Below are 288,358 nucleotides of genomic sequence, written 5' to 3'. Positions count from 1 at the left end.
GGTTGGCCTGTTCCTTCTTGACTAATTTTACTCTTTCTCTCTTCATATTGAGGGAAATCCTAGACCTCACTAACCTAAGGTCACTGCACTTTACCCTACCTAACACTTCTAAATCCTGCACTAAGCTGAAATCGTCAGAGCGTATGAAATATATTTAATTTTTTGTTTCTCCATTAGGGCTATTCCAGGTCCATTTCCTGTTGCTACGCTTCCTGAAGAAGGTATTCATTATTCTGAGCTCATTCCTTTCCGCGAATTCTACCAACATCTCTCCTCTAGTGTTCCTAGAATCGATGTCGTAGTTGTCAATTGCTTCTTCATTAGCCTGCATCCCCCCCCCCTTTTTTTTTTGCATTGAAGTCGCCCATGACTACAGCATAATGAATTTGCACTTTTCTCATGGTTAATTACACCTACATAAAACTTCTATTTCTTCATCGTGACTGGAGGTTGGAGCGTAGGCTTGTACTACCTTTAACCTATACCTCATATTCAGCTCTATTACGACTATTGATAACCTATCATTATTGCTGTAGAATTCATCAATGTTGCCTGCTATGTTCTTATGGATTACAAATCCTACCCCGGATTGCCTCTTATCTGGAAGTCTTCTGTAGCAGAGGACGTGGCCGTTAGTGAGCAATGTGCAAGCCTCAGCAGTCGATATCAAATGTAAACGCAACGCGACGCGTGTCAGAGCCTCGAATTTTTTTTTGAAACATAATTATCGAAGATTACAAAATAAATCTTACTTTGCGTATATCTCATTCGAATAAACAACAACAGCAACAGTAATCTGTAATTTTGTTTGTGAAGTCACGTTACACCGGCTGCACTTTGGAGCTCAGCTTGGAGTTTGTACAGCTGCGGCGGTGAGAGTTAACGCCGTGGTGCTGCAAGGCAGCCTGCGTGAAAGTCGTCACTAAGAACAGCCAGCAACGACCGCGCTCGAACACAGCAGCAACTGCTGCTGCGTTTGAGCGAAGCCGTGAATTAGCAAACAGACCCCTACATCAGTTCCGAAGTCAATATGAGAACTCGCTTATACAGCTTCGGCGTCTTTGACGCATCAGTTGCCACACCTTCTCACATCGGTGAGGAATATTGTTGCTCTCGTTAATGTCCCTTTAAACTGCCAGCTTTTATGCGTGCGATTATCTGTTAGAGTTTTTGTTATGTGGAATGGTAAGAAGCGAGGATATGCTACTATAGAGCCAGCTATCTATAGGAACCATGCCTACTGAAAGAATACGACAAACAAGATAGAAAAGGTTGCAAAACCGAAAAAAATATTTGTTAAGAACGCTACTTACGTAAACACATACATCACAAGTATTTAACGAAGATCTATACCTATTGAGACTGATAGCTTAAAGCACAATTCAGTAAGTAGAAAAACAAAGCCATGATTAGAAATGGGGCGAAGCATAAACAAGCCATGCCAGCGAAGCGACAGTCATGCAAGAAATTAAGTCTGGCTAAAAAACAGACACCCGATGGTGAGACGTAACTGGCATTTAGAAGGATCACAAAAGACAAAACATTTGGTAGGCTTGTTTTCGACTTAAGAAAACTTGAGCTAAACACTAGTTTACATGTTGTACCAACAAGGCCGCAAGTCAACGCTTGCTAAGTGCGTTCGCTGAAAGTGAAATTTGGTATGTTATTTGACAATGCCGTTTTACGAGTTGTAAAGACGCCGCAGAGAGCGCAGCCGAGCCAAGATTAGAGACCAATAAAACATGCCTATTTTACATATTATATACCTATATTTTAGCCTTTCATTCGAGCAAGAGTTACTGGTCTGTTTGAAAGTTTCCTTTTTTCTCTTCTCTTTTTTTCTTTATTTCGTTTTTCTTTCTTCGGTTGGTTCAGTTTTCAAGTCTATTCACCACACCAACTTACTTTCGGAAGGGCACGGGCCGTAAGACAGAATGATATCGTCCAAAGCGATCAGAGCAGTTTCTAGTGAAGCCTGGATGGACACTTGACCCTTCAAAAGGACAAAATAAGCGTTATTTGATCTGCATCTCACGTTTTGACAACATAATATTTTCACATCATTGTGCAGTGAAGCCACGTTTACTGAACTACCTTTAATGTAATTACGCTCGAAGTGCTTTTTTTTATTGTTTCTTTTATTACTTCGAATCATTCGACATTTCTCTTGCTTACCTTCATATCATATGCATACCGTATAGATTGCATGTGTCAAATAAACCAGCAAACGGAAAAGAAAACGCCACGAATCGCCATTATGAAGCCAGCAGTTAATGAAGCCGTGGAAAGCATAGGGGAAATTATTTGTTGATTTAATTGAAATGTAGAAATGACAATTCGGTAAAGGGAAACGGAAGTGGTCGAAAAAAAAACAACTTGTCTCCGGTGGGAACTAAACTCACAACCTCCGCATTACCTAATGCATTACATATTACACATTACGTAAGGTGGAGGTTGTGTGTCTTTTTCCAGACATGTCGTAAGTGCTTACTGCTCTGTGACGTGAAATTAGCTTTGAAAGCCACTGAGGGTCGCATGACAACAGGTCCATGTTACATTTCGGCTCCCGACGTCACAGTTTTGTGGCCGAGCACAGCGACTCGGCCGTGAGCTTACGTTCCTATAGATATATGGACGTTGTGTCCATGAAAGCCATGAGTAATGATGCTAAGCAGGCGCGCTACGCCAAATTCGCCTTGGCGCCGCCTTTACTCGATGCTGCGCACATTTCACTGACTGCATAGAAGTCTCAAAACAGTCCGTGTATTGTGACTGTCCTGGTTACGCGTGCGAACGACCGACGTTGCCCTCTTTGCTGGGTCACATAGGCAGGCAATAGCAAGAATGACTACAAGAAGTCATGCTGGGCTCGCTAACTGCCCCGAGTTTCGCCTCGTATCTCTCTCTCTCTCTCTCTCTCTCTCTCTGGACAATTTACACTACGTGCAATGCTTTTAAAGAACTAAAATTTTCACCCTGGCAGGAAAATGAATGGTATATTGGGGACACTTATGGATGAGAAGCTTCACTTCACGCGGTGTTTGCGTAGCACACGAAAGTAGGAAAGGGAGGACAGAGACGAGTAAAGAGCGTTGGCTTCCAACTGATCTTTATTTACGGACGACCAAAGTATATAAACACCCTACAATTTCTTGATTTGAAGCTTTTATTCACGCCTACACACGTTTGCTGGATGTATGAACCAAGAAGCGGTAAACCACATTTGCCTTTCAGCTAGGCCCACTCAAAGTTAGTTAAGAGGATCATCACTAACCTTTGCCTTATAAACGCCCTCAAGAAATCTTGCCCCCACACATTGCTAAGTAGTTTCCCTCAACAGGCGAGGCGCCTGGTAGAAGCCAATTATCCAGTACACTTGCTTTCTTCGGTGGCTGAAAAGTTGCTCAAGGTCGTGCAACAAGGACATAGGCCCGAGAAACGTGACATCTCAGAATAGAACAGGCCTGTCGTTCTGCCGTATGTGCACAGCATTTTGCACAGGTTAAAGAAGATTTACCAGGGCACTAGAGTCTCCAGAGAAACTCCAGAGAAACTACAGAAGCTATGTAAGCGAGTTAACGCACCACGCGCTAAATTTTCTTCGTGCTCCATCAAGCACAAGTCCGGTTTCGTCCCGTGCGTAGGAGGCGTCCTTTACACGATCCCACTGAAGTGCGGTAAGACTTATGTTGGCCAAACTGGCAGATGCCTCAGCGACCGCTTGCGCGAGCACCGCATCAACGTGTACAATACGGTACAGGGGCATCTTGGCATTAATTCGATAAATAAGAAGGACTGATAAATGTCCTTCGTTCATAAAGAAGGACATTTATCAGCTTGAGATGGTGCAAAGGAAAGCGATTAGGTTTATTTATAACAAATACAGAAGGCTTGATTCACCTACGACACTAATGAAAACAAATAACATCCAACTACTTCAAGTACGTAGAAAAATGTCCCGTTTGTTGTTCATGCATAACCTTTTAGCACATAAACTAAACATTTCGCATCCCGCAGTACTTAAACAGCTATCGTCTAGACGAACACACCACACAGGAAGTCATTTACTGGAACCAATTTTTGCAAGAACTGAAACATTCAAACACAGTTTTTTCCCGAGAACCGTTTCCGACTGGAACTTTCTTCCGGGGGCCATTTTCCAGTCCTCTAATTTTGTTAAAGCTCTAGAAGAGTATTTGCTTGAGTGAATGAGTGCTGTATATGTACGTATACGTGTATATATGTATAAATATGTACACGTGTATACACATTTTTCTGCTTGCTTATTAGCGGCAATCTGTTAAACTGCCCTTCTTTGTTTCTTTTTCTTTTTATGTCGCAGTGTATTTACATGCCTTGTATAGCCCCTCCTGCATGGGCCATAACTGTTGGCCTGCAGTATTCTGAAATAAATAAATAAATAAATAAATTGCCGGGATTGCAAGTGCACCCCCTCTTTCATCGGTGCGTGGTGTTGGCAAGGCATAGGTCGCAGTTAACCCGAGTAATATTAGAAGCGGAGTGCATTCACAATCTAGGTGACCGCTATGTAAGCACCCCTTCCATTGCTCTGTCCCGACCTGAGCGATATTACTTGGCTGAGCACAGGGCAATCGTGGGCACGTGAAGTGATCTGACTTATCGATGATGTGCTGGCTCTGCGTATCCCCCTTTTCTGTGTCTTTTCCTGTTTGCCGCGCATACATATTATGCTCGTCCGCAAATAAAGATCAGTTGGAAGTTAGCGCTCTTTACTTGTCTCTGTCCTTCCTGTCCAACATTCATGCGCTACGAAGACACTGTCGTTATAAACCACGACCAACTCGCCCAAGCCTCTACCCTAATTCACTTCGTTTAGCTTCACGAACACCCACCGCCCCATCGAGATAGAACATTCACTACAATCTTCGTGGTCGGGCACGTCTGTTGTAAGCGACGTAGCAGGGAATTACGCAAGCAGTCTGGTCATTAAGGGTAAACCTATGACTTCTCACTTTGCCTTTCTGTAGCCAAATCCGGATAACTTCTTGACTCCAAGAACGTTTCAATTGCTGAGAACTCGACCACCATTCACTTTCGTTGGCTGATGAAACTGTCAGATTGCAGCTGAAAAAAAGTATGTAAAACTTAATGAAGTTCTTAAATATATACATAATAAACTAAGCCCCAAGTAATTGTTCGGTCAGTGCCAATTAAGTGCGTTGTTGAAAAAAAATATTAGCGGAATAGTGACACCTTTATATTAATTCGCGAAGATAAATAATCAATATTTTGAGACAAGGGCTTATTCACATGTATTAAACATCCTACAAACCACCTGCTCAATTCAACCTGCCGCACAGAACTTACTGCAAATTTATAATTAAAACTACCTTATGGTGTTAGTTGGTGTGTTACTCGACAAACCTTTAGCACTGTATGTAAGGCACCCTTTGCACAATTAGTGAAGAAAGTCGAGACTTTTCGCCATTCAAAATGAAAAACGAGGTTTGGTTACGGTAGATAAATTAATAGCTCTGTCACTTTTCCAGATTAAAATAACTTCCATCTGGCAAGCCGAAGATGCCACCCGAGTCCAAGGACTTCGAGCCGCCACCTGAGGCCACCACAACCAAAACTGCCGTACTATTCTTTTTAATAAAATTTATTTTCTTCTTCTCTTCCACCGTTCTACGTCTTTTAAAGATTCACTGATATTATAATGCAGTAAGTTATCGCACTGAATTATGCTACAGGTGATCACCTGCTTGGGTGCTCCAGAACCGCGAAGTGCCAGAAGGATAGACAAGCTGCCCCGACCCAGTCCGGGTCTAGTGGGGGGCTCAGGAGCGTGGCCTTGAGGATGCTGTTTTTCGCTTTATTTTCCACATAGATGAACTTCCCTGGGCAAAGGAGAGTATAGCGCTGGCTTTACTAAATGTACAACCCCCGCCTATGTATACTTGTCACAAGCACGGACCGGTATGCAGCTACGTAGGCGTTCGCACCGTCTACTGTAGGCCACTGGGTCGAGACATTCTGGGTCCGCATTCACAAAAAGTTGTTACGCAAGCGCTGGCTTTACTAAATGTACAACCCCCGCCTATGTATACTTGTCATTAGTGACGGATAGGCTACGCTAACTATAAGGCGCGTAAGGCATGTAATCTTTTATATTGGCGACTGATGACGCTCGCCTGGCTTAGTGCAGTATCGTGCAATTCCATAATGACGAGCACGAGGAGGGGCGACCAGCTCTTCTTGACAATGCATGCTCACAGAAAAGCCCCCATCCCACCCTCAGAGGCCAAGACATGCAAGCACTACTCCAGCCACTGACAAAATTTTGCATGCAGTGAGCTTCCTCCCCTTCTCGCTTTGTTTTATTGAACCCCCTCTCTCGATGCACACGCTGGATTCGCCCCTGCCCTCATGTCCAAATTCCTCTACACGCCGATGGGAATCGAACCAAGAAGCTGACACTGCAACTGCAACTAGTCGCCCCGATGGGTGCGCTTCAAATACATATCATGCTGTTGCCGTGGTATCAATATCGCGCAATTTCTTCGTATCTAAATTCGCTACAAACCTTGCGATGTTCCACGAGTGTGATCTTGACGTGGAAGCTCAGGAAGACTGTTCTCGATATCACTGAGCAACCAAGGGGCGTCTCCCGCCTCACTGGATGTTTGCCACTTGCACAGATGGCCATCGTCAAATCCGCAGGATAGCTTCTCCCCTAAGCAGAAAGTCAAGTGGCAGAGATGACAGTGTGAAAGCACATACGTCTTTTTTTATTACTTATTACTATACCAAAATTTAAAAGTCACCTGTGCCAGATACCCCAATTCTAGCCCTTGAGGCGGATTACACGATGACGCGGACATTACTTGAACGAGAAATCAATATGCATAACCAAATAATTTAATACTTTCGCTAAATCAATTTTTAAATAATTACTTTACCCGCCGAGGTGGCTTAGCGACTTTGGCGTATCACTGCTAAGGCCGGGGGAGCGGTATCAAATCCCGGCCGCGGCGGCCGCATTTCGCTGGGGGGCGAAATGCAAAAAACGCCCGTGTACCGCACAATGGTTGCACATCAAGGAATCCAAGGTGGCCTGAATTATTCCGGGTGCCCTAACTACGGCGCGCCTCATAATCATATTGCGGTTTTCGCACGTAAAACCCCAGAATTGAATTGTGCAAAGTGTGCGACGATATACGTTGGCGTACTAGTTATTTTTGTGCTTCAGTACATAAAACAGCGTTTTGTTAAAGAAGTAAGCAGAACAGCGGTGGACCTTTAACGGGAAGTTTACACATATTTATTTATTTATTTATTTATTTATTTATTTATTTATTCATTCATTCATTCATTCATTCATTCATTCATTTATAGTTATATCGCAAGACGCCAACAAACAACTGTGCGTGCGTGCGTGTGTGTGTGCGTGTGTGTGTGTGTGCGTGTGTGATGCTAAGAGGAAGCTGTAATTGTCATCTTTGGTGCACAATGAATGGAAAATTTTTAGTATGAACAATGCCACGACCTTACTGTCGACGTTAGAGCAATTAGCATTCCATCAATGTAGCGACACACCGTACTGCCACCGCCGAAGCACGTCATGTATGAGCCGTGTACTGCAACCGGGCTTCTCTCTCGCATTTCCCTCTGGACACGTTGTGCCATCTAGTGGAGGGTGCGCAAAGTCCCCCTCATTTTGCGTGGCCTCCGAGATTACACTGGTTGTGCACTGGCGCGTACTAACGCTGAGAGTTAATCCCTCGCTGCCCAGTGGCATTCGTGGCGCAGCGCTGAAACATCAGGCTGCCTTGCTTGAAGAACCCATGTGGCACGGGTTCTTAAAAGGTTTTCTTTAATGCGAAAGCATCATATGCCCAATGAAGCGGAAAATTCGGCGTCCGTTGTTATCATCCGGTGGTACCAAAACCCAAGTGATGACGTCGCGTTCCCGGCGCTGGACTTGCAGCGGCTCGCCCTGCGAAATCCCACGGTGAACAGCTACGACGTCGGATCTGGTCCGCTCCGAAAATTTCATGAAGGTGGATTAAGGGGGAGTTTTACTTTCAGGTGATAACTTAGACAAGCGCTAATTATTTCGCATTCAAATCACGTAAGGATACTTGAGCGACTGTCAATTCATTTACTGAAGAGAAAGCGTCCTAAAGAGGCTAGGTTGCTCGACACAAATCGGCTGAAGTAGGCGAACAACGCTCACCGCATGAATAAATTTTAGGCCGCTCGAGTAGCGCAACGCTTACGTTCCGCGGCGGTGTTAGATCGCCACCGGTAAGCCAAGTTCTTCTTACCGCGGGAAAGGTCAGCCCTGTTCTCGCAAGACTAAGAAAAAATATCGCTGCTTTTCAATGTAAACGTCTATAGTCTTGTATTTAAGCCTATGTGTTATTTGCTTGTACACCGAATATTTACGCTATCTTCTATTAAAATATTGTTAAAGCAAACAATGGCGTGTTCCTCACCCCACACTGCTATACGTAGTTTATTAGCAGACAAGTAGAATCTAACAAACAACAAAAAAGCCTTGGTGCAGCTTGATGACAATCCATCAGCCCATTGTACTGCTATGAATAGCTGATATAAGCTAAGGCTAAACACGTGATATGGGCCCAAATTACCTATTTCAGTAAATGCCTTCGTACAGTGTAGAAACTTGTGGCAACCCCCTTTACATTGGCAATAGGTTTCTGTTTTACCACATATACTGCAAAGCAAAGAACAGTTCGCTAAGATGCTTTTGTGCATTCAAACACGTGTCCAAAAGGACAGGTATTTGATTTTAGTAATGTGAAAACGTTTGCTCGGGAGCAGTGATGGGGCCCGAGAAACTTCGTGGATTCATGGCTTATGCACAGTGCTATGTCGGCCTGCCATTTTAAACATGGCCCCGGCCGGATGTTTACAGCTGCTTCGTAGATAAATAGGATGTATTAGCTCTATTGAACCATTTGTGTACTGACGATGCCACCCACATAAGTGGTGAAACGTTTATGTTTTGTTTTTGTTTTTCTAAACGTTGTTGAGTAAATCCAGTGCAAAGATGTTGACAAATATGAATTCCCTAACTTTTGGAACATTTCTTTCAAATATCTATCTATTGCCTTAAATAAACTTCTACCAGCTTCACAAGCGATGTGTCACAGATATCATTCCTTAGCGCCTTCATGCTTTTTCTGTAGGTTACTAACTTAAGCACGCGAACGATGTTAATGTCGACTAACAAATCACGTTAGCCGTAGTGAAAAACAAATTAAGCAGTGGCCCTCAATAAAAAGAATAATTCCAGTGAAAGTACCAAGGTAATCACTTGAAAAACTGTTTACCTACGATAGAAGAAGCGCAGATCCAAAAATTGCCGCATATGTAGAGCAAGGTAATAGAGATTTTTTGAATATCTAACAAAAACACCTGAGCGCACCACTTTGAAAATATTGCTGCAATCCCTCGCTAATTATTGCCTAATTGAAAGTTATGAAAGACAACACCTCCTATTGCGAACTACTAAACCAAGTTGCATTCTCTGACATTTGAAAGTTAAGGGACAAAAATGACAAAATCACGTGCAATTCATGTAAATGATGAAACAATGTGCGTTGCAGTAATTGCTTGCCTTTTTTGTCGCCGCAAGGATAGACTTCTACGTCATCGATTGCGCAGTAGAATTTGTTGCCCGTTTCCACGGTGGAATAGCACCGAAAATGAAGCTGCACGATAAATACACAAACACCCACAAAAAATTTAGAAAGAGACTTCAAAGCATTGCCATAGGCTAATATCTCAGGTTAGAGCGACATTGTATACAGCACAACTAAAAATGAACTAAAAAGTACTGCCACAGCAAAATACTCGAGGCTGGAGGGGCATTATCTCCGATAAATAGAGAACCAGACACATTCTTTGGAGTACTGTGTTCAAACAAACCGCAAATAGCTTTGACTGTACATGCTTGTCGACTTCGGTGCAAGGCTTAAGAATTAGTATGTGCCTATTCGCGCACTTCAACCTACGAAAGTGTTAAAACAAACTAACCCGTCATGGTTCAATTAATAATCAAAGTTTTCGCTGTTGTGCTGCATGAACACCCTCATATGGTTCTGAGCATTCCTAAACTTCGGCCACACCTCAGACATTGTTTTGTATCATTTTCGTCCCGATATGTCACCTAGCACCGCTGTGAGAAAAACGAGCCTACTGGCAGCACCTACAAGTCCCATTTCGAATGTCTTTGCGAAGCATTTTCTCACGTAATGCCCAAGCTATGACATGCATCATATGAACTCCTGCATCGTTGTCTTAACAATTCAAGTGGGCGTTCTCAGACATTCTCAGACACTCCAATAGACACTCCAATAATCAGAAGCACGCTGTCCCAGTCTTAGATTCAGTGACTCGATTCTCTCCGAATTATGTTTTCATATTTTTTTTCAAAAACTTCCAACTTCATTTTGTCGCGTTCACTTCATCCACGTAAACATACAAGGGAATATGGTGAGCTGTCATACACAGACTACATTAATACGCTTACTGGTTCAGGTCGCAAGCTGCGTGCGAATTTTTTATCTTTTTCTTCTCAGTGTGTGTCTACAATAAATCTTCGTAATATGGGATGCAAAATAACTTAATGGAAAGCTATTTGGTTCATATTCAACATAAATGTTACAGTGTAAAAGAATGAGTAAACAGAAAAGGCACATGAAGCGATAGGATGTAACGCAGGATGTTAGGCTATACGTCCCGTCACGTAATCTGCCTTTAGTGTGTATTTATTCTTATCAGCAATAACTTATCTCGATATCATTTGTTTTATCATCGACATTTATTTCTAGAAATTTTCATTTGATGTTCATTTATGTCTGTTTTTGTACTGCATAATGTCTGGTCTATTGTTTTGGTGAAAAAAGATGTGAGGTGACCTGTACGGAAGGATCTTACACATGCAATACACACTGTTTTGTAATAATTTACTTAACGACAATCAAGCAAACTTGCACCATAGTAGCATCAAACTATACTGTTTTCCGTCGAGATCGCCCAACTAGGGCTGGTGGCAGAAAACCCATTGTCTGGTGTTGTTATGAACGAAAAAGATGGTCACGAAAGTTTGTTCCTACGGGTATCAAACCAAATCAAAAGAAAATTTTATTACACAATAATATGAAAAGTGCGTACAAAGATATTTGGTCCGATAGCCTAAAGCGGCTAGTGATGGGTCCAATACAAAAAATGTTTTGCAATAATTAGCAGTGTTATACAAACAAAATAGCGAAAGTATCATACATAAGCGGTAAATACTATATATAATCACAGAACTGCGCTAAAAACAAACAAAACAAAATCCAAACTCAAGAACGTGCTTGACAAGATAAGAAGTGGCATTTGCATGTAATGTCAAAATTTCTTGCTAGTTTTATTTCAAGAGGCCAATTGTTCCACAGCTTAACACCAGAAAATTTAATTAATATTTCGCCGTACACATTCGAACATAAAGGGAGATTAAGATTACCGTTGCGGTGCATGCCGTGTGTTAAATGACGGAAACGTGAAAATGGCACGCGGCAGAGGTGTGTTTGTGTTTATTATTTTATTTATTAAGCAGGAAATCTTGTAGTCTCGTATATCAGTAAATGGCAGTGTACGCAGCCTCTGAAATAGAGGATTAGAGGGATGACGCACCGAGGAGAAAGCAATCGCACGAACAGCTCGTTTTTGTAATCGGAATAACGGGGTAAGGTATGCTATGTACGTTTGGCCCCACGACTCGCAAGAATAGCTAAGGTACGTGGCAATGAAATAAAATATAATATTCGTAGCAATGTCAAATCAAAGTATTGACGTGCTCGTATGAGAGTGTAACAGTTGAATGACAACTTTTTGCAAATGGTAATGATTTGGTCTCTCCAGTTAAGGTTACTGTCAAATATAATGCCTACATACTTAATAGTCGGAGCAGATTCAATGGTTCGATCGTTTAATGATATTCTAATTGAAACGTAGTTCACAGTTTTCATTCGTGAATGGAAAATAACGTATTTTGTTTTATCGGCATTTAGTAATAGTTGATTTTCACGAAACCACATTGAAACAGCTAGTAGTTCATTGGATACACTATATTGTAAGGTTTCAAGTGAACTACCTGCGAAGAAAATTACAGTATCGTCCGCATACATTAATGTTTTAAATTATTGTAGAATTCGCGGGAAATCATTAACGTATAGAGCGAATAGAATGGGACCCAATACGGACCCTTGCGGTACACCACATGTGACATTCCTAGATTCGGATAAAAAACCATCAATTAGTACTTTCTGCTTTCGCGATGCGAGATAACTGAAAAAGAAGTCATGAGCGCCATCGATAATACCATAGCACTTCAGTTTTTTCTGTAGTGCCGAGTGACAAATGGTATCAAACGCCTTTTTTAGGTCGATAAAAATTCCAATGACAATCTTTTGATGGTTGAGTGCAGAGGTGAGTATTTGAGATAAAGTAAGCACCGCTGTTGATGTGGATTTCCCTGGGACGAAAGCATGTTGTTCTGGGCAAATTATGTTATTCTTGCTAAGGAAGTCCTTCAGCTGTTGAGCGATTAATTTTTCAAAGATATTGTTTACTATACTGAATACGGATATCGGTCTGCAGCTGCTGGGAATATTATGGTTGCCCGTTTTGTATATTGGTACAATTTTGGCCATCTTGAATACATCTGGATAGGAACTCGCATTTAATGAATGGTTAAATAGATGACAAAGTGGAGCACTCAAAACATCTGGATTGTCTTTTAGTACCCTAGCTTGTATACCGTCTATTTCTGCGGCTTTGTTCAACTGTAGATTTTTTATAGCAGACGTCACCAGCTCTTTTGTTATGGCCTGAAAGCTCAATCTGTTTTCACTTTTTTCAACATAAGTGGTGGGCCGTGCAGTACTAAATTGTTTCGTAATGTTTTCGCCAATCGTGGCAAAGTAATCATTAAAATCATTTGTAAGGCTATTTGTGACGTTGTCAGGGAGAATTTTCTTTTTGTTATCGAGCCCTGTCACTTCTCTGACTATTTGCCATGTTTGTTTTGGGTCGCAACGGGCAACGAATCGTGCATAATATGCCCTTTTAGATTTACGCAATAGCCCAACTGACTGATTTCTGAAGTACTTAAACTGAGCATTGTAATATTCATTTGTTTTGTTTAACTTCAGCTTATTGTAATAGCAGTCTTTTTTTCTTCAGCAGTGCTAGAATAGGCTCTGTTATCCAAGGACATATGGCGTAATCATACCTACGTCGGGTGCACGCATACGATGACTGCTTTATTCCATTCGTGATACTGCAAATAATGTTATCACATTCTACTTCTACTAAACTGCTGGGGCGATTCTTTCAACAAGAAACAATACTTTCAACAAGAAAAAAACTAATTAAGGATTTTACTAAAGCTGACGACCACGCCATATTGGACCGTTTGTGAGACTTCTATGATAACATGATGGGCAGCGTCACGACACTCTGGGATGCTTCAAAAGAGACTGTTCATTATTGCATTCACAAATTCGCTCCTGACGAATATGTTCGTACTAGCAAAAACAGTCAGTGGATGACCAGGGAAATTATCCATTTACGCCGTAGGCTAAAACGGCTAAGAAAACAGAAGAAATCCCTCAATATAATTACTGTCCTAAAAGACGTGCTTGTTACTAAACTTTCCGATGCCAAGGTTAGATATTTCACTAAATAATTGCCTGACTTCTTGATAAAAATTCCTGACAAATTCTTGCGATATCTAGAAGAGACAGATGCTGTACCGCGTGAAATATTCGTTGGCGGTTGTCTCGTGAGTGATGCCCCGAAAATTGCTGAGTTTAACCATTACTTCTGTTCCGTATTTACCACTTCCGAGTACGAGGCAACGCATGATAACTCACTTCCAGTATTGTCGCCCGATTTTATAACATATGAGAGCGTACTGTGTTTGCTACTTAACCTGAAAACGAAATCGTCAGCTGGTCCGGATAATATCCCAAACACATCTTTGCACAGGTATGCCGAACCGGCTGCACATATTTTGACACATTTTTTCCGTCTTTCCTTCGAAAACTCCTTAGTTCCTGATGATTGGCGTACGGCACGTGTAGCGCCAGTGTTTAAAGAAGGCTATCGTCTGAACGTTGGAAACTACAGGCCTATTTCTTTAACTTGCACGACATGCAAGGTATCAGAACACATAGTCACACATTACATCACCTCCTTTCTTGAAGCAAATAACTATCTGTCGCCTTTCCAGCACGGCTTTAGGAAACAATTATCAACAATAACACAATTGGTCACAACAATTCACGAGTTCGCCGCATCGCTTGATACGGGAAATCAAATTGGTGCTATATTCTTGAATTTTAGTAAGACGTTCGACCTCGTCACGCACAGCAAACTCAATTCGAAATTACAGCGCATAGGCCTACCTCTTAACCTGGTTAAATGGATTCGTTCCTATCTTTCTGATCGTAAGCAATATGTACAAGTGAATGACTGCGCGTCTGGCGTTCTGCCTGTAACATCAGGAGTCCTTCAAGGTAGCGTTGTGGGACCTGTTCTTCTTTTAGTGTACATAAATGGCATTGTTACCTCCACAGATACGTCAAAAATAAGTATAAAGCTTTTTGCAGATGACTGCATACTTTTAAAACCGTTATCCCTCCTAGCGATGAACAATGCCCATAAACTAACATCTGTGCCGTTTACAAGTGGTGTAAGAATTGGTCTATGAAACTAAACAGTGATAGCTAAGTCTTCATGCGCATTACACACAAGAAATGCCCTCTTAATGAAACGTTATCTCTTAACAATTGCCCTTTGATGGAGGTTGATTAATATAAATGTTCAGGTACTACGATTACAAACCGCTTATCATGGTCAAGTCATATTACTAAAACATGCTCATCCGCTTCTAAAAAGCTCGGTTTCTTGAGGCACAAACTAGAAACAGTTCTATCATAAATAAAACTACAGGCCTATAAAGCGTTTATAAGACCTAAGTTAGATTACGCTAGTGTCGTTTGGGATCCATATCTCAAGAAAGGTATCAGGAAACTTGAGATGGTGCAAAGAAAAGCGGTCCGTTTTATATTTAACGCTTACCAGAGAAATTACTCGCTGTCATCGTTCATGGCTAGTAATAACATCCCTGTTTTGAAACACCCAAGAGCAATTGCTAGGCTGAAATTTCTCCATTTACTATATTTTGGTAAATTTAACATTAAACCTGAAATTTCTTTAACACACCGAATTTCTAGGCAAACTCGACATACACATGCTCATACTCTTTAACCCTATTTTGCATGCACAAATTTTTTCATGTATTCTTTTTTTCCTCGGACCATAACATAATGAAATGCGTTACCGTTGGAAGCATTTTGTGATGGGGATAATCCTGACTTAGAGAGCTGTGTACCTTTCGGTTCGTGACCACACGGTGAAGACTGTGGTGTTTTTTTTTTTTTTCATATTGTGTATCTCTTGGTTGTGCTTTGCACTTTTGCTCTATCCTGGTGACTTTTGATTATAATTATGTATTATACTGTGCTCTACCATATCGCTACATTTTTTTTTGCTTTTGAATTTCTTTTGTCAACTGTTTTGTTACGCTCCCCTGCTTGGTCTTTCGACCGCAGTATATGTTGCAAATAAACAAAAAATAAAATAAACTTCCCTCTTTATTGTCACAGATGCTGCCCCACGTCTAATAATGCTCTGGCGTTCACTGATCACGACAACCTGTCACAAAATTGTTTACCGATGCTGGACGTGCGCTCTTCGTATGTTCATCTCTTCGACAACGCTGCCGCAGCGCACCGAATTTAACCTGACCAATCCGGACCGTAGCTCGCACGAGCTCTCGTGCGCAGCGTCGCTACGCGGGCCTGCAACGCGTGGTTACTACGCCGAAATCCATCGCCCCCGTCGGAAACAACGTTGCGCGTCAGACTGCAGCAAGCAGACATGACGCAACACAACATCCTTCATGCCTGCAGTTATATGCGAACCTCCGGACAGCGTAACCACTTGGGCACCAGTCATGGAAACGGCATGGTGCAGGTTCAACCCCGGCTGAATTCCTTTACTTCGTCTCTTGCTGACGTTCTTATATTCTCGGTTTTACCTGCGTAATGTATCATTTCTGTGAATAAAGTACGGCGTGACTCACCGCCGTAGGATACGACAGGGTAACCACGAGAACAAAATATTTCCACTTTATTCCACAAATTAATTGCTAAGCAAGTCGGGCCTCTCTAAAGCTAGAAAAAAAATTGTGTCATATCAGCGAAGGGCAACATGCGCGGTACCCGCCTAAAGCTGTTGACGATACGCATGACAAGATAAAGGCACTAGCCCTCCCCTGCGCGATCTGTGTAAATAGCCGCCGCTCAATAAAGTCGGGGCTTTTTCCCACCGCAGCGCTTGGCCACGATGAATGTGATACACAAATGAGTCTGGAGCCCAACGTGTTTCCTAAAAAGTATCACCTTCCTCCTAATTCAATCAGAATGCGACAAACCAGGAACCTATAATAATGCAAGGCGTTTCACTTAACTTGAGCCAAATTTTTTAAATATTCAGATGCTACGTAGCTGGACAGAACCAAGCTTAGGTAATGTTGTTTGCCGTCGCTTGGAGATGCCCAGATTATGTTTTGCCTTCCGCCTGATTAGAGTAGTAATAAATAAATCAACTTCTCAATTATTATAATTCGATGAAAAGTGTCAATGAGGAAATTGTAGAGCAACATCAGAAACTCCCGATACAGCTTTCTGTTGCTGAATGCGCGCTACATAAAAGTGTTTTTCCGAACGTGAAAGAAGCCCACAAATACAAGCAAAGTGCCTAAGGGGCCAGTCGTGCGGCAATTTTGCGTGTATTCGCGGGCTTCTTTCACGTTCTGAAAAAAATATGAATTGATTACTTAGTTAGGCAATGATTAATTAATTCGAACTAGTTTCTACTTAGGTAGAATGCAATAAATAATCTGAGTATCCCCAAGTGACGGCAAGCAACATACGTACTTTGGTTCGGTCCAGCTACGTGGCAGTTGCATGTTTTTAAAGTTTGGCTCAAGTTACGTGAAACACCCTGTATAGCGATGCGCTTCCCGTCATTTTATTACTTTCTAATCATCCGTTGTGTTCTTCAGTTGATATCGTCAATAGGGACGGCGCGATGGTGTGCAAGCCAGCTCTTATGAGGTGAAATTTTTTATTGGATCAGAATCATTAGGATATTCCGGACCACTTCAGTTCAATGCAAGTTCCACTGAAAGCAAGGTTCTCATGATGAAACGTCGTCCACATTGAACATTAACACTGAAGCACTTTAATCCCAAAGGAACCAGTAAAATGCTGTGGTATGACAGGTGTATATACTTGCCATTCTGGAACAGCGCAAGCCAATCTCAGAATTTTCATTTACAATTGGCCGTCGGTACGAGTAATATGTTAAGTAAAACAAATCACAATTTTCTTCCCAACAATAAAGCTATAGACACTCACCTTGTACTTATCCGTAGCAGTATATCTGACTTCAGCGGGCGCCCACCTCTTAGGCAGTAACGCTACATCGCGGCTCCAAAGCGTTTCATCCCCTGGTTCTGTACAAATAAAGAAATTTTTAAAAACAGGCCACAGACGTAAATTCACTCTCTCATCCTTAATTGTGTTTTGCACCCAATCAGTCAGTCAGTAAGTCAAGAACTTTATTGAGGTCCTGAGCAGTTTCAAGCCAATAAGAATTTTTTTTTTTTTTCGTGGGCGTTGAGTATAGCAACCTGCCACTGAGCAAACGGACAAGCGTGTTCATCTATTTCTGCCGCTGTTATGTGTGGTGGAAGAGCAGATGGTTTTCCATAAGCAGGTGAACTTGCCGCCAGTCACCAGCACGACGACATTGAACTTCGTACCCTCCGGAGTTCGTCAACCTCCCTGCCAATAGAGGGCGTCGTTCTGAGTCCAGGGGAGGTATTCTGTAAGAGTCCACCTAGTAAACATGTCCATTTCGTCTGTTGTTGAAGTTCTGATTGGCTGGGCTGCGCGTCCGGCAGCAGCTAGGCGCCACAGCCAATAAGCACTTCAGCAGCAGACGAAATGGGCACGTCCACTAGGTAGACTCTTACAGAATACCTCCTGAGGTAGTACACCAGTTGTCTGCGACATTTCTACAGGTACACCTCGACCGTTCATTTCGGCATCACTTCGCCCACGTCTGTACGAGACAGTCCACAATCTGTCGCATTCTGGAATCCGCGCAACGCAAAATCTTCTTTTTAGTCGCTTAATATTGCCACGGATAAATGTGTGTTCGCAACTGGGTTTGCTGCTGCCTGCCATGTCAATGCTCCAAGATTCAGCGCCACCCCGTACCACCTTCCAAGCCTTTTCTACCACCGGGTGCCCGTTTTGATATTGTGCACTTAGACCTCGTCGGTCATCTTCCATCTTCGAGGCGCTACTGTTACGTAGTCAAATGCATCGACCGCTACACACGATAACCAGAGGCTACACCCAACTTCGACATCTCGGCGCCCATAGTTGCAGCAGCCTTTGTGTCCAGAGGTATTGCCTGGTCCGGCTGCACTTAAGCAACTGTTTACGGACCGCGGAAGGCAGTTTGATCCCGCCCATTTTTCAAGAGCTGCTAAAGCATCTCGCTGATGGCAATGAATCACCTAAGAGGTGGGTGCTCCACTTGCCTTTTGTTGCGGCAGCAGCATTGACGTCGCATGACTAAACTAGCGCAAACGCTCGCATCCGCACGTGCGCGGTTGCTGCGCTCGGCACTCGCTAGCACCGGCTAGCGTTCAGTAGATTAAACCTAGTCTGAGAGTTCGCTCCCGTGTCTTGTCTGCTCTCTTCGGAGGCCTGTCGAGACCTACGGGTTCGCACTGTCGCCCGTCGCCACAAACTCAAGAGTGTTTGCTGATGATGCAGTGCTCCTTACAGACTCGAAGTCTGCGCTGCAATACCGATGTCGTGGTCTACCATTCGGCAAGTTCTCACAAAGGTTGGTAGCTTTTGTCGAACTAATGCTATGTTCAGACTACATGCGCTACGTACGGATCGTTCGCACGGAACGTAAGCGCAAACGCAAAAAGCGCAACTACTTTGTTCACACTACTGCTGCATTTAGCGGAAAGTACGCAACAATCGCAACCAGCCTGGGCGTAAATGTTGGAGTACCCGCTACTTTTACGACAGGCACAGATACGACTGCTACGACGCCGCCAATGCACGAAGCAGTTTCGGTTTGCACCTTCCGGTCACGGAGCTTCCGGCCTCCCCATATTCCGCGTTTTCATCCGGTGACCGCCTTCCCAGCCATCCGGCGTTGCAACGCTGTTCCTTGCTGCTGCTGCCGACGCCATCCGCGTTTTCCCGGGTTCGCGCCGAACGCGCGCGGTGTCCCTGAGTGCAGTGCGGTTTTCTGGTCTCATTGTGTTGTGTACATTGCCCGTGCCTAGTGATGATGCTAAGTGCGGAAGCTTCTTCGCTGTGCAGCGATGAATTACTAATTGAAGAAGTGCGACAGAGGCCGATACTCTATGACCAGCGCCTGAAAACTTTGGGCTTGAAGAGCCTCGACCTGCGCTAACAGCCGCTTGCTGATCGGCGCCATGGTAAAAAATGCGAAACGCGGCTGTCCCAGAACGGTGATTGGCCAGTCGTAAAAAACGTATCTTATCGAAAGGCTCAATGTGAACGTAGGCGGTTGCTAACTGCGTAAACAGTCGTTCCAGCAGTTGCGTAAATTGCAATAAATACGCCACTTATAGCGGGTGCGACTGTAGTCTGAACGCGGCATAAACAGCAAACGCTTCACGTTCAAGCCTCAGCGGGCTCTATCTCAGACTGGTATTATTGTGATAGCAAGTATATGTACACTCATGGCGAATTTCCACTGTCGTCGTCGCCGTGATTTCCCGTATAAATTTCAAGTCTGATAAGATCGTGGCCGCGCGCCATAAGTTGTAGGGGCGAGCGAAAGCATGCGAGGGGGAGCCGAAAACGATGGTGTCTTGATGCGGCGGCGACTTTTCGCGCGGGCAAGGGACGAAGGCGGGGAGCGCGCGCCGACTTTTCGCGCGCGCTACGGGGGCAGGCAGGGTAGCGCGCGTCTCCGCTTCTACACTTGCCGTGGTTGCGCATGCCGCGGCCTAGCGCGGCTGCGAGCGTCCTATCTTGGAGGTAATCTGCGGTGGGTTCGAATGCTAGCCGACGCGAGGATAGCTGATGGCTTCGTTTGCGCTGTGTTCTCACGTTCATAGTTCGGGCTGGAGCGAGAGGCAGCACGGACGGGAATTCGTTCGCCTCTGCAGCCCCTCTTGATCACGCCAGCGTTCTGAAAGCGTGTGTCCGCGGTCCCGGAGTGAGATGTGTTTATTTTGCCTTTGCGCGCGTGACACCGTGCTGCTTAATTTAGTTAATAAGCGAATGTTTACAGCAGTTTATACAGCTGGTTAATCTACTAACCTTACTGCGTCTATCTAATAATTTGCTGTCGCAATCAATGTTTCGCCTTTCGGGTGAAACTGCTACTTTTTTGATACGCTGACATACGCAGCACTCTCACAGACCCTTGAAGACAGTCTTAAAGAATAATCTTGTTACGAAGGCTGAAGTCACTTTGAACTCCGCCACACATAAAGCCAGCGTGATCAAGTGGTTTCGACGAGAAGCCTGGCTACTTCATGAATAAAGACAGGGTCTGCCTATGCGCTAAGGTAAGTCGGCACGTGCTCGGCTTCATGCTACCATCTCCTGCGTCATGCGGTAGATGAGGATTCGGCTCCTCCCCGGAGGCCAATTGTCTTCTATTTTCATTCTTATTTTACGTCTTCGTTCTAAATTAAAAATTTTTCAGAAACGCGTTCCATCGCGTATCAGTGGCAGCTACACGAGAACTATGTCACAGAATTTTCTTATACGTCGACAGATGCGATGTCAGTTTCGGTTTGCGAATCGACTTACATTCACTTTTCGCGCAAGCATGGAAGTTCGCATCTGGGGCAACGATTGCTTACGCATGTCCTGGCGCCTAAAGTGCTTGTTTTTGCATCGGTGAGCATCCTAAGCTTGGTGATTTTGTGAAGGTTTTTTTTAACTTTGTAAAATTTCTCCTGCTCCAAATTTTGTTCGTAATTCGGCTTCCTGAATACTTCTTCGGATCACACATGCAATGTAGTCAGCTTTCCTTTCTTTTTCTTCTTTTTTACAGGATTTCAGTGTACAAAAACGTTCGTGCTGCTGAAAATGATCCCTAGTAATGGTCGGCGAGGTTACCTGTAGTCACGTTTAGTTGTGACGACGGCCTTGATCCCGGTTGCAGGTTTCGAATAATTCGCACGAGCAGGCCATGGTACTGACTGGCGTAGGGTACGAAGTAGAAGAAACGAAGGCACTGTTTCGGACTCTTCGGCTTGCTTAGAACTGCTGATGTGAGTACTCCCGACGATTTTTTCCTCATAGATATTGTGTAAAAAGCATAACCTCCTGGAAAACAAGAAAACTTGCACAGTCAAAAAGAAAGGAAATGACAATGTGATCTCCGTGTAATTAATTTATCCTAAAGACAGCTCGCATTGCGCAAAACTTGTCTAGAGCACTGAAGGACGGTGATACTGCCTGAATTCGTTTCGCTATTTGATTTGTCGTTCTCTTTCTTGTTTGGTTAGCTTTCTTTGTTACATTTGCGTGCTGTCGTTTTTATTTTTTATCTTCTTTTTCTAAGTCCAGTGTAGCCGCCACAAACGTGCATACTTTCCTCCCTCTTCGTTGCACAATTATTACGACATAAGGGAGCCAAGACTATTTAAATGCGCAAAGTTTGTGGCTGTAGTGCATGAGAAAGAGTGGAGACGACTACAACATAAATGCAAATACACTCAACTAAAGTGCAGATTGGTTACAGACAACACTGGGTACGGAATCTTGGGGGCAAATGAACTGTAGCACTGTAGGGGCAAAGGTATGCTCCTTAATACATTACAATGAACTTGAAAATGGAAAGTCCGAGATCAATCACAGAGGAAGCACCGCTTAAAAAGAAAGAGTAGCTCAAGCGTTGCGTATGCTCGCGCATTATTGCATACAGATCGATATCACCATTACTATTCCATTGTACTGCGCAGATAAAAACGTTTCAAAAGCCGAGCAGTTGCAGGTCCAAAAATCACATGTCATGAAACATCCGCGTACTTAAGGAACATCTAAAGACCAAGGAACATCTGTGGACCAGTGAACAGGTTGTTCAGCGAAATGTGTCGGTTGCGGGCAGGAATGGCGTCAATGCACAGCGCAGGTGCACAGACACAAACCTGCGTGTCTGCAACAGAGCCTCGCACTCCAGGCTTACCAGAGATTAAAATTCGCTTTTGCCACGCACTTGGCTGTTGACTCTAGATCAGTATACCACTGTACATTCAGCCTACCACTACGTTATGTACATGTGTCACATGCACACTTCTTTGTTAGCCATTTAGCCTTTCTACCAGCGGACAGAGCACACACGTCTTTCAGCCGAACGATAACCGCATATGATGAATCATTGCCAGCTTGTTTCACTCGGCTGCGAGACCTTCGATCCCTCCATGGTGCCTCGCTCAGCCAAAAATCAACCTTGTAATACCTGGTATCTCGAAAAAAGCTGATCTATCATCACCAGCCCTTAGACAGCTCACGCTACTATATTTGTACAATAACTACCATGACTCTACGCATATTTACACTGATGGATCTGTCCTTCCAAGCAGCTCCGCGGCGGCAATCGTCATACCAGAGAAAGCTACAACAATCAAATTTAAGACGACCCACGCGACAGCATCGACGGCAGCAGAGCTCGCAGCGCTCTTTACTGCCCTTCATCACATTGGTGATGAACCGCCACACAAGTGGACAATATTCTGCGATTCGAAGGCGGCACTGCAGTCTCTACTGTCACCTTTACGACGCGGACCGCACGAACAACTAATATTCCAAATTACAGAGACGTTACACCATATAAGTGACGCAGGCCATGAAATAACCTTCCAGTGGCTTCCAAGTCACTGCGGGATTATCGGCAATGAACGGGCGGATCACGCTGCCCGCTCAGCCCATACTGAGGAGCGCCACGTCCCAATTCCTCTTTCTAGAACTGACGCAGCACGGAAGTTTCGCCTACTTGCTCGGCAGTGCATCGCGTCGCAATGGAATGAGCCACATTTAAGAAATACGCAACTGTACTCACTTGATCCCACACTAAGTCTACGAGCGCCATCACAGCTTCGCCGTAGAGACGCCACGCTTCTATATCGACTTTGGTTGGGCGTTGCCTTTACCAAAGCCTATGCATTCCGCATAGGGATGACCGACACCCCAACCTGCGACCACTGCGGCCACGAAGAATCAATTGACCATATTTTGTGCGCCTGCCCGCAGTACAGTCCACAGAGGGCATGCCTTCGCCACGAACTTGACCAATTAGACGACCAACCGCTATACGAAAAAAGAATTCTGCAACATCTAAAGGACCTACCATCACAGAAAACGGCCGTGCAAGCGCTATTGCGCTTTTTGCGATCTACCGGCCTGTGTGAACGACTTTAACTGGAACGCCTTTTGTGTGTGTGTGTGTCTCCATCTGTGCGTGTTTCTTTTTTTTCCCTTTTTTTTGCGTTTTCCTCTCTGTCATCTTTCTAACCCCTATCCCCAGTGTAGGGTAGCAAACCGGAGACTCATATCTGGTTAACCTCCCTGCCTTTCCTCTTCATTCTCTCTCTTTTTTATATTGAAATCAACGACCGTCAAACTCAAATATCACGGAACGTTGTCGCGCAATAACGTTCAGACACCTGTCGAAACCTCAGCAGTCATGAAGGCACTACGGAATCAGGGTGTAGATGAGCCATATGTAAAGATACTGGAAGATATCTATAGCGGTTCCACAGCCACCGTAATCCTCCACAAAGAAAGCAACAAAATCCCAATAAAGAAAGGCGTCAGACAGGGAGATACGATATCTCCAATGCTATTCACAGCATGTTTACAGGAGGTATTCAGAGACCTGGAGTGGGAAGAATTGGGGATAAAAGTTGATGGAGAATACCGTAGCAACTTGCGATTCGCTTATGAGGAACTAGGAGACTCAGGAGACCAATTGCAATGCATGCTCACTGACCTGGAGAGGCAAAGTATAAGGGTGGGTCCGAAAATTAATCTACAGAAAACTAAAGTAATGTTTAACAGTCTCGGAAGAGAACAGCAGTTTACGATAGGTAACGAGGTACTGGAAGTGGTAAGGGAATACATCTACTTAGGGCAGGTAGTGAGCACGGATCCGGATCATGAGACTGAAATAACCAGAAGAATAAGAATGGGCTGGGGTGCGTTTGGCAGGCATTCTCAAATCATGAACAGCAGGTTGCCACTATCCCTCAAGAGGAAAGTGTATAACAGCTGTGTCTTACCAGTACTCACCTACGGGGCAGAAACCTGGAGGCTTACGAAAAGGGTTCTGCTGAAATTGAGGACGACGCAACGAGCTATGGAAAGAAGAATGATAGGTGTAACGTGAAGGGATAAGAAAAGAGCAGATTGGGTGAGGGAACAAACGCGGGTAAATGACATCTTAGTTGAAATCAAGAAAAAGAAATGGGCATGGGCCGGACATGTAATGAGGAGGGAAGATAACCGGTGGTCTGGACTGGATTCCAAGGGAAGGGAAGTGTAGTAGGGGGCGGCAGAAAGTTAGGTGGGCGGATGACATTAAGACGTTTGCAGGGACAACATGGCCACAATTAGTACATGACCGGGGTAGTTGGAGAAGTATGGGAGAGGCCTTTGCCCTGCAGTGGGCGTAACTAGGCTGATGATGATGACCTGTGACTCGTTTGTTATCGACTTGACGGAGACCCGAAAACCTCGATAAGGTCTCGTGTCTGCTTTGTCGCACGCCGGCGTATATTTAAAACCAAAAAGCTCGGATAGTTGGAATTTAGACAAATACGTGTTCCAGCGCGTAAGGGAAAACGGAAAAATGTACATAGGTAAAAAAATGACCAACCCTTCCTGTACCTTAAAATGGGGGTAAGTGAAACTTGTCCTGAGGGCACCTGACTTTCATCACGGTTAAGTAACGCACAGTTAACGGTGCCGGATTGCTTCGGCCTCCCGTTCCCTCAGCTCGGGATTTTGTTGTCGTTGCTGTAGGATTGCCTGAGCTCGGGCAGCTCTAACGGCTGGATCAGCGCACCGACGGCGAGCCCTTTCAAGGGCGAGTTCTCGCCGCCGCTCGTCGAATGCTGCCCGTTCCTCGGGGGAACGCACAACGCGTGGCCGTCTTCTCCGTTTTCCAAGGCTGAACTGAACGGAAACAAAACCGGCGGGCAGCGCGCGCGACACCCTTTCCTGTGTGCGCTTCCCGCACACAGGTGTGTGCGCTTCCCCGCAGATGCCCTGATCTGGGAGCAACAGTCTTTTTTTGTTTGTGGCTTCGCTTGAAAAAGGTAACGCGACAGGTAGAACGCCGGTTCCAGCGTTTTACCTTTCCTACCTTTTTTTTTTTTACGTCTGTGCTGTCTTCCGTTTTTCCTTGCGCACTGGAACATGTATTTCGCTGTTTGCTTGTTCACTCTTAAGACGCCTGCCCTACGAAATCGTGAAACTTGTCTGCAGCATAATGAGTATGAAAAAAAAAACACGCTTGAAGACGTACTGGCTTTTTCGGCACCAAAGCCAGATTTCATAAGCTAAGTTTCAGCGGAACGGTACGCATGCTGCCACATTCCATGCGGCCTGTCAACCTTTCAAAAATAATTGAAACGGCCCGTGCGCATATTGACGAAGTCAGCGTATTGACGAATTGACGAAGTCAATTCGTCAATTGACGAAGTCAATTGGCGTATTGACGAAGTCAGCATATTGACGAAGTCACGTATTTTCACGGTCGTTAACTCTAGTCGTTGAAAGCGCACATGCCGAAGCGGTATTACTTCAAGTCAAAATCGATCAAACACTGGTGACGGCGAAATGCGTCTTTTTGTGCTCCTCCTTACAAATTGCAAGCGTCCAGCAAAATTCGACTATAACTCTCAAGCTACATACATCGGCGCTTTATGTTAGTATTTACAGGCAGACAGGGCTAAAAAGATTGTTGCTGCGTTAGTGATGTCAAGAAACGGTGAACGCAAAATTCGGTCTCCGTCGTATTGCACCAACATAGCTTTCTTTTGCGCTCGTGGCCTCCAATGAGGTGCGATCGCCTTTGCTGGGTGAGATATAGCAAAACGTGGTGCAGAGGAACACAGAAAAATGTGGGAACAATGTGCCACGACGTTTCACTCGAGCGAGTATTGCCGACATCGCTTTCCACCGGTTAGCAGACGTGCACCGTTTGCCTCCGGTTTCGTTCTTCGCGTGAGATGAGCGCGTGCCTCGCTCAAGGGGCTTCATGCAGGCGTTGTTTGCGTCCAGGAAGAAGGCGAACTGTTAAAGCTAATGCTTGCTCGGCGACCTAAACACCCTCCTTGGCTTCCTCAGCAGCCATCTAACCCCAGACAAAACGTAATTTCCCGAGAAGTGTATAATATTCAGAGACGTTGGCAAACAATTAATAATGACAGTATTCTTCTATATGGCAATAAAAATGAAGAAGATAGAACCTCCTTAACTGAAACTGAAAAAGAAATGTCGTGAGTTGCATGAAAAAGAAACATGTTATAATATCACGTTTATAACTGTGGCGGCGTGACTTTCGCCAGCGGTACCGGTGAGAAGACGACGGCTAACGAGCCACTAATAGAGAGCAAACATGCGAACAAACAAACGTAGCATGAGATTAAGAACACGCTAGCGCGCCCATCCCGAGCGGTCGCGTCCAACTGCCGCTCCCGAGAACCATCAGCACCCCGGTGATTTTATCACCAATATGTTCGCCCTTACTTACCGTCCTTTGTTCGTGTTGTGTGATCCTTAAGAGGTACGTCTTCCGAGATACTTTGCCATGGAAGCCGTCGCCGCCACACATGTCCCTCCTGGTTGCCCGGCTCATTCGTGTAGCCGCAGCCTGAAGTTTCAAACGTGCAGGAACCTTCTTGCGAAGCTGTAACGTTCAGGTAACAAACACGCATATACCAGAACATTTCGTTCATAAAACATGTTCAGAAAATTATTTCTAGTCCATATTAGTCACGTAGCCCATTACGTGAAGATTTTCAGTCTTATTTCTTTTTATCGTCGTCTAGCTGATGGTCACTAGCAAGGCCAGACCTTTCGGAAATATCACAGCAACGAAACATATTTCCATGCGTTCACGTCTAGCAGGAGATGATGCAAAACATTCTACATGGCACAGTGGATGTGTAAAGTATGCCAGCTATATGAACCGCTAAAGTGTGCAGCGCTAGTTCTTCTGAGCCCATGGTGACGTTTGTGGCATTTGAGACATAATCAGTAAAGCAACAGTGTTGGACGGCTTTCTGATTTTATATTCAACCAGAGACCAATGTTAGCCATTTGTTTACTTGGAAGGTGACTTCCTACGGACTATTTCTGAACGATTTTTTCAGGAAAATACGGTCGGAAACTAGTTTATGGCACTTGTAAGGAGGGTTTGTTGCCGCTAAAGCCCCCCCCCCCCCCCCATTTTCCCCTTCCATATATATTCTAAGTAGTGTTGGCGGATGTGTAACTATAGTTCTCGTTTCTTTCGTTTAGTCTTTTTCTTTCTTCAACATTAGCAGACCTCTTCTGCGGCACGCCTATATCAGTGTTTTTATGTGATAACTTTTATTTTTCCGACGGCATCAGCTGGAGCTTTCTTGATGACTTTATTATGGTATATTATTATTGTGTCTACACATTGTTTTCTTCAAATACATGCGTAAACTTTGCTGTTCCATGTACAAATGCAACCTTGAGCATCAATAATATCAGCTTTCTTTTTCACACCTGTGAAATAACAGGTCAGTCACTCTTTACTTTCAGAAAACCCTTGCCGCTTTATGTTATGTTATATTAGGCACAACTTCACGAGTATCTCCTTAAAATTTGTTTTCGCAACTTGTTATTTTCGCACAGAAGTGTTTCTGTAGGCTTTCTTGCATTCAGCCTGCAATCCACCAATTGGTATAACACTGTCTTAATTAACTTACGAACTGCAAAAAAAAAATGTTGTATTGCCTCCTGAAAGAACAGGCAACCTTTTTATTACACGCAAACCTCCTTTGCACGCTATACTAAACTAAAAAGCAAAAGACGCCAAAATGCCGGTATGCCTCATCAAGCAACCAGCACGCTACAGGGAGCATCGCACTAGTCACTGCAAGAATTTAAAGAATGGAAACTCATATGCTACGCTTGAATATATTTGAATACAAAAAAGAAAACGTAAAGAAAGGTATGCGAAGATATAGCCACATAAGACAAACTAAAAAAATGCACTTCACGCGTAAGAGTGGGAAGTGACGTGCAGTTAGCGCCACCGGTTAGGCCCATGCAGGGGGGGGGGGGGAGGCATAGGTACAGAAAGAAAGGGGAACAAAGATGTGCAGAAAAGTACAAAGAGAAAAATAGCATAGGCACATAGCAAAGCAAAAAAATCAATAGTTATACTGAATATGCAACTCGATAATACACTGTGAAAAAATAACGGCACAGACAGTGAAGCATTCGCCAGTTTTCTGTCATAACAGCACCAAAACAAAAAGGTAAAAGAGCCGAACAAATAGAAATAGCAAATGCAGCTTGCTCGGCACTCAACAGGTTCAGTTCTTTCAGGGCTAGTAAGAAGTGATCAGGTTAACATATTCCACCCGCAAAACACATTCGCATAAACAAGCTGCAGTTGTCGAAAAAAGTTGCGGTATCACCCGAAATGATAGCGTTAGCGAAGTATTAGACAGTAATACGAAGTGAGGTTCGTACTTCCTTAGGCCGGGCCAACTTCAGTCTGTTGCTACAATTCACCACCACCACATCAGTAATGTCTCGCTTACTAACTTTAAGGAGGCACGGCGTTGCGCGTGCACACATCCGATGACCGCGAGAATGGGCTGTTGCAACGCTCGCTTGATGCATGCCACACGGCCCAGAACCCAGTGAAGCGCGTTATTCCATCTGAGCATTGTCTCACTTACGCTCTGAGCATTTTCCTGGCGTTATGGAAAGGTCGTCTACAGCCACAGTGCCATCGGTGAATGCAGACTGAAGTTGAATCTGCAGTCAAAATAGAAACAAGTCAGTTTAAATGGGCAGAAAGAGAGTAATTGTCGTATTAAAGCCGGGAAGTGCACCCTGCGTAAACACTCGTTCCGCCCAGTTAGTCTGATGTAATGTAACATATTGATAATATTCTTCACTAGCAATGGAATGAAGCAAGAATTAGCCTGGATCCTTGGCCGGTTTTCGAAAGCAATGATATGCTGTGGATGCTGTCTTGACCAAAGTCAATTCACATGGTCACGAATGCGAGGCTAAAATGTGGTTCCAAACCAATAAGCAGCGGCATCAATTAGGGTCGTGCGATTGAAGCGCGACTACATGTCGCGGTGGAAACACGAGTTGATTAAGATTATGCATCTAATACGTAACCAATGGAAACATTTGAAAAACTACAGGCAATGTCATTACAATAAGAAAATGTGAACTCACAAGCTAGTTGGTTCCATCGTCGAAAGAGTACGAAACTGTGCAGGATTTATGAAGTTTGCTCGTGGCGATGCGTGCTGAGATATGCCGAGATTGTATTACCATATTTAACACTGTAATGTCGTCAGAACTCTCTTATTCGTAGCCATAAAAAGTAATGGCAATGTATATGGTATTAACCTTATAAAATTTGACCAGTAACTTTATTTTTTAACTGCTTTTCAATAAATATTGTGTTTTAGCTATGTCTTCAGTACTAGAAAAACTACAGGTGGCACGCGTGCTGTGTTAGCGAAGACTACAGTGTGGTTTTTCTAAATTATTTCAATGTAGTGTTGATATTATTTCAAGACTGAAATAACAGATATGTGTTGGTACTAAGAACACATGCATATGGTACTTAGTTCAAAATCTGGGTGAACCCTTTGCTATGAATTCGTGGAAAACTCTCAAGACTCACCAGTGTAATGCGTGCCGTTATAGAATAATGCCTACAAATACAGATGGGTATATTCACGCGATGTTGCGGTGAATACTCTCCCGCTTGATTTTGTACTCTTGTGTACTCTGTATATGCGATGTGATGCGAACAGGCGCCGCAGACGATTTGGCAGAACAAGCCTCGAACGGAAAACGTTGATTTCTTTTTCACCGAGAAGTTGGCTCCGCGAAATGTAGATAGCGCTGCCGTGCCTCCACGCGAGCCGCCATTGCAGGGCGTATTGGCTTCTATGGTGCCTTCGCTACCATGTGTACATATATCTTGGTCTGGATATTGGGGCATACGCGGAGCATAAGCAAGACCGCGGGAATGTCACAGTCCTTTTAGACATCAAACGGGAATTCGACATTGTAAACCACATTCATATCCTGCTTAAACTTGGTGCGCACGGAAGGTCACTGCGATGGATTTCAGAGTTATTTAGAAGACAGCAAAGTATTTGTGCAGACTACGGAATGAACATCTACAGAGCATAATGTCACTCAGTGAGTACCACAAGGTAGTTTGTTTAGTCATTTTTAGCTGCATCATGGCGTATATATCGCGATGAACGCCATCTCAGTTACGCTGCTCTCTGTACACCGGTGACGTCTGCATTTCTGCAGTTCGGGCTCCAATGCAAAAGTTGTGTGAAATGATTTTTTGTTTTTGTTTTTACGATAAGGCTTTGACGACGCGACGAACTTGCTAACGGTAAGGGAGTCGCGTTCCCTTGTGTAAGAAATGTCGTCCTGCTTTTCACTTTCAAAAGTTAAATTGCTTCCTTCTTTACCTGAAAGGAAAAACACGTAGACACAACGCGAAATAGCATGTTTTTTTGTTGCGTAAAAATAAATGAGCAACTATTGGGGGCTCCGCTAATCAAATAACTTGAAGCACGAATAGCTGAATGTCATTTCTTGCTTGATTTTATGGCTCAAATTTTTTGCCAAATGACGAGGCTTTCATTTTCGGATATGTTCGGATATGAACTAAGTTAAGGTTTTATCACGAGGAATTTTTAACACGAAAGTGTTTTATGCCGAGGTCCATCATCAACTTCCTCTAACGGATGTGATGTCGGCGCGAACGCGTAAAATTTACTCTCTCTTGACAGGAATGGCGCCGCCGTCTAGGAGCGGTAAATCGAAATACTGCATCATGACACTAACGAGAGCCGACAGTGAGCGCTTCGGTAGTCTCAGCGCAGTGGAGCCTCCAGGGCGGTGTAATCTGGTGCAGGCGGTGTAGGCCTTCGGGTGAGGTGACGACGCAGTTTCCGCACATGGTTTGTCTTTCGCATTCGATTAGCCTGTGATGCCTCGTCGCCTATGGAGTGCAGCTTCAAAATGCATCAGCAGTGCTTACACGCAGCTTGCTGGCTTCACTTGCGATGGTGCCAATTAAGAAAACTGCTGCGCTAAGCGGCGCAGAAAGCTAACGACGTCGACGGGCGAATCTCGCTTTGGTCCGACAAGAGACACGCTAGCGTGAAGACTTCGCGCGTTCGCGGCGCACGCTGCGAACTCTGCCACTCGCATTCCTGAAGCTGAGCGCATCGCAACTCAACCGGCTGCCCAAGACACAACGGAGCCGGACCAAAATGCGCGTGCCTTCACCGAAGCGACTCGGCAGCTGGACGCCGCGCGCCAAACAAAAGTGAATCACGGTCGCCGACCCGCAAATCGTGCGCCTTTCGCTGCAGCGGACCGTGAGTTCACGAAGTCGGCACGCAACAGCTTCTGTGAAGACATGTTTCCCACCTTCGTGTTCTACCCATTCCTATGAAAGAGGGATCAACCATATCTTTTATTGCGAAGCAATACTACTTTAGGTCGCACTTCAGCCCGTTCCGTGGCGAGGCGGTGGTAGGCACCATTGACCTTTAGCGTGACCTCGCTGCGTGACGTCACACCACGTGACCTAGAGTGACGTCACACCAGCTGTGTAAAAACGGGGCCCCATCTCACACCGTCGCGAGGCGAGGCGGTAGCCACCAACGGCGGCCTAACTCCCGCTCCTCTCACCAGGGGCGCTACGGTCAGAGTGGGCATATCTTACGACGCGGAGAAAATGGAGTGTTACCGCACCGTCGGCCAATCGATACTGGAAGATGTTGTAATGGGCACGCTGGTGAGGGAAATGCTTGTCGGCATACACGGATTCGACGGATGACTTCCTCTTAGATGATTCACTGTAAGCCGTAACACTAGCATAACCCAAGACTACCACCAGCCATACTACCAGCTGATCCGAGAATAACACACTATTGCTTCGCAATCACCAGGCTTAACCAAGCTAAGCCACGGCAGTTTTTTTGCTTCCATCGTTATTCTTTGTCCTTACTTACATCCCACACTCTTAAAACGGTTGCACGCTTTGGGGTGTATATTTGTCCCACAATGATAATCGTCATCTGCCTTACTAGCGTTTCCTTTCTTGAAAACTCGGCGCTCCCTACTTTCCTGTCGAGAATGCTGTGTCACACTGATAACGTGCAAGCCATTCGTGACCGGGAAGTACCGGGCTCCAGCGTTAAAGAAAGGAAACGCGGGCAAAACAGATGATGATTATTGCGATAACTGTCATCTGTCTTGCCCACATTTCCTTTCTTTAACGCTGCGAGCCCGGTACTTCCAAGTCACAAAGGGCATGCGCGTTATCATCATGACAGAGCATTCTCGACAGGAAATTAATGGGCGCAGTGTTTTCAAGAAAGGAAACGCAAGCAAGACAGATTACGATTATCCTCGTGTGACAAATACACACCCCAAAGGGTGCAACTTATTTTAGAACGTACTGTACTGTAACATCAGGCGCGCTTCAGTTCAGTGCAATTGCGAATGAATATTTGCTATGGGAATCTCACCTTTAGGGCATCGCGACGATTGTCGTAATAGACCACCTTTTGCCAGAGTCCCATTTCACTCATACGGCCTCTTAGGAAGATCCGTGTGTCCAAGTAACGTTTCCATATGGACCACCTTTCGGCAGTTGACGTGAATTCCACGACAGGAAGCCGCAAGGCGGATATGTGCAGCCAGGCCATAAAGCATAACGGGCCCCTGGCGGATGTCTCCAGCACTGCTGGGCGCTGTCTCCCCCGTCGCATCGTAGGAAACGTTGCGCGAGCGTACCATCCGTCATCTGCGTGAAAGTGAAATATTTTGCCACTGAAACCTGTATTCATAATTGACGTAAAGGCAAAAGACGAGTATATTACAACCTGCATATTCGAAACATTTCTTAGTGGACGTAACCATGACAATCACCGCGGTACCATATTACCCGGGATGGAACCTCGGCCTTTTCGATTCTGAACTTGGTGCTGAATTGATTGCACCATTAGGACGACGAGTACGTGCCTGCGTTAAGCCCAGACTAAGCTGTCCGTGCTGCATGCTGAACGCTCATGCTAGCTGCAGCGTCCTGTAATGCGCTAGCGATGTGCAGGTGGGTCGCAGCGGTGGTAGTGAAAGTGAAAACACGCGAAAGCGCGTACAGTTATGGCAGTGAACACCTTATTTTTTAACTTTTTTGTCGGCGTCTGCGTACTAAGTATTCACTGCCAATTGTGGAGAAATGAAAGTGCTGCAGCCGCGTAACCTGACACGCCGGCAGGGTGAAAATAGTGCTATTCAGCGAGCATTCACAAAAACGTTGCAGTTTCGGCCATAATTCGAAGTTATTACATGGTATAGCTGTAGGAATATTACGCACAGTAAGTCTTGCACTGTTTCATGTGGTATCGGTTGAAGTAAACATTCGTAGATGCGCGCGAGCAATTTGCTTTCCAGAAAAAGTAGAATAAAACATTCATAAATGACGAGCTCATGTCATAGTTTATGGAAGTTGAGCTCGCCGGTAAGGTGAAATTTTTTTTCTTTTAGATGCAGTAACATGGGAAGGTACATTAGAGCCGACTATACCAAATCCCCAATTCATTACCGAAGCAACTATAGAAAAAGAAAAAGGCAAAAAGTCGTCGTCGTCGTCGTCGTCGTCGTCGTCGTCGTCGTCGTCGTCGTCGTCGTCGTCGTCGTCGTCGTCGTCGTCGTCGTCGTCGTCGTCGTCGTCGTCGTCGTCGTCGTCGTCGTCGTTGTTGTTGTTGTTGTTGTTGTTGTTGTTGTTGTTGTTGTTGTTGTTGTTGTTGTTGTTGTTGTTGTTGTTGTTGTTGTTGTTGTTGTTGTTGTTGTTGTTGTTGTTGTTGTCTGTTAGCATCGGCATGGCATCAAGAACTTCATTCAGTTACAACTTCAGTACGAGTCATCTTTATTTGTGGAGGTGGTGCTTCCCCGTACAGTGAAGTCGGGAGAGATGGATATTTCTTCATTTTCTTTCCCATCCTATCCTACCTTGCCTTTCGCTTTTTACCCCTGGCCTCGTTTAAGTTCTTTCACATCGGTGCTGGTTTGTAGATGAGCTGCATAGCGTGGCGTCAGCCACGCTATGCAGCTATAGCGATGCAACCATGCTTTCCAAGCGCAGTATTCTCTGCTGTAGCATCGGCTGAGAGCTAAAACCTTCGAATGCCACTCTGCCGCGCTATAGTTCACATCCTGCTTAAGCACCACGTGCTTATTTATTTTTCGTCATAAATTTTTAGCAAAGCACCTTGAAATTCCTGCGACAGCCACCGACGACAACGGCGGACACCGATGGACAGTAAAACGACTATAAGAAAGTGAGCCAGTGACAGGCTATCGCTGTTGAACAAAATTCCTTCATGTTTCGTGCAGTGCAGTTTCAGTATTTTTGCTTGGCTTGAGGCGCATGGCTTCGTTTGGTGCGTCCTTTTCTTGCAGTCAAAGCCGATAAAATAGCAAACAGTTGGTTTCTCCGACTGTTATCATGCAGGATAATCTCATTGAAAGCCTGCTACACCCACAGTCTATTCTACCGGTGCAGTCTTTTCTCGTTGGTAGATGGCATCGTGGTAGACAACATGTTTCAGCGAGGACACTTGACATACAGGCGAGAAGTGTTCCGGCTCCTACTGAATTTCTTAAGTGATGGAGACTTAGAATGTGATAAATAACGTTTAGCAGACTCATTTCTGGCGCTATGTCACGCAGGCGGGGGCAGGCCGGCTCGGCATCGTGCGCTGAATTGCTCAAATGAATGGAATTCTGTGGTTTTACATGCCAAAACCACGATTGGATTATGAGGCACGCCTTAGTGGGGGACTACGGATTTATTTTCGACCACAAGGAAATCTTTAACGTGCCCCCAATGCACGGGACACGAGCTTTTTTGCAATTCGCCCCTATCAAAATGCGGCCGCTGCGGCCGGGATTCGATCCCGTGACCTCGTACTTAGCAGCGCAACACCAAACCGTATCTGCTGAATGGCTCACAAGCTACGGCTTGCGTTCTGTTCCGCACCACTGTGGGCGTCGCCTCCTTGGTCGCGTGCCTCGTGATGCTCTTTGAATGAGGACGCATAGAAGAACGTAGCTAAAGATATTAGCTTTCTTAAACTTTGCTGAAAGGTCGCACTGAGGCGAAGCAGTTGCCGGCTGTTCCTGCAAGGCAAGATCTACCATCAGCCAACATTCTTCTTCTTCTCCTCCTCCTCCTCCTCTGTAAAATTAGAAGTTATTACAGTATACTGTAAGTGTATAGGCACGTAGGCTCTGCATGGTAAAACATCTGGCCAGAATCACTGCTTCAATGATAGCCAGTGAAGCAGATTATATGAAGTAGTATGTAGATTTACCTATTACGACACACGATTCGGTACCAGCGCATACCTTAAACCAAGGCTGCACAGCTCAAAACTAGCAATGGACGAAACCAACTTCTGATAGATTCACACGGGTCCTAGTCTAGTCGGAAACGTTGAATCCTTTACTTGCTGAAAGGCGGTTTGTTCGGTGCCGTTCAGTCAAGGCATACTAGGAAAGTACATTTTTGATTCAGTCATGGAAGGCAGCGTCAATAATGTGGTCTTGGTGTTGGTAGCTTGACAAATTAGTTAAGTGGTCGTGCGCCTTCTCCCAACAAGAGATACCCTGCGCTTCCACACCTTTTTTTTTTTTTTTTTAATGTACCTGACGCTGCCAACGGTTCACGTCGTCTATTCAGCTTGGATACAAAATTGTCGTTTATCTCAGAGTATGGCCCTGCTCTATTGCAGCACCAGCACACCAGAGAAGTCTAAACTCGGCCGCCGGCCGCTAAATACCTGCTCGCGGACTGCATGCGGCCCGTGGATCGCATGTTGTGCAGCACTGTACTCCATGACCCTGACATTTCAAACGTTGCGTTGATGGGCCCTGCACTGAACCTCGGGGGCAGCAGAGGTACTCTCTATTCCACGCCTTTGCAAAAGAAATTTTCCAACTGCAGATTGCCAACCTCTCTCGTGTTCCTGTGATAGTTCCGTTCCCGTGAGTGCTGTAATAGGAAGAGCCACAGGAGCACGCAGATGGTCCGTGTGTGCAAGTTGATAGAGCGCTTTAATCTGATAGTATACTACGTAAACTTCTGGCTGAAGCAACGCTTTGAGTTCCTCTGTATGGACACTGGCAGTTGGCAGTGGAAGTTATTGCAATTCTTTGACAGCGAACCGGCTGTAAGCGGTGGCGAGTGGTGACACTCTCACAATGAGGTTGTCGTTATTCCTTAAGGGATAATTTAGTATTCTTTCTAACCGTCGCCGCATTCTTTGACTACGCAAGGGCTGTAATTAGCTTTCAATATTGGACATTAAACTTGCGTGCACTGGAATATGTCTGAGATTGCAGCACGCGTCGTCTTTTTGCGCCGGACTGTCGTAACATAGGGTTATATTATAGTTTGCATCGTCTTCCGAGCATAATATTCCTCGTGAAACATTATTCTAGTAAGCCACAAAATGCGTATAACAGCAGGCAAACAAACACACCTGACAGAAACATCACAGATGATAGCTCAAAACAGAGCCTTAAACAACAGCGCGACAACGATGACGGCAAGTCCACGGTACGATATCTAACACGTAGCGGGCCAATGATCGAATCCTTGGTAGGGACATAAGGATGTTTTTCTTCTTGTGACTTCTACTGCCTACAGAAATCTAGATGGTGGTGAATGTGATGACATCGGTGATAGACACGACGAAAGCTCTAGGAAGTACACCTCTATGCTATCACTGCAATACTAGTCACCCCATCAACCATACTTCCATAAAATTATGCGAGAATTACGAATATTCACGGTTTAAAACTATGTTCGCCATGTGGCCTTATTGTTTTGGAAGCAAGTACGCTTGGCCGACATCTTGAATATTTAAGTTAAAATGGTTGACTGAAGCATTACCCACGACTTTATCACTAGTGATTTATTCGCTAGGTATTTCGACTAGAAATCACGATGAGAACACAACAAATTACACTTGCTCAAAAAAACACGAATAATTTTAGTGTTTTCTACAAACTGCCGAATACACATATGCCGACGCAGTTAATATTCAGTAGCGACAACGTCACATAAACACAGATATACCGCCGCTGCAAAAGAATTATTCGCTGACCAATCCAATATACAAGGTGGTCCCAGTTAATTTGGACCAAGATTTTTTTTAAGACACCCAGGAGCTCTAGAGAAATCGTACCGACTCCATAATAGCGGCAGTCGTGTGTACTTACAGCCAGTTTTTTTTTCATCACGAAGTATTAATTAATTAATTGCTTTTTAGTGAACATTTAAATTATTGCGTGAATCGCAAACATGTCAAGTACAAAGTTGTAGGCACGTTAAATAGCCTCCGAACCAAGCACTGATTTCGTGCTGAAAGGTGCCTGGTCGTTTTTTTTTTTTTTTTTTTTTTGTTTTTTTTTCAGGAAAAGAAATCCCGCTATGGTACGCGAAATATGAAATCGATGCGTGCTCGCGCGCCGTTACTCAAGCGCCTCCAAGCAACCTTTAAAAGATATACGGCTGCATTCCTTTATCACCACATCGTACAAGGCTTCGTCATGTAGGATGGCTTGACAGGTTTCGCGACCTAACTAGCGTGGTGCGATAAACGTCAGCACCTGAGGACGCAAGAATGTTGAGCTCGATCATGAGGCACTCGGGATAGCTTTAACCTTCGCGTATGATGAAACAAAGCTACAAAAGAAATTCAACCAATGTTAAAAGAAACAGTGCGCAAAAGAGCACGGAAAAAGAAAAAAGGCAGCTCTCGGAAGAACAGAAAATAATTATTCAAGAGTATATTTCAATAAAAAATAAACCAAAAGCGCGTAAGGCGTCTCAGCCTCCCACAAAGAAACAGCCAAAGGTGTAACTGGTTTAGCCATTTACCCTTTCTGCCTCTTGAACTCCGGAAAGGAGGCAAAACAAAACAGTTTTTTACCTATCTCTATCTTTGTAGCAAGCTTTTTTATGTAAGGATAGGGTGACATCATAAAGGTGCGTTAAACAGTCACGTTTTACACCAGTTCTGAGCGGTTATTTTCCACTGCCACTTATAGCACGTGCTCAAACAGGACACCGTCTGAAGCAATACAGTACTTGCTTCTTTCCAAAACTTGTGCTGTTGCAACTTCGACCAACGACGTTGGAATCTCGTGGCAGACTCTGCTTATTTTTACCTTTACGGCGCCCGGTGTGGTAGTGTCGCTGCTATGCACGCGATCTTTCACGTAGCCCCACAAGAAGAAGTCCAGCTGTGTCATGTCCGGCGACCTTGCAGGCCAGGGTCCGTGCCGGCCAATCCACTGTCCAGGAAAAAGCTTGTCGAGCCACGCTCAAGACTACTACTATGCGCGGGAGCACTGTCGTGTTGAAACGAGATGTTCCGAAAGTGCGCAAGTGGAAAATTTTAACAGACGTCGTTCACGGAGCCCTCGAGGATGTCGTCGACGTAGCGTTACGTCGTTAGTACGTGTGTTGTCAAAAAAGATGGGTCCGGTGATGTTGCCATCAAAAATACCGCACCTCACATTAAACGACCACTGGTATTGGTGTGGTGCTTTTGTCAGCCGGTGGGGATTCCTATCACTCCAGCAGTGCGCGTTGTGAAGATTAACTAGTGCGTTTCTGGAGAAATTAGCCTCATCCGTCCAAAGCACGCGAGTGAGAAAGTCTGGTTCTTCACATTTCGTGAAAATCCAACTGGCAAAGTCGTCTGTTTTCAAAATCTCGGTCTTCACGTTTTTGATGAAGATGTACATGGTACGGGCGCATATAACCTTTCTTTAAATCCTCCACACTGATGACCTTGACGTACCGGCCTCCGCACTGGCGTCGCGCATACTACCGTGAGCGTTAGCAGCTACAGATGAACAGATGACTGCTTAAACATCTGTTTCCGCTCCTTCAGCTACCGTCGCAGTCCTGTGTCGCTTTTTTGTGAAGCTACCCATCTCGCGAAGGACTTCGTACGTTGTAATTATTGTTGACGGACTAGGGCGTGCTCCCCAATGCCACATCCGGAATAGCTTGGCTGCCTTCCTCTTGTAGCCGTGCGCCGCACCCAGAGCCAGGATCATTTTAGCTTTCGGATCGTTCGTGAAGGGCACGACTGTCTTCTTGAAGAGCAGGTCACTGGCGTGGTACCGTTGACATCTCCCGTTATTACCTACGCACTGACACGCCAAGCAAAAATGATTTGTGTAATCGACAACAGCATATGCTGGCCTTACAGATCCGCCGAAACGTATTAGATGGACATAGCCAGCACAAGGTTTGTTTCTATTGCTAAAGGGAACAAAATGAACATACGTTGCGGACGCGCCTATCTACAGAACAAGATAAGTGCACAAAATTACAGTCCCAAGTGCGCACTCATGGTTTCCCGGCTTCTAAATCCCCCCCCCCCCCCCCCCTGCGGCTCCCCTACGCTCATCAATGCGTCAGCGGCGTGTTCTCTTGATGCCGCGACCATCACATAGCATGAAGCCCTGTATCGAGCTGCCGCCGCTAGAAAAGCCGTGTATTCCGTGTATCCGTGGCTATTCGCTTGGGAGCGCTTGAGTAGCGGCACGCGAGCGCGTATCTATTTGATATTTTGCACGTTTCGCTCACTTTATTTTTTCTAAAAGAAAACGAGTCAAAGCTGAGCACGAAACAAATGCTTAATTCGGAGGTTATTTGAGGTACCCTACAATTTTGTAATTGATATTTTTGCGATTCAAGCAATTATTAAAAAGTTCACTAATTAAAAGCAATTAATTAATACTTCGTGATGAGAAAAATACTAGCTGTAAGTACACACGGCTAAGGCTACTATGCAGTCGGTACGATCTCTCTAGAGCTCTTGCTTATTTTATTTTAATCTTGGTCCAAGTTCACTGGAAAACCCGGTACACTTATGAATATTTAGACTGTGAGCGGAACGGCGTGAACACACCAGCGCGCGTAGAGTGGGGAGGCAATCCGGAGCAACACGGTTAAATCAGTAGCCCTAGCACTGCCACTGCAAACTCTTATCAAACATGGTGATCCTTGCTTCTGCAGCCTCTCCGAAATGTGAATGAACGCATGAATAGGAATTCAAGTTGAAACGTTGAGTGACAGTTCGTACGTCGATAGGTTTTGTAAAAAGTCCAATCGCAAGAGCTCCAAATGAAAGTATCTTACCTTTCCCCGTGGTATGGTCTGTTGCAGGACCTTCACTGACGTTCTTCGCCTTCACCACCTTCCAACAAGCTCTATCTCTGCACTTCATAGGCCATGCTGCACACTTTTCAAGTTGCTCGAAGTCGCAGACGGCATTTCCGTTCGAGCTACCTGCGGTAGAAATCAAACTACAATTACCGGTTGAAACCACCTGCGTGCGCGCGTTCTCACGTGTGTCCGTGTGTGGATACATAATACATAGCTGTGGCCAGTTCTACGTAGGGCAAACGGGACGGTGTATCAATCAGAGGCTAATGGAACATAAGAGGTCGTTAACCGGTGGATCGCCTTCTAATCTTTCCCTATATTGCCAAGAATGTAACTGCACGCCAGAGTTAGATGAATGCGCGATATCGTACAGACATAAGAATGAAAATACGCGTCTTATGGTAGAGGCATGGCATATCTATAATGGTGGAAGTGCATGCGTGAGTCAGTCTTCGATTACTTTACATAGGGAAGAGATTAAGTGCCTTAACAGTTATCTCTCACATAGACCGGCACATGTACCCGACTGACACGTGGTGATACCATTCGTGAGCTTGCGCAGGTGAGTTTTGTGTCTTCTTTCTTTTTTAGCCTCAGTGCTCCCTTCAGTTGATAGTCGGCGTTCGTGTTGTCCACTTCTATACTCTTGTGTCCTGTCTGCACGCCTCACCTCTTTTTTTGCATTATGAATCCTTACCAACTAGCTCAGCTTTCTGTCCTTCTAGACATAATTCTAGGTCTGCGGAGTTCAGTGACCGAGAGAACGAGATTTAGCATGCGTACGGAACTGTCAGCCTTGTCGTGTACCTGTGGCTTGGTAAATATTGCAGCCGAGCATACAAAACTGAAGTTATGATAATACGCGCTAACAGATTCTCTTCACGCATTCTTCAATCAATCAAAACATTTATTTCAGCTTTTTTTACATGAGAAAACTGGGTTTGATGAGAAAAAAGCAAGTCTTGACGACCGCCTTGACAGGGCTCATCGACATTCTTGTCGGTATTAATTGATTTAGCTGGTAGTCCTTGCGAAAGCACGTACCGGCGCTATGCACAGAATCCGTCCTACCCTAAAATCGCAACTGAATGCCTGCTCGAGCAAGTGTATTTTCACCTTCTTATGAACCCGGGTTTATGCGTCACAAAAAAAAAACAGAAAATTGACGATCCATTCCACTCTGTGAAGGTGGCTGACCAGCGAAGCTGTAGCACATTATACAGGGTTAGACACGGGAGCATGTATTTATTTTCATCACTTGGTAATGGTAATATCTAGAGAGGCTCCACAGCTACCTTAATTTTCCACAAGAAAAGTATAAAGATGCCTATCCAAGAAGGGTTCAGACAAGGAGACACAATCTTTCCAATGCTATTCACTGCGTGCTTGAAAGAAGTATTCAAGCTATTAAACTGGGAAGGCTTAGGAGTAAGAATCAACGGCGAATATTTCAGGAACCTTCGGTTTGCAGATGACATTGTCCTGTTCAGCAACACTGGGAATGAGTTACAACAAATTATTGAGGACCTTAACAGAGAGAGTGTAAGAATGGGGTTGAAGATTAATATGCAGAAAACAAAGATAATGATCAATAGCCTGGCAAGGGAACAAGAGTTCCGGATCGCCAATCAGCCTCTAGAGTATGTGAAGGAATACGTTTACCTAGGTCAATTACTCCCAGGGGCCCTGATCATGAGAAGGAAATATAAAGAAGAATAAAAATCGGTTGGAGCGCATTCGGCAGACATCGTCAGGTCCTGACTGTAAGCTTACCATTATCATTAAAAAGAAAGGTGTACAATCAATGCATTATACCGGTGCTGACATATGGGGTAGAAACTTGCAGACTGACATAGTTAAGAACAAGTTAAGGACCGCGAGAAGAGAGATGGAACGAAGAATGTTAGGCATAAGGTTAAGAGACAGGAAGAGAGCGGTGTAGCTCAGAGAGCAAATGGGGATAGCGATATTCGAATTGACATTAAGAGAAAAAAATGGAGTGGGCAGGTCATGTAATGCGTAGATTAGATAACCGGTGGACCATTAGGGTTACAGAATGGGTGCCAAGAGAAGAAAAGCGCAGTCGAGGACGGCAGAAGACTGGGGGGGGGGGGGGGGGGGGGGTGATGAAATTAAGAAATTCGCAGGCGGTGGTTGGAATCGGTTGGCGCAGGATTGGGGCAATTGGAGATCCCAGGAAGAGGCCTTCGTCCCGCAGTGGACATAACAGATGATGATGATGATGATGATGATGATGATGATGATGGCTCTGTGATTATATTGCGGTATACGCTGATTAGTTCAGTTACAACCTTGGACAGATTCTTGGCCAAAGTTAAATCTATACACGACCACTGTTGAGTGACTTGGATTGGTGCGCAGAGAAAACACGAGGAACGCGGGAGATGGAAATTGAAAACGAGGAGCAAAACGAGAACGAGGTAAAAGCGGGAGCCAACGTTTCGACAAGTGGACTTGTCTTTTTGAAGGCGACATACGCTTTCCTCGGCACAGTATATATAGGTAGGGTTCTTCTAAAGGGAAGAGGAGGTAAGGCGGGTGGGTGCTGCAATGACCGAAGGTGTCTTAGCGGCGAAGGTGTAGAATTGCGAACAAAGGAGTGGTGTGCATAAGGCCGGTGACACGGCCGTGTGTCAGCCGGCGTGTCAACGGCCGTGTGCACAGAACTCCTCTATTATCTGCTTCGCTGGAGTTCGTAGGCTATCGTATCTTTGAAATCGATAATTAAAAGAGCGGCAGAAAACAGTGTTCCTGAAGTTGCTTTTAATTTCTGAAATGGAACAAATACATAAATACAACAAAAAAAGAGAGAAATGGAGAAAAAAAGCAACAACTAAGCAACGAAACTAAGTGTTGTTGCCTATAGCTTGAAATTTAGCAGAGTGAATAGATTCTAAAGCTCTCTTTGAAACCTTTATGCCTATTGGTTGCAATGTCTTGAACTTATAGATGAAGTAGGATTCTCTGTATTTTCTTTCTCGTTCAGAACGGAATTTCGACTGTAAGATGTAGAGTTTAAGCTCATCAAAGTTATGACCTTGTTGGTTGAAATGCTCGATGGCGGCTGTGGGAAACTATTTAGCTGTGTCCACGCGATGTGCGTTTAATCAGACGTTCATTGATTGTCGCGTTTCACCGATGTATTGTTTCTTACAGAAGGAACATTTCAAGCATAAAAATTGCATCCGAACTTGTACAAGTAAAGCTAGTTTTCACTTCGTGTGTATAACTATTTGCGGTTAACCTCCTAATACCCCTTGTACAATATATTAAACATGCCTTATTATTCTTTTTTCAGAATTCCCTCTCAAGCGATTACTCAAAACATTCATTCTGGGTTTGATGCCCGGTGCATGCGTAGCTGTAAAGAAGTGGTTCACTCATATTCTTGTCATCCGCTTACATGAAAATTGACGCTAACTTGATCTAGACCTCCCTGTTGTCACGAATGGTAGAAAGCAACCTTAAACTGTGTTTCGAATTCTTTGAGATTGCGTGAAAATCCACAATGCAGTAGCAACATGGAAGTGTACTACTAGTAGTTCCATCTTCATATCTGCGTTTAGGTAGTTAAATGCGTTTAAATTAAATTAAATACGCAATTAAATACGCAATTGGGTGGTATTTTCGTGGGATGTTGTTTATGTTTGGGAAAGCATTAGAATATTTTGTTATAAAGGCTTACGGTATGTCAGATTCTGGTGTAGGCTGTTTCTTATAGGTAATTTTGACTGTCTCTCCAATCTTGACACGACATCATAAGCTCTGTAGAGAGCAACTTGTAGACAGTTTCTTTCTACTAGCTTTGTTTTAAGGTCATTTAGGTGGTGGATATAATCGCTGTGTTCGCTGCAGATTCTCCTTATTCATTTCGCTTCTCCGACAAAAATTCCTTGCTTGCAGTGTCGCGTGTGATAACTGTTGTAGTCTAAATATTGCTGGTTATCCGTAGGCTTCCGGTAAAGTGTCCTTCTCAGTATTTCGTTTCTTATGTAGACCGTCGTGTCGAGGAAGTTGGTTTGACTAGGAGTGTGGTAGGCAGTAAATTTAATACTCGGGTGAAAGCGATTCAAATGGCTAATTAAGTCGGTTAACGCGTTTGTGCCATGTTCCCATATAATAAATATGTCGTCAATGTAACGCACATAGGTGCGGGGTTTTAAAGGGTAAGATTTCAACAGGTCTGCCTCAAGCTGTCCAATGAAAATTTTCGCATACGTGGGAGCGAATGGTGTTACCATGATAGTGCCGAAAGTTTTCAGGTGGGGAATAGAATTGAATTCTAAATAGTTGTGAGTGAGAACTAACCTAAGGAGTGGCAGGTGCACTTCAGGAGCGTGCGCTTGGAGATTGACTGCGAGAGATTTCGATACGGTTTCAATTCCTTCACTCATGGGTATGTTAGTGCAAATGGCAGAAACATCCAAAGTGACTACAATAGCGCGGTCCTAAAGGATTTCGTTGGCGTTGATGCCGTCGATAATTCGAAGGAAGTGCTACGTGTCTTGAACAAAAGATGGGAGCGGGGTGGGGATGTTTTACAGGTGGTGATTTAAGAATTGAGATAGTGACTCTGTAGGTGTGTTGTTATTAGACACTATAGGCCGACCTGAGATTTCTGCTGTATATATTTCTTCTACGGGAACCTTATGTATTTTAGAAAGAAGACAAAGGTGCCGTGCTTCTTTGTTCTTGGGCATCATGAAGCGATATTCAGATTGCGTGATTAGTTCCCTGGGCAGGAGCTCCGCTATTGTGCTTTGCACAGTATTGCTGTAGTCTGAAGTTGGGTTAGAGTCGTGTTTTCTGTAATCGGTGTGGTTGCTCAGTTGTTTGAAGGCCTCATTCTTGTACTTTTCTATAGGCCAGATTACGATACTGCCGTCTTTGCCTGCTGGTTTTATTGCAATATCATTGGAGACGACGAAGAAGTGATCCTATTGCTGAGTGTTTGTTCTCCGTCACCAGTATTTTGTGGTAATTCTCGCTTTCTTCCGGGGAACACTGTTCCCTGCCCGACGGGAATGGAAGTGGAGCCACCCGCACTCCCACCTGATGCAGCGCCGCCCGCGTCGGCAGCCTCAAGGAAGTGGAACAGCCTCTCGAGCGACAGCGAGGCTACCCTGATAGACTCGACCGAGAGCGACGACAGCTCCGACGACGACTACGTGACTGTCCTGAGTAAGAAAGCGAAGCGGCGGATGCTTGTGGACACATCTACTATGAGGACTCCGCAGGGTTCGCCGAAGTACACCATCCTTTTCTTACCTGTGCTACCCTCCGACAACATGAGGTTCCTCAACAGGCAAGTTGCATCGGTTGAACTCGAGAGACTGTTGCCAAATGGCATTGAGGACGTACTAGTCAACCCTCGGAAGAATATCGTCGCGGTAGACGTCGCTCAAGCGTCGGCGTTAGATTCTCTGCGAGCTGTCACTGTTCTCGGTGGCATGAACGTCCGTACCATCATCCCGATGGGAAAAGAGACTACTACAGGCGTCATATATGACATTGATGCGGCCATCTCAGGCGAGGATTTACCACTTTTGATAAAGCCTGCCAATCATGGGACCCACATACTACAGGTGGCCCGTCTCGGAACTTCCAGATGCGTGAAAATTGTCTTTAGAGGTGACTGCCTTCCATCGCATGTGAAGGTAGGTCATTTTCGACATGCTGTCCGGCCCTTTGTTCCCAAGCCGCTTCAGTGCAGAAACTGTCAGAAATTCGGCCACGTGAGCGCCGTCTGTGGAAAGTCTGCTATATGTTCCCGCTGTGCAGCACAACACTCTGCAGGCAACTGCCAGGCAAAAACTTATAAGTGTCCGAACTGTCAAGGGCCCCACGATGCCTTATCAAAGGAATATCCCTAGAGTTAAGCGAGAACTCTCCATCTTGAAGAAAATGGTGAGGGACCGGTCGACTCATCGTGAAGCAGCTGCTGACGTCAGGCGACGTCGTTCTCGTCGCAGACGCTCATCAAGGAATTCTGCTCTCCGCACAAAGAATACGCGTGCCGCACAGCCTCTTGCTGTTGAATCTGCTCCAACCTCAGTGCAGAATGTTTCCAAACCGTGTATAGATAACGGAGCATCTGAAAAGACTGCCGTGGATCAGGAATGGCCACCACTGCCAAGGATAAGCCCTGTGGAAAAACCCCAACAAAGAAAGGCACCACAATGCTCCACCCCTCACCCAGATGAGCTGACAGAGCATGACCGCCGAATTGTAACAATGCTCAAGTCTTTGATAAATGCGATTCGCACGCTTGTGGGCAACTCGAATACGGCAACAGCTCGAAGCGCAGTGCAAGTGTTGGATGCCCTGAGCCCAGTGCTTGCAAATCTTGCATAATCACAATGGCTCTTCCACTGCCTTCACTCCGTGATGAAGTGCGTAGCGCGACGATTTTCCAGTGGAATGCCAGAGGACTTATATCACGGATTTCATGTTTCCGCCAATACGTTTTCACGAACCGATTTCCTGTAGTGGTAATATGTGAACCGAACGTGTCAAAAGCGCTAAGACTATCTGGATACGAAGCCTTTATGGCGTCGACGTGCGGGCAATCCAGCAAAGTAATTGTTTACATCCGTACAGAACTAACTTACATCCCCCACTCAGTGCAGCCTCATGATGGAAACCAATACGTGTGTCTCCGCATTACAAAGAATAAAGTGGCCTTCACCCTTATCGGCGCCTACATATCCCCATATAGTCGGTTCGACGGCGACCGATTGCGAGACATCCTGACGGCGACTACTGGACCCTGGATTATCACGGGAGACTTTAATGCTCATCACTTGGCTTGGGGAAGCTCCAGAATAGATTCCAGGGGCCGGAAACTTGTGGAATTTGCTTCCGACCACGAACTTAGCATTATGAACGATGGCAGTCTGACGTACTTGCGTGGTTCGAATTATAGCAGTTGCTTAGACTTGACCCTGGTGTCACGGCAACTTGGTCAAAATGTTCGATGGTTCTCTGACATCGAGACTCATGGTAGTGACCATATTCCCACCTACTTAAGTATCACTGGTTTTGGAAGCTTCTCCTCTTGTACTTCCCGACAAGCATATATAAGGTGGTCAACGTATAAGACAAAGGTGGAAGAGGCATGCAAAGAACGATTTACCGGCACCATTGAAAACCTTATTACAAGTGTACTGGAATCGTCTAAGTACACATTTACATCCGCTAAAAAACGTACGGATTCTGACATGGAACTTGAGCGACTTCGAACGATTCGCAGAAGAGCCGAGAGGCGATACAGGCGCACGAAGTCAATTCATGACCTTAGAGTCGCTCGACGTATACAGAAGAAAATCCAACGTCGTATGGACAGGTTGGAGGAACAACGGTGGAAGACGTTCTGCGAATCACTTGACCCCCTCAAGCCACTGTCTATCATATGGAGGATGGTGCGCGGCCTTGGCTCGTCTCCACAGCAACGACACCCATTCTCAGCCCTAGCCCTCCATCAAGGCAGCTCACAGGTCGACATAGCCGAAGGTTTCTGTGTGAAGATTGCGGGCAGTGTGGTCACCATCAATAGTGAAATTCTGGGTGAGGTTCCTGCGGCACGCTTCCCAGAATTGAATGTGTCCTTCTCACTTGAGGAATTGGACGCAGCTCTGGCCTCATGCAGGCGTTCATCGTCGCCAGGACCAGACGGCATCAACTACGCTGCTTTATGCCACCTAGGTGAAGATGGCCGAAGCAGACTGCTGGAATGTTATAACCAGTCATGGAATGATGGCGTCGTTCCTGAGCGGTGGAAGTCCAGCCGCTTGATACCACTCCTGAAGCCTGGAAAGTCGCCACTTGACCTAGCGTCCTACCGACCCATTGCGCTGTCCAGCTGTGTTGGGAAGGTCATGGAAAGAATGATTCTCACCCACCTAGAATGGTATCTTGAGCGCCACAACGTATACCCGGATGCCATGGCTGGTTTTAGAAGAGGCCGTTCCTCTATTGACAACGTCATCGACCTAGTCTCGTCTGTACAACAGGAAAAACACCACAAGCGTATATCGGTTGCGCTATTCCTCGACGTGAAAAGCGCCTATGATAATGTAACGCATGAAGCCATCCTTAATGCCCTGGAAAATAATGGAATAGGTGGACGCATGTTTCGGTGGATTCGGAGCTATCTATTCAAAAGATCCTTCTTTGTGCACAGTGCAGATGGCCGAACTGCTGACCATTACACTTACCGTGGCGTCCCTCAGGGTGGGGTTCTTAGCCCCACTTTGTTCAACCTTGCAATCCTTGGCCTTGTCGACGTTCTACCACATACAGTAAACCTTTCCATATATGCTGACGACATATGCATATGGGCCTCGGCAGTTACACGTCTCCAGGTGCGTGCAAGGCTCCAAAAAGCAGTGACCCTAACATCATCGTACCTGCGTGCGCAAGGCCTCAGCATTTCGACCGAGAAGTGCGCCTTAGTCGCCTTTACCCACAAGCCCATGACCTGGTACCCCATTTCTATTGACCACCAACCAATTTCCTACGCAAAAACTCACCGATTCCTAGGCGTTATTATAGACAGAGACCTTTCATGGAGCCCCCACATCACATACTTGAAGAAGAGGCTTACTTCTATCTCCCATATACTAAGGTTTCTTGCCGGTAAAACGTGGGGCACATCCATGGCATCTATGCTTCAACTATACAGGACGCTCTTCCTGGGATACTTGCGATACAGCACACCAGTGCTGTCCAATGCTAACAAAACTAACATCCATGACCTACACAGCATTCAAGGCCAAGCCCTTCGAACATGTCTGGGGCTACCTCGAAATGCTTCAACCGTGGCAACAATTGCCACCGCGAGAGACCACCCAATAAGGACCTATATAGATATCGACGCACTCCGGGTGCATGTTCGCCATATATCCAGAGTCCCTGACCACCATCTCGCTCGCTTGCCTGAGAAAAGACCCAGGGCAGCGTTCTCCAGATCAATTGCGGCTAACCGGCACTCTTTGTCTTTGAGGCTCTCACCCGCAACAAGAACGCCGTCCCCTATGTGGTGCTTGAAGAAGCCTCCAGTGTACCTTGCTGTTCCAGGAATAGTGAAGAATGCTAGCCTGACCACCTCGGCTCTCAAGCAGATCACATTGGAACTTCTGCATTGTTCATACGCTAACCGAATTCATGTTTACACAGATGGTTCCGTTTCGGAAAATTCTACGGGCGCCGTTGTTCTACCATCTCAATCGGTCGTCATCAAGTTTAAGACATCACACGTAACGACATCTACAGGCTCTGAACAGGCCGCTCTTCGCGCTGCTGTCGAATACATTGAAAAAGAACCGCCCAACAAATGGGCAATATTTTGTGACTCGAAAGCAGCCCTTCAGAGCTTGCGAAGTTTACGACGTGGCAATTATGAACAGCTGGTGTCACAAATCAACGAAACCTGCCATTGCGCTTCTGAAAGAGGACATGATACCATATTTCAGTGGCTGCCGGGACATTGTGGCATCGTTGGTAATCACCTCGCCGATGACGCTGCCCGACGCGCCCAGGCTGGCTCACCGACACTCCTTATACCTTTATCCAGAGTCGATGCTGCAAGAGAGCTTCGCAATCTCGCTCGTACAATCACGTTAGGTTGCTGGCATACACCACAGAACTCTAAGTGTCGTTTACACAGCCTCGACCCATCACTGAAACTTACATTACCAGCGAACCTTCCACGACGTGACGCAACACTGCTGTGTCGGCTGTGGGTAGGAGTAGCATTCACCAACTCCTACAGCTATCGTATTGGAATGGCGGATTCACCAATGTGCGCTAAGTGCAAGTGTGAAGAGACCATCAGTCACCTTCTGTGCCACTGTTCTCGCTTCGATAATCAACGCGAGACTCTCCAGTGTGCCTTAAATAGACTGGATGACAGGCCATTTACGGAAGCGAAGATCTTTGGAGCCTGGCCTCACAGTTCATTGGCCCAGAAAGCAGTTCGAGCGCTTTTTCGCTACCTGAGGGCAACAGACTTGAGTGCCCGACTGTAGACATCCTACACCTAAGTTCTCTCTCTCCCTCTTTCACTCCCCATTCCCCTCCCCACGTGTAGGGTAGCAAACTGGACTCAGTCTGGTTAACCTCCCTGCCTTTCCGTCTTCCCTTCTCTCTCTCTCTCTCTCTCTCTCTCTCTCTCTCTCTGCAATGTCATTTCTTTCCGCGAGTTCCTTAAGGATTTGGTGCTGAGCGGGGCACAAATTTTTGCGTTTCTGGCAAAGCCGCGCTGACTCTAGAATTTCCTTTGAGATTAGCTTTATGTAAAAATCCAGGTCTGGGCACTGTTCGGCTTTCGGTGTCCACGTGCTAGGTCGTCTAAAACAGTTTCTATCTTATTTTCCTATGTCTGGCCTATCAAAAAAATAACTCCTTGAGGCGCATGCGTCTTGAAAACTCTGTTATATCTTTGGGCAGTTCGTATTCGTTTACTGCGTTGTTCATAAGACAAAACGTTAGACCACATTGCAGGAGATCAACTACATTGGGGCATAGGCTCTGGGATATGTCTACTTCGTTGCTGCAGTGTTCTGGATGCTCGCTTATAGCACTATCGATGGAGCTATGTGCTGTAGGGGTTACATTAGTTTTCTTGGGTGGATTTGCAGCTCTAATACCTTTGTGCTGGTATTTATCCAGTAATTTTTCCTCCCTGGTTTCGACGAATGGTTCAAGTTCTCTTTTTTCAGGTTCAGATAAATTTATGCTGTCGAGCTGATTAGTAATTCGCGTAAGTCGTTTCTTGCAGTGTTCTCCGAGAATATCAATCCAAGAGAGCGATGCGTTTTCTAAGACAGCATTCCACTTCAATAATGGCCTGGTGAGTAAGCCGAGGGCACACCTAACCTTAATTCTGAGGCCTTTTGATATTTTCCTCTGTTTAATGCAGCTAGTACAAGTCTTTGGGTGAAATCTGTGAAAACAGGAGCACTGTTTTCTACTGCTCCTTTTATTATCTCTTTCAGAGACACGATAGCCTACGACCTCCAGCGAAGCGGGTAATAGAGGGGTGCTGGGCACACGGCCGTTGACACGCCGGCTGACACACGGCTGTGTCACCGGCCTTACGCACACCACTCCTTTAATTCTACACCTTCACCGCTAAGACACCTTTGGTCGTTGCAGCACCCACCCGCCTTACCCCTCTCCCCTTTAGAAGAACCCTACCTATATATACTGTGCCGAGGAAAGCATATGTCACCTTGAAAAAGACAAGTCCACTTGTCGAAACGTTGGCTCCTGCTTTTACCTTGTTCTCGTTTTGCTCATCGCATTGAATTGGTGTGGCACTTCGAACCAAACTCTTCGAGCACGAACTGAATGAACCATTTCGTGTCAGGTTTTGAAATGTCCACATTTGAAGTCTCCAGCGATGATCACAGGGGTATTGTCAACATGGCTAACCCATGCAAAGTGCGTGGTCATGAACTTCTCGATGTCACACCTAGATGTGCCCGTATATGTATACAGAACGGATATCACAATTCCGTCTTTCATTTGTACGGCACAGACATCCCCACAGTCGGTGGCACTGGCCTTTTGCGAGTCAAGGGCGTATGGTTCGTCCATTTTGTCCATTGCGTATATGGCAAAGCCGTGATCCAATGTGCTGTTCACCAATAATTCCAGTGTACCCATCGACTTGAAACAATACATCCTGATTTGTTTTTGTTGTTGTTGTTGTTGTTGTTGTTGTTGTTGTTGTTGTTGTTGTTGTTGTTGTTGTTGTTGTTGTTGTTGTTGTTGTTGTCTGTTAGCATCGGCATGGCATCAAGAACTTCATTCAGTTACAACTTCAGTACGAGTCATCTTTATTTGTGGAGGTGGTGCTTCCCCGTGGTGCTTCCCCGTCTTCATCTCCAGGATCGGTCCACGCTCATATTTTTGTTGTTGACGCACAAACACGAAAAATGCATGGAACTCTAGTCATATACAGCTTCGCTGTAGAACAAGAAAGCGAAACTATGTAACCCCAGTGACGTGGAAATGAAAGAAAACAAACGTGGCAGAATGTGGAGCAGATATATAATGCGCACAAGACGTGGAAGGTTATTAACGCGATAGGGTTAAGGAGCCTGTGTAGTTGGACACCGCCTCGGCAAAAAGAATTTCGAACCAAATTCCGAACCACGTATATTTAGCCACTTCTCTACCACCAAAGTTGCTCATACCTTGTCTTTCATTCTTTACAAAGTTATTCCTCTGAATTTTGAGAACGGCAGCCCAGAAACAAATGTACTGGAAAAACACCGACAGCGCATGTCCTTTTATGTGTTTTTTTTACTCCTTTTGTTCTCGTTAGATTTACATTGCCTCTGTTTTTTTTTGTTTTTGTTTCTTTGCCAGGGAAACTGAATGACTGCAAATGCATATATCACCGTAATTCAGAATCTTGTGGGCTTCTCTTTATATTCGTTATCGGTAGGTTTCGTTTCTACGATAAAACACATAATTGTTCCGTACAACACTCTGGAAGCTACGGGTACCTCGACCGATCAGGAAGGCAAACGCACCTAAAGGTACTTGTCCGACCTGTGTTGGCCACGCAAGCATCAGCATTTGCAGGCCGCGCAGCCTTGGCCCTGCTGCACGGTACTACTGAGACAAAGGGTATAGCATTGAAAAATTAAGGAATGCAGCCGTATTGCGTGCATTGAAATTCCAGATAACAATACACTAGTTACTTTTTTTTCTCTTCTTTTCTTTTCGTTATTGCATTGTAGTTATGTTCTTCCTGCCTTTCCTTGAAACAACCATCTCTGGCCGACGTACTTTCGCCCACATCGAAGTGGAATTAAACAAACAAGACAACCGTCATATTCAACAAGTTGTTCGGGATGTTTGGTTAAAGGCGCACTAAAGAGAAATACTAAATCAGTCTCGCGGGATAAGGTATTCCTTCAAAACTCTATTTCCGTTAACTTCGCGGTAACAGGCTGATGATTACAATAGAAAATGAAGGCAAAATTTCTTTTTTTTTTCCTTTTTCTTTAATTTCGCGCCGAAAAACCAGCACCGGGACGTCATTGTTACGTCCCAGTTTTTTAAGTTTTCTTTTTTTTTATTGTATCGTTGTGGCTCAGTAAAAGTTCTTGAAACTTCCTAACTTCAGATTTTATCTCCTTTAACATACAATGTAGCCCCATTTTTCAATATAAATATTTAAGTGGGCACGAGAGGACGCCGTCAATATGCATGACGTCACGTTCACCTTGCAGAGTTGTCGCGAGGCCATAGAAGCCTATTTTACAGCTAAGCATTATGACAACTGTGTCACATGCCTAAGATTTGCTTGTCCCCCAAGAAGCTAGAGTCTTTAGATGGTTTCGTGTAGTGATCCTAGACAGATGTGTTTGGTTCTGCTTAGCAGGGTGAGTTTAGACAACCACGGGACTATACTCTTGTCTGTATAGTGCTCGTACATTGCGTGTGACTGAGTAATGTGTTGTGCCTTGCTCTTTGTTCTTCCATATTTCTTCTTTTTCTGCCCACTGTACACCTCGCCCACCCACTGCAAGCGGCTGGGCGAGGCTTACCTTTGAGGAGACAATTGATAGCCCGCTTGTCTTTCTCTTCGCGGGGTTTGTATATTTTTACATTAAATTCGGAAGTATTATGTTCCAAGGCCACGATTTGATTATGAGGCACGCCGTATGTGGGGGTCTCTGAATTAATTGCGACCACTTGGTGCTCTTTAACGTGCACCCAATGCACGGGCGTTTTTGCATTTGTCCCCCACCGCAATGCTGTCGCCGCGGTAGGGATTCGATCCCGCGCTTTCGGGCTTAGTAGCGCAACGCCATAGCCACTACGCCACCACGGCGGTTTATATTTTTACATGATTATCAACATTCAATAATAAAATTATTTTAGCCTTTATTTTGTTATTGATCATTTTGCGCCTTCAAGCTTTTTCTTTATTTTTGTTTTATTATGACGTAGCTACTGCCTCCTACATGTACATACCTACTAGCAGAAATGTTTGCTAGCGTGGCTTGTTTCTTGTTGCCTGTTGCGTATTCTTTGTGGTTGTATCTTGACTAGGCCTCTGGCTTGTTTGGTATAATTAATTTTTCTTCGTTATGGTTTTATTTAGCTCAGGCTGTTTCAGTGCTACTGAACTTCTTTCTTCTGTTATCGTTCTCGTGTAGTGCGCGTGCTTGGGGATAAAACGTGGGTAATAAATTTGATTTGTTATTGTTATGTCCACCATGTGTTGTATTTCGCTGTTATAAAACGCAATCGCTCGTCGGAAGGGCAAACAAAATCAGTGCCAATCCACTCTGTGAATGTGTGACTAGCCGCTCCTCCACGATGTTGAGCCTCGGAAGATGATGAGGCACCAAGGGGTATACATACATACCCATGTATCGTTGCAGAACACAGCACGACACCTTTTACTAACGAATCCCGGCCCGTAGAGCAAACACGCATCTCACCGCACTCCGAGGGCCCACACTGCTTTACCATAGCCAAAGCGATCGTGCGTTGGTCGACGTCCCGCAGTGCAGTAATGGTTGTGAGGTCACTCGAAAACCACAAGCGGGCCCACACAACACAGGCCACACAAAAGTAGTTCCCCACAAACTCCCTCCGAAACCTGCTATTGCTCCGATGAAACGTTCCAAGTGTGCGGAATCGGGGCCACATGGCCGGTTCGCATTTCTTTCCGCCTCGCGGTCCTGGCGGGCAGCACGCTTACGGAACCGCCACCACGGGAGAGCGGTAAGAAAGGAAAAGATACACGCAAGCGCTTAGAACGCCGACAAGAGAGGGCGGTGCGAACGTAGACATGGCAAAGTGTAGTAGCTGTTCTTATCAGCTTAATATCTGATACGGGTTGTATTTGCACCTCAGATATTAAACTTATTTTTGCAAGTCGGCGGAGTGCTTGAAGCCTGTTTCACCTCCGCCGTGCGTCAGCCCGGTGTTGCGCTATCTTCGGCATCTGACCACGTATGGGGAGAAATACTCGATCTACACGGCTCGATAGACCACGCAATTTTTTCCAGAACCTAGCCATATACAGCTTCGCTGTAAAACGCTTTTCTGTGATAGCTACGTCCTTTAAATATGCATGGTGGGCTTTTGTTCAATAAAGTTGGAGCCATACGCTCGTCTCTGTTGTTTCTTTGTCCTCCTTTTGTCCACGTTTCATTGCGCACTTTTTACTTGAAGCGTGTATTTAGTCTGTAGATTATTACCGACCCGTCTTCCTCAGAAACTAAAACCAAATCTAAAGTAGTTGTTTTCCAAAAGTTCACGCAGAAACACCTCTGGAAGTTTTTTAAGTATGCGTAAACATTGTGCCACTTGCTCATCTCCACGCAGCCCGGAGTCATTATCAATGTTATGAAACTTGATCCCACCAGTAAAAACGACAGCGCTGCGGCGACACGAACTCCTGCCGGCAGCCGCTCAAGGTGAATTAATGACGCAAGCAAACTACTGCAGGTGGCGGCGCCAGATGCGCTTATGCCGTTCCGATCATTATAAGTCGTTATCACTCTTTAGCGCCTTATCCATCCGCGTCGAACCATTATCAACAGTGATCAACCGTACTCTGGGGGCGGCCGCGCAGGCTTGTGTTCTCGCCGCTTAATTCGCGTTGAAGCGAGACGCGCGGGCCATATATCTTGAAAGTGATCTGCGGTGGGGACACAGTGAGCTGAGTGCTGATAGCTGTCGTGTGCGCTGTGTTCTTGCCGCTTAGTTCCCTTTGAAGTGTGAGGCAGCACGAAAGTAAATTCGCTCCCTTTGTGCCCCGTCTTGAAAGCGATCGTCTTACGTGACATACGGACGGGTTTCCTCGTTGGGTAGGCATAGAAATGCTTCCGCATTTAACATGGAACTGGGCAGGCCATGTAATACGCAGGGCAGATAACCGGTGGGCCATTAGAGTTACAGAATGGGTGCCAAGGGAATCGCAGTTGAAAACGGCATAAATTTATGTGGGGTGATGACATTCGGAAATTTGCAGGCGCAAGTCGAAATCAGCTAGCGCAAACAGGGGCAATAGGCGATCGCTGGGGGAGGCCTTCGTCCTGCAGTGTACAAAAATAGATGATGATGATGATGATGATGATGATGATGATGAGAGCGTACTTGGCAGCAACACAGGGACTATTGCATATGTATTCATGTGAGGTCACGTGGCATGTCAAGTTCTTTAACTGCGATGTTTCACCACTGTTTGTCAAATCATACAATAGCATTTTTATCTTCGCAAATGCTATCGCAAATAATTTCTATGCCGATTTAAAGAGGTGTTTGTATAAAACCGCACTTATTTATATCATTTTAAGACACAATCTTTGCATTGGTGCCACAACCTCGCTCCAGACAATAGGTGGTTCCTTTCATTTCTGTGGTTGACATTACGTGATATTTTTATTGTATATGACCATATCATTCTGTTGTATGCTTTGGTGTTATGTTGCTTGTGCTACCTGTAATTCGCCCTTGTATTTTCATGCATGTTGTATTTGAGTTTAGAATTATAACAGAAGCCATATCTTTGTCTGATGGTATGGGAAGCCGGATCAGCGTCAAGCAGTGGTTGTTTGGCTTTTTTCTGCCTCCCCAAACACATAGCATCAGCGTCAGCCCAAGTTGGACACAAACAAGAAAACAGAAAAGAACACCAGATACGCTTAATTGTCTTAAGAGTCCGATATCCAATCGCTGCGCATTTGGCATGTTACACGTCCGCGTGTTGGAGCCTAAATTCTGTCGTTTTCACAAAAGCAGACGAGCCTGAAGCCACAAACATGCGTTCTGTTTGTTTCGACTCTATCACATTCGATTTCAAGCTGATGGTACGCACTTGTTTTGAACCGACATATACCAATACTAAAGAAGCCCGCTAAGTTTAAACCGCAATCAGCCATTTAAGAGTCAGAAATATTTATTTTACTTGAAGTACCGAGAAAACTGCATACGAGAGGACGGAGTACATTATTCTTTTAAAAAATCAGATAACAATTTGCTATTAACTGGTGCGGTGAGAACGAACAAAGAAGATAACGATGTTATTAAGCTATCATCACGTAGTTTGGAGAACCGGGCTCTGTGGATAAGGTAGCTTCCAACGCAATAACAAAGATTATAATATACTATAGGTTATCAGCGACTGACAGAAAACGAGTATGATGGGCTGAGCGTAGTGACCTTTTGTTCATCGCTACACCCCCTTCGTATGGCAATGTTACCAGAAAGGAAATTCCCTAAAGCTGTTAGGTAGGAACAGAAAGAATTTGTCAGTGCAAATGTCAGACTAGAAATGCGCATCAGAAGCTGGTCGTGACTTGCACAAGCAGAAGTTCGTAAACTTGGTTTTCACTAGGCACGACTTGAAAGTGGATCGTGCAGTAGGAATGCATAAAATAGATATTAGGGCAGTGATGTGTGTAATCACTGAAATAGGGCTCTTTTTAGCAGTTGTGACACTGGGTAGCCTTTAGAATATAGTTTGGTGCAACGAATCGGGTGGCCCCGTTTCGGATAACGAGGATGGTGAGGTTTGCTTGGGATGGGTGCCGAACAGACGGTTCATATTCACGTTCCGGCTCTATGAACGTGAGCTACGCAAGCTTCTTGACGTCTGGAGATGAATTTTTAGATTGAGTTTGAGGCATACCCCAGGTGAGCGAGGAGCCGTGGAGAAAAAAGAAGTAAGGTCAGTTCCACGCAGGTAAAGCTGTCAAAACAGCGAAGCTAGTTGTCCTTGTCTCAAATTTGAACTAGTGTTAAGCGCAATTTTTATGAAAGTCGTTTATCTCGTTGTCGTCGTTTTGCTAGATTCGAGCTTCGGTTCCGGATTGTCCACATTCCTCAGTTGCGTGAGGTTGTGATCAAACCACAGTCTATCACACACCTTGCAGCTGTGGCCGCACTCACGGTCGATGAATTCTCTCTTGAACGGTCCATCGGCACCCTCCGTGGGAGGAATCTCCCTGCGTCGACGTCTCTGCTCAGCCTCCTACTCTCGAAGTTGGGGGTTAGCATGCGTCTCTTGGCGCTTGACTTGGGTTGCCTTCTCTTAAAAGGGGGCGAGGGGGGGGTGGGTAGGCTTCCATCCGCTGGCTCTTTGCTTGCGCTTCTCGCTCTCGAAGCTCGGAATTTGCGCGACGTCGGCGCTGCCGCTCGCCCCGAGCGGAATCCACGGGGCGAAATAGCGCGCGCCTGCGAAACACCGGCTCCTATACCACTCGCCTGCCCCTCCCCCGGCGCACACTCTGATTGGTCCACTCCCTCGGCGCGCCCTCTGGCGGTGAGCTCCAGAACCTGGACCCCCGCGTGACACCGGACAACGGACGGCGAAGGCTCGATATAGAACAGCTCCGCTGTTAAAAACTAAATAAGATAAATTCTGGGGTTTTACGTGCCAAGACCACGATCTGATTATGATGCACACCGTAGAGGGGGACTACGGTTTAATATGACCACCAGGGACGCGATCGGGGATCGTTGTTCGGAGCGCGCGTTCGGTTGCGCCGCGCGCGATTGGCCTCGCAGCGCAGCTAATGAAGACTTAAAGTCTACTTTTATTTCTTTTAAAGATGAATTGTATGTTCAGCGACAAGGGATATGCATCGGGTCCTGCGTCGCTCCTGTGCTGTGTGACATTTTCTTGGCTTCAATTGACCGCGACCTGCACAGTTCCTTTGACGATAGGTTCTACCTTAAGGCTTTTAGATATGTCGATGATTTTTTAATTCTTTTAAAAGGTAACCGTGATTTTACCGTTGACCAGTGCATTAGCCAGGTCTTAGTTGTTTTTAGACTACATGGGAAGGGCATGCTATTTACACATGAAATCCCTTCCCATGGCACTCTTCAGTTTTTAGATCTGTCTTTATTTTTTGACAAAGACCACGTATGTTGGCAGTATAGCCCACGTGCCCAGAAGGAATTGCTACCGTATGATTCGGCACACTCAAAGTTAGTTAAAAGAGGTATAGCCACTCTTTGCCTTGAATCTGCTCTCATGAAGTCGTGCACCCACACGATGCAGACTAGCTTTGATAAGCAATTGGCGAGGCTACACACAGCCGGCTACCCGAGCTCGGTCGTTGGGGCGGTGTCTAAAACATTGCTCCAGAAGGTGAAGGGGAAAAGGCATGCGCCTAGGCCCGACCAAAAACGAGGCAAACCCGCAGTGGTGCCATACGTCCACGTCCACAAGCTTTCCCACAACTTGAAGAAAGTCGCTACTAGGTTTGGTGTGCCAGTTGTTTTCTCGGCACCACGCAAGTTGGCTGGACTGTGTCCGCGCATAAGCCGCGTTGACAAGAAGTCAGGATGCCAGAAAAAGCGCACTAGACAGTACGTCAAATGTGTGACGGGCGTTATATACGAAATACCGCTAAAATGTGGGAAATCCTACGTTGGACAAACGGGGAGATGTGTTAGTGACCGGGCCCGGGAGCATGAATCGTCTGTAATCAATAAAGGTAATGCGCATTTACCTGCGCATTGCACGGTTTGCCTGGACGGCAGATGCCAGCCACTGCTGCGTGAGATAAAGATACTTGGCAGGAGTGGTGATACGTTAGCAAGAGAACTTTTGGAGGCATACCACATTAAAGAGAGAGGCACAAGTTGTATTAGTGACACGTCTGTTTTTCTGTTTCAAAACGAGATGCAACTGTTAAGAACGTCACTGGAATCGCTCTAGGCAACACTGATGTACGCATGCGCATTTGTTCATTCTCCCTGTCCTGCTGTAAGAATAAAATCAGTTGAAGTTCAGCGCTCAATCTGTCGTTTCGTACTCTTCCTTCGCGAGTCTTTATTTTCCTTTTTTGCCGCAACAATGTATTCTTTAGATCGGCGAGTTTGCGCCGCGAGAGACATATCAATAGCTGTCTGTTCTGTACTTTCATATACAGGGTGTCCCAGCTAACTTTAGTCAAGGTTTAAAAATATGATAAAGCACTGTAGGAGGACGCACCCAAATGCATGCTGTTGTCCATTGTATGGAGCAAGTGACATAATTTTTGATGCTTTAGCATTCTTAGGATACTTCACGCAATTTCCAGGGGCTTTCTATCTATGTTTTGTTAGGATTTGGAGTTGGGCTTGTAGAGCGATCGGAGAAACTTGGGGCGACAGGACTAGGCGAGCAGGGATTATTTACATTTGAACATGGGATACATTTACACAGTCTAGCGTGACTCCCAAATGGAGCCCGCAAGACGAAGCATACGGCAAACGAGCACACAGCTCACGAGTACATTGACGAGCACAGAGCACGACGACGAGCACACCCTAGCCGCCGACAGCAGCTCGCTATATCCACTTCGTGTTCCCTAGATCCCTAGGCGAGGCAAAACGTTCGACGTCATCGTAAACCAGCCGCCTCTCCGCGGGACGGCTTACACACACACACACGCACACACAAGTTTCAGTGCCCCCTCCGAAGGCAGACGACCTTTGCAGCGCGGCCGTCGCGTTGTCCATTGTCCCGCGTCCCCGTAGCCAGATGGTCACGCCCGACCCCAGCCGGCGTCTCTAAATTCCAGAGCTGCCTTTCTCCTGTTCTCCAAACGAGGCGCATGGTGGATTAACGCCGCCGTTCACGGTTGGTTAGCGCTGTCCTCGCTGGTTCTCTGAAGGGCGCCCCCACCGCGGGTGGATCAAAACACGTGCAGCGGGCTGAAATAACTTGCACGTTGCCACCTCGGCAGGCCATTCCTAACAATTTGTAGAGAGATATATACATTTATTTACAGAAAGGCAGAGAGGTCGGCCTGAGCTATAACTTGCTCCGGCTTTCTACTCTACGTTGGGGGAAAAGGGCGAGGAGGAAAAAGGCTGATGAATGCTGATGATGATATGAGGTGGAGGTGCGTATGTACAAGTTCACAACGTTATGGCCTCTCAAAAAGTGGCTCGAACTTCGAGTCATCACGGGCCGAACAAATGAATGAGCACCTACTTATCCAGCTTCGAGCCATCACTCCCAAGAAGTTACCTACGCCAAGCAACCCAGTCCACACAGCATGTGATACGCCTATTCCGGAAGGAGTGCAATGGGTGTTAAGCTTGGGTCCCAAGTTGGCTATGGAACCTCAGATGTCACCACCGGAACTGCTCACTCTTGCTGGAGAAGTAGTTAAGCAAACCCCTGAGGCTGAGACTGAACGTTGTGTTTCTGAAGGCGTACATGTTTTGTCGCAATCTAATACGCAACGCAAAAACTTGCCTGTCAACAGCGTCGTGGCGTTCTTTAGAAAGCATTCTTTTTCGTTGCTAACCGCTATCAAGGAAGGAGGTTTTACTGTTTTACCAAATAACGTGTTTGTCTCCAAGGCCTATGAGGCTATTAATTTTATATTCAACTACCGAGACGACATATTGCTTTTAAAAGTAAGAACGAAAGCGAAAGAACGCACTGAGTTCTATTGACAGAAGCAAGAAGCCTAGCTTGGATTTCTTTTTCGCTGTCAAAACCCACAAGGTTGACTGGCCGCTACGAGTCATCTCTAAAAATGGGAATTAGCAGAAATTGGTTGCTTTGTGTTTAGAGGAGAAACTTAACCTTATAAGTGTTGACGACCCTTTTTAGGTGAAAGACTAATGACATCATAGTATATATTTCAAGTAACAACAAGGGCCTCAACGCCTGCTCCATTGACATCAAAGACCTGTACTACTTTTTACCACATGATACGCTGCTAGAGTGTGTTGACTGAATTGACCAGTATGGTTCAGTCGCGTTCCAGAATGCTTCTGCTGTTTCGGCGAGCGGATTTCTTGAGCTACTTCAATTCTACTTAAGATCAACGTTTGCCTCATGAAATTAACACATTTACATTCGAAAAATCGGTGTGTGCATTGGTTCATGCATAGCACCAATATTAGGTGACATTTTTCTTGCTTACCATGACCGATTTCTTGCTAGCCGCTTTGATAGCAGAATTGTTGTAAAATATTTCCGGTTTGTGAATTACTTTTTGTTGCTTTTTGCTTGTGAAGGTTAAGGTTTTGAGCCTGTTGTTTCAGATGTACTTTGCCAATTCAACGAGTGTTGATCGCCATTTGTCCTGACGTATGAACTACCGGTAGATGCCTTGTTAAGGTTTTTCGATTTGCGTCTTAGTGTTACTAGAGATTTCCTGTGATGGGATGAGCCCCGAGGAAACAAGGCACTTTTGTCTTATCTGTCGGCCCATTCCAAGCTGGTTAAACGGGGCATTGTAAATCTTTGCTTCACAAATGCCTTAAATAAGTCTTGCTGCTACTCTTTAACGCGCAACCTCCTTGCGCAGGCCGGCCACCTGACATGTGCTGGGTATCCCGAACTTTTGTTAGTTTCGGTAGCAAAAAAAGATATTAAAGTAAACCGAGCTGGGAGACGTGCGTCCAGCCCAGTGGCTTGTAGAAGGGCTATAGCGGCAGTTATCAGGGCTGCGCTGTTTGCATCAGGCCAAGGACCTAAAAGGTGTGGTTTATATGATTCATATGGCTTGCGGAAAGAAGTACGTCGGCGAAACGGGCAGATGTTTAAATGAGCGGTTGAAGGAGCATTTTTACAATGTTCGCACAGCAGTGCAAGGCCATCTTGCCATTCACTGCAGAGACTGCCCTCGTGTGCCTGAATTTGAAAAATGCGTCATAATTTCCAAACACCGTGAACAGCTTATACCTGTGAAATCATAGAAGCTGACAAGATACAGCGGGTGGGTGAACTTTGCGTCAGCATGCCATCTACTGCCCTCACCAAAAACGAAATCAAGTATCTGGCTGTGATGCCATAGTGGTTCATGAGATGTGACATAATACAAATGTTTTTATTACGTTTTTGCTCATGTCTAAAGTATATACTTCTGGCGGTTTCGCAAATAAAGCTTAGTTGAAGTCAGCGCCTTTGTTGTGTTCTTTCTTCTGCCCGTCTTTTGCGTTGGGCAGACATGCCGACATCAGCCGAGCATCCGATACTGCTCACTCAGATAACCCTATAGGCAGTGAGGCCACCTTAAGGCACAGAAGACCAGCCCAGAGGATCCTACATGCCTAAAAACTCACTTGAATTATCCGAGATAGACGGAAAGAAGCCTTTTCAGACCTAGTCGCTAACGAATCAGGAATGTTACGCCTCGTATTAGCTATAGCAGACGCGTCTGTCAACTAGAGGTGGTGCTATGGTTTGTACACTTCGCGAAGGGGAACAGCCGTGCATTAAATGATTACCAGAACGTATCATGCGCTACATCGAGGGCCGAGCCATCGGGTGTGACGTAGAGCAGTTGGAAGGACAAAGCTGTAACTAATTTAAGCTAGAGAGCAGTGCAAAGCTAACGGAGCGGGACTTAATTATCCCGGTAGGTAGCACTCTATGTTATTTATACGTTCCACTGTCTCTGACCGCGTCGAGAGGTGCGGGAGAGAAAATAAAGGTCGAAAAGATTTACAAATGTTATAACATCGTGGTTCTGAACCGCATGTAAGCAGGCGACCGTGAAAGCGACTAGGCACACTAGACATTTTAACATGCTTGAACAGCGCTTAAACGATAATGGAAGGGAAAATGGTGGAGCGGGTCGCCATACTCACCCGAAAACCACGAGCCATGTACGCACGGGGACATATCCAGCTGCTTACTGGCGCGTCTATCTGCCACAGGCATCGAAGAAGCCTTTTCAGACCCAGTCACTAACGAATCAGGAATGTTATGCTTACTATTAGCTACAGCAAACGCATCTGTCAACTAGAGGTGGTGCGATCAGTCAGACATGGTTTGTACACTTCGCGAAGGGGAACAGCCTTGCATTAAATGATTACCAGAACATATCATGCGCTACATCGAGGGCCGAGCCATAGGGTGTGACGTAGATCAATTGGAAGGACAAAGCTGTAACTAAATTATGCTAGAAAGCAGTGCAAAGCTAACGGAGCAGGAGTTAAAGGGAAGCTGAAACGGTTTTCAATTTCCATGAATTACTGGGATTGGGAAGAACAGACCTAATAATTTACGGTTCCGAAATTTTTTTCTTCGTTTTGTTAATATAACGGGCGGAAATCGCTTTCTAGATCACCCCCGCGGACACGCCCCCATCGCTTCCCGGAGCGCCGGGTGAGGTGGTTGCCAGAGGAGAGAACCGGCGAGAGTGACGTCACTGGCGGGGACCGAGCTGCCGGACCGGCGTGCTGGCATGTGCTGGCATGCCTCTTTCCGTCCTGCGCTTTACTGAACGACGCTATGAGAGATCTGCCGCCGCCGCCGCTCACGTTTGTTTTCTTTTGCGATTTTCGTAAACTGGGGGTTCTTTCCTTCTGTGCTGCGTGAGTGCCTACAGCCAAGGGCGCCCAACATGCCTTCGTTCTGTGCAGCATTCGGCTGCGCGAACACAGGCGGGCGAGACGATGTGGTGTTTCACAGGTTCCCGAAGGACAAGAAGCTTGCAGCGCAGTGGGTCCGTGCGGTTAGGAGGGATAAGTTCGTGCCGACGAAATCAACTGTGCTGTGCTCGGACCATTTCCGCAATAGCCGGACAGCCTTACGACAAATGCGGGAACGCGTTGTTGCTAGCGTTGCTATACTCCGTTTCATACATCAAGTGCAACGCTGTGGAGGCTTGAGATACTTCTTGCAGTGGCTGCGTTCGCACTTAGAAAAAGTTCGGTGTTTCTTGACCCAATTTTTTAGAAAATTTTCCATATATAAGCTCAGTTCTGAATGAAAAAAAAAGAATTTATCCATAGAAACAATCCGTGTACTTATACGGCTGCTAACACGTTCTTTTAAATCAATTTTCTTTTCGGCATTTTTTAATTGCAGCCCGTCGCGGCAGCTTCACGTGCATGCTCGCGCGAGCAAACGCCGCTGGCACGCTGCGAAGCATAGACGGAGACGCGCGCAGTAATAAATTTTGGTGACCGGACTTCGTGCGTAGCTTCCACAGCGTTGCACCTGAGGTATGAAATGGAGTATAGGCTTGCCTAGTGACATTCGACGTACGGTTGCAGTTATCGTGCTTACCACACGGTGGTGCTAAAACTGCCTAATATCTTTATGTCAACACTAGCATGGAGCACGCATACCGATTCTTGATCGAGCCACAATCGCAAAGTCGTTGAACCATGGTATGAATATTGCACATATAATACCCCTGGCCATCTCTGGATGTGTATGATAAGCAACTTCCATGACTGTACAGTCGTGAGCACGCTTAGCGTAAACACGGGAGCGCGTGCCCCACGGTGCTATCAGCGACGCCTACCGATGCGAACGCGAAGTTCTGCACATGCGCAGCATTTTTGCGGCGTTGCTATTTTACCATCACGCGCATTGCATCATCGCAGCGCGCCGTCGTCGTCTGCTATATTTTGCCTCGGCTGCTATCGTCCGGCTTACCGCGATCTGCCAGTTACGATCAATGAAACAAGAGCTGGCTAGGTCTGTGCGGCAGTACCGGCCTTCGATTTACTTTTAGCTTAGACTTTGCGTGTCTTCTATACCAAATAAGCGCCCATTGAATTACGTTTTAAAACAATGTTACTACGTTACACCATCTCTTGCCTGCTTCTGAAGCTTCCACCGCTCGTTCTTTGTCACTTCGTCCTTATTTAAGAGCGTTCGCGTGGGTTCCAGCTTTCGCCCTGCTTGCCGCAACAATTACTAACTACAAAACGTGTAAATAGCTAAATGGAGTCAGCACTCTAGGAAAGGATCCTGGACTACCGCTTTGATGATTAACACATCTTTATCCTGCGTCGTATCCTCTTCATCTTCATCCTGCGTCGTATCGCGGATGCCTCCTTCATGCTTAAAAGCCTGAATTATTCTATTCACGGTCTTCAATGGCCTGTTAACCGATGTTCCGATTTGACGTTGGGTGCACCCCTTATATGCAAGATGCACAGTTTCACGCCTCTGCTCATCGGGATACCTAGCCATGGCAGTATGCCGTAACCTGTGGAACGTTCAGAAATACAGTCTCCATTTATATATTTGCTCATAGCATGCTGGGTGGTGGCGTGATCTTTATCATAAAACGTGCGGCAGCCGGCGCGCAACATAGCAGACGACGAAGGCGCTTTCCGATGACGCGATGCGCGCGGTGGTAAAATATTCAAGCCGCAAACGCACTGCGCATGTGCAGAACTTCACGTTCGCGTCGGCAGGCGTCGCTGATAGCACAGGGCGGCACGCGCTCCCGTGTTTACGCTAAGCGTGCTCACGACTGTACCTCGCAGCACTGCATGTGCGCGCTTTGAAATGCGGCACTTATGTTCGCGATCGTGTATCAACACTCAAAAAACCATGGGACTTTAGACAAGTAGCGCCAAGGTGCTTGACATCGCGGAATTGCACCCGTGTTTACAATCTAATGAGAAGTTAGTGCTTCGGCATTCTTCCAGCAGCAAGTTCCCCAGTGACACTGTAGCGCATATTTTCTCCCGTCATTGGAACGTGCAGCTACATGAAAAATAACAACAACATACGTACCAGCTAAGATTTCCAACGCGTGAGAAGGTGCACACATCGCTCTTGCTGTTGGCACACTCAACATCGCCGTTGCCGCCATCGTTTTCCGTATCGGCTGTCGGTTGGAACATGTACGGCGAAAATACAAGATGTCCGAGACAGCGAGAACGTTCCATAATGCTTACAACTCAGCTATGAAGCCAGAACAGAACAGCGTGCTACGCTCTGAAACGGCGGCACCGACCGGTGACTGCCGCGAATGACGTCACAGCGGCCTCGACCAATCACGGGCAACAGCGGCGTTCGCGCGATGCCCTGAGGCGCTGGTGCGCGTTTTCATGAAAAAACTGCCGCTTGCGTTTGTTTCCGCCCTTTTTGAACCAGATATTCGTGTTCAGGGGACTCAAAACTGTAGAATGCCGCAGAGAACTCATTTTTTTCGAAAAGTGTTTCAGCTTCCCTTTAACGTGGTAGGTAGCACTATATCTTATATTTATACATTCCACTAGCGCCACCAAATTTCATCCAAGCTCCAGCCAATTCAGCCCGTGTGCGCAAACGAACATAAGGAGCAACTGCAGCGTGACAACATTAATCTAGCGGAAGCGACCGGGAAAAGCGAATTTCTCCGACCCCTTAGTGACACCACTGAATGAAGGTTTGTGCGTGTGTGTGTGTGTGTGTGCTTCTTGTGACAATGCATACATCTGCGCGCAAAACATTTTAGGTATCACCCTTTCGGTGGAGCCTATAAGAACTTACATTAAGGGGTTTACATGCCAAAACCATGACCTGATGATGAGGCACGCCGTAGCGGGGAACTCCGGATCAATTTAGACCACCTGGGGTTCTTTAACGCTCACCTAAATCTAAGTAATCTGGTGTTTTCCCAATTTTGCTACCATTTAAATGCGGCTGCCTTGGCCGGGATTTGATCCCGCGACCTCGTGCTTAGCAGTCCAACACCTTAACCACTAAGCAACCACGGCGGGTATACGTAAAAGGCAGTGTTCGTCTTCATATTTATGACGAATAATGCTCCCTCCACAAAAACGCTGATATTTTCGTTGGTGAAGACAAATTTGACGATTCAAACAAATCTTGTTTCGCAATATCTGCAAGACAAGCAGAATGATGGTGCCAAACATCGTTGCTACACATAGCCTGAAAGACACTTCAGCTAAACTGAACCTTTCTTTCTGCGAACTTCGGTAGGATAGCTGTAGAAATGCTTGCAAAGGTTGTTTCAGGCTATGATAATGTATCTGCCCAACAAGCATTAAAAAAACACAATGACAATCACGTAGAAAATCCAGTCATGCAGACGATTGCCCAACTACGAGCGAAAAGCGCTTACAAGCGCTTACGCCGACTCTGAAAATTAACGTTATCAAAAAATTCGCCGACGATTACAATACTCCCTAATGCGAAATTTGAGCGCGGCTCTACACGTGTTTTCATTTCGCGGTATATTGGCTGGCGTAGATAATCGGTATCGTGCGGTAACGTTGCAAACGGAGCGAAGTGTGGCGCCACTGCCTCGCTAATCTGGAGATCACGAGAGCCAGTGCGTGGTGCCAGCGCGTGGGTGACGCGTGGGCGCGATTGAAAGAAGCCGCCGCCGACAAACCTCGCAGACTACGCGCGCTACTCTGGCGTCATCTCGTAGCCGCCGTCGCCGCACTACGCTTTTCTTCTCACGCTTTCGCCATACCCTCCTCCGTTTTCCGCCTGATGATTCCGCTGAACCAACCTCTCCGCTTTCCTCCTTGCGCCTCATCTCTCTCACCGCTTTTATTACGATAGCAATCATATAGAAAATCCAAGCACGTTTCTGCTGTCGCCGCGATGTTCCATATAAAGTCCAAACACGATAACATCGTCACCGCGCACCGCACGCTAAATGTGCCAGTGAAAGCTTGCTACGGTCAGCCCACGATCGCGGTTCAATTTCGCGTACGAGAGGCACGAGAGGGAGGCGAGGGAGAGGTGGGGGCGGCTGCTGACGGCGCGGCCGCGCGGCTGCAGTATGTTGCAAGCCATCTGCGACGTGGACAAGTGTGTGCCCGTGCAGGCCTCATCTTCAAAGCGATCCGCGATGTGGACAAAGTACGCGTAGTGCCGGTAGCTTCGTATGCGCTGTGCTTTCGACGTTTAATTCGCGTTGCAGCGAGAAACAGCACGAAGGTCAACTGGCTCGCTGCTGCTGCCGCGCTTCTTCACTCCAGCGTATTGACAGCGAGTTTCCGCGGCCACAGAGCGAGATGTGTTGATTTTTACTTGTGTATGCATGACACCACGCTTGTTAATTTAGTTAGTAACCGAATGTTTACAAGTTTATACGGCCGATAAAACCACTATCATTACTTAACTACTTAACTTCTTAACTACTTCGTATAGCTGTCTACTAATTTGCTATCGCAATTCATGCTTCGCCTTTCGGGCGAAACTGCAACATTATTTTTTCATCCCCCCCCCCACTCCCCCCAGCGCGCCACGTTCGCTGTCATCTTTCGTTGTCCTCTTTCGCTCGGGTATACGCTTGATCGCCGATGCTCGCCACAGGAACGGGCGCTTAAGAGCTGCGCTCTCAAAGCTTAATCGTGTCGAAGTGACAAAAGGTAGTATCACGAAATCTGGCGTTTTGCAGTCAACACTGCCGCGGGTAAGTAAGGATATAAATATAAACACCTCGGCATAACCTTTTCAACTACCCTAAATTGGTCACATCATGTCATTAACTTAGCCAATGCCGCGAATCGAACCCTCGGTTTTCTCCGCCGGAATCTAAGACTTGCTCCCCCATCAGTTAAATTGTTAGCTTATGTTACATATGTCCGCCCTAAGTTAGAATATGCATGCTCAGTCTGGGATCCTCATCAACATAACCTATCTAATACACTGGAATCAATTCAAAACCGTGCAGCCCGGTTTATCTACTCTGAATATTCTTATCATGCAAGCGTGTCTGAACTAAAATCCCGTGCCGGTCTTACTAATCTAGAATCGCGACGTCTTATTTCTAGACTGTGTCTTTTTCACAAATTCTATCATTCACCACTCCACATTTCAGCTATATTACCAGCTCATCGTCAGTCTAGCCGCATTAACCACAGCAAAGCCGTGTATCCTCCCCCGGCGCAGACTACCTCTCATCTACGATCATTTTTTGTGAAAACCGCCAGGGACTGGAACGGTCTGTCTGCCGACATCACGCACCACTCCGACACTCATCACTTCAAGGCTGCTCTCGAATTACTGTTTTGTTAAAGCCTATCCCTCATGTAATACCCCATCTCTGGGGCCTTTGAGGTATAATAAATAAATAAATAAATAAACAAATTTGAAAATGATCCCCCCCCCCCCGGTACGGTACCTTTATGACGTATCGAATGCGGATGCTATCAATTCATTCACAGAGAAATTGAAAGTGTACTGGGAAACCAATTCATGGAGCTTTTCGTTCGTAAGTGTTGTTTCTGGCTGCCTTCGCTAATCCAGCATCACGAGTGGCCGGCGTCTGCTTTTATGAACACTTCTAGCATATGAATGTTTTTGTGAATACGGACCCGGTTCTTTTTATCCAAACGAGCACGCAGAGGCAGCTTTCTTCTCTGTGGACTCATATTGCAAGAGAAGACAGCATAAAAAGGAATTAGCACCATCATATAGACAATTATTGGAATAAATGGCATGTCAGACAAGGATTCATTATTGGTTGTTTGGAACCGCAAATATACACAATAAAGAAGAATGTGACACAAAGAGCGCTCGTTCTGTCTCGTTCTTCGTTGTGTGTGTTTGCGCTTTCAAATAACCACGAATCTATACCAACTGGCCCGGTTACCCACTCTCCTGCAAGGATTCATTACTCTCGCGTAAGTTCCGTATGAGTCAGCATGCGCACTTATATTGTGTGCACGCTGTTTGAATGCATTATCTGCATGGTGACGGGTAAGCAGCACGCAATAAAGACGTAGACTGAGTATTTATCAGCGTGCGCTGTTTATCTGTCACCATGCAACTTTATCGACCTGCCCAACTTGCCGCATTCGTCACGCATTATCTTGTGCGCAGTAAGAGCGACGAGAACTCTAAGCAGAGCATAATTACGCCCTCCTATTTTGCACCAAACAATATTATCAACACTGTACGCTTTTGAAACACAAGCTGAACACTTACATATCTTTCCATTTACTCTGCGATATTTATTACCCAAATGCAGACGAGACTGCAATGCTGGCGTCCGCCGATTGACTGCAAGTCATTTGTAAGTGAAATTATAATAAAGAAAGAGGAGAGGCCACTTACGTGCGCGCATTTCTTTTTTTTTTTTTTTTTTTTTTTGAGAAACAACAGCACTGTACATGCTATGGCATGTAATGAAATCTTGGTTCCTGAAATTCGAACATTGCGTGATAATTGGCCTTGCATTGGCCATGTCCCCCATGGAACGAAATATCTCACCAATTGAGCGTTGTTTCTTGATCGCTTGCGCATTGTTACTTGGGAGTAGTAATGTAGCTATTCTCTGTGTACGGTACTATAAGTGCTCACACATGCAGACGACGACGAAATGTTTCTATCATAGAACGCTTGTACCTTTGTCTCGCTTTGTTTCTTTTTAAAATCTGGGAGCTGCCGCTCCCGTGTTGTGGCAATGGACGAAGAAGCCCTCGAAGACCTTCCTGGGCCCAAGCCATCATGTGGGGTCGCGTCCAGGAAACGTGGAAATGCGTCAAGTGACGGACACTGAGGCAACCGAGTTGTACTCGGACAGCGTCGACTCGTCGGACGACGATTTCACGCTTGTCATGAGCCGAACCACAAAAAGAAGACTGCTACGGAGGTCATCGTCGCCAAGTGTCTCCACCGTGAAGACAACAACACAGCGCTGGCCGCACACTATGCTCTTCATGCCTGTGGACCCAGTGTCAAATCTGCGACTCCTAAACAGGCAAGTCCTTCCTGCGTTTCTTGAGGGAATCGCGTCAAATGAGATAAAGGACGTGAGAATAAACGCACGGAAGAATGTCCTTGCAGTAGATGTTCTACACCGTAGTGCACTGCAAAGCCTGCGGCACGTAACGGAGATCGACAAAGTACAAGTGCGATCCATGATACCTACTGGCTGCAATGGGACTATCGGCGTCATTTATGATGTCGATATTTCTATACCAACCGACGACTTACCAATATTAATAAAGCCAACTACAGAAGGCACTCTTATCACGCACATCACAAGACTTGGCAACACCCGTTGCCTGAAGCTGTGGTTTGACGGAGACAGCCTTCCCTCACACGTCAACGTTGGCCACGTCCGCCATCCAGTCCGCCCATACGTACCGAAGCCCCTGCAATGCTACAAATGCTGCAAGATGGGACACGTAAAAGGTGTCTGTAGGAATAACCTCGTGTGCCCACGGTGCACCGAATCTCATTCAGCAGATGCCTGCCGCGCAACTGTGTTAAAGTGCCCTAACTGCCATGGTACTCATGAGGCCTCATCCAATGATTGCCCGCGGGTGAGAAACGAGCGAGCAGTACTCAAACGTGTGGTACGGGACCATTCAACACACAAAGAGGCTGCCGCTACTCTCAGGCGACGACGACATCGGCACCGAAGAGCAGCACGAAGAGTTACGTCTACTGAAAGATATGCACCATCTTCCGGCAAAGCCGCTACCGTATCAACGCCGACTTCCACAAAAACAGACACTGCGAAAACAAAGACTGGGGCGACACTCTCACCTCCTGAAGAGTGGCCTACACTTCCACGAGCACAACCTGCCTCGGAGTCACATCAAATTGCGCCGCCCTCAATGACCTCACGAACCGCGGATGGGACGACAACTGAGGATCGCCAAGTCATAGTGATGCTGAAGTCACTTATGAACGCCATGCGCATTCTACTGAGCAGCATGAAAACCCCGTCAGCACAGAGCGCACTCCAGGTGCTGGACATCTTGAGTCCGGTTCTTGCGGATCTAGGGTAAAACCACGGCCCGAGAGATGCTGTTGTTTCAAGAGGAAGTCAAGAATGCATCTGTCTTTCAGTGGAACGCCAGAGGGCCTAAGTCACGCATGTCCGACTTTAGACAGTTTGTCTTTACGCACCAGTTCACCATTATCGTGATTTGCGAGCCCAACCTGTCCGCTCCCATCAGACTGTCCGGGTATGAGTGCTTTATGTCCTTTATCCACGGAGAGTGCAGCAAGGTTGTTGTGTTTATACGCCGTGAATTGACTTATGTACATCACCCAGTGCCTCCTGACGAAGCAAATCAATACGTTTGCTTAACAATGAAGAAGAAAAAGCTCACGTTTGCAATTCTTGGAGCCTATTTATCTCCAGCAAGCCGTCTAGATTGTGAGCGCCTACGGGGAATTTTGACGTCGACTCCACAGCCGTGGGTGCTCACTGGTGACTTTAACGCCCACCATTACCTATGGGGAAGCTCCAAAGTTAACTCTAGGGGCACAACATTGGTGTCCTTTGCCTCTGAACACAAACTTTGCTTGTCAAATGATGGTAGCCTTACGTATCTGCGTGGATCAGCGTATAGCAGCTGCTTGGACCCAACCTTCGTTTCACGGTCGCTTTCGAGAAGAGTGCACTGGTTTTCCGATTTAGAAACACGGGGTAGCGACCACATCCCAACCTATATGAAGATTGAAGGTTTGACTAGCTCCAAGTTCTCCAGAACCGTCCAGTGCACCGATTGGCCTAAATACAAAATAATAATGGAAGACTGTTGTCGTGACGGCACCTCTTATAACCTACAGGGCGCGATAAAGGATGCCATACAAACAACCACGCATTTGCTTTCGAGGAGTTCTTCCCGCACCGATTTCGACATCGAACTAGCAAAACTTCGAGCAATTCGCCGTCGTGCGGAGCGAAGATATAGACGCACGAAATCCAATCATGATTTGAGATTGGCGAGACGAACACAAAAGAAAATGCAGCGTCTCATGAACAAGCTGGCTTCGCGACAATGGACATCCTTTTGCGAGTCCCTGGATCCGCGAAAACCTTTGTCGCTTATATGGAGGACTGTTCGTAGCCTTCGCACAACCTTTGGTCAGCGCCACCCGTTTAAATCTCTGGCACTTTATCTACAATGTAGAGATATTGACGTCGCTGAATCTTTCTGCAGAAAGATTGCGGGCGAGGCAAATCCCGATGGAACGGGTACGGGAACGCTCGACCACCCCCTGTTCTCACGCGATCCCCGCATGGAATGCCCTTTTTCTATGGAAGAACTAGAAGCTGCGCTGGCTTTGTGCAGGCGTTCTTCAGCGCCAGGACCTGACGGTATTACATACCGTGCCCTGTGTAACCTAGGAGACCAAGCTCGGAAGGCACTCTTGCTCTTGTACAACGACTCCTGGCAGACGGGTACGGTTCCGCAAGAGTGGAAGTCAACTCGTTTCATTCCACTTCTCAAAGCTGGCAAGTCGCCTTTGGACATTTCCTCATACCATCCGATCGCACTTGCCAGCTGTGTCGGAAAAACAATGGAAAGAATGATTTTAACACGTCTGGAAGGGTACTTAGAGTACTATGAAATCTATCCACATGCTATGGCCGGATTCAGACGGGGCCGTTCGTCAACAGACAGCGTTGTTGACTTGATAACGTTTGTGCAACACCAAAAGGCCTGTAAGCGACTGTCTGCTGCTCTGTTTGTAGACGTTAAAGGAGCTTATGATAATGTCACCCATGAAGCCATCCTTAGCACGTTAGAAGCCGTCGGACTTGGTGGTAAGATGTATATGTGGGTGTGAAACTACTTACAGAGGAGACCATTCTACGTGCACACAGAAAATGGCCCGACATCCGAGCATTACAGTAGCCGAGGAGTCCCTCAAGGCGGAGTGCTTAGCCCGACTCTTTTCAATCTCACCCTCTGTGGATTAGTTGACAACCTGCCAAGCACCGTACGACTTTCCATCTATGCGGACGACATCTGCATTTGGACATCAAGTGTGACACGACTTCAGCTTCGCGCTCGGCTCCACAAGGCTGCCACAATGACATCTTGCTACCTTCGTCAACAAAGACTTGAAATTTCATGCCGAAAGTGCGCAATGGTGGCAGTCACGAGGAAGCCAATGTCTGGTTACGGCGTATCTATTAACGGACAACTTATACCATACAGCAGAAGTCACAGGTTCTTGGGAGTCGTAAGTGACAGAGACCTGTCTTGGACTCTGCATGTCAATTACGTGAAAAAGTGGCTGGCTGCTATCTGTCACCTGTTCAGGTTCCTTGCAGGAAAAAGTTGGGGAGTATCTGTACACGCTATGCTACAGCTGTACATGGCGTTGTTCGTTGGATTCCTGCGATACAGCCTGCCTGCAATATCCAACACCTGCAAGGCTAACCTGCGTACGATACAGAGTATTCAAGCCCAAGCCCTTAAGATATGTCTTGGCTTACCACGCAGTGCATCAACGGCTGAAACCATTGCCCTTGCGCAGGATTACCCAATCACGACGCACATTACCGTTGAGACAATGCGTATGCATCTCAGGCATTATGCTAGGACCCCTTCCCACCACTTGGCGAGCCTCACTGCTGCAAGGCCCTGCTCGACATTTAGCGGCATTGTCAGTGCACATCGTGCGTCGTTTACTTCAGGATACGCACCTGCGGCCGAGCCAGCGTTTCCTCCGTGGTGTTTGAGCCGTCCACAAGTACATATAATGATTCCAGGACTACAGAAGAAGACAGATCTACCGGCCCCTGCTCTAAAACAGCTGAGCTTACTTCTTCTGCATGAAAAGTACAGCGACCACGTGCACATCTATACCCATGGATCGACTACGTCGTGCAGTTCTGCTGGTGCTGTCGTTATACCAACGCGAGGAATGACACTGCGGTTCAAGACATCGCATGTCACGACCTCAACGGCGGCAGAACTAACGGCCCTGCGTCGAGCACTGGAATTCATTGATTCTGAAAGACCTAGAAAATGGGCTGTGTTCTGTGATTCAAAACCGGCTTTACAGTGCACGCAGTCAGTTCTCCGACACGGATGTCATGACCAATTGACATACGAAGTCGTGAAACTTTACCATGATGTCCAACAAAAAGGCCACGAGGTCGTTTTTCAATGGGTACCTGGCCACTGTGGAATCAGTGGCAATGTTTCCGCCGATAATGCTGCTCGCACAGCACATCAAGAAGAGCACAGCGTTCCAGTTCCGCTTTCGAGGACAGACGCTGCAAGGCAGCTTCGACACCTGGCACGCAGTCTCACAGTGACCGAGTGGAACTCGCCAAACTTACGACTTACACGACTGCATCGACTAAACCCCTCCCTGCAACTCCGACCTCCACTCGGACTTCCTCGACGTGAAGCTACGCTTCTCTGTCGCCTTTGGTTAGGAGTTGCCTTCACAAACGCATACTCTAGATTAATTGGAGTGACTGACAGTGCAGCATGCGAGGTCTGTGGCACCGAAGAAAACATCCACCACCTGCTGTGCCACTGTACAAGACATGCCCTAGAGAGACAAGAACTTGCCAAAGCTTTCCAAAAACTGGACAATCGGCCGCTTTCTGTGCAGGTGCTGCTGAAACACCGCCCCCATCGCCCGTCGGCCCATAAAGCGGTGAAGGCGCTTTTGTGTTTCTTAAGGACGACGGGTTTGTGCGACCATCTGTGGCTATTATTGCAATTTCTGTAGAACCACACGCGTCAGCGAACTTGCCGCAATTTCCTTCTTTCCTTTCCTTCTCTCTCTATCTGTTATCTTTGTTTTCCCCTTTCCCATTCCCCCGGTGTAAGGTAGCCAACCGGACGTTATTCTGGTTAACCTCCCTGCCTTCTACTTTTCTCTTTCCTCCTCCTCACACATGCAGATAGCTTTTTTTCTGCCTTTTCTTTTTTTTTACTTTTCTCTCTTCTTTTGCTAAATATTGTCATGGGAGCTGTTAATGTGCCCATTTGAAATAAAAGCAGAGCTAGATTTATTTATTTCTTGTATCCTCAAGGCTTTATAGCATTGTAGAGGGGACAGACATAGAAAGAACACTTACACATTTGATAAAGAGCACTTTACATAAAACAAAATCAGAAACAAAAGGAAATTAATGAAATACAATGGCATGTTGACATAAGGTACATGGAATGATATGGTGACACACAGGTCATTGCGCTATGCACTCATACACGCGCCAAAGAAGCGTATTTCAGCACAGGACAGACGTAAGTGATATATAGCTGCTTATTTAAGGATGATGGTGCAAGGAAAAAATTGCGTTTTACGCAACCGAGCATACGATTGGATTTTGATTTTATATAATCAATGTGATCAGCCCATGACAAAGAGTTAGTAATGTGTTACCAAGATATTTATAAGTTCTAACAAATTCAAGCGGGACTGCGTTCAAAGAATGCGAGTAGTTAGGAAAAGGTGCATGATTACGAGAAACTCTCATTGTATTGCATTTAGAAATGTTAAGTTCTATTTTCCAGAGCTCACACCAATGCGTAATACTAGTAAGGTATGTTTAAAAAGATTCGATGTCGGCATCATTTATAACTTTCCGGTATATAACACAATCGTCAACAAAAAGAGAAATGGGTGAATATATATATTTATGTAAATCGTTTATATAAATTTTAAAAAGTAGTGGGCCTAGAACAGAACCCTGGGGTATGCCTGAACGCACGGGTACCTCAGGAGAATTTGTATCTTTAGAGGAAACAAACTGTGTGCGGTTAGAAAGAAATTCTGCTATCCACTGGAGCAATAGCGGGTCAATACGTAAGCGGTGTAGTTTTATTAGAAGCAGCTGATGATTAACCTTATCGAATGCTTTTGCAAAGTTTAGGAAGATGCAGTCAATTGCCACACCTCTGTCAAGGGCAACACGTAAATCATTAGTGAATATGAGTGGTTGCGTTTCGCATGAAAATAACTTACGAAAGCCATGTTGGCAGCTGTGGAAGAAGTTATTTGAGTCCAAGAAAGTAACAAGATGGGCGTAAATAATATGATCCATTACTTTACAAGGAACGGACGCAAGAGAAATAAGGCAATAGTTACGGGGATTATGCCTGTCGCCAGACTTATGAAGAGGAATTACCTTTGCTGTTTTCCAGTCTTTTTGCAGATAGTTAAATATGGACAGCTGGGCTAGTTGGTTGTGATTAGCATTATGAAACATCGTTCCAGCGCACAACTGAACACGGACGAGAACAGAAGACAACACAAACACCGGCGTTTGTGTTCTCTTCTCGTCCGTGTTCAATTGTGCGCTGGAACGATGTTTCATAATTGCAGATAGTTATCCTGAATCAATTTAGTAAAAATGTAACCTAATATAATAGAACCATATTATTTGGTATTCTGAAGAAATTTAAAGTTAATTGTGTCAATATCACACGAGGACGACCGTTTCAATTTATTAATAATAGCCACTATACCGGCAATTTTAAGCGTAATGGGATCCATAGGAAAATAGTTAAAATCGCGTGTGTACGGATAATGAATAATGTTAGAGTCCGAGAAAGAGTGAGTGAAAGTTTCGTAAAATAATGAAGCAGAGAGCTGGTTTGGAACTGGATTTATCAACGAGGCGCTATTACTGCGCTCCAAAACTGCTATGGATTAGTTGTTAACAAAGATGGAAGTGTAGTGTGAAAGAAATTGAATTTAATAGTGTTGAGAGCGTCAGCATACGATGTAGCAGCTATTTTATAGGCAGACCAGCGCTATGCGCTTCGTGATTTCTTCGCAGCGTGAAATAGCCTTGGTTTTTTGTTAGATAACCTTTTTAGGTATCTAGAATACCAGTGTGCATTAGAATCTCTGTATGCGGTTTTAAAAGGGACGTACAGGTTAATTAGTTCAATAACTTTTGCTCTGAATAACTGTCAGAGTGCTCAACGGGTTTATCTGAACAATTTAAAAAGAATTCGTCGAGGAAGGAGCAAAGGCTGACGTTGATAGCTTCAAAATTGGCTTTGTTGTAGTCCCTTATCCTTTTCACAATCTTACGTTTACTAGATGTGCGAAGGGAAATTGCAAAATGAAGTACATCATGATCGCTCAATCCGAGTGCGTGTGTTACAGATGAGGTGATATCTGGAGCTATGTTAGCACCAAATCGAGTGGTGATGCTGTGGTGGGTGTCACACGTGTCGGCTGAGAAAGGAGTTGAGACAGATGGAAATCTAAACAAACGTTAAGAAAACTGGTAGCTTCTGCAGACGATGGGTCGGGAAATGGGCAAGGTTCTGACAACTGAGTGCGTGCAAAATTGAAATCGCCGGCAAGAAAAATAGGCGCATCGGGAAACCGCACAATAGCTTCAAGCAAATGATCGTGTAGCACCTCAGAAAAACCGCTAGCACAGCTTGGTGAACGATAGCAAGCGCCAAGAATAATTCTTTTTAAAATGAATGGTTAAGCAACACCAAATTATTTCCAAACTACTAATTGCTGGAATCAAAAAGCATGTGAAATTCTCATTCACTGCCATCAGAACTCCACCATACATTTTATCGCTTTATCGCCATGGTGACGTTGGTACACACCAAACATTTTGTTACAGTGGAATAATTCGGTATTTTTTTTTATTTTACTCGACAGCCAGGTTTCTGTTAGCATTACAATATCCGCTCCTGAATCAGTTATTAGAGCGTTGAGACTGTCTTTATTCATGTAAAGGTTACGGATATTAGTGTATAGATTACAGGTGCAGAGAGCAAGCGGCCGCCACCCTTCGCGTTATCCTTCTTTTTTCTAGGTTTACAAAGGCGACCAGAACGCGTCGGCCTAGGTGAACGAGAGACATTCTCAGAAGCGCGAGAAGATGACGCAACCTCACATGCACTGTCTGAAAGTCTAGAGGGATTGCCACTGTGACGTTCATGCACACTATCATTACTTGCATCGTAAACATGGCATTGCCCACCTGCGAAAAGTTTGTTGTGGTACAACCTGCCGTGTTCAGTGATTTGCTGATCTTGTTCAACTTTTTGCGCGCCATGCGCGTGGTGAATGAAAAATCTTGCTGTATAGTTAACTCCCTTTCTGCGATTAGAGAATGCTTCGAGAAGACCAATTCTTTAGTTTTATGCGTGCCGAACTTGACAATAATTGACCTAGCTTTGCCTTCGGCCTATTTGCCCACGCTCTGCGCACCTTCAATGCTATTTGCCGATAGTTTCAAGTGCAGTCTTTCAGAGACAAGGCCGATAACTTTTGCTCCAGATTGTTCCCAGTTTTCTGGTGGAATGTCTGCAATACCGAAGAACAGCAAGTTGTTGCGTTGAGGACGACCCTCAGTGTCATCAAGCCTTGTGCGCAAATAGGTTATTTCTTTCTGCATGGTGATTACACTTTCGCACGTGCGGTCAACATCTTGCTGAAATCCTTCGAAAGTCGTCGTTTGTTATTCCGCTTCACGTGAGCGGTCATTAATCTATGATACGGCGGTGGCTACTGAAGCATGTGCAAGTTTAAGTTCATCTATCGCTTTCGATATGGTGCATTGGTTTGCCTCAATTCGAATGCAACGCTCTTTTATTTCCTTTACCATTTTAAGTATTTCCTCAGTGGGTCCCGTATTTGCTCGACGTCGCCGCACAATGCCAAAACAAGTCACATAAAGGATCGAACAAGGCGCTTGGGCATGGAAACACAATAATGCATCGGTCGTCGGACTGGAACCGGTAAAATGGGTAAGACGGCACAATACAAAGGCATTTCGCACATTTCCCTTTTGCAGCCCTCTAGTCGAAGCAGCTTTCACCAAACTGATACGCCGAGCTCAAAGACAATGTTACATTCTACTTTCGCTATCAGCATACGCAAGAAAAATGCCTTGAGTACAAGAGTTCTCGTTATCTCAACATTTCGCCTAGTTGTGAACACCATTGACTTTCGAAGAATCGACATTTGGACAAATTGGTACTAGTTGAACATCTTGAAGAGGCAGAGCAATACGACCGATACTGAAGGCAGGAAACACACTGGACAGCCCTGCGTGTTTCCTGCCTTCTGTCTTTGTCGTCTTGCGCTGCCCCTTCTAGAAGTTCAACCATTGACTTTGCAACTTTCTCGTCACTGAGCACGAAATACAGCGCACAATTTGGCTTCCTGCCTAAGTGCATATGACAGAGCTTAAACGCACTGCATTTATCTTGGGCTATGTCATGCACTCAGTTCCTGCTTAGCCACAGTACCCATTAAGGTAATATTTCCGGCCTTTCGATGAGAAATTGGATTTGAAGGGTGTATGGACTTTTGAAATAAACGGGTGAGAGAGGGGGACAAATATGGCTTTGATTTATCCGTCTCCCTCACCTCTGCTACGTAGTGCTTCAACATTTCAGAATTATTATTGTCAAAATTTTAGGCCATGGGCATCTTGTTATCGTCGTCGTTGTTTGTTGCCATTCAGCGACAAAAGGCCGAAAATTGACATTTTGAAATTTCAATTTAAAGACTGTCTAAGGACTGAGGAGCTTAAAGTTAAAAACCGTCGCTTGATGATCGAGCCCACCCCCCACCCCCCCATAATAACAAAACTCTCTTACGCTAGAAATTTTTGCAAGATAAAAATTTCAGCCTATTTTGATGCTGGACATACTTTTAGCGAAGGCGGCCTGCCAATGGCAGTGGGTACTTACGAACGAGAAGCTTCGTGAATTCGGCACCGGAAAGCTTGTGTACAGAGTAAAAACAACATTGCCTTTAATAAAACTATACTTGTCATAAGGACAGTGAAAAAAAAATGTACGCGTATAGGCTATGCTCCGCTTACCTTGGTCGTGGAAATTGCATTTTGATCACCGTGACCCCGCTAATGTATGTAATATTGGTATCATTGCGAGCTCTTGTTGCACAGAAAATTGGGTTTTGTTACGATAATGTGTCGAAACGGCTCATTTTGTGAATACTCGCCACATCCTGCGTTTGTCTCTGTAGGCTTTCTCACTCAGTCAATAATAAGTCCGTTCCACTGGGAGCAGTAGCTACGCCACCACAGCATAATAGCTATTCTGGGTGTTGGCCACCAGGGTACAAATTCACAAATCTTTTTGTTCGTAACAGCTGCCTGCCATTGCCCGGAGCCTTCGCAAATGATATGTCCAACCACGATTGACTGACATAGGCTCTTACGAGAATTTTTAGCTTCAGAACTTTATTTGTGTGTGAATACAAACCCAGAACCTGTGTTCACGCAAAAGTTCTTATGCTAGAGCTGTTCGTAAGATCAGACGCTAGTCAATTGTTACGCTGTGCATATCATTAGCGAAAGCTCACAGCCAGTGGCAGACAGCTGTTACGAACAAAAAGCTTTGTGAATTCGGCCCTCATTCAGGCCTTCATTCTTAAAACAATTCGAGCGACACCTCAACAATATTGTGCACGCTGTATACACACGCCGTGGGACAATATTTAAGCGTTCGGAGTTTATCTTCGATATCTGGCTGATATTTAAATAGTTTAAGCTGCTTAAAGAAGGTGCATAATTATTGTGGCACCGTAATATCAGGTGGCTTTATTGCTATTGTTCTTCGCCTATTGCTTCACGTATGGAGTTATTGATTGGGAAATCTTTCTTGCGATGCGTGTGTTAACCGATTTCTCAGTGCAATACGCATCTGCCCTTTATCGCACAAACGCAACATACGTATTTAACTTTCTCCTCCTAAAAGTGGAAAATCAGTAAAATTTCTTGACTTCTCGTATATTTATATTAAGGAAAGAAAAAGCAGAATGCAGACCAAAGTGGAGTGGTTAAAATGGGGTCGCCACTTGGCTGGTTCTTCTCTGACGGTGCCGGCTGCCCGTTCGACCTCTGCACCGGCCTGTCATTTGCCGGTTTACCGGTCTTTTTTTTTTTTCTTAGATTGGCACAAACTGATCGCAAACGCTCTATCCTGCGTTCATACGTTGCAGACAACTCAATTGTCGCAAGAGCTTTCATTCTTAATTTATTAGGCGTTTGACAACCGTGTTGTGAGACGGAACTGGCCATCCTGACCAACCGCTTATTCTCTTGCCTACACACAACCAGAGACTACGCGATCGACGCGTCGAACCAAATTTCATATAAAACGTTTCTATAAATATCAATCATGCAAAGTCCTCACTCTGCGCGCCGCCTGTTTATTTAGTGTCCATTTTGTTTTTATTTTTGCCCCTCTTTAAAATAATCATGCAGTTCCCTCTCAATGTCCTTTTCTTTCATTCATTTGTCAAAGGTGGCAACCCTAGGTTAACAAGGTCAAAAGAACGTTTCGGCTTTTACACAGAAGCCTCGACTTTTTATGTTTTCAAATGGCTTCAGCATCAGTTTGCTACTTGTGTAAATGAAGGAAAATGAAAGCACTTAAGAAATTATCCGTACAGAAATTTCTTATATCTTGCCAGGTAAAGTTTTTCAAATGTGTACATTTATTTAGGTGCTTCCTATAGCTGTAATTTTTTTTAAAGGATATATCACGACATTTCAGCGAACTCGTTTATTTTCTGTAAAGCTTACTTGTATTTTTCTTTCTCTTTTCTTTACCTCTTGCGCAACTTTCAGTCTCGCAAACAGAATAGTTTGTACAGGAATTATTGAATTGTTGAAATGCTTTTCGAATACTATTCCTTCTTTACTGAAAATACAAATTTCTAAATCATGATGGAACTACTCATTGCTGGCTTCCACTCTTTTTCTTGCATTGACGGTGCTGACGCTAATGCTGCGTATTTTATTGAAAAATTACTTAATTTGTCTATCCATAGTTTATAACTGTTCTGTATGTCATTGCGGTCTATGTAGTAAACGATTTCCCACTCTTCCTTGAGCCACACACGTGCCTGCAGCTTCATGGAATAAAGTTGCCTCTGTATGCATTTCTCCGTAGTGTTTGTCGCGTGGTCTTTGTTTGTTTTTGGTGTTGTTCTAAGACTTCCTCTGGGAATGTGTGCGTTGCACTCCCACTCAAAGAACTTACATTATCTTGCAGCCTGCCACCAGAAATGTTGAGCTTGGCGACATAACAGTTTGATTAACACTGCAAGGTGCCTTAATAAATTATTCTTCTCATTCCCAAGATATGAGTGCATTGGATCAAAAAGGCGACGAATACATGTTCTTACCTTGAACTGGGTGCTCTCCAAGGCCGTAAGCCAGCAGCAGCAGCGGCAGCAAAACACCGCCTGCCGGCCACCCCATAACAAAAGCCTCTCCCGGTCCACCAAGGTGGACACCAGTAAGCCACAATGCTCTGCGACCAACTCTAGAGTTGTATGTCTGATCAGCTGGAGCATGTGGGTAATATTTGCGCTATTGCAGCAAATAACCGCCGGTATCCCTGCTTTCTCCTCACATTAGCGATATCTGAAGGACAATGTCGGTGATAGAGAGCTGAAACAATGGAATGGTGCGATATTTTCCCGCAAGGTTGGCTTCTCGTCCTCTGATGCTGATAACGAACTTGCCGAAAATTGTTTTCAATGATATCGAGCAGGTACAAAGGACAGAGCAGCAATATTGTGCTAAGAACCTGTGACAATTGCCAATTTTCAGTAGCAAATAAGCTCGGATTCCTCACGTATCTAGGTGCGGTTTCCACCACACAGCTGCGGAGTTGTATATTAAATAGATAACAGAGCAACAATTGGGGCTTTCATGATTTCTCTTTGTTCAACAGCGTTTGACGCTCGCAAGTTATTGTTCAGTAGCATTCATTACTCTGCGCGCCTAGACGCCAAGTTATCTCTCTAGTTATCAACGTCGTCATCGGCAGGTTTCCTGTCGGAGATTTGAAATTATTGCCTCTGGCTAAATACAGTAAACAAGAAAATGTGAATGCGTAGCTCCTAGCCTTGTCTTTTTACATATAGCTTTCTGCATTCGGATTGTTCGCTGGTGCCGCCCGGCGGCTAGAACAAATGTAACTTCTGCTAAACCTATTTTATTGCCCGTATAAAACTAAGATTTTACTTTACCACTGACACACGATCACTCCAAAGGTCTTTGTACAAGGGGGTATCCATACCGTGAAGACGCTCACGCGGGGCGACACTGGACAAAGGAATATCTCCTTTTTGGTAAGTGTCTCTTGCGGAAAAGATAACTGAACTCTGTTATGGGCTTAAAGGGGAAATCTCGTGCGCAGCTCAACAACAAAGTTGACGAAACACAATTGTGTTTTATTGACAATGTTCCCATATTATGTGGTATAGGGTCCCTCTCGCCCCACAAAGATTACATTTATCGCTCCTGGCCTCGGGGAACATGTGGTTCGCCATAACCGGGTGCGGATACGTATAAGTTTGTAGTCGTCTCTACGCGACTGCTTGTCTGTTGTTTAATTTTGGGTCTGGCGGGGATACCAGTCTACGAGCCAATCTATAATGCTGCGTGATCTCCCCATATTTTAGCATGCGCTCTCCGCTCCCTCGGTCATCGAGGGGCCCCGTAGCGGCTCGGCGGTAGAGATGTCGAGCCAGCTCGTGGGCCGCCTCGTTGCCGGGGACGGCTTCGTGCGCCTGAGTCCAAATTATTTGAATTTTTCTATCTAACTTTCTCTGGCCTAGAATTCTGGCCGCTAAGGGCGAGATCCTTCCCTTGCTAAAATTTTGTATGGCAGTTTTGCTGTCACTGATCACAAATTTCGCGTCCGTTCCAGCGCAAGCTAATGCGATCGCAATTTCCTCGGCAACTTCTATGTTGCGCTCGCGCAGAGTGACAGCGGTCACGGGAAAACCCCGGCCGCTGACGGCCGTTGCCACCGTAAAACTGCCGCTACCTGCTGGGACCCAAGACCTCCCAGCCTGCATCTGAGGCAGCGGCACTCGCCCCCTGACCGGAGTGTCAGGGGGGGGGGGGGGGGGGTAGATCACCTTATCCGTTGGACAATAAAGTTTATTATATCTATTGACAATCTTGTGCTTGAAAAAACAATTCCATGCACGTTGACGCAATTAGTCTAGCAGATAACTTTTACTTGGCGATACTCTCAAGCCGTCGTATGCTCGCCTCCGTTGCTTTATAATGACCTTTGGCAGCTTCGCAACTATGTCGCTTCGTTGACACTCGGCTTACGCGGCGCAGCATGGCTCGCGTAAGGGGGAGAGTGGGGATAGGAGTTAGGTGTCGTCGTCTCGGAGTAGGGCGTCACACTGATCTAAGGTCGCTTTCTATCCTACGCCGCCGATGCGCCTCAAAATGTGGTAGCTGGCCCACGTTACCGGAGTGTCACACCAAGGTTAAGCTGGTCCACGCCGTCTTCCGAACTTTATTAATGAGAGTTGCTTGCCTGCTGATGAGTACTAGGTCAGGAGGTTGGAGTACTAGAACAGGGGTTTATTTACATGGGAGGGCAAACTTATTTAAAAACAAAGACATACTCCTACAAAGGCAGAAGTACAGAGCGCTGTACATCGTAGCACGCAGCTACATCGTTCTGGGAGTACACTGCGTCATTCTGGAGAAGGACGCTAAATCCTTCTGGAAGAGCACACTCCAGACACAGGAGGTCTCATAAAAACCCTCCGTCTTCCCTTGATCACTCGCTAAGGAACCAGTCCATGTTCTAATCGGCGAATCCGGTAGTTACGTAGACGTCACAAAACTTCGCCTCCGAGGGGGAGAAGGTCAACACCAAGCACACGCGCCGCCCCTAAGATGATCGCGGAAAAGGGGAAGCTAATACACCGCACTCATTGTTCCAGTGATCACCTGGAAAGGTGAACAACCAGAGCCGCCAGAAGGAAAGCTGTTCCTAAAAATTTCCAACCACTTCTTGACTGTGTTGATGTATTGTCATGACGCGCAACGCTTCGGCGTTCATGATCAGCAGCCTCTTGGATGCGGGTGGCTTGAGCAGTTTGCTGAATACTCACGCACCCTATACCACATTACGTGGGAGTACCCACTACACAACATAGAACACCCCGACACGAACACCACGAGGGAGCAATAAAGGCACTGCTGTCCAGCTCGGTCGGCCCTCGACGACCAGCTCAAGCTGATACAGAGAGCTGAGAAGATGGCAAGAGCCAGTTGAGCCCTGGACTAGGGGCCCCGATCATTAGCGATTCTTCTTATTATTCTTTTAATAAAGTTTACCTATCTATCTATACTCACGTACCCCTTTTTCGTCAATTAGCCCACACCTTGAATAACATGTGCCTCCGAGGACAGCTTCACAATGACGTCACGGGCAAGTCGCTTGGGTAGGATAGAGACGAGCCTACTTGTACGAATGCCGAATTTGTCAACATCTAAGTGTCCACATTGACTTAGTTAGATGTCGTTTGACGCCGATGCCACAATGACCCCGGCCTCGGCTCCTTGGCAAATACGCCAAATGTAACAGGAGGCCCTCAACAAACTACGCAGAAAAGGAGAGGGACTCGCTGCATGCTTAGTACTGTGAGCACTAAAGTGTCGGCACGCTCAATAGGGTCCGGGCCTGCCCGGGCACGCAGGGCCCGCCCTCTGGATTAGCCAGTGACTGCTCCCGCGCTCTAGACAAGTGCTGGGGGCTGTGCTTACAGTTATGCGTTCACTCAGTATACCGCAGTAGTTCATGCGCCATGTAATCAAACTTGTCCGTACTGCTTGGCTCCAAACATGTCACCATTGAAAACCTATTATGCATGGTTGATCCCAGGCCTTAGACGTGTTTGGCACCGCCAAATCAATTTAGTGGATCTCCCATCACGCGAGACAGCCGGACTATAACTTATGGCCTCATAGTCGCCGCCATAGTGTCCTTATCCAACTTTTGTAAATATCTCCCATTATTTGAACAGATAATTATGTCGTCGGCATACATCAGCAGTGCAGACAAAGCACCTGAAGTCAGCCTAAGCGTCAATACGATAAGTATAAAACTAATGTATTCTCGTTTATCTTTTTTTTTGTTCATCTCGGTCTGATTATATAGAAAGACAGAGTGAGAATAATGTAATCTCTAATTTGTGCTTTTTATTGCGATAGTAAGTATACGGACACTGGAGTCGCGTTCAAGCCGTTGCCGCCGCTGTGTTGTCTCAGTTGCGACGGCGCAGGCGCGGCTTTCGCGCCGAGTATTCGGGGTCGCGTCTGAGAGGACGAGCCGTGAAGGCGTAGAGTTACGACATACACCTTCGGTAGCACATACAGTAACTCTAAGAAGGCGGGTGCTTTCATGCGCGGTCTTCCCTTTCCCCGTGCCCAGTGTTTTCCACGTGATCTGCTGAGTTTCGGGAGCGCAGCACAGTGAAATGCTCACGGGAACGTAGGGAGCGGCAGCGCGGAACGTTCTCTTTGGGACAAGCACACACGCTCCCCGCTGCTGGCGCTGTTCAACACGCCATGCGTTAGGACCGCGCGTGCTCGCGGTCATCGAGTGAACTCTGTTAATATGTCTTTTAGAGCGTGACACTCCATGTGTTCAGCCTGTAGTGAATGTCTACTGCGATTGACACTGCCCATAAAACAGCGATCCATATATCATGCAATAATCTCATTTTTGACTCTGTCATTACTTCACACCTCGGGCAAAGCTGCGACTTCTTTTTCTACTAACAAGCTTGTCCACCTCGTCCTCCCCTTCCAGTTCACCTATACACCCCTCTTTATATATATATATATATATATATATATATATATATATATATATATATTCAGTGCCCCAGCTAACTTGGACCAAGATTTTAAAAATACCCAAGAGCTCTAGAGAAATCGTACCGACTGCATAGTAGCCGCAGTCGTATGTACTTACGGCCAGTATTTTTTCATCAAAAAGTATTAATTAATTACATTTAATTAGCGAACTTTTTCATTATTGCTTGAATCGCAACATATCAATTACAAAGTTGTAGGGCACCTTAAATAACGTCCGAATCAAGCATTTATTTCGTGCTGAAGTGGTCCTGGTCATTTTTTCCAAGAAAAAACAAAAGCCCGCGAAATACGCGAAACACGAAATAGATGCGCACTCGCACGCCGCTACTCAAGCGGCTACAAGCAACCATTGAAAGGTATACGGCTGCATTCTCTTATCGCTGCATCGTACAAGGCTCCGCTTATCTACGCTTATTAATGCGTCAGCGGCGTGTTCTGTTGATGCCGCGACCGTCACATAGCATGAAGCCCTGTATCGAGCTGCCACCGCTAGTAAAGCCGTGTATCCGTGGCTATTCGCTTGGGTGCGCTTGAGTATAGTGGCGCGCGAGCGCGTGTCTATTTTGTATTTTCGATGTTTCGCGCGCTTGTTTTTTCTCGGAAAAACCAACGAGACAAAGCTGAGCACTAAACAAATGCTTGATTCGGAGGCTATTTGAGGTGCCCTACAACTTTGTAATTTATATGTTTGCGATTCAAGCAGTAATTAAAGAGTTCACTAGTTAAAAATAATGAAGCAATACTTCGTGATGAACAAAATACTGGCCGTAAGTACATACGACTACGGCTACTATGCAGTCGGTACCATTTCTCTAGAGCTCTTGGCTGTTTTTAATATCTCGGTCCATGTTAGCTGGGACACCCTGCATATCTATGAAAATATCTACATTTCCATTGCATTACATATATATATAATCCGGAATGTGTCGTAATAGAGAATAGTTTACGCTGTCATACACCTCCTACACACGTAGAAATGCTATCTGAACCACCTTCCCCTCCTTTGCCACAATTGGATACATCAGGTGACAGTAAATAACTTCTCCCTAGCCAGTCTCCCAAGCCAGTGGTCTCATCTGCACCCTTTCTGCGATTTGCTGTGGATCCATCCGTCTCCTGCCCACTGCTATAGTGAATCGCCAAGTGTTTACTTGGCGGGTGACTGAAGTGTTTACTTACGGGTGACCCGGCCGCGGCGGCTGCACTTAGTTGGGGGCGCAATGCAAAAACGCGCGTCCCCTGCATTGGGGGCATGTTACAGATCCCCTGGTGGTCAAAATAAATGCCGAGTCCCCCACTACGGCGTGCCTCGTAATCAAATCATGGTTTTCGCGCGTAGAACCCCAGAATCCATCCAGAAACTATATAGGCACTCCAAGCGCGTTTCCGCCGTCGTCACCTTCCCGTTCCGTGTAAAGTCCAAATGCGATAACATCGCGGCCGCGACCGTATCCTGTAGGTGCGAGCGAAAGCTTGCGAGGATGAGCCGAGAAGGATGGTGGCTCCTGGTGGCCCATCATTCCTATACTGACTGGGAATGATGAGTAGTACGGGGATTTGTCTGATCTCCGTGCTTGAGGCTTCAATCGTACTTGTCGTTTCGTTTATTACGCTTTATCTGGGCCTAAATTGGACTAAATTTCAAAGCAATTTATACTTCGTTTAATACGGAAGGTATTAAGACTGCAAGCGCGCATAATCGCTGCTAATTGTAGTGGCGTAATGGTTTCAATACCGGGCTTCTGTGCTAGAGGTCCGGTGCTCGAATCCTGCCGTCAGACAATTTTAATAATGCTTATAACGCAGGACTTTCTGGAAATGACCACATTGCAAAGTCACGAAGCCATTTAAAGCCAGAAGGACTAAGTTTAGGCGAATCCATGCACTAGCCGTCATTCTCATGCTGGTTGAACTTACCTGCTTGGAACTCCCGTAGCCACGAGTGCCACAATACCCTCAAGTAATTGTATGAAACTGTGTGGCAGTAGGGGGAAGGGGGCAGAATAATGTGCATCTCCTCCTCTACTCCGGCTGCGGTAGTTGAGTGCGGTCGCGCGCGTCCTATCTTGGAGGCAATCTGCACTGGGCTCGAAGCCCAGCCGTCCCGATATAGCTGATGGGTTCGTGAGCGCTGTGTGTCGCTAGTTCGCGTTGAAGCGAGAGGTAGATCGAAGGGGAATTCGCCCGCCGCTGCCTGCCACTCCTCATCACGCCAGCGCTCTGACAGCGAGTGACCGCGGTCATCGAGTGAGATGTGTTCGCGTTTGCCTGTGCGCGTGTGACAACGTGCTTGATAATTTAGTTGGTAAGCGAATATTTACAGTAATTTATGCAGCTGATAAAACGAGTAACCTTATTTCGTATAGCTGTCAAAGAATTTGCTATCGCAATCAGTGCTTCGTCTGTCGGGCGAAACTGACTTTCTATATTTGTACGCCGATATTCATATCGATCCCCCACTTAATATGCTTTAATAGTGCGTTCATAAAAAAAGCCACAACATTGTTCCTCCTGCAGATGGTTTACCGTACTGTCTTGTGTGCTAATGTGTAATGTAGTTTCTGCATCTCTGCCAAATGCCTTGGGGCGATTGGATACCATTTTATGAGCCTACTTTCTCTTCCTCAAACATCCTTCTCCCCTCTTAACCCTTTCCCTACCGTAGACGAGCTGGGCTTGTCCACGATGGAACAAGCGCTTGGACACTGTCGCAGTCAAGCTACCCTGATAAATTTTGTTCAGCTTTCTTGGCTTCAACAGATGACGCAGTAAAAAAATTAAAAACGCATTCAAAGCTTGCATTTTGGCCGAGTAACGTTTCGATGCTGGCAAGTGGGATATTAATATGGCGTCCTCCTCTGTGTGTGCGCGTGCCGGCAACAGCTCCGATCCGACAAAAAAAATGGAAAAGAAACGTTTGTTTACGGAAGATTTGTCGAACTCGGACAGTGAAGAAGTTCGACTTTCCTCCGAGAGTGGCAGCGACGATACTGAGTAGCAGATCTTCTCCGAGTCGTCGGATTCGGACGGCGACAGCGTGTGAACGTGTCGGCAGTGGACAAGGTTTGTTTTCACGGCCGCGCCTGGCACAAACGTACCTGTGACAGAGGACGGAAACTGAACGCCGTATTTTGAATTGTTTCTAACGAATGAACGAACATATTTCATTCTCCGTGCAACCAAACGCTACACGTACCTGGTGCGAAGTGTGGAATAGCACTCTGCACTATTCCGCGCTTTTAAATGTACCACGCCAAGTCTACAATTTAGGGATCTGACATCCCTTGCCACAACCATGAGCCCCGCTTGTCAATACTGTTTGTTTTTTTTAATTTCCAAAGAGACATTTTTTACAACGAGGACTACAGAAAGTCGGAGACTCTTCGCTGTACAGTGCAGTGAAGCCAATCTTCTCTACGTTAAAAAAAAATATTTTGCATGTATCTTACAAATAAAGTGCTTTTAAGGATATCTTTTGGTTGTTTCAAAATGCGTAGAATTATTTAGCCTAATAAAGATATCGGTATTTTTGTGTTGTTTTTGGCCAAGAAACTCGTAGGGAAAGGGTTAAATTTCGTTTATTATATGGGGTGATCATTTCTAAGTTTACTGGAATTTTTATAAGAATCGCCTGTGGCAGCATAATTCTTGTCCTCGAGCTGGATTATTCGAAGAGGTGGACATTGCTAGCACGAGAAAGCAAAACACATATTGAACTAATTGACAAAAAGGACTAATTAACTTCCTAATTGATTACAGCACATGTTGCAATTTACAAAATTGTAGCCGGTGGGCTTGGAAAATATCTCCGCCTGAAATAAATTTCCAGGATGGCACCATTTTCAAGATATTTCCCAAAGTGGGACGAAATACACGGTCATTCCAGTTGCTTAAACTGTACTTATAAACGCATAAAAGAGGGTTTTGTTAAAGGGACACTAAAGAGAAAAATGATTTCTCCTGTATTAGTAGATAACCCTTCACAACCGCAAAAACACCACTCTTGCCGCGTGAAAACACTTGGCAAGCCAGAAAAGGGGTAAAAACGAAAGACAGGTGTCGACGCAGTCTTGGAAGTTCCCGCACCAGACCGCCCTGATGTAATGGATTTTGACGACGCCTGCTGGTATAGAGCGACTACACTGTATTCTAAAGAATCAAAAGACATCATGTGGCAATTTTCGGGAATTTTCACTGAGCCAACGCTACCAAAATACGAGAAACTACTTTGAAATACGTGACATCATACTGACGTATGGGCGTGCAGTATTGGCGCGAAATTCAAAAAATAAAACTTTCACTTCCTCTTTTAATAGTCAATGTATCATCGCGAAATTACCGACAACAGAGTTTTCAAACACTACTTTATCGGCCTAAACTGATTTATTGTTTCGCTTTAGGGTCCCTTTAGAAAATTAAGAGGAACAGTGCATTTGTGCGGCATGTTTGATGGCGCATATCTCCAAACTGGTGTCACCCTGGAAATTCATTCCAAATAGACACGCCTTGCAAAATCACCGGCTACGATTCGTAAATTGCAATATGTGCCACAAAGCAATTAAGAAATTAATAAGTAATTTTTTTAATTCGTTCAATATGTGTTTTGATTTCTCGTGCAAGTAATGTCCGCCTCTCTGAATAATCCAGCTCAACGGCTACAATTATGTTATCTGCAACCGGCAATATTTTTTAATTCGAAAAAAAGTTAAAACTGATTACCCCATACAATACCAATATACTCCGATACCGTATATTTAAAAGCGGCGACAATTTGCCGATGTTTAGTGCCAAGCTGCCATGTATGTACATCTTATTCAGGCTTAGCAATAGCATTGTATAGTGCGTGGTTCCGCGTATTGTCAGCGGTGCCAAGCAACCTGTGGCGAAGGACTACGCATGAGCGTGGTGCCAGTGGAGAGAATCCGCCCCACGGAGCAAGATAAACAGGAGCACCGACTCGCCTGATAACGCGTTGTGTCCAGGCATGTTCCGGTGAGCCTGGCCTCGGAGAATGAATGCGCTCCTCAGCAAAAAAAAAAAAAAAAAAAAAAGTGCAATCCGGCGCCCGCGCCCGGTTGCACCGAGGCGGCGCTGTACTGAGCAGACCGCTTTGTACAGTAGTAATGAAGAAGGTCCACTAGTGGAACTTCAGACTCGCATCACCGGCAACAACAGAAAAACGAGAGAACAAAAGAAAGAGCTCGATCGCCGTGCAATAGGTTACATAAACATGCAGGGCGGCAGAAGAGAGGAAAATTGGTTAGAGATTAAGGAGCAGTTAAATGGAGAACAAATAAGTACGTATGCCGTTACAGAAACACGCCTAAGAGACATAGAGGAGCCACAAATGATTGAAAATTATGTTTGGGAAGGGTGCAACTGAATAAAATTGGAAAGAAAGCTAGGGGGATTCGGAAGGCTCATACATCAGGAAGCCAAACGGGAAAGAGTAAATTCAAAGTTGTCAAGAGCATCTTTGTTTATCAGGCGCAGTCAATGGTGTTACGTTCTACCTGCGTGGGCTGACAACCTTCGGGGAAGCGACCGTCGAACTCTGCGCGGCCCGCTGCGATGACTCGCTTTGTAAGGACGACAATACGACAGTCCCCAAGCGAGCGGCGCCGGGATGTCTAGACGCAGTCGGCGGACCAAGTATTAGTGGATTCGCCGTCACCGTCACGGTTTGTTTGGAGCGGGGAAACTCCTGGAAGGAGGTGTTTTGCGGCGCCGTCTCACGGGTCTTAGAAGTCGTCAGTCAATGGACAGACGCGGCAGTCACTGTCTGCGGGGTCAACTCTGGGACCAACAGGCGTCTGCTCAGGCCAAGACCCGTGTCTGCGAAAACCCTGTCACCTTGGTGTGGTCAGTGAAACTTGTGCGGAAGTGAGTCTGTAAACCCTTCCCCTCAAAGGCGGGAGGCTACGATGACTTTGAACTACAGTGTTTATAAGCAGCCGTGGCGCGGCTGCTGAGTATGCATTCTCTTTCAGTCATGCTAGACTGATGAACTGCAACGTTCTCATGTAGAATCTGTAAATAAATCCCATATTCCTCGTTCTCGATGAGAACAAGTCTCCCCCTTCAACAGCGTCCTCAGCGTGGATGAGTTGGACGACGGCATGGGCCAGCTACCACCTTTCATGCCCGAACCCACTCCTTACAATGGGAAGAAAACTTGGCTGGGCGCGACGTACTTATGGATGGGGGAAAATTGTAAAGAATCGAGAGTTAGTGGAATAACTAAATGCCGATATTAAGAGTTTCGGGAGTGGTGCCGAAATTATCCTGTCGGGTGACATGCATATCCACATACAGGATCCAGACGGTTATAGGGACAACGGAAAGTTAATACTTGAGCTCTGTTAGCAATGTGAGCAAGGAAGGAAACAAAGTGGAAATATGTATGGACTGCCAATGGCGTGGTGCTGGCTCGGAAAGATGATGGCTCGCCCATTCTGCGTATCACCACTATTGAGGACTTATCGAAAATGACCTAATGATAAACTATGACACTAATATGGCGTCTACTCATTCATCCGATCACCAAGTGACAGACGCTTATTATGACATGCAAAAGCTGAACAAAGAATATTCTTGATGCAAGACGTTATCCTGTATACATATTAATACAAGAAGCATTAGAAATAAGTTGGATGAAATTAATGAATAAATACAATCAAAAACCAAAAAATTTGATGTTGTACTTTTCACGGAAACATGGTTAACTGCAAATGATCCTGTTCCACAGTTTTCAGGGTATAGCTCGCATCATGTAAGAAGAGAAAATAAAGCCGGTGGAGGGGTAGCAGTTTATGTTAAAGAGCCGTTGAAGTTAGTTGTCATTGATGAATTTTCTGTTATTACTAATGATGTGGAATGCTTGACCGTGCACCTAAATAAAACTATTGTAAGTGTCGTATATAGGCCCCCAACTGGAGACAAGGCCACATTTTGTAGTTTTTTGGAAAGGCTGCTGCTTTTGACCCGATCAACTAGTGAGATTTGTGTAATTATGGGGGATGTGAATGTCAACAGGATCACTGATAATGCGTGGTCGATAGAACTCAAAACATTGTTTTCTTGTTATGTCTGCAGTAATTACATTACTGCACCAACAAGGGTAACAGTCAATAGTGCTACATTGTTAGACATATGCGTTTCGAACTTAAATGAATGTGATGTCAAGTCGGGAGTACTAATCACAAATGGTAAGTGACCATTTACCTGTGTTTTGTCTTATACCTAAAGACCCTGACAAACAAAACAATGACTGCAAACAGCGATTCCGCAGAATAATCAGATCAAATACTCTAGAGCAATTCCGATGTCTCCTCCAGTGCGTAGACTGGCAAGAAATCTATAATGAAACAGATGTAAACAGAGCGTTTGCTCTATTTCAACGAAATGTGCCTGCGTGCTATGATTTGGCTTTTCCACTTCAGCCAGCGGCTTCTGGAAAGAAACATAAGAAGGTGCGCAAACCTTGGGTCGACAAAGACTTATACGAATGCATCAAAAAAAAAGACGCTATGTATCACACCTTCATCCGCACGCGGCAGCCTGACCTATTCGCGACGTACAAGAAATTTAGGAATGAAGTACACGGTGATTTAAAGAAAGCAAAGTGTGATTACTATGAGCGCCTTTTCTCGAATATACGAAGCAATCCGAGAAAAGTATGGGATGCCGTTAATGATATAACAAGAAAAAATCCAAACACGCATCCGCAAATGACACGCCTAAACGGACGGGAAATAGAACGTGCGGAAATGGTTAGCTGCATGAATACGCATTTTATTAACGCTGGTATGAACCCTGCACACGTTGCAATCGGAAACGATCACAGGTTTTCCACACCACGTGTATCAAACTCATTTTTTTTCAAACCGACATGTGTGGGTGAAGTACGTGATCTTATCAAGACATTAAAGCATGATGTTTCAGCTGGCGTAGACGGTGTCAGTCCTATTCCGGTTAAATATGTGTCACACGAAATAGGGCGAGCGCTTGTGCATGTTATAAACTTGTCTCTTAGCACAGGCGTTTTTCCAGACGAGCTTAAGATAGCACGTGTCACACCAATTTATAAACGGGGAAGTGCAGACCAATTGTCGAACTACAGGCCAATTACAGTTCTCACGGTATTCTAAAAACTTTTTGAAGGTGTTATCTATGCAAGATTATCAAATTTTTTTACGAAACACAACGTTATTGCGCAATGCCGATACGGCTTTCAAAAAAATAAGTCAACTGAGCAAGCTATACTGGATATTAAAGATCGAATAATTGCTAACATCGAACAGAAGAAGTTAACGCTTGGCCTGTTTTTGGATCTGAGAAAGGAGTTTGATTCGATTGACCACTATATCCTAACTGAAAAATTGGAAAGATACGGAGTACGAGGCGTTGCAAATGACTTGATAAAAGTTATATATGTAATAGAAAACAGTTCGTGCAGCTGGGAACTACTGCATCTGACATGCTTACCCTACATCAAGGTGTCCCACAAGGTTCAAAGTTAGGACCGTTACTATTTCTAATTTATGTTAATGATATTACAGATTTATCAGGTTCACAAATATTGGCAATGTATGCAGATGATACAAATGTGTTCTTTACAGCTGATAACACAACAGAATTACAGCAGTGTGTAAATGAATATACAATTTTGTTATCTGACTGGTTGGCGACCAACAAACTCCAACTGAACACAACTAAAACAACCTACATTATATTTAGGGCGTCTAATAAAAGAATTGATGGTAGAATACAAGTAAAATTTAACAACTACCTCATTAAACAGGTCAAACAACAAAAGTTTCTGGGAATACATTTCAGTGAAGAATTGTCATGGAATACACACGTAAATTCCCTTTGCGGTGAATTGTCAAAAAACATCGGTGTAATCTATAAAATTGCACACCTGATCCCTCTATGGCTGAAAAAACAACTGTATAATGCACTTAGTTATTCAAAGATTTGCTACGGGATATTGGTTTGGGGTACAACCACCAGAACAAATGACACAAAATTGATTACCTTACAAAAAAGAGTTATCCGCTTATATGCAAATTACTATGGCCGTTTTTCAGATCTGAGAACCGGTCCACTATTCCAAAAATATGATATGCTGCTTGCGGACAGGATATATTATATGAAAATTCTTCTAGAAATTCAAGAGAAATCCAAGCGCTCAAAGTGGTCAATGTAACCTCTCCGGATACTCCTTGTGACACGGCTCACGACACACACCAAAAGCAAGGACCAATTACGGGAAACAAACATTTCTCTATCAGTCCACAAAGATAATGAACAGTTACAGTGCATCTGTATCCTTAAACACTTCTTTACAGACATTTAAAGAAAGAATGAGAGATTGGTTAGATAGGGAAGACATATACTGTAAAATTGAGTAAATGCCTGTAATAAAATGAAAAATGTTTCTGCCATGAATTACATATTTTCTCTTTTCAGGATTCACATGACTTCATTTAATATCTATAGTTGGGCTTTGTATTAACACAAATGTTTGCATCCACGTACTGTTCCCAGTGTTTTATTACTTTTGGCACATAATTATGATGTTTTTTTTATGCGCATGTTGTTGCTCTATATTGCTCCATAAATAAGCTGACGTTTATTTCGTGTATAATTGTAAAATTTTACCATACCATTAGCATCTCAAATGCTTACTTGCACTTAGCCGCTGCCGTACATTCTACTATACATTTGAAGAATCGAATGACCATGGACTTTCACAGTAACTAACGCTGTTGTAACGCGCAAAATTGTGCACGTGTGTGTGACCTGCTGTCAAACCTGTCGTTCGTGGGGGCTGAGACCTTTGTCAGGCTTTATGCCTTTAGTCTCAGTCTACCCTCGTTTGAATGAACGAGAAATAAAATTCAATTCAATTCTATTCAATGTAACCTCGTTAACGTCAGTACGGGGCCTAAATAATAATAATGGTCATCCTTCCACTCTGTGAAGAAGGATGACCAGCGAAGCTGTGTATGTGGGCCCCTTAATGGCGAATTGCACGTCCGCCGCGGGTCGGCCCGGCATTGCACTATCTTCGGGATCGGCCCACGTGTGGGGAGTGCTTGACGCCTGCTTCACCTCCGCCGCGGATCGCCCCGGCACTGCACTATCTCCGGGATCGGCCCACGTACGTATGTAGTTTTTTGCTTACAACGACACGAAAATTTCTTTGGACGGTAAAGGTTACAGCTTCGCTGTAATAATAAGCCGATTGACTATTTTTGCCTTCCCATGTTAATGAGAGGCAAAAATAGGCAATTGGCCATCGATTACTGTCTGATGACAGAAGGAATTTATAAGTTCAGAGAAATGGTCATTGACGAGGTAGTGTACAGCAGCATAAGGCGTGACATTTTGAAAATGGGACATGTAGTTGGGAAAGAGAGCGAGGAACGAAGAATGACCGGTCCAAATTTGAACGCTGAACAAATAACAAATATAGTCACGATAGTCGAGAAAACTTGGCAAATGACCAAGCAAGGAGTGGAAGTATAGTTAGCTTCTAAGTGTATCGGGACGACATTATGACGGCCGCGGTTGAATAATCGTGGCCGCGTTCGGCCCACACACGAGCCGACGACTTCCCCACGGCGGCGAAAGCGTGGCTTCTTCACGACCGGCGTCGTCGGATTTTTAAATATATTTTAGGGCACTTTGGTCGCAGATATCAGCATATATTTTTCCCTTCCACCAGTTAAGGTGGTTCAATTGAAGAAGCGGAACCCTGGTATCTGCAGCAGAAATAAAAACATAGTTTGACATAAGAAAGGTCACCCGGTATAATTCGCTATTTAAATCATCTACTCGCTCGTGTCTTAAAGCACGCTATAGAAGCCGAGCAATGTGTAGACAAAGCATCACTACAGTTAATTTTTCATCGAATTTTATTGAACTATTTAGATACAAACACAACAAAAATTAGAAAACTGTTGTGAAATACTGTAATAGTAGGTTAGTTGTAGGGTCAAACATAAAATAATCAATGGCAGTCTTGTATGGACATTTGAAAATGTCCGTTGAATTGCATTAGTGTATTCACCAGGGAACTGTGCAGCCAGGTCACTTGACTGCTCCTGCACTAGCCCTGCTCTGGCATCTGAAGCACACACACGTACTATAAAAGTTGAAGAAACGGGACATGGTACAACTATTGTTTGGGTGCTGAATATTGAACCAGATGCTTCGTGGTCTCTCAAAACCCTTTTCACGCAGCGAACATGCAGTCTCACGTTATTTAGCCTCAAAATTAATCTGATGCGAGCGGGACGAAATTCGCCTTTCTTCAAGTCATCTTACGCGCGTCTCCACGACCGCAACATGCATACATCGTGCAGACGACATATAGCAGGCCACGAGCACTGCATGCCCACATCTGTGCTCATGCATATCGCGATGCACCCACTCTCTTTAATTCGCTTGCCCGACAAGTTTTGGCATGTGAACTCTTGTACATTTAAGTGCAGCTACAAAGACCGCAATGCATAGCATAGAATCTATACCGCGCTATTAATATGTCGATTTCAACAGATCGAAAAGCGCAGACGAGCTCCCAATCGAAACAAAGAAACGCAGCCTCAACGGTACTTACGCGCACTCTCTCAAAATTAACTCTACAAAAGATGGATCGAATAGCGTAAATTAGACATGCGACTTACGTGTCAATATGTAGGTCTGTAGGAGGTGAATATCCACTGGCTGTAAATGTTTCATGCACGTTTAAAGCAATTTCTCGCAAACAAAAAGCGCAGCGCCAAAGAAACCGTGCGAAGCTGCGCAGATCAAGCAGCCCACTGAACGCTTTTTCCCGCCAAAATGTCCCCTAGTCTCCTTACCTCTTTGCCGTCACACCCGAAGCGGTGGATAGAAGAGAAGAGATCCTTATCTATTGGTTTTGTTGAATCTATAGTCCTTATTTGTGTTTACTAATAAATTCTAGTACTTTTTTTACAACGAAGCTGTATATGGCTAGTCGATCCGCCCGTCTGTCGCCTGAACGCTGAAAACTCCTCCGGCGCAAACCCCTGCGCATGCGCGTAAAAAAGAAAGAAGCGCGCGATTGGCTGCGCCAGTAGTGATGTCGTTGCTCTCAGTCACCGCCGAGAGCGCGCGCAGCAGTCTCTCCGGTTCCGAAATGGGTAGGCCACGCATCACGCGCTCCTAAGCAGGCAGCCTTCGATCAGCATCGCCGCGAGCAAAACCAGAAACGAGCTCGTCTACGCCGTGCCGATGCTGCAGCCCGGGCACAAGAACAGGCTCGTGCAGCCGAGCGCACGCAGCAACTGCGTACCGAGGATCCGGCAGCCTACCAAGCCGTCGTTTAATGAACCGTCTGGATTAACCCAGTGATAAGCACCGAGGGCGCACGTTTCAGCTTCGTTCGTAACCATCTGTTCGGGGTGCTTGGGCGGCGATTTTTTTCAGTAATGCCTACAACACTAGATATGACCGACAAAACTATTTATGGGTGTTCTTACTGCAGCACTTTCCTCGTCCACACAGTGCCTTTCCTTTAGAGCGCAGCTCTTGGGCGCCCGTTGCTGCGTCGAGCGCTGACGTCCCTCAGCGAAACCGAGCGACCGAGCACAGCGAAGGATGAAAGAACGAACGCGGAGCGCAGCGGGGGATGAAAGACTGCGAGAGCAAAGAGCGCGAGGACGAAGGCGGAGGAGCGTGCAGCGAAGCATGAGGAGGTCGAAAGCAGAGTGCCGCACGAGACACGCTCCACGGCGGCGACCAGGCATGCGGCGAGCGCGTCCGCCGATACCATATTGGGGGCGAGGAGTTACGGAGTCGCCATCTGTCGGAAGCGCCACCCTTGCGTAGTACGAGCGATAACGCGGCGCGCTCCTCCATAGGTTTGGCTTACGGCGCTCAATAAAAACACCACGCGGCAGCCCTCCTGGACATTTATGTACGTACTCTCAAAACGAGGGAAGTTTTTGACTGTGAATATAATAATCTTGGGCAAACTGAAAGCACAGAATCATTTACAGACGCCATCACTTTACCGAATACGTACAGTGAACGCCACTGCGCGCGGTCGCCGCGATGGAGCCTCCCAAACCGGCTCCTTGCGTGCAAGGTAGGCAAACGCTGAGTAAACTATGTGAAATATGTTCTTTTAGTGGGCTGTCTGTATAACCAAATGGGGCATAACAAAATGAAGCCTCAATGTAGCGATTGCATGGGTTCGCAGCGACCGCCTGCGCGTCTGCATTCATGTCCGCGCAAAATGTTTTGCTTTCGCTGTGAACGCGTTTTCGCACCGTGCCGTGAGCTTCAGGCCGCAGCATATGAGCATTTGACAATACACTATCAACCAGTGTTGCGCGGACGCTATCAGAACTGTTCAAAAATAATTTCGTTATAGACCGACGCCTACGGCGCCTGTGATGAACCGTCGCGACGATAAAATCTTTCTGTATTCCGATTCTTGGACATATCAATATTATTTCTCAAGTGTCGCACTGTATGTTTATCGGTCTTCTCAGCGTGCGAGTTCCCTCTGCTTCTTTTTCGTAATCCAGTGCATGAATTCATAACACAAACATGACCATATGCCATGCCTTTTTTTAATGTGCGTCTTACCGCTCCCTTTCCGTTCTAGTGAACTTACCAGTATCTAGCATCAACAAGTTCATAGACCAAGCCGTCATGACATTAGTCGGGCAGCGGGCGCGGGCCTCAGTACGCGTTTTATGCTACTCACTGAACATCGTGCAGTCCCGGCGCCGTAGCAGAAATCTTCCTCGCGTTTGTACTTGCTGCATACCCGAGTTGTGGCCGTTGACTGTCTTGCCGGTTCTAAGTTTCGCCAGCCAAGCTTAACACAGCTCCTTGCCCTGCGGCTACGTGTGAACAAAGGGTTTTAGTTTAGGGGACGCAAGCGGCTTGCGTCCCCTAAACGACAACTCTCTAATAAGGCTGACACCGGGCTCCGTTGCGTACGTCCGGCACTGCGGCACCGAGCAGTAGCCTACCGTGCTGCACGCCTCCAACGGCAGCCACTATACCTATTATACTACTTTCAAATGTTGTCAAGCAGACACCCAAGACACCACTTAATCAGAACCGCGGCGCAGGTGGGACTTTATAAACTTTCGTTTTTAACTCGCTTCGGCGCTTCCGAAGCAGCCGACGCGGTCGCTGTGTCCACGTGATCCCTTATGCCGCGTCACGCCGACGGTGGCGCCAACTTTTCCAGTGGCGGAGCTCGCCCCCAATATGGAAACAAAGCGCTGGCATAGACTTGGGACCCACTACATGTGCGCTACCTTCGCCTGTGCAGCCGCCGGTATAGAGAATGCACTCCGCGAGAGCCACGCGTTCCCTGGTTCACGCTTTCTTTCTGAACAATGAGGCGCAACCGGTGGAAATGATTCTAGTCTGTCGCTGCTGCTAAACGAGCTGCCCGAGCAGAGGCTCGGGTAGACCGATGACCCTGTCGTTCAGAATCAAATTCTTTGCCGCAATATATAGCCCATTCAAAACACCTAAACAGCTGCGCTCAAAATTCACATTAGGGTGTATCGTAATGATCGTTGATTTCCCCCTCTACTTATCCACTAGGCACACTACAATGTTTTTTTTTTGTTTTTTTTTTTTCAGTATGCAATCACCGTTTTAAACCAGGTAATTCAATGTTAAATGCAGTAACTTCGGAGATTTCAGGTCAAATACTGTCTAGAAAAGCAAATGACAGGCATTAAAGGAATGTTAAAGAGAAAATATTTCAGCTGCATTAGTAAATTATCGATGCACGCTACCACAAAAGCCACTGTTAACTCTAAAGGAGACTTGATAAGCCAGTAAAGGCGCAAGAACAAAAGACAAGCAGCAACTCCACTTCGAAGTTAACACACGAGATCGCCGTCACATGAATTTCGATGGTGTCTACTTCAGGCTAGTTTCAGTTTTTATTTCTAAAGATCAACTACACTGCAATCTGAAAGAGCCAAAGACATAAAAGGCAATCTCCTGAGTGCTCAAGCATGGGAGCTTTTACTGCAATATATGCATACATTGGCATGTGCACTTTACAACAGGATCTGCAAGACTCAAAGGCAAGTTGACTGGAAAATAAATACGGTGGAGAGAACAAGGTAAGTCAAAGGCAATAAAATTGAAGTCATGTAGTTGGTTCTAACCAACAGTCTTGGTTCATGCTTAAAAGGAGCTTCAGTCAAACAATAAGATCAGGAAAAGATCACATTCTGTGTGGCACACATAGCTGCAAACTGCTTTTACACATATGTAATTACCTTGCAGAGCCTCTGCATTGCACAAAGACTCATCACTAAATACAAGTCAGCACACAGAGTTCAGCATCACAGTATTATTATAGCAAATGCTACAACATAGCAATTTATGAGCACAACAGGCTCTGAACAGCTACATAAAAATATATGTTATGTACAAGCACCAGTAGAAGTCATACTAAAGAGACGCCATATATTGAGTTAGAACTGCCTGCAGCAGAATATAAAGACAATACATAAAAATGTATGTACACGTGTCGAACAACTGCATGCAACATTTCAAATATGTACCAGCATATAAAGGATAAACCATTGCATCCAGTTGCTGACACAACAAGATTGTGCTGTACTATGTATAAACACAGTACCACAAACAAACCTGTAGGTAGTTTAGGACGGAGAAAATAAACAAGATCCAACGTTTACTTTTCTACTACAGTTAGCACATTGCTACGACTCGTGTAAAAAAGAATCTAGTTGTTCAAGAAACATACAGCAGATAAGGAAAACAAGTCATAAGGATCCATTTACAGAACAAGTAGCTTGAAACTCTGGCACAAGTCCTTTAAAATCAGTTACATATAGAAAGTAGCTAAAGTGACCATATGGAGTCACGTTTATAATAAGGAACAAGTAGTTTAGCACACTAACAACAATGCTGCACAGATCCAAATGCAACTTCTTTGCATTCTAGCAGCCAGAACTTTCCCTTGTTAGTACTGTACTTTTTATGAATGAGGTTTATAGTAGCTTCTAAAAGTTTTTAAAAGTTAAAAGATTTGGGTACCTTCTATTTTGAGCCACTTGAAATTACCAGAAAATGAGGGCATTGAAACCAGTAAAACTGTGGACAATGAAACACCACTAAAACTATATAAATCATCCCACTCTAAGGGTGAACCAGGGACAGCAATGAGGGAATTTTTTTTCCACCAGTGTACACCCAGAGATAATTTGCCAGAAGTACTACCATCAGTGAATATGTTTTCCTAATACACTATGTAAGCTGTTATCCGACCCTATCCAAGCTAACAAGACCCTAAATACAGGAATGCTGGCTGGAGCCAAGCACCTCATAATCATCCAAGTGCACTGCAGAGGTCACCTACAGTGATGCAGGGAGTTATAACGGTCGTGCAACAGCCAATGATGATTCCATTAAAATTGGTTTAAAGAGCTGCAATAACGCTACAATAATGCCCAGGGTTGCGTTACCTACATGAGCCTTGCACTGAATTTCCGACACACTCAACCTCAGCTATTCTGATTGCAATGGTAGGAGCAATTATGATTTGAGAGTTGCATTATTGGTTTACCATCAGCACACCACTACAATAGATTGTATGCCCATGCAAAGTGCAATCCTCGTACAATACCCACATAACTGAAAAAAATTTGTCCTACTTGTTTACTGTGGCATTCAGACTGACCTTAAGTCTGCAACCCAGGAACATTTCTGCATTCCTGAAGAGCAATATTTTTCTGTCGCCACGGTAGGTAGGGCAAAGCATGAGAACAATGTAAACTCAATTAGCAATAGTTTGGAGAGCATCGACATCACAGAAAACCTTATTGCACAACCTAGACAAGCAGCTTGAAATCAAGTGTCACATACACATGCATTTTCAACCAACGCAGCACATGTCCCAATTCCAAGTGGCGAAGCAATGGCACAAAAATATTTCGCTGTGGCCATGCTCTCTGAACATTTGCTTCAGAAAGTACCTTCCAAGACTTCCATTCTATATGTATGCACATACCTACCTACATACCAGCATTAAAGAGAAACATCTGAAGCTAAACTTGATTGGAAACTAAACCTAGAGTTTCCAACATTCAAGCTGTACTGATGCAAAATGGTGTACTGATAAACATCTGACTACTGGTTTTAGTGGCACAGGAGATCAATTTTATGCTTTCTCACTCGGGCAAGATTTATAATGCTGAAGTGCTTTTCAGGTGCTGCAGACATGGGGCATTTGCCTTTCATGGCACTGCAAATTTAAATATGAAGCACCGCTTTTCAAAGTAAATGAGCAGAGCACAGATGCAAGTTTCTTGATCTCATAGTTTACAATGAAGCACAAGGCGGAGCCTCCCAAGCTTTGTTAGGTCAAGAGAGCAAGAAAACAAATCAAATATACCTTCGTCCAATGTCTTGGAGAAGCATGTCTCCCATCGACATTTACGTTTTGCAAACTATACAGCTTCTTGTGTTAAAGATTTATGGTGCAAAATATTTTCTTCCTGTCCTAGAATGCTTAATCACAATATAAAAATAACCTTGTCATCAGTTCCACCATAAAAGCAGCATTGCTTCATTATGCCTTTATAACTGTTACCATGATATAGGAACCAAAATTTGCCAGCCTAATGATACCCCCAAATACCTTGCACCAACATATTTATTGCATTCCTAAGATCTCCTGTATTGTCTTATACTGATGGTAAGGGGCACCAAACTTTTGCACTCCATGCCTCCGAGTATCCCTGCATTACCCAGTTTAACATATTGCTTCCACAGCCAACATTTCAAAATTTTTAAAAGAGCGTACCACTGGCCTTTGTTGTATAATCATTTTTGCACAATACTGGACACTGACACTCCACAGTAGTAGCTGGCCTTGGAATGTATTCTCAATAAGTATCCAACATGGCTAATTTGGTACCTGCACTAAACAGTTTTCTTAGCAGGAAAATGTGCGACCCAGTAGCTAAGACACCTTATAATGAGAATCTGAAGTGACAAAGTACATCACACATCATATGGGTCTCGCACTAAAGTTTTGATTATCATTTCATTAAGCTTGCTAAAATGAACACTGAACACAACACAAAAGCATCTACAACATATAAACCTACTCCCTTTAAGAGTGAAAGCTGGTAAGATGAATTGTTTGATAAACTGAACAGTTCAGGCACATTATTTTGTATCCAATGCACTTCCTTTAAACAGGCCCTGCAACGCATTCTCTTTAAAACTGAGAACACTATGAAGTGAGTGCAATGACTTAATATATCCCCACAGAAATTTTTGAAAGAGACCCAGTCACAACAGAGATGTTAAGAGCGCATTGTTTACTTTCCCCATTCCCCCTCAACACGTTTACATCACAGCTGAAGCGGCACCAATAGCAATACCCTGCCTATTGCTCCTTTCTTACTTTTTCTTTGAGCGATGCACTTCTGTAAAACTCCCAAGGTTGGCAACTGACCAAGGTGCCGCAAAGAAATAATGCAGCAGTGGCAGAACACTTTTCTTCACCATCTCCTAGAAGGTTGTAGGAGTGTGCACGCATATGCATGTTTTTGCACTGGAGTAATTCACGATTATGGACAATTGCCCAATGGCTGGCATCTATGTGCTGTGTTGAAGGTCTGATTTTATTGGTTGGATATAATGGAAAGGGCATCGAAAACCACAGGTGAAAGCAAGCTATCTTTTATGCAGTGGTTTACCTGCTGCATGCAGCCAAATTATATTTCACTGCATGCAGCAGCCAAATATAAGCAAACGTCTTGGTAAAATGCAAACCCCTTTTTAAGCAACCCCTTTAAGTAAACATCTGGCATATTGAACAGATTTACAATATGCTTTGAGATGTTTCAAAGGAAGTACACCTCAAAACCAATATTCAAAATCCTACACATCAATGTTTAAATAATGACTTTTGATAGAACATTACAGTTATAATTTTCATGTATCAAGCCAAAACGCAATACCTAATTAGGTCTCAATACTTTTAAAAAATTCCAAGGCTATAACAGAACCATGCCTACTGCCACCTGGTCCCGAACATGCACAACGGCAAGGGCAGAGCAGAGTAGGGGCCGACTTATTGGTGGATTTTCCCAGAGAGGGTTAAAGAAAATTTCAGATTAAAATGGAGTAGAGCTCAGCCAGAAGTGGATCTCACCACTTCTTGCTCTGGCCTGACCCTTTGTGCAGGGGGCAAAGGGAATACGGAAGGGAATCTTAGTCTTCTCATGATGCACCTACATGAGCCGTATGCCTTTGTGATACAAGTACTACATGTATCTACAAATAACTTTTTGAAGTTGTCTCTCTATGGAAGTACATAACTACAGAAATGAAATGCAGCAACTATATGCTCCACACTTAAAAATCTTTACAGACATTTTATAAAGCAGTGATTGCAGTGCTTGCAGAAGCACAAAAACATGCACACGATAGATAAACACAGAATTCACAGATAAAAACAGATCATTGTCAGGATCACAAAGAACACCAATATAATGATATGTTTTACACTACACAAAATGTACTGATTGACAAAAAAAGCACACAATCAAACCACGGATGCAACCGCATGATTGCCAAAACAAGCTAAATAAATCTGAGCAGGCCTTTGTGATGATGCCAAGTCACAAAACAGTGCAATATGAAATGTAGCGCTATACCGAGCAGTTCGCACACCTTTGTGATGATGCCAAGTCACAAAACAGTACAATATGAAATGTAGCACTATACCGAGCAGTTCGCCTAGCATCAATATACTTTCCATGCCACTACCTCTGAAAGAATGCCACAATGGTGACAAGGACGGCTATTGAAAGATGTGATGCATGAATGCCACTGGCTCCATCTGGCTCAGATTCTCTTTCCAGCTGATTCGTGACCGAGGTTGTCTGCTTCACAGCATTGCAGTCGTTTCCACACTCAGAACCATCACAGATATCGCACAGCGTTGCTTTGTGGGGACTGTAGAACATTCTGGCACTGCGAGCTGAATATTTGTAGAAAACATTGACCATTAAAAGCTTGCTGCTCCATTTCAGTTGTGCTTGCTTAAAAAAATTTTTCTACTGAAACTTTAGAAATAATAAGTGCACATAAGAAGGCCAGCATACAGCAGCACCTCAACATACATCTGAATGTGCAAAACTTCAGACTTTTGCAATTAATTCCAGAAATCTAAGGTAACTGACTAACACGCTGTTACTATATTTTTGCATATACTAAGGTACAGTTAACAATTAAAAGCAAAGGTGTCTTCATAGAGATTCCTGGTTCAGTTAGCATGGCTACATTTCTTACAAATAACACTGAGTGCCTGCAGCAATAAATATTAAGCACAGCCCATATACATGGTTTCACTAAGCATGGTGCAAATCTAGGCAAAAGAAATACCTGCAACTGCCTTTTCTTTCTTTCTTTTGTCTTTCTTTAGTTTCAAATGTAAACGTAGGCTAAGACACATGGTGAAAACTCCTAGCATTCACTACTACTATAGCCAACAGATCTCTGCAGAGCTTTTGTATGAACCTACAGATATTTAATTCCAGTGGAGTAAAGAACGCTTGGACATCATTATGATTCTGCGCTTTGTTTTAAACGGCCCCTCACCAGGTCTGGCCATTTTGAGCTGACAAGCGCAGAGCATACAATGTGCGATAATGATCGTGTCTGCAAAGTATTACACCGCTACGCGCTGCAGAAAGATCTGAAATTTCAAACCGGATGCTGTTTTCCCTTCTCATGGCCGCCACGCTCCAAGCCGGAGGATGACGTATACATCCTAGTGCGCCTACGTACATGTGTTCGCTCTGTGACGTCGCTCGCGGTGACACGCGACTTCGAGAATTAATCGAGGCAACATCTGTTATTTGTGTAATATGTTGCTAGAATAGATGAATTAAAGCTTAGAGAAGTAATAAAACACAAACCGTATGTCTGCATGTTTTTATTTTACTTCGCACTGCAGCAGAGATGTAATTCCATTTTGTCTGCCTGTTGCAACGTCACGCAGTCACGCAAGCAGACACCAAAACTGTCTTTTTTCACCGTGTTCCAGTGCAGGACCATGCTCTGTGATCCGGTTGTCTGCCTCAGTATTCGTGAAGCACAGACTTATACCGCTAGTCAGGTGTCCTCGTGCACAGCGCGCAAAATTGTGTGCTGTATGAAACAAGACAATCGCAACCGCTCGCTCGCGATGCCGTCAGCAGAAGTGCACAGTGGTGCAAAAAAGCGAGGAGAAAAAAAAAATGAAAGCGGGACCCATGACGTATGTGTTACGCAATCCTCGTGAACCGGTATGGGAGAATGCAGGGAAGGAATTTCGCTTGTGGAGGCTAGACTGGGCAAGTGGAGAGAGTGTCTCGCTTGGCAGCGGAGCGAGACACACTACAGTCGCCGACCGATTTTCCGGACTCCAAAAATTCGGACATGCCCGATTATTCGGTCAGCTTCGCGGCACCGCCATTCTCCCCATAGACCATAATGTATAACAACTGCCGAAAGTTCGGACACCTTGCAACCTCTCGTCTGATTTTTCAGACACTCCTTGAGCCAACTCGATCGAGGGCATCATGCACCGACTCTGACCGGCGCATAGTTCGACTTGCTGAACGCCATTTTTGTTTTGAACGGAGCCTCCTTGCTGTCCCACGAAGTGGCGCCACTGGAAATCCCCGCTCATCATCATCGTTTCTGCCTGGTTCGATAGAGTGGCCGTACAGCAGTTCCGGTTTCAGCTTAGTAAGCCATGTCAAGACAATCAAGCAGCTGATGTTTCTTTCGCGCGCGACGCTGCGAGCCGGCCACGTTTTTCGTTTGTGCGACTGGTGTCGGCACGGTGGTCCGTCGTGTGCTGTGTCGAGGTCTCGGTGATCCAAGGCAGCGTACGGAAACATCGCGTCAAGTGTCTAATGGCGCCGAAAGTGCCCGCGCAGACTGCGCTGGGGAATGCCGGCAAGCGGGTGCCGGGAGGCCTAAGATTTGTCACCTTCCGATGTGCTCCCTACTGACGCGGAAAATGTACTGCCGAAACCTGCGCAGTGGTTGCATTGCGATTCCGGACACCGTCTCATTTGACAGTTTCACAGGTGCTGACACTGCTGTACTGACATGCGCAGAACTCGACGACGGCGAGATCATTCGTCAGGTTTCTGCTGCACCACCGGACGATGACTCAGAGTTGGAAGTTGACGCACCCTGTGCTACACTGCCGTCGCATGTGGAGCGTGCACAAGTAATGACTGTGCTTTCAGCCGCCTATAGTGACCGTACGACCCTCTCAGAGATTCAGGCTTATCTGATTGCGCGTAAACGGAACAGCGTGCAACGGCACACTCACGATTTCGTCAAGCCTACTGCCGAGCCCGAATAAGTGCGTGGAAATAAAGGATTTCATTTTTTTTTTCTTAATCCGCTTTTTCGGACACCTGTTTATTCGGACATTTCCGCAGTCCCCGTGAGGTCCGAATAAACGGTCGGCGACTGTATTTCTATATTATTGAGCAGCTTTGAAAAATTTTTGCAGCAGAACGCTCCCTAGAGGACATGCAACAATTTGCAGCATATAACCAAAATTTGCTATGGGGCCTGGTGAGTGGCCCTTTAAGACAGTCTGGAGAGGATGTACATATCAAATACAAGAAACCTTTACTTGTAACCCATAGCACCACCCATCTAGTAGATCACAGCGAGTTAAAGAGTATGGCAGTGAGTCATTACATCTTTACTCGAGTGCAATTCACAAATCCACTCATTTTCAGCACAAGTTGTACTTACCTAAATTGTAGTAGTCATAGACCTTGACAGGAACAGGCTTTTGGTTGGCAACTTTATGCTCCCTATGAGCTGGTACAGTGACACACAGCTCTTCCCTACCAATCTGCATTGTTAAGACAGATAGATGCCCTTTAATCACACGGCCTTTGTGACATACTGCTCATATTAGACAATGTTGCACTTCATTTCAGCAGTGTAGTTTAGAGATTCTGCAAAATTTATAAATGTTGGAGTTCAGCACATAGGTTACATATATTTTTTAATTTGACATACTTTTTTGCAGTGTTTAAAGAATGAATTCTCCCTATTTTTAATTACTAGTTTTCTAAAACCCCTACGTTAATTTCAATAGCAGCATTTTTGGCTTGAGATCCTTGTTATTCAGGCTATTATTTACATTGTTTATTTCTTTTCGAGTAACTTCTACCATTCTCTAGTTAAAGGGATACACTCTGGCCTCTGCTTGCATTATTTACATGTTTAAAGTAAACAAAGCAAAGATAGTACAGCCAAGGTGGTGCTGTCATGGGCGTAAAGAACCATCATAGAGCCTGGTCATAGAACTCGGCTAACATCCTTAAAATATGACAGTAAGCATTCCTATGTGACGATGCAATGACTATGGATATAATGCGTAGGGTTCTCCTTTACTTTAAATCTTTGCTAGATGCAATAAAACTTTGACAAGCATATCTAACCAATCATTTCAGATATTCTGAGCATAGCCGACATAACTGCAACAAACAGATATGTACTTTTTTCACATTTTTGACTTTGTAATATAAATTACTACCAATTCTGCATCAAATGGGTCCTGCTCAGCTGCTGATTAAGTCAAATTATGCTTTATTCTGCAGCAAGAATACATAGGAAAATGTACCGTCACACTGAACAAAAAGTGCATCAATACAGACAGACTGAACTACATGCAGTGCTGTATAGCTTTCCAAGTTGGCTTTGCCACACAGATCACTTCCGAGCTCACTACAATGGAAGAAAAGAATACTAGCTTTTCCTTAAATTATGGCATGCACCATATGTGTGTCGAGTTTGTGTTGTAATGCATTGAATACAACAGTATATAATAACACAATAGGGGCCGCCAGAGCGCATTACTCGCTGTATTTCCAGCATCATGACCACTCATCAATCATGCCAAGCAAAGAGCCCCTCTAAAAAACATCACAAAAAGTTCCTTCCAAAATAAAAACTGAACCCTTGAAGCCAGATGTATATACTTAGTGGTCACATTTTCATAAAGATTCATGAAACATTTATATATATTAAATTACAGGCAGTGTCGAACTTGCAACAGAATGCTAACTTGGGCTTGTTGGTACATGATGAAGTGAAATTGAATAACAGCACAAGAGATAGGACAGACAGAGGCACTGCTTCATCCATTTCCCTCTGCCTATCCAGTCTCTTGCACTGTTATTCAATTTCACTTCATCAAACTTGCACATGCTCCTTTTGCGAATTCAATAGACAGGTTTGACGGTGCAATACAAAATTTCAAGGGATCCGCAACTTATTACCTTTTTCCTGTTTTAAACTATCCTGGAATACAGACATTTCTTGGCTAATACTGAATTTCTGAAGAATTCAGCTCACTATATTTTGTTGTTTTTTTTTCCAAGAACTCCTAACTACAGACCACAAGTAAAGTAAAACCTACTGAAGTAGACAGACAATATGACATCATGTGTACTATAAAATAGTACACACCGGCACTCTGAGAACTCTGGATGACTGTCTGTCAGTTTTTAATACTGAATTCAAGGTTTCGTGTGCTTTCGGGTTGGGCAATGCCACGAGATACCAGGAGGATCAATACACTAGGCACCTTATGATCAGAAAAACCTCTCATGAAAATCATCACACAAAGCTAGTTTTAAATTGCCCTCCAAAATGAATGAGTAACATGGATAATACACAAAATGCACTAAACATGTTTCCATTAAGCTAGCAAGCCTCAGTGCCCGGAGTAATAATTTTCCTTTCTTCACCCACACAATTTATGCTGCATACTGAGTGATCATAAGAAGGAAACAAACAAAGACACCAAGGATGGCATAGGGGAAATTACATGTACTTAACAGTTTAATTAAAGAAATGATAAATTAATGTAGATGAAAGTGGATGAAAAAACAATCGGCCGCAGGTGAGGCATGAACTCGCGTCGTTGCATTATGCGTGCGATGCTCTTACCAATTGAGCTACCGCGGCGCTGTTTTCCCATCCACTTTCTGGCACGTTTATGTCTATCTACTTTAACTAAACCTGCTAGTGCTAGACAGCACCACACCTCACAGCCTTGATGGCGGATGTGGAACATCCTTTGTTGTCGCAGGCGTCGCATGTACGCGATATTTTGGGGTGAAGGCAACTAGTTAATAAATCCACACATGCTACCTGAAGGCCTCAATGCTGCTGGATTCGAGGCCTCACAATGTAATGAACAAGAAGAAAAGAAACCGGGCCCTCAGTTTCCTTTCTTTTCCTTCGTACTAAATGATGTAACACTGTACATTATTAGCGGTAATCACATCACTGTGCTACTGAAGTGCTAACCCGCACTAAATTTTTCTTCAATTTATATGCCCAATAGAATTATTTCAAATATAAAGGAAGGTGACCACAACTAACCCTGTCGAAGTAGATGACAACATTTGTGTCAGCATCTTGGCTCTCAACCCGCCGCACCTCCTTGGTCCTGTGGATACTGCTCAGAGTGTCAAAGTCAAAGAGGTAGCCCGAAGGCAAGGCCACTTCCATGACGGCCATGTTACTAGCATCCCCTTCTCCTTGGTAGCTGCATACAGCAAGATTTAAGCAAGAGTTGAGATGGTGCTAAAAGCCCCATCTAAAAGGCACAGTATTTAAAACTTCATACTATAATCTGTAATATAATATATATGTAGTCCGAGCTTGGGGCAAATGCTTTGACAGAAGGCTTTTTCATCAAGAAAACAGAAGATATTTTAGGAGCACAACATCTGCAACACTATAAGAAGTAGACCCCTAACTATTATGACACAAGTAAAGCCAAGGGTGCTCCACATCTGTAATAGTCTTCCTGCCAAGGACTGATTAAGCACAACGCTCCTTAGCTTTGGTTTGCTGATCATGTTTAGCATGACATCGCCAATGGCTAAGGCAACAGCAGTCATTCTAAGGAGTTCATAGGCCTTAACTTCCTGAGGAGAGGGAGCCTGTCATCAATACCATTCACATTATCTGGGCTGGAGAAACGGCGGAAGTGTAAGAAAGTTTTCAGGAAATGTGTAACTGCTTTTTTTTTTGTCAGAAAGGTGATAATCGGTAGCAGACGAAGCAATAGGAGATTGTATAGGTAGTTACTCCTATTCCTTAGCTTTATTTTTTTATCTTGCACATATCAACAATGAACATTGCAATCCACTAGTGTGTTCGTTTACCAGTAACAATTTCACTATTAAAGTGATATGAAAACATTATCCATGCTATTGTAAAAATACCCAGACAAGGACAATGTATACTCACTGTGTACAGACACTGAGCTGAAGATAGTTTTCAGTTGAAGTCTTGTCCAGCAAAGGATTTAAGAAGAATGCGGGTGATTCTGAAGACACCGCTAAGTTGAATGACCAGGAGACCTACAAAATCGAGAATAAAGTGAAATCACACTTAAATTTTGAATGCCACGTAGACTTCTACTTCACAAGCAATTCTCAGCCTGTTCCTATATAATGATCAAACCTTGCTGTAGTATAACTAGATATGTAACAATTCAAATACTTGAAGAAACTCTCTATTTCAATTTATCCTCGCAGGCGGAATGGCCTACTAACTTCTGATCTATAACTGCCTTGACCAATCCACCCACATGACAAGGCTATTTTCTTGTATTGCTTCAAACATTTATTTATTTAGTACCCACAGCACCCATTCAGGCATTACAACGGAAGGGGGGGAGGGTACAGAAGAAAAAAGCATAAAAATTGCAGGTTTGCATAAATTCATGTAAGTGAAAAAAAGATTATTATATGCCGACACAAAAGCACACAGCCGCGTTGCACGCAGCCATGTCAGACACAGGCACGTTGCAGATGTCACATGTCACATGTGAAAAAAAAAAGTACATAAAGCACAATGATTAAAAGACTCGTAATGAAAAAAGCAAAGAACAAAGCGAATAACAAGTTGAAAAAAAAAAGAATACGGTGATTAAGATACAGTACAACGAGGTGAAAAAAGAGGCACAAAAAGAAAACAATGTCATTTGCAGCTGGGATTCTCTATAGGTCATGATGATTGTTAGACGTATACGCTATATTTATCAAGCCTTAGGGATCAAAAGATTCTATCGTTTTTAACGCAGAAAAGAACTTCTAAGGACAAGAAATTCCTACAAATTCCTGCATTTTTCTTTAGAAGGTTAAAACAACATGAACCGCACTGTACAGAAGCTTTCAGTTCATCTCAAGGTATTGACACATAAAAGATCACATGCATAAGACGATTTAAAACATGTTCCCGAACATCAACAGTTCACTTATGAAATATTACACTGGAAGTACATGGTGTGCAGAATAAAGTTGATCATTTTGTAAATTCCATATAATCCAGAATATGGGTCAAACTGGAGTGCAGGTCAGCACTTATGTTAAAGTAAACAATAATGAAAAACTCCAACTCTGCAAAACAGTTACCCACAAAGCACCTTACTACTTTGTCAGCTTGTTTATCATCAGACAAAAATCACACAAGCAACTACTTTAAAGTTGTGCGGTTCTCATCTGAGGATGGCCACTTTCAACAACCCACAACACATAATGGGCAATGTCCACGGCATTGCTGATGCAGCACTTCTTGAGTGCACAGGATACACAAGGTGCAGGTGGATCAACCATTCCAGTCAGCCTGTATGCACCCTTGGGTTGTCACCAGCCACCCACTTGTATGAGCACAAGCACACTCCTAAATGTGCTGGTTTTCTTTGACAGCAGCTTCAGATTTTCCACACCATGTTCACCATGTGGCTACTCGCATGACAGATTAAGTAACATGCATGAAGACGACTTTGCATGGCTGGTCTCCTGCCCATTTAGGAACTGCGACGAGTGATCAAGGACTCCTTTTACTGTAGCATGAATGCCATTACCTAGCCTTCAAATCTTTGTGTACAGGACAGAGTAGACTTCTGTTAATTTGACATTGGTTAGGAGTGCAAGAACTGGCCAAATTATCCAGAGAATCGAACTTAAAGGGCTAGATGTCTTTTACATTCATCACCCATTTGCCAATCAATCCATGATAATCAGTGGCCCCTGCACTGTAAAAAACTAACTTGATAACGCAGGCTACGCTACATGCTGATGCACTTTTAAACATCCAACTCATGAGAAAATACATCTGGGGCAAAACCTGGGACAAAGCTACCGCATATATGGCTGGCTGACATTGTTCTTTCATAAATGGTCAATGAATTGCTATAAGTTTCACAATGTCTGCAAAACATCCAGGCACTTACCTGCAACACTGCCACTCCAAATCCTGTTGCTTCAACCTGAACGTACTTGAGGTCAGAAGGCAGCTGGTAATCAAAAGACAAACTTGTAAAAAAATAAGACTCAATACAGTGTTCTTAAGACTAAAGCCTTGAAACACTTCTTAGCACTTCTAGAAATATACAGTTAAACCTCGATATAATGAACTTCAGTATAACAAACTACAGTGAAACCTCGTTACTACAAACACCAGATTAACAAACAAACTTCTCAGATTAACAAACTTTCCAGAAATCCTCTGCTGACGTCTTATGGCTTCAACGTAAAAATATTTCAGTACTATGAACTTCAGTATACCGAACTTTTCAGAATAATGACTGTTATTCAGTTTCCGTGTCATGTTAACAACGCCTCAGTACTACGAACTAATATTCCAAAATCTGGGGATTCTTAGATTTACGTGTATCCTTTACAGCTGCCGAAACAGTAGACTAGCAGACAAGGAGCAGAAAGCAGAAGCAGCGGCGCACAGGTTAAGAAAACCCGAGACAGCTCTCAATAAAAAAAATGCAGGAGATAATTTTTTTAATCTGTTGTGGAGGCGACGACCGATCAGGTTTTGTGAGCACACACACGCTCCACCCAGGCAAGTGTCGCCTAGCAACGGAGGTGAGTCTCTTCCTTCTTTCTGTTCACGCCTCTTTTTTTCGCACTTCTTTCTGCGGTCGTACTAGCTACATGTGTGGAGAAATGTACCCTCTGTACTTGTGGGAATGCCACACGGTCGCACTTTGTACTTTCCGGACGGTGTCGTTTCGCACGCTTACTCGAGGTGTCTGCCTTGAGTGAGACAATTGTGGTGTCCACGGCAAGGAATGTGAAAAACAAACAAACAAACAAGAAACATTGCGCATTGGAGGTGACATGGAGCTTCCTTTCTGTCAGTAGTTCTCTCAGTGTCAGCGTCTGCTTTGCACGCGTCACTCTTATCATACATTTCTTTGGTGGTGCATGGCAGCAGAATCTATGGAAAATAGCAAAAGAGCAGGCAGAGAGCCAATAACTACGATTTCGTGAATAGCTTGAACGGTGACAACTTATGAACTGATGGGTTGATTGGTGGAATGGCTAATTTTTGGGATTTCACTATAACAACATTTCAGAATAACGAACGATTTTCCGCGGTCCTGCATGACTCGGTATATCAAGATTTGACTATTTCACTTTCTATAACTTCTTGTCCACAGAACACCATGTACGTATTTAGAACCTTGATGTAACAAAATGCATTTAGTATGCATAATTTCAATTATATAACGAAATTTTATTGCCACCGCGAAGGAATACCGAAACAATAAATGGAAACTTCCATGGACGCAGATGGCCAAGTGGTTCAATTACAAGCAGCTGCTTGCATGCGCACCTCTCAACTTGCGCGACCAAAAGCAACCGGCTGAACCCCTCTTGGTCGTGTGGCATGCTATTTGAGAGGTGCGTTTGCAAGAAGGCCTATTGATTTTCAACAATTTGACCATTTGGGAGTGAAGGACAGGTTGGTGTGCGTCTCGTTTTCTAGCTCCATTGAGCGCATACTCAGCTTGCACCCCCCGTTTTAGAGGCTATCTACCGCGTGTGCATGGAGTCGGCAAGCCGAGACGGTCATGGCTTCTTGTGCGCTGTCTTCACAAGCGTTTAGTACTAGAATTAGCGTAATCTTGAGTTAGAGACGTGCTGAAGCGAGAGCCAGATGGAGCATTCTCTACCCTCTGCTAGCACTCTTCATTATGGCATTGTACAACTGCGGGAGACACTATCAGCCGCGGAGTCAGAGTGGACGCGAAAGGGCGGCTGGCTTCTCTTCGTACCACCGATGTGAAGATATTGTCAACACAGCACGATACTATATTTCGTCGCCGATTCTCAAATTCAGCAATATCAATTTTTTTCTTGTTCAAATTTGCTTTTTCCGATAGCCCTATCATTTGAAAGATTTTGCAGGCCCTTCCACGTTAGAAAAATCCATCGCCAACTATGCTTATTTACCTAAAAGATCAAATTTTAGCACAACGAAATGTCCAATATCAAAGCCAATTGCAGATTTTGCTTCCTTTGTTATATTGAGGTTTAACTGTATGGACAACATGCATTTCATCTTGCCTTAACATTTGGCACCATCGTCACTGTTTCACTTATCGAGGACATATTTGTGAAAGAAAACTATAAATGATAGCTTCACCATTAATTAGCTTTTGCAACGCATGGTCACAATTGACCTCACATATATACTGCACAACTTAGAATTTTTAAGTAATATGGAAAACCACCAACATGCCCAATCTGCCGTTCTTCCTCAGAAGGAAGCTTTAGCTTGGGGGCTCCTACCTAAGTTCGAGGGAATGGAGATGTACTTTTTCTTGGCAACCACTGCTAAAAGTTGATATTTGTTGCATTTAAAGGAATGTTAAAATCTAGTGACTGTTGGGAGCAGAATTTTAATAAGGCCAGCAATTTTTGACAAAGATTGTTCAAAACTGTGCAAATTTTCAGAAAGCGAAATTGTTAAGTTTACAACTCTAGCTTATCAATGGAAAATGATACCATAATTTTATAAACTGCATCTAATAATCTATCTAAATTGGACAATATTGCTGCATTATGGCTCTCAATTACACTACTAATATGCGAGTAGGGCTTTTGGAAAACCCTCTCAAAAATTGTAACAAAGATATAAATTGATATACCAAATTTGTCCGCTTTAGACGCTGTAATGGATACAGTTTACACAAGTTGTAATGGATACAGTTTACATAACTGTAATACCTGTTCTGGTGCAAGTTACAAATGTGTACCTAAACTTCGTGCTTTTAAATCTTTATTTAATTCATCAAGTTTTTTTTTTATTTCAGGGCCTAAATCAATCTTCTGCTTCTTACAGTCACTAGAATTTCACTTTATCTCTTAAATGCAACAAATTTCGTTCAAACCGGTCCAGAGGTTGCCCAATTAAAAGATTTCTGCATTTTACATTTATTTAATAGGCGGCATCGGAGTTCGTCCCAAGCTAAAGCTACCTTTTAAGTTTAACAATAGAATCCTCTGAAACCTCAGGAGGTGTTCTGTGAGTGTCCACCTAGTGCATTGTCGACTTCGGCTGCTGCTGAAGTGCTGGTTGGCTGGGCTGAGATATGAGTGACAATACACAGGCACTGCCTCCTCCTCACTCATGCTGCTCCAGCCAATCAGCAGCAGCCGAAATGGACAGACCACTAGATGGACACTGAATCTTTGTGGGTCGCCCAATGCTTTGTAGCCTGCCTGTAAATTACAGATGCCAAAAATTCTGTCTGTGGTAAATTGGTAAAGAGGAATTGCATAGTCATGTCTAAAAACATCCTTTCATTTTCGAAGACTGACTTGAACTATGAAAAGATCAGAGCAATAAAAGAACAGTTCAAAAAGTGCATCACACAAATTTGTATAATACATTACAGTAAAACCTCGTTAAACCGTACCCGCTTAAACAGTAGTTTCGGTTTAAAAGTAGTAAAGTCAATTCCCCGACTCAGCGGCCATTGAACATAATGTATTTTGTATCCGCATAAACCGTACCAGCTTATTGCGTACGCATCGGTTAAAACGTAGCGTTTCCACTTTTCGTCGCGCAAACACGGCGGTGCGTAGTCTCCACCGGGCGGTCCGGCAGAACAACAAGCCTCAGAGATCGGTACAACGGCCTCCAAGCGCCCTGTGCGTTTGCACGTGAAGCCGCATCAACATCAACATCATTTCGACGCCGTGCCAGAAAGCGAAAGAGCGTTATGGCGTCGTGCAAGCGAGGACTGCCGTCATGCCGAAGCTCGGATAAAAAAAAAAAAAAAAAAAGACGCCGGGTGCTCAGCATAGAAGAAAAATTAGACATCGTCCGTGCTATCGAATGTGACACGAAGAAGTCGGCGCTGGCCCGCGACATGGATCTGCTGTTGACTACAGTGTGTGGCATTCGGAATGCGAAGTTGCTCGGCAGCGCTGCTGCGACCGCGAAGAGATGTCGGCTACGAGGTTCGACTTCGCCATCGTTGCCTCTGTTGTTGCCGAAGTGTCGACTAGCGACAGTGATGAGGACGACACGGAAAGCGACAGCACGGGCGATTCAGGCCGGACAGTGGCAGAAGCTGCGCGTTACGTCAGCCTCGTGAATGCAATCGTCGCAACGAGAACAGGGGCGCGATAACGTAACTATTCCAAACGAAAAGTTTTCCGAACTCCGGCACCTCGGCAATGAAAAAGGCGCCCCGGAACTTATGCAGCACTAGTGCGCGCGTGCACGGAGAATACGTAACGCCAACGAGGAATCTGCCGTGCGAGTGTTTGCCGAGAGGAGGGGGGGCTGGCTGAGAAGCTGGCATGCAGCTTGAGTAAGTTTGAGGCTACTGTCGTCGTGCTAGGCCGCCGCGGCATCAAACGAAAATAACACGTATGTCGCGCAAAGTGAATAAATACTGCATGTTTTTTCCCCTTTCATCGCACTCTCTCTGAATTCCGTTTTCTACAGGTAAGTGGGCGATCTCATGCTATTTCGGTTAAACAGTACTACTGTTTAGTACGTACTTTTTCCGAGCTCCGGCCGACTACGGTTTAACGAGGTTTCACTGTATTGTAAATTTAAATCTCTGGGGCTTCTCTTACTTGTGGCGTGCAATCACTGGTACACTCGAATATTAGAAGTTTCTAGCATAGGAGTATGTAAGCATAAACGTGACTACATGTTGAAACATTTTCAAGAACATTTTCCCAGGAACCACAGCGGTATGAGGCACAGGCGGATAATAAGCTTTCCATCGCACTAAAAAAAATTAGGCGCCTCAACAATAAGTAATCAGTATCTTCTGAGGATGTTCCACACCCAGCCCCATGGCCCTGAGCAACACTATCCTAACCTTCTTAGCCTTCATACAAATGCACATAACCAAAAAATGCAGACTTGGGGACAGCCACTTCCTTGGTGCCATTAATAGAGCCTTGCATGCAACATGCAGAACGAGCTTTCAGATCGCATTGGTGACATGATGTCCTACTCTTCATTCCATTTTCCTTTATTAGTAATATTAAAAATTAAAATTAATCTTCCCAAAGAATTAAAGACACTTCAACTCCCATATGTTTTCTTGGCTTCGATGGCTGTTGGCTTCTTCATTACCATTCACTGCAATCACTTCAGTGGTATCCGTGTTCCAGCGGTACCCAATAATTACATGTCAACCAGTACAGTGGCTGTTGCACATGTGAAATTTAATGTATTCAGATGCAAATCTCTAACACAGCGCTTCCTAGAATGCTACTACTTTTTTTCCTAGTAGAAATTGAGAACATTCATATCTGTTATCTGAACGACCATGTCTGTTATAATAAGTTTATCCGAAACCTGATATGCCTAATAAAAAAATATGACACAGAACCAGCTTAATCTTTTAGTTATTCACCATCACTAGTTCACCATGAGTAAATTCTTTGGCAAAGAAAACTGTAGTGAAAAGATGCATGTAGCTAATAATTTAGTACAGGTGCACACAATACATTTACACAATACATTTAGTGGCCCGATGACTAGCCAATCTTCATGCCCACCTCGAGGCGTTGCAGTACAAGGGCGTTGCCGCTGTTAATCTTCAGGATGCGGCTTCGTCCATCTCCATACTTCACACTGGCATCTATAGCAATTGTCTGGGACACAACTCTGGCTGCTACTCGTGCCAATGCCTGAATTCCTATCACTGTATCCTGCAAAAAAAATTTAATAACCTATGTTATTTCTTCAAATATTTTGCAAAGCTGAAGCAAGCCTGTCAAACAAAGCTTTGCAGTGCAACAGTGTGCAAAGATATAACATAGCTGCTCTAACCAGCATGCAGGTACATTGCCCTACTAGCTTTCAAATGCATCAGTGCAAGAAGTAGTTACAGGTACAGCCCCTGAGCTGTGGTTGATTACAGACCACACTAAAGGCACATAATAAAAAAAAAATCTTTTTAAACCACTTCTCTGATTTGGCATCAGCCTTATTAACTGACAATGCAAATTTCAACAATAGTGGGTATCTGCTACTTAGCATCACTACAAGTAACTATAGATCAATACCTGAGTAGAGCTGTAGCCACCATTTTCATTCTGCTTGGAAACAAGCCACCTCATTACAGGAATGGCATTGCCTATGTCCCCCCTTTCAGTTAGGGTAAGCAAAGCATATGCAGTCATCTCAACGTCCTTGAAGCTGGGCTTGAAAAAATAGTCGGACTGCTTATCTGTGGTATTGACAGCCAGGGACGGGTCCTTCCAGTGAACGGTATCATCTGCGAGTAAAATTCGCCCATCTTGTACATTCCATACTAAACAGATACAGAGGGAAGAAGCATAACAGTAATTCTGTGAAAGCAAATTAATACAGTAGAACCTCGTTATTAAATAGTTGCATCTACCATGAAAATACATGTATTACATCAGATATTCAACATATACTCATTAGATGCTGATATCAGCAAGGAACATTCCGAATTTTTCGATGATGAACGAAGACATAATTTGTCATGCCTGTGTTTTTTATATCGAGGTTCGACTGTACTATTATTGTAAGACAATAGATAACTGAATGAACAACTGAATTAAAAAAGTTCAGAATGAAATAAGAGATGAAGAAAAGCTCCAAGCCCTATTCCAAGAATAAATTGGCTTAAAGCTCATGCCTTGAACACACCTTCTCTCGTTGACAGAGAAAGAAGCTTTTGGAAAGCACTGTCCTGTGAACTGTGCCCCGATAGGTGCAAAGCATAAGTCACCAAGGACACAACGTAGGGATCATTGGTTGTTCGCAATTCCTTCAGAAGATAGGCCTCTGCTGCTTGGATGATGCCAGGATGTGTCTGCTTCGCCTGATAATGCAGTGTAAAAAAAACATCTATTAAGACAAGGCAGTATACAAGGTCTCCAAGAGCATGCACATAATAAAAGGCTGCATTCAAATCATTTATTGAAGGCTTCAAGATAAAAAAAAAAAAAGTGTGGTAAAAAATTAAAAAAGATATGCTCCATAGTAATAAGAATGCTGTGGCAAGAGGCCAGAGCCCCAGAAAAAAAAATTGCAGGAGAATTAGATGAGGCGAAAAATATTAAAGAGGTTCTGCAACCATCTCACGAATCTCTTCTGAACAAAGTTTTCAAAAATAGTTCTGTATGAACAGTTAAAGACAGCAAAAGAAATTACCATTCAGCACCTTCGAGGCTACCCCTCTTATTTCATGCACACTAGAAAGTGTGGCTCCTCCTCTGGAGTGGAAGGGGGCACTCGCAACCTAACAAGGCACCATGCTGCACTCTTTTGGCTTATTTTACTCTCTATCTCATCCATCTAACTTGGTTAGAGCCAGTTTTAGGCATGTAGCCTGCAGTGCTCTCTTCATTTGTGTTGATGCTATGCTTTCACTGCTTTTCCAATCCCACAAGCCTAATTCTGTAGAGTCACAGTCAGCTGCACAGTTTGCCACGTCCACTCAGTCTGCTCTTTCCTCTTTTATTTTAGCTTGCTTTTTCTACCATTCATGTTTTGCTATTATAATTTTTTTGTGATGTTTAAATTAATCTAGCCAATAGCCATTTCATGCTGAGTTATGTCAATTTGTCAACAGCTACAGGAAGCCACCCTTTCAGCCCAACTGTATTTGTTGCTACATGTGCAAGCATATTATTTGGCTCAGATTTTCATGACAATGATTCCAACGAATGAGAATGTTAATTTATCATATTCTAAAGGTGTTGTAGGAATCCTTTAGGTTGCAGTACTGCATTCAGCACTGCAGAGGCCTCATTTCTTGGCCCGAGCCAAGCCAGTCTTATGAAGCCTCAGCCCATGCTTGACCTGGCCTGGGCCGGCACTTGCTTGACTGGGCCCAGCCCGAGCCTGCCAAAGGATCTTTAACATGCCTTAAATATGTCATAGCTTAGGTGGTATATCAAAAACCATTAGAATAAAACTGCACCGACACTAAAACACTGCAATAAAAAACTTTTTTTTCAACAGAGCAAGTGTACAGCTGGCATAAAAAAGCCGAAAAAGGCAAAAGCTGGGTAAAAAATTTCTGGCAAGGCATTTTATTTAAACTCTTGCAAACAGTTTATGTTACAAACACTATAAGATCTGGTATACACATTTGTGAAACAGTTTTTGATTAATAAATTAATCTAGCAGCAAGAAATAGTTTGTAGTTATATTAGGTGTACTGCAAGCAAAAGCAGCCGAAATTTCAAATGTGCGTATTCCAACTTAGGCATGGAAATAATAAAGGAAGCAGTGATCATGTACAGTATGACTAAGCTAGAGCTATGGCAATTACATAGCTAACAGCATTTTCTCCTTTTTCATTTGAAATTAGGCAGCAAATTTCCTTAACATAACCCTCGGATAACATGCATTGGAGAATGAGCTGCTACACAAACCCTTACGAGGTAACTTTGAAGCAATTGAACATATTGAAGGCACATGAACATCACGAATGCAGTTAAGGTAGACGTCATCTATGTGTACAGCATTGACCTGAAATTTCCAGTGTGGGGCAATATACAGAATTCAGTAATACAGTGCAATTGTAATAAAATAATCCTACAGATTGCATTAACAGTCATTGTATGAAGAACAGCGGTCAGTAATTTTTTTTTTGCAGAAATAAAAATTAATTAAAACTTCAACCATTTATTTCATTTGCTAAGTTAATTAAGAGCTTCCACTTCACACAGTGCCACTTATGTGCCACTTCACACAGTGCCACACAGTGCCAACCTGCCACTTCCCACAGTGATATATGACACTTGGATATATGACGAGCACCCGCACAGGCTCAAGACCCGACTAGCACATGCTTGAAGACCTGACTAAGGCCCATCAGTGAACGGGCCCGCAGCTTTAAGCCAGAGCCCAACCCAGGCCCACCAGAAAATGCTTTACACAGCCCGGGCTTTCCAGTAGGCCCGGGCCCATGCAGTGCTCTAGTATTGGATGTCCTATTTACCATCAGGCAATCCCACTGCATATAATATCTAGTTTCTGTTGTTGTTTTTTTTCCCATCAAGCCATATCTCACAGTTCATGTACCATTATTTCTTTTGCTGTTTGCTATTCAGAGTTATTTTCAGACATCATTTCAGCTGTTCCATCTACTTCCAGTCATTAAAGGAGTACCGCCACAAAAATTTTCAATCTTGTTTTTTCCGCTGCTATAAGTAGCTAATGACCCAGTAATCACGGCATGGACCATTATTTGCTTCACAGCACGACAGGTAATTATTTGGACTCTTGCTTATAGCGACCAGTCCAAGTTTCGGTTTCAGAGAGCAACGAGATGGGCCAAAGAAGGAATGTAAACACAGCTGGGCATGTGGTCATACAAAACTGTGACATACACAAGCGAGCGTGCTCGCCGATGCGCGAGCTTTGTGTTGCTAGTTCGTCTACTGCACTTCCACGTGCTTTGTAATGTCCTCGCCATCATCGTCGTCCTCGTTTTTGTCCTTCAGTGGCGACTATTTCCTGCACGTGGGACTCACCGCCATATTAGACATGGCCAACCGCTTTTGGTTGGATCCACTACAAAGCAGCGACTTGGAAAGTGCGGCCAGTGACAGCTATCAATATGCGTAACGCACTGCTACAAGTAGTGCCAACCATTCATTGAGGGTGCTTTGAGAATGAAGCATATTTCGAAGCAGGACACAAGGTGGGGTAAAAGTCAGCACAGCATCAGGCTTGGGGATACGTAGTCTTGGTGGAAGATGATCGGACTGCTCTAAGCTCGGTGGGTTTTGTTTATACCAGGCACGCTCGAAATGAAACAAGCAAATTTGGCTGCTCTCCAACGGGGTCCATTCTAAGCGTCCAGCGGTGCGCACGAACTCGGACCACTTCTGCCACTCATCAATGCTGACAGTAGCGAACAAGCAAGCCAGGCGAGCTGGCGATTGCTGAATAACGGTATAGGCCTAGCTCACTGGCTGTCGGATCCAAGGCTGACGGCCCTTGCGATCTGTCCGCAGCTCATAATAAAGCACCTACATTTGTCAACACAATCAACATCTGCACATTTACATCGCTTATAAGTGACAATAGAATTAGTTTTCCCAACGCTGTTGGTAGCGATGAGAAAACACGTAAGCCAGGAGAGCCGCTTCACAGAGACAATTGCAACGGCGGCTGCGCTGACTGCATTGAGAGTCAAAATCATGCCAATGATTTACTATTTCGCGCAAGGTTTTATGATATGTACACTTTCGAGGTCACTTTACTCCGAGTTATTTCGTGTCGGAAACAAATTTTAGCCGATTTTTTGTGCTGCCTTCTGTGGCGAAGAAAAAAAAAAGCACCGGGGCTATCGGAGCAGCGAGAAACATGCTCACAGGGCCCGCCCCGACGGCAACACAAACTCGTGACGCAGCGTTTTCACGGTTGTTTACATTCCTTCCTTGATGTCGATGTCGCAAGGTGCTACGTTTTGTGGTTGGCTGCGCGCACATGTACTTTAAAATTGATTTCAAATATGTTCTAAGCTATATTTGCCATTTATAATTAGAATTAGCAGACGATGTGTGTGTGCCCACATAAATCGATCTCGCAGCTAACTCTACTTCGAATTTTTGTCAGTAAAGATTTTGAAGCACACAGGAAAAACTACTTGCCTTGTTTTCCAGGAGGGCAATCATGACATAAGCTGTCAATGCAGGTCCACTCCCAGCACCACTCTAGAAAGAAAGGGAGTTCAAGCAAAATTATTTGGCCAAGCACAGCGGCATTGGAAGTGCACACCTGACTTGCACAAGTCAAGGCTTGCAGCACTGTGCACTAATTCACAAGCTATTTCAATTTATGCAAAGGATGTCCCCTCCACATGAATCGCCAAGTTCACTTTAAGCACATACCTGCATTGGTTTGTAGATAATCTCTCCAGGTTCGTTAAATGAGCCGTCGCCCTGCTGGCGTGCCACGAGCCAAGCAGTGGCATTTTCAAGTACTTTGGGGTCAATAACTGTGTATGGTGAAGCCTGAGCGAAACTCTTGAGCACAAATGCTGTCAACCATGTGCTGCCACTCTTGTCTGTGTTGCCAAAAGCACTGAACGAATTGTCATCACGCTTGTATGTTAGCTCTCGTTGATAGCCTATAATGATCAAAGAAAGAAATGGCAACAAATCAATGGACACAAATCTTAAGAAGGAATGACAGTACTAATACAGCCTGAAAGATGAGCTTTAATTAGATCACACACAGAATGCTTTGTCTCCAGTACCCTCCTATATCAACAAAGCCAGAACAAGGATATCCAATGACACTGCATTCTACAGGAACCAAAGACTCAACAAGTTACGAGAACTAGCCCTGTATCAGAATACAAGCCCTAAATAAAACAGGCTTCAATATCCATGACATACCAGCCTGAAAAAGAATTCATAATGATCCTTAGCAGTCATAACCCAACGAGCCATTTATGCCCCATAGATGTCCATAGAACACGTTTTAGACATTGCACACATCCTATAGATATCTATATTTCTCCAAACAACGTTACAAATACATACTGTGAATAATCTAAATGCCATCGAGATCACGTTACTGTAACATTGAAAGGATGTCACAGCTGGACATAAGTGACCTCTAATAGGTGTTCCTTCTAGGGATACAGGAGATTCATAAAACATCTAATGGATCTTTCCTGTTCACGCTATAATGAGCTGCATACCTGCAAGTGCCACAGCAGATATACTATCAAATACAAATGAAATGCAAACAGCAGAGCATGTGGCCAAAGCAAAACTGAACACACGGTGTGCGGCGTCGGCCAGCCATCATTGTACACCTGCACTTGCATGTGGTTTCGACGCGGAATACAGGGCTGCTTGTCTTAGTGCAATTACGTCACCTGTATTTTGTTTGAATCTTGTGTTCTCACCCTGCCATTGCAATGCCATTCCTATCTGTGATTATTGTTAAGGTGGCTAGCACTGCTGTTGTTCCTCCAGTGCAATACATTTTTGGTGCTATTCAAATTACGATTAGACACTGGCAGCTTTTACGGTGGTAACAAAAGCAAAGCAACAGACGTTAGGAAACTGGGTGCATGCCAGCTATATCATACTACAGATGCGGCGATGGAGCTAGACACCATAAGAGTGTACTGCCATGTGGGAATGGCACTGCTGTGGAGAGATGAGAAAACAATTTTCGGACAAAACAAGGGTGACGTTTATCGTAGTATGGTGAGCAGCGCTGCACTATGCGCAAGAACAACATACCCATGCACATGCACTTAGAATGGCAGACAACATGCACTGTACCTTCAGTTATGCTTTGGCCACACGCTCTGCTGTTCGCATTTCATTTGTCCTTGATGGTACATCTGCTGAGGCACACTAATGCCACAGTTACCACCATTGTTGGCAAGTAGCTGGTCACCTTATTTAAAATGTTTTATTAACACGTATATGCGTAAATGTCAAAATATAATTGCAACACTCTTGAGGTATCTTTCGTATTAGGGCAAAATCCTTAAATGGCTCATGGGTAGAAAAAGCCAATGACTGGCGTTATGGCACCAAAATGGCACCAAAATTGGGTTTCAAATCCTCAGCCTATGGCGTTAAATAAGGTGAAGTGAATTAAGCCACACTTCATTAGCATAGAGTTAATTAGGGCACTCTAACCCATGACTTTTAGTGGGAGTCAAACCCACTTGGAGATATGGGCAAACCAGCCATATCTCCAAGTAGGATTCCAATTGACATCATGAAGGTCGAGAGCGGAACCAACGACCTTTGGTGGGAGTCGGACCCTCGTCTTTTGGTGGGAGCCAAACACAAGCCCTTTGGTGTTAATTAAGGCAAAGTTAAGGCACTTGAACCCACGACCCAACATGGAGATATGGGCAAAGCGGCCGTATCTCCAAGTTGGATTCCAATTGACATTGTGAAGGTCAAGAGTCGAACCCACTATAATTGGCTTAATTAAGGTGAAGTTGATTAATATAGAGTTAATGAAGTCATTCAAACCCACATTTCATGTTAATTAGGGAAAGTTAACTAAGATGTAGTTAATTAAGATAGAGTTAAGACATTCCAACCCTTGACCATTGGTGGGAGTAGAACTCACTACATTTAGTGTTAATTAAGGTGAAGTGAACCCACAACCGTCTGTGTTAATTAGGACATGCTTAATTAAGGCACAGGTAATTAGAGTGGCTTGTTGGGCTAGTTTGTACATGGTTATGCTTGGAGAATGCCAGCAAACTTGAATATGGGAAAAGATTGAGAGGGAAACAGATAAAGCAACAGGAAGGTGGCTGGACTAACAACTGAAGTTTATTGATAAAAACGACGTCCCCCAAGACCATACTAAATATGTGCAAGGCACAACAGATCATATACATGATAATCACTTCAACTATTCATACTAATGAATGATCAAAAGGGTATGGTCTGCATGCCTCTGCTTCTGGGGCCACGAGATTCAATATAGAAAGCCAGTACTTTCTAGCTATCTTTAAAATTATGTACTAAAAGAAAATCCCCACAAGCAGAATGCCAAGATGGAATGTCCATCTTGATAAGCAACTTGCTCAGGCAGCTTTTCACACCACAAAAGTGCCAAAAACATAATGCTGCTAGAGACTACGAGATAAGCATTGCAAATGAGAAATATTTCTGACACATGAAGAGGTGCGCTAGAAACCAAGCGGTACAAACTTGTCTGACAGTGAAATACCAAAACGTTACCCTAAGGACATTTCCATAAGCGCTCCACAAGGCAAAAAAATTGTGCCACAAATAGCGGTCAGAAGGACAGCTCTAAATTTCAGTAAGCAACTGTACAGTTTTGCCTAGTATATATGTACTTGGGTCATGGTCAACCTAACAAAAGTCGAAAAGACGCACCAATGAAGCACACTTGGCGATGTCAAGTCAAAGATATTACTAAATCAAGCTTGTTTTTTCTTTATAATCTGTCCAAATATATCAGCAAGTTAAAGATTACATATTTTTAAGTCTACTAATCGATATAATTGAAAAATAAAGCATTTATGTACGAGAAAAAAAAATGGCGCAACCGAAAGGTTTAGCTTATAATGCGCGGTTTCCAGCAGTGTGTGCAGAGGTCATGCAAAATTGCTGCTGATCACTACGTTACAAAAAATAAATGCGGTCATAACTGAAATCCTGGGCTTTAATACATCAACTTGAATCTTTTTTCAAGATGATATTTGATGTTTTATGGCACAAGGGCCAGTATGGCCAAAGAGCGCCATGTCCGTGGTAATGATTTTGCAGTGTAATTATGAGTTCTATGAAGATGGTCTGACGTGGCTGTAAAGGGGCCTTAAAAATGGTCGCTCTGAAGTGCGTAAAATTTGTATAATAAGATTATGGCGATGAGGTATGGCATGTACTTTGAACATTAAGATGTATTTAAATAGAATGATACGGCAGGTAAAAATATATCAGGTTGTAAGATATGCTAGAGCACTACTGCCTCCTTAGAGCCCTTGAAACACAAGGGCCTGGAGGCATGTGCCATGCAAAACAATTATCGCAGCGGCATCCTCTGGAGCGAGGATGCTCTACGAATTTAATGGGCTTATAAAGTGCAGAACGACATCATTTAAGAAGTTGAGGAATGCCTTGGTGTTAAAAAGCGGTTCCTTACAGAGAAACATAGCCGGGTGTAAAGGGATGTAATAACGGTATCATGTTTCTTTCAGATTCGGCTTTCCGACATTCTAAGAGGACGTGGAGGATGGTCAGCCTCTCACCACATCAACCACTGGTTGGCGGCTCCTTTCCAGTAAGCAGAAAATTGTGGGTACCAAATGTGTGTCCTATTCTGAGGAGACAGAATAAGACATCTGTTCGCCGAGATTTTGTTGAAGAGGGCAAAAACCTAACTGTGGCTTTATAACGTGCAGTTTATTATTTGTTTCTGCGTTCCACATACGCTGCCAGTGTTGTCGCAGTTTCCTTCTTAAAAAAGGCCTCAGATCTGTGACAGGGACAGCAGCCGTAGGAAAAGTGGTTAGTGATGCGAGTGATGTGGCCATTCTGTCAGCTAACACATTACCCTCGATGCCCCTATGGCCAGGCACCCAGCATATTACTACGTGTCTGTGTGATAGATAAATATTGCATAAGAGCGAGTAAAGTTCAATGAAAACAGGATTTGTATGCTTTTGTAAAGAGTTCAGCGCTTTTACAAGGCTTAACGAGTCTGTAAATACTATTGCTCTGTCGAGTTTTAATTTATTTATATGTTTTACTGCAGACAGTACGGCATAGGTTTTTGCAGTGAAGATACTCGTTAAGGGGTTCAATACATCGGATTTAGGAAAAGAGGGACCAACAGCAGCATAAGATACACAAGAATGTGATTTTGATGCATCTGTGTAGAATTCGGAACAGCAGTATTTTGATTGAAGTTCACAAAAATGCATAGCGATTTCGAGGTCAGGAGCATGCTTTGTGACTTCCACAAAGGATACAGTACATCACAGTCTATCACCTGCCACTCCCAGGGCGGTACTAGCTTAGCTGGAGGCATTAAGTGATGTTCGAGAACTGGAACATCCATTTCCATGCTAAGTTCTCTTGCACGCAGTGAGAAAGGAAGTCTCATAGAGGGTCTATTATGAAAAAGTGTTTCACACGTCAAGTCGTTAACGGTTGTGAAACACGGATGTTCCTTATTAGAGCGAACCTTGAGAAAATACGCTAAGCTGATGTTTGTTCTCTGAAGATGGAGTGGCCACTCATCCGACTCTACATATAGACTTTCAACAGGGCTTGTCCTAAATGCGCCAGTGGCCAGACGGATGCCCAGATGGTGAACGGTGTCTAACATCTTAAGCGCGCTCGGTGCGGCAGATTGGTATACTACGGCACCATAATCTAACCATGATCGAACTAGGCTCCTGTAAATATTCAATAAACACCGTCTGTCGCTACCCCACATTGTGTGGGATAGGATTTTAAGTAAGTTCATTGTTCGAAGACATCTTTCTTTAAGATGTTTTATGTGAGGAATGAAAGTGAGCCTGGAGTCAAGTATAACACCAAGAAATTTGTGATCTTTGTTTACAGGAATTTGTTGTCCGCCCAGTTCTACGCAAGGATCTGGGACCAGGCCTCTCTTCCTTGTGAAGAGAACACAAGAACTTTTGTGGAGGTTGACTTTAAATCCATTTTGGTCAGCCCATTTGGACACCTTGTTTAAGCCCTGCTGAACCTGTCTTTCGCATACTGTGAGGTTGCAGGATTTGAAGCCTATTTGTATATCGTCTACGTATACGGAATAAAAAATGGCAGGTGGTAGTGAAGCACGTATTGTGTTCATCTTAACGATAAAGAGAGTGCAGCTGAGCACGCCTCCTTGGGGTAAACCAGTTTCCTGCGTGAAAGGATGTGATAGTGCATTGCAGACTTTTACACGCAAGGTACGATTGGACAAATAGCTTTCAATTATTTTCAACATATTTCCACAGATGCCCATTCCCGACAAGTCTCACAAGATCCCGTAACGCCATGTTGTATCATATGCCTTCTCCATATCGAGGAATATCGAGAGGAAATACTGTTTGTGTACAAAGGCATCGCGAATGTATCCTTCAATGCACACAAGTTGATCGGTTGTTGACTGCCCTTGTCTGAAGCCACACTGATAGGGATCGAGTATATTGTTGAGTTCAAGGAAGTGTATGAGTCTGTGATTAATCATTTTTTCAAACAGCTTACACAGACAATTTGTAAGAGCTATCGGACGATAACTTGCTGCCAAGGAGGGGTCTTTTCCCTGCTTCAGGACAGGAACCACAATCACCTCTTTCCATGTAGATGGGAAGTATCCCGCAGCCCACAGAGTGTTGAAAAGTGCAACTAGTGTAACTTGTGTGTCAGTATGTAAGTTTCTGATCATGTCATACATGACTGTCAGGTCTCGGTGCAGTGCTTTTGCATGTGTTCAAGGCAGCTCTCAACTCGGCAATACTGAAAGGTTGGTTATAGGGTTCATTCTGTCTGGATTTTCTAATTAGTGGCTTACATTCTTCTGTTTGTTTATATTTGAGAAAGGACAGAATAATGGGTTGAGCTCGACCCGCTCTCAAAGTGCTCCCCAAGTGAGTCTGCCTGATCTTGCAGGGTATTGCCTTGTGTGTTTACCAAAGGAAGTGAATATGTTTGTCGTCCTCTTATCCTAATAACTCTGTTCCAGACTTTCGCCTTATCTGTATACAAGTTGATACTCGATAAGAACTTCTGCCAACTCTCTCTTCTAGCCTGTCGGCGCGTTTTCCTGCCTTGGGATTTTACTTGCTTAAAGTTAATAAGATAGTGGGAGAGGCGCGTAGCAACCCCCACGCTTTGTTCTGTTTCTTACGAGTGATCCTACAGTCGTCGTCCCACCACGGAACACGCCGTTTGCACACCAAGCCATTTACTTGTGATATGCATTTAGATGTGGCGTCTATTATGAAGGCTGTAAGATACTCCACAGCGGCATCAATTCCCAACGAGGACATGTCATCCCATGATATACTAGTGAGGGCTCGGAATTTCTCCCACTCAGCTGTGTCAATCTTCCACCTAGGAGCCTGTGGTGGATATTCGTTTTCTTTTAGTGCTTGTAGCAGTATGGGGAAGTGGTCGCTTCCGTAAGGATTGTTTGTAACTTCCCATTCGAATTCAGCCAGAATAGAAGGAGAAACTATGCTGAGATCAATTGAAGAAAAGGTTTTGTTTGCAAGACAGTAATATGTGGCTTCCTTCTTATTCAGAAGGCACGCACCAGAAGAGAAAAGGAACTGTTCAAGACGACCTCGCGCATCTGTACGAGAGTCGCCCCACAGGCAACTGTGCGCATTGAAGTCGCCAAGAACAACGTAAGGTTCAGGCAATTCATCTATAAAGGACTGAAATTCATGTTTGTTTAAATTGTAATGTGGGGGTATGTAAAGGGAACAAATGGTAATGAGTTTGTCTAGGAGAACAACTCTAACTGCCACTGCTTTTTTCAAGATGAATAAATGAATATTTCGCAATTCAGGAACCCATTCTCCCTCTCGTAGGATCTCGAACATGCGTATGATGGGGAAAAGCAAAGTAAATGCCTGGCCACAGTGCTGGAACAGACAATAGCGCGATTTTTTCTTCCCCAGGATCTCATTGTTAGGCATTAGAGACAATTTGCTTGTATTTTTGTGGCATGGTGTGTTCATCTAGTCACAATGCACAATGTATGATCAACGCGTGGAAGCTTTGGATGTGCAAGAGATGTTCAAATCACAAGGCCATTTGACGTCCTTTGGATGACCCTTGACTGCCATGTACTAGTGGAACAAATTATAGATGTGAACTAGATGTCATTAAATGTCTTGGATATTTGGTCTTTTGTGGTGCACCCTGAATATTTATGGTTTGCTGGGAAGGAAATAGACATTCCAGGATGAACAATTCAGGAAAAGTTTGGCCTCCCTTATTTTTTCTAGTAATAAGATCTTTTCTTCTGCCAAAAAATGAAAATACTTTAGCAGGCAATTGATTTAGCAATGATAGGATTTGATAGAAACTGATTTATAATTTTATCAAGACTACACCAAGTGACCAGGACAGCAGAGAAAATTGGTGCAAAAGTTAGAACTGCACTTCTTAATATTACAATCTGTCATGGGAGTAGCAGTTATATGACATTTTAAACCTCTTTTTTTTTTTAATCAATGGGAGCAGAAAGAAATATGGTGTTCTGTAATAGAATTGTCATTAGGCATGACATCATACCTTGGTGCAGATGAAGGAGCATTTTATTTTTAATGCCATACAGTACAATACAGTGCCATATTGTACAGTAGACCCCCTCTGAGACTAGCCCAGAGGGAGCTTGGCAATTGGTTCACAGAACTGCACTGAAGTCCACTCAGTTCACGAGAATTATAGAAAGACCCCTGAACTGTTCAGCTTATGATTTATATGGAGTCAGTCACAAAAGCTCCAAGCTGTAGCTGGAAATGCTAATGTTCTGTCGAGCAATTCAGAACCCAGGGAGAGAGTGCAAATCTCACTGAAGATACCAGTGGACCATTAGCTATCAAGCATGGTTGTTAATACTGCCAACGACCAATTGACATTTCTCTTTGCCCCAGTGTTTGGCCCTCCTAACTACCAATTTGTGCTGTTTCTATCTTTAAATCATAACCACAAATGGCGTCAACCTCAAAATTTTGCCCAGTCGCATGTAAAAGCAACCATTGTTCTTGCACAACAGCAACTTTACACAGTCTTGCATACATGTGGGTGTAAAGAAGCTATGGAATTGAGCCAAGCATGTAGGCACCCTGCACTGGCCAGAGGCCACTGCGACTCATTTATCCAACCAGTCTCACCGACACCAGTCGCTAGGGCTGCAAAAAAAAGTGAAACAACCTTCAAAGTGCCAAGAGATGTTTGCCTGAACATTAAATGCTGAGCCTAGACCCAGACCTAGACCAAACCCCCAGACCAGATGCCGAAACCAAAGCCCCAACTTGGTAATGCTTGTTCTGCTGCGTCCGAGCACAACCTCTGCCTTGCTATAGGCATTCTTAAGCATCATCGCAAATCTGAACCTCACCTCTCCAATTTTGCTTCTTCTTGCTAGGCTGTGTGTTCTCGCAATGCTGTCACCTGTGGAAAACTTCAGTGCAAGATGACTATAACCACAGAATAAACAAACAACAAAAAAACACTAAGGACTGTAGTAGTGGGTGGCTCACTTGCTAGCTGAAATAAAGGGGAGACCTGCAGCCTAAATGTTGTCTCATAAGTGGCGGAGGTGTTCTCTGGTCCCTCTGGCCTCTTGAGCTTCCCCTGGAGTACTTCCTTGGAGCACCGCTCAGGTCACCGCTTGTGTACATGTTATTCAACACTGCCTTAATCTTCTGCCACTATTTTTGTAACATTCAGTCTTCACATACAAATAGACTCTAAATGGACTTGGGACATGAAAATGACAGTCTCAAAATCGAGGAGAGGATTGTAAGCCTAGCGAAGATACCAGTGAGGCAGATATGGCATACACATACCTATTGCAGTGTAATGTAGAGTGAGGCTGTGAAGGCAAGAAAAAAAGAATGCATTATCCCAATCTATAGTTCTGTCATGGGTTCTATAGGCCCCCACGTACCAAATTCCCTGGTAAGGCCTGTTATAAGGGAGTGAGGCTAAGCATAAAGGAGAATGCACTGCAACAATAAAAGGTCTGTATAATGCTTCCAAGCCTGCAATTCCACTTTCACTTCAGCCTTCATGTAAGAAATTCTCATTGGACATCCCTGCAGGCAGTGCCTTATTACGTTAAATGTGGCATCAGGTGATGCATACTTCCAAAACGAAGAATACAAACAATTTTGAACTTTTTGATACAAATATCGCACTTCTGTATAGATTGTCCTGCATGATGCAAATAAAGTTCAATGGGGCTTTAACATGGGGGTGCACCAACGCCCTGAATGCACCTTACTTACAGCAAACTAAGCAATAAGGAGTAGGTACGTTTGTCTTACCATCCTCGAGGTTCCGTATTGCTTTGCCTCGAACAGCATCTGACAACCGATTGGCTCGGCTCAGATAGTCAAGAACAACAATGTTTGGCACAAAATCCAACATATTTTGTTCTCCACAGCCATGCGGCATCACCAGCAGCTGGTCCAAATTGTTCACGCTTGGGCCAAGGAGGTCACCTGCAGGTTCAATTTTGTATTCACTGTTGAGTGGAAGGAAACACACACAACGTGGCAGGCATTTTATAATTTGTGCATAAAGGTCTACACTGTGTATGCGAAACAAGTAAATTTGCACACAAGGAAATCCCAGACAAGGGCAAATTTTTTTCTCAACTGCAAAGCTTTCTTTCCAAGAAACTCGTATACGTTTCCTTTGTAGCCTCATGCTACAATCAGGTGGATGACAATTTTTCCTTTCATGAACCTTCCTCCACGTTGCGGGATTCTGCAGAACTGATTGACCATATAAAGTAAAATTGCACTTCTGAATTTATTCCTATACTCTATCTCAACGAGAAAGTTTCAAAATAACATTCCTAACAAAAATAAAATAGCACCAGGTAAATCTCACTATTTCAAACCCACTTAATTCAGTCAAGCTTCAGGTTTATTCAAACTGACACTGTGGTCCTTTCAAAATTGTGGGTATTTCAATGTGCAAAAATGCCAGATAATTCAAACGCACACATGTTTGCGGCAGTTATTCGAACATACTGTGCCACCAGCTGTGTTCTCAGGAGCAGGCCATTACGCGGAGGAGCCTCCAACCCAGCAGTGCGACCGTGCACTGGTTGCCACTCCCGTCTCCTGTTGCAAGTACCATATTTTGATGCGTATAGCACAGTTTGGCGTGTATAAGTCGGTGTGCGAGTTATATGCAAATTTTGCCTTGAGGTGCAGTTTCACAGCAGCAAATATTTTGCCTGGAAATGCAGCTTCATGGCAGTGTACGCCACACTGCTGTGAAGCCATGCTTCTGGAACTCGTCCCTAGTGCGTTAGGTCAGTGCACAATGTGTTGCCTTATGCAGTGCTGCACGCAAGACCTCCATTCAATGAGCTTCATTTATTTCGAAAAAAAATTTTGGACCTCTTCGAGTTCCAATTATCGAGATTTTACTGTATCTGCCAAAGCAAGAGCTACTTGCTTCACTACAAGTGCACTGCCATTCCCACATTTAGTGCTGCAGTTGCAGTAAGTTTTTAATTTCAATGCATCATATTTTGATGTCAAGTTGCGAGCAAGTGCTTGTCAAGTTGCGAGTCAAGTGCTTGTTTTTGCACATTCTGAAGGTTATAGCACTTGTGCCGACTTGTTAAGGAAATGCAACATAAGGAGTGGGACATTCGGGCATCTCAAAACCACAAAGGAAAAATACCTTAGGAGGCCAAACGGTTCACTTTTCCCACTTCCCAATAAGTAATGCAGATGAGCACATGCAGGTGCCACCTGTTTTGCAGGGCCCTAGACTTGTGATAGCAGTAGAAGCAGACAGATTTATCGGCTGGCTTTGGTTTCACTAAGCCATGAATGAATCAAATTCATTCCAGTGAAAGAGCAAACGTTGTCAACTTAATACTTCATTAAAACTGAACAGATTTTTGACCTGTGTCATGCACCTTTACATTAATCCTGCACTCAGTCACTTTATAGCCACAAAAGACAACATGAGAGGATATCTGGTCAAGAAGTGCTGAAGGCAGACAATTTCAATTCAAGCCTTTTGTAAAAAGATATATACAATCTAAGATTAAGTTGCAGACATCACAAGAAAACAGCCTCATGGGAGTATAAGAGTGTGATACAGTAGAACCCTCTTAATAGGTTTTTCATGGGACCCAGGGGTAGAACATGCTAGCTGGGGAACTTGTCACAGGAAAAGTGTCACATGGACAGAGATTCAGCACAGTTATAACCTAAAAAAGCATACTAGTATCAAGGAACATATAGGCAAGGTTCTACTGTATTTACTACGCAACCCCCAGCCCTACCTTATTCTGTTGAAACAAGCAATGCAACAATTCTGTCCAATATGGCCTCATATATGGTCTCATATGTTCAATATGGCCTCAACTATACAGATGGCGCGTTACAACCATGACAGCTGTTGCACCAATAAAACCTTGATTACATACAACCATACCTTAAGAATGAGAAGGAGAAATGAGAGACTCAATTTTTGGTGTGGTTACATGAAACTGACAGAAAGTGAAGCCAAGGAAAGCAATTTCCCTTACGGTTTCCTAGGCTTCATTGTCTGTTGGCATCACATACCTCAAGAATGACACACAATGAAGAATAAAACATTCTATGAAAACCAAGGAAAGTGTCCTTGATATTTATTGCAAGAAAGGATATGTGCAGAGATTCATAAAATTCTCTTTTGTGCAGCAATCATTTGTGCAACTAGATGATAATTTAAATTCTAGATATAATGAGAGAATAACCCATTCTTTACCTTTTGTTTACCTTTGATAAATGTATGTTGGCTAGCAGTAAAATATCTAAGCTGTGCTTCAATCACTTCTCTGACCTTACAGGATCTAAACACACACCCATACAAGTGGGTCCCATAAATACCAAAGCCACTTGCCAATTGCAGAGATACTGATCCTCTCTGATCCAGGAACTGCATTCTTTGGAACAGGAATAGTGATGTTGGACACAGTGGGAGGAGCTGAAGGATTCCTTCTGTCAATTAGAATGGCCTTGTTGAAGTGCTGTTTTGAGCCTTCAGGCTGCAGCAGAATGGAGCAAACAGAATTCAAATAAAGCTTCAGTCAGTGAACCTATGTCTCTCTAACAATCTGCACATTGTGCGCATTCTCACCATCAACAATATACTGCACAGAAATAAATGTTAACTTACACTGCATTGGTGCTTAACCTTACAGCCGCTAGCCCTCATTGCGCCAAAACTGATTCTGTGGTACAAGCCTACCAATCTTTGCTATTTATTTGTTTATTATCTATTTATTTAAGCACACATTACAGAACATACATAAGGCATTGAGGAACAGGAGGGATGGAGGGGATCATAAAAAACAACACATCAATATTTCACATTATAAACAGTTTACATAAAAAATGTTAACAGAAGTACTATACAGTATTATGTAATAGAAAAAAACATTACAGAACATATAAATACAATAAACACAGTAAGATTTCTAGATAAGAAAAAATTCACTTTACCAGGAATATAGAATATTTGCAAGAATATTTGAACACCAAGAAGGCAAAAAATGTATCCAGCAAGCACAAGGTGCACACCACATCCTAAAGGGGCCCTGAACCACCTCTTGGGCTTGGTGAAATAACATGGTCCACGGGTAGCATACGCTGTTGTGAACATCTCAGCCAAGTTCTGCTGTCGGATGCAGTCCGTGGAGCTCGCAAGCGGAGCGCGAAGTCACCTTTTTCTCAAACGCCCTCGTTTCAAAAACCCCATGATACTCCCTCTTTTCTGTGTGCTTTATTTTGTCATAAAGCACACTCCAATACGCAGCTGCTATTGGTCGCTGTGCTCGGCTAAACCGCGGCCGCCACGAGAGGCCGCCACGAGTCCAGTGGCTATGCACGCTGCGGCTCTCCGAGTACAGCCATGTTTGGCTTACGTTTAGCGCGGCATAGGCACCAAATCGGAAATTTGAACTGCGCGCCACGGTGACGTCACTGCCGTAGTCTTCGCAGTGCAAGGCATTGGAGGAGAAAGGGGAGCACAGCTGAGGCCGTGTTTGATTGCCAATAACTCCGCTTCTGCTGAACGCATTGAAGTACTTTTTGCGGCAAAGTGGTTCTGAAATAGCCTATCTTCACTTCAAATGTCTTTCTCCACTTCGATAAAAAGTGGTTCAGGGCCCCTTTAACAATACCTACCTGCCTTATTTACAGCCAAGAAATACTCAAGTCAATCGTAACATTTGGGTTACCCATGGAGTATCACGCACCATCTCTGGTTTCAAAACACTCATGCAAAACATGCCCCTCATTAAAATGGCACATCTACTACAATATTTTCCCAAAACCAACATTACTGGTAGGTCGCACAATAGCCAATTCAGCTATGGTAACATAAAGTGTAGCCTTTTTTTTTTTTTTAACTTTAACAGGAGACTTTGCTTTCACTGTCTCTTCAAACCTGCTTCCCACCAATCCTATTTTCTTTCAGAGACACAGACCACCATAACCATTAAGCAGAAGACACTCCACTATCATAAAACTTTCCTTGTTCCATTTGCTTTTGTTATTGACGCTTTAAAAAAGCGCGGCAGTATCACAGGTCATAAAAACTAATGCAGTAAAGATTATATAAAAGCCAGGATGGTTCTGTAGAGAAATGTTTGCCTGCCTTGCTAGTCATCTCAAGTGCCAAAGGCTGTACCAAGCATTTACCTTCACAAGGAGTTTCTTCAGTATGGCATCACCAGCCAGACTTGAAGTAGCCGACACTCGAATGTCAATGTAGCCCAGCTTAAGAGGTGTGATCAGAAAAGACACAGGTACACCATCCCGAGCTGGTACCTGAGAAGCGCCAGTGAAAGTTATCAGGACCAATGCACAACATGTTCAGGAAACAAGTTAGCCAAGTGCAAAAACTGCGCTAAGTTATAAAACGCGTACACAGACAGAGCAGGCCCAGCAGCAATACCATAAAATTTGAGCAAGGGAGCTTACTAATAATTTTCCCAATGGTGCAAGTAATGCCCACATAGATACATTAAATTTTTGCAACCACAGACACAGAAGAATACTGTTGCTGTGTAGTGATGGTGAAGCCAGAACCACTAACCAGAAAGAATGGATAAAAATTCAAACTTTTAATGGGTGAACTAGTGTCCTAAGAACAAAGCAGCACTTAAGTGACAACTCTAGCAGTCTTCCAGTCTAATATTGCAGGTCAATTTCTGCCCACATGTGCCACCCTACATTCCAGATTGCTGGTGCTCGTGTTGATTTAAAATTGCAAAACAATATTCATGTTGCTCATACAATGATTAGATGTGCCGATTTCGCCATAAAATTGGGAAGACCGTTCCAAGAAATTTTGGATACAGCAATAACATGATAACATAGTTCAGTGAAAACCAGTCAGGGACAAAAAGTAAACAACATGTGTGGCAATGTCAAGCATGGAAAAACTTGGAAGAAAGCAAACTGCATAACTATAACAATACACCAATAAGCTGAAATGTACCAGCCTTTCTTTATGCATGCTTTTTTATACAACTTTTGCTCCTTGAAAGCACAATTTTTACACTCTCTCTTTTGCTCTGTCTAGTCAATGTTTTGTGCTGCTTGAACAATACATATAAAAATCAACTAATCAAATAAGCTTTTAAAAGCTCTCATGAGAAGTGTGCACCTGGAGATGTACAACACGATATCAGCAAAACAGCCCCAAACAGGCACTTACTGTAACTTTCTTGGAACGTCTGTCCTTTCCTTCTTCCCCTGTGACATCATTTGACAATGAACTGAAGATGAACTCTCCACGTCGATTCTCTAATGTCACTTCCGCCTAAAATGCATGTGCCAAGAGAAAGTCGGAAATCGCCAGCTGAACAATGCACGCAAGACCATCAAAGAAAAATAAAAACAACTCGCAACAGTAATTTATTTTAAGTTATAACATTGCGGGCTACAAAACACAAAGCACAAAGCTCACCTCAACCGGCTTGTTGTTGTAATTGAAAACTACACACTGGATTGCCACAGACTCTCCACGAAGTACCGAGTATGGCAAACTGGCAGTGACAAAAAATGTCCGGAAGACAGTCACCTAGCATATAAAACATTCACATTATCACAAAAATAGAACATAAATGCGCTTCAAGGAACAGCAAATTCAAGCATGCAATTTTAGGCAACAATAATAAATCTTGAACTAGTACAATGCACCGAGTACAAGAAATCATGAATAATTCCTTTCAACAGTTATGTGGATGGGCTTACATGCTATAATGCTTCTCTATCTTTCCACAGCCATTTGCTTCTTCCATAACAGTTCTTTTTACTCGCATTCAACAGATGCAATAAAGTGCCATGCACCCTCAACCTACATTTTTGCGAAAATACCAGTAGATGTTTAACAGCAAAACTGAGGAAGTAATGGCCTCGCATAATGCACACCAATGATAGAATAAAAAGTACAGTACAAGGAAATTAACTTACAACTCACCTGCATATGGTGTGTGCTGCACATTTATTAAATCTTTATGCAATCATACCACCTAAGTATTAAACTACATGCAACAGCAATTCTTTAAATACTACTCATTGCCAAAATAGTGACATAATATAACATCTTACTTTTGCTTGAGAGGGTGCAATACCAAGGCCAGTGAGAGAATCTAGCGCAAATGCGCTGATTACCCAAGATGTAATGGTGTCAGGAACAGTACTTGAAATGACAGCCCTACCATCAGGACTGTGATAAGAACAAGAACAGGTTGTGATAATTAGGGATGTTTAAAGGACATCACAAATACATTTTACGATACAGCCCACAACAGTAAATTCATTTCATTGTGGTCTTGAACACAATTGCCTTTCAGTACTCAAGCAAGACCATTTCAAGGACAACCGAAAATGCAATTCAAGACATAAGTTGCCAGAGCAGAAATGAAAGCGTGTATGTATTTCACATGCACATAAGTTTAAGCATCTAGCGCAAGCAACACAAAACTTCAAGGCGCACATAAAAGGCTATTTTTGTGGACCAAATTTTTATAATTGAACTTTTGTGCTGCACAGCGTACTGATTTCTATGTCAGGTTTCTAGAATGAAAATTGCAAGCAAAAGTAAGTTCTGTATTCAGATAACATTGTAGACTACACAAGACTCTGCAAGGAAGCCTTCGTGCTGTTACCAATGTGAATTGCAACCATGATGACCACTGCACTGACCATAGTACACTGAAAGGTCTAAATACAGCACACCACAAAGTGCTTTAAAAATATAAACAAAGCAGCATCATTGCACACTTTTCAAGTATCATCCTTAATTCAACACCTACTTTCACCTGCACACTGAACAGGAAACATCCAAGTTCCCGATGATGTCAGTTGCATCCCAATACACAAAAACCTCAAACTCACTGCACCCAGGAACTACCTCTACAACAGCATACAGTCAATGCAAGCCCAGTAGTGCACCAGAAAACAATGACGAAAATGGCAGCATCCACCCAAGGCGAAAGATGCAATGCAAGCTGGGTTTGCGAATACCTGGCAGTGGCATTGGTCCAAAGCCAAGTTTCAGGGTACTGCTGACGTAGCCTAATGCGACCAGGCACCTGAGGTGGTGCTTCAGGGAGCCCAGCCGGTGGAAGGACGGGATTGGTCAAGACATCAGTGTCTAGACGAATCACTTGCTTCCTCGCATAGACTGTCCGGAGTGTCCAGAGGGAGCAAATGGAAGGACGGACAAGGGCATGCAAAAGAGGTAGAAAAAAAGAGGAAAGACGAGAGAACAAGAGGGAAAACAGAGACACTGAGTAAGCATCCTACCCAAAAAAGAAAATGAGAAAGAAAACCACGAAGCCCTATGACCTGGCACACTGTCTATTCTTAAACAAGCCAAAAAAATTTTATCAGCCTTGTGAACACAAATTGCAGAATTCTTTCCTTTTATTTATGGAAACAAGATGCTTCCAGAGCATCTTTCAGTGGAGCGCTTGATAATTGCCTACTACATGTAAACTTTGCAAATAGAAGTTATAAACAGCCTGGCTTCATGTACTAACTACACTTTCAAATGGCATAGAAAATGAAATCCAGTGATGGATCACTTTATAATAATGTTTGCAATACTTGACTATTAGCCAGAAAAATATAGGAACCAATATAGGCAACCCATATTAAGCTGAAAACATTTTCTCTCAAGTGCTGCTTCCCCATGAGAGAATTTTTTAAAATCTGGTTTGTTGTTTATAAAATCTAAGCAATGCTTTTCCTTTGCTCTGACAAATACAGTGACGACTCCATAGACAGCTAGTGCAGTTAAACCTCGCTATAACAAAGTGTAAAAAGTCGGCACTTCATTACATCATAATTTTGTTATGTCAAAATAACTTACATTTAGGGTTCAGTGTTCCAGATTTTTACTTTCCCAGAAATCGGCTTACTTCGTAGGTGTTTCTTTTTTATATCCAGAGATTTTTTTCTTGGTGGATAATTTTTTACGCCATGCTAATCTTTTTGATTCAGTGAATATACAGTTCACTAAGTTGGTCAACACAGAAGTTTGCTGTATGACCACGGGTCCTACATTCAACACTGTAGCTACATCCAGTACAGAGAATAACAAAATTTTCGGGAAGTCTAGCAAATGCACAATGCCATACGGCAATGTGACTGTGTGGTAATAAGAGCGAGTGCATTCAATATTCAAACACAAATAGAAATGACTATTTGTAACATTATGTGGGTACAGAGCTCCAACAAATAATAAAATATGACTACGTAGATATAACCTCACATCGGCATCAGTGAACTTGCCCAGTTCATCCACCACAGCGGTTGCAGCATGAAGACTGCAAGGACACCGACTCTGCACACCCCCTTCCTGCTTCTCATTTTCGTAGCAGCAGCTAGTGAAACAGCCGCAAATAATAAAAAAAAAAAGATTCTTTGGCCGGCAGGCCGACACGCTACCTTGAAATTATCTTGCATCCTGCATCAAAGAGCTTGTAGCCCTGCAGCTGCACATGATCGCCGTCTCAACTCTCTGATAAATTTGCTTTCACTGACTCTTTTCCATTTAGAGCAATTTCTAGAACAAAAATCCTGCATACCTTTGTCAGTTTAAACTGAAAACACTGAATGCTTGCTGCATACATCTTGTACAAGGATTACACCCCATGTAAAGGTCACACCCCGAAATTTGGGCCTGCATAATTAAGGGGAAAAGTTATTACAGAAATCATCTGTACACAATTTGCACCACTGCAGACAGCATACACTGCACTATCTGTGCACAGTAGTGCCATGGTGCATAAAGGCAAACTTCAGCTGTTTCCACAGTTAATAATATGTTGGTAGGAATCTCGCAGACTTAAGCTTTGGTGCTATTTATTTCCCACTGTCCCACGGCTTTTCCTGTCACGCTCACTATCTGCGCCTCTTTTCATAGAACGTGGTGCTGCTCACAGTTGTTAGCACATGCGCGCAGAGAGTTGCTGCGCTTTGTGCAACGAAGTACAGTCAACAGCAAAAGCTTACGGGATGCGGTTTCCCCTTTAAATGTGAATTCCTGCACTGTTAACGCATGACACTTCGTATTTAATGAATCGCTGTGTAGGTGGCGAAGGCTACTACATGTTGGAACATTTAATTCGAAGCTGCGTGACCACGCTTCGCGAGAATTCAGCTTCTTGGCAGATCCTGCATCCCGTAAGCTTTTGCGGTTGACTGTACATTTGCGCTATTCTTCACAGTAAGCTTACGTCACTCCTAGAGTGTACTAGAATATCAGTCCCTTCTGCTATGTGTAAAACATAAGTGCATGTTCATACATAAGTGCATCATTCAGCTCACGTATCGTGTAAAACACTCAGTCGCTTTTAATTATTTTTGAATCGCGTAACCTTAGACATAGCGCAACATTCGAGGATGGTTTCATTTTAAGGCCACTCATAGGTGCAGTGACACCACATGGTGGATCGTCCTACTCCACAATTGCTTCTGCAGGTGAATGATAAAGGGAAGGTCGTTGGCTAAGCATTGGCAAAGTTTACATGCCAGCATTCCACAAATTAACCTGTTGCACTGTGCATGCACATTCGAGTAATTTACGCAGGCCACTTGCTGAAGGCACCACCTGCCGCAGTACACCATCCTGAGCATTGTGCTTCGTACATACCGTACATGTTTACACAATGAGCATTCTTCACTTCCACACCACCTGTAACCTGCATTACCCTTTTGTCTGGGACAGGTCGCAGCAGCCAGGTCAGGCCGGGCGCTATAGACTAAAATACTCCTTTAAACTTTTGCGTGAACACACTACTTTCCATTGCGCAACCATATGTGCAGCACAACATCTGAGGACAGCTTTACCTCGTAACACCAGTGTGGTATGACTGAACAGCAGCATATAATTCAGCCATTTGGCCAGCGGCACCTGCCATAAGGTTTTCAATGAACACCTCAATATTCCTTTTCAGCAACAATGAAATTTGGTTGCAATGAAATCATGCAAACATACATTTCGTTATCTTGAGGCTAAAATACATGAAGTTTTATAGGCATCGAGTTAAAAAAGTAAATTATTCGTTACAGTTTGTTACATTGAGGTTTAACTGCATTATTCGTCCTCTATTGCTCAATACTTCCTTGCAAGTATCGATCGTTAAGCAAATACTTAATACAGCTATTAAGGTAGCCTCATGACTTTACTGAACCGCAATCTTAAACCTCCCCACAAGACTGGTCTTACTGCAAGATACTGACCCTGCAAATGCTGGGCAGCAGGGAACAGGCCAACAGAAATTGTAAAACTGATGAGTTTTGCCTTTTCCAAGGTGAAGTGATCATATTCTCCCAAAAATAGAACAGTTTCTTTCATTCGATCTAAACAAATTTAACACTGAAATTCTTGTGCTTTTAATGGAGCTGGAACTATCAAACTGCACAGCAAAGTGCAAGAAATTTGTGAATGCATGTTGAAAAGTTGGCTGTTGGGCGAGTTGGTACTTGTTCACGTATACAGAAAAAAATCAAGCCTGAAAGGAGGCGAACAGAGAAAAAAGAATGGGACAAAAGCATTTGTCATATAATCTTTCTCATACTGGTGTCGTCGTGTGCACGCTTTTTCTTATATTTAGAAGAGCTTGTGTTAAAGAAACAGCAATGAGAAAAGTAATAGCAAAGAAAGTGAGCAAGCAATGCAAGATGCAGCTAGTGGCGCAGCTCCAAAGCAGTGGTTTCATAGGTGATGCATCACTACCAACAGGATCAGAAGCATGGGTGACATACGTAGCACAAAAGGGCATAATAACCAAAGCTAATCCAATATTAGTGGCAAATAAAGCCAAAGAATTAATAATACCATAAGTATCTTACAGTGGAGATCTCAACTAGTGCAAGCTGACAATGATCGCTACATACAGTTGACTTTCTGTTTATCGAAACTCAGTGAGATCATAAATCAGGCAAGATCATAGACAAATGATTAAATGAATGGCTACCTCCAAAACATCCATCAAACCATCCACAAAGTAAATTTAAAAGGCTCTACTTAGCACAAAGATTCGCTCAAAAATGGACATTGTACAAATGGTCACATCCAAGATTTAGGTGGTTTCGAGTGCACTGTAAACATTCCATAAGCAGGTTAGCAAGTGGATCTCCAGGAAATATCTAGTTACCATATATTTAGCAGCTATCAAAACAACTAAGACTGCACACATAAGCCAGCAAGTGGTCTAGCAAAATTTTCTATAAGCTAAAGAAGAGTAAAAAGCAGACATGCCCTGTCACCTACACAACACATCTCTGTCAGCCTCTGTGGCATTGGGCACTTTGAATATGGCTCATAACCTATCTCTGCCACACTTCAGTTCATAGACTTAGCAGGATCTCGTCACAACCAACATTTGACATAAGACCAAGATACAAGCTTCTCCCTGCAGATTGTGCGAGCGCTCATTGAGATCTTTGCACACAAGTGAATTAAGTGAACAGCTAATTTATCTTCATTAAACAGAAGTCAACTGTACCATTGCATGACATTAAATAACATTATTGACACAAATTCCCAATCACCAAAAAGACAACTTTTCAAGATTATGTAACGTGGTGTTGGTTTTGCACCATACCCCTGCACAATCATACACCATGACGGGGGCACCATGGTGCTCACAGAAGTGCATGGCAACTATGGCGGCAAAGAAGCAGGGGAACGTGCACTTGCAACCAAGCGAGCTGACTGGCCAGGTATCTGCAGTACCATTCTACTTTACTACCGGCTCCAAACTTTTGATGCCACTGTACCACGAGCCCGGCTAGCTAGCAAGTTTAACCAGTGTTGCTGATTAAATGCGCACCTACATGGTGTTAAGAGGAACAGCTGATGCTTTGCAACTTTTTCTTCCTACTCCCTAAATTCGACGAATAGTAAGAATAATCACTTTTTTTTTACTTATCGCGCTACAAGAAAAAACTGATTCTAAGCAATTTCAGTACGATTGCTCCAAGTAGCAAGAAGATGGGCAACACCAGAAATAACCATGATGCTATCCTGAACGCAGACTGCAACCAAGTTATCTCTTCATTATGAGAGATGGCACTGTGGAAAGCTAAAGATTATATTCGAACATTCTCAGAATAAGATACATGAGAGGTCTCATATTTAGAGTTCTTTAACCCAGTTATAGAACCTCATTCACCTGGAGCTCTTTAACGAACACCAAAATTCAGATTCCGTTAATTCGTTTTTTTTTTTTCGTTAAAAAGATGCCGACTGAAGATCCCGGCCGGCGACCATACATTTCTGAGGGCTCAATCTTCTGTTATTTCGATCTCAAGATTGGTCTTCGTCAGGTAACTCGAACTTGATTTGTCAGCTTCGCCGTAATATAGCCAAGTTATGTGGTGAAGCACACCAAAAATGCAAAGGAGCCACTGCCATGAGACGTAGAACGCCTTTCCTAATTATACAGGCGCACATGCGCCGTCTTCGGTAACAGAACGGAAACCTAGACACCTAATAAGCATACTGACAGCTAGCTGTTAAGAGCTGTTTCAGACGTTGCTCTGGTGATTTAAGCCCTCATTTTGCCAGCCATGTGTGTCTCGTATATGAGACCGTCAAGGGGGGGGGGGGGGGGGGGGAGCTCGTACACATTCTTTAATTATCCATGCACACACACATCGTGCACTACGAAGCGGAGAAAAACCATATGTGTTTTTGGAAAGCTAGCCAAAAGGAAAGTGGCAAGATGTAAAAGCTCCGAAAGTCAAGGGACGTTTAAAGCCAACGAAAGAGCAGGGATCTACCTAAATCTCTGAAGGCCTGCCAATAAACTTATTAGGCATCTCGGTGCTCATAATGTGACTGGAGATGGCGCATGTGTATGTGTAAATTAAGTAACACGTATGTCTCGCAACGATGACCCCTCCTCCACCCCTCCCCCTTCAGCTTGGTATGCTTCACGACATAACACAACTGTATTGTGGCGAAAGAAACTTTAAAGACAAGTACAGCCAAGTGAATTAACAGTGCTTTTTGGAAGTTGTTCTGCCTTTATTTTAATACGACCCATAGGATAATTCGACCAGTTTGATATTAACAGAAGTCGACTGTATTTTTGCATCTGATCAGAATGCAGTCTCCACATCTGGGAATTTGTTAGCGTTGCACAGGGAGCTCAAAACGAACCGATGTGATTTGTGAAGTCATTAAATGGCAGTCCTTACATAATTACACAATCACTACTAGAAAAACTCAATATTAAAGGCACAAGCAGAAAACATAGCATGCACAGAGTGCACACAGTCAAACAGCTTGAAAACAGATGCTGCCGCAGGAAGCACACGTGGTAATGTGCTATCAAGTGTGTCACAAAGGTTCATCTTAAACACTACTATCTGTACTATGGCACAAGTAAATGCAAAAGCAATGTCATGTGAACAGAGTGCAGAAATCAAAGCAAAAGCTTCTGTAATGCACAAAGTAAAGCCCTTCAGCCACACAGACTTGCAAGCAATCAAACTGGTAGTGTTTGTGAGGTTTATTGTGGCCCGCTATTCAAATGGTTGCTGTTATTTCCATTGATATGTCTAGTATAACCATAATTTTTAGAATTTAGCATCTAATTTTCACCGTGCCCAATAAGACTAATGCAGATGTGGAACAAATTAAAAGCACAATAACGACAGAATTACAATGCCTGTGCAAACATATTATTTACTATACATTAATTCAGAACTGAGCTGTCCAAAGTAATTTCAGATAAAGTAAAATATGCTTGGCTAGGTAAATTACTGATACCCATAACGACTGCCTTTATAGCCATAAACTTGTGTTGCAACTTGACTGGCAGCCACCCAGTGCCACCACTTGAACTGCTATCAGTATCTGATAAGAAATGGTCTCAGTTCCAAAAAATGAAGTCCTGACATTAAATTTATGAATTTCTTTTTCTTCAATGGGTAGCTGTTTATCTATTAATTATGGCATGGAGCATCAGCCATAAACCTGCTGAAAGCCCTTTGGCTCCAGAAATGAAAGTGTGATACAAGATACCGTGAATTTCTTTTCTTAAAACTATAAAGATATATTCTTCTACGAGTATGAAGCACAGTGTCCACCAGAGAACTAACTGCGGACCTCACTCTAGTACAATGTGCAGTATACACGCTCTTCTACGCATTTCAAAGCTAGGCTACTTAAACGCCAATACAACACTGCAAGTTCTGCCCTCAATAAAGGCATTATAATGCAGTTTCTGATTGTGTAAGTACAGCAGATGGCTCTACAGATGTTATTTTGTACAGTACAACACAACTGCAGTTTGTCTCCAAGCATGTCTGCAAGGCTAGAATGGCTTTTAGAAGGATCAATAGGCCAAGCATGCTATAAGCAAAAGCCTACCCTGTTAAGGTGTTATTCCACAGCCAAGTCTCGGGAAACAAGCGTCGCAGTCGTTGCTTTCCCTCGTTACGACCTGCCGATCCCCCAGCATATGCAGAGTCTTCGAGCTCAAAGTCGCCACCAAATCCAGAACGATAGTAGACTGAAGGATTGGCAATTATGGCAAGGAGGACAAAAAATTATGAAGGGTCAACAATAATAAATACGAGTGGGCACTAGTAAATGCTCCAGTATGTTTACGGAATTTGGTAGGAAATCTGCATTATAAAAGCCAGAAAAGGCACTAGCAAATTTGCATTTTCTATGCTTTCCAAACAGCAATTTTTGTTTCCTTCAATTAAAAACGTTCCCTGATCAAAATCTTATGACTACCCACTACACTAAATCCTTTCTGCAAGAATGAAAAATTACAGATAGAACAGCCATTGATTTGTCACTATAACAGCGAACGGAACTGACCAACTAGCCCAAACAGTCACCATGCCACAATTAAAACACATTTAATTCAAAATGTTAACAGGATGATTTCACGCATGCAAAATTTTAAAAAAATCGGCTTTTATTGTGTCCCCCCCTTCTCACTCAAAATTCAAAACAGAACTACTTCACATAGCTCATAACGAGGGATGTGCTTTGAGACACTAGATATGTTCCAATTAAAGCTGAACATTAACATTATCTATCTAAATAATAAAGTGAAAAAAATTGTAATTTATATATACACCCTCACAGCATATTAATGTGCATTCATGGAAATGCTCAACATTTCAAACAAGCTAAAAGCAGCCATCAGACTCACTGGCATCGTCAAACTCGTACACAAGGCCATTTGTAAGCACAGCCATGCCTGCATCCTGCATAGATTACAAGAATTTTCATAAACAACAAAACACAAATTATCTGCCAGATACTTTTTAAATGTCTTCCAGGAAAATAATTTACCATATATATATATATATATATATATATATAATTTGTCACCATATAGTTCTAAAGAAAATATAAAAATTATGGGGTTTTATGTGCCAAAACAATTATCTGATTATGAGGCAAGCCATAGTGAGGGACTCCGGAATAATTTGGACCACCTAGGACTCTTTAACCCACAACTAAATCTAAGCACACTGGTGTTTTGACATTTTGCCTCCAATATAGTTTTTTTACCTTTATTGCATATGCAAAAATTTATAAGGAACAAAGGTCCCCACAGTTCTCCTCAGGAATGAACAAGGTTAGACAACAACTTGCAGTCAAACAAACATTTAAATTCTTTTGCGTAGAGAAATCGTGTCCACTAACTTTGGGTCCAATATTTCTAAATCTCACACTATGGAAACGTTTATGCTAGAACAAATACTGCCACTGTTGGCACTGCCTGAATTAAAGCACTCATGTTTTTCTCAGTCACCTGCAAGCTTGGAAAAATGAGCTGCCTAGAATGTCAGTATTGTAGCTTTCGCTTTACCTTAAAGAGGTCATGTGTAGTTGTTGATCCTGGCCACCAGAGAGAACGCCTGCGCCTTCTGTACCATGGGGGCCAGTACTTTGCCTTCTTCCCACTATCAAATGATTCCAGTTCTTCTATAACCTGGAAAATCAAAATGTCTGCTCAGTCAATTCTTCGTTGCATGCTGTGAATTCTTCCCTGCCTCCAAAGAAAAAATACACATTACGTCGCATGCCAAATGAAGTCACTCACCTGTTCCTGGCTCAAGTCATTGCCCTTCTTAAGGAGCAACACACTCTGGTCAACACCAAGAATACCAATGTATGCATTAGGTTTTGTTGACACCAAGACATTCAACTGCCCGCCAGGCTTTGTTTCAGCTATGCTTGTCTGCACATGCACCTGCAATGAATAGCCACAAAGGAGGTAAGTGACACAGCTATTGCACTATGTATTTTCATTACACTTTGTGTGGAAAAAACTTTATTTTTGTTAAAGTTGACCTTGTTAGCAAGTACAACACAAACTTATATCTGCAACTAAGCACAGCCTAATTATGGAGAAATATGTGCCGTGAAATCTCAATTTGACCCTAATTCAGAAATTGAACACTTTGAACTAGCCGTCTAGTCCTAGTAAAATATATGTTATTCTACAGCACCAAATGTTTAATTTGGAGTCATTTGCTATGCATTAGTCAATTTGGACAAGCCCCAAGCATGACAGCAGTGAAGCACAGCAAGAATAGACTGCTAAAAATGTGCTCGTGAAAAAAAGCAAGGCGAGATAAGCACTAGCATACGACCAAGACAAAGCAAAGTGACAAGGTATGCATTTCTACAGCCATAACATGGAACAAAACAACATGCACCGTGGTGTGAATGCTTTGTGCCTGATTTCACCTTCACCAGGTGTTTGGGGTTCAGGCAGTGTGTGAGTGCAGATCACAGTTACAGTGCATGACAAGAGATTTTCATTTTTGTTTGGACCAATGCATACAATGCAACATACACCATAGAACCAATGAGTAAATAGAATGAGAGGCATCTTGACTATTGCCTGCAGTTTGATGTCCGACTTGCTGGCTATATGGTGATAACAACAGCTTTACCAGCCAGCTCATTGACAATGAAATACTGTACTAACTGGGAGAGGTTCTTATATAGTAATCAAAAGTGCACTTCTTTGGATGAAAACATGCCAATCATGCTGCCACTGCTGTCACCCTATGAGTAACTTGGTCACTAGTTCCTCATTATTCTGTACGATGATGAAAATATGAACAAGGTGAAAGCAGGAGCCAACGTTTCGACACGTCATTATTTTTGACAGGTCAGTCTTTTTCAAGGTGACATATGCTCTCCTTGGCACAGTATATGTAGGTACGGTTCTTCTAAATGGGGAAGAGGGTAAGGTGGGTGGGCGAGGCAATAACTGAGAGTGTGTTAGCAGCGAGGGTGCACAATTGAAAAGAATGTTGTGCTCCCTTTTAGAAGAACCGTACCTATATACGCTGTGCGAAGGAGAGCATATGTCACCTTGTAAAAAACAAGTCCACTTGTCAAAACGTTGGCGCCTGCTTTCACCGTGTTCTTGTTTTGCTCAGTCTAATTTCCATCCCCCACATTCCCCGTGTTTTCCCGCATTATTCTGTAGCAGTTTAGTGGGCATCCTTTTGGCGACATCTGGGTGCTGCATCACTTGCTCATGTTAAGGAAAGTTGTTTCTGTGCAAATTCTGTAGAACATATGAAAGTGGATAGCAGAATTTTTCACTAAATTAAGGTATGTTTATGCAGAGAACATTTCATTGCCTTCTTTGTCAATTCATAGATTGAGCAATTGGATAACTTGGCCATGGTTTGGGACATGTCAAATACGTGCAACATTTTTACTGCAAACATGCCATAGTAAAGTATATTGCATTATGCAAAGCAAAGAGACACTTACAGGTGTCCGCAGAATTCCTCCAACATCATAATTGACAGCATCAGCCACAACTTCACCGTCCTTCCTGACGTAGTAGACAAGTACTCGTGCCTTTGGAGCCATGCGGAATGTGGCAGAAAAGCTGAATCGGTAGCTACGCACACCAGACACAGGAAGAGTTTGTGCATACACTATGTCTCCTCGGCCCATTACCTGAGGTACAGAGAGAAGAAATAGGTTTGTTAAAGATACCACAGAAGCACAAAAATAAGGAATACCACTTCAAACGTAATACCGACACCAAACTTTTGCACAATCCAAATACAAAATATCATTTAAAATCTATGAATCACTGATATGAAGAACCTGAATCAGTTCAAAACAATTCTGACAAGCACATCAATGTCTGAACTTTTCACCAGAAAAATTTGAGAAAGAAAAAATAGCAGTGGTTGTTGCATCCTCTCTCTACAATGTGCAATTGCAAAGCTATGCACTGTATTCTGTATTGACGTAATAGTTCTGCAGAAACCCGCAAGGTGGAGAGAATTATTAAGGGGAAATGAATGGCAGTCCCAGGTTCGAGTCCCGGACCAGGATGAATTTTTCTTGAACTGCGAGGCTTTTCTTTCGAGGAACCCGTATGGGTTTCCTTTGTAGCACTTAGCTATGTTTGAGTGGATGTCTCATTTCCCCTTATTACTTCTCTCCACCTTACGGGTTTCCGCAGAACTATTACGTCAAACTCTTGCTTTTGCCTTGATTGTTGACAAATTCAACTTCACCCTGCCATCTGCTAGCCAGCTGGTTAGCTCAGATGGTAGAGCGGCTGCCCCGGAAAGGCGGTGGTCCGGAGTTAGAGTCCCGGGACCAGGACAAATTATTTTTTTTTAATTGTGAGGCTTTTCTTTCGAGGAACCCATATGGGTTTCCTTTGCAGCACTAAGCTACGTTTGGGTGGACGTCTCATTTCCCCTTATGAATTTATTCTGTATTGCGTACCACAGTGAAACATTAGCTGATCCATAATGTCTTGTTAAACTTCGCTGTGCACAATTTCATGTCACAGAAAACCTTGAATCATTTACCGATAATATATTGATAACATAGAAAAGCATGAGCATGCAAGAGCTGGGCTTGATATCTGCTGCATGCTGGTTCACTAGACATGCCGCTCTTCAAAAAAAAAAAATTCCCTTGCATTTCTCAAAATTTATCCAGTGGTATATAAAGGAACATTTGTACTGTTGTACAAATGCTTGGATGCATGCTGCATTGTTCCTTAGTTATACATTGATTGTCACAAAGAAATTTGCACTACTCCTGTGAAAAGTATGCACCTCAGAAGCTATAGCTATAGTATGCAGTGATTGGCAAGCTTCAAGATTTAGTCCATACTTGCCGATTTCATGAGGAAAGTGCACAATGCAACAACAAGCGAAAGGTAAAGAGAAGCTAGCTTTTGTTCGAGCTAAGGGATTATTTACCTTTTCCATGCAGTGAGAGAAACTTACAATAGGTATCAATAGGTACGAGAAACTTACAATAGGTATCAAAAGAACAGCACACACGAGATGCAATGCCACTGCCAATGTTGTACCTGCGCTCTTCTCTTTTCCTGCACTGCATTCTTTTTTTATTTCGAAGCCATCACAATGAACTAAATTGCCCGTACTGTAACAACCTGTTGTGCCTCTAAGCTAGCCGCATGTAGTGTGATCGTGGAGATATATATACAAAGGGAAAAATATTGGAAAGCTTGAATAGCATCCTGTAGGTTTTCTTTTTTTCTTTCACAAAGGGAGGCAAGAAGTTGACAAAAAGGTGAGAAGATGAGATGATAGAGTTCACAGTGCAACACAGATCTCACCTCATAGACGATATGGTCAAGAGTGTCAGTAGCGTTGACCTCGAACTCGACAATGTCACCTACTTTAGGCTCCTCAGTGATCATGACAGCCTGGAGGAAGCTGCGACTAGGAGACTTGGCTGGGTAGATGCCATCCAGGTAATATGTCTGACCCCTGAACTCTGCCCGAAGACCCAGAATTACAGTGCTGTTCTCATTGGGTGGGAAGAACTCCAACCGTATGACACCATTTTGTGGCACCCAATGCTGGCTGCTCTGCCAGAGCTCTTCATTAAAATTGAAGCCATAGTGCAGTGTCAGCTGGTTCACTGCATCATTCACAGGGCTGTCATCCTGGTAGGCTACCTTGAGCTGTAAAAGCAAATTGCAAGGACTCATTTTGCACACGTCCACACAGAATGCAGCCAACACAAACAAAGCAATGACAAATGTGACATTAAACTTATATGTGCCATTTTATACATTCTCATCTCACGCACATCCCACAACACATGCTATAGAACATGTAATTACACATGGCTGCTGCTAACAAAGCCAGATCAGAACCTACAGTGGCTTCAGAGGAAAGGTGGAAACATGGCACATGCACTGTTTAGCCTGTCACCCTTGCCATGAGCACAAACACACAATAGAGAAAGTGGAAAGAGATGTGCTTTGTCACTCATTTGACTGCTCTAAAGCTGTTAAGGCTGCAGTAGTGATCATGTGCATTTTGCAGCAGCTATTAATATGGCCGCTATTTACAAGAGTAAGCAAATTATATTATGCTACATTTCAGCAACCTGTCAAAAATAAAATGCATACTGCAGCCTTTTATTTCAGTGGGCAAGGCAGGAAACATTTTACTTCAGATTCAGTTCATGTGATAACTGAATGAACAAAGCACATAAATACAAAGAGGAAACAAAGAACATTATTATTACTGCAAAGTTCTGATCTCAAAAGCATCAACTTAGCCTGGCTATTGTGCCACAGTGGTCCTTCCATCCTTTTCATTGTCATATTCAAATACATAATGCTGCCAAGCAACAGAATGGTAATAACAAGGGGGTTGGAGAGGGGGTGGTATAAGCAAAGTTCTTTTGAAGAAAACTGAAACAAAAGTGACATCAGTATACCATTGAAATGAACTGAAACATTCTACCAACCTTCCATTTAGCTTGTCTCCCGATTATAGGATCTGAAGTAAGATCGGCTTGGCACTGTAGTACTCGGTTGCCAGCATATTTACTCTATAGCATTTCCATACTCCCTCTCCTTTTGCTTACTTGAATCTAGACTCATTCCCAACACTCCAAGCAAGAGCTTCAATTTATACAAAAGCACTAACAAGAAAAAAAGACTAGCACAAACATTTACAACCAAGTTCAGCATTGATAGACACAAGCTCGTGCCCTTTCTATGCATCTTTTACCATACATAGTGAGTGACCTTAATAAACACAGCACAGTGTGGGAAGCACAGTTTCTCTACACATGCACACCATGCAACACAGCGCCCATCAACATATCAACCCAAGGAAGTCCTATTGGCATTTTCCAGAGGACCATGTAGGGGCCAAAAAAACTATGGGTATTCAAATTATCTGCAGTAGTTTCCCCTGCATAGTTCCAGACAGTGCTGCAGCCACTCACAAAGCAGGTGTACTTGAGGCCTGGCTTGAAGGTTTCTGAAGTTTTCACAAGCTCAACTTTTATCTCCTTGTCGTATACAATGATGTAGCTGGTTGCATTGTACTTGCGGCCAGTCAGCTCTTCTGTCACCAAAGCAAAGAACTCAATCTCCCGCAGAAAGAAGTCAGTCTTGAGGGAGAGGTCTCGTACAATTACTACAGGTATGTCTACGCTGCCATCAATCTATAGAACAGGAGAAAAAAAAAAAAAAAAGAGATTCATTAACACCTTTTACATATCTCGAGACAGTTTACCAGGCATTAAACATTATCAGTTATTCAAAGCACACACGATAAAGGTGGATTTCCACCGTGCAGTTAACACCACCACTCACTGATGTTTTTGTCTGGTACTGCTCGTAAGGCCTTGGATGCAGCTGGTGGTATCGGGTGCGAGGGGTGACTGTCAACGTAACAGTGCCTTTCACTGGCTTGCCATATGTATACCTGAAGATGTGACACACAAATAATATACATAAAATTGTCCCTTACATCACTGCAAGGAACATGAGCATGGTTGTCAGTCGGTGAATGACTACTATGTGCGGAAAAACAGAGGGTAACAACTCACGTAGCTGAAACTGTTGCAACAACTTCAGACTTATTGTAAGTGGCGTATGGAGGAAGGCCCACCTTAACCTCAAATGTGGGCAGCACTATAGGTCAGCGAAACATGCAAAAGAAAAAAGAAATTGGAAGCACACCTGTAGTAAAAAATTTAACCATAACAATGTCCTTAAAACCCACAATAGAAAAATAAAAACCAAGCAGACTTACCATATTCAGCAACTGTAAAACTCTTCTTGAATTTCTGACCCTGTTAAAGATTTCAAGTACAGAAATGAGCTGTACGAATATGCCATTAAGCAATGCTTAAAGCAATGCTGCTCAATTTTTCAGTCAGCAATGTGAAAAAAATTCAATAAATGTGGTAAGGACACACACACCTAGGTATTTACTAAAAACACTTTTGCGTAATCATATGCAAAATAAACGTCAAGTCAAATTCATTCAGAAACTGAAATGGTAATTCAAGCACAAAAAGAAATTAAAAGAATTATGTTGAGAGATGTCAAATAATGATGTAAGTTATCCCTCTCCCAAGAGATGCATGCTTAAATATGAATTCCAAATAAGTCGCAATAACATGCAACCTACCTAAAGAACAATCAACTCATTTTGCAATTCTCATCTCAATTTTTTTATTTAACTTTCATTTGCCATGACTGCATGCATTCACTCTTTATCAATTCTTTTTGTTTCTTCATTTGTGGTTGCCAGAAGGCAGGCACCAAATGCAATGTCTCACGTAAAGAGCACCATGCATGACTCATTTAGTGTCTGGCATAAATTACGCAGTTATGGACAGATTTCTTTCCTATTTTCCCTTGGCTTCCAAAGTTATTACATTCACACTTCCACATCCTGCAAGTGTCACAGCAGCCTATTTTGTATGCATCATCTATGTCTCTGAACCCACCTTTAGATGTAATGGTACAGCTGATGAGTTGGAGAAACCAAAGCCATGTTGCAAATAAATGCTAGTAAAAGCATACAGCCATCTTTTGTATTACAGTTTATAACTAGCAAATGCATATGTAATAACGAAAGGCAACAATCAAAATTTGCCAAAACCACAATCTAATTATGAGCCACACCGTAGTGGGGGACTCCAGAAAGTTGGACCACCTGGGCTTCTTTAATGTGCACCTAAATTTAAATACACGGGTGTTCTTGCATTTTGCACCGGTCGAAATGCGGCCGCCGTGGCTGGGAATCAAAATTTGATGCCAGTGCCATTTAGATGCTTGCTATAACTTCTATTGTCCCAAGGCTAAAAAATATGCTAAGCCAAGTCTTCCAGCCAAGTACACCAAGCAAACTTTGAATGGTAACCTCGAAGTCGGCCACCAACTATGCAGATGGCTAGACAAGCTGCGATTTTACTACTTGCACACTATGAACTGAATTTTTGCTGCTTTTTGATTTAAGATGTTACTCAAAGGTACTCAGCCTTCTACAAGGTTTAAGGAATAAGCCTTTTCCCTGTTCTATTCTACACATTTCTCACCTCGTCCTCAACCTAAGGTGCCAGCCCTAAGGTTAATAAAATGCTTTCAGCAACAGTAGCACTAGTAATGCCCTATAAACAAGGCATATGAACAATAACAACAAAAACGAAAAGAAGTTTTATTATGGCCTTGTATTTCAAGCCGATTCACTAGCGACCACCCATGATATACACGTTTATCACGCACATAAAAGGCTCAACATACAACAAAAATATCATTTAACAAAAATGACACAGTTGCAGCTATTCTTACCAGTACATCCACATTAATAGTCCAGTCTCCAAGAACAGGTTGATCAGAAAGTTGAAGCTCAGATGAATAAATTCCTGTACAGAAAATTGCCAGTAAATAATTTTCCAACCACTCAAATTTTGGCAAATGGATGTTTTACAACTAACAAATGGTGACTGGTCAGCTATTATGCACTTAACAAAGACTTCAGTTTACGTACCTCTCTGAGTAAACACCCGATCCCACTGATGAATCCTGTTGCCTTTGGCATCCTGGAAAATGTGCAGTAATTTATACTTTACAAATATGCTATAAGGATAATAAGAGCAAGTTTTTTACACTTATTGCTTTCTTTAGATGTAAGTCCAATCCACAGTACAACTTATTAAGGGACAATAATATGGGGACAGTGATGAAAGGGAAAGAAACAGTGAAATTCTGTCAGATTGGCAATGCCAAAACAACCCTCAATGCTACATCTTGCCAAGCACCATGATAATAAATTGCGTATATCACGTTAGTAAAATATGCATTGCACTAGAACAATGTCTCCCTCATTTCACTTTGCAAATACTTATTGATCCCAAGAATAATTTGCATTATATACCTGAATGCTTTGCCCTGTCTTCTAATCCTCATTCTTATCCCTCATTCTACACACTGCTTCCAAAGTGAAAATACTATGCTGCACTCAGTGGCAGTGTACCCTGTAACATGTACAACTTTTACTTCCTCCAAATGACCAAGTTTGGTCATCTTTCCAGCAGAATGATGCAACTGAAAGGCCGCATCGAACATTGGTCCGAAGACCTCACTAAAAAATTCAATCCGTAGCACAGTGACAGGCGGTCTGCACAAAGGGCAGGGACGTAATCACCGAGAGCTTACGACTCACATACTGGGCATTCCTAGTTCAAGGGGAACAATTGCAAGCCCCTATACCAATCACGAAAGAAGTTCCATGGGTTACCCAGTCTTTTCAGACAGGGGTAAAGGCACATTGCTTGCTTTGGTGCAGCATACGTGTGGTCCCGGACATCTAGGGGCATCACAGACCTGTTATTGCCATTTCGTGCGACTAGAAGCCGCTTGTCCCTCTAAGAAGGTTGCAAGGTGCTGGGAACCTCACACCTATCGAAAAGGCTAAAATCTTGTTCGTTATGGGAATTAACCAGAAAAATAACTCCCCCAACCAAGAACGGTCATGGACCACCATCAACCGTGTAACAAAGCGACAAAATTTTAAAGCTTACTACAGGGCCAAAAATTTAAAAATTATTGCACGTAAATAAGACGTTTTTCATATGCAACACTAAATGTGTCTATGCTTGTGTCTTCTTGTGAACATTGGGCAGGGGAAGAGAGAGTAAAAAAAGGCTATGGTAACTTGACTACACTTTAGTTGCTGTGCATGTGCTGCATCAAATGAAGCAAGCCCAACAAAAATTACTAACTTGAATAAACCAGTGCCAACAGCATATCAATATCTAAACATTTTAATAATGGATCAAACCTAAGACAGTCAATTTCAGGAATACTTATTTTTTCCTTCAGGCTGGAATAGCCAAGGGGAGCATCAGCATGGGTGAGGGTGAGATACCCTAACAGTGCAATTAGTGCTCTTCTTTTCCTTTACAGGGAGAGTTGCATCCAAAAACACAGCATTTTAGGAGACTTAGAACGCTACATGAGTGCATGCCAATAGTGTGCATTAAAGGGATTGACAACCAATTTTTATGGTACCCAATTCTTTAATACAACAACAAAAAAATTAAATTATGGAGTTTTACGTGCCAAAACCACTTTCTGATTATGAGGTACGCCGTAGTGAAGGACTCCGGAAATTTCGACCACCTGGGGATCTTTAACGTGCCCCTAAATCTAAGTAGATGGGTGTTTTCGCATTTCGCCCCCATCGAAATGCGGCCGCCATGGCCGGGATTCGATCCCACGACCTCGTGCTCAGCAGCCCAACACCATAGCCACTGAGCAACCACGGCGGGTTAATACAACAAAAAGCTTACTCGTCTGTGTCATACCATGTAGTGGCAAGGTGCAAAATGCAGTGGTACATGTTTTATCAAAATTTTCCATTCTGTATTGAGGATGTAGTCGTGCTCAAGAAACATGCTAGAAACAATGATAGATGAGCGCGATAGCAATTATAAGCCAGCATTGGTGGGAAGCAGACAACAAGTGCAACTCTAGCTGTAAGAACATATTTTGTTTATGAAGCTAATGTTCCTGTGGTTCATGTTTTATAAAACGGTGTATTTTGACAACAACAGGTGGTGTCCAATTACGGCCCAGCAACAGCTCCCTCCAAGTAACACGAACAGATCTCGAAGGCCATGCATGCGCCAGGCTTTTCTTTTTTAGCCAAGCCAAGCTAAGTCTTAGCATAGGACAGTAGTGCTATAGGTGGTGTCCAAAACCCTACATCTATGACATGCTTCTGGCTCTCAAAATTGCCTCTGTCGCACTCAAATCAGCAAAAGCAAAGCCTTTTAGATACACATTTTGAATTCAGAGGGTGCCACCGCATGAGGTGTGGATTTGAACACCATCCATTATTGTAGTGCTGGCACCCATTCATGGCACAATTCATCGATGGCATTTTGTATCTCACAGGGACCACATAATTCAGGGTACTAACTCTCAAACTTGCGTACGTGGAACAGCCCCCATGTGCACTCCAATGCGTTGAACAGCTCAGCCCGCTCTGCCCCTCTACTAGTTACCACGAAGGCAGCGTTGCTCATTAGTGTGCACCTTTTTTTACATCATAATATGCATAGAATAAAGTGCAAAAGCCTAATAATATACAGACTGCAATTTTAAGCAATAAGTATGCTGCACTTAGCAACCAACTTACATGCAGTAATCTCGTATGCTACATCTGAAGTACAGACTTCGCCGCCAGGCCATGCCATTTACTGGTTTTTGAGACTTTCTTTGCCAATTTAAAATTATAATTCCTACTTTAATCGCAAACAGCGTGCTGGATTCGATCACTATAAATCGTGATCAGCTCATTTCCAACAACGTCATGCAACACATTCTCACTAGTTGTCGGTCCCTTTAATACAACCATTCCCAGTTTCTTATACATTAGAAAAAACTAACTTTATTACTGGAAATGCAAACTGTGAATGTTTGGTGGTACACAAAGCATGACAAAGACAAAGTATAAAATCAATTGACTCACAGCAATGTATACATCCATGGCACCAGTAACGGTGGGCAACAGATACGGATCCACCACAATTACACGGAACAAAACTGAAAAGAGGAGGAAGTATGGTATAGTATGGTGCTAGGACATGTGCCAAAATCGCAAGAGAAAGCATAAACTTAGCAAACAACATTTTTTAATAGAGTTGCAAGACCATCATTAATGCAAACCATCAGAATAAATGTCAATTTTGCATGAAACACGCTGCCCAATCAGACCTTTCAGGTATGCTGAAGGAAGGAGAAGTTTGTCCAATGTTCCAAAGGTGAAGGAATCAAAAGGCAGCACCACAGCAAAACGGGTCTTTCGACGCATTCAGGTAGCACTACACAAGACTGCCAACCTCCTGCTTCACAGTACTATTCAAGCTGAGGACTGTTCGAGAACATCAAGGATGGCATGAGAAAGAGATGTGCCAAGGATGGTGGCACTTGCTGATGTGCTCATGCTTTATTTCCACTTACATTACATCGTTCATCATCTTTCGCCCATTAATCAGGAGGTGTGAAAAAAGCACACTTGCATAATTTTGAATGTCCCTATTGCTGCCTTTTTGCTTCAGATGTGTGATAATTGATGACAAGTGTAACAATAGCTATCTCATCATGTTTAAAGGTAACATTTCTTTCGTCTGTGTTTTTATGTCTATAATAGTTTCCATATAGCTGACTTAATTAGGAGTCTAAAACTGATTAGTTGCTTGAAAAGACTCGCACCTGTCATGGCCTCTGGCACAATAAACTTGTGCAGTAGGGGTCCTTGTGCAAATGCACTCTGTGAAGCTAAGGAATGGTATTCCAAGTGATTCTTAATTGACAACTATTGGCAACTAATCACTTTCCGCATGCACACCGCAACAGTAAATAGTTCTAGTTGTGCAACATTTTATATTAGCTCTACTGTAATATGATCCTCTTCATTGCAACCAGCTTACCATACTGTAACAAAAGATTTAGCATGTGGTCAGGCACTTTTCCTTATGGTAATACAGCATGGCTAAAACTAGTAATGCAAATCAAGCCTTGCATCCAATCAAGATGCAGTGCAAGTCCAGTTCTGAAAGGCACTACCTTCATCTATCAACAAGAAAACTTTCTAGAACTATAGCGCCTAAGGCACATGGTGTTCATAATGCACATCTTAAACAGGAAAACATCTCTTTTCACGCTTCATAAGACTCACTTTATTGTACCATCATATGCAACAACTACAGACTACTCTAATGAACAGTGCAGTGTTTTCAACATGGCAGTGCCTTATGAGCAGGCCAGATGCGCCTCTCTACAGCGCAAGAGGTTCCACCAAAATGAAGCTACATATGTTATTCTATAATCAACCATGCCTTTTGATGGGAGCACTGGCAACAGCTAGAATACATCTTCCTCTACTTCTAGCTACATTAAACCACAATGCTTAAGGCAATTAAGGCATTTTTCCCCCCTATTAAAGACATTACAAATAATATCACTTATATGTGCTGTCCAAGATGCTCTGGCCAACAGATCATGAATAACTCGGCCTGTGCAGTTTTTTCCGTGACATTACGCACAGCGCGACCGAAGCACGAATGTGATAACCGATGGTTATCATTGATACCGACGGTGTCTGCATTTTACTGTAAGGGCATCAGTCCAACTAGTATGACCTCTTTTAAAACATTAAATGCACAGGTCCTGTGTAGTCTACAAGGCATTGGCCTGACTCATAGTAATAACATCTGCATGGTTTAAGAAAACACAAATGCACAATGCAACATAGCAAGACAACTTTCTCCGTGCACCTGAAGGCATATGGCATTTATAATTGGAGTCTAAAGTGCTGCAGACAAGGAGGATGGCCTTTTGGCTCATTAGATATGCAAAAAAATAATAACTCAGCGGTGTTTAAATCTCTCACCAACTCTTATGTGCAGTATTCGTCTGTTAATGGCACACATCGTTTCCTGCATCATCTATAGCAATCCCCCTGTTAGGCAGGCGAGCCTGCAAATGCATGCTTGTCAGACGACTACACGATACATGCATAAGTGACGCCCTTACTTTTGATATCAGCAATGGTCATATCTATACTTTTCTTTGGATAAAAGTTTTAGGGTCGCACTGCTGAGAATATTTGTCTACATGTAGTGCAGTCACTACAGGCAGTTGAATGACAAAGGATGGTAGCAAACAAGAAAGAGAACAGGGTACGGGAGCATATAAAAAGAGGGGAAGGGGACCCATGAGAGCCACTGTCACCCACCCACCTCAAGTGCTGACCCTTACATTAAAAAAAAAAAATTATTTGATTTAAAAATCAAAATTGGTGTGACGACATAGAATGTTACTGCCACCTCCAACCCTGAAATATACAAATGTAAGTCTTTAAGCTATATTTATTACGATAGCAATTATATGGACACTCCAGGTGCATTTCTGCCATCGGCGTCACCGTGAGGTACCCTGCAAAGTTTCAGGGCGATAAAATCATCGCCGCGCACCGTATGCTGTATGCGCGAGTGAAACGGTGCCAGGCTGACGCGGCGATCGCGGCTCTATCTCGGGGCCGCCAGCGAGGAAAACGGGGAGAAAGCGCGCCGTCTTCCGTCGGGCGGAAGGCTCCTGGGGGAGGGTAGGCCAGGAGTGGGGGGGGGGGGGGGGGGCGTTGAGCTCTGCGCGGCCCGGGCCGCTGCATCTTGAAAGTCATCTGCGTTGGGAGCAAAGTCCGCCCATGCGCTCTGTTTTCGAGGCTTAGTTCGCGTTGATGCGAGACGCAGCAGGAAGGTTAATTCGCTCGCTGCTACTGCCGCGCTTCTTCACTCCAGCGTTTCGACAGCGAGTTTCCGCAGTCATCGAGTGAGATATGTTCATGTTTGGTTGTGCTAGCGTGACACCATGCTTGTTAATTTAGTTGGGACGCCTATGTTTACAAGTTTATACGGCCGATAAAACTATCCTACGTATCGCTGTCCACTAATCTGCTATCGGAATCGATGCTTCAGCTTTTGGGCGAAACTACGACTTTTTTCAGTACGCCACACAGACGCACACGCTGCTGGTCATGCTTGCAAACTGCTCAATGGCAGAAGCCCACGAGTGCAGCAAAGAAAGTGTACCACTGGTACTGATTTTATGACACGGCTGTGAAGGTAGTCTATAAAATTCAGTTGAATGTATTCTTTTTTCTATAAATGCCACTGAAAAAATTTAATTACCTTTCTGCCCTGGTTTGTAGATGGCTTTGTCTGTCTGCATGAAAACAGAGTAACTCTTGTGTTCATAAGTGAGGTCAGTTTCATTTCGGAAGTTCAGACCGCCCGAGCCTTCTGCTGTGATCTTGTACTTTCCAGGTCCCCAGTCGCCAATCTACAAATCAAGATATTAATAAATCTCCAGTAACTCAATGTCACTGTAACACGTAGAGGAAAAGCTCACAGGTAAAACATTTGTTTTATCCGCAGAATAGAAGCCCAATGTGTACACCTTCCTTTTGTCTTCCTGTTCTTTTGTAGTGTTCTCGCAGAGTTAAATGGGACCAACCAATATGTACTATTCACGCACTGACAAAGAAACCAAACGAGGCGGAAAGCAACGCGGCCGGTGCTTCCGCAGCGCTCTTTCTGTGCCCATTTTCGAAATCGAATAAGAAAGAGAAGTGAATTTTGTTGGCGAATATCTAAACCACAGATGGCGCCATTAAGATCACGTAAATTGTTCCTTCAATACTGTCAATGCAACGTGGGCGTTATAACCCGCAATTAAAAATTCAGCGGCGATTTAGCGGTAAATGCGAGAAATGCGTTAGCATTACGTGTCTCGCCTCTTTGAGCTCCCGGATCCTAGATTCAAATCGCGTTGACAATATTACAAAGTGTTGTTCAGGAGCTTACTCGACACGCGTCCTGCCTCTTCGATGAGCGAAGTGTTACGGAGCAGACCACAGTCAGCTGCACTACATACTTCTACCAAGTTACTTCGCTTAACTATTGTCCGCACTCACGGCCTACGTTGCCTGTCGGAAGGGAAAGTTTGGATGGATACTTTGCTACAGACCAATGCAAAAGCCTGCCGAATGCCATAGAAAATCGGACCGCTAATTTTTTTTTTTTTTTCGTTGAGATCACTGCATGCTTTCTCCAAAAGAACTCAAAAATTCATCTTCACGGTCGTCCTGCACGCAGAAGTAGCGGTAGCGGGGCAACAAGTCCAACGTTTATGCTGCCGCCTTGCTGCGCATATGTTATGCCGCTTGACCATGGCCGCAATAAGCTGCTGTATATACATAGTCGGCCCTTCGTACTTTCGCATTACTGAAGAATGCGCAAAATGATACAAGAAAAATACTAAAAACGTCTTTGTTGCAACTCTTGTCAAAAATACCGAAAAAAACATTACCGAGCAAAACACACGTACCTCGAAACTCAAGACTTGAGTCTCACCTAAAAAAAAGAAGAAATATATTTTTAAAAATTGGCACCCGGAACAATTGCGCAGGCATAGCACGTAATTCTCAAGCAAAATGTTAGCAGGGAAATATTTTGAATACAACAAAGTAAAAGCAACAAAACTGAACAGTGGCCAAGTGATCGTAACAGCCTTCAGAGGAGAGCAGCGGCGCAATACATGGAGCACGATTATTATTATTACTATCATTATCATGATTATTATTATTAAGAAACATGTAATAAATATTCTGCCTATTTGAGATTTAGTTTGCTTAATAAAAATAACTTTATTTAGATCGATATAAAGGACCCTTATGCGAAAACGTCTGGATCCTTAGCTACACACCAGTTAAGGATCCATGCAGTTACATCAAGAAAAAAAAAACAAAGGCATTGAGATATCTCTACGTAGATGAATGCGGAAGCATGGCGACGTCTCTCCGATAACGCCTCGGCCTGGACGTCCAAAGGAGTCGGGCGCATCTACTGACTGAATAATTAAATTATGTGGCTTTACGTGCTAAAACCACTTTCTGATTATGAGGCACCCCGTAGTGGGGGGCTCCGGAAATTTGGACCACCTGGGGTTCTTTAACGTGCACCTAAACCTAAGTACACGGGTGTTTTCGCATTCGCCGTGGCCCGGATTCGATTACGCGACCTCGTGCTTAGCATCCCTACACCATCTATCTACTGACTGATGAGTTTTGTCGTGCGCTCCATCGGAGCGCACGACAAAACTCGCCGAAATCACCGCACCGACTGGCCGCGACGCGCTGTATAAATAGACCGATCACACGATTGTACCGGCAACTGCAGTTTATGGAACCCTAATCTTGCGGCGGGCGCTATGCTGCGAACGCTATGCGCGAAGGCAAGCATCCTGGTTTTCTTATTTCAATCCCCCGCACGGCCGGCGCCTACGCCGCGGATGGATGGACGTTAGGAGCGTCCCCTTTGGAACGGGGCGGTGGGCTGCGCCACCAAGCTCTTATTTTATTGCCTGATGTGCTACCTATGTTAAAAAGAAGAAAAAAAGAAAAGGAAGAAGAAAAAAAACACGATTAATTCCCATAACTAAACGTTCTGAACCCCTATTGTGAACTTTGTTTTTGCATGCCTCCGTTTTTTGTCGTTTCCCTACTTCCACCAATCTTCAAATCGCCTCTTACTAATCTACTGCGAACATGTTTACTTTACCCTACTCTGGCTGAACCCAAGGCCAGTGGTGCCTAAATCGACCGCTGGGCAGATATCTTCACATTCTAATAAAACATGCTCCATCGTTTCCCTAGCTTTACCGCAGCAACCACATGCTTCTCCCTTCTTATATCTCGCTTTATAGGTGCGTGTTCTAAGGCATCCCGATCTCGCTTCGAAAAGTAATGAGCTTCCCTTTGAGTTACCATAAATGGTTTCTTTCCTGATTTCGTTTTTTTTTTTTTTTGTCTTAAGTAATTACTCGCGGATACGCGGAGGTGAGCGCCATTTGGTGGTGCTTCAAAGAACCCAGCGCCCACGCGGCGCGCGCCTCCCGTTGATCGACTGTGACCACGTGACTTCCTGCACCATCTCCGGGGGCGCCGCCGGATTTTCCGCTTCATGAGCCATATAATGTTTTAACATCAATGAACTATTCAGAAGCGGGCACAACCATTTTTTCTTTTGCATTAAAAGTTAAATACTTTCTGGGTAGAAAAAAAAAAGAAGAAGAGGAAAAGAAAGAAAAGCAAATATCATTTCAGAGTGAGTATCTACAAATGTAGATAATCATGTTGTATGACTGACTCCATTTTACGCCCGCCTCCTCGTTTTCTGTTTACTGATTTGTTTCCCCATCTCGCATTGTTTTGTCTACCACATGTGTCTTCTTTGCACGTTTCGTCTTGCGTACTACTTTTTAAGTGCACCAGTACGAAGGCTCTGTAGCTGTTCCTGAGCACTGTAATAAACATTTGATTTATTATTATTAGTATCATTATCATTACTAAATTAAATCCTGGAATTTTACGTGCCACAGCCACGACCTGATGATAAGGAATGCCGCAGTGGGGGTCTCCGGATTATTTTTCACCACCTGGAGTTCTTTAACGTGCACCTAGGAGGAGGAGTCGGCCTGGAGAGCGTGTCTCTAGCCTGCTGCTCCTCACTGGGGAAAAACGTGCATCTAAATCTAGTACACGAGCGTACTTGCATTTCGCCCCTTTTGAAATGCGGCCGACGCGACCGGAACAGATCCAGCGACTTTGAACTTAGCTGCGTAACGCCACAGCCACCAAGCTTCCGCGGCGGGTTATTAGTATTATTATTATTCATTCTTCGGTGTGTTCTTCATTCCTTCTATATGCTGACGACTTAAAAGTTACATTCACGACTCTTAATAGTGCTCCCAACTGCACCGAGCTTCAAAAAAATTATTTAGCTCTGCAGACAATAAACTACTCTTAAAGACTTCCATAACTATGACATTAAGTTGTACGCCGAAAACACACTATATGCAATTTTCGTACACTATTTGCGATGATCCAGTGTCTCGAGTCGATGAAATGAAAGATTTTGGTGCGTACTTCGACAAAACGCTATGCTTCTCGCACGTTAGACATGTGAAACAACGTGCCCTTCGTGCTCCTGGCATTGTTTGTCGTATGTCCCAAGATTTCGACACCCCTGTTGCCTTCCTGGAATTGTATTCTGTGTGCCTTCTCCTACTAAAGTATGCCTCTAATAAAGGGGAAATGAGACATCCACCCAATCGTAGCAATTGCTACAAAGGAAACCCATACGGGTTCCTCGAAAGAAAAGCCTCGCAGTTGAAAAAAAATTCGTCTTCGTCCGGGACTCGAACTTTTATTAATTACTTCCTTCCACCTTGCGGAACTATTACTTCAAAGTATGCCTCTGTAGATTGGGGCGGAACGTGCAAATCTAATTCTGACCTCACTGAACCTTGGTGAGAATAAGTTTATATGTATTCTCAAGCACCGCTATTGCGGTTCTGGCGACCCCCATGGTAGAGCCCTCTCAGATGTACCTTAACTCGCACCTCTAAAATCAAGACGTATAAAATCAACCATTTTGTTCCTTTACAAAGTAGTTCATGGCACTATACATCGCCCAAGGCTTCGTGATTATGTGCAAATTTCTTGTGCAGCGAAAGTATACCAGACAGCAATCCACGTTTTTCACACGGCATTGTTGCAGTACTCACTGTCCTATGGGTCAACTTCAAAAAAAAAAAAAAAAAAAAAAGAAAAACATTTTTCGGCCTGTATTGACATATTTCAGAGTTACTTCCATGTGGTTCTGTATATGTTCAAGCAATCATGTTGCACAATTAACGCCCTTCTACGCCCGCCTCCTCGTTTTCTTTTTTCCCTATTCGTTCCTCTCCCTCAAATATTTTATCTACATTTGTATCTTCTGCGCACCGTGCCTTGTGTATAACTAAGTGCACCATTACAAAGGCTCTGAAGCTGTTCATAGATAGATAGATAGATAGAGATAGATAGAGATAGATAGATAGATAGAGATAGATAGAGATAGATAGAGATAGATAGATAGATAGATAGATAGATAGATAGATAGATAGATAGATAGATAGATAGATAGATAGATAGATAGATAGATTGCTTGATTGCTTGATTGCTTGATTGATTGACTGTGTCGCGTAAAAGTGCAGACAATGAATATTCACAACCCTTAACGGCCGCTCTCCTTTGTGCCGTAAAGATACCACGCTCCTCTTGTCTCGTGGGCGGAAAGCCCACGAGACACGAGAACTCAAATGCCACCTGGTAAACAGACCACTTGATTACGGCGGGAATATCTTAAATGCGCACACGTACAAAACTTGAGCAATGGGAACGAGATGCATGAGAAGTGAAAAGATAGATGACGCACGGTCCTGAAGCGTGGCTCTCTTGTTGATAACGTTGAAGTTGCCGTTGTCTGCGCGACCCGACACGGTGACCAGCATGTCAACAGGCAACCGGCTCTGGCTCAGCGAAGCACTCACATGGTACTTGAGGTTCGGCCGCAGAGTTTGCGGCGCCACGATCGTATACACGCCGCCACTGCAAAAGAACGCCGCACCTGGTTGCTCGGTTGATGCACACAGATCGAACCATAGCACGTACGATAAAGAATTGGAGTCGTTTATTGCAATGCAAGGCGCATGCTTTAAGGAGAGACGAGTCAGCGCACGGAACAAAATAAGGTCAGAGATTGAAGTTGGTAATATGGGGATGCCTCGTTTCTTCGTTTAAGTGACATCTTTGATAAATCAATGCTCAATTGAACGATACGGGTGTATTAAACGTCCGTTCGCTCATACCACCGAAACCCCCGCATCCAAATATTGAGTTGACCTAATGACGCTTTCGAAAAAGTTGACGCCGACAAAGCGAGAAATGCAGCAGCCCGTAGGGGTCCCATACAAGATGCGCCATGCCGTGTGCGCAGCGTGTCAAGTCTCACCGTGGGCAACGCACGACCCTGCTTTCTCAGGTCGACTTCTCCATATGCGATGTTAATGAAAGCCAGGCGTGCAAACACGGAAAAAAGCAGGAACGAATAGGTCAGCCCGAACAACAAAACATTATCAGGACAACATAAATCCTTCAACTCTCAGTCGTTCAATTCACCGTATTACACTGTCAAAAATAATGGTGACGTCAAGAACGCAACTTAAAGGCGAGAGTTTCTGCAGATGCACGCATGCTCCTCACGCTGACCTTCCAGAAAATAAATATGTGGGTCCATCCAAAAAACCCAGACTGTAGCAAAATTCGTCTGCTGTCGCCGATCATAGTGTTGTACTATGTACGCACGCAATATGTCGCCCATGCGCCAACTTCCTGTCATGTGGAAAAAAAAACGTAATATAAGGAAACCCGCGGCTGAGCCAACATTTTTTTCCTCGCTAAACTCGGCGTATACGCAGCGCCAAGCGCGCGATATGCTACACTTGCTATCATTATTCTCGCCCTGGATCATCAAAGGAGCATAGGTACATTGGTCGGCAAACAGCCTCCACGCACATATTGTCCCACAGCTTACTCGGCACGGAAGCTCCCTCATATACGAGTAACTGACACGCCTAATGAAGTGATTGTTGGAACCTAACCTAACGCGCATCTGCACTTAGGCTGCGAAAGAAGTGCCTCCGGATATACTACAGCTCATCATACTAAACCAAAGCTTCGGCGTCGCTGTCCTATGGATTGTTTATTATGTCGCCTTGAGGACGGATTATGTGTTCTTCCAAAATTGTATACTCGTTAATTTTGCCGAAATAAATTACTTACAAGACAATTTTTTTATTTGAATTTCGCGCGGAAACCTCAACGCTGGTACGTCAGTGTATTTCGGCTGTTGTGGCGCAGTAAAAGTTCCCGAAAGTTGCCAAGTTCAGCCTTCAGCTCTTTCAGAATACGGCGTAACGTATATTTACCGATTAAAAACTGCCTATTCCCGAGCAGACGCCGTCCCTACGAACTGGTGCGGGAAATTCAAGGCGGCGTCGTCGTCACCAGCCTCATTCTTGCGTCTTTTCTGGGTTACCGAGCCTCCTCCCACGGCAGCCGACTTTTTTGGTATTGTAAAATCGTACCTCACTAACGCAGCACACCTAATTTTTTTCTCTCTAGTGCCCCTAAATCGATTATTGTTGACGTACCCAACATTTACCTTCTGATGAGTAACACCACATCTTTCATTTTTCTTTCGACTTCTTGTGGTTCCTTTTTAAGCCTGACATCTTCACCACTCACTTACGTGTTTACATTTTCTCCAACTCTTGGCATCATTCATCGGTGTTCATCGATCGTAATTGTTTTGTTGCATGAACAATTGCAGTTACACTTACTCTTGCATACTTCCACACCGGGGAAATGTTGTAGGGAACGCCATAAGTGACTGGTAGGCAATGTATTGAAAGACATTCTCGGTTTTGCATAGGCAATCGAAATAAAGTGTTTTTATCACGCGTATGTACACTTGCATCAAGAATAAGTTGACGGCACGCAGTAAGAATATTTACAATTTGCGATAGGACATGTATTTTGCACGTATATTGCAACAACTCATCCGCTTAATCTGAGAGTCACAGTCACGCAGTTGGTGCGGCGAAGGTTAAACAGAAATATTTTTGCAACCGCCCTCCCTATCTTTCTTTACACTGACCAATGAGTCCGCCCATGCACTCAGACGAGCTAGAGTGAGATAACCACATCGATAGCCAACGGTGCCAGCAGCCCCACAATCGCTGTGCGATAAGTGTGGAAACAGGCAGCACTCACCTTTGACACGCGACGAACGGCAAAAATGCCACAAGCAAGAAGACTGGCGCCCCCATGTGCGTCCTGCAAGAAATAAAGCACGCTGTGTTACCAAGCTGCGCGAAAAGTCAAATCCACAACAAAGCGTGATGGGACTATCCAGAGCTATTACAATTTCGTAAAGCAAGGAAAGCACCGCATGTAAACTATGCAGGCGTTTCTTCAAGTACCTGACCTGACGTTTAAAACCGGCGATTATATGTGCAAAACTTTCGACGCCAAAGAGATGGCGACGAAACCAGCGTCACCTTAAGATAATTGACAGCGCCTATGTGTCGCTTCTTCGTCTGTTCGATGATCCAGAGCTGACAAACGAAACGAGTCCTGGGACCCGAAGCTGCAGTGGGTCATCGGTCATGTTACCTTTCGAAACGGAAAACAATGAAGCTCCCTTCGAGTTGTCGGCAACGACCGCATTCTTTGGAAGCGGTAGCGACTGTCAAGACGAGATTCCTGAAGTCGCTACAAGCTGACCGTTGCGGAGAGCCAACGCGGGCGACTTCCGTGGGAACAGCGTCGACCCCTGTTTCCCATGCAATTGCCTCTTCCTTGCAGCGGAGGCAAGTTCTAAATTTGGTACATAACAGGCGGAGTCCCGCGGAGTGGTGCGACACCATGAGTGGGATTTTGCGAACAGTTCGACGATTCCAATTGGCAGACACAAGGACACTTTAATTCCCTCATGGAGCGAAAGAGGGAAATCGCCTGCTTAAAAGCAGAGCTTGATTGCTGTGTGGGGTGCTGAGTAAACACTCCCACATTTGGGCGCGATAATCATGTAGCCCTTCTTGTGAACCTCAAAGTGTAAACTTGTACCTAAAAATTCATTTTATCATCAATCGGACGTCGTTCAAGACTTCTCTTTCGCCCGCCACCCTTCACAGCACTAGCCGTGGAAACTTCGTGGCCACTGGGAGGGAACAAGGCAGAGGGGAGCGAACGCTTCGCGCTGTTGTGTTAGCACTCGTGTTGCGTCCTCCTCCGTCTTTTCAAGCGCTTTATATTTGTTACTACGTTATACCAACAAGGCCGAACGTCAACCCGTGTCAAGCCTCGACCTGCTTCTGGTTTCAACACGTCTCCGAAACTTGAGATTAGGCGACCTCCTTCACTATGCGCGGGGAAATACAGCGAACATAAAGCCACCAAACATCTTGGGTCGCCCATACTTTGCACCTACCACAGCGCGGGAAGACGGCAGTCAAGAGGCTTGTTTGATAGCGTCGACCCCTGTCAAGCCACCATCCTTCTCGGCTAACCACAGCCCGCTTCCTACAATTGCTATCCCATTAAAACATCGAGAGAATACCTGTAGAGAAGCGCTCAACACACAAAAATATAGAGGTGCGCGCGCGTTCATTTCACTGGATGTACTCTTAGATGGAACAGCTCGGTTAGGTTGATTACTACTTCGCAGCCAATTTTCACATACGGGCACGCAAAACGAATCAAAGTAAAATGAAATTTCAGTATTCTTTTTATGTAGCATCCGTTTCAACGAGTGATGTCCATTCTACTCTTTACAAACCTACGTAACACAATTGTAGTTTACAGTCACTCATTCATACAAACTTCCGCCTGCTCAACTTCCAGCTCCGCAGGCACTACCTATGCACTGCACCGCACAAACATGAAGTACATTTACACTTCGCTCTTACCCAAAAGGCTGAGGCTGTGACCCGACTTCGTTTTTCCCGCATTTCTTCTACATAACAGCTGACTTTCGTTCTAATGTGTTGCGAGTTCTATTCTACATTAATGTGAGACGAGCTTATGTTCAATTTGTTTTTGGTGTTATTTACGTGGTGAACGGTTTCAGTGCATTTTCGTCACTGCTTTTTCGTTGTTACCTTCCTTTTGTTGAGTGCCGGCTTGGTGTGTCATCTTTATTATACAGGGTGTCCCAGCTAACGTTAGCCAAACTGTTCAACGAAAAATAAGAAAGGAGCCCGGTGCAAGATACGATCTTAAGACCTCTACGGTGTTTGGTCGTCAGACCTCAGGCGACCGCAGGTATCATCATTCTACACTCTAAAAACAGTTTGCACCCTTTGGGGTATATATTTGTCCCACAACAATAATCGTCATCTGCCTTGCTTGCGTTTCCTTTCTTGAAAACTCGGCGCTCGCTACTTTCCTGTCGAGAATGCTGCGTCACACTGATAACGCGCATGCGGTTCGTGAATGGGAAGTAGCGGGCTCGCAGCGTTAAAGAAAGGAAACGCGGGCAAGATAGATGACGATTATCGTTGTGGGACAAATATACACCCCAAAGGGTGCAGCTGTTTTTAGAGTGTATCTTGCACTGTTTCTTAAATATATTTTTTTTTCTCCGCTGAACAGCTGCTTGCTATAATAATAATATAATAATATATAATAATATAGTAATATATAATAATAATAATAATATAATAATGCTAGCTGAGACACAGAGTATACTTGCTATACGAGAAAAGGACTAGCTGGTGCCGCCTAAAGGCACAGTCACCTCCTAAATATAATATATAAAGAAATGAAAGACATTTGGAAGAGAAAGTGAGGGCAACAGAATAACAGTAACGCTGTGGATGGAGTACTGAGTTAAAGATGCTGCAAGACGCTATAATGGAGGGCTCGGAATTAACTTTGACCATTCGGTGTTGGTTTATGCGCACTGAAATCGAACACTGCCGTTATTGCGCTAACAAGCCTACACCAAAACGCGGCCGCTGCCACCAGAAATCGAACCCTCGACCTTGCAAGAAACAACGTAACGCGATAGTCGCAGAGAGACTTAATGCTCAGGAAACGCTCGCTGACACGGTGGACAATAACGTCGAGGAAAGAGCAGGTAAGCGCTGCAGAGGGCATGGAATGCGCCGTTAAGAAAACTGAAGGCCTACTCGAGTAAGCACACAAACGAGGCCGAGACACATGTAAGCGCGGCAGCAGAAATACCATCAGCGACCCGAACGCAAAATGCTAATGATTATTAACCCCGTGAGTGTAGAGCACGAATGGGACAACCAGCGGCCAGCCAGTGACTTCCGTGGCACAGCTCTGGCAGGCCACGATACGGTCGGACAATAGCGGCCTGGGAAAAAGTAATCCCGACGTTTCCCGTCGCATTCTTCAGTCGCCTGTGGAGTGTTACTGACCGGTGTTGGTAAGCCCGCGGGACCGCTGTCTGTAGCAGACGATGCACGCGACCGCACAGCGCCGGTCCGGAGAAGTGAGAAAGAGCAACGCAGCCCCACTGTCCTCACAGCATGGGCCCCGCATGAGAAAGAAACGGCGCTGCTGCGAACTGATAAGTAAATGGTCTGCAGTGCCCGCTGGAGCACTCGCTTCGTCCCGTAGAAACCACCGATATGCGATGCTCAGTTTGCATTTGTCCACACGTATACACAGCCTTCCAATCGCTTTATTTTTCTCTCAACACACCGGTTGACGCTGTCACCGCAATCGACACGTTTTTAAACATCTTCGCAAAATTTTCTATACGTTATGTAACGCTTTATGCGTTGTCAGCGAAATCAGACATGTAAGTGGACTGGAGACTGACCGACTGCCCACAGAAACACATGCAGTAGCTGCAAAGCGCGAATGCCTGTGCGCTAGGTGGCCCGCCTCCGGTCTTGCCGCTTCAGTGGGCCACCAGGCCTGTGCGCAAATAATTGCTGGGTGACGAGCGTCGAGTGCCCCTCGCGTGCCGAACAGGCGAGTGCGTGCCACGAGGGCCGGCGGAAACAAAATTTCAAGAGCAACGCCGAACAGGAACAAGCAGGGAAGAGCGGAGCCGCCTCCCTCTCCGTGCAGCTACCGGCGGCCACGTCCTGTGTTCGTGAAAAGCATCCGGATGTAGACAGACACAACACAAACATAGGGCGGCCGAAAATTCCCCGCGCTGCTACTGGGCCAAACCACTCTTCGGGCGCGCCTGAGCCTCGTTGGCGCCTCAGCCCGTGTACTCAGGTTTAGAGAAAATTAGCCAGCAACCGGGCACACGCTCAGCAAGATTCATTGCGGGAACCGGAAGTGACGCCAATCGGACGCTGTCGTAGCCGCGACTCTTTGCATTCACAAGAAATTGGCTGGCGCAAGGAGTGCGCCGCGAACGTCTCGTGCCACCTCTGTTGCCACCGCTCGTTGACAACTTCCAACAAGTGCGTGGGATCATGAGCCGAAAACTGAAGGTCTTACAAAATGCGTCACAAGGACAGGGACAGAATGACGACTCGCGCTACAAGCGGAACAGTGTTTGCACGGTAGCAACCTTCTCACCTGCTTGGGCAGGAAATGTGCAGCAGCGCGTACGTGGCCAACAGTCAGCTTCGTCTCGTTCAGTACCGTACGTTTTCACGTTTCCCGAAACGAAGCGGCATCCCGCTTCCTCCAACCGAGATTCCTCGTCGCCCGCTATGACTATACAACTTAGGTTTTCCATGTCCCACACCGTGCTTGTATAATCAACCCCATAATCCCAATGACCATATCCGGCACGCGTGTACACAAAAAACTTGGTCAGATTAAATTATATGAGCATAGATGAAACCGGAGGAGTACACAGGAACACCGTCTACTACAAGAATATTCTGGAGAGAGGAGGAGGGAGGGTGGGCTTCCATTGAAAGCTGGAGAGGTTTACCTATAGCAGTGACCTATTCGAACTGAAACCCACGGAGTATGAAGTGACACAGAAGACAACACATCGCACCGGCGCACGCGATATCACAGTATCTGGTTGACGCCGGAACAACGTATAGAACTTGAAAGCGCTTTATATCACCCAAGGAGCGCAGATTTAGGGCCTTAGTGAAAGGATATATCCTGGCCCCTAATCAAAGTTGATCGAGTTTTGATGGTGCGCATTTTTCAATATACGTACCTAGCAGCTTAAAATATATAAAGCTTTGGAACAGTTTTGTCGCTTCCAACGCAGTTTTGCGACAGTAAAATACAAGCAGACAAGATGCCGGGTATCTCACAGGGGGCCCTTTTTCCGCCAGGTTCATTTGATTTATTGAGTTGCTAAGCCCCATTCCGCTGCTTCATTGTGGACATGTTTCTGCAACTTAAGTTGCGTTTTTCCTTTCTGAACATATGCAGCGGACGTGCACACTCTTTATGCAAGGTTTAAAAAAATACTTCGAAACTATTTCAAACATGGCTTATTAACGCAAATTTCTGTCAAGTATCATGGTTTTATTTCTAATTGCACGTGTTAATGTCTCTCTTCAATAGAGTCAAGAAATCATTCCTGTCGTTAAGTCAACCACATACCTTGGTGCCATATGCGACGGCAAGCTCAAGTGGGGTAATCACGATGAACATACTGCATCTGTAAGACAGCGCACACAGTTGGTGTGCTTCGAAATGCACCCCGTCGCTTCGGGTTGCAGATATTCGACTCGTACACGAATTCTGCAGTGCTTTATTTTCCGGTGCCGCCAATGTATAAAATTAGACCCCTTGTGTATTTAGAGAGGTCTACGCTTATGCCTTGCACTCCCTATAGGTTCTTCGCAGCAGTGTTACAACGCGTACAAACGCAGGAAAATACGAAGGAGGGACATGGCAGAGTGCTGACTTTGAGCTAACAGCTTTACTGAGGACGTCTCGCCATTTTATGCAATAGAAGACAAGAAGACAGAAGGTCGGGAACATACTTTGTATGCCACCGCAACGTGATGCAACCCGGAATTTGAACGGTCAACGGTAGTGCGCAGGTGTAGACCAGCGCGGGAGATAATTGAAGCTCGCGAAATAGAGAAGGCTGGTACCTTTGTGGTCAGTGCAACATCCATTTTATTATCAAAAAAGGTACACCCGTGCTTACCAACAGACTTTTGCGATTGTCTGACTTACCCAAGCGACGCAAACAATTTTACCTTGGTTCTGTCCAGCTACGTGGTACTGGTATATCTAAGTTCTGGCGCAAGTTACGAGGGACGCCCTGTATACGTACACACCGCGGCACCTAGAAACGCAGTATGCGAGTTGATCAGCACAATGACTCCAGAAAATTCATTTCACTTTGATACAAAGAAATGGACGGAGTACGGGTGCAATAAGCGCTGAGTTGTTTGATAAAAAATGCCTCTGATAATTCACGTGCAGCCGTATCGCGGCTCTTGAGGAGAGGAAAGGCTCGCACATGCATTGCTTGCAATGATATGATAAATGGGAGCCATTTCGCTTGACATTGATCGTTCGTGCTTTGAATGTTTCCTTGGCACACATGCCGGTTTGACATATATATTGTTACGTGTGGAAAGACACAGACGAAAGATGCTATTTACACGCTATTTACACTGGAGCCAGGCAGCCAGGCTGACACTCGCTCGTGCCAAGGGCACCGAGCAACTTCTTCGTCGTTCTCGCGGCGGCTCGTCTCTTGAACATCGCTCAATGATATCGTAATATTAGCCCCCGGCGGCAAAAGCACCGTCACGGTGCAGTTAAATATCCAAGGTGCATGGAGAGTTGTATGGCTTGAGTCGGGCAACGTGGACAGACAATGTCACTGGTTGTCACAGCGGAGGACGTAGTGGGCGTGGCTAGAACGATTTCATAGGTGACATTGGTCACTTCGCGTATCACGCGATATGGGCCTGTGTAACAGGAAAGCAGTTTTTCACAAAGGCCGACTTTGCGCGATGGTGACCAAAGCAACACGAGGGAGCCGGGCACAAAATAGACATCACGCTGACGGAGGTCGTGGCGTTGTTTCTGCTTGCTTTGAGACACATTTAGACGAGCGCGCGCAAGTTGGCGAGCATGGTCAGCATGGGCGTCACGGGCATCACGGGCATAATCGCTGGTTGAAGCTGTGGCGGACGGAAGCACAGTGTCCAGTGGTAGCGTCGGTTCGCGGCCATACAAGAGGTAAAACGGGGAAAAGCCAGCAGTTTCGAGACGGGAAGAGTTGTATGCAAAGGTAATGTAAGGTAGAGCCAGGTCCCAGTCACGGTGGTCGTCTGACGCGGTCGACCCTCACATGTCGACGTAGCAGCAGTGTTGGGTAGCCGCGCAATGTGGTGTGAGATACGACGGCTCTTAGCCTGTTCAAGGCGACGGCATTCTTTTATAATGGCGTCGATAGTAGAGACGTTGCCGAAAACAAGCAAATTGAAAGCGTCGTCGGCGATACCTTTTAGCACATGTGCCACTTTATCTGCTTCGGACATATGATCGTCAGCTTTACGGCATAGAGCCAAGACGTCGAGGATGTAGGAAACGTATGGCTATGTAGATGACTGAACACGAGACGCAAGAGCCTTTCTCACGGCAGCCTTGCGCCCAATGGGGTCGCCGAACAGTTCCCGTGGCTTCTCTTTAAAACTGTCCCAACTGGTTATCTCGTCGTCATGCGTTTGGTGCCACACGCGTGGGGTGCCGCCGAGATAAAAGATGACATTGGCGAGCATAATCGTTGGGTCCCACCTGTTATTAGCGCTGGCATGTTCATAGAGCTTGATCCAGTCGTCGACATCCTGTCCCACCAGGCCAGAGAACACACCTGGGTCACGATGTGGGGCAACCGTGACGACTGGAGCAGTCGGACAAGCCGAAGCCAATGCACAGGCGGGCTCGTCACCGGGAGGCATGGTGACAAGCTCGGTGTGCCGACCACTTCGGAGTTCCGTGGTGAGGACAGGGATCGCTGACCTCCAACAGAAATGTTACGTGTGGAAAGACACAGACGAAAGATGCTATTTACACGCTATTTACACTGGAGCCAGGCAGCCAGGCTGACACTCGCTCGTGCCAAGGGCACCGACCAACTTCTTCGTCGTTCTCGCGGCGGCTCGTCTCTTGAACATCGCTCAATGATATCGTAATAATATGTACAAGTTTCCGCATGTCAAGCGAATCGAATAAGCATCACCAGTGGCACAATTAACGAATCTTGATCGCTTGATTCCATGTGAATAAACACTTTTGCATAGGCGGGCGAGCTTACATGGCGCGGAAAATACAAAGGAAACAAACACCATAAGGCGATGCAACATTATTCAACTTGTGTGCGACTTTGCGACAATAAGGAACGACTTAAGGTCTGCGGAAGGATTGTTCGCGCTGCCCAAGAATGAACTTGAGGTCTTATCATTGGGAACGCATTTTTCTTCCTATATACCGCTTGCATTTTACTTACTGCGGTAGCGTTTCGGATACTGGAGTGAAAACATTCAGGATGCCCTGCTGACAACAATCTGGACAACTGTAATTTAAGACTGGCACTGGGTGCATGCGTGGGCGATTTTTATCCGCGCCGATTCCAAACACATGATGGCGATGACACGCTTTACTGTTTTTGAGCGGCCTAGGAAGGAAAATATTCCTGCCATCTTTATTCGCTTACAAGCTACAAGATATTCAACTACAGCTACAATAGCAACAAAAAAACTTTATCGAGTAGTTTTCGATTGCGAACTGTAAACGTCGGCAAATGCGGGCCACAACGCACCTGCCCGGTCCTGCACGAGGGCTGGGCAGGATCACATTTTTTTATATCCATCAAGCCATGTGACCCAGTGCGGCGCTTTCGTCGCCGTACACTCAGGCATGCAGCTCGCACTTGTGGCGCATGCCCAGTGACGTGCCGTGAATAAAGAGTTTTTTTCCCGCAGGAAAAACCGACGTTTTCACTTGCCGTCGACGCATTTAATAAGCTCGATATGTGGAGACAGTTGCGAGCGCGCTCAACGTCCAGCGGTCATCAGGGCCAGCTGCTCCCCGGCGTGAACGAGAAATGCGGCAGACTTGGGCGTCGTGTGATGTACTCCTGCACCAGCCGAGAGGCGAGCGACGCCATGTGGAGCCGTAGACAAGCTTGAGGGTTGCTCCGCCGCGCTCACCCTTCAGCAATCGAAGGTATCTTGCCCGAATGAAAGACTCCCGTGTGTCTACATCGAACCACACGTGAACGCAAAGGCGAGGCAAACAAGCAAGCGCATTGCACATACGTTCGATAAAACGCAAACCAATCACACGCACACACAATAGAATGGTAACAGCTGTGAAACCTGCGGTGGGACTTTTCTGCGACAAACTACGAAAAGAAACAATTGCACACAAAGAACCACGGCCAACCAGTTTTCTTAACGAGAAAATTTTACCAAGGTGTCAAGAGCAACATCCGGAAGCAGCGACGCACTCGAGCGAACAGCGCAGCCGGCGAACAAGCTACTGAGCTTACTTTTGGTAAGAGCTAGCACTATGGAGGATTATTTCAAGAGACCAGAAACACGACGAAACTAGCCATGCATACGACAGTGCTTTTTCCTTCTACTGCGAGAAAAGTGGCGCGAGTTGGTAGGAAACGGCACTGTCTCACACGGCAGCATGCCAACAATTTTTTGCGCTTAAGGCAGTGCGTATCTTTCGAATGCTTCGAAAGGCTTCGAAAGACACAGTGCGCCTGTGTCTGGGCGGTCCTTTAGAGGCAAATGCGTGTTGGTGTGTGCGTGTAATTCTCTACCGTCCTCGACTGCGCTTCCCTTCTTTTGACGTCCCTTCTTTAATCATAATAGACCAGTGGTTACCTGCTTCTTGCAATAGCTGCCCATCTCCATTTCTTCCTCTTAATGTCAACTATACATCAGCTAGCCCCGCCTACTCTACAATCCACACCGTCGTCTTCCGATCTCTTAAACTCTCCTAAACTTAACGGTTATCAGTTTCCGTTCCAGCGCTCGTTGCGCTGTCTTAAACTTCTCGTGCTTCAATACCTCCCAAGTTTCAGACCTATTGGTTAGCGCTGGTAGAATAGCACCCCTTCGAGGATATCGGCATGCTGCTCATGACTTGAAAGTGCCTGTCATCTGTTCTCCAACCCACATTTATTCCTACTTGTTACTGGGCTAGTTGGTTCATACTTATTACATTGTAATTGGACGTGAAATAAAGCGAAGACGCTTTTTTTCTGTGATGGTCTTACTTCACTTTATTTCGCGTCCCATTCGACTCTGAACTTCCTTCTCATGATACAGGTTACCTGTGTTTATGTAGCCTGCATACACGTGCTCTTGCAGTTTCTGTAGAGGCTGCCGAGTACCAACCACGAACCATTGTGCTCTTGTCAGGCTATTGAACACTACCTTACCCTTAGACTGCCTGTTAAGACATTTAATCATTTGGTGAAAGACCTCCAGCGTCGATGAACAAGGCAATGTCGTCTGCAAAGTGCAAGTTGCCGAGATTTTCACGTTTATCCTCCTATCCGACCTGGTAGCTGCAGAATCTTCGTAAGTATTTTCCCTAAGATATTCGCGCATGCTTCCTCTACTCCTTGACTATGCAATGTCTTCTTGACTGCTGGTAGCTCTACAAAAGTGAAGGCCTTTTCGTAATCTATAAAATCCATAGAGAGATTTCTCAATTATCTGATTGGCGTAGTGTGATGATGACGTGATCCATTGTTGAATATCCCTACCTAAAGCCAGCCTATTTTCTGGGTTTACAGAAGTGTTGCCCCGATTCTATTGAATATGACCTTTGTTTGTACAGCATTTGTAGAATACCCAAAGCAAGCAAATGGGCCTATAATTCGTCAATTATTTAACCGCATCCCTTCTTGTGGATTAACATGATGTTAAACTTCTTCAAAGTATCTGATTCAATTGAGGCATTGTGTCATGATGCATAAGGCAAGTCATGAATCATCGTGTATAAATGGTCACAAGTTTTTTTAGCACCACATCCCCGCCCATTTATATCAGATATATCTTGCAAAGCCCTTCTATAACTTCATCTCTAGCCACACAAAGAACTTCTTTCGTCACAATGTCTAACTTGTTTCGTGGCTGTCCTGGCTACTGTACAGTTCAGTATAGAATTCCTCAGCTACCCATATTATATCTTCAAACTTGCTAATGACACTGCCCTGCTTACCTCTGACAGCACACATGCTGTTCCTGCCGATACCAGCCTCCATAGCGCTGATTTCATGCTTTCCCCCTTCTTTAAAGCTTCATCAGTATTTCCAGTTTTACGATATCGGACGTCACTTATTTCGTGCTTTCCCCCTTCTTTAAAGCTTCATCAGTATTTCCAGTGTTACAATTTCGGATGTCACTTATTTACTTCTTGTTGAGTTTTAACAGTACAGCCAATTCGATCTGATCTCCGGAGCAGATTGGGCAGGTTAAAGCTCAATAACTTATCACAATTTTTGCCACCTGGGGTTATTTAGCGTGCACCCCACGTACGATACAAGAGCATTCTTGCACTCCGTCCCCATGGGAATACGGCAGCCGTGGCCAGGCTCCAGCCCGCGACCACTAGGTCAGCAGCGCAACGCCATAGCCACTGGGCTTACGCGGCGGCTTCGTGCAACAGATTAGGAAAGCGAAGCTAGCCTTTGCGTTAGTGCTTGCTAGCTTGTGTTCTCAACATCTTACTGTCATATACGATGCAAATGTGCAGCGAGAACTTAATTGTCCGATATACGCTGTGTTTGGGCGATGGTGGAAAGGTGGAACCATAAAAGTGGCTTAACGCCACATAGCATAAGGACCATATAAGAGCATATTCTGACCGATCAAACATGCCTACAGGTTACGGGGAAAAAATGAAGTCAACCCGTAACAAACACACGTGTGCAAAATCCCATGAACAAAGAGCTTACAAGACTGCCAAATGAGTTCCTCCCTTTCTGCTGTATAGGATTAGCACCGTCCGGCAACTCAAAGTGCGCAAGTATATGAAAGAATAAATGATATAAACGAATAAAAACAAATTCTTCCCTTTGCATTAGGAAGCATCGATCCCTGTAATGAAGTCCGCAAGCCAAGACAAAATGCTGTGGCGGCACGAAACAAAGGGTACTAAGGTACAAAAAAATTACCACGACACCGCAGTGGCTTGAGAAAAGAATGAATCATCGCACGCGGCGGTCGCAAAGGACAACAGTACGTCTAGAAACAATAGAATCGTTAGCAAGCGAACAATTCACCCGCGCACACATGCAAGCGCGCTTTCGCAGACAAGAGATGTGGCGTGCCAAATGAAAATGGCGCGTGCGTGCAGCACACCCCATCGGACTTGAGCGCTACCACCATGCAGCGACGTTCGCTCTGCTGCCCTGGCAGATGCGGCACGCCGCAAAACGCGAGCCTTCCCAGCCGTTTCCGTTGCCGAAAGTGAGGACCAATCGGGAGAATGAGAGGCGCACAAAGGCACTTCACACGGGACGCGCATACAGCACGGAACAGCCAAGACGCATGCAACCCACGCTTGCGTGCAACACCGGCCCGTACCGAGACTCGTCTCGCACACGAGTCGAGGGAAGCCGCGCTTCGTGGGAGCAGCAGCGACTTGCGTGGTTTCGGCAACCCGGCCGCACATGCTCAACGGTGTCGTCACAACCTCCGGCGAGCGTCTAAACACTTCGGCACGCCGCGCGTTACCTGGGAAAGTACGCCTGACACCGTTTTCGCGCAAAGGTGAATTAGCACACAGCGACCTGCGCGGTCTCGAGGCATAAAAACAGCAACGATGGGATTCTTTCTTTTTGTGTTTCGAATGCGTGGTACGTCTGTAGATGCGACAGATGATTTACTTTACCAGGGCGAATACGTCAAGGAGGTTTCAAAACTGCTTAGTGAAGAAACAACCTCGGCAAAAGGCGGGTGCCTCGTGTAGCTGCGAAGCACATGTGCCCTAGGAAGCTCGCAAGGCAACGGTATGCAGGCAACAAGGGGGCAACAAGAGGGCGTTCTAACAAAGGTCGTTTGTTTGAATCTACGACTCTGAGGGAACCATGATGGAGTCTTCGAACTAACGTGAGCAGCCTTTTGGTGGAGTGAGCGTGACGTTCGCTCTTGAACATTGGTAAGTCACCAAAACGTCAGAAAAACAACAGGCTGAGAACGTGAATGGAATAACTGACTAGCTCCCGACTAGCTGCAGGAAAGACATCGAGTCACTATAAGCTGATGTGACATGCATAAAACTCGACAATATTACTTCCTGCATACAGCATGTTTCTCAATGGGCGTGACAAAAATGCAGCTCGCGGTACATTCATGAAAAACAACCTCCACGTTACAGAGTTGACGAGACAACATACGCAGGATGCACTCATACTCCAGACAATAAGAAAGCCAGGCGCGTGGGTTGATTATGAAATGGCTTTCGAACGAAGTACTATAGTAGCGAGTTCAAAAATATACTGTGAGCAAAACCAGAAGTATATGCTGTCGCACGTGCCCACACGGACCTTCTCGAGTATTTAACATTTATACAAAACATTTCTTCGCCATGTCTGCCTACATTACATACGCTTCATCCTACACGCACATGCTTCGTCCTATCGCAAAGCCGCTGCGGAGGCTGCACGCATGTGATGTCTCCGTGGCCCCATTCATAGAGTAGTACGGCCCTGTTGGAATGGCCTAGATAACAGGATCACGGGAAACCCGCGTCAATGACGAGGTGTACAGCGGTCTTTGAACCTAACAGTGACACCGGCAAAAAAAGATCCAGTTGGGAAGGTCACGTGCAATACAGTGTAAAGCAAGCACGATAAGAACCTATGAGAGCCCCCACAGTGTTCAAAGCACCAATATCATTTTTTCGTTGTTTTTTTGTTCTTGTCACAGTGCCTTCAATGTCTGGGGGCGAATTATAGCATTATTTTCCTATTTTTCCAACACGGGACGAACAAAGCAATGATAACATTCTATGGGCAGCGCACTGCCGACCAAGAATGACACGACGAATGCAGCGAGTAGACCCTGTCTGTTTAGAAAACATTTGCGCCAAGGACGGAGAAACCCAGGATGCAAAGAAGACGGCGAACAAAGACGCACTAAGACATCCATAAAAGCCAGGGAAATAGACAAAGAGACAGTTGCATACTCCCTGCCAACTTTCCAGAAATTTTTCGTAAGGTTTATGAACTTGAGGTCGTTATACGATATTAGGAAATCAGTCTGATTTAATTGAATTCTGGGGTTTTACGTGCCGAAACCACAATTTCATTATGGGGCACGTCGCAGTGGGGAACTCCGGATTAATATTGACCACCAGGGGATCTTTAACGTGCTGCTACACCACAGGCGCGCGCAACCGCACAATGACCGTGGTGCCTGAAGTTGAGTGCACTGGGCCAGGTGACGTTGACTGAGCCCTCGACTTACCCGGCCCGATCAGAGAAACACGACCTCCGAGTTGCCAGAGAAGCGACAGGAAAAGCCACATCGAATGCGGAGAGACGAAGGATGAAAGGGCCGATTTGGCGGTGCATGAACAGTTTTCGGCGACACCGTCACTGTGTGGCTTTCGACCATTGCACGGGCTGATTGGCACCCGTGTGAGTGGTTTGCGATACTACGCGACTGCCTCCTGCTTACAGTCAGAAGCCACGATGCACTTTGCGCGCGTTTTGAACTGGTCGCATTAGAAGGCGATACGTGATGTGTTATCGAGGAAGGAATCGACAGCCTCGTAGCAAAGCAAAAGAAGCAATACACAACGTTTTCGTATCAGTACTCATGTAACACGTATTTGAAGTGGGAAGTCGTAGTTCGACACGACGTAAAGCTTACGCTTAATATATATTTTTTTTAGCACGGCGGCTGCCAATATCTGCACGTCAACGCAATGCGCAAAATATGCGTGTAGGACCGTTCGTTTACATGCATTATTTCAATTATTACCAACTACGATACCTAACGTTGGATGTCTGCACAGTTGCCCGTTATAACTTCTATCACTGTACTTCTGGCGACATCGAAAATCACCCGCGACCAACGGTCTGCCGTTAAAAAGCAAAACGCCAGGCAGAATAATCCTTGCAATCAAACAGGGACTTCAGGAAAATGGGAGGGGCAAGGTGACCCCCAAAGGTCTGATAAGGGGCGCAAGGCAAGATAATGGGATGCGCGAACAAAGTTCCTGCCTAAGATCTCTGCATAGCGCAAATATGCGCAGCGAAGAGTAAAATAAAAAAAAAATGAAGTAGTTTCGCCCGAAAGGTGAAGCATCGATAGTGATAGCAAATTAGTAGACATCTATACGAAGGAAGGATGGTAGCTTTATCGGCCGTATAAACTCGTGAACATTTCGATTATTAACTAAATTACCAAGCATGGGCTTATGCGCGCACAGGCAACAAACATCTCACTCGATGAGCGCGGACACTAGCTGTCAAAAGGCTAGCGTGAGGAAGCGCGGCAGCAGCAGCGAGCGAATTCACCTTTGCGCTGCATCTCGCTTCAACGCAAAGCGGCGAGAACACATCACACACGAAGTTGTAGCCGCGTTTACATGAATGCAACAACTAGCGCATCGCATCTATGTAAACGGTGCTAATGCGCTAGGAAAGCGCGTCACATTAATGCGTCAGACAGGGGCGGATTAGATGGTAAGTCGACTTTCGCAGTGCATGGGGGAAAAAAAAGGGGGGGGGGAGTTATGAGCCAAAACCACAATCTGATTATGAGGCACGCCGTAGTGGGGGACTTGGGAATAGTTTTGACCACTTGGGGTTCTTTAACGTGCACCTAAATCTAAGTACACGGGCGTTTTCGCATTTCGCCAACATCGAAATGCGACCACCGTGGCCGGGATTCGATCCCGCGACCTTGTACTTAGCAGCCCACCACCATAGGCACTTAGCAATCACGGCTGATTGCAGTGAATGTAAACTGGATCGCATCGCATTAGGTATTATGGGAAGGGTATTTGCTGCGGATCTGGTGCGCTCGCCGAGTTGCGGAACAAAATGATCGATAAGAATGTAGAGACTCCGATGGCGACGCCGGATCTCGCCGCAAAGTGCGCGCCGCGAGATCATTTTTCTCCCGATGAAAGGATAGCATTCCTTGCAATCATTATTGACACGAGACCAAGAGAGCTGCTGGAAATGCAAACAAGGTTTATAAACGTCTTAATCGGTAGTGCGACACCAAATCATGCAATCACTAAGGCAAGAAAAAACAGCGAACCGGCTGTGCCAAGAGCGTTGCTATGCCTTCGATGCGCGGCACACCATCGGATCAGGGTTAATGCGCTACATGTAAACGGTGGCACATCGCATTACTCGTGATGTGCTAGAAAATGTGATGTGCTACTCGTCGACTCGTCGACCCCCTTTGTGGGATTCCCAGCGCAGCCTCGCTCGTGCCCACTCTCATTCCCCTTGCCATTGGGCATTGAGTAGGCCCATGCAAAAAGTTGTGAGACTTCGAGCTCGTGACTGGCCGTTACACCACTCCTGCGAGGCTATTGCTCACTCGCGTGCGCGGGTATCGCCGCCAGCGTACGTGCTCGTCATTGGTTTGCTCACGCGCCCGTAGAGCTGCGTGCGTGGAAACACGCCGCAGCAGCAGATGACGCCGGCGTCTGCTTTTGCACACATTGTGCGTCGTCCACGGTCTCGACGAGCGGCATCTCATTCGATGCCCGCCTGGCTCTTCTCCAGAGCGAACGTCTTTAAATCGTCCTCAACAAGGAAACAAATTATCCGCGCGAAAGTGGGATAATAACAAAAAAAAAAAACCCAGCGTTTCGCAACCGCCACCCGGTTCGACATTATTCCAGCTCACCCTCGGTTTCTGTTTAGAAGAAATGCTCGAGTTATTTGAACGGCACCACAACTACGATCCTACTGCTGAGCGCCAGTCGAACACATGCGCTGCACAAAATATCGATACTGGACAATCCAAACTATGCGCCAAAATCTCAGTACGAGGAGAAAAAACGTAGAGCTCGAATAGTTACTTAAGGTTCAGCGATGACACACGGCTAAACATTCGCGTACATTCACAATGTGTTGGCTGACCTGGCCCAGGGACTCCGCTATGCGCACCATCCGGCTGCAAGGCTTCCAGATATTTCAGCCACTTCAGCAGTGTATGCTGCAGCTGGGCGACGCCACGTGCCACGGCTTATCTAGTTGTGGCTTAAGGTGCAACTGGCGCGTGCCCAGCGTGAATTGGCAAAGCCGAGCGAGCACTCGATATGGTGTTCACCCATTCCAACACGACGTTGTCACACACACACACACACACACACACACACACACACACACACACACACACACACACACACACACACACACACACACACACACACACACACACACACGAACAAACGAAATAGCAAGCGTTGAAATGGACATGAGTCTGACCGTTCGAAGTGTCAATTCAGTCGGCACCTAAACTGCTCGCAGTTGTCAGCTCACACTTCCACAGTCCACCAGTCATAGCGCCGTATAAACCAGCGCTGGCTGCCTCTACGTAGACGTTCTAAATGTACGTGGCACGTAACACTGGAGCCATACTTGGAACACACTAGCAACATTTTGCACCATTTGGCGCTTTCCTTGTCCCTCCAATAATAAGTACCTTGCGTACCCCTTCCTTCATTTAACACACTGCGCTTGCTACTTTCCTGCCAGTAACGCTATGTCACGCTAACACGCGCATGATGTTCGTGACCTGGAAGAACAGGGGGCGCAGAGGTGAAAGAAAACGCAAGATGTGCAAGATGACTACTCTTGGGCGACAAGCCCCAAGAAGGATGCAAATGTTTTCTTAGCATGGGGCTCTATTCTCGACACGCATGGCAGCTGCACGGCCGCCATTTACCGCCATGTTGACTTATTGCTGTCGATATGTCAGCTGTCTTAAAATTTGTGCTGGAAAGCGGAAGCTTTGCAAAATGAAAGTTTTACGTTTTCGTCGAGATGATGAAACGTGACGTAAAAGCTGCAAGTTTGATCGAAGAATACATTTTACTGGTCCTTGGCAGCTATATTGAAACAGAGCTTCAAAAACAAAGTGAACGGTATAGCGTGCAGAAGCCCGTGCAATATATCTGCATTTTCGCAATATGTGGTGGCGGTTCAAGATAGCCGCCATGTCAGCTTGCTGATAGGCTGAAGGAATATCCCGTGAGGAACGTCACAGGAAGGGCCGTTTCGTAAATGTCAGTTTGACGTTGCGTGATGTTGCGTTGGGCCACCATTGCAGAGATTTTTCCGCCACAGTTGGTCGCGCGACAAGCCGCGCGAATTATGCTAATGAGCGGCCATGTGCAATGGCGGCTGAGAGGCATGGGTATCGCCGCATTTGCCTCCGTCGTTTGGGGCCATGAATTGATCAATTATGCGTGCTCATAGCATTTGCAATCGGTCGCGGGTGGCGTTAGTATTTGTGCTTCGGGCAATCATTGTTTTTTTAAAAAGAAAACGCCTTTGTTTCAAATAATTCGTCGAACATTACAAACCCAAGATTTTTTTAACTTTTCTCTGCTGCGTTCATACCGTAATCAAGATTAATGCCTTTTCACATCATCAGAGGTTATGACAACGGTGGATTTTTAATTTATAAAAAATGAAGAAACTCCTCTGGTAGTCGTCTAAGTATGCGTAAGCACTGTGTCACTTCACCTCCACGCAGCCCAGTGTCATTATCAATGTTATGAAACCTGATCGGACCAGTATAAACGCGCCGAGGCGACACCCATAACGGCGGACGGCGGCGCAACGTGAATTGATGACGCAAGCATACTGCAGGTAGCGGCGCCAGGTGGGCAGATGACGCTTCGATCATTATAAGCAGTTATCGCTCTTTAGCGCCTTATCCATCCGCGGCGGACAATTATCAAACGTTATCAACCGCATTCCGGCGGCGGCGGCTGCGTATGGTGCGGCCGCAAGGGCCCTATCTTGAAAGGTATCTGCAATGGGGACAGACTGCGCCGAGTGCTGATAGCTTCGTGTGCGCTGTGCTCTCGCGCTTCGTTCGCTTTGAAGCGAGAGGCAGCACGAAGGTGAATCCCGCGGGCCCTATCTTGATAACGATTGTCTTACGTGACGGATGGACGGATAGACTTCTTTCCTCGTTTGGTAGACATAGAAATACTTACGCATTTTAAAAAAAATGTACGCAGGGCGGCGCCTTGGAAGTTTCTTCACCATGTACGAGTAAGCAGCGAAGTGAACGAGACATGGCAGAGCCGGCACCTGCGTAGCGCAAATGGCTACTTGTGGCGTGCCCGACACTATCGGCGATATTCGGCCGCTTCTCAGCCAGCCGAGTCGGGCCGAGTCACTTGCGTTTCACGAGAGAGTGATAATGCGGCCTAGAACTTGCGTTCATCACCACTTGGTTGGTCGCGTATGCTGTCTAAAGGTAGAAAACAAGGGCGTTGGTGCCAATATACAATGACTCATTCCGTTTCTCGGTAACACGCATCTTGGCTAATAAAGTACATGATGGTTTGTACGCAGCAGAAGACGGAAGCGAGACGCGACTTCGACGGTATAACTGTACGCGCTGAGGTAGCTGCTTTATTTTTACTGAGGAGGAAAACTATTTTGCTTTAAGAACGTTAGGTTCAGGGCCTACGCTGCTGTTTCTTAGGCGAAACGTCAAATTTGCTTGATAACCGGAAGCTTGGGGGAGGTGGCGATGCAATATCGACATGAATGCACAGCGCAAAAGTCTTTCGTCCTCGTCTTTTGCGCTGTGCAGTCATGTCGATATCAGATTTGCGTCACATTACGAAAGGAAATCGGCGCCATCAGCGCCAATTTGTACGCGTCGTGCATATATATATGCGTGTGTGTGTGCGTGTGTACGCCACATCTCGGAGAAAGCGGCGGAATGTCGAGCATAGGGGCCGTGAACGATTCGTTTTTCATATCTGCCGTGCAGAGTGTCCAATCCTGGTGATAACGGGACGTATTCTGAAACGATCCACCTCGGCAATAGTATCGCCATCAGGCGCGCGCTGATTGGCTGGTTGAACAAAATCGGATGACGTAGTGGTCAACCAGTCAGTCAGCTCATCCGATTTTGGTAAAAGAGCAAATCAGCGCGCGCCGATGTCAAAGGCGCGGCCAAGGCGATAGTATCGCCGAAAGTGATCGTTTCAGAATACTATCCCAGCTAGTGGCACCCGATCCGGCGACGATGGGCGAATACTGAAACTGAAATGGATGGTTAGAAGGTATAGGGCCACTGACATTCCATGAAAAGCCCTGTACACCCGTGAGCAAAAGTATACGGACCAGGGATTGCGCGATAAAGCCGATATTTTCCTCAGTCTGTGAATGCAACTTGAAACTGAGGACTGCAGTCCGAACTAAGCATTGGGAACTTTCTAGTCTACTCGTCAATTTCAGTTTATGCATGTTAATTACAAAGAAATTTAGTTTTTTCGGAGGCCCTGTGGTCCGTATGCTTTTGCTCACGGGTGTACATGTTCAGAGCAAGTGCTGCGAAGTGTACACGACATGATGCTCACAGCTACCATAATGGTGAAAATGCCAAAGGTAAAGGGAAGCAGAAACTAACAAAATAGTGCATTCATCAAATATAATGAATGCGCTATTTTGTTGTTTTTTTCTTCCGTGTAACAGTCGGCCGAGAACAACAGCGTGGTGTTTTAAGGCCACATTTAGTGAAAGAACACGAGGCGAGACATTATGACATCAAGGAAAGCACACAGAAACGTCCTTAAAAAAATGCTGGGCCGATCCAGTCTGCCAGCTAGATCCTATAGGCATCAGGAAGAGGCACATCTCCATCCGGATCCGTATTCCGATCCTTTTGGAGTTCCTGAAAAAGCCGGACCTTCTATAGCATCAACATAATCGGCACAAGCCGAAGTTTATGCCGCGGGATATGGGAAGCAAAAAAAAAAAAAAAGTTCAACTCAACAAATGCACCTACATATGACATATCACCGCAAGGAATCGGGAATCAATAATGGCTCAACACTTATTTGGATCAGTTGGCTACCGAGGTGTGTCAGTGGTCGTGCTTTTACTCTCACTGGTAAAGCGCAGTTTGTGTAACTAGCCCCACCGTTCTCAACATGACGGCGAAAGCAAAGCTTTTCACAAGTTACGTTCGGAGAACAACGCATATGATCAGGTAGTTTGTCCCTGCCTGAGCGGCTTCACTTACATCCATAGGTTAATTCACTCACATAACAATCAACGCCAGCAACTTATAGGTGATAAAATGACCTGTTGGACCAGAATTTTGCGGCCTCACCTCCTAAAAGTAGCGAATAGGCCAGCCCCCCATGATGACATGCGCAAACTGCTTACATTATCTGTAGACTGACACAGCTGTAGATGTACAAACGGAGTAGCACACTTAAATTCGCATCGATCAAAGAACACCAGCCGATCTGCGTCCACTGAACCCGCGGTGATTGACCAGCGCTCACAGGTTCAGTGGCTATGGCGTGGTGCTGCTCTGCACGAATGAGGGCGCCACACAAAACCACCCATGTGCCCAGCCTTGGTTGCGCGTTAAGAAACCCCAAATGGTCGAAGTTGAACAGGATCACTACTATACGGCGTTTCTTTAAACCTTTCTGTTGCTGGGAGATTTTAAACGATTGATCTGCATGTTGATGCATGTGTTTAGAAAAAGTTTATTTAGACAAGAGACGTTACGAACACTGTTACAATCATGGCACAATTCCACCAGGACGATAACATATAAAAAACGAAGCATTGTATACACGGCACGTTTTCAAGGTAGTGTCCGAGTCGTCACTCACCAACATATAATCACAAAACCCACGGAAAGACACAGTTACACATAAACTAAATGTCACATGTATAAAATGATGTTCCATATATGCAGTGTACACAATGGTTATGCACAATGATGTTATGAAAGAGATACTTTACACAATTTTGAACTGATGTGCATGAGATGTGTATATATAAAAAGGATCATGCAGACGAGAGCACACACACAGAAATCACGGGCATGCCCGTGATTGTAGTTGCGTGAATGTAAGTGCAACTACATTCTATGTGCATTAAATGAATACTTCTGATGGCCTGGCTACAAGAACTAGGCTGGTCGAAAATTAAGCCATACGCGTCCATCAGGCACCGACAGGAAACGGCATGACCACTGTAGAAGGAACTCTTCTACTCCAAGGAACAACTCTGACAGAAATGACAGTATCTCAAAGTAGAGCCTCCCCAGAAGTGGAAACAGCGCGGCGACGATGTTCCGCGGTAACTGCCTAGTACCGGTTAGGCCATAGACCAAAGGCCCCAAAGCAATTAAAGGTCGCACAAAGCGGCCACGTGAGCAGCAACCAGATGTAACAAAAGGGTTAACTCCAAGGCTACGGAAACCAGTATGCACGGCCCTCCAAATTATCCTGGCAACGGCGCATTGCAGCAGCACATGTCTGTTGGATTCTTGAAAGGGGCAATTGGGATACAGAGAAGATGGGACTACGCCCCACCGCTCTATAACCTGTCACGAGTTGACGCACTTGCCACCCTAGACGTCACGTGAAGTCGCGTAGGCGGCTAGGGAGAAATGACGTCTTTATCGCATCCCACGACACATTATTGGAACGTGCGAGGCGCGCTGGGGGAGCTAGCGGAAACAGTAAGGCTGACATAGTATCTACTACACGGTTTTCGAGAACGTCTACATCAGGACATACCTGTTGTATGTGGCGATAAAATGCCACGGCCGTACAGTATAATGTAGGTGCGTTTAATACCTGTGGTCCGCGATTAAAGTGCACGCCCGGTAACATGTAACGAATTTTCGTGCCAAGGAAATAGACAAGTTCACGCTCAGGGCACTGATCACGACCTAACAGGCGGAGCATAAATCGCAGAGCAAGCATCCGGCAGCGGAGAGACACGGATGGGAACGCGAACTCACCGCGAGAGCGTGGTTGCCCAAGCGCCGCGCGACAGACCAGTTCTGCACTGCCCGACCAGAAGAGGGAACCAAGAAGGGCCTGCAAGGACCTAGTAACCCGTAATGGTGGCTGTAAAACGTGACAAACGTATCACACTCGGCCGCAAAATACAGACTGTGCTAAATGCCTTCTTTCTAATAGGGGTAAATCATACCCTTGAACATCTTGAATATTTCGCCTTACATCTTCAAGAATTGAAAGCCACACAGAGCCTTATATGCCATCATAGGTGTAATCAAGGCCTCAACTACGAAGAGAATCGCTCTTTTGAAGACGGAAAAGGCGACTTAGGCATGTCTGTGGTGAACAAATGAACAGATAACGACATTTCGAAATATTTAGCGCAGTGCCTGAAATATTTCCGTACTCAGTGAAAATTCGATAAGCTATCTTCATTCCTGAGATATAATGTGATGTCATCGGCGAAGGCTGTCACCTTCACAACACCGCTACCAGGCAGTGGGAGACCGCATACGTAAGGGTCTCTCACTACTGAGCGCAGAAATGGCTCAAGGCTGAGAGCAAAGAGTACTGGGGATAGAGGGCACCCTTGACGAACACCACGACTAACGGGAAATGGTGCACTTTCACGACCATCAAGGAACAATGTACATCGGATATTTGAATAGGCAGTCCTAATAAGTGAAATAAAATTTGACGAAAAGCCGAACCAGATCAGGCCGGTATTTTGTAGCGATGCCTTTTCCCATTCTATGCTTTTTCCGGCTTTTCGCGCTTGGCCAGTGGTCAGAGCGACGGTCTGCCCACATTATCAACGGGATCAGGCGGCCGTGTGCGGTGGATGATAAGAATAGCATAGAATAAGGCATAAGGCATCGCTACAAAATAGCGGCCCAACTGTACACTAAACATGTAGCTGTTCAAGGCGATCGAACGCCTTTTATTGATCTAGTGAAACTAAGACCACGTGCTGACCTGTTCAGCGTGTATGTCATTATACCGCGCGTAGCGAACGAGTGTATAGGTAGTTATCACGTAACGTCACGAACGCAGTTCCCCACCGCGCAGTACCCAAATATGCCGGCCCCGATGAAGTCAGTGCACCATATCAGCGTACGCTGTTTAACACTGACCTTTCTTTCCCCGGTTATCACTGTTATGTATAGATTTCTCGCTCGGCGTGAAGCGCCTGTCGTGCTGTCACGTTTCTTGTTTACGCAGCTTCTCGACGTCCTAGTATAACCAAGATGGCGGCCACGATGACGTTAATGCAAACCATCGTTATTACCGAGCTATTGTTAGCAAACAACGCAAGTGATCGATACTGCAGTGCAATCGGCGCGCACCCTGCATCTTCATGATAAAAGGAGCGAAAAAAAAAAACGGGCGCAACAAGACAGAAATACACAGGACTGGCGTTGATACACACAGGATCAGTACACAGGATAAGCGCCTGTGTCGCCCAGTTTACACCGTGTATCAAATGGCTGGCTGCTTTATAATTATACGGCGAACCCCCCTCGAAATCGGTTGTTACGGCCATGGGTAACAAGACATTTCCTTTTTTTCTTCAACTCCTAAACAATGTTACCTCCGTATTAAGGTCCTTACACTTGCGCTGAAGAATTTCTTAGTGAAAATAACTCGCTGTGATACGCGCTGCATCGCACTACGCGAACGGCTTGTTGTCAAGGCGATGAAACGCGAAGCATCCGTCCTGCTCCTCCTTTGTCCTGGTTTATTTGTGCTCCCGCTATTTTGCAAATGTGAACGGCATATCCTAAAACTACCCTTGCATACCGAATGGGTGGTCGACAGACCACTACTGGCCACAAGATGAACTGAGGGCCAAGAAAACACTGCTGGCGAAATGCGTAAAACCCATGCTAAAAGCTTAATCAAACTTCGATTAGCGTTGTTTTCTTGAAGCGCACATCCTAAAGGTTCTTATCAATGAAACAATGACACGTGCAACCTGTGCCAAATGTGCGCAATGAGCAAAATGTAGTTAACAACAACGAACGCTTGTCCGTGTCTTTTACTACGTCCTTGTGTTGAACTTCGCGCACTATACATTCCCTCACAGTATGAACCAACTCGCCCAACAACAAGTTTTATTGACGCAGAAATGTTGAGCGAGAAGCAAGATCAACCGCAGCTGCGCACGCAGACAAAGACTTGCAAAGAGTAACGGCAGGTAGTACACCGACTCGCGTAGGCAAGCAACGATGAAGCACTGTGACAGCGAGAACCGAAAAGCGTGAAACTGAACAGCAAAAAGACAAGCATCTAACGATTGCCTTTGACATTGTAGTTTTGTTTCGCTGTCCGGACGTTTACTGCTAATAGCGATTTGTCCAGCTGCTGCTCTAAAGTCGTTAGCACGGCTCTTAATAACAGCGAGGACATGTAGCCCTCCCAAAAGGCACCAGGTAGGCAAGCGTCAATAAAGATCGAGGCGTCGTGCCTCAGGCTCACCGCAACGAGGGCCAGGACAGGGTATCCCTCTAGGTGCTCTCGACGACGGCTGGCAACAAACTCCACTGGTGGACGGCCTCCCCACAAAGCATGCACTCTGCCCGAGCGATCGCGTACGTCGAGGTGATAGCGCTCGTGAAGGCTTCTCGGCCGTTCTTCCACGCTCTCCGGCGCGCACCCAACCACGGTCGCTGCCGGCTCACGCGCGCACCTCACTCCTGAAACAAGCTCGAAGCGATTGGCGGCGTGCCGTCAAAACACGCGATACGTGCCTCGGCGTACGCGCTAAACAACGTCACGACGGGGAGGACGAGGACGGAGAGCGAGGAGGAGGGAGAGCGGCGCTGGAACGGAAAGAACAGGCCCCCAACGCTGCTCCGTCCCAAAACGGGGATCCCCCGAGAACACAGCGTCGCCCAATGGGTGGCCCCTGCGCCAAAGACGTCATACGGCCACAACTTCGCACCGTTCTCGTTCGTATTGCAACGTATTTCCCGCCTTCGGACAGAAGATAAGGCGGCGGCGCGCTCTTGGCGAATGCGCGGGCGACAACTAGCAGAGAGGCGCAATCGCTAACCGATCAGTGAGTCAAGCTAAAGCGACGGAGTCACAGTGACTCACGAGCGACGAATCGGCCTACGCGCACGAGATGAAAGACAATGCTCCGAATACGACAAAGTTGCACGCCGCAAGTGCGATGAATGCCGTGCCGCGTTGTCACGCTGCAAAAACGACGGTTGCTGGCTTTCCGAGGGCTACGACGACCAGTCAGAGAGTGCGGTCCTAAAAACACGGCCTGACGGCATTACAAGGAAAACGTTTTGCCAGAAATGCGTTAAGAAGCACCGCTTTGGCACGCCGAATGAAATTTCGCTCCAGATATACATACGTGGAAAAACATTTCCGAGGTCGTTTTTGACATATGACGGAACCTGTGTACAAAGTGTAAGACAACGGTCGAAAGATGAAAGGGCGAAAATACAAAGAACGTCGACAACAAGCACAGCAACAAAGAAAAGGAATTAAAAACACATCCTTCGTGTTTCCCAGCGATTTCTGCACTTCAGCGTTACATTAACCGCCGTTATATTTTGTATACAGAATGGACTTTTATTTGTATATTTCTAATTCCTCGGCAGATCATACCACGCTCCATCAGGGCGAAAAAGTGGTTCAGAAAGGCCACGAATACGAGCCAAAGCCCACTCCGCAACCAAGACGGCGTCTCGCCGTTCACCGCGCATCATTCGCGGTCTCTGGACGCCGCAAACGGGCTCTCGGCTTCTATGCCATGAAACGACACATTGGGAAACGAGGAAAACAAGCGGCAGCAAGCACCTGACGTCACGGTCCGCACCCTTCTTGAAAGGAAAAGTGCAGCTAAAAAAAAAGCGAAGCGAGGGACAACCTGACGCAAACTCGCTAAAGCCAGGGAACAGACAGGATGCGACGCCCCAGGGCGCACGCAGCGCCAGAAAGAACACGTAAAGCGGTAACTCGTATCTAGGTCGCCGGTGAAAGCCCGCGTCTTCCTTCCAGCTCCGAGACGAGGAACCGCTTACACAGAAGGAATCCGGTAGTTACGCTCAAAAAGTATTAGAAGGTGGAAAAGATGGAAAAAAAGGTAACGGGATTCGAGGTGAATCTCTAGTTCCGTTAGTTTTATTGTACTTCCCATTCAATGGGAGCAGAAATATGCACAAAAGGGAATGCGCTAGAGCCCATCTAGATGTTTGTTTAGTGTGTAAATCGTGTCATCCAAGGATTGCACAAAGCATAAAGGTGTATTGAAATGACACCACAGCGTAAAGGACGATCGAGATGAGCTCTACAGGTGGGACGCCTCGGACGAAAAAAGAAAGGAAAGAAGAAAAGCTCGAACATCTGCCCCTTGAGACATCAACAGCATGCAATCAGGCAGCGAAGGTATGCGTGTAGTCAGATGCCGGAAGCGCGCGCGGTGGGAAACGCCCCAAGTACCTACTCGCGCGTTTTCTTTTTCCGTCCCTTCCATCCGCAATCACCGATGCGTTTCGCGCGGTAACCTCGAAACAAACACTTTCGCAACTACTTGTTCCGACGAAAGACATCATTCCTTGTGCGTTACACCGATTACCAAGTTTGGGTCGACGACATGAACGAGGGAAACAAAAATTAGATACGAGAGAACACATCTAGTCAAAACAAGGAAACTTGATCGTTCAGGCAGGCGACGGTTCTCGAGAAATACCGAAGGGCGCACGCATGCAGCGCCTTTGGGAGCGCTTACACGCACATGCAAAAAAAAAAAAAAAAAGCAATAGCAGCAGCTATTGCTATATTGTAGCTTTCGATGGAGGCTACAGCGTGTGCGGTGTATATTGCGAAACTCGCATAGAACGCGAACGAATACAGTCAACATCATGGGCGTAGGAGTGCTTTATCCTCAATGCACAAGGAATTGAGATGAAGAAAAAAGGCTGGTGTGCGTATACACACACAGGAACGTCAAAAATTACGAAAACGCCGATCTACACATGCACAACGTGCCAACCTTAAGATTTCCTTTTCATTATTATACAAAAGCAAAACGACAACCTCACATCGCTCGAACATCAAAAGAAACACTTTCGCAACGACTATGTGCGCCGCGTAAGGCAAAAGAAATGATGTCGCCTTTCAGCAGACTAAGTCATCACAAAAGTGAGATAACTACTGCTCACCAGGCTCCGTCGGAAATGTTGGTTGTACTCTATAAATTGGAAAGGGCCGTCAAGGAAAGTGTTTTTAGCGCTGACATTAAAAAAAAAAAAATTATGCAGATCTCATGCAGAACGGGAATCGATGCTTATAAGCGAAGCTTTCTGTGCTGGTTGATTTTATTGACGATAATTAGCGGTGATGTTGATGGCGAAAGCCTAATTTCTTCCCGGTTTAGTCGAACACGAGAGTGGTAAGTAGATGTTAAACATTACCTTTCGTGCACCACTGCTGTTTGTCTGCGTAGTACACAGAACACAGAGGGAGAGGTGTTTGCTTGAGGCGTTGTTGTGCGCCATATTTTATTAAACTTGAATTGGATTATGGTTCTGTACATGCCAAACCACAATCTGATTATGAGGGACGCCGTAGTGGCGGACTCCGGATTAATTCTGACACGATGATGTGACATGATGTTCTTTAACGTGTCTGAAACTCTCAAGTGCACATGCGTTTCCTATTTCGCACCCGTCGAAATGTGGCTGCCGCGGTCGGGATCAAATCCGCGACCTAACGCGGCGGGCACAGAAGTGTTCATTTGACGGTCGACCGGTTCCGTAGTGTCGCCTAGACCCTTCGGTGCGCTTTAATTAATGTGGCTTTGCTTCTGCATGCCCTGCGTAAGTTGTCCGCTTGATAAATTTGCATGGTGTTTATTTTTCAGAAATAGCAGGAACGTACTGTACCGTACCTTGAACTTAGGCAATCCAGTTTCGCCGCAACCGCTTTCGTATAGTAGTAGTAGGGTTTCCTCGCCTTCTCAAGCCACCTTGTATGGGAAGCGTCTCTTCTCCTCCCTCCTCTGCAGTTCTCTCTACGTCCCCTCTGGACTTGCACGTTAGTAGAAAAGGAAGCACTGCAGTTTCTGCAATGCTTTTGAGGTGAGTCACAGGTAATTACAGCTGTCAAGAAGCTAATGTGGCGACGCAAAGGGTTCTCCTGGGGGCATTGTGCACATTCGATGCGGTGGGGTCCAAACGTGTTTGCCGCGTCGCCTTTCCTCTCTGACTCGCTCCTGTCATGTATACACACGCTCTGAACCCCCCCCCCCCCCCTGACGCGGTGTGCCGACAGCAGCAGTGGGAAAGTCGAAGAAGTAGCCGAGATTGACGCAAGCGTCGCGAGGTTTCAATGCGAGGCGGCGAGCTACCCTTCTCGAAGCAGAGCCTCTCTTCCGTTGCCTCGACAAGCGTCTGCATGCATTCGACATTCCTCTCCTGCCGTCTACCAAACCGGAGCCGGTGCCCCCGAAGTCTACAACAGAACCCCCGCCTCTTTTATTATTTTATCGTTATTATTATACGCTCGCCATCTCCCAGGAGGAGATTGACCGAAGCTAAAGAGGCGAGAGCTCGAAAAAAAGCATCCCGGGAGCAGTTGGCACACTGGTTTATTTCGCTTATCACAACAAGAAAGAGGCAATATTTTTACAAAATTTCTAGATGAAAGATTGCTTTTTGGCCGCGGTGCGCTACACGCTGCGAAGCTGGGCCTCGTGAAATTGATCCGGACTACTTGGCGATCTGACACATGTGCAGAAGCTTCGCCCTCGTAGGTGGCTCTTTTGTGCCACAGAAGTTTGGCGTACGGTTTTGCGGACGTCAATGGTTCTCCAATTGCTAAAACCACTTCGTTAATACAGATGTGCGGCAAATACGCGCGTATATATACAGGGTGTTTCAGCGAACACTAAAAAATTCTTAAAGGTTGTCTGTGGCAAATAGCACAATTCTAGATCAAGCTGTGGTCTACTCGAAGCGGCGGACACTACTTGCACAAAAAACTGAAATGCAACAATACCTTAGTTTGAGCGAGTTGGTTCATCTTTGCAGTTTTCATAGAAACGCGCTAAACGCGAACACGAAAGGAACACATACGACAGGACGGGCGCTGTCCTGTAGTATGTGTTCCTTTCGTCTTCGTGTTTAGAGCGTTTCTATGGAAACTGTTGAAGTGCATAATCGACTAATTAGCGAAAATTCACTAAATATCTTTTTTAACTAAGTACCTCATGGCCCATATTGCAATTTGCAAATTCTAGCCGTGGAGTTCGCAAGGCGGATCAGGATCCACTTGGAACGAATGCTCGGACGACACCAGTTTCGAAATCATTCAAGAACTGCATTATCGCGGATCACAGGCAGATGTTCGAGTTGCGTAGGCAAAATAATGCGCCCCTTTGTGTCATATAACCCGACATTAACTGCCATCTGGTAAGCAATGTTAGTCAGGGGTTCGAGCTAGCTCCTACAGTTACTTTTGTGCTTGAATGCATAAAACGACGTTTTGTAAAGAAAGTAGCTGGAACGCCAATGCATTTCTCCAAAAAGTTCGGGAATTATCTCGAAACTGGTGTCATCCTGAAAATTCGTTCCCAGTGGATCCGCCTTGTGAACTCGACGGCCAGAATTTGTAAATTGCAACATGGGCCATAAGGAAATGAGATAACTTAATTAGTTAATTTTGGTAATTAGTCAAATATGCACCTTACTTTTTTGTGCAAGTAATGTCTGCCTCTTCGAGTAAACGAGCTCGTGAACGAGAGTTATGCTATCTGCACCAGGCAACCTTCAAAAAATCTTAAAAGTGTTCGCTGAAACACCCAGAGTTTAAAACATGCAAATGACACGTAGCTGGACAGAACAAAGGTAATGTTGTTTGCCGTCGCTTGGCGATACCCAAACAACTTTTTTTCATTCCGCCTAATTAGCTAATTAGGCTTAATTATTTATCAACTTCTCAAATATTATGATTAGATGAAAAGTGTCAATGAGAAAATTGTAGAGCGACATGAAAAACTGCCGACACAGCTTTCTGTTGCTCAATAGGTGCTACATGAAAGTGTTTTTAGAGCGTGAAAGAAGCCCGCGAATACACGCAAACTGCCTCGAGCGGCCAGACGCGCGGCAATTTTGGGCGTACTCGCGGGCTTCTTTCACGCTCAGAAAAACACCTTTACTTAGCGCCTATTGAGCAACAGAACGCTGTGTCGGGAGTTTTTCATGTCGCTCTACAATTTTCTCATTGACATTTTTCATCTAATTATAATATTTGAGAAGTTGATAAATAAGTAGGGCTAATTATCTAATTAGGCGGAATGAAAAAAGTAAGTTTCAGTATCTCCAAGCGACGGCAAACAACATTACCATTGTTCTGTCCAGCTACGTGGCAGTTGCATATTTTTTAAATCTGGTTAATGTTAGATGGGATACCCTGTATACGTATGATAAGGTAGAAGATCAATGGGCCAGTTGTAATTCGAAAAAGATGACAGAATGGAGATGCTGTCATAAACTAAAAACTACAGATGTATTATGTCGACAGTTTCGAGACATTAAGAAGTCTTCAAAATGGCCGGTTAACCGATTATATATATATATATATATATATATATATATATATATATATATATATATATATATATATATATAATATATAACGTTACGCAGAGTCGAAATGAAGGAGGAGACCGGGAACAGTAACAAGGGGGAACGGAACACGGGAGCGTACGGACGCGCCCTCTATAACGACATCGAAAGTGGAACACGTCACGCACGCACGGGTCCGATGCGCAGCTCAAAGCGAACTCGTCAAGCGGAGCGAACGAAAGCAGACATCGAGATGCCCTAATTGGAATGAAAGCCTTGAACCAGCCTATGCAGTATAGCAGGCAAACGAGGCATATAATACGCGCTCTCGCCGGCACCCTGAACAACGCGGCCCGAATGAGACAGCAGACCAGAGTGGGTTTCTATACGAAGAGCACACAAAGACCTCGGCAACGTCGCGAGCAGGCGACCGAAGACGAAAATAAGTCCGCCTGCTGCAGCAGCCCTCGCACACGCGCAGTCATAATATTGCAAACATGTCTGCAAAGTCTGCAGTATACTGTCACAGCCCGGCAGCAACGTGTCCGACATATTTTCCGTGCGATATCGTTTCCTCTAACTGACGTGGACACAAAGGGCAGTGCTTTGTTATTTGAGGTACGACTTAGCTGCGTGAAGATAAACATACTGGAACAAATATTTGCAACAGCAGGAGGTATGTGTCTGAGTTTGCAGGAAACGTCCGAATAGCACTCAGCACATCGTAATGGGAGATATTCACCCAGCAAGCACTGTAGCTAACGCCCACCTGAAGCACGGCTGGGATACAAAGCGAATGTAAGCATTAATCGGTCAGCAGTAGAGCTAAGCAAGAGACGTTTAGAGTATTCGTGAAGAAGATGAAAAAAAAGCAGGGAAGAGATCGATAAAGCTGGGATCGTTAAAAACACAGATAACTGTCGAATATAGAAACAGAGGTTTTCGTAAAGACGGAGTAGATCAAAGAGACAGGAAAAATGCTAGACTGCAATAAAAGTAAAAAACGATTAGCTCAAGTAAGCTAGCTGGCTACTTGTTGCCGCCCAGTTTCAATTGTGATGGTAATAAAGGTTACAATCGTCGCCAGGCAATTCCCATGCTGCAATGACGGCCGAAACGAACGCTCGTTACCGCCTTAAGCGATAGGGAATGTCATTCAGCAATGATCAAACTGCGGACGTCGTGTGGCGTGAAATAGTTACGGCAAAGCCCTGCGGTAAATGCACCGCAAATACGATCGTGTTGTTGCCGCTCTACTGATTCCGAACTATATAGGCACTGATGCATCCGCTGAAATATGAATAGATTTCATACTTTCTGCCCATCCCAGCATAGCGGAGGATGTAGAAGTGTTAAGTAGGGTGAAGTTCAGTCATCTTAGATTAGTGAGGTCTAGTATTCACCTCAATTCGAAGAGAGAAAGAAGAAAATTGGTCAAGAAGAAACAGGCCAACCGAGACGCAATAAGAGTAAAAGCAGACCAATTCAGGCTGGTACTTGCAAACAAATATGCAGCCTTAGAACAGAGAGATGAAGATTACTTAGAGGTAATGAATGAAACCGTAACTAGGCTAGCTTTAGAGACAGCAATTCAAGTGGGAGGTAAGGCACCAAGGCGACCAGTAGGTAAGCTCTCCCAAGTAACAAAGGACCTAATAAAAAACGTCAAAGAATGAAAGTGTCCAACTCAAGAGGTAACATAGAATTCGCGGAACTGTCAAAATTGATCAACAAGGAGAAGATAAGAGATATTAGAAATTATAACGTAAGGAAGACCGAGGAAGCAGTAAAAAATGGGCGCAACATGAAATCAGTGAGAAGAAAACTTGGCATAGGACAAGCCAAGATGTGTGCACTGAAAGATAAGCAGGGTAATATCATCAGCAATCTCGAAGGTATAGTAAAAGCAGCGGAAGAATTCTATACCTGTACAGTACCCAGAGGAGCCATGATACCTCCATTCGAAGCAGAAATGAACAGGTTGCAGAGACTCCTCCTATAACTAGCGATGAGGTCAGAAGGGCCTTGCAAGACATGAAACGGGGAAGAGCGGCAGGAGAAGATGGAATAACAGTCGAGTTAATCGAAGATGGAGGAGACATAACGGTTGGAAAACTGGCGGCTGTCTATACGAAGTGTCTATTGACTGCAAGGGTCCCAGAAAACTGGAAGAATGCAAACATTATACTAATCCACAAAAGCAGAGACGTTATAGAATTGAAAAACTATAGGCCCATTAGCTTACTCCCAGTATTATATAAAATATTCACCAAAATAATCTCGAATATAATAAGGGCAATACCGGACTTCAGTCAACCAAGGGAATGGGCTGGCTTCAGGAAGGGATACTTTACAATGGATCACATCGATTGTAATCAGGTAATCGAGAAATCCGCAGAGTACAATAAACCTATCTATATGGCTTTCATGGATTATGAAAAGACATCTGATATAGTAGAGATACCAGCAGTCACAGAGGCATTACGTAATCAAGGAGTACAGACCACTTATATAAATACCTTGGAAAATATCTACAGAGATTCCACAGCCACCTTAATTCTACACAAGAAAAGCAGGAAGAGACCTATAAAGAAAGGGGTCAGACAAGAAGACACGATCTCTCCAATGCTATTCACTGCGTGCCTGGAAGAAGTATTCAAGCTATTAAACTAGGGAAGGCTTAGGAGTAAGGATCGACGGCGAATATCTCGGCAACCTTCGATTTGCCGATGACACTGTTCTATTCAGCAACACTGCAGACGAGTTGCAACAAATGGTAGAGGACCTCAACAGGGAGAACGTAAGAGTGGGGTTGAATATTAATATGTAGAAGACAAAGATAATGATGAATAGCCAGGCAAGAGAACAAGAATTCAGGACCGCCAGCAAACCTGTAGAGTCGGTGAAGGAGTACGTTTACCTAGGTCAATTACTCACAGGGGACCCTGATCATCAGAAGGAAATCCTGACTGGAAGCTTACCACTATCATTAAAAAGAAAGCCTGTGCTGATGAGCACAGGCTTGAGTTTGATGAAATATACCTACTACGGCTGACCACTTCATGCATTCTACCGGTGCTGCTATATGGGGCAGAAACTTGGAGGTTGACAAAGAAGCTCGAGAACAAGTTAAGGACCGCTAAAGAGCGATGGAACGAAGATGTTAGGCGTAACGTTAAGAGACAAAAAGAGAGTGGTGTGGATCAGAGAGTAAACGGGGATAGCCGATATTCCAATTGATATTAAGAGAAAAATAATGGAGCTGGGCAGGTCATGTAATGCGTAGGTTAGATAACCAGTGGAGCATTAGTAAGTGCCAAGAGAAGGGAAGCGCAGTCGAGGAAGGCAGAAGTGATGAAATTAAGAAACTTGCAGGCGCTAGTTAGAATCGGTTGGCGCAGGACAGTGTTAATTAGAGATCGCAGGGAAGGCCGTCGTACTACTGTGGACATAAAATAGGATGATGATGATTATTATTATTATTATTATTATTATTATTATTATTATTATTATTATTATTATTATTATTATTATTATTATTATTAGACACTCACCTGCCGTGGTGGCTCAGTGGCTACGGCGTTCCGATGCTGAGCACAAGGTCGCGGGTTCGATGCCCGATCGCGACGGCCGCATTCCGTTTAGGGGCGGAACACAAAAACGCTCGATTTCCAAGCTTTTAGTGCACGTTAATGAACCTCAGGTGTTATAAATTAATCCGGAGCCATCACTACGGCGTCTCTAGGAACAACCCATAATTTCATTTTCGTTTTAAAGCGAAGCTTACTTTACCTGCCATTCCGAGGTTTCGTCTGGCTGCCAGACTGCTGGGCGCTGTTGGGTCGGCCACTATGTCGGCGGATGTATTTGTAAATATATATGCGAAGGTTATTTGAAACTATCAGCGAAGTGGCTTTGATACAACCCTTGTATGCTGACAAGTATGACGATAATAATTACAGTAATTATTACATTAACTTCCTACAATAAAAGCTGAACATATAATGCCGGCTCACAAGCATCTCTAAAGCACACCGACCTGTTAATGAAATGGTGAATTTAACGGATTCTTGAGTTAACTTTTTTCTTTCTTTTTTTTATCCACCAAGTATGGGCGTACCTCCAGAACGGATATGCCCCAGTGTAACACAAGAAGTAGAGAATCACTAAATTTTGCGTGATACGTGTCTTGCCTTTCTGTGCATACACCTGTCATCGCCATTCTTTTCTCAACAAGCATCATACATCGCCTTCGTCCTTGTGACATCATTGCGTACACGTCTCACACTGTGTATGGGGGCCTAAATTGGAGTTTGCGTTTCGGCATAGCTTGTGAGCGATGCAGTGCGTAAACATAAAAATTGCATGACAATAAAGTTGCGACCTTTGTGGATAATAAACAAAAACCTTCCATGAGATTGTTCATTGCATATGATATGAAAGTAAACAAAATTGTACGCATCGCCGTTAGTTGTAAAGCATCTAATGAACGGCTTTACTAACGCTTCGCTTCACATAGATTCCAACATGTGCGTTCGATCTTCATAATTTGGTTTAATTCGATTACATACGAAACACGAGATACTCGAAGATTTGCGCCTCGCCTAGTGTGGTTAACGGGACAGGACGTTTCGATCAAAGACAGACCCGAACTGACACCAAATTTTGCTGTCATAGTCTCATCGCTTCACCACCGAACACGGTGGTGAAGAAATTGTGGTCGCGAGAGCGCTACACGTTGGACGGCCGAATAGTCCTCAAACTGGACAGCAAGTGTTCCAACTTTCTGTCCACAATGAACAGGCAGTATTTACGCCAAAACTCACGAAGGCTTTAGCATGACACACACGAGAATAAGCGTGTCTGGAGTGATGTCACCAAGGGAGCTTGTGTCTGCTTGACGACAGTGTACATGGCCCAAACGTCTCTTCATTGCCGATTACACTAGCGCGGATCACAGGTAGATGTGCAAGTTGCGTACGCAAAACTAATGCGCCCCTTTGTGTCATATAACACAACAGCAACTGCCAGCCGGTAAGCAATGTTAGTCAGGGGTTCGAGATACCGCCTACATAGTATTCAACAGCAGATATATTCGTAGTATTCGTAGATATATGCGTAGTATTCAACAGCAGACACACAAAGTATGAACGCGCTTCATGGAATTTACTGGCATGACAAATTCAGAGGTTATATCAAAGAAACGCTCTTTCTACACCTTGTACACTCGATGACTGGCACTGATTAAACAATATTTGAGCATTGTGATCGTGAGAGACAAACAGCCCGTTTTTAATTTCGGTGGTACTTATCTATACATTTATTAAAAGCCAGATCACGTTGGAAAGGCCAAGAAAGCCACGAACATGCCTTACTTGACAGGATTACTGCGCACTCACTCACACTCACTGTTACTTTTTCTTTTCTTTTTTTGAGTATGCGAAAAATCTCAATCACAATGACTAGCACACACACTCCAATCGACGTTGACATTCGTACTGACGTCCACTCACACTTGGCGTTTTATGCTTGGCATGTCCGGTTGACAGTGTAGTCCATTAACACTCGCACGCTTTCAATGTCGCTGCAATTGACCTTTAGCTTTTAATTTCTACTATCGTACTGTTAAGAACATCACATATAAGAAGTGTTAAAATATTTAAAAAGTCGCCGTTTCGCGGGAAAGACGAGACGTCGATTGCGATAGCAAAGCAGTAAACAGTTAGCTATACGAAGTAAGAATAGTAGTGTAATCGGTCGTATAAACTTGTAAACATTCGCTTAATAACTGAACAAGTATGGTGTCACCAGTGCACAAGCAAACATGAACACATCTCACTCCATGACTGCTCACGCTTGCTGTAGAAACGCTGGAACAAGGAAGCACGGCAGCACTGGCGAGCGGATTGACCGTCGTGTTGCCTTTCACTTCAACGCGAACTAAGCGGCGAGAACGCAGTGCACACGAAGCTATCAGCACTTGGTGCACTTTGTCCCCATCGCAAATCGATTTCAAGATAGGGCCACGCGGCCGCGCCATACGCAGCGATAGGTCGCCGATAGATCGCTGGTACAGGAATTAAGAAACCAAATTTCCCTAATTAATTTTCAAATTATTGAGTTTTGGTGGCATGGTGAAATTGCAGAATTGAAGTCAGCCACTACTAAAAGCATAAACTTTTACAAGAACATTCGCGCCTAGCGCCAGTTTTGAGAAATACGAGCTCTATATGCAGTGACATGCATTGTTGTTTCGTTAACATTTTTCCGTATTGCATTTTCCCACAGTGTGGAAACATTATCCGGAGCTAACAGCACTGGAAGGTCAAATCATTTTTCGCTCCAGATCATTCAGTACTTATTCCTCGAGCAAAGGCACAAGAATTGAACACCTGCCGACCTTATTCTAAAACTGACATTATTCATATTAGACATTATTCTAAAACTGAGTTAACGTTAATAATCGTATTGGCCATAATAGCGCAAATTTCGATGTCCGCCAGTGAAATGAAGCTTGGGTGTTAAATTATCATTTTTTCTCGATTTCCTTTTATTTTACATGTGATTGGATCTTGTCGTTGAGTGCAGCAGTTGACCGACATTGAGGGGGACTTTGAGAAATCAAGGTTTATTTACATTATGTATAGGATTAGAAACAGGTAAAATAACAGTAAAAGTTCATCGACAACATCATCATCATCATCAGCCTAGTTACGCCCACTGCAGGGCAAAGGCCTCTCCCATACTTCTCCAACTACCCCGGTCATGTACTAATTGTGGCCATGTTGTCCCTGCAAACGTCTTAATGTCATCCGCCCACCTAACTTTCTGCCGCCCCCTACTACGCTTCCCTTCCCTTGGAATCCAGTCCGTAACCCTTAATGACCATCGGTTATCTTCCCTCCTCATTACATGTCCGGCCCATGCCCATTTCTTTTTCTTGATTTCAACTAAGATGTCATTTACCCGCGTTTGTTCCCTCACCCAATCTGCTCTTTTCTTATCCCTTAACGTTACACCCATCATTCTTCTTTCCATAGCTCGTTGCGTCGTCCTCAATTTCAGCAGAACCCTTTTATAAGCCTCCAGGTTTCTGCCACATACGTGAGTACTGGTAACACACAGCTGTTATACACTTTCCTCTTGAGGGATAGTGGCAACCTGCTGTTCATGATTTGAGAATGCCTGCCAAACGCACCCCAACCCATTCTTATTCTTCTGGTTATTTCAGTCTCATGATCCGGATCCGTGGTCACTACCTGCCCTAAGTGGATGTATTCCCTTACCACTTCCAGTGCTTCGCTACCTATCGTAAACTGCTGTTCTCTTCCGAGACTGCTAAACATTACTTTAGTTTTCTGCAGATTAATTTTCAGACCCACCCTTCTGCTTTGCTTCTCCAGGTCAGTGAGCATGCATTGCAATTGGTCTCCTGAGTTACTAAGCAAGGCAATATCATCAGCGAATCGCAAGTTACTAAGGTATTCTCCATCAACTTTTATCCCCAATTCTTCCCACTCCAGGTCTCTGAATACCTCCTGTAAACACGCTGTGAATAGCATTGGAGAGATCGTATCTCCCTGTCCGACGATTTTCTTTATTGGGATTTTGTTGCTTTCTTTGTGGAGGACTACGGTGGCTGTGGAGCCGCTATAGATATCTTCCAGTATCTTTACATATGGCTCATCTACACCCCGATTCCGTAATGCCTTCATGACTGCTGAGGTTTCGACTGAATCAAACGCTTTTGCGTAATCAATGATGGCTATATATAAGGGTTGGTTATATTCCGCACATTTCTCTATCACCTGATTGATAGTGTGAATATGGTCTATTGTTGAGTAGCCTTTACGGAATCCTGCCTGGTCCTTTGGTTGACAGAAGTCTAAGGTATTCCTGATTCTATTTGCGATTACCTTAGTAAATACTTTGTAGGCAACGGACAGTAAGCTGATCGGTCTATAATTTTTCAAGTCTTTGGCGTCCCCTTTCTTATGGATTAGGATTATGTTAGCGTTCTTCCAAGATTCCGGTACGTTCGAGGTCATGAGGCATTGTGTATATAGGGCGGCCAATTTTCTAGGACAGTTTTCCCGCCATCCTTCAACAAATCTGTTGTTACCTGATCCTCTCCAGCTGCCTTCCCCCTTTGCATAGCTCCCAAGGCGTTCTTTACCTCTTCCGGCGTTACTTGTGGGATTTCAAGTTCCTCTAGACTATTTTCTCTCACCTTATCGTCCTGGGTGTTACTGGTACTGTATAAATCTCTATAGAACTCCTCAGCCACTTGAACTATCTCATCCATATTAATAACGATATTGCCGGCTTTCTCTCTTAACGCACACATCTGATTCTTGCCTATTCCTAGTTTCTTCTTCACTGCTTTTAGGCTTCCTCCGTTCCTGAGAGCCTGTTCAATTCTATCCATATTATAGTTCCTTATGTCCGCTGTCTTACGCTTGTTGATTTGAACCTCTTGAAGTATTGAACCTCTTAAAAGATGAGGGGGAATATGCGCTCACCGAGAGGGCATCGTCCGCACGAGACCACCACCAGGCACCTTACTGAGACGTGGAGGGCTCTGCGGCCGGAACAAAGCCTCCCTTCTCCGCCGGCCAAGAGGAGAAAACGCGCTTTCCGATCGCTCAAGGTTGCGCGGACCTGGTATAACTCGTGTCTAGGAAAGCTTAAACAGGCGCGAGGGCGGCCCGCATAGCGTGGGAAGCTAGCCGCCAGAGTAACTATCTCAAGCACTGCTGCTGACGAGTGCGAAATACCTTCGTGTAACTATAGTAACCCTAAAAGGACTACTTTCGAAAACAAAAGAAACGGCCCAGAGGGCTATACTACGAGAGCTATGACTGATAATTTTCTATATATATATATATATATATATATATATATATATATATTCATCTCATCTATGGGATCTAATGCGAGCGCTGTTGCTTTGTCTCTGCGTGTAGTAGTTAGGAGAGCCAGTTTAAGGGAGGAGAAGGAAGGAAAGGAAAGTCTCTGAAGCAAAAGTGTAGCGCCGTGGTTTTAAAGCGCACCCGCGGTAGAGAAACGTAAGGCGCTATAAGCGTGCGTGGCCATGATACGCAAACGACAAACTGCCTTAAAATATTTAGACTTGAGGGAAAGCTTCGTTAACAAACGATAACACAGCAATCAGCACTCGAATATAATTTTAAGCCTAATAATAATTATAAATATTCATCTCATCTATGGGATATAATGCGAGCGCTGTTGCTTTGTCTCTGCGTGTAGTAGTTAAGAGAGCCAGTTTAAGGGAGGAGAATAAGGAAGGAAAGGAAAGTCTCTGAAGCAAAATTGCAGCGCCGTGGTTTTAAAGCGCACCCGTGGTAGAGAAACGGAAGGCGATATAAGCGTACGTGGCCATGATACGCACACGACCAAGTCTAAATATTTTAAGGCAGATTGTCGTGTGCGTATCATGGCCACGCACGCTTACATCGCCTTCCGTTTCTCTACCGCGGGTGCGCTTTAAAGCCACGGCGCTGCAATTTTGCTTCAGAGACTTTCCTTTCCTTCCTTCTTCTCCCTTAAACTGGCTCTCTTAACTACTACACGCAGAGACAAAGCAACAGCGCTCGCATTAGATCCCATAGATGAGATGAATATATATATATATATATATATATATATATATATATATATATATATATATATATATATATATATATATATATAGAAAATTATCAGTCATAGCTCTCGTAGTATAGCCCTCTGGGCCGTTTCTTTTGTTTTAGAAAGTAGTCCTATTAGGGTTATTATAATTACACGAAGGTATTTCGCCCTCGTCAGCAGCAGTACTTGAGATAGTTACTCTGGCGGCTAGCTTTCCACGCTATGCGTGCCGCCCTCGCGCCTGTTTAAGCTTTCCTAGATACTAAGGTTATACTAGGTCCGCGCAACCTTGAGCGATCGGAAAGCGCGTTTTCTCCTCTTCGCCGGCGGAGAGGGGAGGCTTTGTTCCGGCCGCAGAGCCCTCCACGCCTCAGTGAGGTGCCTGGTGGTGGTCTCGTGCGGACGATGCATTCTCGGTGAGCGCATATTCCCCCTCATCTTTTAAGAGGTTCAATACTTGCAAGCATTTGTCTCCCAAACCATATTTACTTCAAGGGAATTTTCCACGTCTCAATAATTTCTCTCGTCGTATTCGAGTGCTGATTGCCGTGTTATCGTTTGTTAACAAAGTTTTCCCTCAAGTCTAAATATTTTAAGGCAGTTTGTCGTGTGCGTAAGTTCATCGACGGCCGGCAGCAAATCGTACGCTGCGGCCCGTGGCAAGAACGTCTCTCCCTTTCCGATGGTTCTCTGGCTTATAAACCCTTCAGTCCGTCTGGGTCGCGTGATTTTCAGCCAATCGGCGAGCCCGTACAGGTGTCGTTATTTTCATCCAATCATAGGGCCCGTGCAAGTGGCGTCATGTTCCGCCAATGGGGACACTCCCTGGGCTCTATCCTCCGATGGCCGCATCCGTCCGGCGTTGGCTCCTCGCCTGGTCGTCCTTGAACGACCTTCCAGTGCTGCAAAGCAGCTTTTCTCGGAACTAACGTCAAGCACCTCGAACCGTGCCGGTCTCCAGATGCACTTTGGGGAAGCGTCACACAGGGAGGGGGGGACAAAAGCTCCACGCGCGACACACGAGGGTGGGATAGCCAGCCTGTCTGGCGGGTCCGGTAGCATGGTCGACGCGCACCAGCGTACTATAATTGGAATGCGACAGCGAATGGTTGCGCGCGGATAATTTTACCGATGCTAATTAATGGCCCGTATGTAACAACATACAATCTGAGACAGTCATTGCTGAAACATGCGGTACAGTGCCACGGAGCATTACTTTTTATCTATTTGTTTATTTATTCAGTTTTTTCTAAATAAACAGAACGTTGAGAAACCGCCCGCGCCAAAAAGCGCGATTGCAACCGTTCAACTGGAATGCTTAAAGGGGCAGACATTAATTAATACAGAAAGAAATATAATTACAGGACTGGCTAATTAGCAAAATTCCACTAATTTTCAACTAAGTACTTTACCGCACACACTAATTTATAAATCAAAGCCAGTGAGTTCTCAAGGCATCTTCACATGGAACAAATATTGAAACTAGCGCCATTTCATGTGATAGTGCCGTCGAACTTGCGATAAAATTAACTGTTTCGGTTACTTTTCTGTTAAGGCGCCTTTTTGCACACCGCAGGATGGAATTAACAAAGACGTACACCAATGCATTTAGTCGTATAATTTGGGAATGTATATCGAAACTGGCGTCATCCTCAGACCCATTTCTAGTTCAAGATTATTCTTCTTCTAGTACAGACTAGAAACGTCCTCCCGGGCTAAAAGCTTCCGTCAGCAGCTTGACTGGACCCAGGAGGCGTTATACATGGCAGCGCGATAATAGTAACCTTTTTGGTACAAAAAAACTTAAGCAGAAATTTACTAAACATAAACTAAACATAAATTTGAAAACTCAGATACATGCTTATGACAGGATATGTAAGATATAACAAGACAGTTTTGCACAAATAAAACAAAAAATGCAAAAAAAAACATGGTCATTTATATGCATCGTTATACATGAATATATATGTTATAGGTTAACGAAATACATCTTCAACTCTTTACGAGATAATTTATTAGCGTGAACATGATTATTTAGAATTTTTGGCAAATTGTGTTTAATAGATTGTAACTTATACTCGGTGCGAAAGCGCGGTACAAGCCAAGGTTCAGGGTTTCTGAGATGCACAGGTATGTCATGGTGTTGCAAGGCCGCCAGTGATGTAAGAAAATCTCTCCATTCTTTCCTTGCAAAATAAAATATTTGTAAAAGACGATATTCGTAGTATCGATCTACCCATATGATTTGGTATGTTTGTGACAATGTTTTTGTTGTTGATCGGGCTTCAATATTAGCTATGTGTCGGAAAAGCGCCTTTTGTAACTATTTTATTTATGTTAGTTCGTGTCGTGATTGCCCATACTACACTGCAATAATTAAATTGCGAGGTGAACAATGCATGATAAATTTGTAGCTTGGCTTTTGTCGGCATGTAAGCTCTACAGCGAGATAGTACACCGGCGACTGCAGAAAACTTGTTTCGAAGGTTATTAAAATGAGCATCTCAACTCAAATGACATGAAAATATTACTCCAAGTAGTTTGTGTTCATTAACTAGTTCTATGTGTTTGCCTAAATAAGTGATTGAATGTTCCAACTGAAAAGGTTTGTTTCTGGCTCTGAAAAGAATAGCTTTCGTTTTAATGGGGTTAATTCTGATCACATTTGAATGTGACCAATCAGATAGTTTCATTAGCAATGCATTACACCTGATAATTAGTTCGTTTGCGTCTTTTCCACAGAAGAGTATAGTGCTATCATCCGCATATATAAAGAAATCAACTGTTTCCAAGTGCATGTGTTGCAAACTCACCGGTTACAATTGGCAAATCGCAATAAATTTCATTGAGTAACTAGTTTAGATTAATCAGTCCATTTTTAATTTGTCAATTATTTAGTTCCGATAGCTTGTGCAAGTAAAGTCCGCCTCTTCGAGCAATCCAGCTCAAGGACTAGAATTGTGCTATCTGCCGTAGGAGATTTTCTAAAAATTTTGTTTGAGAAGATATTGGCAGCATTTCTCTGTTTTTTTTTTTTTTTCTGCCTCAGTGTTGTATTTTCTTTCCCGCATTTTTTTTAGGCCGTACCTGCGCCGTTTAATGTCTCTCCTGCTTGGTCTGAAGAAATCGAACGTCCCGAGTATTGCTCAAGTAAATTAACAACAACAACGTCCTTTCCACGTCCATGAAACGTCCCCCTCCAAAGAGGCTCGCGATGTCTCACAGGGGACAGCGAAGAGCGCGTGGCCTTGCTCGCATCGACGAGGCCAATGTCCGGCACGAATTTCACCTTGTCCGTCATCACGGCGACACACGTCAGCGAGCAGACCTGTCGGTCGCCTGCGAGCCCCGTGATCGACCCAACCGGTCTGGGGCGCGCGCGAGCACGCCGCGGCTGCTTCCCACCACGTGCACGCACGCTGCTGCAGGGCGCGGAAAACGCGGAAGCGGCAGCCACACCGAATGGCTGCTGCACGTGTAAGGATCTCGGAAAGAGCATGCGCGCCGTGAACTCAGACCGGTTAACCGTGGGCTCCGTTAAGGTCACGCTTGTATTCTTCGTCAATGGGAAGTTACAGGAGATCGACCGACCGTGCCCGGTACGCGCTCGGCGTGCGCGGTCCGTGCGCAGACACGCGAGCGCGAACACCGAAGCAGCAAACAACTGGCTCTTCCAAGCGAATAAGTGCTTTCTTTGTTCTGCTTCGTCTCACGTTTATGAAAAGTGTGTAAAAGCTTAATAGCTATGCCCTGTAATCGTGCCACCCTGTAGTACACCTGAATTGTCAGAGAGGCATAAGCAAAGGCAAGGAGGTTAAGCAGGACTGAACCCGGTCGGATGCAGTACACTGCGGAAGGGGCAGAGATGAGAAGACAGATGAGAAGGAGAGAAAGATAGGACCGAGCTCAGACACGCTAGCATGTTCTGGTTACTTTAACTGCTGGTGTTCTATTTACCAACCTCTTTCGCATTGCCTTTGCCACGCGTAAGAACGCTGATGGCGTTTAATGTACGTATCTAGTTCGCGACCGCTGGAGGCACTGGTTATTCCTGTCGAGCATGTCGGTCCAAGGCTACAGCAACCGTTACGATAGTGAGGCGAAACTTATTATTCTTCAGCGGCAAATGCACGGGACGTCACTCCGACGTATTCCTGACGCAGCATCGTCCGGCGGTGGCGCGCCTATACAGTTGCGGATTAAAGCAGACAGTAATAGAACACATTTGGGCCACGACAGCAGAGGTGTTTGCGTGCGTTGTACAGTGGACGCGCCAACACTGGTCAGCGACTCGACAAGGATAGCACGAAAGCGCATTCGACGAGCTTGACAGTCAGCAACGTTCTGCATTCAAAATTAAACGAAGCAATGCATAAAGAAAAATAGACAGTGAAAAGTAACCACGTCAAGGACAATGACAGAAAGATTTAATAGCCTTCGTCAATGTCCCCGGTTCGGACTCTTCCGTGACATCTGAAGTCGGGGCAGCACTGGAAAGGGAACAATGCACCGCGGATCCTGGAGGCGATACAGCCCGTCGTGGATGAAGATGGCTCTAAAAGGGGAAAAATCTGGGCTCGTCGAGAGGTGTCACCGATGTCGCACCTTAACGATCGAATTCTGTATAAGAACGTCTGTGTTCGACGTAATAATATTCGCCCAGGACGACGGACTCCGTCACTATCAGGCCGATGAAAGTGCTTCCGATAAAGAAAGCTCGCCGAACGAGGGGCGCGGAGAGACGGTCAGATGCATATTGCGAAAGCTTGCGAGATTCCCACAGCAAGAACCGCGCCAGAAACCTGTTCCCACGTATACCAACTCTGGAGCATTTCCCAGCGCGCTTCCGCTACATGTGTAAGAAGGCCAGGTCGTTCCCCGATAGACGCTGCGCACTGCAGATCCCGCTGGGAGGGCTGCTATCTCCTCATGCCTCGCGCTTTAAAAAAGAACGCCCCCAACGACAACGGAAAAAGCCGCCACGGAAACGTTGCGCAAGAAGCTGCGGAAACACGCAAGGCGCACAGCATACAGTGCACGACACTGTCGCCGCATTGTTTCGAGTCCGTACAGCGCCACGACTTAAAGTCGTATATTCGTGCAAAGCGGAATAGCGCACATATTCAAGTAACAAGTGCAGCCCGAACTTACGACGAGCTTAGCTAGCGCAAGTTCATGCCGAGCGGCTGAGTGGCACGAACTGCATGCGCCTATTAGCGGCGAGAATTAGGAGTGGCGCCCTCTCACGAGTGACGTCACGGCCAGGACGCCGCTCGTTCCCTTCGTGTGTGCTTGGGGTATGGGTGGTTCGAGCCGTACGTATTGAAGGATAAAAAAAATTAAATTATGGGGTTTTACGTGCCAAAACAACTTTCTGATTATGAGGCCCGCCGTAGTGGAGGACTCCGGAAATTTCGACTACCTGGGGTTCTTTAACGTGCACCTAAGTCTAAGTACACGGGTGTTTTCGCATTTCACCCCAATCGAAATGCGGCCGCCGTGGCCGGGATTCGATCCCGCGACCTCGTGCTCAGCAGCCTAACACATATTGAAGGATACGTCGGCTTCTTTCAGCTGCCATGGCTTAACTACAGTTTCTTCTTCAAAAGTGCGTGAGTCGAGAAACTTTGCGGCTTGGATATCGCAAGCTATGTCGCGTTAAAGGGGTCTACTGGTTTTGCAATGCACATATGCGCCGTGTCTATCCGTAAATTTTGCGTAAAAAGAATGTCTGCAAATTCAACACGCGAGGTTGTGTATGATGCCTCGCTAAACATTTAACATTCCCTTAGTATTTAGCTATGAGAGACATTGCATTTTACATGGAAGAAAAATCTTGGTAATTGGCGTCAGCATGTTATCCGATGTTAGAAAGACACTGCCCAGCGAAGCTGTCATCATGATTCTTATTACTCTGGTGTGTTGTTCTATTCAAATATGGCCATTCATTAATGAGTAAAAAAATAGGCGCGCATTTCTTATGAAAAAGTTTGCTGCTACTTTCATCCTCCTCTGAAACAGGCCTCCAAAAACTGAATTGCTCATGGCTGCAAACACGACGGCGCGTCATGTAGAGTATTTACATAGTTAATTCACAAACACCATAGTAGCAATCACCTGAGAGAAAAGTTTCGTTGTTAAGATCGAGAGCGAATGAATTGAAGATGATGAAATGTTTCATAGTGGCCCTCAGTAGCCTTTATCGACAATATGGTACACCCCTGATCACGTAACGGTAGCAATCGAATGTCGGTATGGCGAGGCACGCTATGTTCGCGAAACCCATTAGTTCACTACAACTTCGAATTGAAACCATAAAGAATTTTTTTTTTACAGCGCCAACTGGAATGGCTAAAGTATTCTGGAGCTACTACAGCGCAGCTAAGATTGACTAGAAAAGGAAAATTCAAGCACCTTCTGTCTCACCATCTCTCGATCCAGCGTTCTTTAATTATACAAACGTATAACTATTAGCTTCGTCGGTACATAAAAGAAAACCTTGCCCAATTGCAGGCTAAATAAAGTTTGCTCCAGTCGAATCGCAAACATTCGTAAAGAAAGCACCACAAGCCTTGCATATACTTTCACTTGATTTCTGACCCGCCACCGGGGAATTTCGATATCTTCAACATGTCCCATACTACTAATGATTGACGCTTCGACTTCTTTCTGGCTGCAGCCATGCGGTCCAACAGGCACATTTCACTAAAAAAATTGGGCCGGGCAGCCTGTGTCAGTTCGCCAAACAGATTCGTGATGTATATTCCTCAAGCAACAAGCACCAGTAAATTTCTCAAGTGAGTTGAAAGTGTATCACGGAAAAGGAAATATATATTGGTACATTCCTATTTGTATTCTGTGAATAGCTGTAAGCCTTCATTAATTGTACTTCAAATTTCCGCCGCTTAAGATAAATACGGGAAGAACCGCCTAATGTTGACAAGCAGTTAACGAAGCAAGTGGTGCTTGTAGAATCTAAACTCCAGTATTAATTAAGTCCCCGTGTTACTGCCGAGCGTTTCTGTGAAGAAATGCAAAAATTCGATATTATACCATGACCTACTCGTCGTGAGCAAACCTGTTTTAGCCGATTAACATCAACGTAACTGTTGTAGAAGTCATATACAGCCAGCGTTTGTGACATACTTGTTGCACCGCGGCAGGTATGGTATCATAACTGGATTCCTGTATGCTATGTTTTTGCGATTGTCCATCCGCGCATGAAAAACCCGCAATGGGCTCTTTTGCGCCTCTTCGGCTGGCACTGTAGCGTTGCCTTTGAGAGCTGCATTGTTGTATAAGAAATTAGCTCTTTGAATAAATGTTCGCAAAGGAAGACGTCGTAAAAATATATAGACGTCGTAAAAAAAAGCGTAGTGCCGCGCAAGACGGGCCCCTGCGGCGACGATGGTTACGAGATGGCACCAGAGTAGCGCGCGCCGTCTGTTCACCGATGACGCTACCGATACCGTTTACGGAAACAAAGCGCTGCATGAGCGGAGGTCTGTCAGCGGCGGCTGCTGCGAATCGCACCCAGGCGTCACCAATGTGCTGCCTCTCACAATCTCCCTATTAGCGAGGCAGTCGCGCCACACTTCGCTCCGTTTGCAACGTGCTGCACGAGACAAGCGTGTCCGCGGCAGCCAATACATCGCGAAATGAAAACACGTATAGAGCTGCGCTCAAATTTCGCATTAGGGAGTATCGTAATCGTCGGCGTATTTTTTCAAATTGCCATCGAGTCGATCAGTATCTGCGTTTCCAAACATCATGTCGCACTGCACAACAGTGTCGGCAATAGCAACACGATGCTGTCCAGTGTTTCCGGTGTAACATGGACTCAACTGTTTGGAAATGTGAAACGCTATAGTTGACATCGCTATGTCAACACTGTGACAACAAACACTATGACATCGGCGCCGCCATTCTGGCGCGAAATTTAATATAGTAGTTTCATCTTCATTTTCTCCGCTAATAAGCAGTCCCTTTGCGTGAACAAACTGCCAGAGAGAGATTCCAGGAAGTAATCAGGTCTAAACTGAGTTAAGGTCACGGAGAACTGGTGTGGAACTTTACGGCGGGAGCCGCCAGCCAGTCTTTCGCTTTTACGTTATTTCCAGCATACCAAGCCCACGCCGAACGCTGGCCTTTTTGCGATCCTAGACGTGATATGGACAAATCCCAACCTAATATTTTCGTTAAGTGTTCATTCAACTTGGAGGGTTATATGACGCGAGCTCCAGACACTCAAAGTAAAATGGCGAGATTGACCAGGGTATGAGAGCCAAACTTTGGGCAGCGCTACATATAACAGCGGTTCGTTCAATTTAGAGGCAAGACCAAATAAAAGACGATCGCAATAGGTATTGTGGGGTTACTGTAATCCCATACGCGGAGGAAACGGCGGAACCTATTGCGGCTCGCAAATGTTATTCTTTTTTATTAGCTCAATGAAATGACGACGCGATTTAGTAATAGTACTCAAAAATTTTAAACTGTCTCGAAATGACAGTGACCGTTTTATATAGACGCGTCTTGAGCTGTACGCAACACGGAACGTGCAACAGCAGCGCCCCACTCAGGAACAAGTCATGGTGCGCGACTGTCGCCAGCCAGCCGATCGGGAGTGAAATCGCATTTGATCCTCGTGGCTAAGCGGCAGCTTAGCTACGAGGATCGCGCCCCTCTGGCGAGGGCGGCTGTCCATCGGGTGCAATCCTTTTACTCCACACTCAAGTCGAATAAAATGCCGACGGAGGCGAGCATTTTCTTCAGCCAACGCAATCACGTCTCAAACCAACAACGACGTAAGAGAGCGGGAGCACAGACATATGCGAAAAAAGCAGGTTTTTTTTTTCTCTCTCTCTCTCTTCAGATGCGAAAGTCACTGCTCGACACGAATGCGTCACGCGCTGTTTTCCGAGTCCCGTAGCAGTCGGGGAGTGCTGGGCGGGCAGCGGGCGCTTTCTCTGCAGACGCGGTGACCGCCCTTCGTGGAAACAATCCTGCAGACATAGCCGAGCAACACCGGGCCTGCCGGCGCGCGTGCTGCGTATATGTCCCCATTTAGCGGAGGGACACTGACCGTGACCCCGCGGCTAAGGAGATGGGAGAAGGCGCCCAAGGAGCGCGCGCGCCGTTTCCATTGTCGGCGCTGCACGCATGGCCGACCCGGCGTGCACATCAGCGAGACCCCCCCCCCCCCCATCATCTTCTCTCAGGTCTGGAGAAGAGCGCCCTGCCTCACGTGGGGAGCACAAGCCGAGAATGCTGGAGCGTTTCAAGGGCTGCGCCGATGCCACGCGCGCAGGCAGCGCACAGTACGCACTGCCTTACGCAGAAAGATGCAACTCGAGTAGACTTTATGGTTACTCCGTATGTGAAAAGTTTGTCGGAACGGCACTGCCCGCCGGAGTGACGTTCAATTCGTTGTGAGCGACCGCTCGCTTTGCGAAAAGCCAGAAGAATGTATTTAGGTTCACAGAAAAGAGCAAGGAAAGAATAAAACTGCCAAAGGTTAGTAAGGTACAGTCTTTGTCAAAAGTACACGGGCTACGTTGCCTGCTACCTCAAGGCTGACTACAAAATTAGAAAAAATTTAAATCATGAGGTTTTGCGTACCAAGACCACGATCTCATTATGACGCACGCCGTAGTGAGGGACTTCGGAAATTTGGACCACCTGGGGTTCTTTAACGTGCACCGAAATCTAAGTACACCAGCGTTTTCGCATTTCGCCCCCATAAAGCTGACTACAGGAGATCCTGTGCTATGTCATAAGTTCCATCACCCTGGAGAACTAATATAACTCTCGTACGCACTATCCAGAGGTCTAAAGTCTCAAGAGCACCAGGGGGACAGCACCACACAGCAGAACAAGATATATGGTGAAGGCAAGGAGTAGACCGTATATATTTGACAAAGGCTGTACGCTTCTGGCACAGAGAGAAGCAAAAGTCTTATCAGTTCTCAGCCTGTTCTGTTCTGTTTTTTTTTTTCTTCTCATGCGAATATCTTGCGGGGTTCAACCTTCTCTCACGCTTTAGAATTAGTTAATAACTTTAGCCGCGCAAGCAACCATGCAAGGCCACAGGGAAGTCAAAAACAAAGGAACACCTGCTTCTTCTGGCTCCCCCTCGCCACAAATGGGGAAGCGACGCAGAGAAAACGAAGGCGAGCCAGAATATCCAAGGCGCGGCGACGATCGCGGGCGCGCGCGCGGTTCCTTTGTGAACATGATACGAAGCGCTGTCTCCAGCACCGTGACGGGCGCCGGGTTAGGCTCGCCGAGACTGGCGTCGTCCCCCTCCCCCCACCTTGCCCAGTACAGCACCGGCCGAGCGTGACAGCGGCGGCCCCAGCCGCCGTAGCGACGCGTCGACACCTACTCGACAAGGAAGGAGCGCGCCCTCTCCCAGACCCCGAGAGGTCAACCGCTTGAGGACCCGGATCAGCGACGACCGCAGACACAACTGTCGGCGACGGGACAAGCTATACAGGGTCGCGCCATATCCCTGCACGCCCAGACGACAAACAGACGCACAGAAAGGCAGTCACAGTGTCCTGTCCTATCTCTGACAGTAAAACCAGCAGCACACGAAATGCAACTCTACGTGGACGAATGGTTTGGCTGCCTGTGCTATGCAAAAAAGAAAAATAAATATTAATGTTAATATACTGCACCATACCATACGTTCGTTTTCATTTTCTTCAGTGGAGAATGACGATGTTTCGATTGTGGTGCCCGTGATGTGCCGCTTGGACACGCTGTGCGACAAGGTGCAGTGAACTCCAGAGCAAATGAGTCGGGAGACGTGTTGCAGTATGCGACTTACGTGGCATTCGTTCACACTGAGATCGTTAATTCCTCATGTTCAGGAAAACAAGCAGGTAATTTCCCCGGCTACACGTTTCTTCCTGTATTCAAAGACATGTGGGAACGGAAGCCATGTCCAGCAAATAAAGGTTACACAGTCGCCACACTGCAAGATACCCGTCGCCCGCGATGAAAGGAGAGCCCAAGGCCCGCGACGTGTTAATGGTGCACATTGGAAAATGAGCAGGACAACGCAAAATTGAGGTCGCTTTTGTGTTCTCCCTTGCAGTGCACCCGCTTTCCGCCTTCGGTTTGTGGGGCGAGTTTTGCGCGGGCAGCAGTTTTAAATCCTTTTCGACAAGGCGACCAGGGCTAAGGGATCTGGGAGGGAAACTGCAGCACTGCTACACACAGAGGGCAAGTACGGAAAGCCGGGGAGGCAAGCGAGCTGTTCAGGACACACGCGGTCTGAGGGCACAGCGGCCGTAGCCTGCCGGCACGCTCTGAAAAGCAAGCGAGCTACCGGACGAAGAAAAGAAATGCCGCAGGACCATAGAATAATCGGACACCCTCCAGTGCACCACGAGAAATACCAGCGGCCGCTTTTCATTCCTTGTCGACATTTCCCCCCCCCCTTTTTTTTTCTCTCTATCTCTCTTTCGTTCACACAACCAGAGCTATAGACCGCTTTCGCGAGGTATAAACGCATATAAGAAGGCTGTTTCGTGCACAACTACACACGTACGGGCAGCTGTGATGACATACGCTCGCGAACAAAGCCCACAACGACGCTACGGAGAAAACTGCCGTGGCCCGATGACTGCCGACAGTCCGACGGAATTTGGCGTTTTCGGGTCACAATTGACAAGGAGGTCAGTATCCACCTACCGCGACGACCCGAGATTACGTATACGCCATCGAACAAGTAGGATTGCGAAAGACGCTTATTTGCAAATGACCGAACGCAATGTTATTTTTCTTATACTGCGACAGCAGACATAAGCTGGGAAACGGGTTTGTGCCACCCGTTCCGTTAGCAAGTCCCACCATTTGTACCACCCTCGCGGAAGCACCGATAACAAAGGAGCGTGTTGTAATCGCACCGCTGGCCCGAGTTGTTGGGGTCTCGGTGCTGACGCCCGTTATTGCCAATGGGTCGCAAGCCCCAAGGGTAGCGTTGGCCTGGCGGCCTGTGGCACTGGAAGCATCCGAAGGTCCCGGCAAAGCAAGAGAAGACTGGTAACAGAACAACTTGTTTATTCTAACATAGCAAAAGAGCGGCCGGTCAGGTCGACCGAATTGGAGAGACGGGAGAGCACGTAACTCAACAGTACAAATCGGAGCCTCTCTCCTGGCGTCCGGGGGCAGCTGCTCTTATACTCTCGGCGTCGCGGTCCAAAAGGGAAGGAGGGAAGGTCACGGGATGAAGGTCACGGGACGGCGGAGCATGAGCCCACGACGGCGCGAACTGTCGGGCCGAGAGACCTGCTGAACCGAGTGTAGTGACGCATCGCCAACCCTCACCCACACGACGGCGCGAACAGTTGAGCCGAGAGACGTCCAGGCTCCTCATTCGGGGAACTCCGCTCCCCGGCTGCCGCGCTTTGACAAGCGAGGGCACACACACACACACGCACACACGAAGACACGTGGCACTGAAACACGCCTGGACACGCTTGGCGGGTAGGCGTTGCGGCGGCGTCGAACAGGCCAAAATGTCCGCCGTTTTGAACAAAGCCCCGGCGTCCGTTGCATCCGCGCCGGCATTACCGCGCGTTGTAGGCGAAACGTAACAAGCGCCAGTCCAACCTCTCAGTTGTCTGAAATACAAAACATGTTAACAGACAACAGCGGGATCCCATCTACTTGCTCATCGTTTGGCTCTTGCTGTAGTATACGGTTGGCACATCTGAAAGCACAAATCGGCAAAAGGCCCGATCGCGTGCGAAGGTTTCCTAAGATAGACTACAGTAGAAAGCTGGCGGTGAAACGCTATATATAGATTGAACATTTGCGGAGCACTTTAACATATCGACAACATTGAACGATTGGGGAGTTAACTTTAAGGACCGGAGGTAATTATTTATTGGAGCCTCCATTCCATATTTCTTTTTTGTAGGGGGAAGGGGGCACTCACGATGAACCATACGTGACGTTGCTGGACGAATAGCGGTTATTCAGTCGGAGATAACTGCAGTCCGATGTATTCAGCCGTATAAATTTGTAAGCATTTGCTTACAAACTAAATTGACAAGCATGGTGTCACGCGCACGCAAGCCAACATAACACATCTCACTCGATGACCGCTCACACTCGCTGTCAAAACGCTGGAGTCAGGAAGCGCGGCCGCAACAGCGGGCGAATTGAACTTGGTGCTGCCTTTCGCTTCAACGCCAACTAAGCGGCGAGAACACATCGCGCGCGAATCTATCAGCACTCGGCGCATTCTGTCCCCGTCGCAAATCGCGCAGCCGCCGCTGGAGCAGAACGAACCCCCCACCCCCCTCCCTCCCCGAGCCCCGGTGACTTGCGCGCGATGGAAGACGGCGCGCACGGCACGCTCCCTCCACGCTTTCCTCCTTCGCGCGTGCAAGATTGAGTCACCATCGTCTGCTCACTTTCGCACGCTTTCCCTCGCACATACAGCGTACGGCGCCTGACGACGATGTTATCGCACTTGGACTTTATACGGAACAACACGGCGACGCCGACGGCGGAAATGTGCCTGGAGTGTACGTATAATTGCTATCGCAATAATAAAAGAGAGCTACAGTTCCGAGTTTTCGGCACGGCTGCGGTGGAACTGCAGCCCTCAGTTGAGCGATGCTTTCGGGCAATACTCAGGAAGAAGACACTGCACTGGGAGCACCATTTTGCGACCACTGCATAGTTGTTTACACTCAAGCCAAGCCCCGTTGCCACCTCCAAACATTCATATATGCATGACATATCTGCGTGACTGCTTTGGCTTTGCACCCTACAACTAGAAGAACACAGGCGCACACAAACTCTTTTGGAAACCGACAGCAAAAACCACGTTCTCTCAAGGCGTAATCACGCAGCGAGTAATCGATGCGGTGCACTCAGCACTTGAGTGTGCGTCAAGTGCACGACATATGCGTGTAATGTGGCTTTGAACACGCGCCCGGACCGCACGAAAATGTACCATTTCCAGTGCCTTTCGTATTTCGAAATCTTGCGAGCGGCTGCGTACTGCGCGATTTCTTGGTTCCCGCACGGTTAATTTCCTCCCGTTTTATCGCGTGGTGCTGCATGGCGGCATCAGTACCGTCCCGCGCACTGTCTTCTGGCGATTCTCGAGCCTCTGGTGGACGCGGTGTAAACATGAAGGCACTTCCTTTGCACTGAACCTGAAGCTCGTCTTGTCTGCGGCAAGAGACGCACTTATCCGCCATGCGGCTTCCCAGTCGCCTTAGTCTCCAACCGCCAGACCATGAAGGCACGATGGCACGAAAGAGGTGCTTGACCAAGGGCACCGAGACGGTCCCAGTAGACAACATTTAGGGCACATCAGTTGGCCTAGGTAGTAGCCACACTGCCAGTCCGTAACAAAATTAAATTTAACAAACTGCAAATTCTCTGTGACTTGACGCGAAAAATTTAGGCAACTGAGATGCACATCATCAAATGTTTCGTTTAGAGATACCCCACATCACCGTAATGCCTCCCCGTATTAAATAAATAGAAGAAACCTGCCCCTCCACCAAAGAAAAAATGAAATGCTCTGGTATAGCGCAATTAAACATGCGAAATAATAACCTACACATACATAGGTCCCCCAAAATTGTCTTAGGAAAGCGTTATGAACTAATCCATTTTTAGTTGGCTTTCGGCCACATTTCTTATGTGCGCTCAGAAGAAAAATACGCCATGACGAAGCTTTCAGAATGTGCGCGCCACTAATAATTACCCGATTGAATTATATAAATGGTGGCATCCACGCAAATTATCAGAATTATACAGCAGCTTCCGATCCACGGTCCCTTAAGCTAACTTACAAGCCTTTGAACGAAGTAGTCCTCCAAACTAATATATCCCACAAATCTCTAAACGATAATCGAAATTCGCCGCACCCAGCCTCGCAAGCCAAAGCAGTTTGGGACGCTGTAATGCGTTACATCTGCTTTTTTTTTCTATTATTTTTATCTTTTTAGGGGCGACAATGAAGCGTGAGGCATACTTATGACTTTTGCATCAAGGAACAGTGCATAACTACCGCTCTTCTAGATGGCGGTTACGCAAGTAATTTTGCTCCCCCTACGTGCTTGGAGTGGGGCATTAAGACGTGCATGCCCTAATAATGTCTTGCTATTTGAGGCTTCAACAGGCGTGTTTAAATCAGTCGGAAACAATTTTCAATTGACAGACTTCATTTACATCAAACGGCGCTGAACTAGCGGAAAATAGCAGGACGTTGTCGTCAGCGTTCCTGTTCGTGCAGAACGCTCGTGCAACCGCTATGCAATATTTTTGTGGAAGACAACAGCGCACATCCGTCGCTGCCTGCGTCAGAGCTCATCCTGCAGGCGCTTGCGAAGATCCGCCGAAATACGACCTGTGTTTCGCTCAAACAGTTACAGTCGGTTAAAGTGAGCTGCAGAAATGCACATGTTAGGCCTTCATTTGCCGCGAGAAAAGAAAAAGCCAGTCACTGATCTATTTCGCTGCGCGTTTACCTCCACATCCGTTACGCACATATACGTTCCTTTTTATTTTTCTTGTTTTTCTGAACAAAAATTTGATTCCTTATGTTCTTGCTTTGTATCGCGCTTCATCATGCACCGCTTACAAGCATAATGAAAACTAGATTCATGCAATTGCACGCATCACAGTCGTGTTGGCCGCTACTCAAAAAAAAAAAAAAAAGGAAGGAAGGGGCGACACAAAATTAGCATGAAGCGATCAGGACAACACCCTGGTAGCCGAGCGCTGTTTGCACTACATTCCATCCGCTGACAGTTACGTAAATGGATATTTTCAATTAAGACCACGAAACACACATTAAAATGATAAAACATCTCAACGGAATGGTTTAAGGAAAAATAATAAAGCTGCCGATGGTGGTATTCAGCAGCACCAGTTCTCGAATGTTTTCTTTCTTTTTCATCCATAACCACGGTTTGTTGATACTTTTACAGGGATACGCCTCGAAAAGCACCTGCTTCTTCGAAAAAATAAATAAAGATTAATGGACTTCCGCCAGTCTTCTGCTACATATCAACGATCCAAAATCGGGAGCCTTACATGTACTGTTATTTAGTGTTTCTAATATTTCCAAACATGGCGCACAAAAGAAAAATCGGCAACGCATATTTTCGGCTACGAATTTAACACAATACATTACACAGTACTATACATAACACAATACATAACACAGTAGTATACGAAATAATCAGGAACCAAGTAACTTAATTTCAGAAACAAGTTTTTCATGCAAATAATTCAGGACACACGAAGTGCGAAACTTAAACCAGCATGCAATCGAGGCATGTCCGTTTATTAGCAATGCTGACGCTAAGAATCTTGGAATTTCCAACAAGACAGAGAGTTCACAAGAAGATGATGATAATCTCAAGGTGACGCCGTTTTGAAGTTACCGCGCCAGCATGCCGTGACACCAAGGGTTTTGACGACTGCTCGGGCCTAGTTAAATATTTACGGTATAGATGGACTCTATAGTACTCGGAGCCAAAGACTAAGCTTAGCAAGCTGCAAGAACTTGATACAAGAGCCACAGCAGGCCAAATAAAGAAAAACACTTTGAAATCGGTGACGTCACATTGAGACAGACGGAGTGCATGACACAGCCTAACGATGGAAGCTCGTCAAGGTGTATCAAGCAGCGAAATGAGAACGTGCACGTTACGCTGCGCGCCCTATTATGTTTAGTGCCTTCGCAAGGCCGATGACTCGTCAAGCTATTTTTTCCCCAAGGCTCTCGATTTTTATGCACAGCTACCACATTTTCGGGACACGCAACAGATGAAAAACGCCAAGTTCTCAACCGCTTATGGGGCGGCTTCCGCGGTCCAGGAACATTCGTCGGCACGCGTACTAATCTAACGAGCTTCCTCTGCATACCGCTTTATGCATCCATAAGCAGAAGCACCACTTGTAGCATCCGAAACAGCTATACGATCGTGCAGAGCACGAGCCAGCACGCGCCAAAAATACGGCGACCGATGACGAGTTTGATGTTAGAAAAAGCAAAAAAAAAAAAAAAAGTGAGCGGTAAAACCTCGAGTTGGATCCCCATTTAACTCTACCCTGGCTAAAACCATCTTTGTAGCCCGACAGACAGCGCAGTTGGAGGTCAACTAACAGGCCCGCCCTGAACTCAAGCTGCCTAGTAACGTCATCAGCGTGCGCAGCGACGCGCACCCACAATCAGATTCCACCCCTAGCTGCTCGCTTCCGGGCCCTTTTCTGTGTGGGCAGCCCGCAGCTACTTTGGGAAATCAATTTCCATAGAGAGTGCGCCGACGATTTCGCTCCGCGTTACCATTTTCGTGATTTTGAGCCCTGGGATGTTCTACTTAAGCACTTCGAGTGAATCAGTCGCACTCAGCACCCTTGCATGCCGGTCGCATGAAAGTGCCGGTGCAAGCAGCAGTCACCGACGCATGTGCGGTACACGTGACAGCGACGCAAGAGGGGAAAATGCCTAATTTGATGCAACGATTCCTATCGCACCTTGACAAAGTACTGAGTGGGGCTGATTAACGCGAAGTGCTTACTGCTATCTGCTGATACTGATAAACAGCATTCGTGCAACGCACCGACGCGAGTGTTATTTCCGCTCTCATGCATCAATCAGCGCGCGGCAAAGCAACATGACACCGCAGAACATGTGCGCTACTCAGCTCAGTCAGCTGCTGAGTCAGCAGATGTGATGTACAAACGAACATGCTGCGCGGACCGAACACCTTGAAGTTCGCACTATGAGCGCTAGTACGGCAAATCACCACAAAACGTGTGCTTAAACGAGCCCTGCAATATCCTTTGGATACCTTCGGTAGCACTGGAATGCGTTTATCATAGAATAATGAGATGGAGGCTAAAGGAATTATAAAAATTGGCTCACAGTAACTAACGTTATCCGTCTTCAAAGTTCAAAATCCGAGCAGACGACGAAAGAAAACCTTCAATTTCGCATTTCACTCTCCACGTAAACCCACTGGTGTCTTCCATTCACTCCGTGCCTCATAGAGATATACTAGGAAGTATCTCTGGACTGAGACGCGGGAATACAAAGGCACGCACGGCAGCGTCTGCTATGCTTATCCGTGGAGGTTCATGCGCAAATACTACAGCTCGGAGGGCATTAGGGCGCCGCCCAGAGCATTTGCGTAGAAGAGATCTATGGTGCAAACCATTGCAGGCTTTGGCGCTGCACTGCTAAGCCCGAGAACGCGGGATCAAACCCGGTCGCGGCGGCCTCATTCCGATGGGGGCGAAATGCAAAAATGCCCGTTTGCCGTGCATGGGATGCACGTTAAAGAACCCCAGGTGGTCAAAATTAATCCAGAGTCCTCTATTACGGCGTGCCTCAATCGTATAGTGGTTTTGGCACATAAAACCCCACAACTTAATTTTAAACCGTTGCACAACACACCCAGTGTCATGTTGCAATTGTTTTTCAGAATCTGATATTCAAAATCAGAAGTCCTTTTGTGTTTGATAAAGCAAAAACGTGTTTTTATTTGTTTAAGCGTGTAACGATGCGACTTAGCTGGGACCATACGAATGTTACCCAAGACCTGGGTGGCAAACCACTGATACATGTGACACTGGCATCAGTGTCACATCTACCATACGTCCCTTCCGCTGCCAAAAATCGCCGTTGTGGGTAACTATATAGTCGGACCAAGAGGCAGTTTCTCCGGTCAAATAAAATAATAAATACTTTGCTTTCGAAGTTTACACTGGCGCTATAATATAGCCGTATCTCGTTATGCCAGATGAAGCGATGAAAACGACATGCTTAATTTGCCGTCGTAGGGCCCATTTAAATTTACCCTAAGGAAAGGAGAAATAAAATATGTGGTCAGTAGAGTGCACCTTCTAAACTATTTTAGATGATGTCATCATGAATAGAGTGAGAAGTTGACAAGAACCTGCCACCGACGCTGCGGTGATGACAGCTAGGACGTCTTCGCCCACAGCGGTTCCATCGGGCGTGCAACGCTTGCGTGAAGTGAATGGATGGAGTCCGGTCTTCGCGGAAAATTGCGTGCCAAGGAAGTTGAGCGCGTACCTCGGAGCAAGTGGCGAGAGGAAAAATAAGAGGCCACGAGAGGGCCTCGAACGGAGGGTGCGGGACGCCGGCACAACCCGTCGAGCACGTATATAATGGACTTCATTAGACACAGCTGGCCTGGTCGCTGCACTGCCCCCACCATCCATCGCTCGACGTATCATCACAACGCTTAGGCGAAATGCAGCCCGAGATAACAGTAATTACAGGAAAATTCACATGGCGTTCTGGCCCCATTAGGACAACACGCATACAAACGCGACAAACGGACAAAAGGCGGCGGTCAGCCAAAGAGTAATGAAACATCCCATCACCCGCTCCTACCGCGCCCTATGCTAATGATGGTCCTTTGAAACGAGCGAAGACAGCGATCATGTCAAAGGGACGCCGAGCGCAACACGGCACAAACACCGAGGAGAACAAGGTGATACAAGGGCAGTATTGCGCTGGTTACTTTAACGTACATAATAAAGAACGACAAAAAATTTAAGACTGCTATGCCACGGTGTAGTTCGAGCATGTGTACAGCTCAGACTAAAACAGATGGGGGGAAAACAGAAAGAAAGACGCGAAGGGAGAATCGCATCACGACTCTCTTGCCTGCCCGAGCACGGACGGACTAGCGTCGTCTACGGGTCCCACGCGGCACCAAAACGAACAAATGAGCGAGCTGCCCACAGCAAGCAGGTGGCTCAGTCAGCCGAGGCGCCCGGGGACCCACGCGCCAGTGGCACGCATCCGTCGCCGCCACAGGAAACTGCGCGCGCGCGCTGTGGCGCCGCGGACCCAGAACTGGTTTTCGCGAACGTGTCCACCGGCCCCGCCCCACCTCGAGGCTCTTCGATGAGCGCGGCGCTTCTTCCGGCATCCGTCACTGCTGGCGCGTGCCCGCAGCACCGGTCGTGTGCGTGAGGCACCGCAGGAAACTGCGAAATCGTAAACACTCCGCGAGACCACCCCAGCGTCGCCCTGAAGGGTGCAGTGCTTCTCGGGAAGGGAGCGGGTCGCCCCGAGAACGGCAGCCAAAAGCGCCACCCGATTAGGTGCCATACTACTACAGGCGAGGGCACCACGCAACAGATAGATAGATAGATTAACTTTTTTAAAATAATAATAGAAAAAAGACTTAACAGGTTACGTGCTACTCAGACAAATCACCACCGGCGTCAAAGGTCTGTTTGGTATAAGCTTGGAATTCAAAATGTGACATTAACATCAAACCGTATACCTTCTGGAAACGCGAGAACACACGCGAGCGTCTTAAGGCACACAAAAGCCGCAGCGTGGTTGCAAGCAGACAGCCGCCTACGCAAGCGAACTGTGATGCTCGCCTTCTTCGGAGCCCAAGGCCATTTTAGATCGTCGTACATTTATATCGTACATAGCGAACGCCAACGTTTCTAAATAACTGCCGAGGTCAAGGTGAAACATTTGCTAAAGTCTGCCAAGTTTCCCCTATGAGGTTCGGCAGAAATCGGATCGCCAACAAGGTTTTGGTGTTTGGCGAGTCGGATGGGAGAAACCCGCATACTTCTGCTTTCTCCACTGACATGACTTGTATTGTTTGCGCAAAAGCAAACAGGAATGGCACGCGAACTGTAAACAGATTGACGGCAGCTGCAGCGGATGCGTAGAACAGGTTTCTAGCTCGATTCGACAATGCGGAGTCCCACGATCAGTGTGCGCCTGCTCGATCCAGCACCAAAGCCCGCAAGTTGACATATACGCTATACCATGCTGACGTAGGTCAGATACCGTTCGTAGGGTAATCTGATGCACAATAAATCGCTAATCTGTGGCTTAATGTAAGGCTTAAGGTGAACGCCAATGTGTCTATGCGCCGCTCCTATTTTTGACAGATTTAGTGTCTGCTTCGCTCAGTCACATAATCCGTTGGTTCTTTTCTTTTTTTTTTCTTTTTGAAGGCTCGTTCTCTCAAAAAAACAAAAACGAAAGTTTTAAAAACAGCAGGAGGAAGCGGCTTAGCATACACAATAACTAGAGTAATCTACAGCGCATTTGCATGACAGAACCAGAACACTGCTCGGATTGTTACAAACTGTACGCAAAGCGTGCAGCCAAATTTTGTGTCCGCTGTTTAGTTGACTGATGCAGTGCAATAGGGTGCTTCGATGTCCCCCTCACCAGACGAGGACATCGAAGCACTCTGCATAGCAGCGTACGTCCCAAAGCGACACCCGATGTAAGGGGCTCCAGAGTAATTTCGGGCGCCTTAACAAGTGCATCAATTTAGGTGCACGGGTTTTGTATACCGCATCCATCGGAATATAACTGAAGTCGTCAGAAATCGAACCCACGAGCTCAGCCGCGGATGGGCCCACTATATCTAGAACGCCCTGTTAACGGTATCATGCAAAGCTGAACGAAAAAGATACACCCACACATTTCAGTATTGACGAAGCGTTCTCGCTTTTACAAAGTGTGGACGCAAATGCTTCGTTCTCTTGATCGAGAAAGAAAGGTAGTGAAAAAATAAAGAGAGAGCTAAATACCTTATCAACATCACACGGAAAAACTGCTTTGTGCAAAGCCGTATTTCAGACTATGTACTTGCAATCATTGATGAAGCCCTTTCTTAGCTGTTGACAGCTAAGCATGAGAAAGCATGTAGCATGTAGAAGCATGAGAAAAGCCAAAAATGGCGCCAAGTTGGCGCATTTCATACCGCATTTGTGGGTAAATTTTAATTAACTGCGATACTGCTAGCAATTTCGCACTCGCGTCATAGCAGGTGCAGCAAATATGTTGACCGGTCCCTCCGTGCGAGCGAATTTTCGATATTCTGAGGCACTGAACTTCCCTGAGAAATTGCTCGTGCGACGTGAACGGAGACTCGGCTTACACGGAGATAACGGCTTATCATGATCGGAACGTCATCAGCGCGCCAGGCTCCGCCATCTGCAGTAGTGCACTTACGGCACCTTGCGCTGCTGTCCGCAGCAGTTAGTGTCGCCGCAGCCCTGTCGTTTATTCTGGTCGGACCAAGTTTGGCAGCATTGACAATCACACCGGGCTGCGTAGAGATGAGCAAGAGGCACAATGCTTACGCATACTTAGACGAACTCTGGGAGGAATTTCCGCATGACTCTTTTTCTGTCTTTTTTTTACTAACATAATGGTTCAAAAATGTATTTTTAATAAGGTTCTAATTTGTTTTACTCTGCTTCGCCAAAACTGACTGAATAAGCCTATCCCAACTTCCCCATTGTTGCTGATCCTAAGGCATAGTGCTTACTAACAAATGTATGTACCCTCTCCTGCTTGGACCGATCCGGTCTGCAGTATTTTGTAAATAAAATAAATAAATAAAATAAATAATCAAGCCTCACTAGCTGCTCGCGAATGCAAATATCGTAGCCATCGGTGCACGTGAAGAGGTAACGCGAGTGCGATGTCCGCTGGCGCGGTTATCGCAGCTCAGAAAAAAAAAACGCATTACAAGATCGTCACGCGTCAAACTGGCATAACCTAAACTCGGTGTTTGCCTCCACTTAAGTCACCACTTAAGTCAACGCTGACACGCAGCTGAATGAGTAATGAAAACTTACCGAGTTCTAGTGAAAATCATTTTCTGGAACAACGTCTCAATATAGTTGCTGTTACCAAAGTGCATGAAGCTAAGTAAAAATTGACAAAATGGTCGCACCTTGTACGTGTTACGTCTTTTTTTTTTTTTTTACTTAAGCTTTGCGCGCTCGCCCAGGGCTTGATTTTTGCCCGTTCTGCTACAAATGGACCGTGCGGGGTGACTAATGTAGAGGATACCTCAGCTATACTTCACTGCTCCCTGTTCTACAATAATATATATATATATATATATATATGAAGAAGGAAGCAGACAATCACCACCAGCAAGTGTGTTCCGAGTGGTAAAGTTCTGCATAGCAGAACGGCGGTACTAAATTTTCAGAATTACGAGGTCGCGGAATAGAATCCCCGCCACGGCGGCCGCATTTCGATGGGGGCGAAATGCGAAAACACTCGTGTACTAAGATTTAGGCGCTCGTTAAAGAACTCCAGGTGGTCCAAATTTCTGGAGTCCCTCACTACGGCGTGCCCCATAATCAGGTCGTGGTTCTGACACGCAAAACCTCATAATTTTAAATTTTCAGAATTGCCGAGATAGCTGAAACTATAGTTTTCATGTGATCTCACGATGACATTGTGTTGTCCTGTTCATAGCTTCCCCTGCTGAAGGAGATAAGCGGATCGAGATTAAGTGCAGCTTTCGGCGGTGCTGGTTGTACAACAATAAAACTGCTTCAATGACGTCAGTTCCCACCCCTTGTAAACTTGCGTATGCATAAACCCGCATAGGCTGCTTTGAAGTCACTGCGCTGATATGCGAGTTGCACGTAGACTGTACGAAAGCTTTCGCACCCCATAGGCGATTCGGCAACCTCAAGCAATGCAATATTTGCAAAACTTGAGTCAGTCTCGTTGCATCGCAAAAATTTCTTCCGTTACCGTCAAGTTGCAAGAATTTGGTGTGCCACTAGGCGGCTCCCAGCGCGAGCTTTATACAAGCATAGTCATCGCAAGCACCTGCCACATGCACAGTACTTGTAAATTGTGCGACCGTCTTTGAGAGTTGCAGCGCATAGCATCGCGTTATTGTGTGAATTCTTCTCAAGTTATTTTTTTTTTCTTCTTTCACCTTTTACTCTCTTTACCCCTTTCTCCAGCACAGGGCAGCCATCTGGTACTTACACCGGCTAACCTTCGTGTCTTTCCTCCCATTTTGTATCTCTTTCATCACTTTCTCTAGTCACCGCCTAAAGGGCACTGGAGACACATGGTGCGATTTTCCGTGCGATCTGTCGTACGGCGCGTCGTGTGCGACTTGCCGCATGCGGCGATTCGGGACACATGGTACGAATGACCGAGCGGCAGGTAGCTCCGCCCAGAACCGGCGCCCCTGCGTGGAAGCTCGGAATGCTGCGTAACTTCGAACAGAAAGTGAAAGCAAACGTATTTGCACAGTTCTCTTGTTTGAAACAAACGATGACAATATAAACACGCCTATGCAAGCACTGTAGACGTGTTTCCGCAAGGCCGCGTTAGCAGTAACGGCTCCTTTGACAGCCGCCGATGGCTATAGGAGCCGGCAGGCACAGCTCGCTCGGCCATCGAATCCGACACCGGTGGCGCTTGTGACACGATCGCTTGCTGCGGTAAAGCTAGGGAAACGACGGAGCATATTTTATTAGAATGTGAAGACGTCTATCCAGCGGTCGATTTAGGCACTGGCCTCCTTGAAGCCCTTGGGTTCAGCGGGAGCAGTGGTAAAGCAAACAGGTCCGCAATAGACATCAGTAAGAGGCGATTGGAGGATTGGTGGAAGAAAAGTAGGGAAACGACAAAAGACGGAGACGTACAAAAGCACAGTTCGCAATAGGGTATCAGAAAATTTGGACGTGGTAGTTCATAGTGAGGTTTTTTTGTTTTTTCATTGGTTAACCTAGGTAGGATATTAAGCAGCATAGTAGCAAGAGCTTGGTGGCGCAAGCCACCGCCCCGTTCCAAAGGGGACGCTCATAACATCCATCCATCCATCCATCCTTGCAGCTCGTATAACGAAGCGTCTATGTTAGTCGGCACAACGTGTACACAGTTATCTTACGCTTAATTTGCAGCACATTTGATTTCATTGGCGCCGACGGAAGCGAACGAGCATGCCAGGCGAGCTTGCGGATAGCCGGCCGGCTATCCGAGGACGAGGACCCATGCCGATGCGTCCGCAGCTCTTAATAAAGCGCCTAAATTCATCAGCACAATCAATGCCTGAACATTTATGTTTCTCTTAAGTGAAAATACGGTTAGTTTTCTCGGTGCCGTTAGTAGCGATGAGTAAACACGCCAGTCAGGCGAGCCGCTTCGTATAGACGATTGCTGGCGCATCTGCGCTGACCGCGTCCGATTACAAATCACGCCAACTATTTACCATATCGCACAACGTTTTATAACATGCACTCTTTCGAGGCCACTTTATTCTATAAGTTATTTCGTGTCAGAAACAAATTGCAGCTTATTTATGTGCCGCCGTCACCGGCGAAAAAGGCCTTCGTTTCGACCACGGAGAAAAAAAAAACAGACATGATCGGAGCGGCGAGGCGCTTGCTCGCCGGCCCCGCCCCGTCGGGTCTACGTGGCCGTGACGTTCGCGCTACCGGCGCTGTCATTGGCTGCGGCCGCCCGACCGATGCGGCAGTCGCACGACAATATTCAGCGAGTTGGTCGCATGCCGGGCGTGCGATTCGGCGCCGCGTGCGGCGGATTTGGTTGAAAACCTGTTGAGTGCGGCTGCCGATGCGAATGGTCGTACGACCGACCGCACCCAAAATCGCACCATGTGTCTCCCGCTTTACTGGAGTGACACAGGTGTATGCACTTGAGGGAACATGCATTATAACAGAGGATACCACGCTGCGCCGAATTTTTGTTTCGAGCGCTGCCATGATGAAGGGAGAGGAAAAGGAGTAAGGAAGAGCCTTCGAATGTTTCGCAAAAGATACATTTGGGAGATATATATTAAGAAGCCAGCAAACAATGACACCGAGGACAACACAGTGGAAAATACTTGTACTTACTAATTGAATTAAGGAAACCATAAAAAATGGAAAAGAAAGTGGATGAAAAAACTTGCCGCGGTCGGGGATCGATACCACGTCTTCGCATTACGCGTGCGATGTTCTACCAATTGAGCTACCGCGGCGCCGTCTCCCCACCCACTTTCTTGGGTATTTATGTTTTACTACTAGAACTAACCCTGGGAGTGTTAGATAAAAGGGGTCCGAAGGACCCGATAGAAATCGGGCCCCTCGTTTAACCCCTGTTCTTGTTTATTACTTAATGAGGGTCTCCAATCCGGCAATATTGATGCCTTTAGGTTGATTGACCAGTTGCCATCACCCACATATATATATATATATTTATTTATATATATATATATATATATATATATATATATATATATATATATATATATATACACAAACTACAGTTACGTCAGTAAAGCACGGGAACGCCTGTTTGCTTTATATATACTTCCAAGAAGCACGCAGGCTTCGCGCAAGAGGAACCAGTGCAGAGCGCAGGATGAATGGAAAAAAAACTTGGTCCGCTACACTAGGCGGAGGAACGCTCGGCAAGTAAACAAGTAGCTCAGGTGGGCGCTCATCAACGACTTCGCACGAAATGGCTGAAGAAGGGTCTCCAGAACAACGCGCCACAGGCAGCATCGCTCCTCCAAACGCCTACTAGATCCGCTCAAGGCCACAAGGCCAAAACGGCGGCGCCGGTGCGCGCTTTCGTCATTGTTTCATCTCGCTTTCCGTGCCTACACGGCCCGCCGCTCCTCACCCGTGCGTCCGGGTGTATGCGGCCCCCGCGCTGCCTCGGCACACCATTCACGTTACCCCACGCCCAAGGCGACCGGGCGGGCACGGCTGTATTTGGATGTGACCCTGCGTAGGACCCGCGACCGCCTGCAGCAGCAGCAAGAGCAAGCCGCCGTGATTCACAACGGTGGTGCGGACGGCACGCAACCTACGGGGCACGAATGTGTCTGCGTAGGGACAGCCCAGCCGCCGTACGGGCGTAGACATCTGCCGCCAGCGCGCAAATACGCCGATTACAGCGCCCTGCCAGGCCGCAAGTGGGTTGACGGCGGCACGATTAGCGCGGACAGCGCAGGCAGATGAAATGTCAGAACGTAGGCCCGCATTTGGGCTTCGCCGGGCTCCGTTCGGCGAGAGATGCCAACAGACGACTCGCCAACATCGCCGAATTGCCGTTGGGTTGCATTCATTTGAAGCAAACAGCATTCCATGTGTGAACACGCCAGGCGGACTGCCTTGCGGACGATCCAAGGCAATAATGTTCACGCTTGTGATAACTGTCGGTGTATGTACTTGAGATGACAGCATCGGTAGCACGATTGCAAAGAAACAGCGCGCTGTTTCTTTCCGTCCTTAAATACTCATACGCACACTGAGGTCATTATTGAAGGCGCAACAACGCAGCGGGGTGCTGCCTTCAATGGGCAGGCAACAGCCCGAAACGTCGTTTTGCCTGCGATAAGGAACAGCGCGCGCGTACGGTAAGCTGTTAAAGAATTATCACTTACATTGGGGAGCGTTGTCTCCGAATCAAACTACCAGGCCCGTGTGTCGAGTTTTCGAGCGCCGAGACCTGAAATAGAGAGAGGCTAGATTCTAGAGGGAAATGGGTCATGCTTGCAAAAGTTGAATCAACTGTGACAATAGAATCAACAATCTCAGCCTGGAGCCAACGTTTAGACAAGAGGACTGTCTTCATTGTCTACGCCCTGCCAAAGACATGGCTCCTTGTCGAAACGTTGGCATCTCGCTGGGGATTCTCTTCTTCGACCAATGTTAATCGCTTGAACTGGAAAGAGGGAGAAATTGGTTTACACATAGGCGGAGAGGTCCACCTCAGCCTAGACGCAATTCGGGAAGTACTGACTCAAGGCACTCGTCTACAATAGCATTATTATCTAGCACCGCTTTAGAGCTGATCGTCTAGACAAACTATGCGACAAATGACAGCAGTAAAGGCAGGTCACAAGATAAAAATTTGACAACCCAAAGATACACTTGAGGCAAAGACGTGCTCTTATTGTGGTATGTTCCTGACAACCAAATTACCGCGAGATCGTTAAAGAAATTAACAGTATTTCGTATAGGACAGGGGAAAAGAAAAACCCCGGCATGAATTCGCCACCACATGTGCGAAATACATTTCTGAAAGCACCGTGTTGAAGCGATACCATCGTAATAAACCTCCCAGCAGGGAAGCCCATGCAACATTTTGGTGAACACAAGCCACATTGGTTTCATAGCAGCATGACGCGGGAGCGTAAGGAACACGACTCTGCAACGCGTCCTTGAACTCGTTCAGAGGGCCATGCATAAGAAATTAATGGTAACATCAGATTATCGTAACCTCGTGGATTTAGCATCACTCAACGTAGTAATGTCGGGACGATAGCACGTGAGGATTAAAGAAAAAGCGAAATGGCTCGTCAAGGCTTCTAGCAATAAAGTCCACATGGTCGTTATCATATAGGTACATAAGGAAGGGCGCCACAGTTACACAAACATGGCAGCACGTAAATTCGTGAATGTTGCACTCCCTCTTCCTAACCCAAAACACAATGCTAGTTCATGATGATTTAGCGGATGTACCACGGAAATACGCTTTGAGGAATAACCAAGCTCACCTTTCAAAACTTGCACACGAGGAAGAGCTCGAATATAGTCCAGAAGCGGCCTCGTATACACGCTGACAATCTACACTGATCGGTCAAGGTAGCATTTCGACGTACCGCGAGTTAGTTCACGAACGCACGTCATACACACAGCACCGACGTAACTCTGCCTGAGTCGCCTGACGGCAGCACTGGATGGCCAGGGTCGGCTGCACGATTCGCAACTGCCAAAACTGAAAAAAAAAAAAGAACCCAGCACCGCCGGCTCTGGCGCCATCTACCGCACATGCGCCGAAGCATTTCACGGCGGCACCTGTCGTCGAGAATGAGAACAAATCTGCAACGTGGGTTTGTTAGCCAAAAGCACGGTGACGTTTCGGATTGAGTTTGCTCTCACCGGCTAATACAATCACTCAATAGCAGTTGTGTGCTTAGCGTCCAGACTCGATGTGCCTGATTACAAGAGGTGTTCGAAAAGTGAAATTTTCGAATCGAAATTAGAAAAATAGGGCTTCGAATGTCCCATAAATAACGAATATTTTTCTGCTGATATAAGTAGGAGGGGGGACACTGAAGTTAAACGTGGTAAAAAAAAAAGAATAAAAATAGATTTTCTGAACTGCACGCACGGAACGCTACTTCATTGAATTGGACAGGTTGCAAATGAGCAAGAAGGGAAAAGTCATCACATTTTCTGGTTGGCTTGCACCGGGCGCTCAAAGCATTCCATTTTGCTTGGCCCCGTGCTTATATTCGAACACAAGCAGAATATTCGATTACAGCCAAATATAGTCGATTACTTCAATTCACAGACGTATTATATTTATATTCGAAACTGCGAGTTTTCACGTCCCCTGTCGCGAGTTTTTTGCCTATCGCCTACCACAGTGCTTCACCGCACTACATGTACCAGACATACGCGCGCCGAATGACGGATCCCGCTAGTTCTATGCCCGAGCGCCGAATCCCCGTGAAAAGCCCAGAAAACGCGAACGCTTACATAGCAGCCAGCCTGTCACAATAACATAAACGCAATGATATACTCACCCCACGAATCGGAGCTTCGGCGTGTAGGCACGGAGGCTTCTACTGGGGACTCCGGCCTTGCCGCGGGAATGTGTCTGGCACGTGAAGTGCGGCGAAGCACCACGACACGCGTCAGGCGAAAACTCGCGATGCCACCCATGACCCAAAGGAGATAGAACGTTTCAGGAAGTCGCACAATTCTTCCCTGGACGATGACGTGGGGCGATAGAGAATCCTGTGCTCGCTGATGAGTCGCTAGTGGCTTCCTGTTTTGAGGAGCTTAGGTGCAGAACCGAGCGACATCGGTTAATTCAATTACATTAGCCAGGTTTCCACCGAACTGGATGTCAAATTTAAGTTTGAGGTCTTTTATCAGGACAGTCTGCCCAGGGATCAGTGCCGGTAGATGACGGACTCCGCGGCGACGATTGTGGTTCCTTCACCTGGCGATGCTTCACTCCTAGAAATCTAGCGAGTGTCGGCTTCAACATGTGTGGTGTTGCCTGTCGAGTCCATCGCTGTCTGCGAGACTTCGGGCTTGATGGGTAGCAAACCGGAGGCTTGCCTGGTTGACCTTGCTTTCTCTCTATCGGGCTTGATGTTATGCGCTTGAATCGCCGCTCTTTAGAATTTCAAGAACTCAAAGGTGTGAAATCGCACAGGGCACGTCATCAGTTATAATGTATCCGAAATGCCATGGCGGCTTGGTGGGTGATGATTGATCTGGTTTTCTGCGTGACTGTGCCTGGCCGTTCACCCTTGAGGACTGCAACCGATATTGAAGTTATGGTTGGTAATATCGACGATTAATCGATTAAATGTATCCCGCGAAACTTCCTCGATGTCCACATTTGATTTAATCGACATAACCGATTAAGCCTGTTCGATTAATCGTTTTCGAGAGTTAGACAGGAGTGGCGCGAGAATTTTGAAATGGTACTGGAATGGCGGCGAGCGAGCAGTGACTGTGCGGCTGTGGTAGAACGACAGTCGTCTGCTTTACAGCGGATCTGTTATACGCTAGGTTCTGGTGGTTTGTGTGCGTAGAAAAAAAAAAACCGCTCCTTACAGTCCGTGAGCATGGTTCAACGGAAAGCTGTATTAGTTACACCGACTGTTAGACCATGAAAGTCAAATTAACTTCGCAAGCAGTCTATATATTGTAAATCTTTTTGTTTAACCATTCTTTCACCTCATCTTCGCTTTTGCGTGGTTCGCGTGGTGAGCATGCTTTAGGAACGCTGCCGTTTAAAATCGGCATCTCTGGCACGCATCTCGAGGTCGGCCCTACGACGACCAGCCCGTTCACGAGCCAACTCTCACTGACACTCGCGGTAGGCAGCTTCTTCCTCAGGCGTACGCACTACTCGTGGTCTTCTCATAGTTGTAGCTGGGATGGAATATGCGGAACCACTAATTCAAAGCTCCGTATGTTGGGCGCAAGGCCCACCACTGCAGATGCGGACGCTGCAATCATTTTAACGATTGGTTGGATTGGTTTAACGATTGACGTGGCTGCCGGCACTTCTTGTGCCAGCAAGAAGTGCCGGCAGTCACGCGCTCCTAGTATCGCTGTTTCAATCGATTGGCACTGTTCTTTGGCCGCAAACCGCCAGCATAACATTTGGTTCTTTCGTGGCAGGGTGGAATCAGTCGTCAATAAATTCGAAGCCGATCTGGCTCGATTGCGGAAAATGCACCGTGTGACAACCGTATAAGATTTGCGTATAAGATAGCATTCTCACAGGGGGAAAGGGGTCACACCAGCCCCTTTCCCCCTGTTGAGCTCTTCTTTTCCTCTCCCGCTAGGTCACGTGGCCCCTTTTTAGCCATGTCCGACAACGACGGCACAGGGTCCGCATAAACAGCTTCGCTGTAAAAAGATGGCGACCACCCCAGAGATAAAAGAGCTAAAGCATAAAGCAAAAGCGTATCGCCGGGTATGCCCCAGCTGCGCTAATCACGAGAAGCGTCAAAACGTATTGTGATTTAAAAAAAAACTCAGTGCCCTTCCACTCTGTAAAGAAGGATGACCAGCGAAGCTGTGCATGTGGGCCCCATAATGGCGAACTGCACCTCCGACGCAAGTCGGCCCGCCATTGCACTATCTTCGGGATCGGCGCACGTGTAGGGAGCGCCTAACGCCTGCTTCACCTCCGCCATGGGTCGGCCCCTGTATTTCACTATCTTCAGGATCGGCCCACGTATGGGGAGTGCTTAATGCCTGCTTCACCTCCGCCGCGGGTCGGCCCGGCATTGTACTACTTAGGGAATTTGTGTCTACACACGGACACGATCCTGGGGAAACTAGCCGCACTAGCCCTTAACAGATTTGCTGTAAAAATATCGTAATAAAAAAAGTAAAACCGGAATAGACACTGTTTAGTATGGATTGCGGTTTGACGTTACGGACTCTATGGGCAAACCACGTAATGTTATCTCAGTTGAGAACTGCAGAAGGACAGCGCGCCTACTAGAAACACCGTAGGAACGCCTACGAGAAACACGGCGGGGGCACGTAATACGGACGACGATCGTACCGCAAACGCCAAGCGTATGCACCTTTCGTTGGATCACCCCTACCGACTCCACTCCCATCGTAATTGCCGAGGATTTCAACATAGATGTGTCTCGGCCAGACGGAAAGTGGTTCGTGGCGTTTCTCTTGGAAAGGTTCGGCAATAATTCAATGTTACACAAACACCAGTGTGCCCACGACGCGCCATCGGTCATGTATAGACCTCACATTGGCCAAGAAACTTTTCAGTGTCACCTGTTGCGTTCTCCAGGGTAGCCTACCCCACCGCTGCCGACGGTTGTTGCGAGGCCTGTTTCTCGAAGCTCGATCGACGTTACTATTGGGTAGCGTGGCGTTGTCGGCGGGCTGCAGGCATCCGGTAGACCATGGCGACCAGGCAAGGACGAGACGATTTCTAGTGCGAAACTTGCACGGTTTATTCAATGGTTGGTGAAAAATAAGAAGAAGAGAATGAATTGAAAAAGTACACTGCTGGGCCCTTTAAATAGGCCCACTAAAGTCGTAGGCGGGATCTTGCTCACGTCAACATCACGTGACAGGCACTGACTCTGGTTGTGTATGGGCAGCTGATCACTTCTCCCCGATGAGCTTGCACGCCCCCCCCCCCCCCCCCTTCCGCAGGTGGCAAGCCTGGTGCCTGGTCGGGGATGGGGCTGCTGATCCATGCTCCCAGGTGAGTTGGTACGGGCTTGCTTCCTCTGGCGGCTACGCGTGGGGGCTTTTTGGTTCGCGGAAAGCGCGTCTGATTGTGGATGGACGATTGAACCATCCTTTTAGGCGACGTTGGTTCGCGGAAGTATTCCTGAGCTTGATAGTTCGTGGAAAAGGTCCCTCTAAAGTCGCACACACACAAAGGGGCCTGTAAACACTGCGGGCGCCAGCCAGACTGGCAATTCTTCGAGACAACCACAACAAATTGGGAATTCACCCTTCGTTTCCACGAGGCATGGTGGTCGAGTATTTTTTTGCACGGGTTGCTACACGCAAACCGTAACAGCATCTCCGGCGGGGGAGGAAGATCCCGACGCGTAGGGGGCTAGCAGCCACTGGGCGAGGGATCGGCGTTTCAGTAGCAGAATTTCCCTCAGGGGTGACGAACCCTTGGTTCGTAGCTGGTAGGTTCCTGGGAGTCGTTCATCAGTCCTCGTGGCGCTCTTGTGTTATTTCTCTCTGGTCCGGCCCGGTGAAACTGGACTTGCAAATAGGTATCGCATCTTTTTGTCTCCTGTTTGGGCAAAAAATCACTCCAGAGCAGTGCCGGACCCACAACCACAAAGCAGCGAGCACAAGGCCACCCTCCTCCAAGATACATCACGCTTTAAAAAAAAAACGAAAACCCGCTACTGCTTTCCCATTCCTTTCGCGCGTCCTCCTCCCCTGAACACTAAATACAGCCATTTCTTGAAAGCATTAAGACGTGATCACTAAAATCAACTAACAATCAAATAGCAGTTCGCAATAAAAAGAAACGTATGAACAAACGTAAAAATGCCACGGAAACCCAAGTGAGCGTGAGGCTTTTGTTACTCTAGGGTGTTAAGAACGGCCCAGCTGAGGTGCAAGTGTTGCCAGCCAGTTGCGACAACGGGCGTCAACGCTTCCTGGAGCGCCGCCGCAAACCTCTAGCCACGGCGTCACTAAGTCGCCATTGTGACTGAATGCGTTCGGCGGGCCAACTATTGTTAACGAACCCACCAACGCCGCCCTGTTCTGCTATGAGTGGGGGAGTTGCCGCGGGAACGTCGACGAAGGCCCCTTCCCACGCGCCGACCAAGACGCAAGACAATGGCTACCCGGGTCCGCTACCCGGTCAGCTCCGAGTTCTACGAAGCCCCTCTGACGTCGGCTCCGGACCGTGCACCTGTGTGTGTGTGTGTGTGTATGCGTGCGCGTGTGCGTGCGCGTGTGTGCGTGTGTATGTGTGTGTATGTGTGTGTGTGTGTAAGCCGTCCCGGGGAGAGGCGGCGTGTTTACAATGACAGGACAAACGTTTCCGTCCCCTTGGAATCAAGGGGGGGACCGAGTGGATATAAGCCGCTGTTGTGCGGATGCTCGACAGACTTTTCTTAAGCAGCCATGTTGGACTGAGACAAGCAGTCGCAGTCGTGTTAGACTCAAGCACTCTCAAGACTCTCAAGCAGTCGTGTTAGACTGACGTACTTTCGGACCCACAACCACAAAGCAGCGAGCACAAGGCCACCCTCCTCCAAGATACATCACGCTTTAAAAAAAAAAACGAAAACCCGCTACTGCTAGACTGATGCTAGTCATGCCAGACTGATGAACTGCATGTAAATACTGTAAATAAACCCGTATTCCTCGTTCTTGATGAGAAGCAGTCCTTCCCTTCATCAACGTCCTCAGCGTGGATAAGTTGGACGACGGCATGGGCCAGCTACCTTCGAATTCATGCCGGACTCCAATCTTGACAACGGGCTACGAGCGATGGGATTGAGCCCCCAATCATAACAAGGGGCAACGACTCAGACCGTCGGCATTGCCGTTAAGCTTACCCTTCTTGTAGCGAATATCGAAGGTGTACTGTTGAAGAGCCAAGCTCCAGCGCAAAAGACAGCCGTTTTTCGTAGACATGGACTGCAGCCATGTGAGGGGACAGTGGTCAGTCTCTATGGTGAACCTTGAACCAGCGATACAGCAAGCTAGCTTCTGCACCGCCCATACTACGCAGGCGCATTCCTTTTCTGATGCACTGTATGCTTCCTCACGAACTGAAAGCTTTCTACTGGCGTACAGTACAGGGTGTTCGTTCTCGTCATCTCTCTTTTGACAAAGCACCACCCCCATACCCCTGTCGCTGGCATCACACTGCATAATGAACGGCTTAGAGTAGTCGGGCGCGTTCAACACTGGCTGACTCGTTAGTGCTTTCTTCAGCATACCAAAAGTCTTTTCTTTTGCGTCATCCCACTTTAGCGTTTGGGGTTCTGTTTTTCTGAGAGCATCTGTTAAAGAAGTTGCAATCTCGGAATAACGCAGGATATATCTTTGGTAATAACCTGCCAAGCCAAGGAATGACCTGATGTTCCGCTTAGTGCGTGGTTGCGGGAAGTTGTCTATTGCGGTCAGTTTAACCTCGGAAGGCCGACGATGGCCTTGCCCTATTACGTGACCTAGATAAGCTACCTCCGCGCGCCTAATTGGCATTTGGGAGCCTTGACAGTCAAGTTGGCCTCTCGTAGACGACACAACACGGTTCGCAAGTGTTGCATATTGTCCACCCATGATGAAGAAAAGATTGCTATATCATTGAGATACGGAAGTGCGAAGTCCTCCATTGGTCCATAAGGCTAGAGATACAATAGGGTGCATTCTTCAATCCAAAGCTCAGGACTTTCGGCCGAAAGGTTCCCATCGGGGAAATAAACGCCGCAAGCCTGCTTGCCCTCTCGGTCAACGGAACCTGCCAGTAACCACTGACTAAATTGAGCGTAGAGATGAAATTAGCACTGCTCACTCTCTCAAGCCTTTCTTCGATATGCGGTATTGGTTAGGTCTGGTCCTTCGTGATTAAGTTGAGCTGGCGGTAGTCGATACATGGTCGCGGCTCCTTTCCTGGGACGTCAACCAAGATTATAGGCGAGGTATAATCACTCTCTCCTCGCTCGATTACACCTAGCTCTAACATCTTGTTTACTTCAGCGGCCATGACTTGAGGTTGACGAGGCGAAACGCGATAAGCTTTCGAACGAACCGGGTCCGATGAGGTTAACTCGATATCGTGAACGATTTCAGTGATCCTTGCAGGTGTGTCTGAAAATATGTCTTTAAATTCAAACACGAGTTCCCTCAGTTCGGCCCTTTGATTGGGATTCAACTTTGCCTGGGGAAGACGACGAAGTGTGGCGACGGGTCGGATGGGCTCCACATCTGCTCCGCACAGAAGCTACATTTTCGGCGAAATCACCTCCGCATCCAGATTCTACGTAATCATCGTGTGCCTGAAGTCAGCCAGAGCACGTCAACACCAAACTTGAGGGTGTAAGTGCTATATTTTGCATTTTACGGCCACATCAAGTTTCGAAGCGGGGCCGCCCCGCTAAACCCACTTCGCTAGTGGCGAGGCCTAGCAAAGGCTTCGGCCGCCGCACCGCTGCAGATGGCGAACGCGCTGCTCAATGCCGACGCCGACAAAGCCCACCAATCGTCTACCGAGGCCCCGGAGGACGAGGACATGGAAATTCGTGAATCCCAAGGACTTCTTCTGGCTGCTGAGGAGAACGAAGAAGACAGTGAGCCTTGGATCAATGTTACCAGTCGTGCCCGTCGCCGTCGGCTGCAGACACGCTCGACCACGCCCCAACTTTCCCGAACGCCACTGAAGCCCGTTCTCCGCCACAGCCGACCGGCGATGCGCAAGCACCGACAACCCCCCCTTCCTGCCGATGATTACAAGCTGGCGGTTCGTCCACGGAACGGCCTGCAGCTCAACAAGGTTAGCCCAGGGAAGTTAGTAGACGCCATCACAAATGAGGCAAAGCTACAAATCGGCTCCACCGGATTCAAAATACGCATCGACGAAGACCAAAACATACTTGTTCTGAGCACTGCCTCAGAAGCTACGGCCTCAGCACTAAGCAAGATGCAAAAAATCACAATTGATGCAACAACATATGATATTGCATCATACGGAATTTCCCCCAATAACTCTTGCAAAGGGGTAATATGCAACATCGATCACGACACCACGCCCGAAATGTTACTTAAACGCATTGAATCTCCCGGATACGAGGCGCTAACCTGTAGAAGACTGGGAAACACAACCACCATGGTGATCACATTCTTGGGAAAAACAGTACCATATTACATCGAATTTTCCGGCCTTCTTCTGCGGTGCTACCTCTACAAGAGAACCGTGCCACATTGCCGAACCTGCAACGAGACAGGCCACAGAGAGGACGTCTGCCCGCGGCCCCCCGCCACACCCAGGTGCAGAGAGTGCGGCACTTCGCTAGCAACGGAGCAGCACGAGTGCCACCCTCGGTGCTCTCTGTGCGGCGGGAATCACCCGACAGCGGCGAAAACCTGCCCCAACAGGTTCCTGCCGCCCGTCAACCGCCGGAAACCGCAGCAGACCCCGAGAGCAGGCTCCTCGTCTCCGAGTCCACGTGGCGAGCACTCAGCATCCCGCAAGTCGCGGTCCCCGAAACGACGCGGAGCTGTCCAGGGGAGGAGCAGTTCCAGGCCGCGTTCCGGTTCCAGGCGACGGACCTCATCGCGACGACGGACGCCATCCCATGGCAGGACCTCGAGCCGTGGTCGTTCCGCAAGCGGCAGGAGGGGAAGCAAGGGAGCAGCGCAGGTCACGCAGCAGGTGAGCTGGGCACAGGTTGTTTCTCCCAAAGCCCGCCCCCCCCCCCCCCTGTTGACACAGAGCTGGCACACGCACATGCCCAGATTAGGCGTCTCACTGAAGAAAATGCAAAACTCAAATCAGAAATCACTAGCGTACACGCAGAATTCGTAGCACTTAAAGATGAATTGCTTGGAAGAAATAGCACTACCCCTACACAAAACACTTCAACCCCACCCCCGGAGAAGCGGAAACGGGAAGAGCAGCCAGCTCACACAGTCACTTCAAATCCGACACCGCAACGAGCAACCGCGCAGCCCACTGCACCGCAGGGAGTCATACCCGTCCAATATGCCACTCTCCAGAAGGTAGAAGAGGTAGTAGCAAAAGCTATTCAGAGCCTTCAGACATCCCTGCTAACATGCAGCAACAACTCACAGCTATACAACAGTCAGCGGCACAACAACAATTCGCAACTCAACAACAACACTCTAACACTCAGTTGGCGGAACGCATCATGAGACTAGAGGAACGCATACTAGCACTGGAAGCTCGTCAAAGCCGGCGCCCCAAGAAAACAGCTCATCAGACCCTGCCAGAATTGCCAGATTCTCTGGGCTCCCCAGAACCTCATCTTGTACACGCATCACCACCCCTTGATAACCAAAATGGCTCCGCCTCAGCATATATGCAGTAAGCGCGGGGGCTCCCCAGGCGAGACCACGGTGTGGCAGTGGAATTGCCGGGGCTACAAGAACAAGTATGGATCACTGATACAATACATCGCTACATCAACAAGACCACCGGAAATCATCGCACTGCAAGAAACGAACACACACGTCCGCCTACCCGGATACGTCACTTATGGCACCGATACAGGGAGCAGCCTTCACACCCTGGTCAGTAAAAAGCTAGTGGCCGTTCAACACCATCTCCAGCAATCCGAACCGCTTGCCATTCTGCTCGAAATTATCCCACAGGCAACAAAGAAAAGGGGTCCCATGTTTGTTCTAAACGTCTACTGTCGGCCGAAAAGCGCGCCATCGGTCCTCAAACTGGTTTTGGAGCAAGCCACGCACGCAGCAGGCAACCATCCGCTTCTAATTGTGGGCGACTTTAATGCAGCCCACCCCCTCTGGGGTTATACGTACATCAACCCCAGGGGAAACATGCTTCACAAAGTAATTGAGGACATGGATCTCACGCTCGTCAACGATCAAAGGAATAGCACGAGGCTCGGCACAAGTGTTCAAAGAGACACGAACCCCGACTTAACCCACACCAGAAGTATCCCACAAGCTTGCTGGACCAATCTGGAGGAGTACCTAGGCAGCGACCACGCGCTGCTAGCCACCACTCTCCATGGGCTCGAATACAAAGCCAGGATAGGCACGGCTCGCCTCACGGATTGGACCAAGCTGCGGGTGATAAGAGAAGAAAGAGCTGCGAACGAACAGAGCCAACAGCTTCAGTCAATTAAGGACTGGATCACTCAGCTTCACCAGGATGTGAAGGCGCACACCAAAATGCTTGAAACATCCACCACCACTCCAAGCATTGACGCTCGCTTGCTCCACATGTGGGAAGCCCGGCGTAGCCTGCTGAAGCATTGGAAAAGGCAAAGATTAAATCGCAAGCTCAAGAGGCGAATAGCACTACTCACACAAGAGGCTGCGGAATACGCTACCACGCTATGCCGAGAGAATTGGCTATCCCTCTGCGACAGCTTGAGAGGAAGACTGAGTACTTCCAAGACGTGGAAGTTATTGAGGTATTTAATCAACCCGGCCAGCAGCAAAACGGAATCCCACCACAATATGGCCCGAGTAATTCACCAATTTCCTGGAAACGAGGCGGACCTCCTTTTGGCTCTCAAAGCCCAGTACTTCCCCACACAGACATCGGAGCTTCCGCCACCCTACACCGGCACCCCTAACGAGCTCCTAGATGAGGACATTCATCTACATGAGGTAACAGCGGCGATAATGGGCTTGAGACGCCACACAGCCCCTGGAATGGACCAAATTACCAATAAGGCACTAATAAATCTTGACAGACCCTCGCTAGTAGAGCTTACCGCTCATCTTAACGAAGTATGGAGGAAAGGAAACCTTCCCGAGGACTGGAAAATAGCCGAGGTTCGTCTGATACCGAAGCCAGGCAAGCCACCAGCCATTGAGAACCTACGACCGATCTCCCTCACTTCGTGTGTAGGAAAGCTCCTAGAGCACATCGTTCTCAACCGGCTACAACCATTCCTGGAGGATTCGGGGAAACTTCCAACAACGATGATAGGATTCCGTCCACATCTCTCAACTCAAGACATCCTATATATGTATACTTCAGCTGAAAGAGGAGGTGATTGTACCAGCGACACGCAACTCCCCCACGGCTATCCTCGCCTTAGATTTTAAAGGGGCGTTCGATAACGTCAAGCACACAGCAATCTTACAGAGGCTAAACGCGATGGGCTTTGGGGCCAGGACGTACTCCTATATCAGAGATTTCCTCTCAGATAGAAAAGCCATTCTAAAGGTCGGGGACAGAGCCACAAACCCCTTCCTACTGGGCGGGCGCGGCACACCACAGGGCGCAGTGTTATCCCCTCTCCTTTTCAATATCGCCCTAATAGGCCTACTGCCGCTCCTCGATAACATCCCAGGGATCCGGCATGGCCTATATGCCGACGACATTACCATCTGGTCGTCCACAGGGTCCATCGGGGAAATTGAGAACCGCTTGCAGGAAGCTGCAGACGTGGTGAGCGACTATGCTAAGTCATGCGGGCTCAGCTGCGCACCCCAAAAGTCGGAGCTACTCCTGGTCTCACCGCGAAAGAAGCACACATCCGACTCGCCCACTATCAACATACAACTGGAGGGACACACCATCGTTCCGTCTCAGAGCGTAAAGATATTGGGAATGGTTTTCCAGTCGGATCGCGCCAATACAATATTAATTCAAAAGCTTAAAAATACAACAGCCCAAGTTACGCACATGATCCGGCGAATAACAACCAAGACAAGAGGCATGGGGGAGGCGGACACGCTTCGGCTTGTTCAAGCCTTCGTCGTGTCTCGAATAAGTTACGCTATTCCATACGCACTACTCAACGAGACGGAACTGAAGAAAATCAACACATTGATCAGAAAGGCATATAAGCAGGCGATGGGCCTGCCAACCAGTACGTCCACAGAACGCCTACTACGACTAGGTGTGCACAACACGGCCGAGGAGCTGATCGAGGCACATTTATCCAGTCAGCGAACAAGGCTGGCGGTTACGGAAGCAGGGAGGTCCATTCTCTTACGCCTGGGGCTCTCTGCCCCTCTGAGCCATCCGCCGCCTCAGACTGTGAGCTTACCCCATGCCATCCGGAGAAACATCACCGTACGTACTCTACCTCGCAATATGCACCCAGTGCACCACGCAGAGCGAAGGGAGGCCCGCGCCCTGGCCATACACAAGCGATACGGGACTTTACCCTCTACAGCGTACACGGACGCGGCTTCTTACTCCAGACGCGCAGCCACAACAGCCACCGTAGTCGTCAACACAGAACATCGTAGCAGCATTTCGCTCACACGAAACAATCCCCTCCAAGCCGAGGAAGCGGCCATAGCCCTCGCGCTCTCCCAAACAGGTTGAAGTCATAGTGACCGACTCCCAACAGGCGTGCCGCAACTTTGCTAGTGGCAGAATTCATACCACTACGCTCCGGATCATCAATCAAAAGCCGCCAACGAGATCAGTCATGATCATCTGGGCGCCAGCTCATCAAGGCATTCCTGGCAACGAGGTCGCCAACCACGTGGCTCGAGATCTGACCCACCGAGCCGACGCCGAGGAATCTGAACCCGAGCGCATGCACCCTCTAGTCTCTTACCAAGACATCACACAACACTACAAGCTAACCCGCAGAACATATGCACCCCCACACAAGTCACTACCTAGAGAGCAGGAGCGATTCCTCCGAGCTCTACAGGTTAATACATTCCCCCACCCAACCAGAAATCACCTCATAGACCCTACAAAATTCTCTCCGCAATGCCGCTTCTGCGCAGAGCCCAGGTCCCTCAGGCACATAGTAGGGGGTTGCAGAGCGGCACCATTAAATCCTCCGAACCCTTACCCCACTAACGAGCTTTGGGAGAGAGCCTTGGCCAGCTCCGACCTCGAGGATCAGCAACGGCTGATTGCGAGGGCCCAGGACGCGGCCCGAGCTCAAGGCATTCTGGAATGAGGACGCCTCTCCGAAGCTTCATTCACCGAATAAAAATGTTTATTGTCTCTCTCAACTTTGCCTGCTCTACTAACTTGTCAATGGTCTGGTGAATGTCTTTTGCCCCCGTTATTGATGTTAACTCCGGAAAGTCGACAGACATCTCCTCAGGTTGGTTAAGGGACATGTTCACAATGGCCTCCCTCTGCCGGTAGGGTTTAAGTAGATTGCTGTGGTACACTTGTGGTGTCCTTCTCTTTCCCGGTACCGTGAATACGTAGTTTGTTTCAGATAATTTCTGAATTATGTGAACCGGTCCTTCCCATTGAACCTGTAGTTTGTTTTTCAATGGGGGTTTCAGGATCATTACCTTTTCCCCAACTTGAAAGCGTCGCGTCACAGCCGTCCTGTCATAGTAATGCTTAGCATTGCTTTTTGCCTTGCGCATTTCCTGCTCAGCAACCATTGTTGCAGGGCTTACGTTCAATAACTTTCTCCTGCATTCTTCCTCTCGAGACATTTCAGGTTCCGGCGCTTGCATGACCTTTTCATTAGCTGGTGCACTTTCCGCATTATCCCTTATAGGGCTGTCCTGTTTGGTGCACATGCTGGTTGACGAATCCTCCGTCAAACCTGTTTCCTGCACCACTGGACATTCGTACACTGCCTTGGACGCGAGCTCCCTCGCCTTGGAACGAGTTGGGGCTTGCACTGTTCCCTCATTAAACCCGATTCCCCTGCGTCGTAGCAAATCCTCCGATTTGTTAGAAAACAAATACGGATACTGCGGTGGGAGATGTGCCGAGACGGCGTCTTCAGTGTCCAGTACTCCAAACGGGCCTTCGATACGAATCTTGGCCACAGGGAGACAAACACTGGAGGTCTCTACGGCTTGCCTTATCGAAGCACATTCTCCCGTGAACTGGCCTTTCTCTACGTACGATGGATGCACCACGTCCATTGTGGCTGCCGAGTCGCGAAGCACCCGACACGGTTTGCCGTTTACCATGAGGTCTCGAATGTACGGTTCCAGCAAGTTCAGATTTTCCACGTAACTACTTAGTGACATCAACACTAGTTTGGGATTTCTGCACCCCACGGAGATATGCCCCGTTTGCTGGCAGTTGTAGCAAACTACTGGTTTCTTTGCCTCGAAAGCTTTTTTCTTTTGCCTTTCTGCCCTCTGTTCGGGTGACTCCTCCTTTCCCTTGCTGTTCTCGTCACTAATTTTCACCGAATCTAAACTTTCCTTGGATTTATACTGACTCGATTTTGACCATCGCTCTGGCTTGCCGGTTTTGTATTTATTCATCTCCTTCTTAGGAGCTTCGTTGCCTTCAAACGTACGGCGGGTTACGTATTCCTCAGCGAGATTGGCCGCTGTCATGATAGTGTCTACGCCTGGCCTATCCTGAACCCAATGCTTGATGTTTACTGCCAGCCGGCGGTAGAACTGTTCTAAAGCAACGCACTGCATTGCCTTTTCGGCGTCGCCGAGTGCACCCTCTACTCTGAGCCATTCCTTCAGGTTTACCTCCAAGGTGTATGCAAAATCTGAGTATGACTCGCTTTTGGTTTTTTCGACTTCCCTGAATTTTCTCCTGAATGCTTCCGCTGATAATCTGTACTTTTTAAGCAGCTTCGCTTTGACTTCATCGAAGTCCTCTGCTTCTTCTTCCCCCATGCGGGCAATGATATCAGCTACCTCACGTGGCAGTAACATAAGCAAGCGTTGCGGACACGTGTTTCTCGCGAATTTTGCCTTTTCACACATGCGCTCTAATTGTACCAGAAAAAGACCTACGTCCCCTCCTACTGCGTAGGGTGCCATCAAGTCTGTCATTCTGCGCTCGCTTTCACGTGCCTCTGTGCTAGGTCTTTCAGCAACTCAATCTCTAAGCGCCTCATTTCGAGTGCGTCGCGTGCAACACGCTCGCGCTCTTCCTTTTCCTCTGGGCGCTTACGCTCTTACTATTCTTCTACGCGCTTACGCTCTTCTTTTTCCTCTAGGCGCTTACGCTCTTCCTCTTTATCTGCAATGCTCTCTAGGCATTCCTTCAGTTCATCGTCGTCTGCCCCACTCGCTTCGATCGCCTCAATGATCTCCGGCTTTCTTTTTGATTCGGCAATTTGGAGGTCCAACTCTCTGGCCAAGCTAAACGATTCCGGCTTTTTTAGAACCTTCAAGTTCATGGCTGCCCTTAGTGCTGCTAACTCTTCACTCTATAACAACCTCGACGTACTCAAAACTTCCGTCAACGGTTAAAGAAAGAGCACTGCTCTGTACTTCTAAAAAAAAACGTACAGCCTAGTGATATCTTAGTGAAGAAAAGCCGTGCACTCAGCATATGCAGTCATGAATCCTGACACCTTCCTTCCGAACGTTGTCACCAGGACGAAGAGGCTACGATCTCGTAGATGTCGTCCAAAGTTGAGGTCTCCAGGATTGCGTATCCCAATCGCTGCCAACCAGTTTGTTGCGTACTCTAGGGTAGTGTATCGTACTGCTGCGACGCCTGTTTATCGAAGCTCGACCGACGTTACTATTCGGTAGCGTGGCGTTGTCGGCGGGCTGCAGGCATCTGGTAGACCATGGCGACCAGGCAAGGACGAGACGATTACTAGTGCGAAACTTGCACGGCTTATTCAACAGTTGGTGAAAGATGATAAGAAGAGAATGAAGTGTATAAAAAAAATACATTTCGGAGCCCCTTTAAATAGGCTCCATAAATCGTGGGCGGGATCTTGCTCACGTCGACGTCACGTGACAGGCACGGAGTCTGGTTTGTGGATGGGCGCCTCCCACTTTCAGTGAGCCGGTACGGGCCCGCCTATGTAGATACCAAGCCGCAGGTCCGGAATAGTAGACACTTGTCCTTCTCTCTTGCGCGTTGCTGGTTCGCTGGAAGGGCGTCCCGCCTCCGTGGATACCAAGCCGCATCAAGGAAAGGGCGTCCCGCGTCTGGTTGAGGAAAGGCGGCTGATCCACTGTCCCAACTGACGGTGTAAGTGCTCGTCGTGGCTTGATCCTTTCTTCTAGGCGACGTTGGTTCGCGAAAGTTATCCTGTAGCGCTTGACAGTTCGAGGAAAGGGTCCCTCTAAAGTCGCACACACACTAAAGGGGCCTGTAAACACTGCGGGGCGTCCGCCAGACCGGCATCCACTCGAGACAACCATGGCGAATTAGGAAGTCACACTTCGCTTCGTTGAGGCATGGTGGTAGAGAGTCCTTTTTGCACGGGGTGCTAGACGCCAACCGCAACAGGGCTTGCTTCCGCAGGGGGCAACCCGCAGGTCTGGTCGGGAATGGTGCTGCTGATTCATGCTCCCAGGTGAGGTGGTACGGGCTTGCTTCCTCTGGCAGCAACCCGCGGAGCCTGTTTGGTTCGCGGAAAGCGCATCTGATAGTGGATGGGCGATTGAGCCATTCTTCTAGGCGACGTTGGTTCGCGGAAGTTCTCCTGTATAGCTTGGCGTTCGTGGAAAGGGTCCCTCTAAAGTCGCACACACACAAAGGAGCCTTTAAGCACTGCGGGGCGCCAGCCAGACCGGCAACCCCTCGAGGCAACCACAACAAATTGGGAATTCACCCTTCGTTTCCATGAGGCATGTTGGTCGAGCATCCTTTTTGCACGGGGTGCTACACGCCAACCGTATCACGCCACATAGCCAGTGGCCGTATATCATAGCCATCACAAAGCGATGGTCACCTTGGTGACCAAATAATAAATCCAGAAAAGCAAACAAAAAGAGGTTAAAATAAAAAAAAAAGTATTGAGTATGCAATTAAGTAAAACAGCAAAAAATCGTGAGAAAACGAAACTCATTGTGGTATGTGTCTTTTATTTTCAATCAACATATTTATCACGATCTATACAGCTCCGCAGCTCATCCACCTTCACAGAGTGGAATGGGTCTGAATTTTTCCAGGTCCGGAGTGATGCCGAGCGAAGTGCTTCCCCTCTCTTTCCCCACACGCCAACATTCCGCCCGAAGCTGGAGGCTTGAAATGCCCTTGCAATCCAGTCTTTGATCGTTGTGTCGCTCCCTGTCGACTAAGACGTGGCACAGCATGCGCGCCGGTTTGGAAGCACTTATCTGACATAGCGATGGAGTGCGTATCGATTCTAGCAAATCTACAGAGCAGCTATTCTCGCACGCTGCTTGTGCGGCCATTCAAAGAAGGTGCCGGTTTCGCCTAAACGCCCAGCCAATTGACATTCCTTCGCTCTGTAGAAAACAGCATGTGGTTTAAAATCCTCAACCAGTAATTTTCTTTTCCCCTGTGTATACTGCAATTTCTTGCGTATTTCAGTTTGACTGGTCGCATTTCACTATAGCGATTTTAACGCGATAGCGCTAAGGGCCCCGTGTCGCAGAAAATCCGACGTCGGACTGAAACTGCTGCGCAGCGCTTGGCCGCGACGGAGAGCAACGACGTCACTTTGGCGCAGCCAATCGCGCGCCTCTCTTACGCTTTTTTTTTTTTTTTCGTGCATTCGCATGGGGTTGCGTCGGAGGAGTTTTCGGCGTACAGGCGACAGACGGACGGACGAATCGGCTAGCCATGCATATACAGATTCGCTGTAGAACATCGTGATCGAGCTAGTGCATTATCTGCCGCGCTTCGGTCGAAGTAACACGTCGCGTTTGGTGTTGGTCGTAAACAAGCTGTGATAGCTGTTGTCTTAGCGTAGATGAAGTGCAAGGATGGTTCCTTCTCTTGTTTTTTTTTGCCGCAAAACCTTTCACCACAAAAGCGAATAGACAACGTCAGGCAAATGTTTAAACGTGCGTTTTGTTTCGTCCCAACCGCCATGTCTTTCTCTAATGAGCAGAAGGTAAAAATGATCCTTGCCTTCGCAGCTGCAAATGACAAGAGGAGGAAGGCCGCAAATATATATCAGTCATGGAAATCATGGAGCACCAGCACACAGCAGCAGCCGAGCACGAAACTGGCTGGATGCGACTTTTCATGCGCGATAGATCGCAAGGCACGGGCCTGTAAATTAGCCGGCTAGGTCACCTGACGTCTTTCCACTCGAGTTCTTTCTTTGGGGTTATGTGAAAGATCGTACTTGCATGATCGAGACGGACGTCAGATTAGCTCAATACAAGGATAACGGATGTCTGCCGTATAATTCAAGCGTTGGTCATCAAGAAAGCCACTGAAGATGTGATAAAGCGGACTCAGTATATTGCGTAGCTGCAGGACACCTATTCGAACACGTCCTCTAGGCAGCAGCTGGTGTTCCACGGCGCTTAGGACACATAAGGACACACTGAAATATGATGTATTTTTTGCTTGTTTTTGTGTAGGCGTTCCGATCGCCAGTTAGGCTCATTTAGAAGTGGTTATTTACTTTATTGAACACATCGGTTTTGCCTTTTCTCAACACATATGTCGCTTCCAGGTCTGTTTATTTCGCTTTTATTTTATGCCATGAACCTGTTTTTGCAGAATGTATACACTCTGTTACGTTTCGCCTACGACAGGCGGTATAGCCGGCGCGGATGCAACGGACGCCGGGGCTTCATTCAAAGCGGCGGACATTTTGGCCCGTTCAGCGCCGCCGATACGCCTCCCCGCCAAGCACGTCCAGGCATGTTTCAATGCCACGTGTCTTCAAGTGTGCGTGTGTGTGTGCATGTTGGTGCCCACGCTTGTCAAAGCGCGGTAGCCGGGGAGAGGAGCTCCCCAAGTGTGAAGCGAGGAGGTCTGACCGGTGCCGGCCCGGCGGATGCGTCACTACACTCGTCTCAACCTGTCTCTCAGCGTGTCCGTGCCCCGTCACGTGCGCCTCTGACGAGACGTTCCTTCTTGCCCTCGACTCCGAGACTATAAAAGCAGCTGCTCCCGGACGCCGAGAGAGGCTCCGATTTCTTCCGTTGAGTTACGTGCTCTCCCGTCTCTCCACTTCGGTCGACCTGACCGCCCGCTCTTTTGCGATGCTAGAATAAACAAGTTGTTCTGTTACCAGTCGACTCATGCTTTGCCGGGACCTTCGGATGCTTCCAGTTGTGCCCCAGGCCGCCAGGCCAACGCTACCCTTGGGGCTTGCGACCCATTTGCAACAACGGGTGTCAGCGCTGAGATTGCAACAACTCTCATGAAGATTAAAACCGCCACTTTAATTCGGCTGTAGTCCGAAGCAAGTTTCTGGCGCGATATATATAGCTGCGCACGCACTCTGTCGATGCGGTGCGAGCAAAGCCGGGATTTTGAAACATGCTATGCCTATTACATTGCTTTTCGCGTTTCGTGCGTGGTGAGAGCGGCGCTTCGGCCGCGTTATATCAATGGGCTTTTGTTAATGCGATCAGTCGGCCTTGAGAGACAGATAATAAATGTGACGTAGAGAGGAAGGAATAGCTGCAAAGCCGCGAAACCTGCTGCTCGTGCTCCTTCCGTACCATTATCAAGGTGATGCACTGTCTCTTCGGATTTGCGACAGGCAATGCAGTTGCTTTCAATCAGCTTATTAGAGGGCGCTGCTTTATGAAAGCGGGTAGGAGCGTAGTCACGTGGTATTTTTCATATTTCGTGAGGTTTGTTTGCCAGTCGGAAAAAAATTGCTAACAATTAGTACGTCCCTGAAAACAGAGCAGTTAGATGTCATTTGGGGGTACATGGGGGGGGGTGCCAGCAAATGCCTCATTGACACTTTGATAATTAGGACAGTACTTCTCGAATTAGATGATTCTAAGCACCCCCCTGTATTTTCGCGAGAGAATTGGGAAGAAAGTTTGCATGCGAATCTAAGCACCCCCCCTATCTGTTAGGAAGAACGCGTAGCCAAGACCGCCAAGCGCGCTTGCTCGCATTGTCTTCGAGCCGCAGCAGTCGGAGTCCCGAGGTGGAACGTCGTCCACGGCGGGATCTTGCCGCACAGCCGGACTGCAGATCTTCGCGAACTCGTGAGTGGCAGTGATAGTGACTGAGCATCCGACACAAGCGGTGGGTTCACAGTCTGCACCGATTTTTCTTTTGGATGTTCGCAAAATAAAATGTTATTTCTCGCACCCGTCTCGTCGTGATGCCGCAGCGAAAAGGGGGAGGGGGGGACATTCTAGATTTTTCGAATCTAAGCACCCCCCTCACTTTGGGCATCGAGATCATGAAAAAAAGGGGTGCTTAGAATCGAGGAAATACGGTAATTGCAGTTGTCGAATTAAATTTCAGGAAGGAAAGAATTACTGGCGGCAACTCCACTGTACTGGAAACAATATGCACTAGGTTTTCTTTGAGTAATGCAACTGCTCTTTTTTAAGTCTTGGTGCATGAGAGTTGGGGCACCCTGTATAATCCACTCAGTAAGCGAAATGAAGCCAAGCAGGATTCACTTGAAAACAGAATCAACAGCAGTCATGCGCAGAAGCGCTTATTCTTGGACTCACAGAAAAAGAAAAAAAAAAAAGACAGAGAGAGGCTGCAGTTTCTCCGGAAAGGCGAAGCAGTATTAGTGATAGCGAAGTACAAAACAATTTCACGAAGGAAGATTACACCACCGAGAGAGGCTAGATTCTTGGTGGTGCGAGAGGTGACACGAAGTTTCTTGAAATGCAAGAGAATATATATATATATATATATATATATAAATGGGGTTCGGAAAGCTGGTCGCCCCCCCCCCCCCCGGAAAAATGAGAACTTTCCGCCTATGCACCCATGTGTTTTCCTCGTTACGCTGTTTGACGAGTACGGTCATTATCTCCTAGACTTCCTTCAGGCCTGCGCGTCACGTGCTTTGACGTCAGCCACGTCACCACTGTCCGTCCCAGACGACGCGCCTCCGACTAATCTCCCCAGCAGCTTGCTGCCCAGCGCTCGCTACGTAGGCGCGCACAGGGCTTGCACGAAGCTACGCGTCTGCTTTTTTTTTTTTTTTTTTTTTTTAGTGTGGTGAAGAAGTGGTGTTTAAAAATGATGGCTTATCATTGAGGTGTGAAAAAAGACAAAATTATAAAGAGAAAAGGACGAGAACGCTTAAAAAATATCATCTCATTGCGTTCGCTCCCGGTACACAGAGGAGCTCATGTGTACAAATGCAAAATTCAGAGAAAGTTCACAAACAGGGACAAAACTTTATTTTGTACACTCATGATCAAAGCACAAGAAACAACAGCCAAGAACAACCGTTTCTCATTTTCACTTCTTTGCAATTGTCTTTAATTTACGTGCATTTGCATCAGCTTTTGCAGCAGCAGCAGTCGTGTCATTTCTGTTCTTGCAATAATTTTTGAGGATTATGTTTGTGGCACACCTTGCTAACATGCCAACCACAAGGTCAGGTTCATGGCCATATCCATATGTATGTAGTTCGTCGAAGTCTGGCAGGCTTTCAATTAGAAGGTGCTTCACAACGTCCCTGTGATTAGACATCTAGAGGAACAGCGTGGAATGTTCGGGCTGCAACGATTTGGTTACAACTACTTCGGCGTGTATTACAAAGGTAATTACACATGCACTAGGAAACATTAGCCCCCCTCGATTGAGGTTCCGTGTGAGAGAGTGTATATCTGTGTCTATCTCAGCATCTCTCTCAACAATCAACTTCTCCTTGCAGTTATCGCACTTCAAGACCTTCAAAACAAAGTGCGCACAAAAGCCTGCCACTAGCCAAACGCAGCCACACGTGAGCTCAGCTTGTCCAGGTAAACAGACTCGACGGTAATGTCGAAATGCGACAAGGGTGCGGCACTCTGAGGAGAAACATTATCAATGTCGAACAGGTCGTCATCGCTTACTACAGGGAGGGTGTTCTGCAGTCGAAGTCTGCCTTCACATTCATAGAATGTCGGATGCTAATGTGGTAATGACCTACTGCTATCTGCCTGTACTGGCCGAACCTATGTTCGAGACCATCTGTCTGTACGTTCCCAAGAAGCACGTACTTGTGGCTAAGTTCAACAATGCAGTACTTCGTGAATTCCAGCAAGGCGTAGGCTGAATGCCTCAAAGCAGTAAGAGTTTCTCTTGTCAGAGTGCCATTATCATGCTTATAACACTCCCACACATCCAGCCAAGTCATCAAGGCATCTAGAAAGGGCAACTTAGGGTCATCTGTCAAGCATGAAACTGGCTGCTCGTACACATCACGATGATGATAGCCTTTGTGCGGTGTTTTAACATTGACAATTTTCCACCATCGACCTATTATCCTGACAAAATTCGCAGTCTCCTTAGCATGTGGAAATGCTGGTAAGTCACTGTGGGCATCTAATGCTTCAGCCACAAATTCATTAAACAGTTGTAAAGTGATCTTGACATTCTGCCTCTCTAAGTTGCTAGAGTTCAGTGTTTTTGAGGAGAGGTGGTAACTGTATTTTAGGAGCGGCGAAGTTTCAAGTTCATGCAGCTCGCGTAGCTCTTTGAATGATGCCCACTGTATAGGGCCATGATGCACAGTGTTCATTGATAGGTCAAACAGCGAAAAATAAAGGTTGCTTCCTGGATTTTCTTTTGGTTTAACCAAGTGTTTCTAATGCACTTTAGCAAATGCACGGCATCGACAACATAAAATAAAGGCCGCGATGCGTCAGCTGGATTCAGATAGGCGATTCTCAGCTTGGGAGGACTTGAAAACATACTAAGTGCTTTCCTGTTGATCGACTTATTATCCGAAACAACAACTAGCAATCTGAAAGCTATTTTTTCAAGCCCTAAGATAACTTCCTTCAACACCTTGTGCAGAGACTCTGCGTTCAGTGTGCGCACAGGGAGAATGTGAACAACTTCCCGAAAAGAACTAAGCATGCTTTGCAACATAAACACATGTGCGGTTGTAGTGGCTACATCGGAGTTTGACGCTGCTCCACTGATATTTCCACCTTTGTAGTCATAAAATGGTTGGATATTAACTTCATCTACCATCAAAACAATGGCTTTTTTCATGTTGCTTCACCTGTTTTGATCTGTGGGTGATGTACTTAAGAAAATTCTCATGCCGCGATTTATTCTGTGGGGACAACTGAAATGAAGAACACACTTTTCTTATCGTACTCGGATGTGGCAAGACCAGAAAACCTGAGGAACTTGTATGCGTGAGGGGATATGGTGTGCAAAATGCAAGCGAGTACCATAACCTCTGATGAATACTGCACGCGTTCTTTTACAAGCAGTGTCACTTGTTCTTTCAAAATCTAACCATATCCCTTTTGCTCTCTGTGATACGTTCCTCTATTTTTTTCCAGAAGGACACAAACAATATGTGGAATTCCATCAGACGGACACTCGGCGCTCTCAATGTGTTGGATCCGATTCAGCAGTTCGAGGAGAACATTGACATCCTTGATCTCATTTGGAACCACGTAATTTCCAAAACACTTTAGGCATTTGCTGCGGAAGCACGCCCTTATCTTCGTATCAACGGAGACGGTCATATATAGATGAGTGCAAAACAGGTTCGCTCTCGTTCGCAATGTTTAAAAACAGTGTGCAGTTGGGGCGATGAATAACCGTCCACACACCAGGCACGTACACTGTCTTCAACCGTTCTCTCAGTTCAAGAAGGGAGGAAAAAGTACGCTGAATTTCTTCACTGTGGTAGCATGCTGCAGATTCGGCAATCGCACGAGCGAGGTCGAACGCTTCTAGGCGGATCCGTTTGCTCTCTGGTGTTAGCCTGGAAGGGCAGCCGTCTTGTGTCGACAAGTACGATGGGCATCCCGGAAAAAGGGTAGGCACTGATCCTTGGCGAAGACGTGGTGCTTTCAAAGAAACTTCAAGCACTCGCCCTGTCCTAGAATCCGTGTACGAAGTCTTTCGTTCAAGGCATGATTCATCGAAGTGCAGCGCGCATACCTGCATTGAAAGAAACCAAAATACGTGCCACATATGGGTCTCGTTTGACTAAAAATGAATAATCGCGTTTGCATTTCAAAGACACTATAGAAGTGCAGTGTAACAAAAAATTCTTACCTTGTTATTCTCTGTAGGAGCAAAATCCTTCCGCGGAATCGCCCTCAGCCACTTCGTGCGCAGCACTTCGTCCTTCGGGAAGGAAAACACTTGGGCCTTTTCCCCTGTTATGTAATTACTTGAACATGCCGGCACACAGCACTTGTTCGGCATGTCAAGATCGGCATGTGCCGCAAAACTTGGGCGAACGGCAACCAAATAAGACGAAAAAATCGCACACAACCGCAGCGCGCGCGCACACAAACACACACACACACACACACACACACACACACACACACACACACACACACACACACACACACACACACAACACACACACACACACACACACACACACACACACACACACACACACACACACACAGCACACAAAGCAAATATGGCGCGCGGTGGGTATGTGCACCGGTGCCATGGAGGAAGGAAACTGAGGAGAGGCCCTACCCCCTCCGCGCGCTAGGAGACAAGTGTGGAGGAAATGACGTAGGAGGTTCTCCTTTGTTTTGCTGTTTTTTTTTTATTTTTTGCTGTAGTGGCCCCGCCTTTCGGGCCACAATGGCGGCTTTGTTATAGTTCTGTGCGCTCACACGTGTAGCTCCGTAGGTTTCGTACCGTGGCAAAGGTGCTGTGTGGGCAGGTTTGCGTTGGTCTCCGTGTTTTGTTGCGCTGCGTTATCTGGACCGTGCTCTACCGGATGTTGCTGTGGCCAGGTGGGACAGGAGGAACTAAAGTTCGTGAAAAGAACGCGCATGCAACGCTGTACGCTATGTACCGCGCCACGGCAATGGCTACGGACGAAGGAATATTCGCGGGAAATGTTGCCCTCGTTCGCGGAATCATGCTAACGTGCTAACGATCGCTTAGTATTGCTGCGGAGCGCACGGGTCCGAGCAGCGCGGTTGCTCGCAGCGCGGCGTGGTTTCGCGAGAAATGTAAACAAGAGAGGAGAGCTGGCCCGATAGGCGGAGCAACGCCATGAGCAACGCCAACTTCCGGCTTCACTTTAGCTTCACAAAGAGTGACGTCAGGGCCTCTCCTTAGTTTCCTTCCTCCGTGGCCGGTGCAGACGGGGTGAGCGAGAGGTAATGGCGAGACGGAATAGACGGACGGCCCATGGGACAGGAGGAAGTGACGTCACGACGGAAGGCACAGGCCTTAAAACTTGTCTAGGAGGTAATGGTACGGTGCGTCTGGCTACCTTCTTAAGCTACATCGGTGCGTCTGGCTACATCAACAAACCTGTCGTCGACATCGGCTGGTGCAACATTTTTTAAAGAAGCGTTCCAGTCAGAGTTCGATACTAGCGTGTAAAAGGTTTTTGAGTCACAGATGGAAACTTTTCTTACTGGTGGCCATCGGCGGGGGATAGGTCAGATGTGCTAGATTACTGAGCCAACGAGCAACAAAGTAATGATCGGAAAGTTTTGTTTCCACGACGGCAGATTGCAAGATCAAAGTTTGAGCAGGAACATTTATGTGGTCAATGCGCGTAGCGGTATGCCGGCCAGATTCTGCCCGCGTTGCTTTTACAGCGAAGCTTTAGCCGATTCGTCCGTCCGTCGCCTGTACGCCGAAAACTTACCGGTGCAACCCCGTGCGCATGCGCGAAAAAATAAAGAACCAAAGGGAGGCGCGCGATTGGATGTGCCACTAGTGACGTCGTTGCTCTCCGTCGCAGCCGAGTGCGCGCGCAGCAGTTTCGCTCCGGCTCCGAAATGGGTAGGTCACGCGTCATACGTACTCCTGAGGAGCACAGCTTTCGATCAGTAACGCCGCGAGCAGAGCCGGGAACGAGCTCGTCTACGTCGCGCCGATGCTGGAGCCCAGGCACAAGAACAGGCTCGTGCAGCCGAGCGCAAGCAGCAACTGTGTACCGAGGATCTGGCAGACTACCAAGCCATTGTTTAATGAACCGTCGGGATTAACCCAGTGATAAACCCCGGGTCCGCACGTTTCAGCTTCGCTGCTTAACCAACGGTACGGTGTGCTTGGGCGGTGATTTTTCGAATAGTAGTCTGCAGTCCCGATTTCGACAACATATCAAGGTAATCTGCAACTAAGCTAACTGCAGGACGTAAGATGTCGATATTGATGTCGCCTATCACGAAAACGTAATCTTCATGTGACTGAGTCCAGACTGCGTGATCGAGTTCGGCTAGAACAACTTTCCGATGAAACAAGGAGGCCGATAAGCAGCGAATAAAACCAAAGGCAAGGTAGGCGCGTTTAGTCGGAGGGCAATAACTTCAGCCTGGTGAAAGCTAAAACTTAATTCTGTTACGATTAAGGTGTCTCTAACACCCCGTTTCATTTGACGCGTGTAAGAAAATAACCGGAAACCTGGTAATGTGTAATGCCTCAGGCCGTTTGCTGTGACACTAATTTCTGTTATTACAAACATATCATAGTCGGAGCGAGTAGATGACGTGATTGCATAAAATTCATCGCACAAAATTCATCCCAGTGTTTTTCATCGCTCCTTGCGTTAAGCCATTTGTCTTTTGTTGCAACATTGCAAGCATGAACCAGTATGGGCGGAATGGAATCTGTCCTACTGGGCAGGATAGCAGTAATCATACTAGTTTGAAAGTCGGTTAGGTTTAAATGCTGGGTCAACTCACTCATGAAAGACCTTAAATTCTCATAAGACTTGATCGGTAGGCCATGCACTTCAAAATTACACTTCCTACTATACTGTTCTAGATCATTTCCTTCGGACGTTACTTTGTCCAGTAACTCAGCCTGAGCGGCAATAGTTGACGACAATGATGCCACTTGAGCGTTTAAATGGGTCAGCTCCGCTTGGTTAGCCTCCATGGTGGAAATCATGGTATCATACTCGCTAGACAGAAATTCAATTGAAGGCTGAATTTCACAGACTTTCTCAGCCATCATCTCCCCAGTAGCTTTAAGCACTAGCAGTTCTTCCCCAGTAGCAATTGCCACAACCGTTGTGAGTTATTCCAGTTTATCGTTTACTGCTTAAAAATTATTGGCAAAGGAAACCACAAGGGAGCACACCAACATGATTCTGATTAGTGGCAAAGACGTCGTCATCATCATCATAAAACACAACTCACGTTAAGAACGAAGAACGTAAACACAGTGCCGATCTGTCAGCAAACGAAGGAAAAAGCGCTCGACTAAAGCCCCTTAAACTTCGTAAAATAGTGCTACGCTTTGAAGAATGCCGCCTCCTCCTCGCGCACTCTGGCCGAGGCCGACGCCGCGTCGCCATTGGCCTAATAGCATCACGTGGGCCCGGGCGCCGTACATCAGTGCCATTTTTACTCGAGAAGCATCTACGGAGTGGCGAGGACCGCATGTTGGTGCCGTTGCTACGCTCGAGCAGTGTAGGCGGCGCCACGGTCGAGGAGGGAGCGTGAAAGAGAGGAGGGAAGGCGGAGGGGGAGAATGTCGATACTTTACGGAGTTTAAGGGGCTTTACGCTCGACATCTCGCCCCTACACGCAAAAGAGAGGAAGCGAGATTTTCATGGTGTCACGTGACTGCAGCAGCTGCGCGCGTGTTCTGTTAAGGGTGCCTCGATGCGCGCGCCCTCTCGCGGCGGTGGAGGGGAGTGCGCACATCGAGGCACCCTAGTTCTGTTTTAGTTGAGGTCCCTCAATAAAACTGAAAGTTAGCGACATTCCTCCTCGCCCGGTCTCTCCTTCGCCCAGCTCGCTCTTTCTCTCCTACCTCGCCCTCGCACTTTTATCGTTGGCCCGGAAGCCGGCCATAGAGTAACACGAGATGAGACATTAAAATTGTTGTTGGGTGTGTGTACATGAATTTTCACCGTATTTAAGGCTTGATTATTGCGTGCTGTGCTAGGAACGATGATGGAACGCTATGAAACTGGCAAAAGCAAATTTTTTTTTCTGCTTTTTCGGCGCGTAACTGCGCGCTGTAATGGTTGGGGTCGGGTATGACATAGATGGTAGGTGGCCCATGCCGTCATCCAACATATCTAGGCTGAGGACGTTGTTGAAGGGAGAGACTTGTTCTCATCGAGAACGAGGAATATGGGATTTATTTACAGTATTTACTTGAGAACGTTACAGTTCATCAGTCTAACATGACTGAAAGAGGAATGCACACTGAGGAGCCACAAACGGCTCCTTAAAGGGCCCCTGAAACGGTTCGGACAAATTTTGTAGACGCGTAGGGTACAGCTTAAGTAGAACATTCGCACCACAATTTAAGTGAAGCGTTACGTATTAATGGAGCTACAAGCGATTACAAGTTACCCTCCTCCCTAGCCATGCTTTTCCTCCTCAACTCGTTCGCTGAGCGATCGGGGCTAAGCTCCGCCTTCACTGGTTCTGCGTCACGATGCGACGTCACATCGTCCACTTCCGGTTGTTTTGGAGCCCGCCCGCGCAAAACCTCTCCGCTAGCCGCTTGGCCGTCGACCCCAAGCGAGAGCTATCGAAGCAGCGTGCGTTGCGAGCATTCTGTCGCAGCGCCGAACGTGTCTGGTATTCCGGTTATCACACACTAACTGAGCGTTTCGACGGAACGGTGGAGGCATAAACTCAAGCCGATGAAGGAACTTTAGCGTAGACGTATGCGAGCTGCCTGATCGGTCTCCACGGTCCAGCCACCCTCTGGCGCAGAGCTTAACCACCCAAAGAAAGAGCTAGTATTGCTCTAACCAAGTGTAAAACATTTTAAACATTTACAAAAACAACATGTGAACGATTACGCTCCTGCGGAAAATTTACACCAGCAGCAAAGAAGAATGCATTTTGTTACTGCTACTGTATGTGGTTGAGCTCTATGCCACCAGGTGGCGGCACCATGCAGCCCATTCACATTTGCGCTTCTGTTCATCCCCTGAAACGACACGCAAGGGGAAACGGCCAGGCCCTGTCCCCTTGCGCTTGCGTTTACCCTAATACGGACTCGCGAAACGCTATTGCGTTAGTAATCTTCCGGTGTAAAGTGACGGCCGCAATCGCGCAAATCCTGGCGCCAATCGGATAGCGGCAGTCCGATGCGCTGCAGCCAGTCCGCTCGTCTACTGGCTTGTAGAGAGACACGATGTCGTAGCTTGACATATTGCCAGTCGCTACGTTTGCAGTCCACAACGCAACAAAGTCGAATCATAGCGCTTGCGAAAAGACAGACCGACACTGACGGCGGAGCTCTCGTCAAAGACGGAGCAGGTTGTTACACAAGCAGACGGCACTTGCTGTGTGCCGGAAGTGCTTAAGTGTGCTGAAAAATTGTTCTTGTGCATTCTCTTCATGTTACTTTCTTTTTATAAAAACAAATTAACTAACATTCCAACTATTACGAACATCATTTGTTTACCATAAAGTTGGAAAAATTATCGATCACGCGCCCTGATAAGCCAATCGGATAGCTCGCCCCACTGACGTCATATGGGTGATTTCCGTCATATGGGTAGGGGCGGCCTAAAATTCCGCCGTGCAGTGTGCTGCGATCGGCAGCGATGTGCATTTTCAAAACCTTATAATAAATTACACGCTTTACGTGGAGCACTTAGATGTGTCAACTAATTATCAGAAGGACCTGCTCTAACGACTCGGTACGTTTGTAGAAAATCGTCAAAATCGTTCCAGGGTCCCTTTAAATACACTCTGTCCTCCCTAGATCCCTAGGTGAGGGAAAACGGCCGTTCGACCAAACGGAACGTTCAAAGACCTCGTTGTCGACCCGCCTTTGAGGGGGAGCGTTTACACATTCACTTCCACACAGGTTTCACTGACCACACCAAGGTGAGAGGGTTTTCGCAGACATGGGTCTTGCCTCGACCAGGCGCCTCTTCATCCCAGTGTTGACTCCGGAGACAATGGCCGCCGCGTCTGTCCATGACTTCTAAGCCCTGTGAGACGGCCGCAAGACATCTCCCAGGATTTCCACCGCTTCTAACAAGCTGTGATGGCGACGGCGAATCCACTAACAATACTTGGTTCGCCGACCGCGTTTAGTCATAGCGGCGCCGAGGGGGTGTTGATGCGGCACATCGTCGCCCCTACAAAGCGAGTCGCCGTAGCAGGTGGTGAAGGGTTCCACGGTCGCTTCTAGGAAGCTCGCCACCCCCGCAGCAGCATCTGGCTGGGAAAATTTTGTAGGTCGGTACCCTTGCATGCCGTTCGTAACAGCGCTTATTTTGTGGCTTCGGGTTGGCTGCCTGGTTCCAGTTAGAAGAAGGCTTTTGAGGCTATTTTGGTGGACAAATTCTTTTTAGTGTCGAGTACTATAGCACAAAAATCAGAATTCTTTGTCTCGCCAATAATGTATACGTAATGTACACGATGTATATATACATGCCAGATCTTTGCTTGAGTATTATGTCATCCATGGCCATGCATTGTACTCGTAGGCAAAAACACTGTCGCCGCCTGCACGGATCAACCCGCTTCGCGAGTTATTTCTATTGCATTGATCAGATTCTTTGTTTGGCTTTCTAAAGACTCTTGCCTGGCGTGAAAGGACTGCGATGAAGATTCCGCCGGTACACGCTAAAGGCGATGCATTCGCGTGTGTGCAGCACTATGTAGCTGCCGATTCAACAACTCGGATGTGTTTGCGGCGCTCGAAGTGTGTACGTGTGTTCTTGCGTGTACCCAATCGACTGCCGTGTGTCCAGCTTGTGCAGCTTCATAATTTAATCATCTTAGTACCATGATGACCGAAAGCAAGGCGCGTAACATATTCGCCTGAATAACGCGAGCGTCATGTAGAAACGTGCGCGATGGTATGCCATTCCACGTGCCTATCATCGAGGCGACAAGAGCTCCCACTTCTCCGCGACGAATCAAGAATTCGACGCGGATGACGTCATCACCCGCCCCGCCTGGTTCCTGCCGACGAGGAGTCGCCAAAGGGGTTTAAGGGAGAACCGGCACTGTGTGAAAGCCGAGAGTCGCCTCCAGCCGCCCAGTCGGTCTGATGCGCTCTCACAGCTACATGTACGCTATCATCCACTATCTGTAAATATTGTATAAAGCTTTTCGCTTCTTCTTCGTCTGCGAAAAGAGTCCGTCTCTCGTCCTCCACCCCGAAGCCACATCAGCGATCAACGCGGAGCATCTCAGCTATTCTCGTCGTTTCGTCATGATTCTTTCACTGCATAAAGAGCTCTTTATGCAGTGAAACTGGTCTGTTGGCTCTCAAGCGCAAATATCACAGTGGAACCTGTACTTCATTTGAGAACAAAGCGTATGCAAGGACGAAAGTTACACACAGAAATGGTTTCCATCAATGAGCACTTTTCCCCTTTTCTTTACGCAGTTCCAAGTCACTATGAGCCATGTTACGGTTGGCGTGTAACAAACACCCCAGTCAAAAAGGACGCTCGAAAGACCCTGCTAAACCTAAACGGAGGATGGATTCCTAATTTGCCATGATTGTCTCGTGTGGTTGCCTGTCTCGCAGGTGCCCCGCATTGATGACAGGCCCCGTGTGTGTGCGACCAAGGGGAGAACCCTATCCACGAACTGTCCAACTCTAGGGTAGAACGCTTTACGCGAACCAAACAGGACCCGCGGGTTGCCGCCAGAAGAGGCAAGCCCGTGCAAACTCACCTGGGAGCAGGGATCAGCCGCCTATCCCAGACCAGACTCAGTGCATGTCACGAGACGTTGACGTGAGCAAGATCCCGCTAACAATGTTAGTGGGCCTATTTAAGGGGCCCCGCAATGTACCTTTTCAAATCATTCATTCCCTTCTTATCCTTCACCAACCATTAAATAAACAGTGCAAGTTTCGCACTAGAAATCGTCTTGTCCTTGCCTGGTCGCCATGGTCTACCGCACGCCTGCAGCCCGCCGACAACGCCACGCTACCCCCCAATGGTAACGTCGGTCGAGGTTCGGGAAACGGCGTCGCAACAGCCAACAAACGCGTTGTTAGATATGGGGCTGTTTCCTGCGCCTTCTTCGAGTTCCCCAGACCTCATCGAATCGCGCCACTGCTAAGTGAGAAGCGCAGAAACACGGAAAGCACATTCCAGAGGAGCGCTCGAGCAAACAAGTTGAAGGCCACAAGTTCACGTGCAAACAAGTTCGTACGCCGCCGGTAGCTATTCACTGCTTGACTCTTCCAGAAAGCGAGGGGATAGCCCGGCAATGTTGGGAGTAGGTGGGCCCTCGGACAATGGAGCCCAAGCGTCCCCCTTCTCCGCCTTTGAAGAGCGCATTGCAAGTCAGAAAGCAAGACCGCAGGGAGCCGCCTGGTGTGGCACCGCGGCACGGGCGCCAACCATTGGCCGAAAATGGCGTCATCTGAGCGGACTCTCTCATTGGCCGAACATGACGCGACTTCCAGTCCTCGAAGGGTTTAAAAGAAGCATTCCAGAGAGACCAGAGCATTCCCTGATTCACCTCTCTCGAACTTCTTGCGGCGGGCCGCAGCGTCCGAGTTGCTGCCGGCCCGTAATGACTGTACGACTGTTACTTGACTCTCACCTCTCTGTATATAATGTAAAATAAATCCCCCAAGTTTTGTTTCATCCCGAAGTCCGTCCCTCAACCCCTACATCTGGTGGCAGCGGTGGGATCGCCTCCGAATGCAACAGATGGTGGCAGCGCTACGGATCAACCTTCGTCGAGAGAGATCCTAAGGAACCGCGAAGAGAGAAGAAGAGAGAGCCTTCGTCGAAAGAGGTCCGAAGAAACTGGGAGTAGCGAAGAAGAGCGAGCCTTCGACCCAGGGAGCCCGGAGGAACCTGGAACAGCGGACAAATGAACCGGATGGCAGGGTGCTGCAACCGTAAGTGAGCGCGTGGTTTTTGTCCTTTTGATTCGCCAGACTCAAATGTTGTGTGTTCATTTTGATAGTTCTGGGAATCGGGAGTTTGATGCATTGTGTATTTGCACAAATTAATTAAGGAAAACAGTTCTAACCACCAGTCGGGGCAGCTGCCATGGATCTTAGAAGGTTGACGAGGTTAGACTTGTTGTTGGTGTGCGACGATTTGGGAGTTGAGGCGGACGAACGGATGAAAACGCCAGCTATCATAAAGGCGATTAACGATAGTGGCAATGATGACAAAAGCATTGAGCTTGCTTGGGAGGTGATACAGGAACCACGGGAGCGTGAGCGTCGTGAACGTGAGCGAGAGCGTCGTGAACGTAAGAGTGAGCGTAAGCATGAAGAACGCGAGAATGAACGGAAGCATGAGCTTCAAGAACTTACTCTTAGGTGGGAGCGTCACGAACGTGAGAATGAACGCGAACGTGAGTATCAGGAACGTAAGCGTGAGCGTGAGCAAAAGTATGAGAGAGAGAAGGCAGCACTGATCAAAGAGATACAGTATTGTGATCAGTTAATGGCACAGAGACAACGGCTGTCTGAGAATTCTGTAGGTAGTACAGAGCGAAAGAATGAGGCAGCATCGAGCGGATTTTCGCCAAAAGCCGACGAGAAGAGTAGTGCCTGTGAGATTGGCTGCAGATTCATAAGTGAAAGGAAAAGGCTAGCTGCTAACGATGCCTTAGTGGCAACAGGGGCCGTTAAAGGCCGCAAGGAGAGCGACGAGGTGCTGTGCCAACAGATGACTGTAGAGACAGCTAGGCCAGCTGCGAACAAATTGGCACAGTTACCGCGCGTGTGCGTCGCTTGTAATGTTAGCGAGGTTGCTAGCGAAGAAAAGGGTACTTCTAACCCGATAGACCCGAGCACCCATGTCAGGTCAGATCTGCGCGCAGAAGTGATGTGCGAGCTGGACGATGCAGTTGAGAGTAGTTCTCGGGATGGCGAGCTCCGTAGTTCACGAGAGAACAACTGCATTGTTCAGGGATCGGTGCAGCTTTCCGCCAGTCTAGATAGCCTAGATAGGGATGATTCAGTTGTTAATCATTCGGACTGTGCGCGTGAGACAGCGATCGATACCGATGGGCTGTGTGCCGATGCACAGCATGAGCTGGACAATGCAGTAGAGGGCAGTTCGCAAGAGTGCGAGTTGCATAACTCGAGTAAAGCCTGCTGCATTGTTCCAGAGTCGGTTGGGCTGTCCGCCAGTCGAGGCAAAGTGAGAGTAGATTTAAATGTAAATCACTCAGACTGTGCGGGTAAGAGACCGATCCGGGCCGACGAAATGTGTACCGGCCAGCACGAGGCACGAGAAGGCGACATGAAAGTGAGTGCGAAGAGAAAGCGCCGTAAAAAGAAGCGCGGTAAAGACCGAAAGACGGTAACTAATGTAGCGCCGCCAAAGATGGCGAGAGACCCAAGAGGGCAGGGCGCGAGGAAAAAGGTGCGGTCGTCACTGACGATGTTGACGCATCGAAAACGTTCAAGCCACCGGTCAAAAGGAGACCGAGAAGCATGTTCTGCACGGACGCGGACAAAGGGCACGGGGCTGTTAAACTCCTCGTCGTTCCGTAGTTCTTTTTATAGCTCAGCGTGCAGTACGAAGAAGCGCAAAGTGGCAAGACGAGACCAGGTGGGGAGTAGCGACGCGGTCAATCGAGTTTGTGAGGAAAGCGGGGCGCCAGGACGCAAATTGGCAGGAGACCGTAACGTCTTGGGGGAGCTGATAGTGAGTCAGCCCTTTTGTTGTTCCTTGGCAGCCAGAGTAGCTTTCAAACCGCGCCCACCTCGGGTACGACTCAAAGTATGAGTCAGACGTAAGCGTTTGGAAAGGGAGGCCGAGAGCCCTTCCGTAGAAATGAAGTGTGTTGTTTTTTATTTTGAGCATCGGAAAGTTTTCGCGATTTGAGACTAGGATTTCTTTCAATATGTAAGGTTTGAGCTTTGTTTGTGTTTTCGTTTGAGAAGCTCGGAGATTTGAAAGATGAGGTTTGTGTAAACATGTAGTCTCGCGAGTGTTAGTTAATGAGTAAATAGGCTTTCTTTTTGTGTGTGTGAGTAACCTGAGGGTCAAGGTTATTGTTGAAAGACCTATCGTAACGCGCGTGTGTGTTATTTAACCTTCTTTCTTTTTGAGTGTTTTTGAATTTTCTAAGGTTAAGCGCGTAGGTTTTCAGTGAGTGCATGATTTGCACTGAGGAGCGTTCTTAGTTCCAGTAGCGCGTGTCCTGTGTGGACGGAAGGAAGCAGATTTATGACTGGGTTGCTGGTGTGTGTTGAGGGCAGCCGTATTCTGACTTCTTTAGTGAGCGTGCGTGGAAAGAGTTAGTAGAAGACGCATCAATTTAAGAGTTCTGCGGAGTGTGTAAGTCCCGCGAGTTTAATTGTTCGTTTAAGTCACGTGTCCTAGAGGGACTAAAGGAAGAAACGTGAGTAAGCGTAAATGAAAAGTTTGCCTACAACGCAAGTACGCGTTCTGTTTAGTGACCACAAGGCTAGTGCGCTTGTGATTACGTACTTGTGAGGTTGACCAGATTGTTCAGTGGCACCAATACGTGCGATAAGTACGCCACTGCGATAGATTGGAAACATGCTGTTCGTGTAGTTAGGCCACTTAAGTTATGTTCGGCTGTTTTCATTTGTTGTTTGCAACGTCAACGACCCTTTGTTTTGCAACAACAATAGTACTCTGGTCTTGTCGGCATTCGAGGAGAAATGGATAGCGGTTTGGAAAGGTGGTTGGAACTGTTTAGTCAAAATTGGGGAAATAAAAGATCAGGGTTCATTTTGACTCAGTAATAGCCTGGCGAGTCAGGGGTGAAGAGCCTGCGCTTGCACGTGGTGCAGCGCTGCGTTGTTTTGTTTGTTTGACGTCTGTTCTCCAGGGCCCAGGATCCCGAAGTTCGTCAAACGAGGCTCGACACCAGTACCCTGCAGGTTCTTTCAGCGTTCCTCATGGCCGGCGAATTGAGTTCACCGGCCATTCAGAACAACCGGGGCGAGGACGAGCTGTTAGATATGGGGCTGTTTCCTGCGCCTTCTTCGAGTTTCCCAGACCTCATCGAATCGCGCCACTGCTAAGTGAGAAGCGTAGAAACACGGAAAGCACATTCCAGAGGAGCGCTCGAGCAAACAAGTTGAAGGCCACAAGTTCACGTGCAAACAAGTTCGTACGCCGCCGGTAGCTATTCACTGCTTGACTCTTCCAGAAAGCGAGGAGATAGCCCGGCACTGTTGGGAGTAGGTGGGCCCTCGGACAATGGAGCCCAAGCGTCCCCCTTCTCCGCCTTTGAAGAGCGCATTGCAAGTCAGAATGGATGGATGGATGGATGTTATGAGCGTCCCCTTTGGAACGGGGCGGTGGGTTGCGCCACCAAGCTCTTGCTACTATGCTGCCTAATATCCTACCTAGGTTAACCAATGAAAAAAGAAAAAAAAACACAATGAACTACCGCGTCCAAACTTTCTGATCCCCTATTGCGAATTGTGCTTTTGTACGTCTCCGTCTTTTGTCGTTTCCCTACTTTTCTTCCACCAATCCTCCAATCGCCTCTTACTAATGTCTATTGCGGACCTGTTTGCTTTACCACTGCTCCCGCTGAACCCAAGGGCTTCAAGGAGGCCAGTGGTGCCTAAATCGACCGCTGGGTAGACGTCTTCACATTCTAATAAAATATGCTCCGTCGTTTCCCTAGCTTTACCGCAGCAAGCACATGCTTCTTCTTCCTTCTTATATCTCGCTTTATAGGTGCGTGTTCGAAGGCATCCCGATCTCGCTTCGAAAAGTAATGAGCTTCCCTTTGAGTTATCATGAATGGTTTCTTTCCTGATTTCGTTTTTTCCTCTTAAGTAGTTACTCATGGCAGGTTTCTTTTCCATTGCCGCCACCCATGAGATTAATTCAGCCTCTCTGACTTTCCGCTTGACCTTCCTTGTTGCTGTGTTGCCCACTTTACGGGTCGAATACTTGCTGGTAAGCTTCCTAGTTCTTTTCCTCCACTGTGAATCAATGTTTTGCCTGTACAGATACCTGAACACTCTCCCAGCCCATTTACTTTCTTCCATATTCCTCAGCCGTTCTTCATACTCAATTTTACTGCGAGCTTCCCTCACTTCAAAACTAGTCCAGCCCATATCCCCCTGCACAGCTTCATTTGTAGTCTTCCCGTGAGCGCCCAATGCGAGGCGACCCACTGACCTTTGGTTCCCGTCGAGTCCTGATTGTACCCCTGATTTAAAGCAAACAACCGCATTTCCAAAAGTAAGTCCTGGAACCATTACCCCTTTCCACATACCTCGGAGGACCTATTGTATCCCCATAGCGCTCTGTGCTTCATTATGGCTGCATTTCTCTTCCCCTTGACTGTTATGGTTTTTTCCTGTGTTTCCATATATCCATTGCCTTCGTTTATCCATATACCAAGGTATTTATATTCTGTTACCCGAAGTATTTCTTGGCCCTGTATCTCCACTGTCTGTTCACTGTTTTCATTGAATACCATAACACCTGATTTTCTAACACTAAATTTCAAACCTAAATTGTTGCCTTTCTGTCCACAGATATTAGCCAGACGCTGCAAATCGCTTTGCTTGTTAGTGAGCAACACAATGTCGTCCGCATAAAACAAACCTGGGAGTTGCTGCTCTATTACTGTACCTGCCTGTTTGTATGAGAGATTAAACCCGATATTACTTCCTTCCAGCGCCCTCTCCATCCTCACCATGTACATCATAAACAGCAGCGGGGATAAAGGGCACCCTTGCCTCAGTCCCTTGTTGATATGAACTTTCTCCGCGCTCCTCATTCTTCCCCATTCAACGCAAACGGCATTTTCTAGGTAAATCTCTCTCAAAAGCTGTATACAATCGTTACGTAAGCCTTCCCCTTCCAGAATATCCCACAAAATGTTGCGGTCTACGTTGTCGTAGGCTCCTGTAATGTCTAAAAAGGCCACATACAACGGTCTGCTTTCTGCTTTTGATATTTCAATACACTGAGTAAGAACAAACAAGTTATCGTCCAAACGCCTACCTATTCTGAAGCCATTCTGAAGCTCTCCCAAAATGCCATTATTCTCTGTCCATGCTTGAAGCTTTAATTTGATTGCCTGCACTGCTAGCCTGTATATTACCGATGTAATGGTCAACGGTCTATACGAGTGAATTCTGTCTTTCTCCCCCTTACCTTTATAAATTAAATTCATTCTACTTTGTCGCCAACTGTCTGGTATCCGTCTATCTTTTAAAGTTTTTTCCACTGCTTTCACCAGAGCTTCCTTACTTTTTGGTCCTAGTTCATTTATCAGCTTAACGGGAACCTCGTCTAGCCCTGTGGCTGTGCGCTTAGGAATTTTCTCTTCCGCTTTCTTCCCGTTTAAATTTGTCAGAACCAGCTCCTTTTCCTGGGTCTCTTTCATGCTCTTTTTTTCCTCAAATACAACCTCGTCATTGCCTTGGAAAGATTCGGCTGTTATTTTTCGGATGTAATTTATTGCCGCTTCTCCTTCCAGTCTGCTTTCATCTTCGTCTAGGATATGTTGTTGTATTGTTGTTGACTTCCTGCCTAATAATTTTATGTGGTTGAAAAATATTCTAGGTGCGGCCTTCTTTTTCTCACGTATTTCTGACAACCAACGTTCACTTTCACCTTTTAATTTTGCTTGCACCAGTATTTGAACCATAGACTTTTTCTCCCGTTATATTTCCCATTTACTAGTTACTTCATCCTGTGACAACTGCGCCTTCTTTGCCTGCCTGTGCTCTCGAGATGCTTTCTGTCGTTCGGCGATCGCTTCTCGTATCTCGTTGTTCCACCAGCTTTTTGGTTTCTTTTTTCCTTTCCAACGAACATGTTGTTTCTCTTTCCGTATTACTGTCGTTATTACACTTAGAAGCCCACCATATTCCCACTCTTTACTTGGCCATTTGCCAAGTTCTTCCTCAACTCTAGTGATTGTATTTGCTATTTGTTCAGCGTTCAAATTTGGACTGGCCAATTTGCTCTCCTTGCTCTCTTTCCCAACTACATATCCCATTTTCAATATGATGCGTTTATGGTCACTCTCGATGCTGTTAAACCCTTCCTCATCGATGACCATTTCTCTCGACCTATCATGAATTTCTTCTGTCATCAGACAGTAATCAATGGTTGATTGCCGGTTTCCCACTGCCCACGTGACCTGTCCTTCACACTTAGGCCCTGTATTCACGATCACGAGGTTATGTTGCTCACAAAGGTCCAGCATTGACTTCCCGTTATTATCGGTATAGCCATCTAAATCCTGTATGTGGGCATTCATGTCACCTAATAGGACAATTTCAGCACCACTCCCGAAACCCTTAATATCAGCGCTTATGCATTCCACTAACTCTCTATTCTTCTCTGTGCAATTTTTTCCGGTCCACAAATACGTAACACCCAGCCAAGTTTCTTTCCCACTCATTGTACCTGATAACCAAAGATGCTCTTGACATTGTGAATTTACTCTTTTCCATTTGGCTCCCTGATGGATGAGCGTTCCGACTCCCCCTCCCTTTCTTTCCGACTTAGTTCTGTTGCACCCTTCCCAAACATAATTCTCAATAACTGGCGGCTCTTTTGAGTCTCTAAGGTGCGTTTCTGTAACCGCATACACCCCTATTTGTTCCCTTTGTAACTGCTCCTCAATCTCTGCCCACTTTTCTTTTCTTCTGCCGCCCTGCATGTTTATGTAGCCTATTGCATGGCGAGCTCTTTTTCTTGTTTTCCTCCTTTTTCTATTATCGACGGCGATGCTCTTCTGATGTTCCCCTAGGGGACCTTCTTCATTACTATCTACTCTGACCTCCTGAGCGCCTGCGGGCCCCCTAAAAAAGCAACAGCGCGACCACCAAGTCGCCAGCCCACTTCTCGTGCTAACCTGTAATTGAAGTGGATCCCGTCTCGATTAAAACCACCACAACTTCTCACTTCCCTGTTTACTTCGACAACCTCGAAGCCTTTCTCTCGGCTCATTTTCCAGATTGCCTTATTAGCAGCCACTACGGCTCTTTGTACGTGACTGTCACGCACAGGCACCTCCGGTACCGTGCACACCACGATCTGCACTTGAGGGGATAGCTCACGCAAGTCGTCCACCCCCTTCGCCAAGCGCTGGGCTAGTCCTGGCCCTTTCCTGTTTAGGACGTCATTTAGCCCACCTGCTACTATGACTAGGTTGCGCACGTGGGCATTTTCCGCGAGCTTTTCTTTTGGTCGCTCCATGATAGAACCAAGTGTGCGCCCCGGAAATGTCCCTACCGCCACTCTTCTGTCGGCTTTCACCCTCTCCACAATTGCTTTTGAGCACCCAGCCAGGTTTGAATCGCCAGCGATAATGACCATTTCACTTTCTCCTACCTCTCCCTGCTTCCCTTTGTCATTTTCCGCGTGATTCGGACTCGACAAGGGGGATTGTCCCCTGGGCTCCTGCTTTTTCCGCGTAGCGGCCTCAAGGTAGGTGCTGCTCTTTCCAGCTAACCCTTCATCACCCTGCCTGCGTTCGACGTATTTCTCTGACCCTCCCTCGCGTGTCGCGTCGGGGGTCTGCGTTCCATTGTCACGCACATTGTCGTTCACAATGGCGGCCCTGTTCAGCTTTTCCTCGGCTGCTTCAAGCCTTTTTTCAACTACCTTCCGTGCCTCACGCTCACTGTTTAGCTCATTTTTGAGCTCTTGCACCTGTTTGAGAAGCTCTTCCTGGAAAGCCTCCATTTTCTGCAGCCTAGTATCGACATCACATTGTGTGCCGGTTGTTTCGACGCCCTCTCCATTCTCACCCGTCTCCTCATCTGCCTTGAGGGACCCCCCCCGTACTGCCTGCTTTACCGGCTTTCTCGCCATGTATTGCACGGCTTTTTGCAAATACTATAATACTATATCAATGCAGAGCACGTGCCTTTTAGGAAAAAAAACGATACGCACAGGATCCAAATCCTCAAAATGCCGCAAAGCAACTGTCACCACTGTTTCAAAAATAAACACTGTCGCGGAGACCGAAGGTATGACACGCTCTCGCACGCGCTCAACCACGCGGCCACGCTCTCACTTTTCTACCAAACACGCACAGTAAAACCGCTAATACCTATTTGTCTTGCTACTTCCAAGCTACTAGTTAAAGACTACAAACACTCAACGTCCCACCCGGCTGCACGTGTTGGAACACGTGGCACGAAAGGACGCTCTAATCATCCTGCAAAACAAATTTACACGAAGCACACCCGCGCACCCGAAATACGAGAGACAAAAAAAAAGGAAAGAAAAGGAAAACCCCCCAATTACTATTTAAATGCAAAAAACCAGCAAATAAAAAACAGAAGCAAGCTCAAAGCATGCACAAAAACTTATGATTTCGTCGTCGCCACGGAGCCCCGAAAAGCACGTCCATCCGCCACAAAATCCAAACGCGAAATTCCGCGAAAGCAAGACCGCAGGGAGCCGCCTGGTGTGGCACCGCGGCACGGGCGCCAACCATTGGCCGAAAATGGCGTCATCTGAGCGGACTCTCTCATTGGCCGAACATGACGCGACTTCCAGTCCTCGAAGGGTTTAAAAGAAGCATTCCAGAGAGACCAGAGCATTCCCTGATTCATCTCTCTCGAACTTCTTGCGGCGGGCCGCAGCGTCCGAGTTGCTGCCGGCCCGTAATGACTGTACGACTGTTACTTGACTCTCACCTCTCTGTATATAATGTAAAATAAATCCCCCAAGTTTTGTTTCATCCCGAAGTCCGTCCCTCAACCCCTACAGCGTGCACCATCTTATCCTGTGGAGAAAGCCTACTCACAGTATGCAAAATAATTTTCACTCGTAGTGAACAGCTTGTCCTCGCAAAATATATTTGCAACACCTAACAAAAACATGGACTGACAAAGCTACGCGCTCTCAGTACCACAACCATAACACGTGTTACGTTTCTAGCACGATATATGACAGAACACAGCCTACGCACTCCATAGCGTCATACACCTGTGTACGATAGCGCGATCAGGAAAGCAAATCTGAACGAGCACCGAGAGTAGCACCCGTGCATAAGCTTACCCATGCCTGAGCTCCATTCGTTTCGTAACGTTTGCATCGCCAGTACTCTTAAAATCAATCCCTAACATGAAACAAAACAACAATTGAGTTCTTCAATGACCGGGTTAGCTACGAAACTTAGCCAAACCATACGAAATCCCTTGCGAAAGCCTCGCCGCGGAAACTCGACGGCCAACTGTCATCGTGGTGAGCGCGCCGAGACGCGGAAAAGAAGAAAAAATAAAAAAAAGACGCGAAAAATACCACGTGACGGCGCTCAACCAATTGGGAGATGCAGACCTTCTCTCCTGCCTCCTCGCATGCTCCTCGCAGCAGCGGCGGCGGCAAGATAAAAGCATGTCGCTACCTTTTAGTTTTATTCAGGGAAATTGTATAGTGTTCTGATGCGTCGATGTCCTCCTCCTCCGCTTCGGGGGAGAAGGACACCGAGGAGTACGGAGGCGCCAGTTCACTGCCTACGAAGTACGACACCATCGCAACGCAGCGATACTACTTGATAACAAGGCCGTGCCACTGTCGATCAACTCGCACCCCCCGTCGCCGGAGTCCATGAACGAGGACGACGACGAATAAGATGCAACGCGCTTCGGGTACCCGTAACTACGACATCCCGCCAGATTATGAGGTGGGGCTCGTCTACGAACCCGATGAAGAAATGTAGAGTCAACATCTTGGTGCCGCTCGTAAAAGTACTGTCATCGCTCGGCAAAGTGGTGTCATCGAAGAGAAAGAGCAACCGACGCAATGTGCACGAAACACTACTTTAATGAAAACTCCGCAAATAAAAGTCATCTGAGAGATCACACTATGACTGGTTTGTCGTCTTGCGTTATTTAGATTTCATAAACCGCAACATTACACTCGGAAATACAGCGCAGCAGCACTAAACGCAGTAACATTTCACTGCAACATTAAACTCAGCGACAAGTAATGCTCTTGCATTTACACATCATAAGAATTACTCAGGCGCCCTAACAGACAGACAGACAGACAGACAGCGAACTTATTTGATCCTGAGGAACTACTCTCAGGATCCCCTAACGGGAGGCCGTTGTAACCACTGGCCGCGCCCACATAGAGGACAGTACGCCGTGACGCTCCACCCTTTCCTGCAGGCCCTCTGGATAGCCTGGGCTTGCTATCGGAGTACCGTGCTTCTGATGGCCTCTTTCCCATTCGGCTTCAGTGGAGAGAAGGCCGTTAGGCAACGCGGGACATGGCCAGAGCATGTCAGCCATAGAGCAAAAAGGTTTGACTACAGTCGGGACAACCAGGGTCCACATCCGAGTATATCCTACTGAGGAATCCTCGCGATGGGAGAGATCCAGTCTGCAACATTCTAAGAGTAGCTGACTGACCTCTACTGAGCATCGGGTGAGGCAGAGGACCTCTCCTACCAAGTTGGTAATGTTTAGTAATTTCATTATATGTGAGAAGTGGATAGTTCTGCTGAGTCCCTTCCTGCCTCTCCGGAGCCTCCAGACCATCGTGGTGTGTGAATTCTCGCGCATGGTCGTGGGCCAGCTCGTTGAGGTTTGGTGAGCCCTCGAGAACGTTCGTCCCCATGTGTGCGGGGAACGACGTGATATAATGAGAACTGGGGCAAGCCCTCTT

General features: G+C 45.9%; 2 protein-coding genes, 1 long non-coding RNA gene and 1 pseudogene across 6 annotated transcripts in view; 2 read left to right on the top strand and 2 right to left on the bottom strand.

Annotated features, from left to right (window-relative positions):
- Window positions 1-84,499, bottom strand: part of LOC126548104 (MAM and LDL-receptor class A domain-containing protein 1-like) — a 272,165-nt gene extending 187,666 nt beyond the window's left edge. Inside the window, exons 1-12 of one of the 2 annotated variants that reach the window (XM_055063643.2) lie at window positions 84,371-84,499; window positions 40,732-40,881; window positions 33,029-33,306; window positions 29,168-29,246; window positions 26,977-27,132; window positions 21,336-21,545; window positions 17,553-17,650; window positions 9,632-9,725; window positions 6,569-6,718; window positions 5,744-5,882; window positions 4,995-5,106; window positions 1,906-1,993 (exon numbers count right to left, since the gene is read on the bottom strand). In XM_055063643.2, the coding sequence (XP_054919618.2) occupies window positions 1,906-1,993; window positions 4,995-5,106; window positions 5,744-5,882; window positions 6,569-6,718; window positions 9,632-9,725; window positions 17,553-17,650; window positions 21,336-21,545; window positions 26,977-27,132; window positions 29,168-29,246; window positions 33,029-33,306; window positions 40,732-40,881; window positions 84,371-84,446 (1,630 nt within the window). In that variant the 5' untranslated portion in view covers window positions 84,447-84,499. The remainder of the gene's footprint in view (window positions 1-1,905; window positions 1,994-4,994; window positions 5,107-5,743; window positions 5,883-6,568; window positions 6,719-9,631; window positions 9,726-17,552; window positions 17,651-21,335; window positions 21,546-26,976; window positions 27,133-29,167; window positions 29,247-33,028; window positions 33,307-40,731; window positions 40,882-84,370) is intronic. The other variant, XM_050196214.2, reaches the window with a different exon arrangement.
- LOC126548672 (U2 spliceosomal RNA) lies at window positions 55,600-55,772 on the top strand (annotated as a pseudogene).
- Window positions 84,500-103,830: 19,331 nt separating the features above from the next.
- On the bottom strand, window positions 103,831-246,049 carry LOC126548449 (CD109 antigen-like). Of its 3 annotated transcripts, none has more exons than XM_050196632.2 (35): window positions 244,895-246,049; window positions 243,779-243,843; window positions 175,603-175,665; window positions 173,204-173,376; window positions 169,272-169,297; window positions 168,074-168,224; window positions 164,854-164,927; window positions 161,866-161,917; window positions 161,667-161,740; window positions 160,120-160,159; window positions 159,914-159,998; window positions 159,678-159,789; window positions 159,305-159,526; window positions 157,671-158,021; window positions 155,822-156,013; window positions 154,125-154,274; window positions 153,891-154,013; window positions 153,225-153,279; window positions 145,057-145,216; window positions 144,139-144,256; window positions 143,495-143,608; window positions 143,243-143,347; window positions 142,222-142,350; window positions 140,420-140,564; window positions 137,827-138,003; window positions 128,174-128,412; window positions 127,934-127,996; window positions 123,969-124,143; window positions 123,356-123,567; window positions 122,846-122,998; window positions 117,244-117,306; window positions 115,254-115,366; window positions 114,378-114,543; window positions 111,729-111,831; window positions 103,831-108,939 (listed from the first exon to the last, which is right to left on the bottom strand). In XM_050196632.2, coding segments are annotated over exons 2-35 (4,398 nt in total). In that variant the 5' UTR covers window positions 243,781-243,843; window positions 244,895-246,049; the 3' UTR covers window positions 103,831-108,721. The 3 variants fall into 3 exon arrangements, with proteins under 3 accessions (XP_050052589.1, XP_050052592.1, XP_050052590.1); XM_050196635.3 differs by lacking the exon at window positions 145,057-145,216 and adding an exon at window positions 152,426-152,567 and having other exon boundaries at window positions 244,895-246,047; XM_050196633.2 differs by lacking the exons at window positions 243,779-243,843; window positions 244,895-246,049 and adding an exon at window positions 200,779-201,025.
- On the top strand, window positions 131,341-135,676 carry LOC140213103 (uncharacterized). Its single transcript, XR_011890028.1, has 2 exons — window positions 131,341-132,086; window positions 133,376-135,676. It is a non-coding gene; the product is annotated as an uncharacterized lncRNA (long non-coding RNA).
- Window positions 246,050-288,358: the final 42,309 nt, after the last annotated feature.

This window comes from Dermacentor andersoni, chromosome 1, assembly GCF_023375885.2.
Source record: "Dermacentor andersoni chromosome 1, qqDerAnde1_hic_scaffold, whole genome shotgun sequence".
NCBI classification, from domain to species: Eukaryota; Metazoa; Arthropoda; class Arachnida; order Ixodida; family Ixodidae; genus Dermacentor; species Dermacentor andersoni.
This window is presented reverse-complemented; position numbering and strand designations above follow the sequence as displayed.

What these genes read in the sequence shown, in the direction of transcription:
- LOC126548449 (XM_050196632.2), bottom strand. An exon ending in GCCTCAAGTACACCTGCTTT is followed by an intron (nt 158,022 to 159,304) that starts GTGAGTGGCTGC and finishes TTGCTTTTACAG; the next exon opens with CTCAAGGTAGCCTACCAGGA. An exon ending in ATGACTTGAGCCAGGAACAG is followed by an intron (nt 154,014 to 154,124) that starts GTGAGTGACTTC and finishes TTGATTTTCCAG; the next exon opens with GTTATAGAAGAACTGGAATC.